Here is a 220,196-nt window from a genome sequence, read left to right on the forward strand (position 1 = left end):
ATCTGCCACCATCCAAGCGTTATCTGCTATCTTTTGCATGAAGGACATCCAAAGCCTATTCTTTCCGACAATGGCCCACAATTCATGTCTGCAGTATTTCAGTCATTCTGCAAAGCCAATGGTATACAACATATGACGTCCGCGCCGTCTTCGCCAAAAACAAACGGAGCCGCTGAACGATTGGTCAGGACAGTCAAGTCACAGATGTTGAAGTTGAAAGAGTCGCATACGCGGGAGGACGCGTTATTGCTCTTTTTGTCCTCGTATCGCTCTCAGCCCCGAGATGGTCGCTCGCCGGCTGACTTGCTCCACAGTCGCCCTCATCGAACCTTGATGTCTTTGCTACATCCGCCGCATAAGGTTCCTCACGAACCATTAAAAACAGCATTCATATTGCACACTTTGAAACACAGCAGTGTAGGTCATTACTAGGGCATGTATGGGTGAATGCGAATGTGAGATAGTAGTAGGAATGATAGACATAGTTCCATTTTCAGTACAATACCAGGTGATGTATTTGTGTTGATCCAGGTGTACACAGGGCAGGTCTACTTGACAACAGTGAAACACTGTGATTGAGGTGTGAGTGAGCCTAAAATATTGAGGAGACATGTGGTAAGAGAAACCAGGTTAGCATTGTGTTAGTAGCTGTAGTTATGTTCCTGTGAAATGTCAATCAGCGGTAATCCAGGTTGGTGAATGTTGTTATTGCAGGAAGAATTGCTAGTGCAAAACAAAGAGTGATAGATTTAGTATTTGAAAGCAGTTAATAACTGAGTAGCTTCTGGTGTCATGTGACACAAACTGGTTTGTCATGTAGATGTCTATTCCTGAAATCTTGAAGCTTGCTAGTGTTTTGTGTCTTGACTGGCTCTGTAACTGCTTATGTGGTAGAGCTTCTGTGTATGTAACATGATGAATATTGCATGCAGAGTTTGTCCAATCTTTCTCCTAGACACAGGATGAGAGGTGCATCAGCTGCAATTGTGAACACCATCGACTTGTATCACATTGATGGGATTCAAAGTGCTGTCAAAATAGTAGAGCCTCACATCTAAATGCATAATGTTAATATTAGCATACTGGTCTGCTTTCTAAACACTTCAGTGTTGTGGTATTCATTGGCTGACACTTTTGGAATTTATTTAGGTAACTGTATGTATTGGCAGATTGCCAGACACGTGGCAAAAAAAACTTTGTGTACATGACATGCTGATGCACCACAGATTTGCAGTAATAGTTGGTTTTTAGGTGAAGGGCAGTGGCTTATTACACAGGCAGATATGCTTCAGTAAAGAATCTAATGAGGTATAACCTGCAGTCTGTATTATGAGGCTGCAGCTAGATAGCAAGGCCACTAGCAAAAGTTACTTGAAACATAAGGTTAAATAAAAATCCTGTAAAGGGGTAGCTTGCACACTTAATGCTTAAAGAGACATCTTCCTTCACATGTTTATTTATGTTGCTGAAACAATTATGGCATCAGCTGCAGCCATGAAGATGAATAAAGATAAATGTTGTGGGTCTGTGTGCAGACAGTATGTGATAGTCGCTTACAGGCACCAGAAGCTTTGTAGGCGTTAGAGAAAAATAAATTTTAGAGCGCTAGAGTGTATTTAAGCAGTAGTCTGAGTGAAAGTATGTGAGTGAGAAAGATTTGGAACATGCAGCTGTCTTGTGTAAAGTTGGTGTAAGGTTCCCAAATGTTGTGTGTGGCAGTAGGTGTGTGTTATGAAATGACATGATTGAGACAGTAGGAAGAGATGCTGTGACAGCTGAGTGTTATACTGGGGAAGAGAAGAGGCTTTTGCCTGTGCTAGGCTTAGCCTGGCTGTGATTTGTGTTGAAGGGGTGCTAGTGACATGTACTTGTGGTTTTGGTGTGCTCGCTGACTTGTTATTAGAGTGACATTTCACATGTGCATTGGTGATGTAAGGGATACGTTTATTGCCAGTTTTGTCATGTTCTGTTGTGAATGAAAAAGAGTGGAGGAGAACTGCGTAAGTGGACAGTGTAGTTTGTGACATGTGGGTGCAGATATGAAGCGAAACGTGTGTAGGTGGCTGATGGTATTAGCAGGTGTTGTGAGGCATGAGAAAGTGAGATTGCGAAAAAAATGTAGAACGCAGGGGCCATGCTAATCTTCTTTGTATCGTTCCAATTTTAGTATATGTACCGTCGAAGCGAGTACATTCGAAGAGCCATCTGAAGTTGTATATATAGTTATGGCGTCGCGTCAAACATGGTTCAGCTTGGATGTAGCTTTACGCAGCTCTGGCGAGGAACACAAGGCCTGCCGACTGCTAATCTGTGAACTAATTAATGCGAGGTGTCGTTCTTAGTAAGTGGCAGCTATGTCAACTATAGATTTGGTAGTACTGAGTGTAAAACGTAGATCATAGAGTCGTTTGCTCTCGCACCATCCACCCAGAGCAGCAGCAGTTTCACACAGCTGCCGCTAGGCGGCAGCAAGACGTGTTGGCACCTACTGTCGCCATGTTCTCACATGCCGTGTTTAGTGTCTTATAGGCATACGTATGAAACACACTTCTCTAATGTGTAGAATAAATGACTCTGATTGTAGCAGGTCTTCAAGACTCTCTAATCAAGCGAATATTTTTGCAAAACTGTCTTCACTGCTAACACAAATTGCATTACTCTTGCAGTGGTACTTTCTTACGATACTAATCGATTTACTTTTTTTTTTCTTTATTGTAATTTTAATCACCTCATACAACGCGGGCTGGCAGCAGCATATTACCCTGCTCTTCAGCCTTGAGTGGTACAATAACATGACATTTAGGTGGTACAGACAAAACAATAAAAACGGCGGGCAATAAATGTAGATACAAAAAACAGCAAACATGAATCCGGTCACGCTGGATGAGAATAAACAATAACACTTGTTGACACAGCGCACATAACATGGATGACTGCGACGGCACACGTGAACAGTGGTGGCGTCATGACGAAAGGACACTGAACACAAAATGAAGGCACACACACGAGGCACTGATGGCGATGATATCCGGCGCGCGAATGTTCACTGAGCATGTGCGAGTCCTGGGACCTGCCAAGGGAGTGGTAGGAGGAAGGGGAGTGGGACAGAGAGAGGGGAGGGCAGATGCCATGGGCAAGGGAGACAGGGGAGGAGAGGAAAAAAGGGGGGAGCCTTGGGCAGAGGGGTGGAGGAAGGTGATGGGGGAAAAGGAAAGAGAAGGGAGGGAGGGTGCCAAGTGGAGAGGCAACACGAAGTGGGGGCGGGTAGGATCAAAGTTGATAGGAGGGGTAGATGGAGGGGAGGAGGATTTCATCAGGGAGGGGGAGCTGCTGGAAGCCACCTTGGGAGAGGGTAAGGAGGGTGGAGAGATGTAGACCCGTTGGGATGTGGGAATAGAGGCGCGGCAGTGGGCGGGGTTGGGAGAGGATGGGTGAGACAAGCGAGTCAGGAGTGTCGAGTTTGCGGGAGGTGTACAGGAGCCGTATCCTTTCAAGGAAAAGGAGGAGGTGGTGGAAAGGAATGAGATCGTACAGGATCCGCCTGGGGGAGGGGAGACAGATGTGATAGGCGAGGCGGAGAGCATGGCGTTCAAGGATTTGAAGGGATTTATAAAAGGTAGGGGGGTTGGAGATACAGGCCGGATGGGCGTAGTAGAGGATAGGGCAGATGATGGATTTATAGGTGTGGAGGATGGTGGAGGGGTCCAGATCCCACGTACGGCCCGAAAGAAGCTTGAGGAGGCGGAGTCGGGAGTGTGCCTTGGCTTGGATTGTCCGGAGATGGGGTGTCCAGGAGAGGCAATGGTCGAGGGTGATGCCAAGGTACTTGAGGATGGGAGTGAGGGCGACAGGACGGCTATAGATGGTGAGATAGAAACCAAGGAGGCGGAAGGAAGAGGTGGTTTTGCCTACAATGATAGCCTGGGTTTTGGAGGGATTGACCTTGAGCAACCACTGGTTGCACCAAGTGGTGAACCGGTCAAGATGGGATTAGAGAAGGTATTGAGAGTGCTGCATGGTGGGGGCAAGGGCAAGGAAGGCGGTGTCATCGGCAAACTGGAGAAGGTGGCCGGGGGGTGACAGCGGCGGCATGTCCGCCGTATACAAAAGGCACAGAAGGGGGGAAAGGACGAAGCCTTGGGGCGCACCGGCGGAGGGAAAAAAGGTATAGGAATCCGTGTTATGGATGGTGACGTAGGAAGGACGGTGGGAGAGAAAGGAGCCGATCAGACGGACGTAGTTAATGGGAAGGGCGAAGGTTTGGAGCTTGAAGAGGAGTCCAGAATGCCATACGCGGTCATAAGCTCGTTCGAGGTCCAGGGAGAGGAAGATAGAGGAGGGACGGGAATTAAGCTGGTCGGAAAGGAGTTGAGTGAGTTGAAGGAGAAGGTCGTCAGAAGAGAAGGAAGGCCGAAAGCCACACTGGGTAACCGGAAGGAGGCAGTGCTGGTGGAGATGCTGGCGGACTACATTGTGGAGCCTGGCCAAGGTGGAGAGGAAAGAGACAGGAGTTTCGCGAAGGTGACGATAGGTGACACGATCGTGACCAGGGGCGGTGTTGCATTTTGTGTGGAGTGTAGCAATGAGATCCTGTGTAGTGATTGGGGCATTGAGTTCCGTGTGTGTAATGTTGTCCAAGTACCGGAAACCAGGTGCGAGGGGAGGGAGAGAGGTGTCAGTTCGATTGTGGACATCCGGGAAGAGGGAGTAATCGAACTGGGGATCATTGGGGATGGAAAAGACATCAGACAGGTAGCAGGCAAAGTGATTGGCCTTACTAAGGGTGTCAGGGAAGGGGTGATCATCATGGAGAAGAGGATAGTAGGGGGAGGGTTTAGTTCCGGTAAGGCGACAGAAGGCGGACCAGAACTTGGATGAGTTGATAGGGAGGGTAGCATTTAAACGGGTGCATGTCTGTCGCCAGTCCCAGCGTTTCTTGACTGTGAGCAAATTACGAATGTGTCGTTGGATTTGCCGGTGGCGTCGTAGTGTGTCCGAGTCATGCGTGTGGAGGAAGGCACGGTAGAGACGGCGGGATTCACGGAGGAGGAGGACGACCTGTGGGGGTAAGGTAGGATGGTGGGTGTGGATAGCGACAGTAGGGACGTGGGCCTCCACACCCTCAGACAAGGTCTGCTGGAGAAAGGTGGCGGCATGGGTTACATCGTCAGGGTGACAGTAGGTGAAGGGGTGGCTATCGACCTGGGTGGAGAGGGTATCCCGGTAGGCATTCCAGTTGGCACGGGAATACTTATGGACATACTTAGGGGGAGGGTCGGGGCGAATGTTTGGGGCGGGGGCGACGACCGTCTGAAATGGTGAGGAGAACAGGGAGATGGTCGCTACCAATAGGGTGCAGGACATCCACCGTTATGTGGCCAAGGAGGTTGGCGGAGGAAAGGACAACATCAGGAGTGGAGTTGGATTTGGGACGGGTGTGCTGGCGGATGGGGAAGAGGTCGCCTTGAAGGGAGGAGAGGAATCGATGCCACCACCGTAGCTGGGCGGCGGAACGACTGTGGATGTTGAGGTCGGCGGCGATCACGTAGGAGGAGAAGGTACGGTCAACGTGGGATAGGAAGTCGAAGGGAATAGGGGCGTTAGGGCGGACATAGATGGTGGCGCAGGTAACGATAAGGCCGGGGAAGAAGATAGTAAGGATCAGGTGTTCGGTGGGGTAGGGAAGTAGAGGTTGGAGTCGAACCAGTATCTGGCGGTGCTGACCAATGGCAACTCCGCCACGTGCAATCGGGAGGGGATTGTCAGAACGGTGAAGGAGGTATGGCGAAATGTGGATGGTGTGATGGGGTTGGAGGAAGGTTTCATTGAGGAGGAAGGCGTCCACACGGTGGTTGGCAAGGGTGTGCAGGAAGAGGTTCTTGTTGGCAGGAAGGGAGCAGATGTTGTTGAAAAGGATGCGGTGCTGTCGCGCCATGACAGGGATTTAGACAAGGGTGTCAATGTGGGAGGAGGTGAAATGGGCCTGGTTGTTGGAGTAGGTGGCGTACATTTTCAGGTGGAAAACGGAACGGGCGGCGAGGGATACTTGTTGCAGGGTGTGGGGGCGCTGAAAAGGATGATGGTGAGGAATCTGATGATGTCCTCAGCGGTAGGGGGTGGACTAAGGGAATTGCTGGGAGGGTTGGGGGCGTCCAGAGTGCAGACAGTAATGGTGAGCTCAGGAGAGGTAGGAGGGGGTCGGGCTTTACGTTTCTGGGAGTAAGTGGGGTGAGGGAGGTTACAGGTATTACAGGAGGGGGGGACTGGAGATTGGAGCACTGCCTGAGAAAGTGGGCTTGCCTACAATGCGGGCAGGTGGGGGCCTTGCGGCACTCAGATGTAGGGTGCGCATTATACCGCAAGCACCTCTGGCAGCGGAGAGATTGAGGAGGGGAACGGGAAGGGTCAACTGGGTAGCGGCGGTGAAAGAGAAGGGCACCCTCCTTCAGAAGACAGTCGATGGAGGGGGTGTGCTTGGAAAAGACCCGCATAAGGCGGGTGGGGCCAGCGGAGTTATGAATGCAGCGAACCCCATGCACCTCCATATGGGGATGCGCCTTGAGTTCTGCCAACACCTCCTCCTCCGTGATCTCTGGACTAAGCTGAGTGATCACAGCAGTGAGGGTCGGCGGGCGACACGGGTGTTGGGGTTGGTGAGAGGGAGACGGGGAAGGAACAGGGGTGAGGGAGGCATTAGGCCCAAAGCAGGTGACAGGGATGCAGGAAAGGAGGTCTGTGTGGAGGGTAGGTCTGGAGGAGGAGATGGGCACCGAATCACGGCGAGGAATAAGGAGGGAGATGGGGGCACCAAGAAAATTCTGGTGAAGGAAGAGGGTGAGGTTCCGGGCTTCAAGAAAGGAGGGATCAGGACAAGAGAGGTGGTAGCGGTAGGAGGGGGTGGAGGAGCATGAGGAGGGGGGGCAGGCGGGGAGACATCCATGGCATCATGAGTTGGGGAAGGGAGACGAGGCGGAGCCTTTTTGGGAGTAGAGGAGGCAGGTGTGCCACTGGGGCGCTTGACGGCGGCGGAGGAAGTGTGGGGGATGGGAACGACTGGAATGTGGCAGGGAGTGGCAGGTCCTTGTGCTGGAGTCGGCGCCGGAGACGGTGAGGGTGACTGCGAAGGCGACGGTGATAATGATGATGACAAGGGCGAAGGGGAGAGTTTAGTATGAGCTGTAGCTCTCCGGGCAACCGACATAGTGGGGGCAGCAGTAACGGATGGAGCAGGGGAAGGGAGGGGAGGGCAGGGATCGGAGGAGGCACGAGAGGGAGGAGCCGGGGATGGGGCGACAAATAGGGAGGGAGATGGGAGAGTGAGAAGTGGGGGGGATGGACTGAGGGGGGAGTGATGCGGCACACCATGTGATAGTGGTGGCAGCAGCTGAGGGGGAGGTGTAGACGATGGCAGTGGTGGTGGCTGTAGAGGAGCTGGTGGGGTTTGACATCATAATGAGAGGATAAACACAGAAAAAGACATAGAAACAAACCAGAGATGGGCAGGGCGACAACAGACACAGAGTAGAAGGTGACAGAGAACGACTAAGAATGAAGGAGACTGGGGCCGAAGCCCCACTCTTCTGTCGCTGGCGGTGGGGGCGACCTGTTTGGCTGGCTGGTGGTGACGCCTCCGCTGCTGCTGCTGCTGCTGGAGGCAGCTAGGACCACCGCTGGCTGCTCACAGGGACCGGCGCTGGCGGGGATCGGCGCTGGCGGACTGCTGGCGAGGCCACTGCTGGCGGGAACCGCTGCTACCAGGAACTGCTGCTGGCTGCTGGCTGCTGGCCGCTCGCTGCTCGCTGCTCGCTGCTCGATGCACGGAGATGGACAGGCTGGCAGGCTGGCTGGCTGCCCGGCACCTACAACATCTATCACTTCGATTGGTACCGCAACAGCACAATCGAAGGGCGGTATTCAAGAGAATTACCGCCGGAGAATGGGTAATCGATTTAATTACAGAGTGCTCATATGCAACGCAACTTTTAACTCACACATCAAGTATACCACAAGAAGACACAGCCTGTGACCATGTAAATTATTGAGTAACTCTACAGAGACCAAGCATGGTTCTATTCATCCAATGGCGCCAGAAGACAGAAGTGACTGCAAGAAGAGACACAGTAGCCTCACGAACCATTAAAAACAGCATTCATATTGCACACTTTGAAACACAGCAGTGTAGGTCATTACTAGGGCATGTATGGGTGGATGCGAGTTATGTGATATAGTGGTAGGAATGATTGACATAGTTCCGTTTTCAGTACAATACCAGCTGATATATTTGTGTTGATCTAGGTGTACACTGGGCAGGTCTACTTGACAACAGTGAAACACTGTGATTGAGGTGTGTGAATGAGACTCAAATATCGAGGGGACATGTGGTAAGAGAAACCAGGTTAGCATTGTGTTAGTAGCTGTAGTTATGTTTCTGTGAAATGTCAATCAGATGTAATCCATGTTGGTGAATGATGTTATTGTAGGAAGAATTGCTAGTGCAAAACAAAGAGTGATAGTTTTAGTATTTGAAAGCAGTTAATAACTGAGTAGCTACTGGTGTCATGTGATACAAACTGGTTTTTGATGTAGTTGTCTATTCCTGAAATCTTGAAGCTTGCTAGTGTTTTGTGTCATGACTGGCTCTGTATCTGCTTAGGTGGTAGAGCTTCTGTGTATGTAACATGATGAATATTGCATGCAGAGTTTGTCCAATCTTTCTCCTGGACACAGGATGAGAGGTGCATCAGCTACAATTGTGAACACCATCGACTTGTATGACATTGATGGGATTCAAAGTGCTGTCAAAATAGTAGAGCCACACATCTAAATGCATAATGTTGTGAGTAGGATGTTTAGGTTTTTTTTATTGGTAACGCCGCCGCCATGTAGCGCTCTGTATGAAAATCACTGGCTGTGCCGTGTGCAGTCTGTGGTTGGTTTGCATTGTTGTCTGCCATTGTAGTGTTGGGCAGCGGCAGCTGGATGCTAACAGCGCGTAGCGTTGCACAGTTGGAGGTGAGCCGCCAGCAGTGGTGGACGTGGGGAGAGAGATGGCGGAGTTTTGTAATTTGTAAGACTGGATGTCATGAACTACCATATATATTTTGACTATTAAGGTAAATACACTGTTTGTTCTCTATTAAAATCTTTCATCTGCTAACTATACCTATCAGTAGTTAGTGCCTTCCGTAGTTTGAATTTTTTATTTAGCTGGCAGTAGTGGCGCTCGCTGTATTGCAGTAGTTCGAGTAACGAAGATTTTTGTGAGGTAAGTGATTTGTGAAAGGTATAGGTTAATGTTAGTCAGGGCCATTCTTTTGTAGGGATTTTTGAAAGTCAGACTGCGTTGCGCTAAAAAATATTGTGTGTCAGTTTAAGCAAAGTCTTGTATAATTTTTCTAAGGGGACGTTTCATATGTCGACCCTTAGCCGAGGATACCTCACTGGAATCTTCTGATTTTTTCTTGTAGTTTGTGTAATTAATGTAGATTTTGTTTATTGCTAGCGCATAATTGTAGAGAGAATCTCCTTTGTAGTTGTAGTCTTTCATTGTTGTAGAGTACAACAGTTGTGGCATGTAGAGTTGCACCAAGTATTTCGCAGCTGCGCTTGCAATTAACTAGTCATTATTTTCAGTGCTATGTTAATGTGTTTTCTTATTTTGCTCTTCAAATTGTGCTTTTCTGTGTTGTCGTGTGAAATATGGTGACTATAATGGCGTGTGAAAAACGTACTACTAGGCTCCAAAGTAAACTGAGAAATGACAGTGAAGACGAAAGCAGTGTGTTAGCGCCACCATGTAATGAATTAACTAATGTTCAAAGTAGTAATTTGATAATTGTACATAGGGAAATGGAGCGGGCTGCAAACAATGGTTTAGACAGTGAAACAATTTGTGAACAGGGAAGCATTATCGATCGATCGGTTGGCAACAGCTCGCCTCAGGATTCCGAAACGACAGGACATATTCTTGAAAATACTGTAGATTCAGGTTTTGCGTCCTCACTGTTTTCTCAAATAAGTCAAGACACATTTTCTGTTTTTCAAACTGCGAATATTGCCGGTTCAAATGCATGGCCGAATAGCACTAACGAACATGTTTCAGACACCAGTGCACTGTTATTACAATTAATGCAACAAATGGGACAAAAGCTTCAAAAGTTAGACACAATGGAACAAAATCAGAGACAAACACAGCAACAGTTGGACACAATGGAACATAATCTTCAAAAGTTAGACACAATGGAACAAAATCAGAGACAAACACAGCAACAGTTGGACACAATGGAACATAATCTTCAAAAGTTAGACACAATGGAACAAAATCAGAGACAAACACAGCAACAGTTGGACACAATGGAACATAATCTTTGGAAGTTAGACACCACACTTGAACAAACACGTGAAGATTTAACTACTGAGTTACATAACATTGAATCGAAATGTCAAAAAATCTGTAATGACGTAAAAACACAAATTTGTGAGCATTTTCAACCTATTTTTTCGCGGCATGAAAACGCATTACAGAATCACGAAGCAGCCATAAAAGAATTGCAAACTGTTGTTCGTGAAAATCACGACACCTTGCAAGCTAAAATGGACTCAGTTGCATCCACCGATTCGGTTACGCAACTTGCAAGAACTCAGGAAAACGTAAAGGACACAGTCGATTCGATTTCAACACAAATGGACACTCTGAAACTTGGTTCAGAAAAACACACTGAGGAAATGTGTTCACTATCGGAGAAAGTAGCCGAACTTTCGGATCAGTTCACTAATTTATCTACGAAGGTAGATGATAAACTGAATGACACAAAACCGGTAGTCTTTAATGACACAGAAGAGTGCGAACAAATTAGGAAATTCAAACAAAGTCTGAATCAAATTAGTACGCAACACCAAAGAGAAATCCGGGAAGTACAAGATCAGCTGGCACAGGTAATACAACAAATACGTATTTCAGAGGACACTCGCGCTCCAATACGGAAGAGGGACATAGAAATACGGAACAGCCACAAAATAATAACACAGGGCACTTCGGAAATTATGAAAGAAATTGGCAAGGTACACCGAATTTTGAGATGGAACCGTCGAAACGACGTAACAATGACCGACATGCGACTCGCCGACATGATGATTTTGACTATAAGCTGTTCATTACTACATGTAAATTCAAAACATTTAAGAATTCTGGCAACGACATTCATCCACAAGCGTGGCTTCATCAATTCTCTCATTGTTTTCCTCCCAACTGGTCATTAGAACACAGATTAGAATTTATGTGTGGCTACTTGGAGAATGAACCAACTGTAAAAATGCGATCGGTCATTCACGATTGTCACAGTGAAGGAGAATTTTATCGTGCTTTCCTCTCAGCATATTGGTCTCAAGCTACACAAGACCGAGTAAAACATAGCATCATAATGATGAAACATTTCGAACAATCTGAATTTTCCAGTCTTGTCAAATATTTCGAAGACATGTTACATAAGAATCAGTATCTTTCAAACCCATACAGCCCCTCAGAACTCATCCGCATTTGCTTAATCAAATTACCGGAACATTTACGACAGATTATTTTAGCAGGACGATGCAAAGACGACATTGAAGCTTTTCATGGGCTCTTACAAGAATTAGAAATTGACACTGACAATCGCGGAACGCGAAAACAGGAACACAACAAATACAGCTCACATTCATCGCAATTCCGCGATGAAAGAAATAATAACTGGACACGACAAGGCTATTCTCAAAATACAAATCGTGACCAAAACAGACACCACCCATATGACAACCACCGGCAGAGTAATAGTTACAGACAAAGATCGCATTTCCGTAGTAATGAATATCACAGAGACAATGAGAGAAACAGACAATACGGGAACCAAAATAATTATTATCAAGGCAGACGGAATAACTTCAGACGCAACGGTCCAGCGCGCAGTTACGATTCAGGGAGAAATTCTCCACCACTTAACCGACAAGAAAGAAACTACAGGAACTACCGACATGACGACAGACGATATAATTATAACGACAGACCGGAATTTCATCAGAACTGGCGGGATTCAAAAAGAGCTGGGCCCTCTCGGCAAGGTGAATTTGTAGAAGTTAGGTCTCCTAATCCCAGTAACGGCACGCGCCAACAAAGAGACAGACAATGACTCGCACCGCAGGCAGCCGCGTGGGCCGGCTGGCTCAGAGAAAAATAACATACACGCTAACCTTGTGAAAAATACCAGTATTCTTTACCGACGTGTACCGCATGATAATTGCGTTTAAGTTAACTCTGAGCACAAGGAAGAGTAAAGAGTTGTACTACATTTCACATGTAAAACCGTTTAGTGAAAGATAATCTGCTTTTTAACTTTGCCTCTGCCATATAACTTTTCACTTTACATTAATAGTATGCTTTGTCAGACTTATAAACTGTTAATATGCAACAATGTTTGAAGTTTACTATCCAGTCTAGAACCTACGGAACATTTTTAGACAGTATTTACGAGTGCATTGTTATAGTGAACAGACGTCACAGTGTTATTGTGTGTGTACATTGTTGCTTGTTAGTTGCACGATTACGTAACGACTATAAGGCTTACATACTTAGAACATTTACCAGTATTGCTAATGAGATTGTAATGCAACATTTTGGTTTACTTGAAAATACATTCTTTATTTGAAGTACTTTCTGTGAGATTAAAGATGACTTAGCATTTGGTTTCTTTGATAGCTACACGATTATATCACGACGCTACTAATATGTGACACAATTTACATTGTTGCTTTTGCAGTGCATCTGTTTTATATCCGCACAGTTTTTCTGTATTATTCTGGAAAGTAAAACATGTTTTAGTAGTAACTTTTGTGGTATAGCTACAATGAGACAGCCTTTATCGTAGCACAACAATACGTTACATTATAGTTCTTTCTAGATCACGGTAAGGTACGTAATAACTACGATATCTATACGGAAAGTATTTCACCTTCGTTTATAGTGAGGTAAGTACATTGACTTCAGCAGAACTTTGCTTACAGAGGACGATAACTACGACAGTTCCACAGAATTATCTTACAGCAAAACGCACATTTAGCACTACAGGGCACGCATTTGAGTGATTAATTTGGTAGTTAAACCATTTATTTATCAATATTGTTGAATTAAAAAGAAAGTTTTTTGTGATACATTTCATTCCATTGCTGTAGTCTGTAACACCTGAGGGTATAATTACATTAATCCTCAGGGGGGTACACGCTTACTTTGTGTACCATGTGTATGGCAAAGCACAAGGAGCCCTAGCTAATATGGTATATGCTTATACAACTTTAGACATCGGTACCATATTTCTCTAACACATTAATTACACAGCTATTTGATCATTTAACTGAGAGAGACAAACATTTATTTAACTACATCAGTGACAGATGTTTACATAATTACACCATTGGATAACTTCACACTTACGAAATTGTATTTTATCTGTACTTTGCGAACTATTCATATTTTTTCAGAACCGTTGTGATACTATGAGAGCTTTGAATGATGCATTTGGTATGGGATCATGATTGTTAAAGTACGTTTGAGGTAGATGACACTTTTGACATGAGCAGAGAATTTTTTTAGGTTTTGAAATTATTGCAGAAAGCTATGACGTTTTTGAGATTTGACTGAGGTGTTATGATGTTATTATTACGACGACGATGTGAATTATGCTGTTGCGGTATGTTTATGATCAATAAGCTGATGCTATATGAGTTATTTGATTATGCTATGTATCTGTTATGATGAAATATTGAAGAAGTGTATACGAATAAGATAAGGAATAATGAGTAGTGGTTAGGGACTCTGGTTTGTGAAAAAGGTGGTTGGAAACCAAGAATCGTACTTTGAGAGTTATGAAATGTATGTAAATGCATGAATGTATTACAATTCTAGTGAAAATGTTTTGGACACTATTACATTTAAAGGATTTTGTTTCTACAGATTTGTAACGCAAATTCTTGACCTGTGAAATATTTTTATATGAAACTGCCACTGTAGTGGAAACTGGTGTCGTAAATATTTCGATAAGACAGTTAAGTGACCAATTGGACGTAATGCGTCGTGGGCACCCAGCTGCGCGACAACCACCTGACAAAAGAAAGCCATTAGTGTGTGCCTTTCAGAGGCACAGGTGAAAAAAAAGGAGGCCATTATCCTCGCTATTTACATTCCTTTGTAGAAAGCACCCCAAATACGACACGCTCATTACTGAGAAAGATACTTACATCTGACACCTGATTATAACAAACGTCTTTCTACGAGAGTTGAGAGAATTCTACTAAGTTATGAAATCTCACATGACTATTGAATGATATTTTTATGCTTTGTCCATAGTTGCTTATTTCATTTGATATCTGTTTTCCAGCTGTGTTGCAGCATTGGTTTTATAAAATTAAATGCATTTGCTAATGTGAACACTTTCTGTCGACAGATCTATTAAAGAATTATTTTATGATCCACATTCTGCGGAAAAGGAGCACTTGGAAAGGAAAAAACAATAAGAAGGGATTAATAACAGTTAATGCATACTTAATTTTCTTTTCTACTACTTGGTAATATCTTTTGTAAATTTAGTTTTTCCCTTATCTGCGTTGTTGTCTTTAGCGTACTATTTTTTCTGCTTGTGGGTTTGTCATGTTTAGATATAAGTTATTACATTTACTGCTGCTTGCTTTGCAAATCTGCATTTTGTTGGGTCATTGCTGTTTGTGTTAATTTGTTTTGTGCTGCTGCATTGCCTCGTCCCTTAGTTTAGCATCTGAGCTCAGTAGATTTAAGTTAACTTAAGAGTGGGTAGACTATATAAGAATCTAACTATGATGAATTGGAAGAAAAGCATTGAGAAGCTATAAGAAAATGGTTTGGCCAAAAAAGTAGTGTACAGTGGAGAAAAACTATTTCTGAAAGAGGATGTGAACAGAATACAGAAAGAATGCTTGGATAGGATTTTTTTGGAGGAAACAAATGTTGAGATACGACGAAAGATCTACAGAATAAAGTTTTGGGTTGAACTGCAGTACCAAACGTTACCCTGAAAACAAACCCTGTCCTTTCCTTTTGTGTATCCCACTATATGTTTGTGTACCCTTGTGTATTTGTTTTCTTCCTGTCTCTGTGTACTGTTTCATAGAATTTTTTTCTCTTCTAATACTAAGCTACATTCATTATGATGAGGAATACTGTTATCCTCAAATATAATTTGCATTAATAACATGTTATTTACTTCGTAAAGATGTTTACACATTATTTATTCTGTTTTGTTCTAATGCTCATGTGTGAAGTTGATGTTTCAAAAGTTATTCTGATCTTTTATGTATATACTTATAATTTTTGTAACACTGATGTATTTGCTACTTCGATTCTTTTGTAAAGCCTGTGCTACTGCAAATGTTATCTGTATTGCTATGTTCTTTAAAGATGTATTTTGTGCCTTTGTTATTGTATTCTTATGTTACAAAATTGTAATTGACACCAGTTCATCAAATTAAGTAACTTGTAAATTACATTTCACTGCACACGTTTCTGTTGGTCATAGTATATGGACAATATGTGAGAAGTAGGGACTGATAGTGTTTGCATGTGTGTTAATAATTCAGTAAGGGACTGGATAACAGCATTGCTGGTTCTAAGGACATTTCAAAAACAATTTTTGTGAGTGCACAAGTGGTGGCTATGGACTTGCTATATTATCCGCAAGGCTCTTCAATGGTGATTGTGCGCCTGCACAGTCAAACAGATGGCTGCTGGCCATCTCTACAAGGACTACAGTGGGTCTACACCTTTGATGACCCACCAATACCATTATTTCTACAAGGACTGCAGTGGGTCTGCACCTCTGGTGGCCCACCAATAGTAATCTCTACCAGGACTACAGTGGGTCTGCTCTGTGATGACCTACCTACCGATAGTCTTCAATGTCGACTGACTCTGCTGTGGCCGATTACCTGTCTGCATGTCAAGAGTCAGCACTGACTTTCCGTTGGAAGGACAACACTACTTCTTCAAGACTGCATGGAAATCCACTACTTCCATGTGCATTTTCTTTTACTACTCAGACTTTGAGAAAAACACTGCAATTTTACTTTGATGAATGATCAGGACTGTCTTTATGGACTGTGAGAAAATTTTACCTTTTGACCAACATTGTATCGATAAGTGTGTGCATTTCATTTCTTTGTCATTGTAATAATGAAAAAAATTGTCAAATCTGTATTGGCCACTGCCCAAAACAATTTGTAAATTTTTTTGTGGGGAGCATGGAGGCTATGTGAGTAGGATGTTTAGGTTTTTTTATTGGTAACGCCGCCGCAACGTAGCGCTCTGTATGAAAATCACTGGCTGTGCCGTGTGCAGTCTGTGGTTGGTTTGCATTCTTGTCTGCCATTGTAGTGTTGGGCAGCGGCAGCTGGATGCTAACAGCGCGTAGCGTTGCGCAGTTGGAGGTGAGCCGCCAGCAGTGGTGGACGTGGGGAGAGAGATGGCGGAGTTTTGTAATTTGTAAGACTAGATGTCATGAACTATCATATATATTTTGACTATTAAGGTAAATACACTGTTTGTTCTCTATTAAAAACTTTCATCTGCTAACTATACCTATCAGTAGTTAGTGCCTTCCGTAGTTTGAATTTCTTATTTAGCTGGCAGTAGTGGCGCTCGCTGTATTGCAGTAGTTCAAGTAACGAAGATTTTTGTGAGGTAAGTGATTTGTGAAAGTTATAGGTTAACGTTAGTCAGGGCCATTCTTTTGTAGGGATTTTTGGAAGTCAGATTGCGTTGCGCTAAAAAATATTGTGTGTCAGTTTAAGCACAGTCCTGATAAATTTTTCAAAGGGGACGTTTCAATGTTAATATTAGCATACTGGTCTGCTTTCTAAACACTTCAGTGTTGTGGCATTCATTGGCTGACACTTTTGGAACTTATTTAGGTAACTGTATGTAATGGCAGATTGCCAGACATGTGGGAAAATACATTGTGGGTCACACCAGTGAAATTTGTACATGACATGCTGATGCACCACAGATTTGCAGTAATAGGTTTTTAGGTGAAGGGCAGTGGCATATTACACAGGCATATTTGCTTCAGTTACGAATCTGATGAGGTGTCACCTGCAGTCTGTATTATGAGCCAGTAGGTAGATAGCAGGGCCACTAGGAAAGTTACATGAAACATCACATTAAATAAACTTACTGTAAAGGGGTAGCTTGCACACTTAATGATTAAAGATACATCTTCCTTCACATGTTTGTTTATGCTGCTCAAACAATTATGGCATCAGCTGCAACCATGAAGATGAATAAAGATAAATATTGTAGGTCAGTGTGCAGACAGTATGTGATAGTGGCTAAAGGCTCCAGAAGCTTAATAGGCGTAAGAGAAAATTAAATATTAGGTAATGCAAGCTAATTTTAGAGCGCTAGAGTGTATTTAAGCAGAAGTCTGAGTGAAAGTATGTGAGTGAGAAAGATTTGGAACATGCAGCTATCTTGTGCAAAGTTGATGTACGGTTTCCAAATTTTGTGTGTGGCAGTAGCTGTGAGTTATGAAATGACATGATTGAGACAGTAGGAAGAGATGCTGTGACAGCTGACTGTGATATTGAGGAAGAGAAGAGGCTTTTGCCTGTGCTAGGCTTAGTCTTAGTCTCAGGCTTAGACTGGCTGTGATTTGTGACAGGTTTCCCAATGAGTTGAAGGGGTGCTAGTGACATGTGCTTGTGGTATTGGTGTGCTTGCTGACTTGTTATTAGAGTGACATTTTAAATGTGCATTGGTGATGTAAGGGATAGGTTGATTGCCAGTTTTGTCATGTTCTGTTGTGAATGAAAGAGAGTGGAGGAGAACTGCGTAAATGGAGAGCATAGTTTGTGACAAGTGGGTGCAGATATGAAGCGAAACTTGTTTAGGTGGCTGATGGTATCAGCAGCTGATGTGAGGCATGAGAGAGTGAGATTGCAAAAAAAATGTGGAACGCTGCACGATATTGCGAGTCATCCTTGCGCAGGGGTCATCCTAATCATCTCTGTATCGTTCCAATTTTGGTATATGTACCGCCGAAGCCAATACATTTGAGGAGCCCTCTGAAATTGTATATATTTATGGCGTCGCGTCAAACATGGTTCGGCTTGGACGCTGCTTTACGCAGCCCTGGCGAGGGACACAAGTCCTGCTGAGTGCTAATCTGTGAACTAATTAATGCGAGATGTCGTTGTTAGTAAGTGGCAGCTCTGTCAACTATAGATTTGGCACTATTGGGTGTAAAACCTAGATCGTAGGGTCGTTTGCTCTCGCACCACCCACCCAGAGCAGCAGCAGTTTCACACAGCTGCCGATAGGCGGCTTCAAGACGTGTTGGCACCTAATGTCGCCATGTTCTCACGTCCTGAGTTTAGTGTCTTATAGGCATACGTATGAAACACAATTCTATAATATGTAGGATAAATGACTCTGATTGGTGCAGGTCTTCATGACTCTCAAATCAAGCGAATATTTTTGCGAAACAGTCTTCACTACTAACACAAATTGCATTATTCTTGCAGTGGCACTTTCTTACAATACTAATCGATTTAATTACAGAGTGCTCATATGCAACGCAACTTTTAACTCACACATCAAGTACACCACAAGAAGACACAGCCTGTGACCATGTAAATTATTGAGTATCTCCACAGAGACCCAGCACGGTTCTATCCATCCAATGGCGCCAGAAGACAATAGTGACTGCAAGAAGAGACACAGTAGCCTCACGAACCATTAAAAAAAGCATTCATATTGCACACTTTGAAACACAGCAGTGTAGTTCATTACTAGGGCATGTATGGGAGAATGCGACTTTTGTGAGATAGTAGTAGGAATAATGGACATTTTCAGTACAATACCAGGTGATATATTTGTGATGATCCAGGTGTACACAGTGCAGGTCTACTTGACAACAGTGAAACTCTGTGATTGAGGTGTGTGAATGAGCCTAAAATATTGAGGGAACATGTGGTAAGGGAAACCAGGATAGCATTGTGTTAGTAGCTGTAGTTATGTTCATGTGGAATGTCAATCAGGTGTAATCCAGGTTGGTGAATGTTGTTATTGCAGGAAGAATTGCTAGTGCAAAACAAAGAGTGATAGATTTAGTATTTGAAAGCAGTTAATAACTGAGTAGCTACTGGTGTCATGTGACACAATCTGATTTGTGATGTAGTTGTCTATTCCTGAAATCTTGAAGCTTGCTAGTGTTTTGTATCTTGACTGGTTCTGTATCTGCTTATGTGGTAGAGCTTCTGTGTATGTAACATGATGAATATTGCATGCAGAGTTTGTCCAATGTTTCTCCTAGAAACAGGATGAGAGGTGCATCTGCTGCAATTGTGAACACCATCGACTTGTATCACATTGATGGGATTCAAAGTGCTGTCAAAATAGTAGAGTCTCACATCTAAATGCTATATGTTAATATTAGCATACTGGTCTGCTGTCTAAACACTTCAGTGTTGTGGTATTCATTGGCTGACACTTTTGGAATTTATGTAGGTAACTCTATGTAATGGCAGATTGCCAGACATGTGGGAAAATACTTTGTGGGTCACACCAGTGAAATTTGTACATGACATGCTGATGCACCACAGATTTGCAGTAATAGTTGGTTTTTAGGTGAAGGGCAGTGGCTTATTACACCGGCAGATATGCTTCAGTTAAGAACCTGATGAGGTGTCACCTGCAGTCTGTATTATGAGGCTGCAGCTGGGTAGCAAGGCCACTAGGAAAGTTACTTGAAACATAATGTTAAATAAACTTCCTGTAAAGGGGTAGCTTCAACACTTAATGATTAAAGATACATCTTCCTTCACATGTTTGTTTATGCTGCTGAAACAATTATGGCATCAGCTGCAGCCATGAAGATGAATAAAGATAAATATTGTGGGTCTGTGTGCAGACAGTATGTGATAGTGGCTTACAGGCACCAGTAGCTTTGTAGGCGTTAGAGAAAAATAAATATTAGGTAATGCAAGCTAATTTTAGAGCGCTAGAGTGTATTTAAGCAGTAGTCTAAGTGAAAGTATGTGAGTGAGAAAGATTTGGAACATGCAGCTATCTTGTGTAAAGTTGGTGTAAGGTTTCCAAAAGTTGTGTGTGGCAGTAGGTGTGTGTTATGAAATGTCATGTTTGAGACAGTAGGAAGAGATGCTGTGACAGCTGAGTGTGATACTGAGGAAGAGAAGAGGCTTTTGCCTGTGCTAGGCTTAGCCTTAGTCTCAGGCTTAGACTGGCTGTGATTTGTGTTGAAGGGGTGCTAGTGACATGTACTTGTGGTTTTGGTGTGCTTGCTGATTTGTTATTAGTGTGACATTTTAGATGTGCATTGGTGATGTAAGGGATAGGTTTATTGCCAGTTTTGTCATGTTCTGTTGTGAACAAAAGAAAGTGGAGGAGAACTGCGTAAATGGAGAGCATAGTTTGTGACAAGTGGGTGCAGATATGAAGCGAAACTTGTGTAGTTGGCTGATGGTATTAGCTGCTGATGTGAGGCATGAGAGAGTGAGACTGCGGAAAAAAAACGTGGAACGCTTCACCATTTTACGTGTCATCCTTGCGCAGAGGCCATGCTAATCTTCTCTGTATCGTTCCAATTTTAGTATTTTTTTTGTTTTTATTTTTTTTATTTTTCTTTTTTTTCTTCTTTTTTTTCTTTGTTTTTTTTGTTCTCTTTTTTAAATGTATACAAGTAAATAAAATCCCTTGTTTTGGGGTTATGGAAAGGAAATACTTCCGCTACATTCTTTCGTCATTCTGTGGGAGCGATTTTTATATTAGAGCCAGGCTTACTTCAGCCAGATGGCTTCTCATGGGTGTGTCAGCAACCTATTAGTGCTGCGACACGAGGGCGAAGGGTAAACGAAATAGCCACCTTGTTGGCGTAAAGTGAATGAGAAGCATAATAAATAATTTCATAAAGGAAAAAAAAGGGAATTCTGAGGTTGAACAACATGTCGTTTGATCGTTCTTCAGCTCTGTCGGTGAGACAATGTTCGGTTCAAGAAATTTGCGTAGTTGCCTTTGTATTTCATTTGTCGTTCGAGCTTTTGATGTTCTGTCATCAGGTACATCCAAAAATCTGCTTCACTTTTCGTCATAGCCGTTGAGATGTAATGGACTGTCAGTCCTTTGAGCCAGTTGGCTGACCTTCTTTTAGTGTTAGGATATGGCACGTCATCAGGCAGAAGGACGTGTGTCGGTGAAATTGTGTTAGGTGACGTACGTAGCACATGTGCTAGTTTTTGCCTGAAGAGATTCCACACGTCTTTCACATCTTCACAGACGAAGCGATGTTCTGGAGTGTCGACGACATTGCAGCTGGAACAGTTTGGTGTGTGTGCCAGACGTATCGCGTGCAGTCTGGAGTTGGTTGGGATTTTTCTATTGACTGCGAGGTACCACGTCGATCGCACATTGGATGGTAGATGGGGGTCAGATATGTTGTCCCATATGTTTTTCCAATTATAATGTCGAAACTTGTTTTCTATTCGATTGCGCAATTTTCCTTCCAGCAAGGTGTTGTAAACCTCCTTAACCCGATATATGTCCTCCTCCGGTATTCTATGGCGTACATAGCTGTATTCCACCAGAAAATGTTTATAGTGGTACAGCTCGTGGGAGATGTGATGCACATCGATTGGTGGATCTCTGCTGACTGGGGTGATTTCACGTAAGAGATGAGTCACTAAGGTCCGCGGTGATCGTTGCCATTGTTTATAAGTTTTGCTAACGTATAGCGCTTGCGCTTTAAGGTAGATGTCTGTCAGTTGTAGCCCTCCATTGCGTGTCGGTAGCGTCAAGGTATCATATGAAACCTTAAATATCTGACCTCTGCTGACAAAATAACCAAGCGCTGCTTGCATTTGGTGTGCAATGGTTCGTGGCAGAGGCAGCACTTGAGCAGCATACTTGACTTTGGAAGTAATGTATGTATTGGCCAGTTGCACTTTTTGTATTACGTTTAAATTACGCAAGCTGTGTTGTTTTATGCTTGCCCGTAAGGTGGCAAGTAATTTTCGATAATTGAGAGCGGCCGTGCGGCGGATATTACTCGTATATTCTATTCCAAGGCATTTGATTTTTTCCACAGTGTTGATACTTCCAGCGGCTCTGATCTCTATACCCCGACCAAGATTCATAATACCAGATTTATTGCGGTTGAGTTTAGCTCCTGACGCCATTTCGTAGGTCGCCACAACTTCAAGTACTGTTTCCACCTCTCTTTCGTCAGTCACAAGTACCCCTACATCGTCCGCGTAGGCTTGACATATGATCTTCTGTCCGTGTATATGTAATCCACGGAGTTGCCGAGTCAGAGATACTAAGAGAGGTTCAAGCGCAATCGCGAAAAGCGTCATGGACATTGGGCAACCTTGTCTTACCGAACTCTGAATATTGATCGGGTGACTGAGTTGTCCGTTGACACTGATTCTTGACGTGCTATTCGTCAGTATGTTTTTCACGGAGGCTATAATTTTCTGGGGGAAGTGCATGCATGTCATACACCGGAGCAGGTACGAATGATTAAGTTTATCAAAAGCTTTTTCAAAGTCAAGCGACATCAGAGCACAGCGAATGTTGCAGGCTTCCGATATCGCTATAATGTCTCTGTAGTCGCATAAGGTCTGAAATATCGTTCTGTCCTTTCCCACACTTGTCTGGTAGGCTCCTGTCACTGTACGAATAACAGAATTGAACCTTTGCATCATGATACGGGCGAAGATTTTATAATCACTATTGAGAAGTGTTATGGGTCGAAGATTCTCCACGGTTTTGCCTCCTGGTGTTTTGGGGACTAAGACCACTGTACCTTCACAGAATTCCTTCGGAAGGTCAGTGTCCGCATTTAGTATTTCATTGCATACGAGTGTCAATTTAGCAATTATTTGTTCGCGAAAAGTTTGATAAAATTCAGCGGGTAGCCCATCTGGTACAGGTGATTTGTTCTTTGGGCTCTTCGAGATGCCATCTTCGACGTCTTCGTCCGTTATTCTCGCTGCGAGCACATCAGCTTCTTCTGAAGTGAGTCGCTCTGTCGTCCTAGCAGTGAGAGCTTGCTGCGCTGTTTCATCTGTCTGTGTATTGGCCAGCAATTCACTAAAGTGTCGATGGATCTCGTCTCGTATTGCAGCTTGATCTGTCAAGAGTCTCCCGTCTGAAGTTTTGAGTTCCGTCAGAATTTTAAGTTTTTGTCTTTTGTTCTCTTGGAGAATGTGGTACATCGATGTTGTTTCTTCTCGTGTACCATTCTGCAAACGCGTTCGTATTTTACAGCCTTCGAGATGGTGTCTCTGCAGGTTGAGCAATTTTGCTTTTATTTTGTTGATTTGCCTATAATTTGTTATGACTGTATCATCACGAACGCACAAGTCTCTCAGACAGCTGAAGTAAAACTCTACTGTCCGCTTCCACCAGGCGACTTTTTCACGGGAGTAAGTTTTCATTGTCTTTATTATTGCGGGCTTCGCGCAGTTTAGCCACCAATTCAGCGCCGTGCCGTACAAGTGGAACTTCCTTTCACATTCTGCCCAAGTGGTGTGGAAGGCGGCGTGACATCCAGGATCCGAAAGATGAGTAACGTTTAGCTTCCACTGACCTCTCGAAGTGCCTTGTTTCTCTAAATTTACCGTACATATGTACGCGATATGATCAGAGAAAATCGTGGGCCATAGCTCGGACTGTAAAACGTGTCTCCTTAAATTGGATGTTGCGTAAATTCTGTCGATACGACTGGCAGAATGGCTGGTGATATAGGTGAAACCTAGCCTATCACCGTGTTTCAGTTCCCAAGTATCAAACAGTTGGAAGTCTCTGACGATGTCCTCCAGCTCCAGAGATTTGTTAAAATTTGGCGTCTGATCTTTGGGACTCAGCACGCAGTTAACGTCACCCGCAAAAATTATTTGGTCAAATCGCACCGCGAAAAGGGGGGCGATGTCCTCTTTGAAAAATTCGGCCCTGCGGCGCTTGTTTCCGATTCCTGACGGAGCATATATGTTGATAAACCTGGTGTTGTTTATCGTGACAGCGAGACCTCTACTGTTAGGCAGTTGCGCCACGTCTGTAAGTAGGATCCCCTCTTTAGTCATAATCGCTGTGCCGAGGCTATTGTCATTGCCAGGATTGATGACGGCGTTGTAGCCAGTGATGTCGTCCAAACGGATAGCCGTTACTTCTTGCAGCATTAAGATGTCAATATCAGCGGCGTACAGAAAATCTTGGAGATTTCTCAGATTGAGGGTGCTGCTAATTTTATTTATATTCAAGGTTGCAATTCTGTACGCCTGTAAAGACGTCATGTCGACTATACCGTCTCAGGTGGGGTACTGTTTGCCAAGAGAAGTGGATGCTTGCTCCACTTAGAAGAAGTCGGCATCATCATCTGCCGCACGAGTATCTTTGATGGTGGTTTGTTGCCGGGTGGACACATCCTGTCGACGGTCGGGTGCCGTTCGTCCTGAACGTTGTGCTATGTCAGCCATCTCTGCATCATGGCTTTGCTCCTCCATGTCATCCGCCCAGTCTCGCGTGCACGTAACTTCCCGCGTGTACGAGTTGGGTACAGGTGGAAGGTCCTTCAGACTAGCTGTACCGTCTTGAATGTGGATTCCACGGTCGGGATCAGTGTCCTCATTTCGAGTCTTCCTTTTTGTTGTTCGATCTTCCGGAGGAGTTGCCTGTGTCGTCTCCGCTAGTTCTTGGCCTATTTGTTTCGCCTTTTCACGCAGAATTGGCGCGATTTCTGCTGCTCCCTGACGGGCTATTCGACGTTTCTTCCGTTTCTTTGGTGAAACAGTTGTAGGCTGCTGGTCATTATCCTCCGACGTGGCAACCGTATCTTCTTTGTGTTGCCCGACTTCTTCGAGTGATTTGCACATGCCTTCTTCTGCCGTCTTAGCCTGGTCTTGTTCTCCACGCATGTCAGTTTCCTCGTCTTGTGAGTGTGCTGGACCTGTAGCTTCTGTGCTGCTAGTATCGATGGCTACGCTACCATCGGGAACGTCGACATAAGCAACTACCGCCGTGTCGAAACACATGTCTGGGGCGACGTCACTGCGTAGTGCGGTGGCGTACGTCACGGGTAGCGTGGCAATTTGACTAGGCGGGTCTCGCTCCCCAGTCGGCAGTTGCGTCACACGCCGTTGAGCACACTGCGCGCGGACGTGTTGGGTCGAACCACAACCCGAGCAGGTTCTCGGCTGGCCATCGTAAATGATGATCGCTCTATATCCACCAATCCAGAGATACGACGGGATATGTTTCAGCATGTCAATCTTAACTTGCCTGACTCCATTTAATACTGGATACTTGTGCAAGCTAGACCATTTTTCGGCGACATTGCTGATAATGGCGCCATAGTCACTCAGTTTGTTGTTAATCTCCTCGGGCGTTATTTCAAAGAGGAGCTCAAAGATTCGAACCGTTCATATTCCCATTCCAGCACGCGAAACCGTTACCTGCCCTATGTGTCCGTCTGAATGTCTGAATTTTGCCACCCCACCACATGTAGTTCGGATCGAATGATTAAAGATACATCTTTCTTCACATGTTTGTTTATGCTGCTGAAACAATTATGGCATCAGCTGCAGCCATGAAGATGAATAAAGATAAATATTGTGGGTCTGTGTGCAGACAGTATGTGATAGTGGCTTACAGGCACCAGAAGCTTTGTAGGCGTTAGAGAAAAATAAATATTAGGTAATGCAAGCTAATTTTAGAGCGCCAGAGTGTATTTAAGCAGTAGTCTAAGTGAAAGTATGTGAGTGAGAAAGATTTGGAACATGCAGCTATCTTGTGTAAAGTTGGTGTAAGGTTTCCAAATGTTGTGTATGGCAGTAGGAGTGTGTTATGAAATGACATGATTGAGACAGTAGGGAGAGATGCTGTGATACTGAGGAGGAGAAGAGGCTATTGCCTGTGCTGGGCTTAGCCTTAGTGTCAGGCTTAGACTGGCTGTGATTTGTGTTGAAGGGGTGCTAGTGACATGTACTTGTGGTTTTGGTGTGCTTGCTGACTTGTTATTAGAGTGACATTTTAGATGTGCATTGGTGATGTAAGGGATAGGTTTATAGCCAGTTTTGTCATGTTCTGTTGTGAATGAAAGAAAGTGGAGGAGAACTGCGTAAATGGAGAGCATAGTTTGTGACAAGGGGGTGCAGATATGAAGCGAAACTTGTGTAGTTGGCTGATGGTATTAGCAGCTGATGTGAGGCATGAGAGGGTGAGATTGCGAAAAAAAATGTGGAACGCTTCACGATTTTGCGTGTCATCCTTGCGCAGGGGCCATGCTAATCTTCTCTGTATCGTTCCAATTTTAGTATATGTACCGCCGAAGCGGGTACATTCGAGCCGCCCTCCGAAATTGTATATATAATTATGGCGTCGCGTCAAACATGGTTCGGCTTGGACGTAGGTTTACACAGCGCTGGCGAGGAACACAAGGCCTGCCGAGTGCTAATTTGTGAACTAATTACTGCGAGGTGTCGTTCTTAGTAAGTGGCAGCTCTGTCAACTGTAGATTTGGCAGTTTTGGGTGTAAAACTTAGATCGTAGAGTCGTTTGCTCTCGCACCATCCACCCAGAGCAGCAGCAGTTTCACGCAGCTGCCGCTAGGCGGCAGCAAGACGTGTTGGCAGCTATTGTCGCCATGTTCTCACATCCCGAGTTTAGTGTCTTATAGGCATACGTATGAAACACACTTCTCTAATGTGTGGGATAAATGACTCTGACTTGAGCAGGTAGCAGGTCTTCAAGACTCTCAAAACAAGCGAATATTTTGGCGAAACTGTCTTCACTGCTAACACAAATTGCATTACTCTTGCAGTGGTACTTTCTTACGATACTAATCGATTTAATTACAAAGTGCTCATATGCAATGCAACTTTTAACTCACACATCAAGTACAACACAAGAAGACACAGCCTGTGACCATGTAAATTACTGAGGAACTCCACAGAGACCTAGCATGGTTCTATTCATCCAATGGCGCCAGAAGACAATAGTGACTGCAAGAAGAGACACAGTAGCCTCACAAACCATTAAAAACAGCATTCGTATTGCACACTTTGAAACACAGTAGTGTAGCTCATTACTAGGGCATGGATGGGTTAATGCGACTTGTGTGAGATAGTAGTAGGAATGATGGACATAGTTCCGTTTTCAGTACAATGCCAGGTGATATGTTTGTGTTGATCCAGGTGTACACAGGGCAGGTCTACTTGACAACAGTAAAACACTGTGATTGAGGTGTGTGAATGAGCCTAAAATATCGAGGGGACATGTGGTAAGAGAAACCAGGTTAGCATTGTGTTAGTAGCTCTAGTTATGTTCCTGTGAAATGTCAATCAGCTGTAATCCAGGTTGGTGAATGTTGTTATTGCAGGAAGAATTGCTAGTGCAAAACAAAGAGTGATAGATTTAGTATTTGAAAGCAGTTAATAACTGAGTAGCTACTGGTGTCATGTGACACAAACTGGTTTGTGATGTAGTTGTCTATTCCTGAAATCTTGAAGCTTGCTAGTGTTTTGTGTCTTGACTGGCTCTGTATCTGCTTATGTGGTAGAGCTTCTGTGTATGTAACATGATGAATATTGCATGCAGAGTTTGTCCAAACTTTCTCCTAGACACAGGATGAGAGGTGCATCAGCTGCAATTGTGAACACCATCGACTTGTATCACATTGATGGGATTCAAAGTGCTGTCAAAATAGTAGAGTCTCACATCTAAATGCTATATGTTAATATTAGCATACTGGTCTGCTGTCTAAACACTTCAGTGTTGTGGTATTCATTGGCTAACACTTTTGGAATTTATTTAGGTAACTGTATGTAATGGCAGATTGCCAGACATGTGGGAAAATACTTTGTGGGTCACACCAGTGAAATTTGTCCATGACATGCTGATGCACCACAGATTTGCAGTAATAGTTGGTTTTTAAATGAAGGGCAGTGGCTTATTACACAGGCAGTCATGCTTCAGTTAAGAACCTGCTGAGGTGTCACCTGCAGTCTGCATTATGAGGCTGCAGCTGGATAGCAAGGCCACTAGGAAAGTTACTTGAAACATAATGTTAAATAAACTTCCTGTTAAGGGGTAGCTTGCACACTTAATGATTAAAGATACATCTTCCTTCAGATGTTTGTTTATGCTCCTGAAACAATTATGGCATCAGCTGCAGCCATGAAGATGAATAAAGATAAATATTGTGGGTCTGTGTGCAGACAGTATGTGATAGTGGCTTACAGGCACCAGAAGCTTTGTAGGCGTTAGAGAAAAATAAATATTAGCTAATGCAAGCTAATTTTAGAGCGCTAGAGTGTATTTAAGCAGTAGTCTAAGTGAAAGTATGTGAGTGATAAAGATGTGGAACATGCAGCTATCTTGTGTAAAGTTGGTGTAAGATTTCCAAAAGTTGTGTGTGGCAGTAGGTGTGTGTTATGAAATGACATGATTGAGACAGTAAGAAGAGATGCTGTGACAGCTGAGTGTGATACTGAGGAAGAGAAGAGGCTTTTGCCTCTGCGAGGCTTAGCCTTAGTCTCAGGCTTAGACTGGCTGTGATTTGTGTTGAAGGGGTGCTAGTGACATGTACTTGTGGTTTTGGTGTGCTTGCTGACTTGTTATTAGAGTGACATTTTAGATGTGCATTGGTGATGTAAGGGATAGGTTTATAGCCAGTTTTGTCATGTTCTGTTGTGAATGAAAGAAAGTGGAGGAGAACTGCGTAAATGGAGAGCATAGTTTGTGACAAGGGGGTGCAGATATGAAGCGAAACTTGTGTAGTTGGCTGATGGTATTAGCAGCTGATGTGAGGCATGAGAGGGTGAGATTGCGAAAAAAAATGTGGAACGCTTCACGATTTTGCGTGTCATCCTTGCGCAGGGGCCATGCTAATCTTCTCTGTATCGTTCCAATTTTAGTATATGTACCACCGAAGCGAGTACATTCGAGCCGCCCTCCGAAATTGTATATATAATTATGGCGTCGCGTCAAACATGGTTCGGCTTGGACGTAGGTTTACACAGCGCTGGCGAGGAACACAAGGCCTGCCGAGTGCTAATTTGTGAACTAATTACTGCGAGGTGTCGTACTTAGTAAGTGGCAGCTCTGTCAACTGTAGATTTGGCAGTTTTGGGTGTAAAACTTAGATCGTAGAGTCGTTTGCTCTCGCACCATCCACCCAGAGCAGCAGCAGTTTCACGCAGCTGCCGCTAGGCGGCAGCAAGACGTGTTGGCAGCTATTGTCGCCATGTTCTCACATCCCGAGTTTAGTGTCTTATAGGCATACGTATGAAACACACTTCTCTAATGTGTGGGATAAATGACTCTGACTTGAGCAGGTAGCAGGTCTTCAAGACTCTCAAAACAAGCGAATATTTTGGCGAAACTGTCTTCACTGCTAACACAAATTGCATTACTCTTGCAGTGGTACTTTCTTACGATACTAATCGATTTAATTACAGAGTGCTCATATGCAATGCAACTTTTAACTCACACATCAAGTACAACACAAGAAGACACAGCCTGTGACCATGTAAATTACTGAGGAACTCCACAGAGACCAAGCATGGTTCTATTCATCCAATGGCGCCAGGAGACAATAGTGACTGCAAGAAGAGACACAGTAGCCGCACGAACCATTAAAAACAGCATTCGTATTGCACACTTTGAAACACAGTAGTGTAGCTCATTACTAGGGCATGGATGGGTTAATGCGACTTGTGTGAGATAGTAGTAGGAATGATGGACATAGTTCCGTTTTCAGTACAATACCAGGTGATATGTTTGTGTTGATCCAGGTGTACACAGGGCAGGTCTACTTGACAACAGTAAAACACTGTGATTGAGGTGTGTGAATGAGCCTAAAATATCGAGGGGACATGTGGTAAGAGAAACCAGGTTAGCATTGTGTTAGTAGCTCTAGTTATGTTCCTGTGAAATGTCAATCAGCTGTAATCCAGGTTGGTGAATGTTGTTATTGCAGGAAGAATTGCTAGTGCAAAACAAAGAGTGATAGATTTAGTATTTGAAAGCAGTTAATAACTGAGTAGCTACTGGTGTCATGTGACACAAACTGGTTTGTGATGTAGTTGTCTATTCCTGAAATCTTGAAGCTTGCTAGTGTTTTGTGTCTTGACTGGCTCTGTATCTGCTTATGTGGTAGAGCTTCTGTGTATGTAACATGATGAATATTGCATGCAGAGTTTGTCCAAACTTTCTCCTAGACACAGGATGAGAGGTGCATCAGCTGCAATTGTGAACACCATCGACTTGTATCACATTGATGGGATTCAAAGTGCTGTCAAAATAGTAGTCTCACATCTAAATGCTATATGTTAATATTAGCATACTGGTCTGCTGTCTAAACACTTCAGTGTTGTGGTATTCATTGGCTAACACTTTTGGAATTTATTTAGGTAACTGTATGTAATGGCAGATTGCCAGACATGTGGGAAAATACTTTGTGGGTCACACCAGTGAAATTTGTCCATGACATGCTGATGCACCACAGATTTGCAGTAATAGTTGGTTTTTAAATGAAGGGCAGTGGCTTATTACACAGGCAGTTATGCTTCAGTTAAGAACCTGCTGAGGTGTCACCTGCAGTCTGCATTATGAGGCTGCAGCTGGATAGCAAGGCCACTAGGAAAGTTACTTGAAACATAATGTTAAATAAACTTCCTGTTAAGGGGTAGCTTGCACACTTAATGATTAAATATACATCTTCCTTCAGATGTTTGTTTATGCTCCTGAAACAATTATGGCATCAGCTGCAGCCATGAAGATGAATAAAGATAAATATTGTGGGTCTGTGTGCAGACAGTATGTGATAGTGGCTTACAGGCACCAGTAGCTTTGTAGGCGTTAGAGAAAAATAAATATTAGCTAATGCAAGCTAATTTTAGAGCGCTAGAGTGTATTTAAGCAGTAGTCTAAGTGAAAGTATGTGAGTGAGAAAGATGTGGAACATGCAGCTATCTTGTGTAAAGTTGGTGTAAGGTTTCCAAAAGTTGTGTGTGGCAGTAGGTGTGTGTTATGAAATGACATGATTGAGACAGTAAGAAGAGATGCTGTGACAGCTGAGTGTGATACTGAGGAAGAGAAGAGGCTTTTGCCTCTGCGAGGCTTAGCCTTAGTCTCAGGCTTAGACTGGCTGTGATTTGTGTTGAAGGGGTGCTAGTGACATGTACTTGTGGTTTTGGTGTGCTTGTTGACTTGTTATTAGAGTGACATTTTAGATGTGCATTGGTGATTTAAGGGATAGGTTTATTGCCAGTTTTGTCATGTTCTGTTGTGAATGAAAGAAAGTGGAGGAGAACTGCGTAAATGGAGAGCATAGTTTGTGACAAGTGGGTGCAGATATGAAGCGAAACTTGTGTAGTTGGCTGATGGTATTAGCAGCTGATGTGAGGCATGAGAGAGTGAGATGGCGAAAGAAATGTGGAACGCTTCACGATTTTGCGTGTCATCCTTGCGCAGGGGCCATGACAATCTTCTCTGTATCGTTCCAATTTTAGTATATGTACCGCCGAAGCGAGTACATTCGAGGAGCCCTCTGAAATTGTATATATAGTTATGGCGTCGCGTCAAACATCGTTCCGCCTATGACGTAGGTTTACACAGCTCTGGCGAGGAACACATGGTCTGCCGAGTGCTAATTTGTGAACTAATTACTGCGAGGTGTCGTTCTTAGTAAGTGGCAGCTCTGTCAACAGTTGATTTGGCGGTTTTGGGTGCAAAACTTAGATCGTAGAGTCGTTTGCTCTCGCACCATCCATCCAGAGCAGCAGCAGTTTCACACAGCTGCCGCTAGGCGGCAGCAAGACGTGTTGGCAGCTATTGTCGCCATGTTCTCACATCCCGAGTTTAGTGTCTTATAGGCATACGTATGAAACACACTTCTCTAACGTTTGGGATACATGACTCTGACTGGAGCAGGTAGCAGGTCTTCAAGACTCTCAAAACAAGCGAATATTTTGGCGAAACTGTCTTCACTGCTAACACAAATTGCATTACTCTTGCAGTGGTACTTTCTTACGATACTAATCGATTTAATTACAGAGTGCTCATATGGAATGCAACTTTTAACTCACACATCAAGTACAACACAAGAAGGCGCAGCCTGTGACCATGTAAATTACTGAGGAACTCCACAGAGACCAAGCATGGTTCTATTCATCCAATGGCGCCAGAAGACAATAGTGACTGCAAGAAGAGACACAGTAGCCTCACGAACCATTAAATACAGCATTCGCATTGCACACTTTGAAACACAGCAGTGTAGGTTATTACTAGGGCATGGATGGGTTAATGCGACTTGTGTGAGATAGTAGTAGGAATGATGGACGTAGTTCCGTTTTCAGTACAATACCAGGTGATATGTTTGTGTTGATCCAGGTGTACACAGGGCAGGTCTACTTGACAACAGTGAAACACTGTGATTGAGGTGTGTGAATGAGCCTAAAATATCGAGGGGACATGTGGTAGGAGAAACCAGGTTAGCACTGTGTTAGTAGCTGTAGTTATGTTCCTGTGAAATGTCAATCAGCTGTAATCCAGGTTGGTGAATGATGTTATTGCAGGAAGAATTGCTAGTGCAAAACAAAGAGTGATAGATTTAGTATTTGAAAGCAGTTAATAACTGAGTAGCTACTGGTGTCATGTGACACAAACTGGTTTGTGATGTAGTTGTCTATTCCTGAAATCTTGAAGCTTGCTAGTGTTTTGTGTCTTGACTGGCTCTGTATCTGCTTCTGTGATATAGCTTCTGTGTATGTAACATGATGAATATTGCATGCAGAGTTTGTCCAATCTTTCTCCTAGACACAGGATAAGAGGTGCATCAGCTGCAATTGTGAACACCATCGACTTGTATCACATTGATGGGATTCAAAGTGCTGTCAAAATAGTAGAGTCTCACATCTAAATGCTATATGTTAATATTAGCATACTGGTCTGCTATCTAAACAATTCAGTGTTGTGGTATTCATTGGCTGACACTTTTGGAATTGATTTAGGTAACTATGTAATGGCAGATTGGCAGACATGTGGGAAAATACTTTGTGGGGCACACCAGTGAAATTTGCACATGACCTGCTGATGCACCACAGATTTGCAGTAATAGTTGGTTTTTAGGTGAAGGGCAGTGGCTTATTACACGGGCAGATATGCTGCAGTTAAGAACCTGATGAGGTGTCACCTGCAGTCTGTATTATGAGGCTGCAGCTGGATAGCAAGGCCACTCGGAAAGTTACTTGAAACATAATGTTAAATAAACTTCCTGTAAAGGGGTAGCTTGCACACTTAATGATGAAAGATACATCATCCTTCACATGTTTGTTTATGCTGCTGAAACAATTATGGCATCAGCTGCAGCCATGAAGATGAATAAAGATAAATATTGTGAGTCTGTGTGCAGACAGTATGTGATAGTGGCTTACAGGCACCAGAAGCATTGTAGGCGTTAGGGAAAAATAAATATTAGGTAATGCAAGCTAATTTTGGAGCGCTAGAGTGTATTTAAGCAGTAGTCTAAGTGAAAGTATTTGAGTAAGAAAGATTTATAACATGCAGCTATCTTGTTTAAAGTTGGTGTAAGGTTTCCAATTGTTGTGTGTGGCAGTAGGTGTGTGTTATGAAATGACATGATTGAGACAGTAGGAAGAGATGCTGTGACAGCTGAGTGTGATACTGAGGAAGAGAAGAGGCTTTTGCCTGTGCTAGGCTTAGCCTTAGTCTCAGGCTTAGACTGGCTGTGATTTGTGTTGAAGGGGTGCTAGTGACATGTACTTGTGGTTTTGGTGTGCTTGCTGACTTGTTATTAGAGTGACATTTTAGATGTGCATTGGTGATGTAAGGGCTAGGTTTACTGCCATTTTTGTCATGTTCTGTTGTGAATGAAAGGAAGTGGAGGAGAACTGCGTAAATGGAGAGCATAGTTTCTGGCAAGTGGGTGCAGATATGAAGCGAAACTTGTGTAGTTGGCTGATGTGAGGCATGAGAGAGTGAGATTGCTAAAAAAAATGTGGAACGCTTCACGATTTTGCGTGTCATCCTTGTGCAGGGGCCATGCTAATCTTCTCTGTATCGTTCCAATTTTAGTATATGTACCGCCGAAGCGAGCACATTCGAGGAGCCCTCTGAAATTGTATATATAGTTATGGCGTCGCGTCAAACATGGTTCGGCTTGGACGTAGGTTTACACAGCTCTGGCGAGGAACACAAGGCCTGCCGAGTGCTAATTTGTGAACTAATTACTGCGAGGTGTCGTTCTTAGTAAGTGGCAGCTCTGTCAACTGTAGATTTGGCAGTTTTCGGTGTAAAACTTAGATCGTAGAGTCGTTTGCTCTCGCACCATCCACCCAGAGCAGCAGCAGTTTCACACAGCTGCCGCTAGGCGGCAGCAAGACGTGTTGGCAGCTATTGTCGCCATGTTCTCACATCCCGAGTTTAGTGTCTTATAGGCATACGTATGAAACACACTTCTCTAATGTGTGGGATAAATGACTCTGACTGGAGCAGGTAGCAGGTCTTCAAGACTCTCAAAACAAGCGAATATTTTGGCGAAACTGTTTTCACTGCTAACAGAAATTGCATTACTCTTGCAGTGGTACTTTCTTGCGATACTAATCGATTTAATTACAAAGTGCTCATATGCAATGCAACTTTTAACTCACACATCAAGTACAACACAAGAAGACACAGCCCCATCAAGTGTTGAGTGCTTGAAATTACATTTGCGCTTTATTTAAATTGTCCAACCACTCTTAATTTGTCAGAGCAGCAGCAGCAGCAGCAGCAGTCCAGTAGCGGTTCCCGTCGCAGTTCCAGCGGTTCCAGCAGTTCCAACAGTTCCGGCAGTGCAGGCACCAGTGTCAGCAGCAGCAGCAGCAGCCGCTGCCCCCGCAGCGTGACTCCTGTCGCCGGTGCAGCCCTTCCTGCTCGCCGTTCTCGTTGCCGGCTGACGCAGTGTGCCCCGTTCGTCATCATCGCCGCCGCCTCCGCCAGCCCGCCGCCGAGCCCGTCCTCCTCCGCCGCCGCAGCAGCAGGGCGGGGCCCCGGACCCTGCTCCCCGCCGTCGCATCAGCAGCCGCCGCCGCCGTCTTCGCCTTCCTGGACTTGTGCAGTGTAGTGTAGTGTTCATCTTCATCTTTGTCTTCGTTATCTGTCATCCTTGGTGTTTCTTTTTCCCTCATCCCGTTCAGTTGTTTCATTTCACCATGACCACCCCTACCACCACCGCAACTATCACAGCCATAACTTACACCTCCCCCTCAGCAGCTGCCACCACTATTACTTGGTGTGCTCAAACACCCCCCGCCCCCTACATCCCACCCCTCCTCACCCTTCCCTCCCCAGCTCCCTTTGTCACTCCTTCTCCCCCAGGCACTTCACCTGACCCCTTCCCTCCACTCCCCCACGCCGCTTCATCCGCTCATGCAGCCCCCGCCAGGGTTGTGGCTCGGAGAGCCACCACCCATGCCGCACCTTCACTAGCACCAGCACCAGCACCTGCGCCCGCACCTGCATCATCTGCAGCACCGGCCCCAGCACCACTGCCGGGACCTGCCTCCTCCCACCATCTCCCGGTTGCTCCTGTATCCCGCCCCTCTTCCCATCCTGTAAAACGTCCAAGTGGAACCCCTGCCTACTCCACTCCCAAGAAATCACAGCCCCTTCCCCCTCCCCCCCCCAAAGATGCCATGGATGTCTCCCCGCCCGCCCCTTCTACCGCTTCCTCTACCACCCCCTCCTACAGATACCTCCTTTCCCATCCAGATCCCTCTCTCCTGGAGGCCCGCAACCTCACCTTGCTCCTCTGCCAGCACTTTCCTGGCACCCCTATCTCCCTTCTCACCCCCCGTAGGGACTCCGTCCTTATCACCTCCTCTAGCCCCACCCTCCACACCGACATCCTATCCCGCATCCCCATTACCCGCTTCAGCCCCAATGCCTCTCTCGCCCCTGCTCCTTCCCCTTCCTCCTCCCGTCAACCTCAACCCCCGCGTCGCCCGCCAACCCTCACCGCCGTGATCACTCGGCTTAGTCCGACGATCACGGAGGAGGAGGTGTTGGCAGAGCTTAAGGCGCATCCCTACCTCGATGTTCGTGCCGTTCGCCGGATCCACAACCCTGCCGGCCCCACCCGCCTTATGCGGGTTTTTTCTGAGCACGCTCCTTCGATCGACCTTCTCCTTAAGGAGGGTGCCCTCCTCTTCAACCGCCGCTACAAGGTCGACCCTTCCCGCTCCCCTCCCCAGTCCATCCGATGCCAGAGGTGCCTGTGCTATAATGCACACCCAACATCTGAGTGCCTCGAGGCCCCTGTCTGCCCGCACTGCAAGCAAGCGCACTTCCTCCGGCAGTGCCCCAACCTTCAGTCCCCTCCCCTCCATCCTGCAACACCTGTAACCTCCCTCACCCCACATACTCCCAGAAATGCAAGGCTCGACCAGCTCCTTCCACTCCTGAACTCACCGTCCCTGTCCGCCATCTGGATGACCCTACCCCCCCTGGTAACTCCCTTCATCCCCCCCCCCACTGCCGAGGACATCATCCGCTTTGTCACCATTGTCCTCCAAAACGTCCATCCTTTTCAGCGCCCCCACACCCTCCAGCAGATATCCCTCGCCGCACGCTCCGTGTTCCATCTCAATACCTATGACACCCATAACCAGGCCCACTTCACCTTCTCCCGTCTTGACACCCTCGTCTAAATTCCCATCATCGCGCGACAGCACCGTATCTTGTTCAATAACATCCGCTCCCTTCCTGCCAACAAGAACCTCCTTCTGCATACACTCACGACCCACCGTGTGGATGCCTTCCTCCTGAACAAAACCTTTCTCCAGCCCCACATCACCGTCCACACCTCCCCCTACCTGCTTCATCGCTCCGACAATCCCCTCCCAATAGCGCGTGGTGGAGTCGCCATTGGCCACCACCGCCAGATCCCTGTTCGGCTCCAACCCCTCCTTCCTGACCCCACAGAACATCTGATCCTCAGCCTCTTCTTCCCCGGCCTCACCATTACCTGTGCCACCATTTATGTCCGCTCCACTGCCCCTATTCCTTTCGACTTCCTTTCCCACATCGACCGTACCTTCTCCTCCTACGTGATTGCCGCCGACCTTAACATCCATAGTTGCTCCGCTGCCCAGCTACAGCGGTGGCATTGGTTCCTCGCCACCCTCCAAGGAGATGTCCTTCCTCTTCCCCAACACACCCGCCCTGAATCCAATACCACTCCTGATGTTGTCCTGGCCTCCCCAAACCTCCTTGGCCGCATAGCGGTGGACGTCCTTGATCCTATTGGCAGTGACCATCTCCCTGTCCTCCTTACCATATCTGACGGTCGTCGCCCCCGTCCCGACCCTCGCCTTGACCCACCCCCCAGGTATGTCCATGATTACTCCCGTGCCGACTGGAATGCCTACCGGGATACCCTTACTGCCCGAATCGATAGCCACCCCCTCACCTACCACCAACCTGATGACATCACCCATGCCACGTCCTTTCTCCAGCAGACCTTGTCTGAGGCCGTGGAGGCCCACATCCCTACCATCGCTATCCACCCGCACCGTCCCACTTTACCCCCACAGGCCGTTCTCCTCCTTCGAGAATCCCGTCGTCTTTACCGTGCCTTCCTTCACACGCGTGACCGGGACACACTACGACGCCACCGGCAACTCCAGAGACACATCCGGAACTTGCTCGTGGCTAAGAAACGCCCGGACTGGCGACAGACATGCACCCGTCTTAATGCTACCCTACCTCTTAACTCGTCCAAGTACTGGTCTGCCTTCCGCCGCCTTACCGGATCTAAACCCCCCCCCCCCTTACTATCCTCTCCTCCATAATGACCGTTCCTTTCCTCACACCCTTAGTAAGGCCAACCATTTTGCCTCCTACCTCACGGATAACTTTACCATCCCTGACGATCCCCAGTTCGATTATTCCCTCTTCCCCGATGTCCGCGATCGAACTGACACCTCTGTCGCTCCACTCGCTCCTGGCTTCCAATACTTGGAAAACATTACACACACCAAACTCAATACCCCTATCACTACCCAAGACATCCTAGCTGTACTCCGCACCAAACGCAACACCGCTCCTGGTCACGACTGTGTTACTTACCGTCACCTCCGTGAAGCTCCCGCCTCCTTCCTCTCCACCCTGGCCACACTGTACAATGTGGTCTTGTCCACCGGCTTCTACCCCGACCTGTGGAAAACCTCCTGGATCCTGATGTTCCTCAAACCTGATAAACCACCTTCCGCTGTCTCCTCCTACCGTCCTATAAGCCTTACCTTGGTCTTCAGCAAAGGTCCTGGAATCCATTTTTACCCGCCGCATCCACCAGCATCTCCACCAGCACTGTTTCCTTCCCTCCACCCAATGTGGCTTTTGGCCATCCTTCTCTGCCGATGACCTTCTCCTTCACCTCACTCACCTCCTCTCAGAACAACTCAACTCCCGTCGCTCTGCCATCTTCCTCTCCCTCGACCTTGAACGCGCATATGACCGTGTATGGCATTCTGGTCTCCTCTTCAAGCTCCAAACCTTTGCCCTTCCCATCAACTACATCCGTCTGGTCGCCTCCCTCATTTCCCACCGTCCTTCCTATGTCACCATCCACAACACGGATTCCTACACCTTCTACCCCTTCGCTGGTGTGCCCTAAGGCTCCGTCCTTTCCCCTCTTCTTTACCTTCTTTATACGGCAGACATGCCTCCGCCTGCACCCCCCCTACACCTTCTCCAGTACGCCGATGACACCGCCTTCCTTGCCCTCGCCCCCACCCTGCAACGCTCCCAGCACCTTCTCCAATCCCATCTTGACCGGTTCACCTCTTGGTGTAACCAGTGGTTGCTCAAGGTCAATTCTTCCAAGACCCACGCAATCATCGTCGGCAAAACCACCCCTTCCTTCCGTCTCCTTGATTTCTATCTTACCATTTATGGCCGTCCTATTAACCTCACCCCCACCCTCAAGTACCTAGGCGTCACCCTTGATCATCGCCTCTCCTGGACCCCTCATCTCCGGACAATCCAAGCCAAGGCACGCTCCCGACTCCGCCTCCTCAAGCTCCTTTCTGGCCGCACATGGGGTCTGGATCCGTCCACTGTCCTCCACACCTATAAATCCCTCATCCGTCCTATCCTTTGTTATGCCCATCCCGCCTGGATCTCCGCCCCTCCTACCTTTTACCAATCCCTTCAAATCCTTGAACGCCATGCACTCCGCCTCGCCTATCGCATCCGCCTCCCTTCCCCCACGCGGATCCTCTATGACCTCATCCCCTTCCCACACCTCCTCCTTTTCCTCGAACGGATACGGATCCTCTACACCTCCCGCAAGCTTGATCCTCCCCACCCGCTTGTCTCTCCCATCCTCTCCCACCCCAACCCGCTGCCGCGCCTGTACTCCTGTATCCCACCTGCTCTCCATCTTCACACTGTCCACACCCTCTCCCAAGGTGGCTTCCGCCAACTCCCCCTCCCGGATGATGACCTCCTCCCCTCCATCAACCCCTCCTACCAACTTTGAGCCTTGCCTTCCCTCTCCTCTCCTTATCCTGTGGGCACCCTCTCTCCCTTCTCTCCCTCCCTCCTTCCCTCCCCTCCCCCTCTCCCTGGGCTTCCACACACCACCCCTCCCTCTCCCATCCTCTCCCCATTGGCATCAACCCCTCCCCCATTCCCTCCTACCCTCGCCCCTTCCCACTGGCAGGTCCCCGGCCTACTCGTGTGACAAGTGCATCACCAACCGCCGGAGATTGTCGCCGCAGTGCTTATGTGTTTTGTCGTCCAGTTAGTGCATCCGTGGCTCTTGTTAGCTGCTCCATCGTTCACGTGTGCTACTTTGTATCTCTCCATTATGTGCTGTGTGAATCGCATTTAACTTGACTGCTCCACAGTGAACGGCTTCTGTTATTTTACTCTGTTTGTCTACTGTTTTTTAACCTCCATGTCTCTTTGTACCTCTTACTGCTTGTACTATGTCCATGTCTGTGGCCGAAGAGCGGCTTAGTTACGCTGCTGCTGGCCTACCTATGTATAGGTATAAAATAACAATAAAGAAAAAAAAAGACACAGCCTGTGACCATGTAAATTACTGAGGAACTCCACAGAGACCAAGCATGGTTCTATTCATCCAATGGCGCCAGAAGACAGTAGTGACTGCAAGAAGAGACACAGTAGCCTCACGAACCATTAAAAACAGCATTCATATTGCACACTTTGAAACACAGCAGTGTAGGTCATTACTAGGGTATGGATGGGTTAATGCGACTTGTGTGAGATAGTAGTAGGAATGATGGACATAGTTCCGTTTTCAGTACAATACCAGGTGATATGTTTGTGTTGATAAAGGTGTACACAGGACAGGTCTACTTGACAACAGTGAAACACTGTGATTGAGCTGTGTGAATGAGCCTAAACTATCGAGGGGACATGTGGTAAGAGATACCAGGTTAGCATTGTGTTAGTAGCTGTAGTTATGTTCCTGTGAAATGTCAATCAGCTGTAATCCAGGTTGGTGAATGTTGTTATTGCAGGAAGAATTGCTAGTGCAAAACAAAGAGTGATAGATATAGTATTTGAATGCAGATAGTAACTGAGTAGCTACTGGTGTCATGTGACACAAACTGGTTTGTGATGTAGTTGTCTATTCCTGAAATCTTGAAGCTTTCTAGTGTTTTGTTTCTTGACTGGCTCTGTATCTGCTTATGTGGTATAGCTTCTGTGTATGTAACATGATGAATATTGCATGCAGAGTTTGTCCAATCTTTCTCCTAGACACAGGATGAGAGGTGCATCAGCTGCAATTGTGAACGCCATCGACTTGTATCACATAGATGGGATACAAAGTGCTGTCAAAATAGTAGAGTCTCACATCTAAATGCTATATGTTAATATTAGCATACTGGTCTGCTGTCTAAACACTTCAGTGTTGTGGTATTCATTCGGCTGACACTTTTGGAATTTATTTAGGTAACTGTATGTAATGGCAGATATGTGGGAAAATAATTTGTGGGTCACACCAGTGAAACTTGTACGTGACATGCTGATGCACCACAGATTTGCAGTAATAGTTGGTTTTTAGGTGAAGGGCAGTGGCTTATTACACAGGCAGATATGCTTCAGTTAAGAACCTTATGAGGTGTCACCTGCAGTCTGCATTATGAGGCTGCAGCTGGATAGCAAGGCCACTAGGAAAGTTAATTGAAACATAATGTTAAATAAACTTCCTGTAAAGGGGTAGCTTGCACACTTAATGATTAAAGATACATCTTCCTTCACATCATTCTTTATGCTGCTGACACAATTATGGCATCAGCTGCAGCCATGAAGATGAATAAAGATAAATATTGTGGGTCTGTGTGCAGACAGTATGTGATAGTGGCTTACAGGCACCAGAAGCTTTGTAGGCGTTAAAGAAAAATAAATATTAGGTAATGCAAGCTAATTTTAGAGCGCTAGAGTGTATTTAAGCAGTAGTCTAAGTGAAAGTATGTGAGTGAGAAAGATTTGGAACATGCAGCTATATTGTGTAAAGTTGGTGTAAGGTTTCCAAATGTTGTGTGTGGCAGTAGGTGTGTGTTATGAAATGACATGATTGAGACAGTAGGAAGAGATGCTGTGACAGCTGAGTGTGATACTGAGGAAGAGAAGAGGCTTTTGCCTGTGCTAGGCTTAGCCTGGCTGTGATTTGTGTTGAAGGGGTGCTAGTGACATGTACTTGTGGTTTTGGTGTGCTTACTGACTTGTTATTAGAGTGACATTTTAGATGTGCATTGCTGATGTAAGGGATAGGTTTATTGCCAGTTTTGCCATGTTCTGTTGTGAATGAAAGAAAGTGGAGGAGAACTGCGTAAATGGAGAGCATAGTTTGTGACAAGTGGGTGCAGATATGAAGCGAAACTTGTGTAGTTGGCTGATGGTATTAGCAGCTGATGTGAGGCATGAGAGAGCGAGATTGCGAAAAAAAATGTGGAACGCTTCACGATTTTGCGTGTCATCCTTGCGCAGGGGCCGTGCTAATCTTCTCTGTATCGTTCCAATTTTAGTATATGTACCGCCGAAGCGAGTACATTCGAGGAGACCTCTGAAATAGTATATATAGTTATGGCGTCGCGTCAAACATGGTTCGGCTTGGACGTAGGTTTACACAGCTCTGGCGAGGAACACAAGGCCTGCCGAGTGATAATTTGTGAACTAATTAATGCGAGGTGTCGTTCTTAGTCACTGCTAACACAAATTGCATTACTCTTGCAGTGGTACTTTCTTACGATACCTATCGATTTAATTACAGAGTGCTCATATGCAATGCAACTTTTAACTCACACGTCTAGTACAACACAAGAAGACTCAGTCTGTGACCATGTAAATTACTGAGGAACTCCACAGAGACCAAGCATGGTTCTATTCATCCAATGGCGCCAGAAGACAATAGTGATTGCAAGAAGAGACACAGTAGCCTCACGAACCATTAAAAACAGCATTCATATTGCACTCTTTGAAACACAGCAGTGTAGGTCATTGCTAGGGCATGGATGGGTTAATGCGACTTGTGTGAGATAGAAGTAGGAATGATGGACATAGGTCCGTTTTCAGTACCATACCAGGTGATATGTTTGTGTTGATCCAGGTGTACACAGGGCAGGTCTACTTGACAACAGTGAAACACTGTGATTGAGGTGTGTGAATGAGCCTAAAATATCGTGGGGACATGTGGTAAGAGAAACCAGGTTAGCATTGTGTTAGTAGCTGTAGTTATGTTCCTGTGAAATGTCAATCAGCTGTAATCCAGGTTGGTGAATGTTGTTATTGCAGGAAGAATTGCTAGTGCAAAACAAAGAGTGATAGATTTAGTATTTGTAAGCAGTTAATAACTGAGTAGCTACTGGTGTCATGTGACACAAACTGGTTTGTGATGTAGTTGTCTATTCCTGAAATCTTGAAGCTTGCTAGTGTTTTGTGTCTTGACTGGCTCTGTATCTGCTTATGTGGTAGAGCTTCTGTGTATGTAACATGATGAATATTGCATGCAGAGTTTGTCCAATCTTTCTCCTAGATACAGGATGAGAGGTGCATCAGCTGCAATTGTGAACACCATCGACTTGTATCACATTGATGGGATTCAAAGTGCTGTCAAAATAGTAGAGTCTCACATCTAAATGCTATATGTTAATATTAGCATACTGGTCTGCTGTCTAAACACTTCAGTGTTGTGGTATTCATTGGCTGACACTTTTGGAATTTATTTAGGTAACTGTATGTAATGGCAGATTGCCAGACATATGGGGAAATACTTTGTGGGTCACACCAGTGAAATTTGTATATGACATGCTGATGCACCACAGATTTGCAGTAATAGTTGGTTTTTAGGTGAAGGGCAGTGGCTTATTACACAGGCAAATATGCTTCAGTTAAGAACCTGATGAGGTGTCACCTGCAGTCTGTATTATGAGGCTGCAGCTGGATAGCAAGGCCACTAGGAAAGTTACTTGAAACATAATGTTAAATAAACTTCCTGTAAAGGGGTAGCTTGCACACTTAATGATGAAAGATACACCTTCCTTCACATGTTTGTTTATGCTGCTCAAACAATTATGGCATCAGCTGCAGCCATGAAGATGAATAAAGATAAATATTGTGGGTCTGTGTGCAGACAGTATGTGATAGTGGCTTACAGGCACCAGAAGCTTTGTAAGCGTTAGAGAGAAATAAATATTAGGTAATGCAAGCTAATTTTAGAGCGCTAGAGTGTATTTAAGCAGTAGTCTAAGTGAAAGTATGTGAGTGAGAAAGATTTGGAACATGCAGCTATCTTGTGTAAAGTTGGTGTAAGGTTTCCAAATGTTGTGTGTGGCAGTAGGTGTGTGTTATGAAATGACATGATTGAGACAGTAGCAAGAGATGCTGTGACAGCTGAGTGTGATACTGAGGAAGAGAAGAGGCTTTTTCCTGTGCTAGGCTTAGCCTGGCTGTGATTTGTGTTGAAGGGGTGCTAGTGACATGTACTTGTGGTTTTGGTGTGCTTGCTGACTTGTTATTAGAGTGACATTTTAGATGTGCATTGGTGATGTAATGGATAGGTTTATTGCCAGTTTTGTCATGTTCTGTTGTGAATGAAAGAACGTGGAGGAGAACTGCGTAAATGGAGAGCATAGTTTTTGATAAGTGGGTGCAGATATGAAGCGAAACTTGTGTAGTTGGCTGATGGTATTAGCAGCTGATGTGAGGCATGAGAGAATGAGTTTGCGAAAAAAAAAAAAAAATGTGGAACGCTTCACGATTTTGCGTGTCATCCTTGCGCAGGGGCCATGCTAATCTTCTCTGTATCGTTCCAATTTTAGTATATGTACCGCCGAAGCGAGTACATTCGAGGAGCCCTCTGAAATTGTATATATAGTTATGGCGTCGCGTCAAACATGGTTCTGCTTGGACTTGGGTTTACACAGCTCTGGCGAGGAACACAAGGCCTGCCTGCCGAGTGCTAATTTGTGAACTAATTACTGCGAGGTGTCGTTCTTAGTAAGTGGCAGCTGTGTCAACTGTAGATTTGGCAGTTTTGGGTGTAAAACTTAGATCGTAGAGTCGTTTTCTCTCGCACCATCCACCCAGAGCAGCAGCAGCTTCACACAGCTGCCGCTAGGCGGCAGCAAGACGTGTTGGCAGCTATTGTCGCCATGTTCTCACATCCCGAGTTTAGTGTCTTATAGGCATACGTATGAAACACACTTCTCTAATGTGTGGGATAAATGACTCTGACTGGAGCAGGTAGCAGATCTTCAAGACTCTCAAAACAAGCGAATATTTTTGCGAAACTGTCTTCACTGCTAACACAAATTGCATTACTCTTGCAGTGGTACTTTCTTACGATACCTATCGATTTAATTACAGAGTGCTCATATGCAATGCAACTTTTAACTCACACATCAAGTACAACACAAGAAGACACAGCCTGTGACCATGTAAATTACTGAGGAACTCCACAGAGACCAAGCATGGTTCTATTCATCCAATGGCGCCAGAAGACAATAGTGACTGCAAGAAGAGACACAGTAGCCTCACGAACCATTAAAAACAGCATTCGTATTGCACACTTTGAAACACAGCAGTGTAGGTCATTACCAGGGCATGGATGGGTTAATGCGACTTGTGTGAGATAGTAGTAGGAATGATGGACATAGTTCCATTTTCAGTACAATACCAGGTGATATATTTGTGTTGATCCAGGTGTACACAGGGCAGGTCTACTTGACAACAGTGAAACACTGTGATTGAGGTGTGTGAATGAGCCTAAAATATCGAGGGGACATGTGGTAAGAGAAACCAGGTTAGCATTGTGTTAGTAGCTGTAGTTATGTTCCTGTGAAATGTCAATCAGCTGTAATCCAGGTTGGTGAATGTTGTTATTGCAGGAAGAATTGCTAGTGCAGAACAAAGAGTGATAGATTTAGTATTTGAAAGCAGTTAATAACTGAGTAGCTACTGGTGTCATGTGACACAAACTGGTTTGTGATGTAGTTGTCTATTCCTGAAATCTTGAAGCTTGCTAGTGTTTTGTGTCTTGACTGGCTCTGTATCTGCTTATGTGGTAGAGCTTCTGTGTATGTAACATGATGAATATTGCATGCAGAGTTTGTCCAATCTTTCTCCTAGACACAGGATGAGAGGTGCATCAGCTGCAATTGTGAACACCATCGACTTGTATCACATTGATGGGATTCAAAGTGCTGTCAAAATAGTAGAGTCTCACATCTAAATGCTATATGTTAATATTAGCATACTGGTCTGCTGTCTAAACACTTCAGTGTTGTGGTATTCACTGGCTGACACTTTTGGAATTTATTTAGGTAACTGTATGTACTGGCAGATTGCCAGACATGTGGGGAAATACTTTGTGGGTCACACCAGTGAAATTTGTATATGACATGCTGATGCACCACAGATTTGCAGTAATAGTTGGTTTTTAAGTGAAGGGCAGTGGCTTATTACACAGGCAAATATGCTTCAGTTAAGAACCTGATGAGGTGTCACCTGCAGTCTGTATTATGAGGCTGCAGCTGGATAGCAAGGCCACTAGGAAAGTTACTTGAAACATAATGTTAAATAAACTTCCTGTAAAGGGGTAGCTTGCACACTTAATGATGAAAGATACACCTTCCTTCACATGTTTGTTTATGCTGCTGAAACAATTATGGCATCAGCTGCAGCCATGAAGATGAATAAAGATAAATATTGTGGGTCTCTGTGCAGACAGTCTGTGATAGTGGCTTACAGGCACCAGAAGCTTTGTAGGCGTTAGAGAAAAATAAATATTAGGTAATGCAAACTAATTTTAAAGCGGTAGAGTGTATTTAAGCAGTAGTCTAAGTGAAAGTATGTGAGTGAGAAAGACTTGGAACATGCAGCTATCTTGTGTAAAGTTGGTGTAAGGTTTCCAAATGTTGTGTGTGGCAGTAGGTGTGTGTTATGAAATGACATGATTGAGACAGTAGCAAGAGATGCTGTGACAGCTGAGTGTGATACTGAGGAAGAGAAGAGGCTTTTGCCTGTGCTAGGCTTAGCCTGGCTGTGATTTGTGTTGAAGGGGTGCTAGTGACATGTACTTGTGGTTTTGGTGTGCTTACTGACTTGTTATTAGAGTGACATTTTAGATGTGCATTGCTGATGTAAGGGATAGGTTTATTGCCAGTTTTGTCATGTTCTGTTGTGAATGAAAGAAAGTGGAGGAGAACTGCGTAAATGGAGAGCATAGTTTGTGACAAGTGGGTGCAGATATGAAGGGAAACTTGTGTAGTTGGCTGATGGTATTAGCAGCTGATGTGAGGCATGAGAGAGTGAGATTGCGAAAAAAAATGTGGAACGCTTCACGTTTTTGCGTGTCATCCTTGCGCAGGGGCCATGCTAATCTTCTCTGTATCGTTCCAATTTTAGTATATGTACCGCCGAAGCGAGTACATTCGAGGAGCCCTCTGAAATTGTATATATAGTTATGGCGTCGCGTCAAACATGGTTCTGCTTGGACGTGGGTTTACACAGCTCTCGCGAGGAACACAAGGCCTGCCTGCCGAGTGCTAATTTGTGAACTAATTACTGCGAGGTGTCGTTCTTAGTAAGTGGCAGCTGTGTCAACTGTAGATTTGGCAGTTTTGGGTGTAAAACTTAGATCGTAGAGTCGTTTTCTCTCGCACCATCCACCCAGAGCAGCAGCAGCTTCACACAGCTGCCGCTAGGCGGCAGCAAGACGTGTTGGCAGCTATTGTCGCCATGTTCTCACATCCCGAGTTTAGTGTCTTATAGGCATACGTATGAAACACACTTCTCTAATGTGTGGGATAAATGACTCTGACTGGAGCAGGTAGCAGATCTTCAAGACTCTCAAAACAAGCGAATATTTTTGCGAAACTGTCTTCACTGCTAACACAAATTGCATTACTCTTGCAGTGGTACTTTCTTACGATACCTATCGATTTAATTACAGAGTGCTCATATGCAATGCAACTTTTAACTCACACATCAAGTACAACACAAGAAGACACAGCCTGTGACCATGTAAATTACTGAGGAACTCCACAGAGACCAAGCATGGTTCTATTCATCCAATGGCGCCAGAAGACAATAGTGACTGCAAGAAGAGACACAGTAGCCTCACGAACCATTAAAAACAGCATTCGTATTGCACACTTTGAAACACAGCAGTGTAGGTCATTACCAGGGCATGGATGGGTTAATGCGACTTGTGTGAGATAGTAGTAGGAATGATGGACATAGTTCCATTTTCAGTACAATACCAGGTGATATATTTGTGTTGATCCAGGTGTACACAGGGCAGGTCTACTTGACAACAGTGAAACACTGTGATTGAGGTGTGTGAATGAGCCTAAAATATCGAGGGGACATGTGGTAAGAGAAACCAGGTTAGCATTGTGTTAGTAGCTGTAGTTATGTTCCTGTGAAATGTCAATCAGCTGTAATCCAGGTTGGTGAATGTTGTTATTGCAGGAAGAATTGCTAGTGCAGAACAAAGAGTGATAGATTTAGTATTTGAAAGCAGTTAATAACTGAGTAGCTACTGGTGTCATGTGACACAAACTGGTTTGTGATGTAGTTGTCTATTCCTGAAATCTTGAAGCTTGCTAGTGTTTTGTGTCTTGACTGGCTCTGTATCTGCTTATGTGGTAGAGCTTCTGTGTATGTAACATGATGAATATTGCATGCAGAGTTTGTCCAATCTTTCTCCTAGACACAGGATGAGAGGTGCATCAGCTGCAATTGTGAACACCATCGACTTGTATCACATTGATGGGATTCAAAGTGCTGTCAAAATAGTAGAGTCTCACATCTAAATGCTATATGTTAATATTAGCATACTGGTCTGCTGTCTAAACACTTCAGTGTTGTGGTATTCATTGGCTGACACTTTTGGAATTTATTTAGGTAACTGTATGTAATGGCAGATTGCCAGACATGTGGGAAAATACTTTGTGGGTCACACCAGTGAAATTTGTACATGACATGCTGATGCACCACAGATTTGCAGTAATAGTTGGTTTTTAGGTGAAGGGCAGTGGCTTATTACACAGGCAGATATGCTTCAGTTAAGAACCTGATGAGGTGTCACCTGCAGTCTGTATTATGAGGCTGCAGCTGGATAGCAAGGCCACTAGGAAAGTTACTTGAAACATAATGTTAAATAAACTTCCTGTAAAGGGGTAGCTTACACACTTAATGATGAAAGATACACCTTCCTTCACATGTTTGTTTATGCTGCTGATACAATTATGGCATCAGCTGCAGCCATGAAGATGAATAAAGATAAATATTGTGGGTCTGTGTGCAGACAGTATGTGATAGTGGCTTACAGGCACCAGAAGCTTTGTAGGCGTTAGAGAAAAATAAATATTAGGTAATGCAAGCTAATTTTAGAGCGCTAGAGTGAATTTAAGCAGTAGTCTAAGTGAAAGTATGTGAGTGAGAAAGATTTGGAACATGCAGCTATCTTGTGTAAAGTTGGTGTAAGGTTTCCAAATGTTGTGTGTGGCAGTAGGTGTGTGTTATGAAATGACATGATTGAGACAGTAGCAAGAGATGCTGTGACAGCTGAGTGTGATACTGAGGAAGAGAAGAGGCTTTTGCCTGTGCTAGGCTTAGCCTGGCTGTGATTTGTGTTGAAGGGGTGCTAGTGACATGTACTTGTGGTTTTGGTGTGCTTGCTGACTTGTTATTAGAGTGACATTTTAGATGTGCATTGGTGATGTAAGGGATAGGTTTATTGCCAGTTTTGTCATGTTCTGTTGTGAATGAAAGAAAGTGGAGGAGAACTGCGTAAATGGAGAGCATAGTTTGTGACAAGTGGGTGCAGATATGAAGCGAAACTTGTGTAGTTGGCTGATGGTATTAGCAGCTGATGTGAGGCGTGAGAGAGTGAGATTGCGAAAAAAAATGTGGAACGCTTCACGATTTTGCGTGTCATCCTTGCGCAGGGGCCATGTTAATCTTCTCTGTATCGTTCCAATTTTAGTATATGTACCGCCGAAGCGAGTACATTCGAGGAGCCCTCTGAAATTGTATATATAGTTATGGCGTCGCGTCAAACATGGTTCGGCTTGGACGTAGGTTTACACAGCTCTGGCGAGGAACACAAGGCCTGCCGAGTGCTAATTTGTGAACTAATTACTGCGAGGTGTCGTTCTTAGTAAGTGGCAGCTCTGTCAACTGTAGATTTGGCAGTTTTGGGTGTAAAACTTAGATCATAGAGTCGTTTGCTCTCGCACCATCCACCCAGAGCAGCAGCAGTTTCACACAGCTGCCGCTAGGCGGCAGCAAGACGTGTTGGCAGCTATTGTCGCCATGTTCTCACATCCCGAGTTTAGTGTCTTATAGGCATACGTATGAAACACACTTCTCTAATGTGTGGGATAAATGACTCTGACTGGATCAGGTAGCAGGTCTTCAAGACTCTCAAAACAAGCGAATATTTTGGCCAAACTGTCTTCACTGCTAACACAAATTGCATTACTCTTGCAGTGGTACTTTCTTACGATACCTATCGATTTAATTACAGAGTGCTCATATGCAATGCAACTTTTAACTCACACATCAAGTACAACACAAGAAGACACAGCCTGTGACCATGTAAATTACTGAGGAACTCCACAGAGACCAAGCATGGTTCTATTCATCCAATGGCGCCAGAAGACAATAGTGACTGCAAGAAGAGACACAGTAGCCTCACGAACCATTAAAAACAGCATTCGTATTGCACACTTTGAAACACAGCAGTGTAGGTCATTACCAGGGCATGGATGGGTTAATGCGACTTGTGTGAGATAGTAGTAGGAATGATGGACATAGTTCCGTTTTCAGTACAATACCAGGTGATATATTTGTGTTGATCCAGGTGTACACAGGGCAGGTCTACTTGACAACAGTGAAACACTGTGATTGAGTTGTGTGAATGAGCCTAAAATATCGAGGGGACATGTGGTAAGAGAAACCAGGTTAGCATTGTGTTAGTAGCTGTAGTTATGTTCCTGTGAAATGTCAATCAGCTGTAATCCAGGTTGGTGAATGTTGTTATTGCAGGAAGAATTGCTAGTGCAGAACAAAGAGTGATAGATTTAGTATTTGAAAGCAGTTAATAACTGAGTAGCTACTGGTGTCATGTGACACAAACTGGTTTGTGATGTAGTTGTCTATTCCTGAAATCTTGAAGCTTGCTAGTGTTTTGTGTCTTGACTGGCTCTGTATCTGCTTATGTGGTAGAGCTTCTGTATATGTAACATGATGAATATTGCATGCAGAGTTTGTCCAATCTTTCTCCTAGACACAGGATGAGAGGTGCATCAGCTGCAATTGTGAACACCATCGACTTGTATCACATTGATGGGATTCAAAGTGCTGTCAAAATAGTAGAGTCTCACATCTAAATGCTATATGTTAATATTAGCATACTGGTCTGCTGTCTAAACACTTCAGTGTTGTGGTATTCATTGGCTGACACTTTTGGAATTTATTTAGGTAACTGTATGTAATGGCAGATTGCCAGACATGTGGGAAAATACTTTGTGGGTCACACCAGTGAAATTTGTACATGACATGCTGATGCACCACAGATTTGCAGTAATAGTTGGTTTTTAGGTGAAGGGCAGTGGCTTATTACACAGGCAGATATGCTTCAGTTAAGAACCTGATGAGGTGTCACCTGCAGTCTGTATTATGAGGCTGCAGCTCGATAGCAAGGCCACTAGGAAAGTTACTTGAAACATAATGTTAAATAAACTTCCTGTAAAGGGGTAGCTTGCACACTTAATGATGAAAGATACACCTTCCTTCACATGTTTGTTTATGCTGCTCAAACAATTATGGCATCAGCTGCAGCCATGAAGATGAATAAAGATAAATATTGTGGGTCTGTGTGCAGACAGTATGTGATAGTGGCTTACAGGCACCAGAAGCTTTGTAGGCGTTAGAGAAAAATAAATATTAGGTAATGCAAGCTAATTTTAGAGCGCTAGAGTGTATTTAAGCAGTAGTCTAAGTGAAAGTATGTGAGTGAGAAAGATTTGGAACATGCAGCTATCTTGTGTAAAGTTGGTGTAAGGTTTCCAAATGTTGTGTGTGGCAGTAGGTGTGTGTTATGAAATGACATGATTGAGACAGTAGCAAGAGATGCTGTGACAGCTGAGTGTGATACTGAGGAAGAGAAGAGGCTTTTGCCTGTGCTAGGCTTAGCCTGGCTGTGATTTGTGTTGAAGGGGTGCTAGTGACATGTACTTGTGGTTTTGGTGTGCTTGCTGACTTGTTATTAGAGTGACATTTTAGATGTGCATTGGTGATGTAAGGGATAGGTTTATTGCCAGTTTTGTCATGTTCTGTTGTGAATGAAAGAAAGTGGAGGAGAACTGCGTAAATGGAGAGCATAGTTTGTGACAAGTGGGTGCAGATATGAAGCGAAACTTGTGTAGTTGGCTGATGGTATTAGCAGCTGATGTGAGGCGTGGGAGAGTGAGATTGCGAAAAAAAAATGTGGAACGCTTCACGATTTTGCGTGTCATCCTTGCGCAGGGGCCATGCTAATCTTCTCTGTATCGTTCCAATTTTAGTATATGTACCGCCGAAGCGAGTACATTCGAGGAGCCCTCTGAAATTGTATATATAGTTATGGCGTCGCGTCAAACATGGTTCGGCTTGGACGTAGGTTTACACAGCTCTGGCGAGGAACACAAGGCCTGCCGAGTGCTAATTTGTGAACTAATTACTGCGAGGTGTCGTTCTTAGTAAGTGGCAGCTCTGTCAACTGTAGATTTGGCAGTTTTGGGTGTAAAACTTAGATCATAGAGTCGTTTGCTCTCGCACCATCCACCCAGAGCAGCAGCAGTTTCACACAGCTGCCGCTAGGCGGCAGCAAGACGTGTTGGCAGCTATTGTCGCCATGTTCTCACATCCCGAGTTTAGTGTCTTATAGGCATACGTATGAAACACACTTCTCTAATGTGTGGGATAAATGACTCTGACTGGATCAGATAGCAGGTCTTCAAGACTCTCAAAACAAGCGAATATTTTGGCCAAACTGTCTTCACTGCTAACACAAATTGCATTACTCTTGCAGTGGTACTTTCTTACGATACCTATCGATTTAATTACAGAGTGCTCATATGCAATGCAACTTTTAACTCACACATCAAGTACAACACAAGAAGACACAGCCTGTGACCATGTAAATTACTGAGGAACTCCACAGAGACCAAGCATGGTTCTATTCATCCAATGGCGCCAGGAGACAATAGTGACTGCAAGAAGAGACACAGTAGCCGCACGAACCATTAAAAACAGCATTCGTATTGCACACTTTGAAACACAGTAGTGTAGCTCATTACTAGGGCATGGATGGGTTAATGCGACTTGTGTGAGATAGAAGTAGGAATGATGGACATAGGTCCGTTTTCAGTACCATACCAGGTGATATGTTTGTGTTGATCCAGGTGTACACAGGGCAGGTCTACTTGACAACAGTGAAACACTGTGATTGAGGTGTGTGAATGAGCCTAAAATATCGAGGGGACATGTGGTAAGAGAAACCAGGTTAGCATTGTGTTAGTAGCTGTAGTTATGTTCCTGTGAAATGTCAATCAGCTGTAATCCAGGTTGGTGAATGTTGTTATTGCACGAAGAATTGCTAGTGCAGAACAAAGAGTGATAGATTTAGTATTTGAAAGCAGTTAATAACTGAGTTGCTACTGGTGTCATGTGACACAAACTGGTTTGTGATGTAGTTGTCTATTCCTGAAATCTTGAAGCTTGCTAGTGTTTTGTGTCTTGACTGGCTCTGTATCTGCTTATGTGGTAGAGCTTCTGTGTATGTAACATGATGAATATTGCATGCAGAGTTTGTCCAATCTTTCTCCTAGACACAGGATGAGAGGTGCATCAGCTGCAATTGTGAACACCATCGACTTGTATCACATTGATGGGATTCAAAGTGCTGTCAAAATAGTAGAGTCTCACATCTAAATGCTATATGTTAATATTAGCATACTGGTCTGCTGTCTAAACACTTCAGTGTTGTGGTATTCATTGGCTGACACTTTTGGAATTTATTTAGGTAACTGTATGTAATGGCAGATTGCCAGACATGTGGGAAAATACTTTGTGGGTCACACCAGTGAAATTTGTACATGACATGCTGATGCACCACAGATTTGCAGTAATAGTTGGTTTTTAGGTGAAGGGCAGTGGCTTATTACACAGGCAGATATGCTTCAGTTAAGAACCTGATGAGGTGTCACCTGCAGTCTGTATTATGAGGCTGCAGCTGGATAGCAAGGCCACTAGGAAAGTTACTTGAAACATAATGTTAAATAAACTTCCTGTAAAGGGGTAGCTTGCACACTTAATCATGAAAGATACACCTTCCTTCACATGTTTGTTTATGCTGCTCAAACAATTATGGCATCAGCTGCAGCCATGAAGATGAATAAAGATAAATATTGTGGGTCTGTGTGCAGACAGTATGTGATAGTGGCTTACAGGCACCAGAAGCTTTGTAGGCGTTAGAGAAAAATAAATATTAGGTAATGCAAGCTAATTTTAGAGCGCTAGAGTGTATTTAAGCAGTAGTCTAAGTGAAAGTATGTGAGTGAGAAAGATTTGGAACATGCAGCTATCTTGTGTAAAGTTGGTGTAAGGTTTCCAAATGTTGTGTGTGGCAGTAGGTGTGTGTTATGAAATGACATGATTGAGACAGTAGCAAGAGATGCTGTGACAGCTGAGTGTGATACTGAGGAAGAGAAGAGGCTTTTGCCTGTGCTAGGCTTAGCCTGGCTGTGATTTGTGTTGAAGGGGTGCTAGTGACATGTACTTGTGGTTTTGGTGTGCTAGCTGACTTGTTATTAGAGTGACATTTTAGATGTGCATTGGTGATGTAAGGGATAGGTTTATTGCCAGTTTTGTCATGTTCTGTTGTGAATGAAAGAAAGTGGAGGAGAACTGCGTAAATGGAGAGCATAGTTTGTGACAAGTGGGTGCAGATATGAAGCGAAACTTGTGTAGTTGGCTGATGGATTAGCAGCTGATGTGAGGCATGAGAGAGTGAGATTGCGAAAAAAAATGTGGAACGCTTCACGATTTTGCGTGTCATCCTTGCGCAGGGGCCATGCTAATCTTCTCTGTATCGTTCCAATTTTAGTATATGTACCGCCGAAGCGAGTACATTCGAGGAGCCCTCTGAAATTGTATATATAGTTATGGCGTCGCGTCAAACATGGTTCGGCTTGGACGTAGGTTTACACAGCTCTGGCGAGGAACACAATGCCTGCCGAGTGCTAATTTGTGAACTAATTACTGCGAGGTGTCGTTCTTAGTACGTGGCAGCTCTGTCAACTGTAGATTTGGCAGTTTTGGGTGTAAAACTTAGATCGTAGAGTCGTTTGCTCTCGCACCATCCACCCAGAGCAGCAGCAGTTTCACACAGCTGCCGCTAGGCGGCAGCAAGACGTGTTGGCAGCTATTGTCGCCATGTTCTCACATCCCGAGTTTAGTGTCTTATAGGCATACGTATGAAACACACTTCTCTAATGTGTGGGATAAATGACTCTGACTGGATCAGGTAGCAGGTCTTCAAGACTCTCAAAACAAGCGAATATTTTGGCCAAACTGTCTTCACTGCTAACACAAATTGCATTACTCTAGCAGTGGTACTTTCTTATGATACCTATCGATTTAATTACAGAGTGCTCATATGCAATGCAACTTTTAACTCACACATCAAGTACAACACAAGAAGACACAGCCTGTGACCATGTAAATTACTGAGGAACTCCACAGAGACCAAGCATGGTTCTATTCATCCAATGGCGCCAGAAGACAATAGTGACTGCAAGAAGAGACACAGTAGCCTCACGAACCATTAAAAACAGCATTCGTATTGCACACTTTGAAACACAGCAGTGTAGGTCATTACCAGGGCATGGATGGGTTAATGCGACTTGTGTGAGATAGTAGTAGGAATGATGGACATAGTTCCGTTTTCAGTACAATACCAGGTGATATATTTGTGTTGATCCAGGTGTACACAGGAAAGGTCTACTTGACAACAGTGAAACACTGTGATTGAGGTGTGTGAATGAGCCTAAAATATCGAGGGGCATGTGGTAAGAGAAACCAGGTTAGCATTGTGTTAGTAGCTGTAGTTATGTTCCTGTGAAATGTCAATCAGCTGTAATCCAGGTTGGTGAATGTTGTTATTGCAGGAAGAATTGCTAGTGCAGAACAAAGAGTGATAGATTTAGTATTTGAAAGCAGTTAATAACTGAGTAGCTACTGGTGTCATGTGACACAAACTGGTTTGTGATGTAGTTGTCTATTCCTGAAATCTTGAAGCTTGCTAGTGTTTTGTGTCTTGACTGGCTCTGTATCTGCTTATGTGGTAGAGCTTCTGTGTATGTAACATGATGAATATTGCATGCAGAGTTTGTCCAATCTTTCTCCTAGACACAGGATGAGAGGTGCATCAGCTGCAATTGTGAACACCATCGACTTGTATCACATTGATGGGATTCAAAGTGCTGTCAAAATAGTAGAGTCTCACATCTAAATGCTATATGTTAATATTAGCATACTGGTCTGCTGTCTAAACACTTCAGTGTTGTGGTATTCATTGGCTGACACTTTTGGAATTTATTTAGGTAACTGTATGTAATGGCAGATTGCCAGACATGTGGGAAAATACTTTGTGGGTCACACCAGTGAAATTTGTACATGACATGCTGATGCACCACAGATTTGCAGTAATAGTTGGTTTTTAGGTGAAGGGCAGTGGCTTATTACACAGGCAGATATGCTTCAGTTAAGAACCTGATGAGGTGTCACCTGCAGTCTGTATTATGAGGCTGCAGCTGGATAGCAAGGCCACTAGGAAAGTTACTTGAAACATAATGTTAAATAAACTTCCTGTAAAGGGGTAGCTTGCACACTTAATGATGAAAGATACACCTTCCTTCACATGTTTGTTTATGCTGCTCAAACAATTATGGCATCAGCTGCAGCCATGAAGATGAATAAAGATAAATATTGTGGGTCTGTGTGCAGACAGTATGTGATAGTGGCTTACAGGCACCAGAAGCTTTGTAGGCGTTAGAGAAAAATAAATATTAGGTAATGCAAGCTAATTTTAGAGCGCTAGAGTGTATTTAAGCAGTAGTCTAAGTGAAAGTATGTGAGTGAGAAAGATTTGGAACATGCAGCTATCTTGTGTAAAGTTGGTGTAAGGTTTCCAAATGTTGTGTGTGGCAGTAGGTGTGTGTTATGAAATGACATGATTGAGACAGTAGCAAGAGATGCTGTGACAGCTGAGTGTGATACTGAGGAAGAGAAGAGGCTTTTGCCTGTGCTAGGCTTAGCCTGGCTGTGATTTGTGTTGAAGGGGTGCTAGTGACATGTACTTGTGGTTTTGGTGTGCTAGCTGACTTGTTATTAGAGTGACATTTTAGATGTGCATTGGTGATGTAAGGGATAGGTTTATTGCCAGTTTTGTCATGTTCTGTTGTGAATGAAAGAAAGTGGAGGAGAACTGCGTAAATGGAGAGCATAGTTTGTGACAAGTGGGTGCAGATATGAAGCGAAACTTGTGTAGTTGGCTGATGGATTAGCAGCTGATGTGAGGCATGAGAGAGTGAGATTGCGAAAAAAAATGTGGAACGCTTCACGATTTTGCGTGTCATCCTTGCGCAGGGGCCATGCTAATCTTCTCTGTATCGTTCCAATTTTAGTATATGTACCGCCGAAGCGAGTACATTCGAGGAGCCCTCTGAAATTGTATATATAGTTATGGCGTCGCGTCAAACATGGTTCGGCTTGGACGTAGGTTTACACAGCTCTGGCGAGTAACACAAGGCCTGCCGAGTGCTAATTTGTGAACTAATTACTGCGAGGTGTCGTTCTTAGTACGTGGCAGCTCTGTCAACTGTAGATTTGGCAGTTTTGGGTGTAAAACTTAGATCGTAGAGTCGTTTGCTCTCGCACCATCCACCCAGAGCAGCAGCAGTTTCACACAGCTGCCGCTAGGCGGCAGCAAGACGTGTTGGCAGCTATTGTCGCCATGTTCTCACATCCCGAGTTTAGTGTCTTATAGGCATACGTATGAAACACACTTCTCTAATGTGTGGGATAAATGACTCTGACTGGATCAGGTAGCAGGTCTTCAAGACTCTCAAAACAAGCGAATATTTTGGCCAAACTGTCTTCACTGCTAACACAAATTGCATTACTCTAGCAGTGGTACTTTCTTATGATACCTATCGATTTAATTACAGAGTGCTCATATGCAATGCAACTTTTAACTCACACATCAAGTACAACACAAGAAGACACAGCCTGTGACCATGTAAATTACTGAGGAACTCCACAGAGACCAAGCATGGTTCTATTCATCCAATGGCGCCAGAAGACAATAGTGACTGCAAGAAGAGACACAGTAGCGTCACGAACCATTAAAAACAGCATTCGTATTGCACACTTTGAAACACAGCAGTGTAGGTCATTACCAGGGCATGGATGGGTTAATGCGACTTGTGTGAGATAGTAGTAGGAATGATGGACATAGTTCCGTTTTCAGTACAATACCAGGTGATATATTTGTGTTGATCCAGGTGTACACAGGAAAGGTCTACTTGACAACAGTGAAACACTGTGATTGAGGTGTGTGAATGAGCCTAAAATATCGAGGGGCATGTGGTAAGAGAAACCAGGTTAGCATTGTGTTAGTAGCTGTAGTTATGTTCCTGTGAAATGTCAATCAGCTGTAATCCAGGTTGGTGAATGTTGTTATTGCAGGAAGAATTGCTAGTGCAGAACAAAGAGTGATAGATTTAGTATTTGAAAGCAGTTAATAACTGAGTAGCTACTGGTGTCATGTGACACAAACTGGTTTGTGATGTAGTTGTCTATTCCTGAAATCTTGAAGCTTGCTAGTGTTTTGTGTCTTGACTGGCTCTGTATCTGCTTATGTGGTAGAGCTTCTGTGTATGTAACATGATGAATATTGCATGCAGAGTTTGTCCAATCTTTCTCCTAGACACAGGATGAGAGGTGCATCAGCTGCAATTGTGAACACCATCGACTTGTATCACATTGATGGGATTCAAAGTGCTGTCAAAATAGTAGAGTCTCACATCTAAATGCTATATGTTAATATTAGCATACTGGTCTGCTGTCTAAACACTTCAGTGTTGTGGTATTCATTGGCTGACACTTTTGGAATTTATTTAGGTAACTGTATGTAATGGCAGATTGCCAGACATGTGGGAAAATACTTTGTGGGTCACACCAGTGAAATTTGTACATGACATGCTGATGCACCACAGATTTGCAGTAATAGTTGGTTTTTAGGTGAAGGGCAGTGGCTTATTACACAGGCAGATATGCTTCAGTTAAGAACCTGATGAGGTGTCACCTGCAGTCTGTATTATGAGGCTGCAGCTCGATAGCAAGGCCACTAGGAAAGTTACTTGAAACATAATGTTAAATAAACTTCCTGTAAAGGGGTAGCTTGCACACTTAATGATGAAAGATACACCTTCCTTCACATGTTTGTTTATGCTGCTCAAACAATTATGGCATCAGCTGCAGCCATGAAGATGAATAAAGATAAATATTGTGGGTCTGTGTGCAGACAGTATGTGATAGTGGCTTACAGGCACCAGAAGCTTTGTAGGCGTTAGAGAAAAATAAATATTAGGTAATGCAAGCTAATTTTAGAGCGCTAGAGTGTATTTAAGCAGTAGTCTAAGTGAAAGTATGTGAGTGAGAAAGATTTGGAACATGCAGCTATCTTGTGTAAAGTTGGTGTAAGGTTTCCAAATGTTGTGTGTGGCAGTAGGTGTGTGTTATGAAATGACATGATTGAGACAGTAGCAAGAGATGCTGTGACAGCTGAGTGTGATACTGAGGAAGAGAAGAGGCTTTTGCCTGTGCTAGGCTTAGCCTGGCTGTGATTTGTGTTGAAGGGGTGCTAGTGACATGTACTTGTGGTTTTGGTGTGCTAGCTGACTTGTTATTAGAGTGACATTTTAGATGTGCATTGGTGATGTAAGGGATAGGTTTTTTGCCAGTTTTGTCATGTTCTGTTGTGAATGAAAGAAAGTGGAGGAGAACTGCGTAAATGGAGAGCATAGTTTGTGACAAGTGGGTGCAGATATGAAGCGAAACTTGTGTAGTTGGCTGATGGATTAGCAGCTGATGTGAGGCATGAGAGAGTGAGATTGCGAAAAAAAATGTGGAACGCTTCACGATTTTGCGTGTCATCCTTGCGCAGGGGCCATGCTAATCTTCTCTGTATCGTTCCAATTTTAGTATATGTACCGCCGAAGCGAGTACATTCGAGGAGCCCTCTGAAATTGTATATATAGTTATGGCGTCGCGTCAAACATGGTTCGGCTTGGACGTAGGTTTACACAGCTCTGGCGAGGAACACAAGGCCTGCCGAGTGCTAATTTGTGAACTAATTACTGCGAGGTGTCGTTCTTAGTAAGTGGCAGCTCTGTCAACTGTAGATTTGGCAGTTTTGGGTGTAAAACTTAGATCGTAGAGTCGTTTGCTCTCGCACCATCCACCCAGAGCAGCAGCAGTTTCACACAGCTGCCGCTAGGCGGCAGCAAGACGTGTTGGCAGCTATTGTCGCCACGTTCTCACATCCCGAGTTTAGTGTCTTATAGGCATACGTATGAAACACACTTCTCTAATGTGTGGGATAAATGACTCTGACTGGATCAGGTAGCAGGTCTTCAAGACTCTCAAAACAAGCGAATATTTTGGCCAAACTGTCTTCACTGCTAACACAAATTGCATTACTCTAGCAGTGGTACTTTCTTATGATACCTATCGATTTAATTACAGAGTGCTCATATGCAATGCAACTTTTAACTCACACATCAAGTACAACACAAGAAGACACAGCCTGTGACCATGTAAATTACTGAGGAACTCCACAGAGACCAAGCATGGTTCTATTCATCCAATGGCGCCAGAAGACAATAGTGACTGCAAGAAGAGACACAGTAGCCTCACGAACCATTAAAAACAGCATTCGTATTGCACACTTTGAAACACAGCAGTGTAGGTCATTACCAGGGCATGGATGGGTTAATGCGACTTGTGTGAGATAGTAGTAGGAATGATGAACATAGTTCCGTTTTCAGTACAATACCAGGTGATATATTTGTGTTGATCCAGGTGTACACAGGGCAGGTCTACTTGACAACAGTGAAACACTGTGATTGAGGTGTGTGAATGAGCCTAAAATATCGAGGGGACATGTGGTAAGAGAAACCAGGTTAGCATTGTGTTAGTAGCTGTAGTTATGTTCCTGTGAAATGTCAATCAGCTGTAATCCAGGTCGGTGAATGTTGTTATTGCAGGAAGAATTGCTAGTGCAGAACAAAGAGTGATAGATTTAGTATTTGAAAGCAGTTAATAACTGAGTAGCTACTGGTGTCATGTGACACAAACTGGTTTGTGATGTAGTTGTCTATTCCTGAAATCTTGAAGCTTGCTAGTGTTTTGTGTCTTGACTGGCTCTGTATCTGCTTATGTGGTAGAGCTTCCGTTTATGTAACATGATGAATATTACATGCAGAGTTTGTCCAATCTTTCTCCTAGACACAGGATGAGAGGTGCATCAGCTGCAATTGTGAACACCATCGACTTGTATCACATTGATGGGATTCAAAGTGCTGTCAAAATAGTAGAGTCTCACATCTAAATGCTATATGTTAATATTAGCATACTGGTCTGCTGTCTAAACACTTCAGTGTTGTGGTATTCATTGGCTGACACTTTTGGAATTTATTTAGGTAACTGTATGTAATGGCAGATTGCCAGACATGTGGGAAAATACTTTGTGGGTCACACCAGTGAAATTTGTACATGACATGCTGATGCACCACAGATTTGCAGTAATAGTTGGTTTTTAGGTGAAGGGCAGTGGCTTATTACACAGGCAGATATGCTTCAGTTAAGAACCTGATGAGGTGTCACCTGCAGTCTGTATTATGAGGCTGCAGCTGGATAGCAAGGCCACTAGGAAAGTTACTTGAAACATAATGTTAAATAAACTTCCTGTAAAGGGGTAGCTTGCACACTTAATGATGAAAGATACACCTTCCTTCACATGTTTGTTTATGCTGCTCAAACAATTATGGCATCAGCTGCAGCCATGAAGATGAATAAAGATAAATATTGTGGGTCTGTGTGCAGACAGTATGTGATAGTGGCTTACAGGCACCAGAAGCTTTGTAGGCGTTAGAGAAAAATAAATATTAGGTAATGCAAGCTAATTTTAGAGCGCTAGAGTGTATTTAAGCAGTAGTCTAAGTGAAAGTATGTGAGTGAGAAAGATTTGGAACATGCAGCTATCTTGTGTAAAGTTGGTGTAAGGTTTCCAAATGTTGTGTGTGGCAGTAGGTGTGTGTTATGAAATGACATGATTGAGACAGTAGCAAGAGATGCTGTGACAGCTGAGTGTGATACTGAGGAAGAGAAGAGGCTTTTGCCTGTGCTAGGCTTAGCCTGGCTGTGATTTGTGTTGAAGGGGTGCTAGTGACATGTACTTGTGGTTTTGGTGTGCTTGCTGACTTGTTATTAGAGTGACATTTTAGATGTGCATTGGTGATGTAAGGGATAGGTTTATTGTTAGTTTTGTCACGTTCTGTTGTGAATGAAAGAAAGTGGAGGAGAACTGGGTAAATGGAGAGCATAGTTTGTGACAAGTGGGTGCAGATATGAAGCGAAACTTGTGTAGTTGGCTGATGGTATTAGCAGCTGATGTGAGGCGTGAGAGAGTGAGATTGCGAAAAAAAATGTGGAACGCTTCACGATTTTGCGTGTCATCCTTGCGCAGGGGCCATGCTAATCTTCTCTGTATCGTTCCAATTTTAGTATATGTACCGCCGAAGCGAGTACATTCGAGGAGCCCTCTGAAATTGTATATATAGTTATGGCGTCGCGTCAAACATGGTTCGGCTTGGACGTAGGTTTACACAGCTCTGGCGAGGAACACAAGGCCTGCCGAGTGCTAATTTGTGAACTAATTACTGCGAGGTGTCGTTCTTAGCAAGTGGCAGCTGTGTCAACTGTAGATTTGGCAGTTTTGGGTGTAAAACTTAGATCGTAGAGTCGTTTGCTCTCGCACCATCCACCCAGAGCAGCAGCAGTTTCACACAGCTGCCGCTAGGCGGCAGCAAGACGTGTTGGCAGCTATTGTCGCCATGTTCTCACATCCCGAGTTTAGTGTCTTATAGGCATACGTATGAAACACACTTCTCTAATGTGTGGGATAAATGACTCTGACTGGAGCAGGTAGCAGGTCTTCAAGACTCTCAAAACAAGCGAATATTTTGGCCAAACTGTCTTCACTGCTAACACAAATTGCATTACTCTTGCAGTGGTATTTTCTTACGATACCTATCGATTTAATTACAGAGTGCTCATATACAATGCAACTTTTAACTCACACATCAAGTACAACACAAGAAGACACAGCCTGTGACCATGTAAATTACTGAGGAACTCCACAGAGACCAAGCATGGTTCTATTCATCCAATGGCGCCAGAAGACAATAGTGACTGCAAGAAGAGACACAGTAGCCTCACGAACCATTAAAAACAGCATTCGTATTGCACACTTTGAAACACAGCAGTGTAGGTCATTACCAGGGCATGGATGGGTTAATGCGACTTGTGTGAGATAGAAGTAGGAATGATGGACATTGTTCCGTTTTCAGTACAATACCAGGTGATATATTTGTGTTGATCCAGGTGTACACAGGGCAGGTCTACTTGACAACAGTGAAACACTGTGATTGAGGTGTGTGAATGAGCCTAAAATATCGAGGGGACATGTGGTAAGAGAAACCAGGTTAGCATTGTGTTAGTAGCTGTAGTTATGTTCCTGTGAAATGTCAATCAGTTGTAATCCAGGTTGGTGAATGTTGTTATTGCAGGAAGAATTGCTAGTGCAGAACAAAGAGTGATAGATTTAGTATTTGAAAGCAGTTAATAACTGAGTAGCTACTGGTGTCATGTGACACAAACTGGTTTGTGATGTAGTTGTCTATTCCTGAAATCTTGAAGCTTGCTAGTGTTTTGTGTCTTGACTGGCTCTGTATCTGCTTATGTGGTAGAGCTTCTGTGTATGTAACATGATGAATATTGCATGCACAGTTTGTCCAATCTTTCTCCTAGACACAGGATGAGAGGTGCATCAGCTGCAATTGTGAACACCATCGACTTGTATCACATTGATGGGATTCAAAGTGCTGTCAAAATAGTAGAGTCTCACATCTAAATGCTATATGTTAATATTAGCATACTGGTCTGCTGTCTAAACACTTCAGTGTTGTGGTATTCATTGGCTGACACTTTTGGAATTTATTTAGGTAACTGTATGTAATGGCAGATTGCCAGACATGTGGGAAAATACTTTGTGGGTCACACCAGTGAAATTTGTACATGACATGCTGATGCACCACAGATTTGCAGTAATAGTTGGTTTTTAGGTGAAGGGCAGTGGCTTATTACACAGGCAGATATGCTTCAGTTAAGAACCTGATGAGGTGTCACCTGCAGTCTGTATTATGAGGCTGCAGCTGGATAGCAAGGCCACTAGGAAAGTTACTTGAAACATAATGTTAAATAAACTTCCTGTAAAGGGGTAGCTTGCACACTTAATGATGAAAGATACACCTTCCTTCACATGTTTGTTTATGCTGCTCAAACAATTATGGCATCAGCTGCAGCCATGAAGATGAATAAAGATAAATATTGTGGGTCTGTGTGCAGACAGTATGTGATAGTGGCTTACAGGCACCAGAAGCTTTGTAGGCGTTAGAGAAAAATAAATATTAGGTAATGCAAGCTAATTTTAGAGCGCTAGAGTGTATTTAAGCAGTAGTCTAAGTGAAAGTATGTGAGTGAGAAAGATTTGGAACATGCAGCTATCTTGTGTAAAGTTGGTGTAAGGTTTCCAAATGTTGTGTGTGGCAGTAGGTGTGTGTTATGAAATGACATGATTGAGACAGTAGCAAGAGATGCTGTGACAGCTGAGTGTGATACTGAGGAAGAGAAGAGGCTTTTGCCTGTGCTAGGCTTAGCCTGGCTGTGATTTGTGTTGAAGGGGTGCTAGTGACATGTACTTGTGGTTTTGGTGTGCTTGCTGACTTGTTATTAGAGTGACATTTTAGATGTGCATTGGTGATGTAAGGGATAGGTTTATTGTTAGTTTTGTCATGTTCTGTTGTGAATGAAAGAAAGTGGAGGAGAACTGGGTAAATGGAGAGCATAGTTTGTGACAAGTGGGTGCAGATATGAAGCGAAACTTGTGTAGTTGGCTGATGGTATTAGCAGCTGATGTGAGGCGTGAGAGAGTGAGATTGCGAAAAAAAATGTGGAACGCTTCACGATTTTGCGTGTCATCCTTGCGCAGGGGCCATGCTAATCTTCTCTGTATCGTTCCAATTTTAGTATATGTACCGCCGAAGCGAGTACATTCGAGGAGCCCTCTGAAATTGTATATATAGTTATGGCGTCGCGTCAAACATGGTTCGGCTTGGACGTAGGTTTACACAGCTCTGGCGAGGAACACAAGGCCTGCCGAGTGCTAATTTGTGAACTAATTACTGCGAGGTGTCGTTCTTAGCAAGTGGCAGCTGTGTCAACTGTAGATTTGGCAGTTTTGGGTGTAAAACTTAGATCGTAGAGTCGTTTGCTCTCGCACCATCCACCCAGAGCAGCAGCAGTTTCACACAGCTGCCGCTAGGCGGCAGCAAGACGTGTTGGCAGCTATTGTCGCCATGTTCTCACATCCCGAGTTTAGTGTCTTATAGGCATACGTATGAAACACACTTCTCTAATGTGTGGGATAAATGACTCTGACTGGAGCAGGTAGCAGGTCTTCAAGACTCTCAAAACAAGCGAATATTTTGGCCAAACTGTCTTCACTGCTAACACAAATTGCATTACTCTTGCAGTGGTATTTTCTTACGATACCTATCGATTTAATTACAGAGTGCTCATATACAATGCAACTTTTAACTCACACATCAAGTACAACACAAGAAGACACAGCCTGTGACCATGTAAATTACTGAGGAACTCCACAGAGACCAAGCATGGTTCTATTCATCCAATGGCGCCAGAAGACAATAGTGACTGCAAGAAGAGACACAGTAGCCTCACGAACCATTAAAAACAGCATTCGTATTGCACACTTTGAAACACAGCAGTGTAGGTCATTACCAGGGCATGGATGGGTTAATGCGACTTGTGTGAGATAGAAGTAGGAATGATGGACATTGTTCCGTTTTCAGTACAATACCAGGTGATATATTTGTGTTGATCCAGGTGTACACAGGGCAGGTCTACTTGACAACAGTGAAACACTGTGATTGAGGTGTGTGAATGAGCCTAAAATATCGAGGGGACATGTGGTAAGAGAAACCAGGTTAGCATTGTGTTAGTAGCTGTAGTTATGTTCCTGTGAAATGTCAATCAGTTGTAATCCAGGTTGGTGAATGTTGTTATTGCAGGAAGAATTGCTAGTGCAGAACAAAGAGTGATAGATTTAGTATTTGAAAGCAGTTAATAACTGAGTAGCTACTGGTGTCATGTGACACAAACTGGTTTGTGATGTAGTTGTCTATTCCTGAAATCTTGAAGCTTGCTAGTGTTTTGTGTCTTGACTGGCTCTGTATCTGCTTATGTGGTAGAGCTTCTGTGTATGTAACATGATGAATATTGCATGCACAGTTTGTCCAATCTTTCTCCTAGACACAGGATGAGAGGTGCATCAGCTGCAATTGTGAACACCATCGACTTGTATCACATTGATGGGATTCAAAGTGCTGTCAAAATAGTAGAGTCTCACATCTAAATGCTATATGTTAATATTAGCATACTGGTCTGCTGTCTAAACACTTCAGTGTTGTGGTATTCATTGGCTGACACTTTTGGAATTTATTTAGGTTACTGTATGTAATGGCAGATTGCCAGACATGTGGGAAAATACTTTGTGGGTCACACCAGTGAAATTTGTACATGACATGCTGATGCACCACAGATTTGCAGTAATAGTTGGTTTTTAGGTGAAGGGCAGTGGCTTATTACACAGGCAGATATGCTTCAGTTAAGAACCTGATGAGGTGTCACCTGCAGTCTGTATTATGAGGCTGCAGCTGGATAGCAAGGCCACTAGGAAAGTTACTTGAAACATAATGTTAAATAAACTTCCTGTAAAGGGGTAGCTTGCACACTTAATGATGAAAGATACACCTTCCTTCACATGTTTGTTTATGCTGCTCAAACAATTATGGCATCAGCTGCAGCCATGAAGATGAATAAAGATAAATATTGTAGGTCTGTGTGCAGACAGTATGTGATAGTGGCTTACAGGCACCAGAAGCTTTGTAGGCGTTAGAGAAAAATAAATATTAGGTAATGCAAGCTAATTTTAGAGCGCTAGAGTGTATTTAAGCAGTAGTCTAAGTGAAAGTATGTGAGTGAGAAAGATTTGGAACATGCAGCTATCTTGTGTAAAGTTGGTGTAAGGTTTCCAAATGTTGTGTGTGGCAGTAGGTGTGTGTTATGAAATGACATGATTGAGACAGTAGCAAGAGTTGCTGTGACAGCTGAGTGTGATACTGAGGAAGAGAAGAGGCTTTTGCCTGTGCTAGGCTTAGCCTGGCTGTGATTTGTATTGAAGGGGTGCTAATGACATGTACTTGTGGTTTTGGTGTGCTAGCTGACTTGTTATTAGAGTGACATTTTAGATGTGCATTGGTGATGTAAGGGATAGGTTTATTGCCAGTTTTGTCATGTTCTGTTGTGAATGAAAGAAAGTGGAGGAGAACTGCGTAAATGGAGAGCATAGTTTGTGACAAGTGGGTGCAGATATGAAGCGAAACTTGTGTAGTTGGCTGATGGATTAGCAGCTGATGTGAGGCATGAGAGAGTGAGATTGCGAAAAAAAATGTGGAACGCTTCACGATTTTGCGTGTCATCCTTGCGCAGGGGCCATGCTAATCTTCTCTGTATCGTTCCAATTTTAGTATATGTACCGCCGAAGCGAGTACATTCGAGGAGCCCTCTGAAATTGTATATATAGTTATGGCGTCGCGTCAAACATGGTTCGGCTTGGACGTAGGTTTACACAGCTCTGGCGAGGAACACAAGGCCTGCCGAGTGCTAATTTGTGAACTAATTACTGCGAGTTGTCGTTCTTAGTACGTGGCAGCTCTGTCAACTGTAGATTTGGCAGTTTTGGGTGTAAAACTTAGATCGTAGAGTCGTTTGCTCTCGCACCATCCACCCAGAGCAGCAGCAGTTTCACACAGCTGCCGCTAGGCGGCAGCAAGACGTGTTGGCAGCTATTGTCGCCATGTTCTCACATCCCGAGTTTAGTGTCTTATAGGCATACGTATGAAACACACTTCTCTAATGTGTGGGATAAATGACTCTGACTGGATCAGGTAGCAGGTCTTCAAGACTCTCAAAACAAGCGAATATTTTGGCCAAACTGTCTTCACTGCTAACACAAATTGCATTACTCTAGCAGTGGTACTTTCTTATGATACCTATCGATTTAATTACAGAGTGCTCATATGCAATGCAACTTTTAACTCACACATCAAGTACAACACAAGAAGACACAGCCTGTGACCATGTAAATTACTGAGGAACTCCACAGAGACCAAGCATGGTTCTATTCATCCAATGGCGCCAGAAGACAATAGTGACTGCAAGAAGAGACACAGTAGCCTCACGAACCATTAAAAACAGCATTCGTATTGCACACTTTGAAACACAGCAGTGTAGGTCATTACCAGGGCATGGATGGGTTAATGCGACTTGTGTGAGATAGTAGTAGGAATGATGAACATAGTTCCGTTTTCAGTACAATACCAGGTGATATATTTGTGTTGATCCAGGTGTACACAGGGCAGGTCTACTTGACAACAGTGAAACACTGTGATTGAGGTGTGTGAATGAGCCTAAAATATCGAGGGGACATGTGGTAAGAGAAACCAGGTTAGCATTGTGTTAGTAGCTGTAGTTATGTTCCTGTGAAATGTCAATCAGCTGTAATCCAGGTTGGTGAATGTTGTTATTGCAGGAAGAATTGCTAGTGCAGAACAAAGAGTGATAGATTTAGTATTTGAAAGCAGTTAATAACTGAGTAGTTACTGGTGTCATGTGACACAAACTGGTTTGTGATGTAGTTGTCTATTCCTGAAATCTTGAAGCTTGCTAGTGTTTTGTGTCTTGACTGGCTCCGTATCTGCTTATGTGGTAGAGCTTCTGTGTATGTAACATGATGAATATTGCATGCAGAGTTTGTCCAATCTTTCTCCTAGACACAGGATGAGAGGTGCATCAGCTGCAATTGTGAACACCATCGACTTGTATCACATTGATGGGATTCAAAGTGCTGTCAAAATAGTAGAGTCTCACATCTAAATGCTATATGTTAATATTAGCATACTGGTCTGCTGTCTAAACACTTCAGTGTTGTGGTATTCATTGGCTGACACTTTTGGAATTTATTTAGGTAACTGTATGTAATGGCAGATTGCCAGACATGTGGGAAAATACTTTGTGGGTCACACCAGTGAAATTTGTACATGACATGCTGATGCACCACAGATTTGCAGTAATAGTTGGTTTTTAGGTGAAGGGCAGTGGCTTATTACACAGGCAGATATGCTTCAGTTAAGAACCTGATGAGGTGTCACCTGCAGTCTGTATTATGAGGCTGCAGCTGGATAGCAAGGCCACTAGGAAAGTTACTTGAAACATAATGTTAAATAAACTTCCTGTAAAGGGGTAGTTTGCACACTTAATGATGAAAGATACACCTTCCTTCACATGTTTGTTTATGCTGCTCAAACAATTATGGCATCAGCTGCAGCCATGAAGATGAATAAAGATAAATATTGTGGGTCTGTGTGCAGACAGTATGTGATAGTGGCTTACAGGCACCAGAAGCTTTGTAGGCGTTAGAGAAAAATAAATATTAGGTAATGCAAGCTAATTTTAGAGCGCTAGAGTGTATTTAAGCAGTAGTCTAAGTGAAAGTATGTGAGTGAGAAAGATTTGGAACATGCAGCTATCTTGTGTAAAGTTGGTGTAAGGTTTCCAAATGTTGTGTGTGGCAGTAGGTGTGTGTTATGAAATGACATGATTGAGACAGTAGCAAGAGATGCTGTGACAGCTGAGTGTGATACTGAGGAAGAGAAGAGGCTTTTGCCTGTGCTAGGCTTAGCCTGGCTGTGATTTGTGTTGAAGGGGTGCTAGTGACATGTACTTGTGGTTTTGGTGTGCTAGCTGACTTGTTATTAGAGTGACATTTTAGATGTGCATTGGTGATGTAAGGGATAGGTTTATTGCCAGTTTTGTCATGTTCTGTTGTGAATGAAAGAAAGTGGAGGAGAACTGCGTAAATGGAGAGCATAGTTTGTGACAAGTGGGTGCAGATATGAAGGGAAACTTGTGTAGTTGGCTGATGGATTAGCAGCTGATGTGAGGCATGAGAGAATGAGTTTGCGAAAAAAAAAATGAGGAACGCTTCACGATTTTGCGTGTCATCCTTGCGCAGGGGCCATGCTAATCTTCTCTGTATCGTTCCAATTTTAGTATATGTACCGCCGAAGCGAGTACATTCGAGGAGCCCTCTGAAATTGTATATATAGTTATGGCGTCGCGTCAAACATGGTTCGGCTTGGACGTAGGTTTACACAGCTCTGGCGAGGAACACAAGGCCTGCCGAGTGCTAATTTGTGAACTAATTACTGCGAGGTGTCGTTCTTAGTAAGTGGCATCTCTGTCAACTGTAGATTTGGCAGTTTTGGGTGTAAAACTTAGATCGTAGAGTCGTTTGCTCTCGCACCATCCACCCAGAGCAGCAGCAGTTTCACACAGCTGCCGCTAGGCGGCAGCAAGACGTGTTGGCAGCTATTGTCGCCATGTTCTCATATCCCGAGTTTAGTGTCTTATAGGCATACGTATTAAACACACTTCTCTAATGTGTGGGATAAATGACTCTGACTGGAGCAGGTAGCAGGTCTTCAAGACTCTCAAAACAAGCGAATATTTTGGCCAAACTGTCTTCACTGCTAACACAAATTGCATTACTCTTGCAGTGGTACTTTCTTACGATACCTATCGATTTAATTACAGAGTGCTCATATGCAATGCAACTTTTAACTCACACATCAAGTACAACACAAGAAGACACAGCCTGTGACCATGTAAATTACTGAGGAACTCCACAGAGACCAAGCATGGTTCTATTCATCCAATGGCGCCAGAAGACAATAGTGACTGCAAGAAGAGACACAGTAGCCTCACGAACCATTAAAAACAGCATTCGTATTGCACACTTTGAAACACAGCAGTGTAGGTCATTACCAGGGCATGGATGGGTTAATGCGACTTGTGTGAGATAGTAGTAGGAATGATGGACATAGTTCCGTTTTCAGTACAATACCAGGTGATATATTTGTGTTGATCCAGGTGTACACAGGGCAGGTCTACTTGACAACAGTGAAACACTGTGATTGAGTTGTGTGAATGAGCCTAAAATATCGAGGGGACATGTGGTAAGAGAAACCAGGTTAGCATTGTGTTAGTAGCTGTAGTTATGTTCCTGTGAAATGTCAATCAGCTGTAATCCAGGTTGGTGAATGTTGTTATTGCAGGAAGAATTGCTAGTGCAGAACAAAGAGTGATAGATTTAGTATTTGAAAGCAGTTAATAACTGAGTAGCTACTGGTGTCATGTGACACAAACTGGTTTGTGATGTAGTTGTCTATTCCTGAAATCTTGAAGCTTGCTAGTGTTTTGTGTCTTGACTGGCTCTGTATCTGCTTATGTGGTAGAGCTTCTGTGTATGTAACATGATGAATATTGCATGCAGAGTTTGTCCAATCTTTCTCCTAGACACAGGATGAGAGGTGCATCAGCTGCAATTGTGAACACCATCGACTTGTATCACATTGATGGGATTCAAAGTGCTGTCAAAATAGTAGAGTCTCACATCTAAATGCTATATGTTAATATTAGCATACTGGTCTGCTGTCTAAACACTTCAGTGTTGTGGTATTCATTGGCTGACACTTTTGGAATTTATTTAGGTTACTGTATGTAATGGCAGATTGCCAGACATGTGGGAAAATACTTTGTGGGTCACACCAGTGAAATTTGTACATGACATGCTGATGCACCACAGATTTGCAGTAATAGTTGGTTTTTAGGTGAAGGGCAGTGGCTTATTACACAGGCAGATATGCTTCAGTTAAGAACCTGATGAGGTGTCACCTGCAGTCTGTATTATGAGGCTGCAGCTGGATAGCAAGGCCACTAGGAAAGTTACTTGAAACATAATGTTAAATAAACTTCCTGTAAAGGGGTAGCTTGCACACTTAATCATGAAAGATACACCTTCCTTCACATGTTTGTTTATGCTGCTCAAACAATTATGGCATCAGCTGCAGCCATGAAGATGAATAAAGATAAATATTGTGGGTCTGTGTGCAGACAGTATGTGATAGTGGCTTACAGGCACCAGAAGCTTTGTAGGCGTTAGAGAAAAATAAATATTAGGTAATGCAAGCTAATTTTAGAGCGCTAGAGTGTATTTAAGCAGTAGTCTAAGGGAAAGTATGTGAGTGAGAAAGATTTGGAACATGCAGCTATCTTGTGTAAAGTTGGTGTAAGGTTTCCAAATGTTGTGTGTGGCAGTAGGTGTGTGTTATGAAATGACATGATTGAGATAGTAGCAAGAGATGCTGTGACAGCTGAGTGTGATACTGAGGAAGAGAAGAGGCTTTTGCCTGTGCTAGGCTTAGCCTGGCTGTGATTTGTGTTGAAGGGGTGCTAGTGACATGTACTTGTGGTTTTGGTGTGCTTGCTGACTTGTTATTAGAGTGACATTTTAGATGTGCATTGGTGATGTAAGGGATAGGTTTATTGCCAGTTTTGTCATGTTCTGTTGTGAATGAAAGAAAGTGGAGGAGAACTGCGTAAATGGAGAGCATAGTTTGTGACAAGTGGGTGCAGATATGAAGGGGAACTTGTGTAGTTGGCTGATGGTATTAGCAGCTGATGTGAGGCGCGAGAGAGTGAGATTGCGAAAAAAAATATGGAACGCTTCACGATTTTGCGTGTCATCCTTGCGCAGGGGCCATGCTAATCTTCTCTGTATCGTTCCAATTTTAGTATATGTACCGCCGAAGCGAGTACATTCGAGGAGCCCTCTGAAATTGTATATATAGTTATGGCGTCGCGTCAAACATGGTTCGGCTTGGACGTAGGTTTACACAGCTCTGGCGAGGAACACAAGGCCTTCCGAGTGCTAATTTGTGAACTAATTACTGCGAGGTGTCGTTCTTAGTAAGTGGCAGCTCTGTCAACTGTAGATTTGGCAGTTTTGGGTGTAAAACTTAGATCGTAGAGTCGTTTGCTCTCGCACCATCCACCCAGAGCAGCAGCAGTTTCACACAGCTGCCGCTAGGCGGCAGCAAGACGTGTTGGCAGCTATTGTCGCCATGTTCTCACATCCCGAGTTTAGTGTCTTATAGGCATACGTATGAAACACACTTCTCTAATGTGTGGGATAAATGACTCTGACTGGAGCAGGTAGCAGGTCTTCAAGACTCTCAAAACAAGCGAATATTTTGGCCAAACTGTCTTCACTGCTAACACAAATTGCATTACTCTTGCAGTGGTACTTTCTTACGATACCTATCGATTTAATTAGAGAGTGCTCATATGCAATGCAACTTTTAACTCACACATCAAGTACAACACAAGAAGACACAGCCTGTGACCATGTAAATTACTGAGGAACTCCACAGAGACCAAGCATGGTTCTATTCATCCAATGGCGCCAGAAGACAATAGTGACTGCAAGAAGATACACAGTAGCCTCACGAACCATTAAAAACAGCATTCGTATTGCACACTTTGAAACACAGCAGTGTAGGTCATTACCAGGGCATGGATGGGTTAATGCGACTTGTGTGAGATAGTAGTAGGAATGATGGACATAGTTCCGTTTTCAGTACAATACCAGGTGATATATTTGTGTTGATCCAGGTGTACACAGGGCAGGTCTACTTGACAACAGTGAAACACTGTGATTGAGGTGTGTGAGTGAGCCTAAAATATCGAGGGGACATGTGGTAAGAGAAACAAGGTTAGCATTGTGTTAGTAGCTGTAGTTATGTTCCTGTGAAATGTCAATCAGCTGTAATCCAGGTTGGTGAATGTTGTTATTGCAGGAAGAATTGCTAGTGCAGAACAAAGAGTGATAGATTTAGTATTTGAAAGCAGTTAGTAACTGAGTAGCTACTGGTGTCATGTGACACAAACTGGTTTGTGATGTAGTTGTCTATTCCTGAAATCTTGAAGCTTGGTAGTGTTTTGTGTCTTGACTGGCTCTGTATCTGCTTATGTGGTAGAGCTTCTGTGTATGTAACATGATGAATATTGCATGCAGAGTTTGTCCAATCTTTCTCCTAGACACAGGATGAGAGGTGCATCAGCTGCAATTGTGAACACCATCGACTTGTATCACATTGATGGGATTCAAAGTGCTGTCAAAATAGTAGAGTCTCACATCTAAATGCTATATGTTAATATTAGCATACTGGTCTGCTGTCTAAACACTTCAGTGTTGTGGTATTCATTGGCTGACACTTTTGGAATTTATTTAGGTTACTGTATGTAATGGCAGATTGCCAGACATGTGGGAAAATACTTTGTGGGTCACACCAGTGAAATTTGTACATGACATGCTGATGCACCACAGATTTGCAGTAATAGTTGGTTTTTAGGTGAAGGGCAGTGGCTTATTACACAGGCAGATATGCTTCAGTTAAGAACCTGATGAGGTGTCACCTGCAGTCTGTATTATGAGGCTGCAGCTGGATAGCAAGGCCACTAGGAAAGTTACTTGAAACATAATGTTAAATAAACTTCCTGTAAAGGGGTAGCTTGCACACTTAATGATGAAAGATACACCTTCCTTCACATGTTTGTTTATGCTGCTCAAACAATTATGGCATCAGCTGCAGCCATGAAGATGAATAAAGATAAATATTGTGGGTCTGTGTGCAGACAGTATGTGATAGTGGCTTACAGGCACCAGAAGCTTTGTAGGCGTTAGAGAAAAATAAATATTAGGTAATGCAAGCTAATTTTAGAGCGCTAGAGTGTATTTAAGCAGTAGTCTAAGTGAAAGTATGTGAGTGAGAAAGATTTGGAACATGCAGCTATCTTGTGTAAAGTTGGTGTAAGGTTTCCAAATGTTGTGTGTGGCAGTAGGTGTGTGTTATGAAATGACATGATTGAGACAGTAGCAAGAGATGCTGTGACAGCTGAGTGTGATACTGAGGAAGAGAAGAGGCTTTTGCCTGTGCTAGGCTTAGCCTGGCTGTGATTTGTGTTGAAGGGGTGCTAGTGACATGTACTTGTGGTTTTGGTGTGCTTGCTGACTTGTTATTAGAGTGACATTTTAGATGTGCATTGGTGATGTAAGGGATAGGTTTATTGCCAGTTTTGTCATGTTCTGTTGTGAATGAAAGAAAGTGGAGGAGAACTGCGTAAATGGAGAGCATAGTTTGTGACAAGTGGGTGCAGATATGAAGCGAAACTTGTGTAGTTGGCTGATGGATTAGCAGCTGATGTGAGGCATGAGAGAGTGAGATTGCGAAAAAAAGTGTGGAACGCTTCACGATTTTGCGTGTCATCCTTGCGCAGGGGCCATGCTAATCTTCTCTGTATCGTTCCAATTTTAGTATATGTACCGCCGAAGCGAGTACATTCGAGGAGCCCTCTGAAATTGTATATATAGTTATGGCGTCGCGTCAAACATGGTTCGGCTTGGACGTAGGTTTACACAGCTCTGGCGAGGAACACAAGGCCTGCCGAGTGCTAATTTGTGAACTAATTATTGCGAGGTGTCGTTCTTAGTAAGTGGCAGCTCTGTCAACTGTAGATTTGGCAGTTTTGGGTGTAAAACTTAGATCGTAGAGTCGTTTGCTCTCGCACCATCCACCCAGAGCAGCAGCAGTTTCACACAGCTGCCGCTAGGCGGCAGCAAGACGTGTTGGCAGCTATTGTCGCCATGTTCTCACATCCCGAGTTTAGTGTCTTATAGGCATACGTATGAAACACACTTCTCTAATGTGTGGGATAAATGACTCTGACTGGAGCAGGTAGCAGGTCTTCAAGACTCTCAAAACAAGCGAATATTTTGGCCAAACTGTCTTCACTGCTAACACAAATTGCATTACTCTTGCAGTGGTATTTTCTTACGATACCTATCGATTTAATTACAGAGTGCTCATATGCAATGCAACTTTTAACTCACACATCAAGTACAACACAAGAAGACACAGCCTGTGACCATGTAAATTACTGAGGAACTCCACAGAGACCAAGCATTGTTCTATTCATCCAATGGCGCCAGAAGACAATAGTGACTGCAAGAAGAGACACAGTAGCCTCACGAACCATTAAAAACAGCATTCGTATTGCACACTTTGAAACACAGCAGTGTAGGTCATTACCAGGGCATGGATGGGTTAATGCGACTTGTGTGAGATAGAAGTAGGAATGATGGACATTGTTCCGTTTTCAGTACAATACCAGGTGATATATTTGTGTTGATCCAGGTGTACACAGGGCAGGTCTACTTGACAACAGTGAAACACTGTGATTGAGGTGTGTGAATGAGCCTAAAATATCGAGGGGACATGTGGTAAGAGAAACCAGGTTAGCATTGTGTTAGTAGCTGTAGTTATGTTCCTGTGAAATGTCAATCAGTTGTAATCCAGGTTGGTGAATGTTGTTATTGCAGGAAGAATTGCTAGTGCAGAACAAAGAGTGATAGATTTAGTATTTGAAAGCAGTTAATAACTGAGTAGCTACTGGTGTCATGTGACACAAACTGGTTTGTGATGTAGTTGTCTATTCCTGAAATCTTGAAGCTTGCTAGTGTTTTGTGTCTTGACTGGCTCTGTATCTGCTTATGTGGTAGAGCTTCTGTGTATGTAACATGATGAATATTGCATGCAGAGTTTGTCCAATCTTTCTCCTAGACACAGGATGAGAGGTGCATCAGCTGCAATTGTGAACACCATCGACTTGTATCACATTGATGGGATTCAAAGTGCTGTCAAAATAGTAGAGTCTCACATCTAAATGCTATATGTTAATATTAGCATACTGGTCTGCTGTCTAAACACTTCAGTGTTGTGGTATTCATTGGCTGACACTTTTGGAATTTATTTAGGTTACTGTATGTAATGGCAGATTGCCAGACATGTGGGAAAATACTTTGTGGGTCACACCAGTGAAATTTGTACATGACATGCTGATGCACCACAGATTTGCAGTAATAGTTGGTTTTTAGGTGAAGGGCAGTGGCTTATTACACAGGCAGATATGCTTCAGTTAAGAACCTGATGAGGTGTCACCTGCAGTCTGTATTATGAGGCTGCAGCTGGATAGCAAGGCCACTAGGAAAGTTACTTGAAACATAATGTTAAATAAACTTCCTGTAAAGGGGTAGCTTGCACACTTAATGATTAAAGATACACCTTCCTTCACATGTTTGTTTATGCTGCTCAAACAATTATGGCATCAGCTGCAGCCATGAAGATGAATAAAGATAAATATTGTGGGTCTGTGTGCAGACAGTATGTGATAGTGGCTTACAGGCACCAGAAGCTTTGTAGGCGTTAGAGAAAAATAAATATTAGGTAATGCAAGCTAATTTTAGAGCGCTAGAGTGTATTTAAGCAGTAGTCTAAGTGAAAGTATGTGAGTGAGAAAGATTTGGAACATGCAGCTATCTTGTGTAAAGTTGGTGTAAGGTTTCCAAATGTTGTGTGTGGCAGTAGGTGTGTGTTATGAAATGACATGATTGAGACAGTAGCAAGAGATGCTGTGACAGCTGAGTGTGATACTGAGGAAGAGAAGAGGCTTTTGCCTGTGCTAGGCTTAGCCTGGCTGTGATTTGTGTTGAAGGGGTGCTAGTGACATGTACTTGTGGTTTTGGTGTGCTTGCTGACTTGTTATTAGAGTGACATTTTAGATGTGCATTGGTGATGTAAGGGATAGGTTTATTGCCAGTTTTGTCATGTTCTGTTGTGAATGAAAGAAAGTAGAGGAGAACTGCATAAATGGAGAGCATAGTTTGTGACAAGTGGGTGCAGATATGAAGCGAAACTTGTGTAGCTGGCTGATGGTATTAGCAGCTGATGTGTGGCGCGAGAGAGTGAGATTGCGAAAAAAAATGCGGAACGCTTCACGATTTTGCGTGTCATCCTTGCGCAGGGGGCATGCTAATCTTCTCTGTATCGTTCCAATTTTAGTATATGTACCGCCGAAGCGAGTACATTCGAGGAGCCCTCTGAAATTGTATATATAGTTATGGCGTCGCGTCAAACATGGTTCGGCTTGGACGTAGGTTTACACAGCTCTGGCGAGGAACACAAGGCCTGCCGAGTGCCAATTTGTGAACTGATTATTGCGAGATGTCGTTCTTAGTAAGTGGCAGCTCTGTCAACTGTAGATTTGGCAGTTTTGGGTGTAAAACTTAGATCGTAGAGTCGTTTGCTCTCGCACCATCCACCCAGAGCAGCAGCAGTTTCACACAGCTGCCGCTAGGCGGCAGCAAGACGTGTTGGCAGCTATTGTCGCCATGTTCTCACATCCCGAGTTTAGTGTCTTATAGGCATACGTATGAAACACACTTCTCTAATGTGTGGGATAAATGACTCTGACTGGAGCAGGTAGCAGGTCTTCAAGACTCTCAAAACAAGCGAATATTTTGGCCAAACTGTCTTCACTGCTAACACAAATTGCATTACTCTTGCAGTGGTATTTTCTTACGATACCTATCGATTTAATTACAGAGTGCTCATATGCAATGCAACTTTTAACTCACACATCAAGTACAACACAAGAAGACACAGCCTGTGACCATGTAAATTACTGAGGAACTCCACAGAGACCAAGCATGGTTCTATTCATCCAATGGCGCCAGAAGACAATAGTGACTGCAAGAAGAGACACAGTAGCCTCACGAACCATTAAAAACAGCATTCGTATTGCACACTTTGAAACACAGCAGTGTAGGTCATTACCAGGGCATGGATGGGTTAATGCGACTTGTGTGAGATAGAAGTAGGAATGATGGACATTGTTCCGTTTTCAGTACAATACCAGGTGATATATTTGTGTTGATCCAGGTGTACACAGGGCAGGTCTACTTGACAACAGTGAAACACTGTGATTGAGGTGTGTGAATGAGCCTAAAATATCGAGGGGACATGTGGTAAGAGAAACCAGGTTAGCATTGTGTTAGTAGCTGTAGTTATGTTCCTGTGAAATGTCAATCAGCTGTAATCCAGGTTGGTGAATGTTGTTATTGCAGGAAGAATTGCTAGTGCAGAACAAAGAGTGATAGATTTAGTATTTGAAAGCAGTTAATAACTGAGTAGCTACTGGTGTCATGTGACACAAACTGGTTTGTGATGTAGTTGTCTATTCCTGAAATCTTGAAGCTTGCTAGTGTTTTGTGTCTTGACTGGCTCTGTATCTGCTTATGTGGTAGAGCTTCTGTGTATGTAACATGATGAATATTGCATGCAGAGTTTGTCCAATCTTTCTCCTAGACACAGGATGAGAGGTGCATCAGCTGCAATTGTGAACACCATCGACTTGTATCACATTGATGGGATTCAAAGTGCTGTCAAAATAGTAAAGTCTCACATCTAAATGCTATATGTTAATATTAGCATACTGGTCTGCTGTCTAAACACTTCAGTGTTGTGGTATTCATTGGCTGACACTTTTGGAATTTATTTAGGTAACTGTATGTAATGGCAGATTGCCAGACATGTGGGAAAATACTTTGTGGGTCACACCAGTGAAATTTGTACATGACATGCTGATGCACCACAGATTTGCAGTAATAGTTGGTTTTTAGGTGAAGGGCAGTGGCTTATTACACAGGCAGATATGCTTCAGTTAAGAACCTGATGAGGTGTCACCTGCAGTCTGTATTATGAGGCTGCAGCTGGATAGCAAGGCCACTAGGAAAGTTACTTGAAACATAATGTTAAATAAACTTCCTGTAAAGGGGTAGCTTGCACACTTAATCATGAAAGATACACCTTCCTTCACATGTTTGTTTATGCTGCTCAAACAATTATGGCATCAGCTGCAGCCATGAAGATGAATAAAGATAAATATTGTGGGTCTGTGTGCAGACAGTATGTGATAGTGGCTTACAGGCACCAGAAGCTTTGTAGGCGTTAGAGAAAAATAAATATTAGGTAATGCAAGCTAATTTTAGAGCGCTAGAGTGTATTTAAGCAGTAGTCTAAGTGAAAGTATGTGAGTGAGAAAGATTTGGAACATGCAGCTATCTTGTGTAAAGTTGGTGTAAGGTTTCCAAATGTTGTGTGTGGCAGTAGGTGTGTGTTATGAAATGACATGATTGAGACAGTAGCAAGAGATGCTGTGACAGCTGAGTGTGATACTGAGGAAGAGAAGAGGCTTTTGCCTGTGCTAGGCTTAGCCTGGCTGTGATTTGTGTTGAAGGGGTGCTAGTGACATGTACTTGTGGTTTTGGTGTGCTTGCTGACTTGTTATTAGAGTGACATTTTAGATGTGCATTGGTGATGTAAGGGATAGGTTTATTGCCAGTTTTGTCATGTTCTGTTGTGAATGAAAGAAAGTGGAGGAGAACTGCGTAAATGGAGAGCATAGTTTGTGACAAGTGGGTGCAGATATGAAGCGAAACTTGTGTAGTTGGCTGATGGTATTAGCAGCTGATGTGAGGCGCGAGAGAGTGAGATTGCGAAAAAAAATGCGGAACGCTTCACGATTTTGCGTGTCATCCTTGCGCAGGGGGCATGCTAATCTTCTCTGTATCGTTCCAATTTTAGTATATGTACCGCCGAAGCGAGTACATTCGAGGAGCCCTCTGAAATTGTATATATAGTTATGGCGTCGCGTCAAACATGGTTCGGCTTGGACGTAGGTTTACACAGCTCTGGCGAGGAACACAAGGCCTGCCGAGTGCCAATTTGTGAACTGATTATTGCGAGATGTCGTTCTTAGTAAGTGGCAGCTCTGTCAACTGTAGATTTGGCAGTTTTGGGTGTAAAACTTAGATCGTAGAGTCGTTTGCTCTCGCACCATCCACCCAGAGCAGCAGCAGTTTCACACAGCTGCCGCTAGGCGGCAGCAAGACGTGTTGGCAGCTATTGTCGCCATGTTCTCACATCCCGAGTTTAGTGTCTTATAGGCATACGTATGAAACACACTTCTCTAATGTGTGGGATAAATGACTCTGACTGGAGCAGGTAGCAGGTCTTCAAGACTCTCAAAACAAGCGAATATTTTGGCCAAACTGTCTTCACTGCTAACACAAATTGCATTACTCTTGCAGTGGTATTTTCTTACGATACCTATCGATTTAATTACAGAGTGCTCATATGCAATGCAACTTTTAACTCACACATCAAGTACAACACAAGAAGACACAGCCTGTGACCATGTAAATTACTGAGGAACTCCACAGAGACCAAGCATGGTTCTATTCATCCAATGGCGCCAGAAGACAATAGTGACTGCAAGAAGAGACACAGTAGCCTCACGAACCATTAAAAACAGCATTCGTATTGCACACTTTGAAACACAGCAGTGTAGGTCATTACCAGGGCATGGATGGGTTAATGCGACTTGTGTGAGATAGTAGTAGGAATGATGGACATTGTTCCGTTTTCAGTACAATACCAGGTGATATATTTGTGTTGATCCAGGTGTACACAGAACAGGTCTACTTGACAACAGTGAAACACTGTGATTGAGGTGTGTGAATGAGCCTAAAATATCGAGGGGACATGTGGTAAGAGAAACCAGGTTAGCATTGTGTTAGTAGCTGTAGTTATGTTCCTGTGAAATGTCAATCAGCTGTAATCCAGGTTGGTGAATGTTGTTATTGCAGGAAGAATTGCTAGTGCAGAACAAAGAGAGATAGATTTAGTATTTGAAAGCAGTTAATAACTGAGTAGCTACTGGTGTCATGTGACACAAACTGGTTTGTGATGTAGTTGTCTATTCCTGAAATCTTGAAGCTTGCTAGTGTTTTGTGTCTTGACTGGCTCTGTATCTGCTTATGTGGTAGAGCTTCTGTGTATGTAACATGATGAATATTGCATGCAGAGTTTGTCCAATCTTTCTCCTAGACACAGGATGAGAGGTGCATCAGCTGCAATTGTGAACACCATCGACTTGTATCACATTGATGGGATTCAAAGTGCTGTCAAAATAGTAAAGTCTCACATCTAAATGCTATATGTTAATATTAGCATACTGGTCTGCTGTCTAAACACTTCAGTGTTGTGGTATTCATTGGCTGACACTTTTAGAATTTATTTAGGTAACTGTATGTAATGGCAGATTGCCAGACATGTGGGAAAATACTTTGTGGGTCACACCAGTGAAATTTGTACATGACATGCTGATGCACCACAGATTTGCAGTAATAGTTGGTTTTTAGGTGAAGGGCAGTGGCTTATTACACAGGCAGATATGCTTCAGTTAAGAACCTGATGAGGTGTCACCTGCAGTCTGTATTATGAGGCTGCAGCTGGATAGCAAGGCCACTAGGAAAGTTACTTGAAACATAATGTTTAATAAACTTCCTGTAAAGGGGTAGCTTGCACACTTAATGATGAAAGATACACCTTCCTTCACATGTTTGTTAATGCTGCTCAAACAATTATGGCATCAGCTGCAGCCATGAAGATGAATAAAGATAAATATTGTGGGTCTGTGTGCAGACAGTATGTGATAGTGGCTTACAGGCACCAGAAGCTTTGTAGGCGTTAGAGAAAAATAAATATTAGGTAATGCAAGCTAATTTTAGAGCGCTAGAGTGTATTTAAGCAGTAGTCTAAGTGAAAGTATGTGAGTGAGAAAGATTTGGAACATGCAGCTATCTTGTGTAAAGTTGGTGTAAGGTTTCCAAACGTTGTGTGTGGCAGTAGGTGTGTGTTATGAAATGACATGATTGAGACAGTAGCAAGAGATGCTGTGACAGCTGAGTGTGATACTGAGGAAGAGAAGAGGCTTTTGCCTGTGCTAGGCTTAGCCTGGCTGTGATTTGTGTTGAAGGGGTGCTAGTGACATGTACTTGTGGTTTTGGTGTGCTTGCTGACTTGTTATTAGAGTGACATTTTAGATGTGCATTGGTGATGTAAGGGATAGGTTTATTGCCAGTTTTGTCATGTTCTGTTGTGAATGAAAGAAAGTGGAGGAGAACTGCGTAAATGGAGAGCATAGTTTGTGACAAGTGGGTGCAGATATGAAGCGAAACTTGTGTAGTTGGCTGATGGTATTAGCAGCTGATGTGAGGCGCGAGAGAGTGAGATTGCGAAAAAAAGTGTGGAACGCTTCACGATTTTGCGTGTCATCCTTGCGCAGGGGCCATGCTAATCTTCTCTGTATCGTTCCAATTTTAGTATATGTACCGCCGAAGCGAGTACATTCGAGGAGCCCTCTGAAATTGTATATATAGTTATGGCGTCGCGTCAAACATGGTTCGGCTTGGACGTAGGTTTACACAGCTCTGGCGAGGAACACAAGGCCTGCCGAGTGCTAATTTGTGAACTAATTACTGCGAGGTGTCGTTCTTAGTAAGTGGCAGCTCTGTCAACTGTAGATTTGGCAGTTTTGGGTGTAAAACTTAGATCGTAGAGTCGTTTGCTCTCGCACCATCCACCCAGAGCAGTAGCAGTTTCACACAGCTGCCGCTAGGCGGCAGCAAGACGTGTTGGCAGCTATTGTCGCCATGTTCTCACATCCCGAGTTTAGTGTCTTATAGGCATACGTATGAAACACACTTCTCTAATGTGTGGGATAAATGACTCTGACTGGAGCAGGTAGCAGGTCTTCAAGACTCTCAAAACAAGCGAATATTTTGGCCAAACTGTCTTCACTGCTAACACAAATTGCATTACTCTTGCAGTGGTACTTTCTTACGATACCTATCGATTTAATTACAGAGTGCTCATATGCAATGCAACTTTTAACTCACACATCAAGTACAACACAAGAAGACACAGCCTGTGACCATGTAAATTACTGAGGAACTCCACAGAGACCAAGCATGGTTCTATTCATCCAATGGCGCCAGAAGACAATAGTGACTGCAAGAAGAGACACAGTAGCCTCACGAACCATTAAAAACAGCATTCGTATTGCACACTTTGAAACACAGCAGTGTAGGTCATTACCAGGGCATGGATGGGTTAATGCGACTTGTGTGAGATAGTAGTAGGAATGATGGACATTGTTCCGTTTTCAGTACAATACCAGGTGATATATTTGTGTTGATCCAGGTGTACACAGAACAGGTCTACTTGACAACAGTGAAACACTGTGATTGAGGTGTGTGAATGAGCCTAAAATATCGAGGGGACATGTGGTAAGAGAAACCAGGTTAGCATTGTGTTAGTAGCTGTAGTTATGTTCCTGTGAAATGTCAATCAGCTGTAATCCAGGTTGGTGAATGTTGTTATTGCAGGAAGAATTGCTAGTGCAGAACAAAGAGAGATAGATTTAGTATTTGAAAGCAGTTAATAACTGAGTAGCTACTGGTGTCATGTGACACAAACTGGTTTGTGATGTAGTTGTCTATTCCTGAAATCTTGAAGCTTGCTAGTGTTTTGTGTCTTGACTGGCTCTGTATCTGCTTATGTGGTAGAGCTTCTGTGTATGTAACATGATGAATATTGCATGCAGAGTTTGTCCAATCTTTCTCCTAGACACAGGATGAGAGGTGCATCAGCTGCAATTGTGAACACCATCGACTTGTATCACATTGATGGGATTCAAAGTGCTGTCAAAATAGTAAAGTCTCACATCTAAATGCTATATGTTAATATTAGCATACTGGTCTGCTGTCTAAACACTTCAGTGTTGTGGTATTCATTGGCTGACACTTTTGGAATTTATTTAGGTAACTGTATGTAATGGCAGATTGCCAGACATGTGGGAAAATACTTTGTGGGTCACACCAGTGAAATTTGTACATGACATGCTGATGCACCACAGATTTGCAGTAATAGTTGGTTTTTAGGTGAAGGGCAGTGGCTTATTACACAGGCAGATATGCTTCAGTTAAGAACCTGATGAGGTGTCACCTGCAGTCTGTATTATGAGGCTGCAGCTGGATAGCAAGGCCACTAGGAAAGTTACTTGAAACATAATGTTTAATAAACTTCCTGTAAAGGGGTAGCTTGCACACTTAATGATGAAAGATACACCTTCCTTCACATGTTTGTTAATGCTGCTCAAACAATTATGGCATCAGCTGCAGCCATGAAGATGAATAAAGATAAATATTGTGGGTCTGTGTGCAGACAGTATGTGATAGTGGCTTACAGGCACCAGAAGCTTTGTAGGCGTTAGAGAAAAATAAATATTAGGTAATGCAAGCTAATTTTAGAGCGCTAGAGTGTATTTAAGCAGTAGTCTAAGTGAAAGTATGTGAGTGAGAAAGATTTGGAACATGCAGCTATCTTGTGTAAAGTTGGTGTAAGGTTTCCAAATGTTGTGTGTGGCAGTAGGTGTGTGTTATGAAATGACATGATTGAGACAGTAGCAAGAGATGCTGTGACAGCTGAGTGTGATACTGAGGAAGAGAAGAGGCTTTTGCCTGTGCTAGGCTTAGCCTGGCTGTGATTTGTGTTGAAGGGGTGCTAGTGACATGTACTTGTGGTTTTGGTGTGCTTGCTGACTTGTTATTAGAGTGACATTTTAGATGTGCATTGGTGATGTAAGGGATAGGTTTATTGCCAGTTTTGTCATGTTCTGTTTTGAATGAAAGAAAGTGGAGGAGAACTGCGTAAATGGAGAGCATAGTTTGTGACAAGTGGGTGCAGATATGAAGCGAAACTTGTGTAGTTGGCTGATGGTATTAGCAGCTGATGTGAGGCATGAGAGAGTGAGATTGCGAAAAAAAATGTGGAACGCTTCACGATTTTGCGTGTCATCCTTGCGCAGGGGCCATGCCAATCTTCTCTGTATCGTTCCAATTTTAGTATATGTACCGCCGAAGCGAGTACATTCGAGGAGCCCTCTGAAATTGTATATATAGTTATGGCGTCGCGTCAAACATGGTTCGGCTTGGACGTAGGTTTACACAGCTCTGGCGAGGAACACAAGGCCTGCCGAGTGCTAATTTGTGAACTAATTACTGCGAGGTGTCGTTCTTAGTAAGTGGCAGCTCTGTCAACTGTAGATTTGGCAGTTTTGGGTGTAAAACTTAGATCGTAGAGTCGTTTGCTCTCGCACCATCCACCCAGAGCAGCAGCAGTTTCACACAGCTGCCGCTAGGCGGCAGCAAGACGTGTTGGCAGCTATTGTCGCCATGTTCTCACATCCCGAGTTTAGTGTCTTATAGGCATACGTATGAAACACACTTCTCTAATGTGTGGGATAAATGACTCTGACTGGAGCAGGTAGCAGGTCTTCAAGACTCTCAAAACAAGCGAATATTTTGGCCAAACTGTCTTCACTGCTAACACAAATTGCATTACTCTTGCAGTGGTACTTTCTTACGATACCTATCGATTTAATTACAGAGTGCTCTTATCAATGCAACTTTTAACTCACACATCAAGTACAACACAAGAAGACACAGCCTGTGACCATGTAAATTACTGAGGAACTCCACAGAGACCAAGCATGGTTCTATTCATCCAATGGCGCCAGAAGACAATAGTGACTGCAAGAAGAGACACAGTAGCCTCACGAACCATTAAAAACAGCATTCGTATTGCACATTTTGAAACACAGCAGTGTAGGTCATTACCAGGGCATGGATGGGTTAATGCGACTTGTGTGAGATAGTAGTAGGAATGATGGACATAGTTCCGTTTTCAGTACAATACCAGGTGATATATTTGTGTTGATCCAGGTGTACACAGGGCAGGTCTACTTGACAACAGTGAAACACTGTGATTGAGGTGTGTGAATGAGCCTAAAATATCGAGGGGACATGTGGTAAGAGAAACCAGGTTAGCATTGTGTTAGTAGCTGTAGTTATGTTCCTGTGAAATGTCAATCAGCTGTAATCCAGGTTGGTGAATGTTGTTATTGCAGGAAGAATTGCTAGTGCAGAACAAAGAGTGATAGATTTAGTATTTGAAAGCAGTTAATAACTGAGTTGCTACTGGTGTCAATGTGACACAAACTGGTTTGTGATGTAGTTGTCTATTCCTGAAATCTTGAAGCTTGCTAGTGTTTTGTGTCTTGACTGGCTCTGTATCTGCTTATGTGGTAGAGCTTCTGTGTATGTAACATGATGAATATTGCATGCAGAGTTTGTCCAATCTTTCTCCTAGACACAGGATGAGAGGTGCATCAGCTGCAATTGTGAACACCATCGACTTGTATCACATTGATGGGATTCAAAGTGCTGTCAAAATAGTAGAGTCTCACATCTAAATGCTATATGTTAATATTAGCATACTGGTCTGCTGTCTAAACACTTCAGTGTTGTGGTATTCATTGGCTGACACTTTTGGAATTTATTTAAGTAACTGTATGTAATGGCAGATTGCCAGACATGTGGGAAAATACTTTGTGGGTCACACCAGTGAAATTTGTACATGACATGCTGATGCACCACAGATTTGCAGTAATAGTTGGTTTTTAGGTGAAGGGCAGTGGCTTATTACACAGGCAGATATGCTTCAGTTAAGAACCTGATGAGGTGTCACCTGCAGTCTGTATTATGAGGCTGCAGCTGGATAGCAAGGCCACTAGGAAAGTTACTTGAAACATAATGTTAAATAAACTTCCTGTAAAGGGGTAGCTTGCACACTTAATCATGAAAGATACACCTTCCTTCACATGTTTGTTTATGCTGCTCAAACAATTATGGCATCAGCTGCAGCCATGAAGATGAATAAAGATAAATATTGTGGGTCTGTGTGCAGACAGTATGTGATAGTGGCTTACAGGCACCAGAAGCTTTGTAGGCGTTAGAGAAAAATAAATATTAGGTAATGCAAGCTAATTTTAGAGCGCTAGAGTGTATTTAAGCAGTAGTCTAAGTGAAAGTATGTGAGTGAGAAAGATTTGGAACATGCAGCTATCTTGTGTAAAGTTGGTGTAAGGTTTCCAAGGGGGATATGTCGGATGTCAACAACTACCGCCCAATCTCTCTTCTGACAGCTCTATCAAAAATTTTTGAGAAAGTAATGTATTCAAGAGTAGCCTCCCATATTTGTAAAAATAAAGTACTAACAAAATGTCAGTTTGGTTTTCAGAAAGGCTTTTCAACAGAAAATGCTATATATGCTTTCACTGATCAAATATTAAATGCTCTGAATAACCGGACGTCACCCATTGGTATTTTTTGTGATCTCTCAAAGGCCTTTGATTGTGTAAATCATGGAATTCTTTTAGATAAGCTAAATCATTATGGTTTGAGTGGGGCAGTGCACAAATGGTTTAATTCATACTTAACTGGAAGAATGCAGAAAGTTGAAATAAGTGGTTCGTGTAATGTTAAAACAGCTGATTCCTCAAACTGGGGTGCTATCAACCACGGGGTCCCACAGGGTTCGGTCTTAGGTCCTTTACTGTTCTTGATATACATTAATGACTTACCATTCCACATTGATGAAGATGCAAAGTTAGTTCTTTTTGCTGATGATACAAGTATAGTAATAACATCCAAAAACCAAGAACTAAGTGATGTAATTGTAAATGATGTTTTTCACAAAATTATTAAGTGGTTCTCAGCAAACGGACTCTCTTTAAATTTTGATAAAACACAGTATATACAGTTCCGTACAGTAAATGGCAAAACTCCAGTAATAAATATAGAATTTGAACAGAAGTCTGTAGCTAAGGTAGAATTTTCAAAATTTTTAGGTGTGTCCATTGATGAGAGGTTAAACTGGAAGCAACACATTGATGGTCTGCTGAAACGTCTGAGTTCAGCTACGTATGCTATTAGGGTTATTGCAAATTTTGGTGATAAGAATCTCAGTAAATTAGCTTACTATGCCTACTTTCATTCACTGCTTTCGTATGGCATCATATTCTGGGGTAATTCATCATTGAGTAGAAAAGTATTCATTTCACACAAAAACGTGTAATCAGAATAATTGCTGGAGCCCACCCACGGTCATCCTGCAGACATCAATTTAAGGATCTAGGGATCCTCACAGTAACCTCACAGTATATATATTCCCTTATGAAATTTGTTGATAATAATCCAACCCAATTCAAAAGTAATAGCAGTGTGCATACCTATAACACCAGGAGAAAGGATGATCTTCACTATGCAGGGTTAAATCTGACTTTGGCACAGAAAGGGGTAAATTATGCTGCCACAAAAGTCTTTGGGCACCTACCAAACAGCATCAAAAGCCTGACAGATAGCCAACTAACATTTAAAAATAAATTAAAAGAATTTCTAGATGACAACTCCTTCTACTCATTGGCTGAATTTTTAGATATAAAGTAAGTAAAAAAAAAAAAAAACTTAATCATTAGTGTCATGCAATATTTTGTGTAATGTAATTTCTTGTACAGACATCTTTTATTAACCTGACACGTTCCACATCATTACGAAGTGTCGTATTCATGATCTATGGAACAAGTATTAATCTAATCTAATCTGTGTGTGGCAGTAGGTGTGTGTTATGAAATGACATGATTGAGACAGTAGCAAGAGATGCTGTGACAGCTGAGTGTGATACTGAGGAAGAGAAGAGGCTTTTGCCTGTGCTAGGCTTAGCCTGGCTGTGATTTGTGTTGAAGGGGTGCTAGTGACATGTACTTGTGGTTTTGGTGTGCTTGCTGACTTGTTATTAGAGTGACATTTTAGATGTGCATTGGTGATGTAAGGGATAGGTTTATTGCCAGTTTTGTCATGTTCTGTTGTGAATGAAAGAAAGTGGAGGAGAACTGCGTAAATGGAGAGCATAGTTTGTGACAAGTGGGTGCAGATATGAAGCGAAACTTGTGTAGTTGGCTGATGGTATTAGCAGTTGATGTGAGGCATGAGAGAGTGAGATTGCGAAAAAAAATGTGGAACGCTTCACGATTTTGCGTGTCATCCTTGCGCAGGGGCCATGCCAATCTTCTCTGTATCGTTCCAATTTTAGTATATGTACCGCCGAAGCGAGTACATTCGAGGAGCCCTCTGAAATTGTATATATAGTTATGGCGTCGCGTCAAACATGGTTCGGCTTGGACGTAGGTTTACACAGCTCTGGCGAGGAACACAAGGCCTGCCGAGTGCTAATTTGTGAACTAATTACTGCGAGGTGTCGTTCTTAGTAAGTGGCAGCTCTGTCAACTGTAGATTTGGCAGTTTTGGGTGTAAAACTTAGATCGTAGAGTCGTTTGCTCTCGCACCATCCACCCAGAGCAGCAGCAGTTTCACACAGCTGCCGCTAGGCGGCAGCAAGACGTGTTGGCAGCTATTGTCGCCATGTTCTCACATCCCGAGTTTAGTGTCTTATAGGCATACGTATGAAACACACTTCTCTAATGTGTGGGATAAATGACTCTGACTGGAGCAGGTAGCAGGTCTTCAAGACTCTCAAAACAAGCGAATATTTTGGCCAAACTGTCTTCACTGCTAACACAAATTGCATTACTCTTGCAGTGGTACTTTCTTACGATACCTATCGATTTAATTACAGAGTGCTCTTATCAATGCAACTTTTAACTCACACATCAAGTACAACACAAGAAGACACAGCCTGTGACCATGTAAATTACTGAGGAACTCCACAGAGACCAAGCATGGTTCTATTCATCCAATGGCGCCAGAAGACAATAGTGACTGCAAGAAGAGACACAGTAGCCTCACGAACCATTAAAAACAGCATTCGTATTGCACATTTTGAAACACAGCAGTGTAGGTCATTACCAGGGCATGGATGGGTTAATGCGACTTGTGTGAGATAGTAGTAGGAATGATGGACATAGTTCCGTTTTCAGTACAATACCAGGTGATATATTTGTGTTGATCCAGGTGTACACAGGGCAGGTCTACTTGACAACAGTGAAACACTGTGATTGAGGTGTGTGAATGAGCCTAAAATATCGAGGGGACATGTGGTAAGAGAAACCAGGTTAGCATTGTGTTAGTAGCTGTAGTTATGTTCCTGTGAAATGTCAATCAGCTGTAATCCAGGTTGGTGAATGTTGTTATTGCAGGAAGAATTGCTAGTGCAGAACAAAGAGTGATAGATTTAGTATTTGAAAGCAGTTAATAACTGAGTTGCTACTGGTGTCAATGTGACACAAACTGGTTTGTGATGTAGTTGTCTATTCCTGAAATCTTGAAGCTTGCTAGTGTTTTGTGTCTTGACTGGCTCTGTATCTGCTTATGTGGTAGAGCTTCTGTGTATGTAACATGATGAATATTGCATGCAGAGTTTGTCCAATCTTTCTCCTAGACACAGGATGAGAGGTGCATCAGCTGCAATTGTGAACACCATCGACTTGTATCACATTGATGGGATTCAAAGTGCTGTCAAAATAGTAGAGTCTCACATCTAAATGCTATATGTTAATATTAGCATACTGGTCTGCTGTCTAAACACTTCAGTGTTGTGCTATTCATTGGCTGACACTTTTGGAATTTATTTAGGTAACTGTATGTAATGGCAGATTGCCAGACATGTGGGAAAATACTTTGTGGGTCACACCAGTGAAATTTGTACATGACATGCTGATGCACCACAGATTTGCAGTAATAGTTGGTTTTTAGGTGAAGGGCAGTGCCTTATTACACAGGCAGATATGCTTCAGTTAAGAACCTGATGAGGTGTCACCTGCAGTCTGTATTATGAGGCTGCAGCTGGATAGCAAGGCCACTAGGAAAGTTACTTGAAACATAATGTTAAATAAACTTCCTGTAAAGGGGTAGCTTGCACACTTAATCATGAAAGATACACCTTCCTTCACATGTTTGTTTATGCTGCTCAAACAATTATGGCATCAGCTGCAGCCATGAAGATGAATAAAGATAAATATTGTGGGTCTGTGTGCAGATAGTATGTGATAGTGGCTTACAGGCACCAGAAGCTTTGTAGGCGTTAGAGAAAAATAAATATTAGGTAATGCAAGCTAATTTTAGAGCGCTAGAGTGTATTTAAGCAGTAGTCTAAGTGAAAGTATGTGAGTGAGAAAGATTTGGAACATGCAGCTATCTTGTGTAAAGTTGGTGTAAGGTTTCCAAATGTTGTGTGTGGCAGTAGGTGTGTGTTATGAAATGACATGATTGAGACAGTAGCAAGAGATGCTGTGACAGCTGAGTGTGATACTGAGGAAGAGAAGAGGCTTTTGCCTGTGCTAGGCTTAGCCTGGCTGTGATTTGTGTTGAAGGGGTGCTAGTGACATGTACTTGTGGTTTTGGTGTGCTTGCTGACTTGTTATTAGAGTGACATTTTAGATGTGCATTGGTGATGTAAGGGATAGGTTTATTGCCAGTTTTGTCATGTTCTGTTGTGAATGAAAGAAAGTGGAGGAGAACTGCGTAAATGGAGAGCATAGTTTGTGACAAGTGGGTGCAGATATGAAGCGAAACTTGTGTAGTTGGCTGATGGTATTAGCAGCTGATGTGAGGCATGAGAGAGTGAGATTGCGAAAAAAAATGTGGAACGCTTCACGATTTTGCGTGTCATCCTTGCGCAGGGGCCATGCTAATCTTCTCTGTATCGTTCCAATTTTAGTATATGTACCGCCGAAGCGAGTACATTCGAGGAGCCCTCTGAAATTGTATATATAGTTATGGCGTCGCGTCAAACATGGTTCGGCTTGGACGTAGGTTTACACAGCTCTGGCGAGGAACACAAGGCCTGCCGAGTGCTAATTTGTGAACTAATAACTGCGAGGTGTCGTTCTTAGTAAGTGGCAGCTCTGTCAACTGTAGATTTGGCAGTTTTGGGTGTAAAACTTAGATCGTAGAGTCATTAGCTCTCGCACCATCCACCCAGAGCAGCAGCAGTTTCACACAGCTGCCGCTAGGCGGCAGCAAGACGTGTTGGCAGCTATTGTCGCCATGTTCTCACATCCCGAGTTCAGTGTCTTATAGGCATACGTATGAAACACACTTCTCTAATGTGTGGGATAAATGACTCTGACTGGAGCAGGTAGCAGGTCTTCAAGACTCTCAAAACAAGCGAATATTTTGGCCAAACTGTCTTCACTGCTAACACAAATTGCATTACTCTTGCAGTGGTACTTTCTTACGATACCTATCGATTTAATTACAGAGTGCTCATATGCAATGCAACTTTTAACTCACACATCAAGTACAACACAAGAAGACACAGCCTGTGACCATGTAAATTACTGAGGAACTCCACAGAGATCAAGCATGGTTCTATTCATCCAATGGCGCCAGAAGACAATAGTGACTGCAAGAAGAGACACAGTAGCCTCACAAACCATTAAAAACAGCATTCGTATTGCACACTTTGAAACACAGCAGTGTAGGTCATTACTAGGGCATGGATGGGTTAATGCGAATTGTGTGAGATAGTAGTAGGAATGATGGACATAGTTCCGTTTTCAGTACAATACCAGGTGATATATTTGTGTTGATCCAGGTGTACACAGGGCAGGTCTACTTGACAACAGTGAAACACTGTGATTGAGGTGTGTGAATGAGCCCAAAATATCGTGGGGACATGTGGTAAGAGAAACCAGGTTAGCATTGTGTTAGTAGCTGTAGTTATGTTCCTGTGAAATGTCAATCAGCTGTAATCCAGGTTGGTGAATGTTGTTATTGCAGGAAGAATTGCTAGTGCAGAACAAAGAGTGATAGATTTAGTATTTGAAAGCAGTTAATAACTGAGTTGCTACTGGTGTCAATGTGACACAAGCTGGTTTGTGATGTAGTTGTCTATTCCTGAAATCTTGAAGCTTGCTAGTGTTTTGTGTCTTGACTGGCTCTGTATCTGCTTATGTGGTAGAGCTTCTGTGTATGTAACATGATGAATATTGCATGCAGAGTTTGTGCAATCTTTCTCCTAGACACAGGATGAGAGGTGCATCAGCTGCAATTGTGAACACCATCGACTTGTATCACATTGATGGGATTCAAAGTGCTGTCAAAATAGTAGAGTCTCACATCTAAATGCTATATGTTAATATTAGCATACTGGTCTGCTGTCTAAACACTTCAGTGTTGTGGTATTCATTGGCTGACACCTTTGGAATTTTGTTAAGTAACTGTATGTAATGGCAGATTGCCAGACATGTGGGAAAATACTATGTGGGTCACACCAGTGAAATTTGTACATGACATGCTGATGCACCACAGATTTGCAGTAATAGTTGGTTTTTAGGTGAAGGGCAGTGGCTTATTACACAGGCAGATATGCTTCAGTTAAGAACCTGATGAGGTGTCACCTGCAGTCTGTATTATGAGGCTGCAGCTGGATAGCAAGGCCACTAGGAAAGTTACTTGAAACATAATGTTAAATAAACTTCCTGTAAAGGGGTAGCTTGCACACTTAATCATGAAAGATACACCTTCCTTCACATGTTTGTTTATGCTGCTCAAACAATTATGGCATCAGCTGCAGCCATGAAGATGAATAAAGATAAATATTGTGGGTCTGTGTGCAGACAGTATGTGATAGTGGCTTACAGGCACCAGAAGCTTTGTAGGCGTTAGAGAAAAATAAATATTAGGTAATGCAAGCTAATTTTAGAGCGCTAGAGTGTATTTAAGCAGTAGTCTAAGTGAAAGTATGTGAGTGAGAAAGATTTGGAACATGCAGCTATCTTGTGTAAAGTTGGTGTAAGGCTTCCAAATGTTGTGTGTGGCAGTAGGTGTGTGTTATGAAATGACATGATTGAGACAGTAGCAAGAGATGCTGTGACAGCTGAGTGTGATACTGAGGAAGAGAAGAGGCTTTTGCCTGTGCTAGGCTTAGCCTGGCTGTGATTTGTGTTGAAGGGGTGCTAGTGACATGTACTTGTGGTTTTGGTGTGCTTGCTGACTTGTTATTAGAGTGACATTTTAGATGTGCATTGGTGATGTAAGGGATAGGTTTATTGCCAGTTTTGTCATGTTCTGTTGTGAATGAAAGAAAGTGGAGGAGAACTGCGTAAATGGAGAGCATAGTTTGTGACAAGTGGGTGCAGATATGAAGTGAAACTTGTGTAGTTGGCTGATGGTATTAGTAGCTGATGTGAGGCATGAGAGAGTGAGATTGCGAAAAAAAATGTGGAACGCTTCACGATTTTGCGTGTCATCCTTGCGCAGGGGCCATGCTAATCTTCTCTGTATCGTTCCAATTTTAGTATATGTACCGCCGAAGCGAGTACATTCGAGGAGCCCTCTGAAATTGTATATATAGTTATGGCGTCGCGTCAAACATGGTTCGGCTTGGACGTAGGTTTACACAGCTCTGGCGAGGAACACAAGGCCTGCCGAGTGCTAATTTGTGAACTAATTACTGCGAGGTGTCGTTCTTAGTAAGTGGCAGCTCTGTCAACTGTAGATTTGGCAGTTTTGGGTGTAAAACTTAGATCGTAGAGTCGTTTGCTCTCGCACCATCCACTCAGAGCAGCAGCAGTTTCACACAGCTGCCGCTAGGCGGCAGCAAGACGTGTTGGCAGCTATTTTCGCCATGTTCTCACATCCCGAGTTTAGTGTCTTATAGGCATACGTATGAAACACACTTCTCTAATGTGTGGGATAAATGACTCTGACTGGAGCAGGTAGCAGGTCTTCAAGACTCTCAAAACAAGCGAATATTTTGGCCAAACTGTCTTCACTGCTAACACAAATTGCATTACTCTTGCAGTGGTACTTTCTTACGATACCTATCGATTTAATTACAGAGTGCTCATATGCAATGCAACTTTTAACTCACACATCAAGTACAACACAAGAAGACACAGCCTGTGACCATGTAAATTACTGAGGAACTCCACAGAGACCAAGCATGGTTCTATTCATCCAATGGCGCCAGAAGACAATAGTGACTGCAAGAAGAGACACAGTAGCCTCACAAACCATTAAAAACTGCATTCGTATTGCACACTTTGAAACACAGCAGTGTAGGTCATTACTAGGGCATGGATGGGTTAATGCGACTTGTGTGAGATAGTAGTAGGAATGATGGACATAGTTCCGTTTTCAGTACAATACCAGGTGATATATTTGTGTTGATCCAGGTGTACACAGGGCAGGTCTACTTGACAACAGTGAAACACTGTGATTGAGGTGTGTGAATGAGCTTAAAATATCGAGGGGACATGTGGTAAGAGAAACCAGGTTAGCATTGTGTTAGTAGCAGTAGTTATGTTCCTGTGAAATGTCAATCAGCTGTAATCCAGGTTGGTGAATGTTGTTATTGCAGGAAGAATTGCTAGTGCAGAACAAAGAGTGATAAATTTAGTATTTGAAAGCAGTTAATAACTGAGTAGCTACTGGTGTCATGTGACACAAACTGGTTTGTGATGTAGTTGTCTATTCCTGAAATCTTGAAGCTTGCTAGTGTTTTGTGTCTTGACTGGCTCTGTATCTGCTTATGTGGTAGAGCTTCTGTGTATGTAACATGATGAATATTGCATGCAGAGTTTGTCCAATCTTTCTCCTAGACACAGGATGAGAGGTGCATCAGCTGCAATTGTGAACACCATCGACTTGTATCACTTGATGGGATTCAAAGTGCTGTCAAAATAGTAGAGTCTCACATCTAAATGCTATATGTTAATATTAGCATACTGGTCTGCTGTCTAAACACTTCAGTGTTGTGGTATTCATTGGCTGACACTTTTGGAATTTATTTAGGTAACTGTATGTAATGGCAGATTGCCAGACATGTGGGAAAATACTTTGTGGGTCACACCAGTGAAATTTGTACATGACATGCTGATGCACCACAGATTTGCAGTAATAGTTGGTTTTTAGGTGAAGGGCAGTGGCTTATTACACAGGCAGATATGCTTCAGTTAAGAACCTGATGAGGTGTCACCTGCAGTCTGTATTATGAGGCTGCAGCTGGATAGCAAGGCCACTAGGAAAGTTACTTGAAACATAATGTTAAATAAACTTCCTGTAAAGGGGTAGCTTGCACACTTAATGATGAAAGATACACCTTCCTTCACATGTTTGTTTATGCTGCTCAAACAATTATGGCATCAGCTGCAGCCATGAAGATGAATAAAGATAAATATTGTGGGTCTGTGTGCAGACAGTATGTGATAGTGGCTTACAGGCACCAGAAGCTTTGTAGGCGTTAGAGAAAAATAAATATTAGGTAATGCAAGCTAATTTTAGAGCGCTAGAGTGTATTTAAGCAGTAGTCTAAGTGAAAGTATGTGAGTGAGAAAGATTTGGAACATGCAGCTATCTTGTGTAAAGTTGGTGTAAGGTTTCCAAATGTTGTGTGTGGCAGTAGGTGTGTGTTATGAAATGACATGATTGAGACAGTAGCAAGAGATGCTGTGACAGCTGAGTGTGATACTGAGGAAGAGAAGAGGCTTTTGCCTGTGCTAGGCTTAGCCTGGCTGTGATTTGTGTTGAAGGGGTGCTAGTGACATGTACTTGTGGTTTTGGTGTGCTTGCTGACTTGTTATTAGAGTGACATTTTAGATGTGCATTGGTGATGTAAGGGATAGGTTTATTGCCAGTTTTGTCATGTTCTGTTGTGAATGAAAGAAAGTGGAGGAGAACTGCGTAAATGGAGAGCATAGTTTGTGTCAAGTGGGTGCAGATATGAAGCGAAACTTGTGTAGTTGGCTGATGGTATTAGCAGCTGATGTGAGGCATGAGAGAGTGAGATTGCGAAAAAAAAATGTGGAACGCTTCACGATTTTGCGTGTCATCCTTGCGCAGGGGCCATGCTAATCTTCTCTGTATCGTTCCAATTTTAGTATATGTACCGCCGAAGCGAGTACATTCGAGGAGCCCTCTGAAATTGTATATATAGTTATTGCGTCGCGTCAAACATGGTTCGGCTTGGACGTAGGTTTACACAGCTCTGGCGAGGAACACAAGGCCTGCCGAGTGCTAATTTGTGAACTAATTACTGCGAGGTGTCGTTCTTAGTAAGTGGCAGCTCTGTCAACTGTAGATTTGGCAGTTTTGGGTGTAAAACTTAGATCGTAGAGTCGTTTGCTCTCGCACCATCCACCCAGAGCAGCAGCAGTTTCACACAGCTGCCGCTAGGCGGCAGCAAGACGTGTTGGCAGCTATTGTCGCCATGTTCTCACATCCCGAGTTTAGTGTCTTATTGGAATACGTATGAAACACACTTCTCTAATGTGTGGGATAAATGACTCTGACTGGAGCAGGTAGCAGGTCTTCAAGACTCTCAAAACAAGCGAATATTTTGGCCAAACTGTCTTCACTGCTAACACAAATTGCATTACTCTTGCAGTGGTACTTTCTTACGATACCTATCGATTTAATTACAGAGTGCTCATATGCAATGCAACTTTTAACTCACACATCAAGTACAACACAAGAAGACACAGCCTGTGACCATGTAAATTACTGAGGAACTCCACAGAGACCAAGCATGGTTCTATTCATCCAATGGCGCCAGAAGACAATAGTGACTGCAAGAAGAGACACAGTAGCCTCACAAACCATTAAAAACTGCATTCGTATTGCACACTTTGAAACACAGCAGTGTAGGTCATTACTAGGGCATGGATGGGTTAATGCGACTTGTGTGAGATAGTAGTAGGAATGATGGACATAGTTCCGTTTTCAGTACAATACCAGGTGATATATTTGTGTTGATCCAGGTGTACACAGGGCAGGTCTACTTGACAACAGTGAAACACTGTGATTGAGGTGTGTGAATGAGCCTAAAATATCGAGGGGACATGTGGTAAGAGAAACCAGGTTAGCATTGTGTTAGTAGCTGTAGTTATGTTCCTGTGAAATGTCAATCAGCTGTAATCCAGGTTGGTGAATGTTGTTATTGCAGGAAGAATTGCTAGTGCAGAACAAAGAGTGATAGATTTAGTATTTGAAAGCAGTTAATAACTGAGTTGCTACTGGTGTCAATGTGACACAAACTGGTTTGTGATGTAGTTGTCTATTCCTGAAATCTTGAAGCTTGCTAGTGTTTTGTGTCTTGACTGGCTCTGTATCTGCTTATGTGGTAGAGCTTCTGTGTATGTAACATGATGAATATTGCATGCAGAGTTTGTCCAATCTTTCTCCTAGACACAGGATGAGAGGTGCATCAGCTGCAATTGTGAACACCATCGACTTGTATCACATTGATGGGATTCAAAGTGCTGTCACAATAGTAGAGTCTCACATCTAAATGCTATATGTTAATATTAGCATACTGGTCTGCTGTCTAAACACTTCAGTGTTGTGGTATTCATTGGCTGACACTTTTGGAATTTATTTAGGTAACTGTATGTAATGGCAGATTGCCAGACATGTGGGAAAATACTTTGTGGGTCACACCAGTGAAATTTGTACATGACATGCTGATGCACCACAGATTTGCAGTAATAGTTGGTTTTTAGGTGAAGGGCAGTGGCTTATTACACAGGCAGATATGCTTCAGTTAAGAACCTGATGAGGTGTCACCTGCAGTCTGTATTATGAGGCTGCAGCTGGATAGCAAGGCCACTAGGAAAGTTACTTGAAACATAATGTTAAATAAACTTCCTGTAAAGGGGTAGCTTGCACACTTAATGATGAAAGATACACCTTCCTTCACATGTTTGTTTATGCTGCTCAAACAATTATGGCATCAGCTGCAGCCATGAAGATGAATAAAGATAAATATTGTGGGTCTGTGTGCAGACATGTGATAGTGGCTTACAGGCACCAGAAGCTTTGTAGGCGTTAGAGAAAAATAAATATTAGGTAATGCAAGCTAATTTTAGAGCGCTAGAGTGTATTTAAGCAGTAGTGTAAGTGAAAGTATGTGAGTGAGAAAGATTTGGAACATGAAGCTATCTTGTGTAAAGTTGGTGTAAGGTTTCCAAATGTTGTGTGTGGCAGTAGGTGTGTGTTATGAAATGACATGATTGAGACAGTAGCAAGAGATGCTGTGACAGCTGAGTGTGATACTGAGGAAGAGAAGAGGCTTTTGCCTGTGCTAGGCTTAGCCTGGCTGTGATTTGTGTTGAAGGGGTGCTAGTGACATGTACTTGTGGTTTTGGTGTGCTTGCTGACTTGTTATTAGAGTGACATTTTAGATGTGCATTGGTGATGTAAGGGATAGGTTTATTGCCAGTTTTGTCATGTTCTGTTGTGAATGAAAGAAAGTGGAGGAGAACTGCGTAAATGGAGAGCATAGTTTGTGACAAGTGGGTGCAGATATGAAGCGAAACTTGTGTAGTTGGCTGATGGTATTAGCAGCTGATGTGAGGCATGAGAGAGTGAGATTGCGAAAAAAAAATGTGGAACGCTTCACGATTTTGCGTGTCATCCTTGCGCAGGGGCCATGCTAATCTTCTCTGTATCGTTCCAATTTTAGTATATGTACCGCCGAAGCGAGTACATTCGAGGAGCCCTCTGAAATTGTATATATAGTTATGGCGTCGCGTCAAACATGGTTCGGCTTGGACGTAGGTTTACACAGCTCTGGCGAGGAACACAAGGCCTGCCGAGTGCTAATTTGTGAACTAATTACTGCGAGGTGTCGTTCTTAGTAAGTGGCAGCTCTGTCAACTGTAGATTTGGCAGTTTTGGGTGTAAAACTTAGATCGTAGAGTCGTTTGCTCTCGCACCATCCACCCAGAGCAGCAGCAGTTTCACACAGCTGCCGCTAGGCGGCAGCAAGACGTGTTGGCAGCTATTGTCGCCATGTTCTCACATCCCGAGTTTAGTGTCTTATAGGCATACGTATGAAACACACTTCTCTAATGTGTGGGATAAATGACTCTGACTGGAGCAGGTAGCAGGTCTTCAAGACTCTCAAAACAAGCGAATATTTTGGCCAAACTGTCTTCACTGCTAACACAAATTGCATTACTCTTGCAGTGGTACTTTCTTACGATACCTATCGATTTAATTACAGAGTGCTCATATGCAATGCAACTTTTAACTCACACATCAAGTACAACACAAGAAGACACAGCCTGTGACCATGTAAATTACTGAGGAACTCCACAGAGACCAAGCATGGTTCTATTCATCCAATGGCGCCAGAAGACAATAGTGACTGCAAGAAGAGACACAGTAGCCTCACAAACCATTAAAAACAGCATTCGTATTGCACACTTTGAAACACAGCAGTGTAGGTCATTACTAGGGCATGGATGGGTTAATGCGACTTGTGTGAGATAGTAGTAGGAATGATGGACATAGTTCCGTTTTCAGTACAATACCAGGTGATATATTTGTGTTGATCCAGGTGTACACAGGGCAGGTCTACTTGACAACAGTGAAACACTGTGATTGAGGTGTGTGAATGAGCCTAAAATATCGAGGGGACATGTGGTAAGAGAAACCAGGTTAGCATTGTGTTAGTAGCTGTAGTTATGTTCCTGTGAAATGTCAATCAGCTGTAATCCAGGTTGGTGAATGTTGTTATTGCAGGAAGAATTGCTAGTGCAGAACAAAGAGTGATAGATTTAGTATTTGAAAGCAGTTAATAACTGAGTTGCTACTGGTGTCAATGTGACACAAACTGGTTTGTGATGTAGTTGTCTATTCCTGAAATCTTGAAGCTTGCTAGTGTTTTGTGTCTTGACTGGCTCTGTATCTGCTTATGTGGTAGAGCTTCTGTGTATGTAACATGATGAATATTGCATGCAGAGTTTGTGCAATCTTTCTCCTAGACACAGGATGAGAGGTGCATCAGCTGCAATTGTGAACACCATCGACTTGTATCACATTGATGGGATTCAAAGTGCTGTCAAAATAGTAGAGTCTCACATCTAAATGCTATATGTTAATATTAGCATACTGGTCTGCTGTCTAAACACTTCAGTGTTGTGGTATTCATTGGCTGACACTTTTGGAATTTATTTAGGTAACTGTATGTAATGGCAGATTGCCAGACATGTGGGAAAATACTTTGTGGGTCACACCAGTGAAATTTGTACATGACATGCTGATGCACCACAGATTTGCAGTAATAGTTGGTTTTTAGGTGAAGGGCAGTGGCTTATTACACAGGCAGATATGCTTCAGTTAAGAACCTGATGAGGTGTCACCTGCAGTCTGTATTATGAGGCTGCAGCTGGATAGCAAGGCCACTAGGAAAGTTACTTGAAACAAAATGTTAAATAAACTTCCTGTAAAGGGGTAGCTTGCACACTTAATGATGAAAGATACACCTTCCTTCACATGTTTGTTTATGCTGCTCAAACAATTATGGCATCAGCTGCAGCCATGAAGATGAATAAAGATAAATATTGTGGGTCTGTGTGCAGACAGTATGTGATAGTGGCTTACAGGCACCAGAAGCTTTGTAGGCGTTAGAGAAAAATAAATATTAGGTAATGCAAGCTAATTTTAGAGCGCTAGAGTGTATTTAAGCAGTAGTGTAAGTGAAAGTATGTGAGTGAGAAAGATTTGGAACATGAAGCTATCTTGTGTAAAGTTGGTGTAAGGTTTCCAAATGTTGTGTGTGGCAGTAGGTGTGTGTTATGAAATGACATGATTGAGACAGTAGCAAGAGATGCTGTGACAGCTGAGTGTGATACTGAGGAAGAGAAGAGGCTTTTGCCTGTGCTAGGCTTAGCCTGGCTGTGATTTGTGTTGAAGGGGTGCTAGTGACATGTACTTGTGGTTTTGGTGTGCTTGCTGACTTGTTATTAGAGTGACATTTTAGATGTGCATTGGTGATGTAAGGGATAGGTTTATTGCCAGTTTTGTCATGTTCTGTTGTGAATGAAAGAAAGTGGAGGAGAACTGCGTAAATGGAGAGCATAGTTTGTGACAAGTGGGTGCAGATATGAAGCGAAACTTGTGTAGTTGGCTGATGGTATTAGCAGCTGATGTGAGGCATGAGAGAGTGAGATTGCGAAAAAAAAATGTGGAACGCTTCACGATTTTGCGTGTCATCCTTGCGCAGGGGCCATGCTAATCTTCTCTGTATCGTTCCAATTTTAGTATATGTACCGCCGAAGCGAGTACATTCGAGGAGCCCTCTGAAATTGTATATATAGTTATGGCGTCGCGTCAAACATGGTTCGGCTTGGACGTAGGTTTACACAGCTCTGGCGAGGAACACAAGGCCTGCCGAGTGCTAATTTGTGAACTAATTACTGCGAGGTGTCGTTCTTAGTAAGTGGCAGCTCTGTCAACTGTAGATTTGGCAGTTTTGGGTGTAAAACTTAGATCGTAGAGTCGTTTGCTCTCGCACCATCCACCCAGAGCAGCAGCAGTTTCACACAGCTGCCGCTAGGCGGCAGCAAGACGTGTTGGCAGCTATTGTCGCCATGTTCTCACATCCCGAGTTTAGTGTCTTATAGGCATACGTATGAAACACACTTCTCTAATGTGTGGGATAAATGACTCTGACTGGAGCAGGTAGCAGGTCTTCAAGACTCTCAAAACAAGCGAATATTTTGGCCAAACTGTCTTCACTGCTAACACAAATTGCATTACTCTTGCAGTGGTACTTTCTTACGATACCTATCGATTTAATTACAGAGTGCTCATATGCAATGCAACTTTTAACTCACACATCAAGTACAACACAAGAAGACACAGCCTGTGACCATGTAAATTACTGAGGAACTCCACAGAGACCAAGCATGGTTCTATTCATCCAATGGCGCCAGAAGACAATAGTGACTGCAAGAAGAGACACAGTAGCCTCACAAACCATTAAAAACAGCATTCGTATTGCACACTTTGAAACACAGCAGTGTAGGTCATTACTAGGGCATGGATGGGTTAATGCGACTTGTGTGAGATAGTAGTAGGAATGATGGACATAGTTCCGTTTTCAGTACAATACCAGGTGATATATTTGTGTTGATCCAGGTGTACACAGGGCAGGTCTACTTGACAACAGTGAAACACTGTGATTGAGGTGTGTGAATGAGCCTAAAATATCGAGGGGACATGTGGTAAGAGAAACCAGGTTAGCATTGTGTTAGTAGCTGTAGTTATGTTCCTGTGAAATGTCAATCAGCTGTAATCCAGGTTGGTGAATGTTGTTATTGCAGGAAGAATTGCTAGTGCAGAACAAAGAGTGATAGATTTAGTATTTGAAAGCAGTTAATAACTGAGTTGCTACTGGTGTCAATGTGACACAAACTGGTTTGTGATGTAGTTGTCTATTCCTGAAATCTTGAAGCTTGCTAGTGTTTTGTGTCTTGACTGGCTCTGTATCTGCTTATGTGGTAGAGCTTCTGTGTATGTAACATGATGAATATTGCATGCAGAGTTTGTGCAATCTTTCTCCTAGACACAGGATGAGAGGTGCATCAGCTGCAATTGTGAACACCATCGACTTGTATCACATTGATGGGATTCAAAGTGCTGTCAAAATAGTAGAGTCTCACATCTAAATGCTATATGTTAATATTAGCATACTGGTCTGCTGTCTAAACACTTCAGTGTTGTGGTATTCATTGGCTGACACTTTTGGAATTTATTTAGGTAACTGTATGTAATGGCAGATTGCCAGACATGTGGGAAAATACTTTGTGGGTCACACCAGTGAAATTTGTACATGACATGCTGATGCACCACAGATTTGCAGTAATAGTTGGTTTTTAGGTGAAGGGCAGTGGCTTATTACACAGGCAGATATGCTTCAGTTAAGAACCTGATGAGGTGTCACCTGCAGTCTGTATTATGAGGCTGCAGCTGGATAGCAAGGCCACTAGGAAAGTTACTTGAAACAAAATGTTAAATAAACTTCCTGTAAAGGGGTAGCTTGCACACTTAATCATGAAAGATACACCTTCCTTCACATGTTTGTTTATGCTGCTCAAACAATTATGGCATCAGCTGCAGCCATGAAGATGAATAAAGATAAATATTGTGGGTCTGTGTGCAGACAGTATGTGATAGTGGCTTACAGGCACCAGAAGCTTTGTAGGCGTTAGAGAAAAATAAATATTAGGTAATGCAAGCTAATTTTAGAGCGCTAGAGTGTATTTAAGCAGTAGTCTAAGTGAAAGTATGTGAGTGAGAAAGATTTGGAACATGCAGCTATCTTGTGTAAAGTTGGTGTAAGGTTTCCAAATGTTGTGTGTGGCAGTAGGTGTGTGTTATGAAATGACATGATTGTGACAGTAGCAAGAGATGCTGTGACAGCTGAGTGTGATACTGAGGAAGAGAAGAGGCTTTTGCCTGTGCTAGGCTTAGCCTGGCTGTGATTTGTGTTGAAGGGGTGCTAGTGACATGTACTTGTGGTTTTGGTGTGCTTGCTGACTTGTTATTAGAGTGACATTTTAGATGTGCATTGGTGATGTAAGGGATAGGTTTATTGCCAGTTTTGTCATGTTCTGTTGTGAATGAAAGAAAGTGGAGGAGAACTGCGTAAATGGAGAGCATAGTTTGTGACAAGTGGGTGCAGATATGAAGCGAAACTTGTGTAGTTGGCTGATGGTATTAGCAGCTGATGTGAGGCATGAGAGAGTGAGATTGCGAAAAAAAATGTGGAACGCTTCACGATTTTGCGTGTCATCCTTGCGCAGGGGCCATGCTAATCTTCTCTGTATCGTTCCAATTTTAGTATATGTACCGCCGAAGCGAGTACATTCGAGGAGCCCTCTGAAATTGTATATATAGTTATGGCGTCGCATTCAAACATGGTTCGGCTTGGACGTAGGTTTACACAGCTCTGGCGAGGAACACAAGACCTGCCGAGTGCTAATTTGTGAACTAATTACTGCGAGGTGTCGTTCTTAGTAAGTGGCAGCTCTGTCAACTGTAGATTTGGCAGTTTTGGGTGTAAAACTTAGATCGTAGAGTCGTTTGCTCTCGCACCATCCACCCAGAGCAGCAGCAGTTTCACACAGCTGCCGCTAGGCGGCAGCAAGACGTGTTGGCAGCTATTGTCGCCATGTTCTCACATCCCGAGTTTAGTGTCTTATAGGCATACGTATGAAACACACTTCTCTAATGTGTGGGATAAATGACTCTGACTGGAGCAGGTAGCAGGTCTTCAAGACTCTCAAAACAAGCGAATATTTTGGCCAAACTGTCTTCACTGCTAACACAAATTGCATTACTCTTGCAGTGGTACTTTCTTACGATACCTATCGATTTAATTACAGAGTGCTCATATGCAATGCAACTTTTAACTCACACATCAAGTACAACACAAGAAGACACAGCCTGTGACCATGTAAATTACTGAGGAACTCCACAGAGACCAAGCATGGTTCTATTCATCCAATGGCGCCAGAAGACAATAGTGACTGCAAGAAGAGACACAGTAGCCTCACATACCATTAAAAACAGCATTCGTATTGCACACTTTGAAACACAGCAGTGTAGGTCATTACTAGGGCATGGATGGGTTAATGCGACTTGTGTGAGATAGTAGTAGGAATGATGGACATAGTTCCGTTTTCAGTACAATACCAGGTGATATATTTGTGTTGATCCAGGTGTACACAGGGCAGGTCTACTTGACAACAGTGAAACACTGTGATTGAGGTGTGTGAATGAGCCTAAAATATCGAGGGGACATGTGGTAAGAGAAACCAGGTTAGCATTGTGTTAGTAGCTGTAGTTATGTTCCTGTGAAATGTCAATCAGCTGTAATCCAGGTTGGTGAATGTTGTTATTGCAGGAAGAATTGCTAGTGCAGAACAAAGAGTGATAGATTTAGTATTTGAAAGCAGTTAATAACTGAGTTGCTACTGGTGTCAATGTGACACAAACTGGTTTGTGATGTAGTTGTCTATTCCTGAAATCTTGAAGCTTGCTAGTGTTTTGTGTCTTGACTGGCTCTGTATCTGCTTATGTGGTAGAGCTTCTGTGTATGTAACATGATGAATATTGCATGCAGAGTTTGTGCAATCTTTCTCCTAGACACAGGATGAGAGGTGCATCAGCTGCAATTGTGAACACCATCGACTTGTATCACATTGATGGGATTCAAAGTGCTGTCAAAATAGTAGAGTCTCACATCTAAATGCTATATGTTAATATTAGCATACTGGTCTGCTGTCTAAACACTTCAGTGTTGTGGTATTCATTGGCTGACACTTTTGGAATTTATTTAGGTAACTGTATGTAATGGCAGATTGCCAGACATGTGGGAAAATACTTTGTGGGTCACACCAGTGAAATTTGTACATGACATGCTGATGCACCACAGATTTGCAGTAATAGTTGGTTTTTAGGTGAAGGGCAGTGGCTTATTACACAGGCAGATATGCTTCAGTTAAGAACCTGATGAGGTGTCACCTGCAGTCTGTATTATGAGGCTGCAGCTGGATAGCAAGGCCACTAGGAAAGTTACTTGAAACAAAATGTTAAATAAACTTCCTGTAAAGGGGTAGCTTGCACACTTAATGATGAAAGATACACCTTCCTTCACATTTTTGTTTATGCTGCTCAAACAATTATGGCATCAGCTGCAGCCATGAAGATGAATAAAGATAAATATTGTGGGTCTGTGTGCAGACAGTATGTGATAGTGGCTTACAGGCACCAGAAGCTTTGTAGGCGTTAGAGAAAAATAAATATTAGGTAATGCAAGCTAATTTTAGAGCGCTAGAGTGTATTTAAGCAGTAGTCTAAGTGAAAGTATGTGAGTGAGAAAGATTTGGAACATGCAGCTATCTTGTGTAAAGTTGGTGTAAGGTTTCCAAATGTTGTGTGTGGCAGTAGGTGTGTGTTATGAAATGACATGATTGAGACAGTAGCAAGAGATGCTGTGACAGCTGAGTGTGATACTGAGGAAGAGAAGAGGCTTTTGCCTGTGCTAGGCTTAGCCTGGCTGTGATTTGTGTTGAAGGGGTGCTAGTGACATGTACTTGTGGTTTTGGTGTGCTTGCTGACTTGTTATTAGAGTGACATTTTAGATGTGCATTGGTGATGTAAGGGATAGGTTTATTGCCAGTTTTGTCATGTTCTGTTGTGAATGAAAGAAAGTGGAGGAGAACTGCGTAAATGGAGAGCATAGTTTGTGACAAGTGGGTGCAGATATGAAGCGAAACTTGTGTAGTTGGCTGATGGTATTAGCAGCTGATGTGAGGCATGAGAGAGTGAGATTGCGAAAAAAAATGTGGAACGCTTCACGATTTTGCGTGTCATCCTTGCGCAGGGGCCATGCTAATCTTCTCTGTATCGTTCCAATTTTAGTATATGTACCGCCGAAGCGAGTACATTCGAGGAGCCCTCTGAAATTGTATATATAGTTATGGCGTCGCATTCAAACATGGTTCGGCTTGGACGTAGGTTTACACAGCTCTGGCGAGGAACACAAGGCCTGCCGAGTGCTAATTTGTGAACTAATTACTGCGAGGTGTCGTTCTTAGTAAGTGGCAGCTCTGTCAACTGTAGATTTGGCAGTTTTGGGTGTAAAACTTAGATCGTAGAGTCGTTTGCTCTCGCACCATCCACTCAGAGCAGCAGCAGTTTCACACAGCTGCCGCTAGGCGGCAGCAAGACGTGTTGGCAGCTATTGTCGCCATGTTCTCACATCCCGAGTTTAGTGTCTTATAGGCATACGTATGAAACACACTTCTCTAATGTGTGGGATAAATGACTCTGACTGGAGCAGGTAGCAGGTCTTCAAGACTCTCAAAACAAGCGAATATTTTGGCCAAACTGTCTTCACTGCTAACACAAATTGCATTACTCTTGCAGTGGTACTTTCTTACGATACCTATCGATTTAATTACAGAGTGCTCATATGCAATGCAACTTTTAACTCACACATCAAGTACAACACAAGAAGACACAGCCTGTGACCATGTAAATTACTGAGGAACTCCACAGAGACCAAGCATGGTTCTATTCATCCAATGGCGCCAGAAGACAATAGTGACTGCAAGAAGAGACACAGTAGCCTCACAAACCATTAAAAACTGCATTCGTATTGCACACTTTGAAACACAGCAGTGTAGGTCATTACTAGGGCATGGATGGGTTAATGCGACTTGTGTGAGATAGTAGTAGGAATGATGGACATAGTTCCGTTTTCAGTACAATACCAGGTGATATATTTGTGTTGATCCAGGTGTACACAGGGCAGGTCTACTTGACAACAGTGAAACACTGTGATTGAGGTGTGTGAATGAGCCTAAATATCGAGGGGACATGTGGTAAGAGAAACCAGGTTAGCATTGTGTTAGTAGCTGTAGTTATGTTCCTGTGAAATGTCAATCAGCTGTAATCCAGGTTGGTGAATGTTGTTATTGCAGGAAGAATTGCTAGTGCAGAACAAAGAGTGATAGATTTAGTATTTGAAAGCAGTTAATAACTGAGTTGCTACTGGTGTCAATGTGACACAAACTGGTTTGTGATGTAGTTGTCTATTCCTGAAATCTTGAAGCTTGCTAGTGTTTTGTGTCTTGACTGGCTCTGTATCTGCTTATGTGGTAGAGCTTCTGTGTATGTAACATGATGAATATTGCATGCAGAGTTTGTCCAATCTTTCTCCTAGACACAGGATGAGAGGTGCATCAGCTGCAATTGTGAACACCATCGACTTGTATCACTTGATGGGATTCAAAGTGCTGTCAAAATAGTAGAGTCTCACATCTAAATGCTATATGTTAATATTAGCATACTGGTCTGCTGTCTAAACACTTCAGTGTTGTGGTATTCATTGGCTGACACTTTTGGAATTTATTTAGGTAACTGTATGTAATGGCAGATTGCCAGACATGTGGGAAAATACTTTGTGGGTCACACCAGTGAAATTTGTACATGACATGCTGATGCACCACAGATTTGCAGTAATAGTTGGTTTTTAGGTGAAGGGCAGTGGCTTATTACACAGGCAGATATGCTTCAGTTAAGAACCTGATGAGGTGTCACCTGCAGTCTGTATTATGAGGCTGCAGCTGGATAGCAAGGCCACTAGGAAAGTTACTTGAAACATAATGTTAAATAAACTTCCTGTAAAGGGGTAGCTTGCACACTTAATCATGAAAGATACACCTTCCTTCACATGTTTGTTTATGCTGCTCAAACAATTATGGCATCAGCTGCAGCCATGAAGATGAATAAAGATAAATATTGTGGGTCTGTGTGCAGACAGTATGTGATAGTGGCTTACAGCCACCAGAAGCTTTGTAGGCGTTAGAGAAAAATAAATATTAGCTAATGCAAGCTAATTTTAGAGCGCTAGAGTGTATTTAAGCAGTAGTCTAAGTGAAAGTATGTGAGTGAGAAAGATTTGGAACATGCAGCTATCTTGTGTAAAGTTGGTGTAAGGTTTCCAAATGTTGTGTGTGGCAGTAGGTGTGTGTTATGAAATGACATGATTGAGACAGTAGCAAGAGATGCTGTGACAGCTGAGTGTGATACTGAGGAAGAGAAGAGGCTTTTGCCTGTGCTAGGCTTAGCCTGGCTGTGATTTGTGTTGAAGGGGTGCTAGTGACATGTACTTGTGGTTTTGGTGTGCTTGCTGACTTGTTATTAGAGTGACATTTTAGATGTGCATTGGTGATGTAAGGGATAGGTTTATTGCCAGTTTTGTCATGTTCTGTTGTGAATGAAAGAAAGTGGAGGAGAACTGCGTAAATGGAGAGCATAGTTTGTGACAAGTGGGTGCAGATATGAAGCGAAACTTGTGTAGTTGGCTGATGGTATTAGCAGCTGATGTGAGGCATGAGAGAGTGAGATTGCGAAAAAAAAATGTGGAACGCTTCACGATTTTGCGTGTCATCCTTGCGCAGGGGCCATGCTAATCTTCTCTGTATCGTTCCAATTTTAGTATATGTACCGCCGAAGCGAGTACATTCGAGGAGCCCTCTGAAATTGTATATATAGTTATGGCGTCGCGTCAAACATGGTTCGGCTTGGACGTAGGTTTACACAGCTCTGGCGAGGAACACAAGGCCTGCCGAGTGCTAATTTGTGAACTAATTACTGCGAGGTGTCGTTCTTAGTAAGTGGCAGCTCTGTCAACTGTAGATTTGGCAGTTTTGGGTGTAAAACTTAGATCGTAGAGTCGTTTGCTCTCGCACCATCCACCCAGAGCAGCAGCAGTTTCACACAGCTGCCGCTAGGCGGCAGCAAGACGTGTTGGCAGCTATTGTCGCCATGTTCTCACATCCCGAGTTTAGTGTCTTATAGGCATACGTATGAAACACACTTCTCTAATGTGTGGGATAAATGACTCTGACTGGAGCAGGTAGCAGGTCTTCAAGACTCTCAAAACAAGCGAATATTTTGGCCAAACTGTCTTCACTGCTAACACAAATTGCATTACTCTTGCAGTGGTACTTTCTTACGATACCTATCGATTTAATTACAGAGTGCTCATATGCAATGCAACTTTTAACTCACACATCAAGTACAACACAAGAAGACACAGCCTGTGACCATGTAAATTACTGAGGAACTCCACAGAGACCAAGCATGGTTCTATTCATCCAATGGCGCCAGAAGACAATAGTGACTGCAAGAAGAGACACAGTAGCCTCACAAACCATTAAAAACAGCATTCGTATTGCACACTTTGAAACACAGCAGTGTAGGTCATTACCAGGGCATGGATGGGTTAATGCGACTTGTGTGAGATAGTAGTAGGAATGATGGACATAGTTCCGTTTTCAGTACAATACCAGGTGATATATTTGTGTTGATCCAGGTGTACACAGGGCAGGTCTACTTGACAACAGTGAAACACTGTGATTGAGGTGTGTGAGTGAGCCTAAAATATCGAGGGGACATGTGGTAAGAGAAACCAGGTTAGCATTGTGTTAGTAGCTGTAGTTATGTTCCTGTGAAATGTCAATCAGCTGTAATCCAGGTTGGTGAATGTTGTTATTGCAGGAAGAATTGCTAGTGCAGAACAAAGAGTGATAGATTTAGTATTTGAAAGCAGTTAATAACTGAGTTGCTACTGGTGTCAATGTGACACAAACTGGTTTGTGATGTAGTTGTCTATTCCTGAAATCTTGAAGCTTGCTAGTGTTTTGTGTCTTGACTGGCTCTGTATCTGCTTATGTGGTAGAGCTTCTGTGTATGTAACATGATGAATATTGCATGCAGAGTTTGTGCAATCTTTCTCCTAGACACAGGATGAGAGGTGCATCAGCTGCAATTGTGAACACCATCGACTTGTATCACATTGATGGGATTCAAAGTGCTGTCAAAATAGTAGAGTCTCACATCTAAATGCTATATGTTAATATTAGCATACTGGTCTGCTGTCTAAACACTTCAGTGTTGTGGTATTCATTGGCTGACACCTTTGGAATTTATTTAAGTAACTGTATGTAATGGCAGATTGCCAGACATGTGGGAAAATACTTTGTGGGTCACACCAGTGAAATTTGTACATGACATGCTGATGCACCACAGATTTGCAGTAATAGTTGGTTTTTAGGTGAAGGGCAGTGGCTTATTACACAGGCAGATATGCTTCAGTTAAGAACCTGATGAGGTGTCACCTGCAGTCTGTATTATGAGGCTGCAGCTGGATAGCAAGGCCACTAGGAAAGTTACTTGAAACATAATGTTAAATAAACTTCCTGTAAAGGGGTAGCTTGCACACTTAATGATGAAAGATACACCTTCCTTCACACGTTTGTTTATGCTGCTCAAACAATTATGGCATCAGCTGCAGCCATGAAGATGAATAAAGATAAATATTGTGGGTCTGTGTGCAGACAGTATGTGATAGTGGCTTACAGCCACCAGAAGCTTTGTAGGCGTTAGAGAAAAATAAATATTAGGTAATGCAAGCTAATTTTAGAGCGCTAGAGTGTATTTAAGCAGTAGTCTAAGTGAAAGTATGTGAGTGAGAAAGATGTGGAACATGCAGCTATCTTGTGTAAAGTTGGTGTAAGGTTTCCAAATGTTGTGTGTGGCAGTAGGTGTGTGTTATGAAATGACATGATTGAGACAGTAGCAAGAGATGCTGTGACAGCTGAGTGTGATACTGAGGAAGAGAAGAGGCTTTTGCCTGTGCTAGGCTTAGCCTGGCTGTGATTTGTGTTGAAGGGGTGCTAGTGACATGTACTTGTGGTTTTGGTGTGCTTGCTGACTTGTTATTAGAGTGACATTTTAGATGTGCATTGGTGATGTAAGGGATAGGTTTATTGCCGGTTTTGTCATGTTCTGTTGTGAATGAAAGAAAGTGGAGGAGAACTGCGTAAATGGAGAGCATAGTTTGTGACAAGTGGGTGCAGATATGAAGCGAAACTTGTGTAGTTGGCTGATGGTATTAGCAGCTGATGTGAGGCATGAGAGAGTGAGATTGCGAAAAAAAAAATGTGGAACGATTCACGATTTTGCGTGTCATCCTTGCGCAGGGGCCATGCTAATCTTCTCTGTATCGTTCCAATTTTAGTATATGTACCGCCGAAGCGAGTACATTCGAGGAGCCCTCTGAAATTGTATATATAGTTATGGCGTCGCGTCAAACATGGTTCGGCTTGGACGTAGGTTTACACAGCTCTGGCGAGGAACACAAGGCCTGCCGAGTGCTAATTTGTGAACTAATTACTGCGAGGTGTCGTTCTTAGTAAGTGGCAGCTCTGTCAACTGTAGATTTGGCAGTTTTGGGTGTAAAACTTAGATCGTAGAGTCGTTTGCTCTCGCACCATCCACCCAGAGCAGCAGCAGTTTCACACAGCTGCCGCTAGGCGGCAGCAAGACGTGTTGGCAGCTATTGTCGCCATGTTCTCACATCCCGAGTTCAGTGTCTTATAGGCATACGTATGAAACACACTTCTCTAATGTGTGGGATAAATGACTCTGACTGGAGCAGGTAGCAGGTCTTCAAGACTCTCAAAACAAGCGAATATTTTGGCCAAACTGTCTTCACTGCTAACACAAATTGCATTACTCTTGCAGTGGTACTTTCTTACGATACCTATCGATTTAATTACAGAGTGCTCATATGCAATGCAACTTTTAACTCACACATCAAGTACAACACAAGAAGACACAGCCTGTGACCATGTAAATTACTGAGGAACTCCACAGAGACCAAGCATGGTTCTATTCATCCAATGGCGCCAGAAGACAATAGTGACTGCAAGAAGAGACACAGTAGCCTCACAAACCATTAAAAACAGCATTCGTATTGCACACTTTGAAACACAGCAGTGTAGGTCATTACCAGGGCATGGATGGGTTAATGCGACTTGTGTGAGATAGTAGTAGGAATGATGGACATAGTTCCGTTTTCAGTACAATACCAGGTGATATATTTGTGTTGATCCAGGTGTACACAGGGCAGGTCTACTTGACAACAGTGAAACACTGTGATTGAGGTGTGTGAATGAGCCTAAAATATCGAGGGGACATGTGGTAAGAGAAACCAGGTTAGCATTGTGTTAGTAGCTGTAGTTATGTTCCTGTGAAATGTCAATCAGCTGTAATCCAGGTTGGTGAATGTTGTTATTGCAGGAAGAATTGCTAGTGCAGAACAAAGAGTGATAGATTTAGTATTTGAAAGCAGTTAATAACTGAGTTGCTACTGGTGTCAATGTGACACAAACTGGTTTGTGATGTAGTTGTCTATTCCTGAAATCTTGAAGCTTGCTAGTGTTTTGTGTCTTGACTGGCTCTGTATCTGCTTATGTGGTAGAGCTTCTGTGTATGTAACATGATGAATATTGCATGCAGAGTTTGTGCAATCTTTCTCCTAGACACAGGATGAGAGGTGCATCAGCTGCAATTGTGAACACCATCGACTTGTATCACATTGATGGGATTCAAAGTGCTGTCAAAATAGTAGAGTCTCACATCTAAATGCTATATGTTAATATTAGCATACTGGTCTGCTGTCTAAACACTTCAGTGTTGTGGTATTCATTGGCTGACACTTTTGGAATTTATTTAGGTAACTGTATGTAATGGCAGATTGCCAGACATGTGGGAAAATACTTTGTGGGTCACACCAGTGAAATTTGTACATGACATGCTGATGCACCACAGATTTGCAGTAATAGTTGGTTTTTAGGTGAAGGGCAGTGGCTTATTACACAGGCAGATATGCTTCAGTTAAGAACCTGATGAGGTGTCACCTGCAGTCTGTATTATGAGGCTGCAGCTGGATAGCAAGGCCACTAGGAAAGTTACTTGAAACATAATGTTAAATAAACTTCCTGTAAAGGGGTAGCTTGCACACTTAATGATGAAAGATACACCTTCCTTCACACGTTTGTTTATGCTGCTCAAACAATTATGGCATCAGCTGCAGCCATGAAGATGAATAAAGATAAATATTGTGGGTCTGTGTGCAGACAGTATGTGATAGTGGCTTACAGGCACCAGAAGCTTTGTAGGCGTTAGAGAAAAATAAATATTAGGTAATGCAAGCTAATTTTAGAGCGCTAGAGTGTATTTAAGCAGTAGTCTAAGTGAAAGTATGTGAGTGAGAAAGATTTGGAACATGCAGCTATCTTGTGTAAAGTTGGTGTAAGGTTTCCAAATGTTGTGTGTGGCAGTAGGTGTGTGTTATGAAATGACATGATTGAGACAGTAGCAAGAGATGCTGTGACAGCTGAGTGTGATACTGAGGAAGAGAAGAGGCTTTTGCCTGTGCTAGGCTTAGCCTGGCTGTGATTTGTGTTGAAGGGGTGCTAGTGACATGTACTTGTGGTTTTGGTGTGCTTGCTGACTTGTTATTAGAGTGACATTTTAGATGTGCATTGGTGATGTAAGGGATAGGTTTATTGCCGGTTTTGTCATGTTCTGTTGTGAATGAAAGAAAGTGGAGGAGAACTGCGTAAATGGAGAGCATAGTTTGTGACAAGTGGGTGCAGATATGAAGCGAAACTTGTGTAGTTGGCTGATGGTATTAGCAGCTGATGTGAGGCATGAGAGAGTGAGATTGCGAAAAAAAAATGTGGAACGCTTCACGATTTTGCGTGTCATCCTTGCGCAGGGGCCATGCTAATCTTCTCTGTATCGTTCCAATTTTAGTATATGTACCGCCGAAGCGAGTACATTCGAGGAGCCCTCTGAAATTGTATATATAGTTATGGCGTCGCGTCAAACATGGTTCGGCTTGGACGTAGGTTTACACAGCTCTGGCGAGGAACACAAGGCCTGCCGAGTGCTAATTTGTGAACTAATTACTGCGAGGTGTCGTTCTTAGTACGTGGCAGCTCTGTCAACTGTAGATTTGGCAGTGTTGGGTGTAAAACTTAGATCGTAGAGTCGTTTGCTCTCGCACCATCCACCCAGAGCAGCAGCAGTTTCACACAGCTGCCGCTAGGCGGCAGCAAGACGTGTTGGCAGCTATTGTCGCCATGTTTTCACATCCCGAGTTTAGTGTCTTATAGGCATACGTATGAAACACACTTCTCTAATGTGTGGGATAAATGACTCTGACTGGAGCAGGTAGCAGGTCTTCAAGACTCTCAAAACAAGCGAATATTTTGGCCAAACTGTCTTCACTGCTAACACAAATTGCATTACTCTTGCAGTGGTACTTTCTTACGATACCTATCGATTTAATTACAGAGTGCTCATATGCAATGCAACTTTTAACTCACACATCAAGTACAACACAAGAAGACACAGCCTGTGACCATGTAAATTACTGAGGAACTCCACAGAGACCAAGCATGGTTCTATTCATCCAATGGCGCCAGAAGACAATAGTGACTGCAAGAAGAGACACAGTAGCCTCACAAACCATTAAAAACAGCATTCGTATTGCACACTTTGAAACACAGCAGTGTAGGTCATTACCAGGGCATGGATGGGTTAATGCGACTTGTGTGAGATAGTAGTAGGAATGATGGACATAGTTCCGTTTTCAGTACAATACCAGGTGATATATTTGTGTTGATCCAGGTGTACACAGGGCAGGTCTACTTGACAACAGTGAAACACTGTGATTGAGGTGTGTGAATGAGCCTAAAATATCGAGGGGACATGTGGTAAGAGAAACCAGGTTAGCATTGTGTTAGTAGCTGTAGTTATGTTCCTGTGAAATGTCAATCAGCTGTAATCCAGGTTGGTGAATGTTGTTATTGCAGGAAGAATTGCTAGTGCAGAACAAAGAGTGATAGATTTAGTATTTGAAAGCAGTTAATAACTGAGTAGCTACTGGTGTCATGTGACACCAACTGGTTTGTGATGTAGTTGTCTATTCCTGAAATCTTGAAGCTTGCTAGTGTTTTGTGTCTTGACTGGCTCTGTATCTGCTTATGTGGTAGAGCTTCTGTGTATGTAACATGATGAATATTGCATGCAGAGTTTGTGCAATCTTTCTCCTAGACACAGGATGAGAGGTGCATCAGCTGCAATTGTGAACACCATCGACTTGTATCACATTGATGGGATTCAAAGTGCTGTCAAAATAGTAGAGTCTCACATCTAAATGCTATATGTTAATATTAGCATACTGGTCTGCTGTCTAAACACTTCAGTGTTGTGGTATTCATTGGCTGACACTTTTGGAATTTATTTAGGTAACTGTATGTAATGGCAGATTGCCAGACATGTGGGAAAATACTTTGTGGGTCACACCAGTGAAATTTGTACATGACATGCTGATGCACCACAGATTTGCAGTAATAGTTGGTTTTTAGGTGAAGGGCAGTGGCTTATTACACAGGCAGATATGCTTCAGTTAAGAACCTGATGAGGTGTCACCTGCAGTCTGTATTATGAGGCTGCAGCTGGATAGCAAGGCCACTAGGAAAGTTACTTGAAACAAAATGTTAAATAAACTTCCTGTAAAGGGGTAGCTTGCACACTTAATCATGAAAGATACACCTTCCTTCACATGTTTGTTTATGCTGCTCAAACAATTATGGCATCAGCTGCAGCCATGAAGATGAATAAAGATAAATATTGTGGGTCTGTGTGCAGACAGTATGTGATAGTGGCTTACAGCCACCAGAAGCTTTGTAGGCGTTAGAGAAAAATAAATATTAGGTAATGCAAGCTAATTTTAGAGCGCTAGAGTGTATTTAAGCAGTAGTCTAAGTGAAAGTATGTGAGTGAGAAAGATTTGGAACATGCAGCTATCTTGTGTAAAGTTGGTGTAAGGTTTCCAAATGTTGTGTGTGGCAGTAGGTGTGTGTTATGAAATGACATGATTGAGACAGTAGCAAGAGATGCTGTGACAGCTGAGTGTGATACTGAGGAAGAGAAGAGGCTTTTGCCTGTGCTAGGCTTAGCCTGGCTGTGATTTGTGTTGAAGGGGTGCTAGTGACATGTACTTGTGGTTTTGGTGTGCTTGCTGACTTGTTATTAGAGTGACATTTTAGATGTGCATTGGTGATGTAAGGGATAGGTTTATTGCCAGTTTTGTCATGTTCTGTTGTGAATGAAAGAAAGTGGAGGAGAACTGCGTAAATGGAGAGCATAGTTTGTGACAAGTGGGTGCAGATATGAAGCGAAACTTGTGTAGTTGGCTGATGGTATTAGCAGCTGATGTGAGGCATGAGAGAGTGAGATTGCGAAAAAAAATGTGGAACGCTTCACGATTTTGCGTGTCATCCTTGCGCAGGGGCCATGCTAATCTTCTCTGTATCGTTCCAATTTTAGTATATGTACCGCCGAAGCGAGTACATTCGAGGAGCCCTCTGAAATTGTATATATAGTTATGGCGTCGCGTCAAACATGGTTCGGCTTGGACGTAGGTTTACACAGCTCTGGCGAGGAACACAAGGCCTGCCGAGTGCTAATTTGTGAACTAATTACTGCGAGGTGTCGTTCTTAGTAAGTGGCAGCTCTGTCAACTGTAGATTTGGCAGTTTTGGGTGTAAAACTTAGATCGTAGAGTCGTTTGCTCTCGCACCATCCACCCAGAGCAGCAGCAGTTTCACACAGCTGCCGCTAGGCGGCAGCAAGACGTGTTGGCAGCTATTGTCGCCATGTTCTCACATCCCGAGTTTAGTGTCTTATAGGCATACGTATGAAACACACTTCTCTAATGTGTGGGATAAATGACTCTGACTGGAGCAGGTAGCAGGTCTTCAAGACTCTCAAAACAAGCGAATATTTTGGCCAAACTGTCTTCACTGCTAACACAAATTGCATTACTCTTGCAGTGGTACTTTCTTACGATACCTATCGATTTAATTACAGAGTGCTCATATGCAATGCAACTTTTAACTCACACATCAAGTACAACACAAGAAGACACAGCCTGTGACCATGTAAATTACTGAGGAACTCCACAGAGACCAAGCATGGTTCTATTCATCCAATGGCGCCAGAAGACAATAGTGACTGCAAGAAGAGACACAGTAGCCTCACAAACCATTAAAAACAGCATTCGTATTGCACACTTTGAAACACAGCAGTGTAGGTCATTACCAGGGCATGGATGGGTTAATGCGACTTGTGTGAGATAGTAGTAGGAATGATGGACATAGTTCCGTTTTCAGTACAATACCAGGTGATATATTTGTGTTGATCCAGGTGTACACAGGGCAGGTCTACTTGACAACAGTGAAACACTGTGATTGAGGTGTGTGAGTGAGCCTAAAATATCGAGGGGACATGTGGTAAGAGAAACAAGGTTAGCATTGTGTTAGTAGCTGTAGTTATGTTCCTGTGAAATGTCAATCAGCTGTAATCCAGGTTGGTGAATGTTGTTATTGCAGGAAGAATTGCTAGTGCAGAACAAAGAGTGATAGATTTAGTATTTGAAAGCAGTTAATAACTGAGTTGCTACTGGTGTCAATGTGACACAAACTGGTTTGTGATGTAGTTGTCTATTCCTGAAATCTTGAAGCTTGCTAGTGTTTTGTGTCTTGACTGGCTCTGTATCTGCTTATGTGGTAGAGCTTCTGTGTATGTAACATGATGAATATTGCATGCAGAGTTTGTGCAATCTTTCTCCTAGACACAGGATGAGAGGTGCATCAGCTGCAATTGTGAACACCATCGACTTGTATCACATTGATGGGATTCAAAGTGCTGTCAAAATAGTAGAGTCTCACATCTAAATGCTATATGTTAATATTAGCATACTGGTCTGCTGTCTAAACACTTCAGTGTTGTGGTATTCATTGGCTGACACCTTTGGAATTTATTTAAGTAACTGTATGTAATGGCAGATTGCCAGACATGTGGGAAAATACTTTGTGGGTCACACCAGTGAAATTTGTACATGACATGCTGATGCACCACATATTTGCAGTAATAGTTGGTTTTTAGGTGAAGGGCAGTGGCTTATTACACAGGCAGATATGCTTCAGTTAAGAACCTGATGAGGTGTCACCTGCAGTCTGTATTATGAGGCTGCAGCTGGATAGCAAGGCCACTAGGAAAGTTACTTGAAACATAATGTTAAATAAACTTCCTGTAAAGGGGTAGCTTGCACACTTAATGATGAAAGATACACCTTCCTTCACACGTTTGTTTATGCTGCTCAAACAATTATGGCATCAGCTGCAGCCATGAAGATGAATAAAGATAAATATTGTGGGTCTGTGTGCAGACAGTATGTGATAGTGGCTTACAGCCACCAGAAGCTTTGTAGGCGTTAGAGAAAAATAAATATTAGGTAATGCAAGCTAATTTTAGAGCGCTAGAGTGTATTTAAGCAGTAGTCTAAGTGAAAGTATGTGAGTGAGAAAGATGTGGAACATGCAGCTATCTTGTGTAAAGTTGGTGTAAGGTTTCCAAATGTTGTGTGTGGCAGTAGGTGTGTGTTATGAAATGACATGATTGAGACAGTAGCAAGAGATGCTGTGACAGCTGAGTGTGATACTGAGGAAGAGAAGAGGCTTTTGCCTGTGCTAGGCTTAGCCTGGCTGTGATTTGTGTTGAAGGGGTGCTAGTGACATGTACTTGTGGTTTTGGTGTGCTTGCTGACTTGTTATTAGAGTGACATTTTAGATGTGCATTGGTGATGTAAGGGATAGGTTTATTGCCGGTTTTGTCATGTTCTGTTGTGAATGAAAGAAAGTGGAGGAGAACTGCGTAAATGGAGAGCATAGTTTGTGACAAGTGGGTGCAGATATGAAGCGAAACTTGTGTAGTTGGCTGATGGTATTAGCAGCTGATGTGAGGCATGAGAGAGTGAGATTGCGAAAAAAAAAATGTGGAACGATTCACGATTTTGCGTGTCATCCTTGCGCAGGGGCCATGCTAATCTTCTCTGTATCGTTCCAATTTTAGTATATGTACCGCCGAAGCGAGTACATTCGAGGAGCCCTCTGAAATTGTATATATAGTTATGGCGTCGCGTCAAACATGGTTCGGCTTGGACGTAGGTTTACACAGCTCTGGCGAGGAACACAAGGCCTGCCGAGTGCTAATTTGTGAACTAATTACTGCGAGGTGTCGTTCTTAGTAAGTGGCAGCTCTGTCAACTGTAGATTTGGCAGTTTTGGGTGTAAAACTTAGATCGTAGAGTCGTTTGCTCTCGCACCATCCACCCAGAGCAGCAGCAGTTTCACACAGCTGCCGCTAGGCGGCAGCAAGACGTGTTGGCAGCTATTGTCGCCATGTTCTCACATCCCGAGTTCAGTGTCTTATAGGCATACGTATGAAACACACTTCTCTAATGTGTGGGATAAATGACTCTGACTGGAGCAGGTAGCAGGTCTTCAAGACTCTCAAAACAAGCGAATATTTTGGCCAAACTGTCTTCACTGCTAACACAAATTGCATTACTCTTGCAGTGGTACTTTCTTACGATACCTATCGATTTAATTACAGAGTGCTCATATGCAATGCAACTTTTAACTCACACATCAAGTACAACACAAGAAGACACAGCCTGTGACCATGTAAATTACTGAGGAACTCCACAGAGACCAAGCATGGTTCTATTCATCCAATGGCGCCAGAAGACAATAGTGACTGCAAGAAGAGACACAGTAGCCTCACAAACCATTAAAAACAGCATTCGTATTGCACACTTTGAAACACAGCAGTGTAGGTCATTACCAGGGCATGGATGGGTTAATGCGACTTGTGTGAGATAGTAGTAGGAATGATGGACATAGTTCCGTTTTCAGTACAATACCAGGTGATATATTTGTGTTGATCCAGGTGTACACAGGGCAGGTCTACTTGACAACAGTGAAACACTGTGATTGAGGTGTGTGAATGAGCCTAAAATATCGAGGGGACATGTGGTAAGAGAAACCAGGTTAGCATTGTGTTAGTAGCTGTAGTTATGTTCCTGTGAAATGTCAATCAGCTGTAATCCAGGTTGGTGAATGTTGTTATTGCAGGAAGAATTGCTAGTGCAGAACAAAGAGTGATAGATTTAGTATTTGAAAGCAGTTAATAACTGAGTTGCTACTGGTGTCAATGTGACACAAACTGGTTTGTGATGTAGTTGTCTATTCCTGAAATCTTGAAGCTTGCTAGTGTTTTGTGTCTTGACTGGCTCTGTATCTGCTTATGTGGTAGAGCTTCTGTGTATGTAACATGATGAATATTGCATGCAGAGTTTGTGCAATCTTTCTCCTAGACACAGGATGAGAGGTGCATCAGCTGCAATTGTGAACACCATCGACTTGTATCACATTGATGGGATTCAAAGTGCTGTCAAAATAGTAGAGTCTCACATCTAAATGCTATATGTTAATATTAGCATACTGGTCTGCTGTCTAAACACTTCAGTGTTGTGGTATTCATTGGCTGACACCTTTGGAATTTATTTAAGTAACTGTATGTAATGGCAGATTGCCAGACATGTGGGAAAATACTTTGTGGGTCACACCAGTGAAATTTGTACATGACATGCTGATGCACCACAGATTTGCAGTAATAGTTGGTTTTTAGGTGAAGGGCAGTGGCTTATTACACAGGCAGATATGCTTCAGTTAAGAACCTGATGAGGTGTCACCTGCAGTCTGTATTATGAGGCTGCAGCTGGATAGCAAGGCCACTAGGAAAGTTACTTGAAACATAATGTTAAATAAACTTCCTGTAAAGGGGTAGCTTGCACACTTAATGATGAAAGATACACCTTCCTTCACACGTTTGTTTATGCTGCTCAAACAATTATGGCATCAGCTGCAGCCATGAAGATGAATAAAGATAAATATTGTGGGTCTGTGTGCAGACAGTATGTGATAGTGGCTTACAGGCACCAGAAGCTTTGTAGGCGTTAGAGAAAAATAAATATTAGGTAATGCAAGCTAATTTTAGAGCGCTAGAGTGTATTTAAGCAGTAGTCTAAGTGAAAGTATGTGAGTGAGAAAGATTTGGAACATGCAGCTATCTTGTGTAAAGTTGGTGTAAGGTTTCCAAATGTTGTGTGTGGCAGTAGGTGTGTGTTATGAAATGACATGATTGAGACAGTAGCAAGAGATGCTGTGACAGCTGAGTGTGATACTGAGGAAGAGAAGAGGCTTTTGCCTGTGCTAGGCTTAGCCTGGCTGTGATTTGTGTTGAAGGGGTGCTAGTGACATGTACTTGTGGTTTTGGTGTGCTTGCTGACTTGTTATTAGAGTGACATTTTAGATGTGCATTGGTGATGTAAGGGATAGGTTTATTGCCGGTTTTGTCATGTTCTGTTGTGAATGAAAGAAAGTGGAGGAGAACTGCGTAAATGGAGAGCATAGTTTGTGACAAGTGGGTGCAGATATGAAGCGAAACTTGTGTAGTTGGCTGATGGTATTAGCAGCTGATGTGAGGCATGAGAGAGTGAGATTGCGAAAAAAAAATGTGGAACGCTTCACGATTTTGCGTGTCATCCTTGCGCAGGGGCCATGCTAATCTTCTCTGTATCGTTCCAATTTTAGTATATGTACCGCCGAAGCGAGTACATTCGAGGAGCCCTCTGAAATTGTATATATAGTTATGGCATCGCGTCAAACATGGTTCGGCTTGGACGTAGGTTTACACAGCTCTGGCGAGGAACACAAGGCCTGCCGAGTGCTAATTTGTGAACTAATTACTGCGAGGTGTCGTTCTTAGTACGTGGCAGCTCTGTCAACTGTAGATTTGGCAGTGTTGGGTGTAAAACTTAGATCGTAGAGTCGTTTGCTCTCGCACCATCCACCCAGAGCAGCAGCAGTTTCACACAGCTGCCGCTAGGCGGCAGCAAGACGTGTTGGCAGCTATTGTCGCCATGTTTTCACATCCCGAGTTTAGTGTCTTATAGGCATACGTATGAAACACACTTCTCTAATGTGTGGGATAAATGACTCTGACTGGAGCAGGTAGCAGGTCTTCAAGACTCTCAAAACAAGCGAATATTTTGGCCAAACTGTCTTCACTGCTAACACAAATTGCATTACTCTTGCAGTGGTACTTTCTTACGATACCTATCGATTTAATTACAGAGTGCTCATATGCAATGCAACTTTTAACTCACACATCAAGTACAACACAAGAAGACACAGCCTGTGACCATGTAAATTACTGAGGAACTCCACAGAGACCAAGCATGGTTCTATTCATCCAATGGCGCCAGAAGACAATAGTGACTGCAAGAAGAGACACAGTAGCCTCACAAACCATTAAAAACAGCATTCGTATTGCACACTTTGAAACACAGCAGTGTAGGTCATTACCAGGGCATGGATGGGTTAATGCGACTTGTGTGAGATAGTAGTAGGAATGATGGACATAGTTCCGTTTTCAGTACAATACCAGGTGATATATTTGTGTTGATCCAGGTGTACACAGGGCAGGTCTACTTGACAACAGTGAAACACTGTGATTGAGGTGTGTGAATGAGCCTAAAATATCGAGGGGACATGTGGTAAGAGAAACCAGGTTAGCATTGTGTTAGTAGCTGTAGTTATGTTCCTGTGAAATGTCAATCAGCTGTAATCCAGGTTGGTGAATGTTGTTATTGCAGGAAGAATTGCTAGTGCAGAACAAAGAGTGATAGATTTAGTATTTGAAAGCAGTTAATAACTGAGTAGCTACTGGTGTCATGTGACACCAACTGGTTTGTGATGTAGTTGTCTATTCCTGAAATCTTGAAGCTTGCTAGTGTTTTGTGTCTTGACTGGCTCTGTATCTGCTTATGTGGTAGAGCTTCTGTGTATGTAACATGATGAATATTGCATGCAGAGTTTGTGCAATCTTTCTCCTAGACACAGGATGAGAGGTGCATCAGCTGCAATTGTGAACACCATCGACTTGTATCACATTGATGGGATTCAAAGTGCTGTCAAAATAGTAGAGTCTCACATCTAAATGCTATATGTTAATATTAGCATACTGGTCTGCTGTCTAAACACTTCAGTGTTGTGGTATTCATTGGCTGACACTTTTGGAATTTATTTAGGTAACTGTATGTAATGGCAGATTGCCAGACATGTGGGAAAATACTTTGTGGGTCACACCAGTGAAATTTGTACATGACATGCTGATGCACCACAGATTTGCAGTAATAGTTGGTTTTTAGGTGAAGGGCAGTGGCTTATTACACAGGCAGATATGCTTCAGTTAAGAACCTGATGAGGTGTCACCTGCAGTCTGTATTATGAGGCTGCAGCTGGATAGCAAGGCCACTAGGAAAGTTACTTGAAACAAAATGTTAAATAAACTTCCTGTAAAGGGGTAGCTTGCACACTTAATCATGAAAGATACACCTTCCTTCACATGTTTGTTTATGCTGCTCAAACAATTATGGCATCAGCTGCAGCCATGAAGATGAATAAAGATAAATATTGTGGGTCTGTGTGCAGACAGTATGTGATAGTGGCTTACAGCCACCAGAAGCTTTGTAGGCGTTAGAGAAAAATAAATATTAGGTAATGCAAGCTAATTTTAGAGCGCTAGAGTGTATTTAAGCAGTAGTCTAAGTGAAAGTATGTGAGTGAGAAAGATTTGGAACATGCAGCTATCTTGTGTAAAGTTGGTGTAAGGTTTCCAAATGTTGTGTGTGGCAGTAGGTGTGTGTTATGAAATGACATGATTGAGACAGTAGCAAGAGATGCTGTGACAGCTGAGTGTGATACTGAGGAAGAGAAGAGGCTTTTGCCTGTGCTAGGCTTAGCCTGGCTGTGATTTGTGTTGAAGGGGTGCTAGTGACATGTACTTGTGGTTTTGGTGTGCTTGCTGACTTGTTATTAGAGTGACATTTTAGATGTGCATTGGTGATGTAAGGGATAGGTTTATTGCCAGTTTTGTCATGTTCTGTTGTGAATGAAAGAAAGTGGAGGAGAACTGCGTAAATGGAGAGCATAGTTTGTGACAAGTGGGTGCAGATATGAAGCGAAACTTGTGTAGTTGGCTGATGGTATTAGCAGCTGATGTGAGGCATGAGAGAGTGAGATTGCGAAAAAAAATGTGGAACGCTTCACGATTTTGCGTGTCATCCTTGCGCAGGGGCCATGCTAATCTTCTCTGTATCGTTCCAATTTTAGTATATGTACCGCCGAAGCGAGTACATTCGAGGAGCCCTCTGAAATTGTATATATAGTTATGGCGTCGCGTCAAACATGGTTCGGCTTGGACGTAGGTTTACACAGCTCTGGCGAGGAACACAAGGCCTGCCGAGTGCTAATTTGTGAACTAATTACTGCGAGGTGTCGTTCTTAGTAAGTGGCAGCTCTGTCAACTGTAGATTTGGCAGTTTTGGGTGTAAAACTTAGATCGTAGAGTCGTTTGCTCTCGCACCATCCACCCAGAGCAGCAGCAGTTTCACACAGCTGCCGCTAGGCGGCAGCAAGACGTGTTGGCAGCTATTGTCGCCATGTTCTCACATCCCGAGTTTAGTGTCTTATAGGCATACGTATGAAACACACTTCTCTAATGTGTGGGATAAATGACTCTGACTGGAGCAGGTAGCAGGTCTTCAAGACTCTCAAAACAAGCGAATATTTTGGCCAAACTGTCTTCACTGCTAACACAAATTGCATTACTCTTGCAGTGGTACTTTCTTACGATACCTATCGATTTAATTACAGAGTGCTCATATGCAATGCAACTTTTAACTCACACATCAAGTACAACACAAGAAGACACAGCCTGTGACCATGTAAATTACTGAGGAACTCCACAGAGACCAAGCATGGTTCTATTCATCCAATGGCGCCAGAAGACAATAGTGACTGCAAGAAGAGACACAGTAGCCTCACAAACCATTAAAAACAGCATTCGTATTGCACACTTTGAAACACAGCAGTGTAGGTCATTACTAGGGCAGGGATGGGTTAATGCGACTTGTGTGAGATAGTAGTAGGAATGATGGACATAGTTCCGTTTTCAGTACAATACCAGGTGATATATTTGTGTTGATCCAGGTGTACACAGGGCAGGTCTACTTGACAACAGTGAAACACTGTGATTGAGGTGTGTGAATGAGCCTAAAATATCGAGGGGACATGTGGTAAGAGAAACCAGGTTAGCATTGTGTTAGTAGCTGTAGTTATGTTCCTGTGAAATGTCAATCAGCTGTAATCCAGGTTGGTGAATGTTGTTATTGCAGGAAGAATTGCTAGTGCAGAACAAAGAGTGATAGATTTAGTATTTGAAAGCAGTTAATAACTGAGTAGCTACTGGTGTCATGTGACACCAACTGGTTTGTGATGTAGTTGTCTATTCCTGAAATCTTGAAGCTTGCTAGTGTTTTGTGTCTTGACTGGCTCTGTATCTGCTTATGTGGTAGAGCTTCTGTGTATGTAACATGATGAATATTGCATGCAGAGTTTGTCCAATCTTTCTCCTAGACACAGGATGAGAGGTGCATCAGCTGCAATTGTGAACACCATCGACTTGTATCACATTGATGGGATTCAAAGTGCTGTCAAAATAGTAGAGTCTCACATCTAAATGCTATATGTTAATATTAGCATACTGGTCTGCTGTCTAAACACTTCAGTGTTGTGGTATTCATTGGCTGACACTTTTGGAATTTATTTAGGTAACTGTATGTAATGGCAGATTGCCAGACATGTGGGAAAATACTTTGTGGGTCACACCAGTGAAATTTGTACATGACATGCTGATGCACCACAGATTTGCAGTAATAGTTGGTTTTTAGGTGAAGGGCAGTGGCTTATTACACAGGCAGATATGCTTCAGTTAAGAACCTGATGAGGTGTCACCTGCAGTCTGTATTATGAGGCTGCAGCTGGATAGCAAGGCCACTAGGAAAGTTACTTGAAACAAAATGTTAAATAAACTTCCTGTAAAGGGGTAGCTTGCACACTTAATCATGAAAGATACACCTTCCTTCACATGTTTGTTTATGCTGCTCAAACAATTATGGCATCAGCTGCAGCCATGAAGATGAATAAAGATAAATATTGTGGGTCTGTGTGCAGACAGTATGTGATAGTGGCTTACAGCCACCAGAAGCTTTGTAGGCGTTAGAGAAAAATAAATATTAGGTAATGCAAGCTAATTTTAGAGCGCTAGAGTGTATTTAAGCAGTAGTCTAAGTGAAAGTATGTGAGTGAGAAAGATTTGGAACATGCAGCTATCTTGTGTAAAGTTGGTGTAAGGTTTCCAAATGTTGTGTGTGGCAGTAGGTGTGTGTTATGAAATGACATGATTGAGACAGTAGCAAGAGATGCTGTGACAGCTGAGTGTGATACTGAGGAAGAGAAGAGGCTTTTGCCTGTGCTAGGCTTAGCCTGGCTGTGATTTGTGTTGAAGGGGTGCTAGTGACATGTACTTGTGGTTTTGGTGTGCTTGCTGACTTGTTATTAGAGTGACATTTTAGATGTGCATTGGTGATGTAAGGGATAGGTTTATTGCCAGTTTTGTCATGTTCTGTTGTGAATGAAAGAAAGTGGAGGAGAACTGCGTAAATGGAGAGCATAGTTTGTGACAAGTGGGTGCAGATATGAAGCGAAACTTGTGTAGTTGGCTGATGGTATTAGCAGCTGATGTGAGGCATGAGAGAGTGAGATTGCGAAAAAAAAATGTGGAACGCTTCACGATTTTGCGTGTCATCCTTGCGCAGGGGCCATGCTAATCTTCTCTGTATCGTTCCAATTTTAGTATATGTACCGCCGAAGCGAGTACATTCGAGGAGCCCTCTGAAATTGTATATATACTTATGGCGTCGCGTCAAACATGGTTCGGCTTGGACGTAGGTTTACACAGCTCTGGCGAGGAACACAAGGCCTGCCGAGTGCTAATTTGTGAACTAATTACTGCGAGGTGTCGTTCTTAGTAAGTGGCAGCTCTGTCAACTGTAGATTTGGCAGTTTTGGGTGTAAAACTTAGATCGTAGAGTCGTTTGCTCTCGCACCATCCACCCAGAGCAGCAGCAGTTTCACACAGCTGCCGCTAGGCGGCAGCAAGACGTGTTGGCAGCTATTGTCGCCATGTTCTCACATCCCGAGTTTAGTGTCTTATAGGCATACGTATGAAACACACTTCTCTAATGTGTGGGATAAATGACTCTGACTGGAGCAGGTAGCAGGTCTTCAAGACTCTCAAAACAAGCGAATATTTTGGCCAAACTGTCTTCACTGCTAACACAAATTGCATTACTCTTGCAGTGGTACTTTCTTACGATACCTATCGATTTAATTACAGAGTGCTCATATGCAATGCAACTTTTAACTCACACATCAAGTACAACACAAGAAGACACAGCCTGTGACCATGTAAATTACTGAGGAACTCCACAGAGACCAAGCATGGTTCTATTCATCCAATGGCGCCAGAAGACAATAGTGACTGCAAGAAGAGACACAGTAGCCTCACAAACCATTAAAAACAGCATTCGTATTGCACACTTTGAAACACAGCAGTGTAGGTCATTACTAGGGCATGGATGGGTTAATGCGACTTGTGTGAGATAGTAGTAGGAATGATGGACATAGTTCCGTTTTCAGTACAATACCAGGTGATATATTTGTGTTGATCCAGGTGTACACAGGGCAGGTCTACTTGACAACAGTGAAACACTGTGATTGAGGTGTGTGAACGAGCCTAAAATATCGAGGGGACATGTGGTAAGAGAAACCAGGTTAGCATTGTGTTAGTAGCTGTAGTTATGTTCCTGTGAAATGTCAATCAGCTGTAATCCAGGTTGGTGAATGTTGTTATTGCAGGAAGAATTGCTAGTGCAGAACAAAGAGTGATAGATTTAGTATTTGAAAGCAGTTAATAACTGAGTTGCTACTGGTGTCAATGTGACACAAACTTTTTTGTGATGTAGTTGTCTATTCCTGAAATCTTGAAGCTTGCTAGTGTTTTGTGTCTTGACTGGCTCTGTATCTGCTTATGTGGTAGAGCTTCTGTGTATGTAACATGATGAATATTGCATGCAGAGTTTGTGCAATCTTTCTCCTAGACACAGGATGAGAGGTGCATCAGCTGCAATTGTGAACACCATCGACTTGTATCACATTGATGGGATTCAAAGTGCTGTCAAAATAGTAGAGTCTCACATCTAAATGCTATATGTTAATATTAGCATACTGGTCTGCTGTCTAAACACTTCAGTGTTGTGGTATTCATTGGCTGACACTTTTGGAATTTATTTAGGTAACTGTATGTAATGGCAGATTGCCAGACATGTGGGAAAATACTTTGTGGGTCACACCAGTGAAATTTGTACATGACATGCTGATGCACCACAGATTTGCAGTAATAGTTGGTTTTTAGGTGAAGGGCAGTGGCTTATTACACAGGCAGATATGCTTCAGTTAAGAACCTGATGAGGTGTCACCTGCAGTCTGTATTATGAGGCTGCAGCTGGATAGCAAGGCCACTAGGAAAGTTACTTGAAACATAATGTTAAATAAACTTCCTGTAAAGGGGTAGCTTGCACACTTAATGATGAAAGATACACCTTCCTTCACATGTTTGTTTATGCTGCTCAAACAATTATGGCATCAGCTGCAGCCATGAAGATGAATAAAGATAAATATTGTGGGTCTGTGTGCAGACAGTATGTGATAGTGGCTTACAGGCACCAGAAGCTTTGTAGGCGTTAGAGAAAAATAAATATTAGGTAATGCAAGCTAATTTTAGAGCGCTAGAGTGTATTTAAGCAGTAGTCTAAGTGAAAGTATGTGAGTGAGAAAGATTTGGAACATGCAGCTATCTTGTGTAAAGTTGGTGTAAGGTTTCCAAATGTTGTGTGTGGCAGTAGGTGTGTGTTATGAAATGACATGATTGAAACAGTAGCAAGAGATGCTGTGACAGCTGAGTGTGATACTGAGGAAGAGAAGAGGCTTTTGCCTGTGCTAGGCTTAGCCTGGCTGTGATTTGTGTTGAAGGGGTGCTAGTGACATGTACTTGTGGTTTTGGTGTGCTTGCTGACTTGTTATTAGAGTGACATTTTAGATGTGCATTGGTGATGTAAGGGATAGGTTTATTGCCAGTTTTGTCATGTTCTGTTGTGAATGAAAGAAAGTGGAGGAGAACTGCGTAAATGGAGAGCATAGTTTGTGACAAGTGGGTGCAGATATGAAGCGAAACTTGTGTAGTTGGCTGATGGTATTAGCAGCTGATGTGAGGCATGAGAGAGTGAGATTGCGAAAAAAAATGTGGAACGCTTCACGATTTTGCGTGTCATCCTTGCGCAGGGGCCATGCTAATCTTCTCTGTATCGTTCCAATTTTAGTATATGTACCGCCGAAGCGAGTACATTCGAGGAGCCCTCTGAAATTGTATATATAGTTATGGCGTCGCGTCAAACATGGTTCGGCTTGGACGTAGGTTTACACAGCTCTGGCGAGGAACACAAGGCCTGCCGAGTGCTAATTTGTGAACTAATTACTGCGAGGTGTCGTTCTTAGTAAGTGGCAGCTCTGTCAACTGTAGATTTGGCAGTTTTGGGTGTAAAACTTAGATCGTAGAGTCGTTTGCTCTCGCACCATCCACCCAGAGCAGCAGCAGTTTCACACAGCTGCCGCTAGGCGGCAGCAAGACGTGTTGGCAGCTATTGTCGCCATGTTCTCACATCCCGAGTTTAGTGTCTTATAGGCATACGTATGAAACACACTTCTCTAATGTGTGGGATAAATGACTCTGACTGGAGCAGGTAGCAGGTCTTCAAGACTCTCAAAACAAGCGAATATTTTGGCCAAACTGTCTTCACTGCTAACACAAATTGCATTACTCTTGCAGTGGTACTTTCTTACGATACCTATCGATTTAATTACAGAGTGCTCATATGCAATGCAACTTTTAACTCACACATCAAGTACAACACAAGAAGACACAGCCTGTGACCATGTAAATTACTGAGGAACTCCACAGAGACCAAGCATGGTTCTATTCATCCAATGGCGCCAGAAGACAATAGTGACTGCAAGAAGAGACACAGTAGCCTCACAAACCATTAAAAACAGCATTCGTATTGCACACTTTGAAACACAGCAGTGTAGGTCATTACTAGGGCATGGATGGGTTAATGCGACTTGTGTGAGATAGTAGTAGGAATGATGGACATAGTTCCGTTTTCAGTACAATACCAGGTGATATATTTGTGTTGATCCAGGTGTACACAGGGCAGGTCTACTTGACAACAGTGAAACACTGTGATTGAGGTGTGTGAATGAGCCTAAAATATCGAGGGGACATGTGGTAAGAGAAACCAGGTTAGCATTGTGTTAGTAGCTGTAGTTATGTTCCTGTGAAATGTCAATCAGCTGTAATCCAGGTTGGTGAATGTTGTTATTGCAGGAAGAATTGCTAGTGCAGAACAAAGAGTGATAGATTTAGTATTTGAAAGCAGTTAATAACTGAGTTGCTACTGGTGTCAATGTGACACAAACTGGTTTGTGATGTAGTTGTCTATTCCTGAAATCTTGAAGCTTGCTAGTGTTTTGTGTCTTGACTGGCTCTGTATCTGCTTATGTGGTAGAGCTTCTGTGTATGTAACATGATGAATATTGCATGCAGAGTTTGTCCAATCTTTCTCCTAGACACAGGATGAGAGGTGCATCAGCTGCAATTGTGAACACCATCGACTTGTATCACATTGATGGGATTCAAAGTGCTGTCAAAATAGTAGAGTCTCACATCTAAAAGCTATATGTTAATATTAGCATACTGGTCTGCTGTCTAAACACTTCAGTGTTGTGGTATTCATTGGCTGACACCTTTGGAATTTATTTAAGTAACTGTATGTAATGGCAGATTGCCAGACATGTGGGAAAATACTTTGTGGGTCACACCAGTGAAATTTGTACATGACATGCTGATGCACCACAGATTTGCAGTAATAGTTGGTTTTTAGGTGAAGGGCAGTGGCTTATTACACAGGCAGATATGCTTCAGTTAAGAACCTGATGAGGTGTCACCTGCAGTCTGTATTATGAGGCTGCAGCTGGATAGCAAGGCCACTAGGAAAGTTACTTGAAACATAATGTTAAATAAACTTCCTGTAAAGGGGTAGCTTGCACACTTAATGATGAAAGATACACCTTCCTTCACACGTTTGTTTATGCTGCTCAAACAATTATGGCATCAGCTGCAGCCATGAAGATGAATAAAGATAAATATTGTGGGTCTGTGTGCAGACAGTATGTGATAGTGGCTTACAGGCACCAGAAGCTTTGCAGGCGTTAGAGAAAAATAAATATTAGGTAATGCAAGCTAATTTTAGAGCGCTAGAGTGTATTTAAGCAGTAGTCTAAGTGAAAGTATGTGAGTGAGAAAGATTTGGAACATGCAGCTATCTTGTGTAAAGTTGGTGTAAGGTTTCCAAATGTTGTGTGTGGCAGTAGGTGTGTGTTATGAAATGACATGATTGAGACAGTAGCAAGAGATGCTGTGACAGCTGAGTGTGATACTGAGGAAGAGAAGAGGCTTTTGCCTGTGCTAGGCTTAGCCTGGCTGTGATTTGTGTTGAAGGGGTGCTAGTGACATGTACTTGTGGTTTTGGTGTGCTTGCTGACTTGTTATTAGAGTGACATTTTAGATGTGCATTGGTGATGTAAGGGATAGGTTTATTGCCAGTTTTGTCATGTTCTGTTGTGAATGAAAGAAAGTGGAGGAGAACTGCGTAAATGGAGAGCATAGTTTGTGACAAGTGGGTGCAGATATGAAGCGAAACTTGTGTAGTTGGCTGATGGTATTAGCAGCTGATGTGAGGCATGAGAGAGTGAGATTGCGAAAAAAAATGTGGAACGCTTCACGATTTTGCGTGTCATCCTTGCGCAGGGGCCATGCTAATCTTCTCTGTATCGTTCCAATTTTAGTATATGTACCGCCGAAGCGAGTACATTCGAGGAGCCCTCTGAAATTGTATATATAGTTATGGCGTCGCGTCAAACATGGTTCGGCTTGGACGTAGGTTTACACAGCTCTGGCGAGGAACACAAGGCCTGCCGAGTGCTAATTTGTGAACTAATTACTGCGAGGTGTCGTTCTTAGTAAGTGGCAGCTCTGTCAACTGTAGATTTGGCAGTTTTGGGTGTAAAACTTAGATCGTAGAGTCGTTTGCTCTCGCACCATCCACCCAGAGCAGCAGCAGTTTCACACAGCTGCCGCTAGGCGGCAGCAAGACGTGTTGGCAGCTATTGTCGCCATGTTCTCACATCCCGAGTTTAGTGTCTTATAGGCATACGTATGAAACACACTTCTCTAATGTGTGGGATAAATGACTCTGACTGGAGCAGGTAGCAGGTCTTCAAGACTCTCAAAACAAGCGAATATTTTGGCCAAACTGTCTTCACTGCTAACACAAATTGCATTACTCTTGCAGTGGTACTTTCTTACGATACCTATCGATTTAATTACAGAGTGCTCATATGCAATGCAACTTTTAACTCACACATCAAGTACAACACAAGAAGACACAGCCTGTGACCATGTAAATTACTGAGGAACTCCACAGAGATCAAGCATGGTTCTATTCATCCAATGGCGCCAGATGACAATAGTGACTGCAAGAAGAGACACAGTAGCCTCACAAACCATTAAAAACAGCATTCGTATTGCACACTTTGAAACACAGCAGTGTAGGTCATTACTAGGGCATGGATGGGTTAATGCGACTTGTGTGAGATAGTAGTAGGAATGATAGACATAGTTCCGTTTTCAGTACAATACCAGGTGATATATTTGTGTTGATCCAGGTGTACACAGGGCAGGTCTACTTGACAACAGTGAAACACTGTGATTGAGGTGTGTGAATGAGCCTAAAATATCGAGGGGACATGTGGTAAGAGAAACCAGGTTAGCATTGTGTTAGTAGCTGTAGTTATGTTCCTGTGAAATGTCAATCAGCTGTAATCCAGGTTGGTGAATGTTGTTATTGCAGGAAGAATTGCTAGTGCAGAACAAAGAGTGATAGATTTAGTATTTGAAAGCAGTTAATAACTGAGTTGCTACTGGTGTCATGTGACACAAACTGGTTTGTGATGTAGTTGTCTATTCCTGAAATCTTGAAGCTTGCTAGTGTTTTGTGTCTTGACTGGCTCTGTATCTGCTTATGTGGTAGAGCTTCTGTGTATGTAACATGATGAATATTGCATGCAGAGTTTGTGCAATCTTTCTCCTAGACACAGGATGAGAGGTGCATCAGCTGCAATTGTGAACACCATCGACTTGTATCACATTGATGGGATTCAAAGTGCTGTCAAAATAGTAGAGTCTCACAGCTAAATGCTATATGTTAATATTAGCATACTGGTCTGCTGTCTAAACACTTCAGTGTTGTGGTATTCATTGGCTGACACTTTTGGAATTTATTTAAGTAACTGTATGTAATGGCAGATTGCCAGACATGTGGGAAAATACTTTGTGGGTCACACCAGTGAAATTTGTACATGACATGCTGATGCACCACAGATTTGCAGTAATAGTTGGTTTTTAGGTGAAGGGCAGTGGCTTATTACACAGGCAGATATGCTTCAGTTAAGAACCTGATGAGGTGTCACCTGCAGTCTGTATTATGAGGCTGCAGCTGGATAGCAAGGCCACTAGGAAAGTTACTTGAAACATAATGTTACATAAACTTCCTGTAAAGGGGTAGCTTGCACACTTAATGATGAATGATACACCTTCCTTCACATGTTTGTTTATGCTGCTCAAACAATTATGGCATCAGCTGCAGCCATGAAGATGAATAAAGATAAATATTGTGGGTCTGTGTGCAGACAGTATGTGATAGTGGCTTACAGGCACCAGAAGCTTTGTAGGCGTTAGAGAAAAATAAATATTAGGTAATGCAAGCTAATTTTAGAGCGCTAGAGTGTATTTAAGCAGTAGTCTAAGTGAAAGTATGTGAGTGAGAAAGATTTGGAACATGCAGCTATCTTGTGTAAAGTTGGTGTAAGGTTTCCAAATGTTGTGTGTGGCAGTAGGTGTGTGTTATGAAATGACATGATTGAGACAGTAGCAAGAGATGCTGTGACAGCTGAGTGTGATACTGAGGAAGAGAAGAGGCTTTTGCCTGTGCTAGGCTTAGCCTGGCTGTGATTTGTGTTGAAGGGGTGCTAGTGACATGTACTTGTGGTTTTGGTGTGCTTGCTGACTTGTTATTAGAGTGACATTTTAGATGTGCATTGGTGATGTAAGGGATAGGTTTATTGCCGGTTTTGTCATGTTCTGTTGTGAATGAAAGAAAGTGGAGGAGAACTGCGTAAATGGAGAGCATAGTTTGTGACAAGTGGGTGCAGATATGAAGCGAAACTTGTGTAGTTGGCTGATGGTATTAGCAGCTGATGTGAGGCATGAGAGAGTGAGATTGCGAAAAAAAAATGTGGAACGCTTCACGATTTTGCGTGTCATCCTTGCGCAGGGGCCATGCTAATCTTCTCTGTATCGTTCCAATTTTAGTATATGTACCGCCGAAGCGAGTACATTCGAGGAGCCCTCTGAAATTGGATATATAGTTATGGCGTCGCGTCAAACATGGTTCGGCTTGGACGTAGGTTTACACAGCTCTGGCGAGGAACACAAGGCCTGCCGAGTGCTAATTTGTGAACTAATTACTGCGAGGTGTCGTTCTTAGTAAGTGGCAGCTCTGTCAACTGTAGATTTGGCAATTTTGGGTGTAAAACTTAGATCGTAGAGTCGTTTGCTCTCGCACCATCCACCCAGAGCAGCAGCAGTTTCACACAGCTGCCGCTAGGCGGCAGCAAGACGTGTTGGCAGCTATTGTCGCCATGTTCTCACATCCCGAGTTTAGTGTCTTATAGGCATACGTATGAAACACACTTCTCTAATGTGTGGGATAAATGACTCTGACTGGAGCAGGTAGCAGGTCTTCAAGACTCTCAAAACAAGCGAATATTTTGGCCAAACTGTCTTCACTGCTAACACAAATTGCATTACTCTTGCAGTGGTACTTTCTTACGATACCTATCGATTTAATTACAGAGTGCTCATATGCAATGCAACTTTTAACTCACACATCAAGTACAACACAAGAAGACACAGCCTGTGACCATGTAAATTACTGAGGAACTCCACAGAGACCAAGCATGGTTCTATTCATCCAATGGCGCCAGAAGACAATAGTGACTGCAAGAAGAGACACAGTAGCCTCACAAACCATTAAAAACAGCATTCGTATTGCACACTTTGAAACACAGCAGTGTAGGTCATTACTAGGGCATGGATGGGTTAATGCGACTTGTGTGAGATAGTAGTAGGAATGATGGACATAGTTCCGTTTTCAGTACAATACCAGGTGATATATTTGTGTTGATCCAGGTGTACACAGGGCAGGTCTACTTGACAACAGTGAAACACTGTGATTGAGGTGTGTGAATGAGCCTAAAATATCGAGGGGACATGTGGTAAGAGAAACCAGGTTAGCATTGTGTTAGTAGCTGTAGTTATGTTCCTGTGAAATGTCAATCAGCTGTAATCCAGGTTGGTGAATGTTGTTATTGCAGGAAGAATTGCTAGTGCAGAACAAAGAGTGATAGATTTAGTATTTGAAAGCAGTTAATAACTGAGTAGCTACTGGTGTCAATGTGACACCAACTGGTTTGTGATGTAGTTGTCTATTCCTGAAATCTTGAAGCTTGCTAGTGTTTTGTGTCTTGACTGGCTCTGTATCTGCTTATGTGGTAGAGCTTCTGTGTATGTAACATGATGAATATTGCATGCAGAGTTTGTGCAATCTTTCTCCTAGACACAGGATGAGAGGTGCATCAGCTGCAATTGTGAACACCATCGACTTGTATCACATTGATGGGATTCAAAGTGCTGTCAAAATAGTAGAGTCTCACATCTAAATGCTATATGTTAATATTAGCATACTGGTCTGCTGTCTAAACACTTCAGTGTTGTGGTATTCATTGGCTGACACTTTTGGAATTTATTTAAGTAACTGTATGTAATGGCAGATTGCCAGACATGTGGGAAAATACTTTGTGGGTCACACCAGTGAAATTTGTACATGACATGCTGATGCACCACACATTTGCAGTAATAGTTGGTTTTTAGGTGAAGGGCAGTGGCTTATTACACAGGCAGATATGCTTCAGTTAAGAACCTGATGAGGTGTCACCTGCAGTCTGTATTATGAGGCTGCAGCTGGATAGCAAGGCCACTAGGAAAGTTACTTGAAACATAATGTTACATAAACTTCCTGTAAAGGGGTAGCTTGCACACTTAATGATGAATGATACACCTTCCTTCACATGTTTGTTTATGCTGCTCAAACAATTATGGCATCAGCTGCAGCCATGAAGATGAATAAAGATAAATATTGTGGGTCTGTGTGCAGACAGTATGTGATAGTGGCTTACAGGCACCAGAAGCTTTGTAGGCGTTAGAGAAAAATAAATATTAGGTAATGCAAGCTAATTTTAGAGCGCTAGAGTGTATTTAAGCAGTAGTCTAAGTGAAAGTATGTGAGTGAGAAAGATTTGGAACATGCAGCTATCTTGTGTAAAGTTGGTGTAAGGTTTCCAAATGTTGTGTGTGGCAGTAGGTGTGTGTTATGAAATGACATGATTGAGACAGTAGCAAGAGATGCTGTGACAGCTGAGTGTGATACTGAGGAAGAGAAGAGGCTTTTGCCTGTGCTAGGCTTAGCCTGGCTGTGATTTGTGTTGAAGGGGTGCTAGTGACATGTACTTGTGGTTTTGGTGTGCTTGCTGACTTGTTATTAGAGTGACATTTTAGATGTGCATTGGTGATGTAAGGGATAGGTTTATTGCCAGTTTTGTCATGTTCTGTTGTGAATGAAAGAAAGTGGAGGAGAACTGCGTAAATGGAGAGCATAGTTTGTGACAAGTGGGTGCAGATATGAAGCGAAACTTGTGTAGTTGGCTGATGGTATTAGCAGCTGATGTGAGGCATGAGAGAGTGAGATTGCGAAAAAAAATGTGGAACGCTTCACGATTTTGCGTGTCATCCTTGCGCAGGGGCCATGCTAATCTTCTCTGTATCGTTCCAATTTTAGTATATGTACCGCCGAAGCGAGTACATTCGAGGAGCCCTCTGAAATTGTATATATAGTTATGGCGTCGCGTCAAACATGGTTCGGCTTGGACGTAGGTTTACACAGCTCTGGCGAGGAACACAAGGCCTGCCGAGTGCTAATTTGTGAACTAATTACTGCGAGGTGTCGTTCTTAGTAAGTGGCAGCTCTGTCAACTGTAGATTTGGCAGTTTTGGGTGTAAAACTTAGATCGTAGAGTCGTTTGCTCTCGCACCATCCACCCAGAGCAGCAGCAGTTTCACACAGCTGCCGCTAGGCGGCAGCAAGACGTGTTGGCAGCTATTGTCGCCATGTTCTCACATCCCGAGTTTAGTGTCTTATAGGCATACGTATGAAACACACTTCTCTAATGTGTGGGATAAATGACTCTGACTGGAGCAGGTAGCAGGTCTTCAAGACTCTCAAAACAAGCGAATATTTTGGCCAAACTGTCTTCACTGCTAACACAAATTGCATTACTCTTGCAGTGGTACTTTCTTACGATACCTATCGATTTAATTACAGAGTGCTCATATGCAATGCAACTTTTAACTCACACATCAAGTACAACACAAGAAGACACAGCCTGTGACCATGTAAATTACTGAGGAACTCCACAGAGACCAAGCATGGTTCTATTCATCCAATGGCGCCAGAAGACAATAGTGACTGCAAGAAGAGACACAGTAGCCTCACAAACCATTAAAAACAGCATTCGTATTGCACACTTTGAAACACAGCAGTGTAGGTCATTACTAGGGCATGGATGGGTTAATGCGACTTGTGTGAGATAGTAGTAGGAATGATGGACATAGTTCCGTTTTCAGTACAATACCAGGTGATATATTTGTGTTGATCCAGGTGTACACAGGGCAGGTCTACTTGACAACAGTGAAACACTGTGATTGAGGTGTGTGAACGAGCCTAAAATATCGAGGGGACATGTGGTAAGAGAAACCAGGTTAGCATTGTGTTAGTAGCTGTAGTTATGTTCCTGTGAAATGTCAATCAGCTGTAATCCAGGTTGGTGAATGTTGTTATTGCAGGAAGAATTGCTAGTGCAGAACAAAGAGTGATAGATTTAGTATTTGAAAGCAGTTAATAACTGAGTTGCTACTGGTGTCATGTGACACAAACTGGTTTGTGATGTAGTTGTCTATTCCTGAAATCTTGAAGCTTGCTAGTGTTTTGTGTCTTGACTGGCTCTGTATCTGCTTATGTGGTAGAGCTTCTGTGTATGTAACATGATGAATATTGCATGCAGAGTTTGTGCAATCTTTCTCCTAGACACAGGATGAGAGGTGCATCAGCTGCAATTGTGAACACCATCGACTTGTATCACATTGATGGGATTCAAAGTGCTGTCAAAATAGTAGAGTCTCACAGCTAAATGCTATATGTTAATATTAGCATACTGGTCTGCTGTCTAAACACTTCAGTGTTGTGGTATTCATTGGCTGACACTTTTGGAATTTATTTAAGTAACTGTATGTAATGGCAGATTGCCAGACATGTGGGAAAATACTTTGTGGGTCACACCAGTGAAATTTGTACATGACATGCTGATGCACCACAGATTTGCAGTAATAGTTGGTTTTTAGGTGAAGGGCAGTGGCTTATTACACAGGCAGATATGCTTCAGTTAAGAACCTGATGAGGTGTCACCTGCAGTCTGTATTATGAGGCTGCAGCTGGATAGCAAGGCCACTAGGAAAGTTACTTGAAACATAATGTTACATAAACTTCCTGTAAAGGGGTAGCTTGCACACTTAATGATGAATGATACACCTTCCTTCACATGTTTGTTTATGCTGCTCAAACAATTATGGCATCAGCTGCAGCCATGAAGATGAATAAAGATAAATATTGTGGGTCTGTGTGCAGACAGTATGTGATAGTGGCTTACAGCCACCAGAAGCTTTGTAGGCGTTAGAGAAAAATAAATATTAGGTAATGCAAGCTAATTTTAGAGCGCTAGAGTGTATTTAAGCAGTAGTCTAAGTGAAAGTATGTGAGTGAGAAAGATTTGGAACATGCAGCTATCTTGTGTAAAGTTGGTGTAAGGTTTCCAAATGTTGTGTGTGGCAGTAGGTGTGTGTTATGAAATGACATGATTGAGACAGTAGCAAGAGATGCTGTGACAGCTGAGTGTGATACTGAGGAAGAGAAGAGGCTTTTGCCTGTGCTAGGCTTAGCCTGGCTGTGATTTGTGTTGAAGGGGTGCTAGTGACATGTACTTGTGGTTTTGGTGTGCTTGCTGACTTGTTATTAGAGTGACATTTTAGATGTGCATTGGTGATGTAAGGGATAGGTTTATTGCCAGTTTTGTCATGTTCTGTTGTGAATGAAAGAAAGTGGAGGAGAACTGCGTAAATGGAGAGCATAGTTTGTGACAAGTGGGTGCAGATATGAAGCGAAACTTGTGTAGTTGGCTGATGGTATTAGCAGCTGATGTGAGGCATGAGAGAGTGAGATTGCGAAAAAAAATGTGGAACGCTTCACGATTTTGCGTGTCATCCTTGCGCAGGGGCAATGCTAATCTTCTCTGTATCGTTCCAATTTTAGTATATGTACCGCCGAAGCGAGTACATTCGAGGAGCCCTCTGAAATTGTATATATAGTTATGGCGTCGCGTCAAACATGGTTCGGCTTGGACGTAGGTTTACACAGCTCTGGCGAGGAACACAAGGCATGCCGAGTGCTAATTTGTGAACTAATTACTGCGAGGTGTCGTTCTTAGTAAGTGGCAGCTCTGTCAACTGTAGATTTGGCAGTTTTGGGTGTAAAACTTAGATCGTAGAGTCGTTTGCTCTCGCACCATCCACCCAGAGCAGCAGCAGTTTCACACAGCTGCCGCTAGGCGGCAGCAAGACGTGTTGGCAGCTATTGTCGCCATGTTCTCACATCCCGAGTTTAGTGTCTTATAGGCATACGTATGAAACACACTTCTCTAATGTGTGGGATAAATGACTCTGACTGGAGCAGGTAGCAGGTCTTCAAGACTCTCAAAACAAGCGAATATTTTGGCCAAACTGTCTTCACTGCTAACACAAATTGCATTACTCTTGCAGTGGTACTTTCTTACGATACCTATCGATTTAATTACAGAGTGCTCATATGCAATGCAACTTTTAACTCACACATCAAGTACAACACAAGAAGACACAGCCTGTGACCATGTAAATTACTGAGGAACTCCACAGAGACCAAGCATGGTTCTATTCATCCAATGGCGCCAGAAGACAATAGTGACTGCAAGAAGAGACACAGTAGCCTCACAAACCATTAAAAACAGCATTCGTATTGCACACTTTGAAACACAGCAGTGTAGGTCATTACTAGGGCATGGATGGGTTAATGCGACTTGTGTGAGATAGTAGTAGGAATGATGGACATAGTTCCGTTTTCAGTACAATACCAGGTGATATATTTGTGTTGATCCAGGTGTACACAGGGCAGGTCTACTTGACAACAGTGAAACACTGTGATTGAGGTGTGTGAATGAGCCTAAAATATCGAGGGGACATGTGGTAAGAGAAACCAGGTTAGCATTGTGTTAGTAGCTGTAGTTATGTTCCTGTGAAATGTCAATCAGCTGTAATCCAGGTTGGTGAATGTTGTTATTGCAGGAAGAATTGCTAGTGCAGAACAAAGAGTGATAGATTTAGTATTTGAAAGCAGTTAATAACTGAGTTGCTACTGGTGTCAATGTGACACCAACTGGTTTGTGATGTAGTTGTCTATTCCTGAAATCTTGAAGCTTGCTAGTGTTTTGTGTCTTGACTGGCTCTGTATCTGCTTATGTGGTAGAGCTTCTGTGTATGTAACATGATGAATATTGCATGCAGAGTTTGTGCAATCTTTCTCCTAGACACAGGATGAGAGGTGCATCAGCTGCAATTGTGAACACCATCGACTTGTATCACATTGATGGGATTCAAAGTGCTGTCAAAATAATAGAGTCTCACATCTAAATGCTATATGTTAATATTAGCATACTGGTCTGCTGTCTAAACACTTCAGTGTTGTGGTATTCATTGGCTGACACTTTTGGAATTTATTTAGGTAACTGTATGTAATGGCAGATTGCCAGACATGTAGGAAAATACTTTGTGGGTCACACCAGTGAAATTTGTACATGACATGCTGATGCACCACAGATTTGCAGTAATAGTTGGTTTTTAGGTGAAGGGCAGTGGCTTATTACACAGGCAGATATGCTTCAGTTAAGAACCTGATGAGGTGTCACCTGCAGTCTGTATTATGAGGCTGCAGCTGGATAGCAAGGCCACTAGGAAAGTTACTTGAAACATAATGTTACATAAACTTCCTGTAAAGGGGTAGCTTGCACACTTAATGATGAAAGATACACCTTCCTTCACATGTTTGTTTATGCTGCTCAAACAATTATGGCATCAGCTGCAGCCATGAAGATGAATAAAGATAAATATTGTGGGTCTGTGTGCAGACAGTATGTGATAGTGGCTTACAGGCACCAGAAGCTTTGTAGGCGTTAGAGAAAAATAAATATTAGGTAATGCAAGCTAATTTTAGAGCGCTAGAGTGTATTTAAGCAGTAGTCTAAGTGAAAGTATGTGAGTGAGAAAGATTTGGAACATGCAGCTATCTTGTGTAAAGTTGGTGTAAGGTTTCCAAATGTTGTGTGTGGCAGTAGGTGTGTGTTATGAAATGACATGATTGAGACAGTAGCAAGAGATGCTGTGACAGCTGAGTGTGATACTGAGGAAGAGAAGAGGCTTTTGCCTGTGCTAGGCTTAGCCTGGCTGTGATTTGTGTTGAAGGGGTGCTAGTGACATGTACTTGTGGTTTTGGTGTGCTTGCTGACTTGTTATTAGAGTGACATTTTAGATGTGCATTGGTGATGTAAGGGATAGGTTTATTGCCAGTTTTGTCATGTTCTGTTGTGAATGAAAGAAAGTGGAGGAGAACTGCGTAAATGGAGAGCATAGTTTGTGACAAGTGGGTGCAGATATGAAGCGAAACATGTGTAGTTGGCTGATGGTATTAGCAGCTGATGTGAGGCATGAGAGAGTGAGATTGCGAAAAAAAAATGTGGAACGCTTCACGATTTTGCGTGTCATCCTTGCGCAGGGGCCATGCTAATCTTCTCTGTATCGTTCCAATTTTAGTATATGTACCGCCGAAGCGAGTACATTCGAGGAGCCCTCTGAAATTGTATATATAGTTATGGCGTCGCGTCAAACATGGTTCGGCTTGGACGTAGGTTTACACAGCTCTGGCGAGGAACACAAGGCCTGCCGAGTGCTAATTTGTGAACTAATTACTGCGAGGTGTCGTTCTTAGTAAGTGGCAGCTCTGTCAACTGTAGATTTGGCAGTTTTGGGTGTAAAACTTAGATCGTAGAGTCGTTTGCTCTCGCACCATCCACCCAGAGCAGCAGCAGTTTCACACAGCTGCCGCTAGGCGGCAGCAAAACGTGTTGGCAGCTATTGTCGCCATGTTCTCACATCCCGAGTTTAGTGTCTTATAGGCATACGTATGAAACACACTTCTCTAATGTGTGGGATAAATGACTCTGACTGGAGCAGGTAGCAGGTCTTCAAGACTCTCAAAACAAGCGAATATTTTGGCCAAACTGTCTTCACTGCTAACACAAATTGCATTACTCTTGCAGTGGTACTTTCTTACGATACCTATCGATTTAATTACAGAGTGCTCATATGCAATGCAACTTTTAACTCACACATCAAGTACAACACAAGAAGACACAGCCTGTGACCATGTAAATTACTGAGGAACTCCACAGAGACCAAGCATGGTTCTATTCATCCAATGGCGCCAGAAGACAATAGTGACTGCAAGAAGAGACACAGTAGCCTCACAAACCATTAAAAACAGCATTCGTATTGCACACTTTGAAACACAGCAGTGTAGGTCATTACTAGGGCATGGATGGGTTAATGCGACTTGTGTGAGATAGTAGTAGGAATGATGGACATAGTTCCGTTTTCAGTACAATACCAGGTGATATATTTGTGTTGATCCAGGTGTACACAGGGCAGGTCTACTTCACAACAGTGAAACACTGTGATTGAGGTGTGTGAATGAGCCTAAAATATCGAGGGGACATGTGGTAAGAGAAACCAGGTTAGCATTGTGTTAGTAGCTGTAGTTATGTTCCTGTGAAATGTCAATCAGCTGTAATCCAGGTTGGTGAATGTTGTTATTGCAGGAAGAATTGCTAGTGCAGAACAAAGAGTGATAGATTTAGTATTTGAAAGCAGTTAATAACTGAGTTGCTACTGGTGTCAATGTGACACAAACTGGTTTGTGATGTAGTTGTCTATTCCTGAAATCTTGAAGCTTGCTAGTGTTTTGTGTCTTGACTGGCTCTGTATCTGCTTATGTGGTAGAGCTTCTGTGTATGTAACATGATGAATATTGCATGCAGAGTTTGTGCAATCTTTCTCCTAGACACAGGATGAGAGGTGCATCAGCTGCAATTGTGAACACCATCGACTTGTATCACATTGATGGGATTCAAAGTGCTGTCAAAATAGTAGAGTCTCACATCTAAATGTTATATGTTAATATTAGCATACTGGTCTGCTGTCTAAACACTTCAGTGTTGTGGTATTCATTGGCTGACACTTTGGAATTTATTTAAGTAACTGTATGTAATGGCAGATTGCCAGACATGTGGGAAAATACTTTGTGGGTCACACCAGTGAAATTTGTACATGACATGCTGATGCACCACAGATTTGCAGTAATAGTTGGTTTTTAGGTGAAGGGCAGTGGCTTATTACACAGGCAGATATGCTTCAGTTAAGAACCTGATGAGGTGTCACCTGCAGTCTGTATTATGAGGCTGCAGCTGGATAGCAAGGCCACTAGGAAAGTTACTTGAAACATAATGTTACATAAACTTCCTGTAAAGGGGTAGCTTGCACACTTAATGATGAAAGATACACCTTCCTTCACACGTTTGTTTATGCTGCTCAAACAATTATGGCATCAGCTGCAGCCATGAAGATGAATAAAGATAAATATTGTGGGTCTGTGTGCAGACAGTATGTGATAGTGGCTTACAGGCACCAGAAGCTTTGCAGGCGTTAGAGAAAAATAAATATTAGGTAATGCAAGCTAATTTTAGAGCGCTAGAGTGTATTTAAGCAGTAGTCTAAGTGAAAGTATGTGAGTGAGAAAGAGTTGGAACATGCAGCTATCTTGTGTAAAGTTGGTGTAAGGTTTCCAAATGTTGTGTGTGGCAGTAGGTGTGTGTTATGAAATGACATGATTGAGACAGTAGCAAGAGATGCTGTGACAGCTGAGTGTGATACTGAGGAAGAGAAGAGGCTTTTGCCTGTGCTAGGCTTAGCCTGGCTGTGATTTGTGTTGAAGGGGTGCTAGTGACATGTACTTGTGGTTTTGGTGTGCTTGCTGACTTGTTATTAGAGTGACATTTTAGATGTGCATTGGTGATGTAAGGGATAGGTTTATTGCCAGTTTTGTCATGTTCTGTTGTGAATGAAAGAAAGTGGAGGAGAACTGCGTAAATGGAGAGCATAGTTTGTGACAAGTGGGTGCAGATATGAAGCGAAACTTGTGTAGTTGGCTGATGGTATTAGCAGCTGATGTGAGGCATGAGAGAGTGAGATTGCGAAAAAAAATGTGGAACGCTTCACGATTTTGCGTGTCATCCTTGCGCAGGGGCCATGCTAATCTTCTCTGTATCGTTCCAATTTTAGTATATGTACCGCCGAAGCGAGTACATTCGAGGAGCCCTCTGAAATTGTATATATAGTTATGGCATCGCGTCAAACATGGTTCGGCTTGGACGTAGGTTTACACAGCTCTGGCGAGGAACACAAGGCCTGCCGAGTGCTAATTTGTGAACTAATTACTGCGAGGTGTCGTTCTTAGTAAGTGGCAGCTCTGTCAACTGTAGATTTGGCAGTTTTGGGTGTAAAACTTAGATCGTAGAGTCGTTTGCTCTCGCACCATCCACCCAGAGCAGCAGCAGTTTCACACAGCTGCCGCTAGGCGGCAGCAAGACGTGTTGGCAGCTATTGTCGCCATGTTCTCACATCCCGAGTTTAGTGTCTTATAGGCATACGTATGAAACACACTTCTCTAATGTGTGGGATAAATGACTCTGACTGGAGCAGGTAGCAGGTCTTCAAGACTCTCAAAACAAGCGAATATTTTGGCCAAACTGTCTTCACTGCTAACACAAATTGCATTACTCTTGCAGTGGTACTTTCTTACGATACCTATCGATTTAATTACAGAGTGCTCATATGCAATGCAACTTTTAACTCACACATCAAGTACAACACAAGAAGACACAGCCTGTGACCATGTAAATTACTGAGGAACTCCACAGAGACCAAGCATGGTTCTATTCATCCAATGGCGCCAGAAGACAATAGTGACTGCAAGAAGAGACACAGTAGCCTCACAAACCATTAAAAACAGCATTCGTATTGCACACTTTGAAACACAGCAGTGTAGGTCATTACTAGGGCATGGATGGGTTAATGCGACTTGTGTGAGATAGTAGTAGGAATGATGGACATAGTTCCGTTTTCAGTACAATACCAGGTGATATATTTGTGTTGATCCAGGTGTACACAGGGCAGGTCTACTTGACAACAGTGAAACACTGTGATTGAGGTGTGTGAATGAGCCTAAAATATCGAGGGGACATGTGGTAAGAGAAACCAGGTTAGCATTGTGTTAGTAGCTGTAGTTATGTTCCTGTGAAATGTCAATCAGCTGTAATCCAGGTTGGTGAATGTTGTTATTGCAGGAAGAATTGCTAGTGCAGAACAAAGAGTGATAGATTTAGTATTTGAAAGCAGTTAATAACTGAGTTGCTACTGGTGTCAATGTGACACCAACTGGTTTGTGATGTAGTTGTCTATTCCTGAAATCTTGAAGCTTGCTAGTGTTTTGTGTCTTGACTGGCTCTGTATCTGCTTATGTGGTAGAGCTTCTGTGTATGTAACATGATGAATATTGCATGCAGAGTTTGTGCAATCTTTCTCCTAGACACAGGATGAGAGGTGCATCAGCTGCAATTGTGAACACCATCGACTTGTATCACATTGATGGGATTCAAAGTGCTGTCAAAATAGTAGAGTCTCACATCTAAATGCTATATGTTAATATTAGCATACTGGTCTGCTGTCTAAACACTTCAGTGTTGTGGTATTCATTGGCTGACACTTTTGGAATTTATTTAAGTAACTGTATGTAATGGCAGATTGCCAGACATGTGGGAAAATACTTTGTGGGTCACACCAGTGAAATTTGTACATGACATGCTGATGCACCACAGATTTGCAGTAATAGTTGGTTTTTAGGTGAAGGGCAGTGGCTTATTACACAGGCAGATATGCTTCAGTTAAGAACCTGATGAGGTGTCACCTGCAGTCTGTATTATGAGGCTGCAGCTGGATAGCAAGGCCACTAGGAAAGTTACTTGAAACATAATGTTACATAAACTTCCTGTAAAGGGGTAGCTTGCACACTTAATGATGAAAGATACACCTTCCTTCACACGTTTGTTTATGCTGCTCAAACAATTATGGCATCAGCTGCAGCCATGAAGATGAATAAAGATAAATATTGTGGGTCTGTGTGCAGACAGTATGTGATAGTGGCTTACAGGCACCAGAAGCTTTGCAGGCGTTAGAGAAAAATAAATATTAGGTAATGCAAGCTAATTTTAGAGCGCTAGAGTGTATTTAAGCAGTAGTCTAAGTGAAAGTATGTGAGTGAGAAAGAGTTGGAACATGCAGCTATCTTGTGTAAAGTTGGTGTAAGGTTTCCAAATGTTGTGTGTGGCAGTAGGTGTGTGTTATGAAATGACATGATTGAGACAGTAGCAAGAGATGCTGTGACAGCTGAGTGTGATACTGAGGAAGAGAAGAGGCTTTTGCCTGTGCTAGGCTTAGCCTGGCTGTGATTTGTGTTGAAGGGGTGCTAGTGACATGTACTTGTGGTTTTGGTGTGCTTGCTGACTTGTTATTAGAGTGACATTTTAGATGTGCATTGGTGATGTAAGGGATAGGTTTATTGCCAGTTTTGTCATGTTCTGTTGTGAATGAAAGAAAGTGGAGGAGAACTGCGTAAATGGAGAGCATAGTTTGTGACAAGTGGGTGCAGATATGAAGCGAAACTTGTGTAGTTGGCTGATGGTATTAGCAGCTGATGTGAGGCATGAGAGAGTGAGATTGCGAAAAAAAATGTGGAACGCTTCACGATTTTGCGTGTCATCCTTGCGCAGGGGCCATGCTAATCTTCTCTGTATCGTTCCAATTTTAGTATATGTACCGCCGAAGCGAGTACATTCGAGGAGCCCTCTGAAATTGTATATATAGTTATGGCGTCGCGTCAAACATGGTTCGGCTTGGACGTAGGTTTACACAGCTCTGGCGAGGAACACAAGGCCTGCCGAGTGCTAATTTGTGAACTAATTACTGCGAGGTGTCGTTCTTAGTAAGTGGCAGCTCTGTCAACTGTAGATTTGGCAGTTTTGGGTGTAAAACTTAGATCGTAGAGTCGTTTGCTCTCGCACCATCCACCCAGAGCAGCAGCAGTTTCACACAGCTGCCGCTAGGCGGCAGCAAGACGTGTTGGCAGCTATTGTCGCCATGTTCTCACATCCCGAGTTTAGTGTCTTATAGGCATACGTATGAAACACACTTCTCTAATGTGTGGGATAAATGACTCTGACTGGAGCAGGTAGCAGGTCTTCAAGACTCTCAAAACAAGCGAATATTTTGGCCAAACTGTCTTCACTGCTAACACAAATTGCATTACTCTTGCAGTGGTACTTTCTTACGATACCTATCGATTTAATTACAGAGTGCTCATATGCAATGCAACTTTTAACTCACACATCAAGTACAACACAAGAAGACACAGCCTGTGACCATGTAAATTACTGAGGAACTCCACAGAGACCAAGCATGGTTCTATTCATCCAATGGCGCCAGAAGACAATAGTGACTGCAAGAAGAGACACAGTAGACTCACAAACCATTAAAAACAGCATTCGTATTGCACACTTTGAAACACAGCAGTGTAGGTCATTACTAGGGCATGGATGGGTTAATGCGACTTGTGTGAGATAGTAGTAGGAATGATGGACATAGTTCCGTTTTCAGTACAATACCAGGTGATATATTTGTGTTGATCCAGGTGTACACAGGGCAGGTCTACTTGACAACAGTGAAACACTGTGATTGAGGTGTGTGAACGAGCCTAAAATATCGAGGGGACATGTGGTAAGAGAAACCAGGTTAGCATTGTGTTAGTAGCTGTAGTTATGTTCCTGTGAAATGTCAATCAGCTGTAATCCAGGTTGGTGAATGTTGTTATTGCAGGAAGAATTGCTAGTGCAGAACAAAGAGTGATAGATTTAGTATTTGAAAGCAGTTAATAACTGAGTTGCTACTGGTGTCAATGTGACACCAACTGGTTTGTGATGTAGTTGTCTATTCCTGAAATCTTGAAGCTTGCTAGTGTTTTGTGTCTTGACTGGCTCTGTATCTGCTTATGTGGTAGAGCTTCTGTGTATGTAACATGATGAATATTGCATGCAGAGTTTGTGCAATCTTTCTCCTAGACACAGGATGAGAGGTGCATCAGCTGCAATTGTGAACACCATCGACTTGTATCACATTGATGGGATTCAAAGTGCTGTCAAAATAGTAGAGTCTCACATCTAAATGCTATATGTTAATATTAGCATACTGGTCTGCTGTCTAAACACTTCAGTGTTGTGGTATTCATTGGCTGACACTTTTGGAATTTATTTAGGTAACTGTATGTAATGGCAGATTGCCAGACATGTAGGAAAATACTTTGTGGGTCACACCAGTGAAATTTGTACATGACATGCTGATGCACCACAGATTTGCAGTAATAGTTGGTTTTTAGGTGAAGGGCAGTGGCTTATTACACAGGCAGATATGCTTCAGTTAAGAACCTGATGAGGTGTCACCTGCAGTCTGTATTATGAGGCTGCAGCTGGATAGCAAGGCCACTAGGAAAGTTACTTGAAACATAATGTTACATAAACTTCCTGTAAAGGGGTAGCTTGCACACTTAATGATGAAAGATACACCTTCCTTCACATGTTTGTTTATGCTGCTCAAACAATTATGGCATCAGCTGCAGCCATGAAGATGAATAAAGATAAATATTGTGGGTCTGTGTGCAGACAGTATGTGATAGTGGCTTACAGCCACCAGAAGCTTTGTAGGCGTTAGAGAAAAATAAATATTAGCTAATGCAAGCTAATTTTAGAGCGCTAGAGTGTATTTAAGCAGTAGTCTAAGTGAAAGTATGTGAGTGAGAAAGATTTGGAACATGCAGCTATCTTGTGTAAAGTTGGTGTAAGGTTTCCAAATGTTGTGTGTGGCAGTAGGTGTGTGTTATGAAATGACATGATTGAGACAGTAGCAAGAGATGCTGTGACAGCTGAGTGTGATACTGAGGAAGAGAAGAGGCTTTTGCCTGTGCTAGGCTTAGCCTGGCTGTGATTTGTGTTGAAGGGGTGCTAGTGACATGTACTTGTGGTTTTGGTGTGCTTGCTGACTTGTTATTAGAGTGACATTTTAGATGTGCATTGGTGATGTAAGGGATAGGTTTATTGCCAGTTTTGTCATGTTCTGTTGTGAATGAAAGAAAGTGGAGGAGAACTGCGTAAATGGAGAGCATAGTTTGTGACAAGTGGGTGCAGATATGAAGCGAAACTTGTGTAGTTGGCTGATGGTATTAGCAGCTGATGTGAGGCATGAGAGAGTGAGATTGCGAAAAAAAAATGTGGAACGCTTCACGATTTTGCGTGTCATCCTTGCGCAGGGGCCATGCTAATCTTCTCTGTATCGTTCCAATTTTAGTATATGTACCGCCGAAGCGAGTACATTCGAGGAGCCCTCTGAAATTGTATATATAGTTATGGCGTCGCGTCAAACATGGTTCGGCTTGGACGTAGGTTTACACAGCTCTGGCGAGGAACACAAGGCCTGCCGAGTGCTAATTTGTGAACTAATTACTGCGAGGTGTCGTTCTTAGTAAGTGGCAGCTCTGTCAACTGTAGATTTGGCAGTTTTGGGTGTAAAACTTAGATCGTAGAGTCGTTTGCTCTCGCACCATCCACCCAGAGCAGCAGCAGTTTCACACAGCTGCCGCTAGGCGGCAGCAAGACGTGTTGGCAGCTATTGTCGCCATGTTCTCACATCCCGAGTTTAGTGTCTTATAGGCATACGTATGAAACACACTTCTCTAATGTGTGGGATAAATGACTCTGACTGGAGCAGGTAGCAGGTCTTCAAGACTCTCAAAACAAGCGAATATTTTGGCCAAACTGTCTTCACTGCTAACACAAATTGCATTACTCTTGCAGTGGTACTTTCTTACGATACCTATCGATTTAATTACAGAGTGCTCATATGCAATGCAACTTTTAACTCACACATCAAGTACAACACAAGAAGACACAGCCTGTGACCATGTAAATTACTGAGGAACTCCACAGAGACCAAGCATGGTTCTATTCATCCAATGGCGCCAGAAGACAATAGTGACTGCAAGAAGAGACACAGTAGCCTCACAAACCATTAAAAACAGCATTCGTATTGCACACTTTGAAACACAGCAGTGTAGGTCATTACTAGGGCATGGATGGGTTAATGCGACTTGTGTGAGATAGTAGTAGGAATGATGGACATAGTTCCGTTTTCAGTACAATACCAGGTGATATATTTGTGTTGATCCAGGTGTACACAGGGCAGGTCTACTTGACAACAGTGAAACACTGTGATTGAGGTGTGTGAATGAGCCTAAAATATCGAGGGGACATGTGGTAAGAGAAACCAGGTTAGCATTGTGTTAGTAGCTGTAGTTATGTTCCTGTGAAATGTCAATCAGCTGTAATCCAGGTTGGTGAATGTTGTTATTGCAGGAAGAATTGCTAGTGCAGAACAAAGAGTGATAGATTTAGTATTTGAAAGCAGTTAATAACTGAGTTGCTACTGGTGTCAATGTGACACAAACTGGTTTGTGATGTAGTTGTCTATTCCTGAAATCTTGAAGCTTGCTAGTGTTTTGTGTCTTGACTGGCTCTGTATCTGCTTATGTGGTAGAGCTTCTGTGTATGTAACATGATGAATATTGCATGCAGAGTTTGTGCAATCTTTCTCCTAGACACAGGATGAGAGGTGCATCAGCTGCAATTGTGAACACCATCGACTTGTATCACATTGATGGGATTCAAAGTGCTGTCAAAATAGTAGAGTCTCACATCTAAATGCTATATGTTAATATTAGCATACTGGTCTGCTGTCTAAACACTTCAGTGTTGTGGTATTCATTGGCTGACACTTTTGGAATTTATTTAAGTAACTGTATGTAATGGCAGATTGCCAGACATGTGGGAAAATACTTTGTGGGTCACACCAGTGAAATTTGTACATGACATGCTGATGCACCACACATTTGCAGTAATAGTTGGTTTTTAGGTGAAGGGCAGTGGCTTATTACACAGGCAGATATGCTTCAGTTAAGAACCTGATGAGGTGTCACCTGCAGTCTGTATTATGAGGCTGCAGCTGGATAGCAAGGCCACTAGGAAAGTTACTTGAAACATAATGTTACATAAACTTCCTGTAAAGGGGTAGCTTGCACACTTAATGATGAAAGATACACCTTCCTTCACACGTTTGTTTATGCTGCTCAAACAATTATGGCATCAGCTGCAGCCATGAAGATGAATAAAGATAAATATTGTGGGTCTGTGTGCAGACAGTATGTGATAGTGGCTTACAGGCACCAGAAGCTTTGCAGGCGTTAGAGAAAAATAAATATTAGGTAATGCAAGCTAATTTTAGAGCGCTAGAGTGTATTTAAGCAGTAGTCTAAGTGAAAGTATGTGAGTGAGAAAGAGTTGGAACATGCAGCTATCTTGTGTAAAGTTGGTGTAAGGTTTCCAAATGTTGTGTGTGGCAGTAGGTGTGTGTTATGAAATGACATGATTGAGACAGTAGCAAGAGATGCTGTGACAGCTGAGTGTGATACTGAGGAAGAGAAGAGGCTTTTGCCTGTGCTAGGCTTAGCCTGGCTGTGATTTGTGTTGAAGGGGTGCTAGTGACATGTACTTGTGGTTTTGGTGTGCTTGCTGACTTGTTATTAGAGTGACATTTTAGATGTGCTTTGGTGATGTAAGGGATAGGTTTATTGCCAGTTTTGTCATGTTCTGTTGTGAATGAAAGAAAGTGGAGGAGAACTGCGTAAATGGAGAGCATAGTTTGTGACAAGTGGGTGCAGATATGAAGCGAAACTTGTGCAGTTGGCTGATGGTATTAGCAGCTGATGTGAGGCATGAGAGAGTGAGATTGCGAAAAAAAAAATGTGGTACGCTTCACGATTTTGCGTGTCATCCTTGCGTAGGGGCCATGCTAATCTTCTCTGTATCGTTCCAATTTTAGTATATGTACCGCCGAAGCGAGTACATTCGAGGAGCCCTCTGAAATTGTATATATAGTTATGGCGTCGCGTCAAACATGGTTCGGCTTGGACGTAGGTTTACACAGCTCTGGCGAGGAACACAAGGCCTGCCGAGTGCTAATTTGTGAACTAATTACTGCGAGGTGTCGTTCTTAGTAAGTGGCAGCTCTGTCAACTGTAGATTTGGCAGTTTTGGGTGTAAAACTTAGATCGTAGAGTCGTTTGCTCTCGCACCATCCACCCAGAGCAGCAGCAGTTTCACACAGCTGCCGCTAGGCGGCAGCAAGACGTGTTGGCAGCTATTGTCGCCATGTTCTCACATCCCGAGTTTAGTGTCTTATAGGCATACGTATGAAACACACTTCTCTAATGTGTGGGATAAATGACTCTGACTGGAGCAGGTAGCAGGTCTTCAAGACTCTCAAAACAAGCGAATATTTTGGCCAAACTGTCTTCACTGCTAACACAAATTGCATTACTCTTGCAGTGGTACTTTCTTACGATACCTATCGATTTAATTACAGAGTGCTCATATGCAATGCAACTTTTAACTCACACATCAAGTACAACACAAGAAGACACAGCCTGTGACCATGTAAATTACTGAGGAACTCCACAGAGACCAAGCATGGTTCTATTCATCCAATGGCGCCAGAAGACAATAGTGACTGCAAGAAGAGACACAGTAGCCTCACAAACCATTAAAAACAGCATTCGTATTGCACACTTTGAAACACAGCAGTGTAGGTCATTACTAGGGCATGGATGGGTTAATGCGACTTGTGTGAGATAGTAGTAGGAATGATGGACATAGTTCCGTTTTCAGTACAATACCAGGTGATATATTTGTGTTGATCCAGGTGTACACAGGGCAGGTCTACTTGACAACAGTGAAACACTGTGATTGAGGTGTGTGAATGAGCCTAAAATATCGAGGGGACATGTGGTAAGAGAAACCAGGTTAGCATTGTGTTAGTAGCTGTAGTTATGTTCCTGTGAAATGTCAATCAGCTGTAATCCAGGTTGGTGAATGTTGTTATTGCAGGAAGAATTGCTAGTGCAGAACAAAGAGTGATAGATTTAGTATTTGAAAGCAGTTAATAACTGAGTTGCTACTGGTGTCAATGTGACACAAACTGGTTTGTGATGTAGTTGTCTATTCCTGAAATCTTGAAGCTTGCTAGTGTTTTGTGTCTTGACTGGCTCTGTATCTGCTTATGTGGTAGAGCTTCTGTGTATGTAACATGATGAATATTGCATGCAGAGTTTGTGCAATCTTTCTCCTAGACACCGGATGAGTGGTGCATCAGCTGCAATTGTGAACACCATCGACTTGTATCACATTGATGGGATTCAAAGTGCTGTCAAAATAATAGAGTCTCACATCTAAATGCTATATGTTAATATTAGCATACTGGTCTGCTGTCTAAACACTTCAGTGTTGTGGTATTCATTGGCTGACACTTTTGGAATTTATTTAAGTAACTGTATGTAATGGCAGATTGCCAGACATGTAGGAAAATACTTTGTGGGTCACACCAGTGAAATTTGTACATGACATGCTGATGCACCACAGATTTGCAGTAATAGTTGGTTTTTAGGTGAAGGGCAGTGGCTTATTACACAGGCAGATATGCTTCAGTTAAGAACCTGATGAGGTGTCACCTGCAGTCTGTATTATGAGGCTGCAGCTGGATAGCAAGGCCACTAGGAAAGTTACTTGAAACATAATGTTACATAAACTTCCTGTAAAGGGGTAGCTTGCACACTTAATGATGAAAGATACACCTTCCTTCACATGTTTGTTTATGCTGCTCAAACAATTATGGCATCAGCTGCAGCCATGAAGATGAATAAAGATAAATATTGTGGGTCTGTATGCAGACAGTATGTGATAGTGGCTTACAGGCACCAGAAGCTTTGCAGGCGTTAGAGAAAAATAAATATTAGGTAATGCAAGCTAATTTTAGAGCGCTAGAGTGTATTTAAGCAGTAGTCTAAGTGAAAGTATGTGAGTGAGAAAGATTTGGAACATGCAGCTATCTTGTGTAAAGTTGGTGTAAGGTTTCCAAATGTTGTGTGTGGCAGTAGGTGTGTGTTATGAAATGACATGATTGAGACAGTAGCAAGAGATGCTGTGACAGCTGAGTGTGATACTGAGGAAGAGAAGAGGCTTTTGCCTGTGCTAGGCTTAGCCTGGCTGTGATTTGTGTTGAAGGGGTGCTAGTGACATGTACTTGTGGTTTTGGTGTGCTTGCTGACTTGTTATTAGAGTGACATTTTAGATGTGCTTTGGTGATGTAAGGGATAGGTTTATTGCCAGTTTTGTCATGTTCTGTTGTGAATGAAAGAAAGTGGAGGAGAACTGCGTAAATGGAGAGCATAGTTTGTGACAAGTGGGTGCAGATATGAAGCGAAACTTGTGCAGTTGGCTGATGGTATTAGCAGCTGATGTGAGGCATGAGAGAGTGAGATTGCGAAAAAAAATGTGGAACGCTTCACGATTTTGCGTGTCATCCTTGCGCAGGGGCCATGCTAATCTTCTCTGTATCGTTCCAATTTTAGTATATGTACCGCCGAAGCGAGTACATTCGAGGAGCCCTCTGAAATTGTATATATAGTTATGGCGTCGCGTCAAACATGGTTCGGCTTGGACGTAGGTTTACACAGCTCTGGCGAGGAACACAAGGCCTGCCGAGTGCTAATTTGTGAACTAATTACTGCGAGGTGTCGTTCTTAGTAAGTGGCAGCTCTGTCAACTGTAGATTTGGCAGTTTTGGGTGTAAAACTTAGATCGTAGAGTCGTTTGCTCTCGCACCATCCACCCAGAGCAGCAGCAGTTTCACACAGCTGCCGCTAGGCGGCAGCAAGACGTGTTGGCAGCTATTGTCGCCATGTTCTCACATCCCGAGTTTAGTGTCTTATAGGCATACGTATGAAACACACTTCTCTAATGTGTGGGATAAATGACTCCGACTGGAGCAGGTAGCAGGTCTTCAAGACTCTCAAAACAAGCGAATATTTTGGCCAAACTGTCTTCACTGCTAACACAAATTGCATTACTCTTGCAGTGGTACTTTCTTACGATACCTATCGATTTAATTACAGAGTGCTCATATGCAATGCAACTTTTAACTCACACATCAAGTACAACACAAGAAGACACAGCCTGTGACCATGTAAATTACTGAGGAACTCCACAGAGACCAAGCATGGTTCTATTCATCCAATGGCGCCAGAAGACAATAGTGACTGCAAGAAGAGACACAGTAGCCTCACAAACCATTAAAAACAGCATTCGTATTGCACACTTTGAAACACAGCAGTGTAGGTCATTACTAGGGCATGGATGGGTTAATGCGACTTGTGTGAGATAGTAGTAGGAATGATGGACATAGTTCCGTTTTCAGTACAATACCAGGTGATATATTTGTGTTGATCCAGGTGTACACAGGGCAGGTCTACTTCACAACAGTGAAACACTGTGATTGAGGTGTGTGAATGAGCCTAAAATATCGAGGGGACATGTGGTAAGAGAAACCAGGTTAGCATTGTGTTAGTAGCTGTAGTTATGTTCCTGTGAAATGTCAATCAGCTGTAATCCAGGTTGGTGAATGTTGTTATTGCAGGAAGAATTGCTAGTGCAGAACAAAGAGTGATAGATTTAGTATTTGAAAGCAGTTAATAACTGAGTTGCTACTGGTGTCAATGTGACACAAACTGGTTTGTGATGTAGTTGTCTATTCCTGAAATCTTGAAGCTTGCTAGTGTTTTGTGTCTTGACTGGCTCTGTATCTGCTTATGTGGTAGAGCTTCTGTGTATGTAACATGATGAATATTGCATGCAGAGTTTGTGCAATCTTTCTCCTAGACACAGGATGAGAGGTGCATCAGCTGCAATTGTGAACACCATCGACTTGTATCACATTGATGGGATTCAAAGTGCTGTCAAAATAGTAGAGTCTCACATCTAAATGCTATATGTTAATATTAGCATACTGGTCTGCTGTCTAAACACTTCAGTGTTGTGGTATTCATTGGCTGACACTTTTGAATTTATTTAAGTAACTGTATGTAATGGCAGATTGCCAGACATGTGGGAAAATACTTTGTGAGTCACACCAGTGAAATTTGTACATGACATGCTGATGCACCACAGATTTGCAGTAATAGTTGGTTTTTAGGTGAAGGGCAGTGGCTTATTACACAGGCAGATATGCTTCAGTTAAGAACCTGATGAGGTGTCACCTGCAGTCTGTATTATGAGGCTGCAGCTGGATAGCAAGGCCACTAGGAAAGTTACTTGAAACATAATGTTACATAAACTTCCTGTAAAGGGGTAGCTTGCACACTTAATGATGAAAGATACACCTTCCTTCACATGTTTGTTTATGCTGCTCAAACAATTATGGCATCAGCTGCAGCCATGAAGATGAATAAAGATAAATATTGTGGGTCTGTGTGCAGACAGTATGTGATAGTGGCTTACAGGCACCAGAAGCTTTGCAGGCGTTAGAGAAAAATAAATATTAGGTAATGCAAGCTAATTTTAGAGCGCTAGAGTGTATTTAAGCAGTAGTCTAAGTGAAAGTATGTGAGTGAGAAAGATTTGGAACATGCAGCTATCTTGTGTAAAGTTGGTGTAAGGTTTCCAAATGTTGTGTGTGGCAGTAGGTGTGTGTTATGAAATGACATGATTGAGACAGTAGCAAGAGATGCTGTGACAGCTGAGTGTGATACTGAGGAAGAGAAGAGGCTTTTGCCTGTGCTAGGCTTAGCCTGGCTGTGATTTGTGTTGAAGGGGTGCTAGTGACATGTACTTGTGGTTTTGGTGTGCTTGCTGACTTGTTATTAGAGTGACATTTTAGATGTGCATTGGTGATGTAAGGGATAGGTTTATTGCCAGTTTTGTCATGTTCTGTTGTGAATGAAAGAAAGTGGAGGAGAACTGCGTAAATGGAGAGCATAGTTTGTGACAAGTGGGTGCAGATATGAAGCGAAACTTGTGTAGTTGGCTGATGGTATTAGCAGCTGATGTGAGGCATGAGAGAGTGAGATTGCGAAAAAAAATGTGGAACGCTTCACGATTTTGCGTGTCATCCTTGCGCAGGGGCCATGCTAATCTTCTCTGTATCGTTCCAATTTTAGTATATGTACCGCCGAAGCGAGTACATTCGAGGAGCCCTCTGAAATTGTATATATAGTTATGGCGTCGCGTCAAACATGGTTCGGCTTGGACGTAGGTTTACACAGCTCTGGCGAGGAACACAAGGCCTGCCGAGTGCTAATTTGTGAACTAATTACTGCGAGGTGTCGTTCTTAGTAAGTGGCAGCTCTGTCAACTGTAGATTTGGCAGTTTTGGGTGTAAAACTTAGATCGTAGAGTCGTTTGCTCTCGCACCATCCACCCAGAGCAGCAGCAGTTTCACACAGCTGCCGCTAGGCGGCAGCAAGACGTGTTGGCAGCTATTGTCGCCATGTTCTCACATCCCGAGTTTAGTGTCTTATAGGCATACGTATGAAACACACTTCCTAATGTGTGGGATAAATGACTCCGACTGGAGCAGGTAGCAGGTCTTCAAGACTCTCAAAACAAGCGAATATTTTGGCCAAACTGTCTTCACTGCTAACACAAATTGCATTACTCTTGCAGTGGTACTTTCTTACGATACCTATCGATTTAATTACAGAGTGCTCATATGCAATGCAACTTTTAACTCACACATCAAGTACAACACAAGAAGACACAGCCTGTGACCATGTAAATTACTGAGGAACTCCACAGAGACCAAGCATGGTTCTATTCATCCAATGGCGCCAGAAGACAATAGTGACTGCAAGAAGAGACACAGTAGCCTCACAAACCATTAAAAACAGCATTCGTATTGCACACTTTGAAACACAGCAGTGTAGGTCATTACTAGGGCATGGATGGGTTAATGCGACTTGTGTGAGATAGTAGTAGGAATGATGGACATAGTTCCGTTTTCAGTACAATACCAGGTGATATATTTGTGTTGATCCAGGTGTACACAGGGCAGGTCTACTTGACAACAGTGAAACACTGTGATTGAGGTGTGTGAATGAGCCTAAAATATCGAGGGGACATGTGGTAAGAGAAACCAGGTTAGCATTGTGTTAGTAGCTGTAGTTATGTTCCTGTGAAATGTCAATCAGCTGTAATCCAGGTTGGTGAATGTTGTTATTGCAGGAAGAATTGCTAGTGCAGAACAAAGAGTGATAGATTTAGTATTTGAAAGCAGTTAATAACTGAGTTGCTACTGGTGTCAATGTGACACAAACTGGTTTGTGATGTAGTTGTCTATTCCTGAAATCTTGAAGCTTGCTAGTGTTTTGTGTCTTGACTGGCTCTGTATCTGCTTATGTGGTAGAGCTTCTGTGTATGTAACATGATGAATATTGCATGCAGAGTTTGTGCAATCTTTCTCCTAGACACAGGATGAGAGGTGCATCAGCTGCAATTGTGAACACCATCGACTTGTATCACATTGATGGGATTCAAAGTGCTGTCAAAATAATAGAGTCTCACATCTAAATGCTATATGTTAATATTAGCATACTGGTCTGCTGTCTAAACACTTCAGTGTTGTGGTATTCATTGGCTGACACTTTTGGAATTTATTTAAGTAACTGTATGTAATGGCAGATTGCCAGACATGTAGGAAAATACTTTGTGGGTCACACCAGTGAAATTTGTACATGACATGCTGATGCACCACAGATTTGCAGTAATAGTTGGTTTTTAGGTGAAGGGCAGTGGCTTATTACACAGGCAGATATGCTTCAGTTAAGAACCTGATGAGGTGTCACCTGCAGTCTGTATTATGAGGCTGCAGCTGGATAGCAAGGCCACTAGGAAAGTTACTTGAAACATAATGTTACATAAACTTCCTGTAAAGGGGTAGCTTGCACACTTAATGATGAAAGATACACCTTCCTTCACATGTTTGTTTATGCTGCTCAAACAATTATGGCATCAGCTGCAGCCATGAAGATGAATAAAGATAAATATTGTGGGTCTGTATGCAGACAGTATGTGATAGTGGCTTACAGGCACCAGAAGCTTTGCAGGCGTTAGAGAAAAATAAATATTAGGTAATGCAAGCTAATTTTAGAGCGCTAGAGTGTATTTAAGCAGTAGTCTAAGTGAAAGTATGTGAGTGAGAAAGATTTGGAACATGCAGCTATCTTGTGTAAAGTTGGTGTAAGGTTTCCAAATGTTGTGTGTGGCAGTAGGTGTGTGTTATGAAATGACATGATTGAGACAGTAGCAAGAGATGCTGTGACAGCTGAGTGTGATACTGAGGAAGAGAAGAGGCTTTTGCCTGTGCTAGGCTTAGCCTGGCTGTGATTTGTGTTGAAGGGGTGCTAGTGACATGTACTTGTGGTTTTGGTGTGCTTGCTGACTTGTTATTAGAGTGACATTTTAGATGTGCTTTGGTGATGTAAGGGATAGGTTTATTGCCAGTTTTGTCATGTTCTGTTGTGAATGAAAGAAAGTGGAGGAGAACTGCGTAAATGGAGAGCATAGTTTGTGACAAGTGGGTGCAGATATGAAGCGAAACTTGTGCAGTTGGCTGATGGTATTAGCAGCTGATGTGAGGCATGAGAGAGTGAGATTGCGAAAAAAAATGTGGAACGCTTCACGATTTTGCGTGTCATCCTTGCGCAGGGGCCATGCTAATCTTCTCTGTATCGTTCCAATTTTAGTATATGTACCGCCGAAGCGAGTACATTCGAGGAGCCCTCTGAAATTGTATATATAGTTATGGCGTCGCGTCAAACATGGTTCGGCTTGGACGTAGGTTTACACAGCTCTGGCGAGGAACACAAGGCCTGCCGAGTGCTAATTTGTGAACTAATTACTGCGAGGTGTCGTTCTTAGTAAGTGGCAGCTCTGTCAACTGTAGATTTGGCAGTTTTGGGTGTAAAACTTAGATCGTAGAGTCGTTTGCTCTCGCACCATCCACCCAGAGCAGCAGCAGTTTCACACAGCTGCCGCTAGGCGGCAGCAAGACGTGTTGGCAGCTATTGTCGCCATGTTCTCACATCCCGAGTTTAGTGTCTTATAGGCATACGTATGAAACACACTTCTCTAATGTGTGGGATAAATGACTCCGACTGGAGCAGGTAGCAGGTCTTCAAGACTCTCAAAACAAGCGAATATTTTGGCCAAACTGTCTTCACTGCTAACACAAATTGCATTACTCTTGCAGTGGTACTTTCTTACGATACCTATCGATTTAATTACAGAGTGCTCATATGCAATGCAACTTTTAACTCACACATCAAGTACAACACAAGAAGACACAGCCTGTGACCATGTAAATTACTGAGGAACTCCACAGAGACCAAGCATGGTTCTATTCATCCAATGGCGCCAGAAGACAATAGTGACTGCAAGAAGAGACACAGTAGCCTCACAAACCATTAAAAACAGCATTCGTATTGCACACTTTGAAACACAGCAGTGTAGGTCATTACTAGGGCATGGATGGGTTAATGCGACTTGTGTGAGATAGTAGTAGGAATGATGGACATAGTTCCGTTTTCAGTACAATACCAGGTGATATATTTGTGTTGATCCAGGTGTACACAGGGCAGGTCTACTTCACAACAGTGAAACACTGTGATTGAGGTGTGTGAATGAGCCTAAAATATCGAGGGGACATGTGGTAAGAGAAACCAGGTTAGCATTGTGTTAGTAGCTGTAGTTATGTTCCTGTGAAATGTCAATCAGCTGTAATCCAGGTTGGTGAATGTTGTTATTGCAGGAAGAATTGCTAGTGCAGAACAAAGAGTGATAGATTTAGTATTTGAAAGCAGTTAATAACTGAGTTGCTACTGGTGTCAATGTGACACAAACTGGTTTGTGATGTAGTTGTCTATTCCTGAAATCTTGAAGCTTGCTAGTGTTTTGTGTCTTGACTGGCTCTGTATCTGCTTATGTGGTAGAGCTTCTGTGTATGTAACATGATGAATATTGCATGCAGAGTTTGTGCAATCTTTCTCCTAGACACAGGATGAGAGGTGCATCAGCTGCAATTGTGAACACCATCGACTTGTATCACATTGATGGGATTCAAAGTGCTGTCAAAATAATAGAGTCTCACATCTAAATGCTATATGTTAATATTAGCATACTGGTCTGCTGTCTAAACACTTCAGTGTTGTGGTATTCATTGGCTGACACTTTTGGAATTTATTTAAGTAACTGTATGTAATGGCAGATTGCCAGACATGTAGGAAAATACTTTGTGGGTCACACCAGTGAAATTTGTACATGACATGCTGATGCACCACAGATTTGCAGTAATAGTTGGTTTTTAGGTGAAGGGCAGTGGCTTATTACACAGGCAGATATGCTTCAGTTAAGAACCTGATGAGGTGTCACCTGCAGTCTGTATTATGAGGCTGCAGCTGGATAGCAAGGCCACTAGGAAAGTTACTTGAAACATAATGTTACATAAACTTCCTGTAAAGGGGTAGCTTGCACACTTAATGATGAAAGATACACCTTCCTTCACATGTTTGTTTATGCTGCTCAAACAATTATGGCATCAGCTGCAGCCATGAAGATGAATAAAGATAAATATTGTGGGTCTGTATGCAGACAGTATGTGATAGTGGCTTACAGGCACCAGAAGCTTTGCAGGCGTTAGAGAAAAATAAATATTAGGTAATGCAAGCTAATTTTAGAGCGCTAGAGTGTATTTAAGCAGTAGTCTAAGTGAAAGTATGTGAGTGAGAAAGATTTGGAACATGCAGCTATCTTGTGTAAAGTTGGTGTAAGGTTTCCAAATGTTGTGTGTGGCAGTAGGTGTGTGTTATGAAATGACATGATTGAGACAGTAGCAAGAGATGCTGTGACAGCTGAGTGTGATACTGAGGAAGAGAAGAGGCTTTTGCCTGTGCTAGGCTTAGCCTGGCTGTGATTTGTGTTGAAGGGGTGCTAGTGACATGTACTTGTGGTTTTGGTGTGCTTGCTGACTTGTTATTAGAGTGACATTTTAGATGTGCTTTGGTGATGTAAGGGATAGGTTTATTGCCAGTTTTGTCATGTTCTGTTGTGAATGAAAGAAAGTGGAGGAGAACTGCGTAAATGGAGAGCATAGTTTGTGACAAGTGGGTGCAGATATGAAGCGAAACTTGTGCAGTTGGCTGATGGTATTAGCAGCTGATGTGAGGCATGAGAGAGTGAGATTGCGAAAAAAAATGTGGAACGCTTCACGATTTTGCGTGTCATCCTTGCGCAGGGGCCATGCTAATCTTCTCTGTATCGTTCCAATTTTAGTATATGTACCGCCGAAGCGAGTACATTCGAGGAGCCCTCTGAAATTGTATATATAGTTATGGCGTCGCGTCAAACATGGTTCGGCTTGGACGTAGGTTTACACAGCTCTGGCGAGGAACACAAGGCCTGCCGAGTGCTAATTTGTGAACTAATTACTGCGAGGTGTCGTTCTTAGTAAGTGGCAGCTCTGTCAACTGTAGATTTGGCAGTTTTGGGTGTAAAACTTAGATCGTAGAGTCGTTTGCTCTCGCACCATCCACCCAGAGCAGCAGCAGTTTCACACAGCTGCCGCTAGGCGGCAGCAAGATGTGTTGGCAGCTATTGTCGCCATGTTCTCACATCCCGAGTTTAGTGTCTTATAGGCATACGTATGAAACACACTTCTCTAATGTGTGGGATAAATGACTCTGACTGGAGCAGGTAGCAGGTCTTCAAGACTCTCAAAACAAGCGAATATTTTGGCCAAACTGTCTTCACTGCTAACACAAATTGCATTACTCTTGCAGTGGTACTTTCTTACGATACCTATCGATTTAATTACAGAGTGCTCATATGCAATGCAACTTTTAACTCACACATCAAGTACAACACAAGAAGACACAGCCTGTGACCATGTAAATTACTGAGGAACTCCACAGAGACCAAGCATGGTTCTATTCATCCAATGGCGCCAGAAGACAATAGTGACTGCAAGAAGAGACACAGTAGCCTCACAAACCATTAAAAACAGCATTCGTATTGCACACTTTGAAACACAGCAGTGTAGGTCATTACTAGGGCATGGATGGGTTAATGCGACTTGTGTGAGATAGTAGTAGGAATGATGGACATAGTTCCGTTTTCAGTACAATACCAGGTGATATATTTGTGTTGATCCAGGTGTACACAGGGCAGGTCTACTTGACAACAGTGAAACACTGTGATTGAGGTGTGTGAATGAGCCTAAAATATCGAGGGGACATGTGGTAAGAGAAACCAGGTTAGCATTGTGTTAGTAGCTGTAGTTATGTTCCTGTGAAATGTCAATCAGCTGTAATCCAGGTTGGTGAATGTTGTTATTGCAGGAAGAATTGCTAGTGCAGAACAAAGAGTGATAGATTTAGTATTTGAAAGCAGTTAATAACTGAGTAGCTACTGGTGTCATGTGACACCAACTGGTTTGTGATGTAGTTGTCTATTCCTGAAATCTTGAAGCTTGCTAGTGTTTTGTGTCTTGACTGGCTCTGTATCTGCTTATGTGGTAGAGCTTCTGTGTATGTAACATGATGAATATTGCATGCAGAGTTTGTGCAATCTTTCTCCTAGACACAGGATGAGAGGTGCATCAGCTGCAATTGTGAACACCATCGACTTGTATCACATTGATGGGATTCAAAGTGCTGTCAAAATAGTAGAGTCTCACATCTAAATGCTATATGTTAATATTAGCATACTGGTCTGCTGTCTAAACACTTCAGTGTTGTGGTATTCATTGGCTGACACTTTTGGAATTTATTTAAGTAACTGTATGTAATGGCAGATTGCCAGACATGTGGGAAAATACTTTGTGGGTCACACCAGTGAAATTTGTACATGACATGCTGATGCACCACAGATTTGCAGTAATAGTTGGTTTTTAGGTGAAGGGCAGTGGCTTATTACACAGGCAGATATGCTTCAGTTAAGAACCTGATGAGGTGTCACCTGCAGTCTGTATTATGAGGCTGCAGCTGGATAGCAAGGCCACTAGGAAAGTTACTTGAAACATAATGTTAAATAAACTTCCTGTAAAGGGGTAGCTTGCACACTTAATGATGAAAGATACACCTTCCTTCACATGTTTGTTTATGCTGCTCAAACAATTATGGCATCAGCTGCAGCCATGAAGATGAATAAAGATAAATATTGTGGGTCTGTGTGCAGACAGTATGTGATAGTGGCTTACAGGCACCAGAAGCTTTGTAGGCGTTAGAGAAAAATAAATATTAGGTAATGCAAGCTAATTTTAGAGCGCTAGAGTGTATTTAAGCAGTAGTCTAAGTGAAAGTATGTGAGTGAGAAAGATTTGGAACATGCAGCTATCTTGTGTAAAGTTGGTGTAAGGTTTCCAAATGTTGTGTGTGGCAGTAGGTGTGTGTTATGAAATGACATGATTGAGACAGTAGCAAGAGATGCTGTGACAGCTGAGTGTGATATTGAGGAAGAGAAGAGGCTTTTGCCTGTGCTAGGCTTAGCCTGGCTGTGATTTGTGTTGAAGGGGTGCTAGTGACATGTACTTGTGGTTTTGGTGTGCTTGCTGACTTGTTATTAGAGTGACATTTTAGATGTGCATTGGTGATGTAAGGGATAGGTTTATTGCCAGTTTTGTCATGTTCTGTTGTGAATGAAAGAAAGTGGAGGAGAACTGCGTAAATGGAGAGCATTTTTGTGACAAGTGGGTGCAGATATGAAGCGAAACTTGTGTAGTTGGCTGATGGTATTAGCAGCTGATGTGAGGCATGAGAGAGTGAGATTGCGAAAAAAAAATGTGGAACGCTTCACGATTTTGCGTGTCATCCTTGCGCAGGGGCCATGCTAATCTTCTCTGTATCGTTCCAATTTTAGTATATGTACCGCCGAAGCGAGTACATTCGAGGAGCCCTCTGAAATTGTATATATAGTTATGGCGTCGCGTCAAACATGGTTCGGCTCGGACGTAGGTTTATACAGCTCTGGCGAGGAACACAAGGCCTGCCGAGTGCTAATTTGTGAACTAATTACTGCGAGGTGTCGTTCTTAGTAAGTGGCAGCTCTGTCAACTGTAGATTTGGCAGTTTTGGGTGTAAAACTTAGATCGTAGAGTCGTTTGCTCTCGCACCATCCACCCAGAGCAGCAGCAGTTTCACACAGCTGCCGCTAGGCGGCAGCAAGACGTGTTGGCAGCTATTGTCGCCATGTTCTCACATCCCGAGTTTAGTGTCTTATAGGCATACGTATGAAACACACTTCTCTAATGTGTGGGATAAATGACTCTGACTGGAGCAGGTAGCAGGTCTTCAAGACTCTCAAAACAAGCGAATATTTTGGCCAAACTGTCTTCACTGCTAACACAAATTGCATTACTCTTGCAGTGGTACTTTCTTACGATACCTATCGATTTAATTACAGAGTGCTCATATGCAATGCAACTTTTAACTCACACATCAAGTACAACACAAGAAGACACAGCCTGTGACCATGTAAATTACTGAGGAACTCCACAGAGACCAAGCATGGTTCTATTCATCCAATGGCGCCAGAAGACAATAGTGACTGCAAGAAGAGACACAGTAGCCTCACAAACCATTAAAAACAGCATTCGTATTGCACACTTTGAAACACAGCAGTGTAGGTCATTACTAGGGCATGGATGGGTTAATGCGACTTGTGTGAGATAGTAGTAGGAATGATGGACATAGTTCCGTTTTCAGTACAATACCAGGTGATATATTTGTGTTGATCCAGGTGTACACAGGGCAGGTCTACTTGACAACAGTGAAACACTGTGATTGAGGTGTGTGAATGAGCCTAAAATATCGAGGGGACATGTGGTAAGAGAAACCAGGTTAGCATTGTGTTAGTAGCTGTAGTTATGTTCCTGTGAAATGTCAATCAGCTGTAATCCAGGTTGGTGAATGTTGTTATTGCAGGAAGAATTGCTAGTGCAGAACAAAGAGTGATAGATTTAGTATTTGAAAGCAGTTAATAACTGAGTTGCTACTGGTGTCAATGTGACACAAACTGGTTTGTGATGTAATTGTCTATTCCTGAAATCTTGAAGCTTGCTAGTGTTGTGTGTCTTGACTGGCTCTGTATCTGCTTATGTGGTAGAGCTTCTGTGTATGTAACATGATGAATATTGCATGCAGAGTTTGTGCAATCTTTCTCCTAGACACAGGATGAGAGGTGCATCAGCTGCAATTGTGAACACCATCGACTTGTATCACATTGATGGTATTCAAAGTGCTGTCAAAATAATAGAGTCTCACATCTAAATGCTATATGTTAATATTAGCATACTGGTCTGCTGTCTAAACACTTCAGTGTTGTGGTATTCATTGGCTGACACTTTTGGAATTTATTTAAGTAACTGTATGTAATGGCAGATTGCCAGACATGTAGGAAAATACTTTGTGGGTCACACCAGTGAAATTTGTACATGACATGCTGATGCACCACAGATTTGCAGTAATAGTTGGTTTTTAGGTGAAGGGCAGTGGCTTATTACACAGGCAGACATGCTTCAGTTAAGAACCTGATGAGGTGTCACCTGCAGTCTGTATTATGAGGCTGCAGCTGGATAGCAAGGCCACTAGGAAAGTTACTTGAAACATAATGTTACATAAACTTCCTGTAAAGGGGTAGCTTGCACACTTAATGATGAAAGATACACCTTCCTTCACATGTTTGTTTATGCTGCTCAAACAATTATGGCATCAGCTGCAGCCATGAAGATGAATAAAGATAAATATTGTGGGTCTGTATGCAGCTGTATGCAGACAGTATGTGATAGTGGCTTACAGGCACCAGAAGCTTTGCAGGCGTTAGAGAAAAATAAATATTAGGTAATGCAAGCTAATTTTAGAGCGCTAGAGTGTATTTAAGCAGTAGTCTAAGTGAAAGTATGTGAGTGAGAAAGATTTGGAACATGCAGCTATCTTGTGTAAAGTTGGTGTAAGGTTTCCAAATGTTGTGTGTGGCAGTAGGTGTGTGTTATGAAATGACATGATTGAGACAGTAGCAAGAGATGCTGTGACAGCTGAGTGTGATACTGAGGAAGAGAAGAGGCTTTTGCCTGTGCTAGGCTTAGCCTGGCTGTGATTTGTGTTGAAGGGGTGCTAGTGACATGTACTTGTGGTTTTGGTGTGCTTGCTGACTTGTTATTAGAGTGACATTTTAGATGTGCATTGGTGATGTAAGGGATAGGTTTATTGCCAGTTTTGTCATGTTCTGTTGTGAATGAAAGAAAGTGGAGGAGAACTGCGTAAATGGAGAGCATAGTTTGTGACAAGTGGGTGCAGATATGAAGCGAAACTTGTGTAGTTGGCTGATGGTATTAGCAGCTGATGTGAGGCATGAGAGAGTGAGATTGCGAAAAAAAATGTGGAACGCTTCACGATTTTGCGTGTCATCCTTGCGTAGGGGCCATGCTAATCTTCTCTGTATCGTTCCAATTTTAGTATATGTACCGCCGAAGCGAGTACATTCGATGAGCCCTCTGAAATTGTATATATAGTTATGGCGTCGCGTCAAACATGGTTCGGCTTGGACGTAGGTTTACACAGCTCTGGCGAGGAACACAAGGCCTGCCGAGTGCTAATTTGTGAACTAATTACTGCGAGGTGTCGTTCTTAGTAAGTGGCAGCTCTGTCAACTGTAGATTTGGCAGTTTTGGGTGTAAAACTTAGATCGTAGAGTCGTTTGCTCTCGCACCATCCACCCAGAGCAGCAGCAGTTTCACACAGCTGCCGCTAGGCGGCAGCAAGACGTGTTGGCAGCTATTGTCGCCATGTTCTCACATCCCGAGTTTAGTGTCTTATAGGCATACGTATGAAACACACTTCTCTAATGTGTGGGATAAATGACTCTGACTGGAGCAGGTAGCAGGTCTTCAAGACTCTCAAAACAAGCGAATATTTTGGCCAAACTGTCTTCACTGCTAACACAAATTGCATTACTCTTGCAGTGGTACTTTCTTACGATACCTATCGATTTAATTACAGAGTGCTCATATGCAATGCAACTTTTAACTCACACATCAAGTACAACACAAGAAGACACAGCCTGGGACCATGTAAATTACTGAGGAACTCCACAGAGACCAAGCATGGTTCTATTCATCCAATGGCGCCAGAAGACAATAGTGACTGCAAGAAGAGACACAGTAGCCTCACAAACCATTAAAAACAGCATTCGTATTGCACACTTTGAAACACAGCAGTGTAGGTCATTACCAGGGCATGGATGGGTTAATGCGACTTGTGTGAGATAGTAGTAGGAATGATGGACATAGTTCCGTTTTCAGTACAATACCAGGTGATATATTTGTGTTGATCCAGGTGTACACAGGGCAGGTCTACTTCACAACAGTGAAACACTGTGATTGAGGTGTGTGAATGAGCCTAAAATATCGAGGGGACATGTGGTAAGAGAAACCAGGTTAGCATTGTGTTAGTAGCTGTATTTATGTTCCTGTGAAATGTCAATCAGCTGTAATCCAGGTTGGTGAATGTTGTTATTGCAGGAAGAATTGCTAGTGCAGAACAAAGAGTGATAGATTTAGTATTTGAAAGCAGTTAATAACTGAGTAGCTACTGGTGTCATGTGACACCAACTGGTTTGTGATGTTATTGTCTATTCCTGAAATCTTGAAGCTTGCTAGTGTTTTGTGTCTTGACTGGCTCTGTATCTGCTTATGTGGTAGAGCTTCTGTGTATGTAACATGATGAATATTGCATGCAGAGTTTGTCCAATCTTTCTCCTAGACACAGGATGAGAGGTGCATCAGCTGCAATTGTGAACACCATCGACTTGTATCACATTGATGGGATTCAAAGTGCTGTCAAAATAGTAGAGTCTCACATCTAAATGCTATATGTTAATATTAGCATACTGGTCTGCTGTCTAAACACTTCAGTGTTGTGGTATTCATTGGCTGACACTTTTGGAATTTATTTAGGTAACTGTATGTAATGGCAGATTGCCAGACATGTGGGAAAATACTTTGTGGGTCACACCAGTGAAATTTGTACATGACATGCTGATGCACCACAGATTTGCAGTAATAGTTGGTTTTTAGGTGAAGGGCAGTGGCTTATTACACAGGCAGATATGCTTCAGTTAAGAACCTGATGAGGTGTCACCTGCAGTCTGTATTATGAGGCTGCAGCTGGATAGCAAGGCCACTAGGAAAGTTACTTGAAACAAAATGTTAAATAAACTTCCTGTAAAGGGGTAGCTTGCACACTTAATCATGAAAGATACACCTTCCTTCACATGTCTGTTTATGCTGCTCAAACAATTATGGCATCAGCTGCAGCCATGAAGATGAATAAAGATAAATATTGTGGGTCTGTGTGCAGACAGTATGTGATAGTGGCTTACAGGCACCAGAAGCTTTGTAGGCGTTAGAGAAAAATAAATATTAGGTAATGCAAGCTAATTTTAGAGCGCTAGAGTGTATTTAAGCAGTAGTCTAAGTGAAAGTATGTGAGTGAGAAAGATTTGGAACATGCAGCTATCTTGTGTAAAGTTGGTGTAAGGTTTCCAAATGTTGTGTTTGGCAGTAGGTGTGTGTTATGAAATGACATGATTGAGACAGTAGCAAGAGATGCTGTGACAGCTGAGTGTGATATTGAGGAAGAGAAGAGGCTTTTGCCTGTGCTAGGCTTAGCCTGGCTGTGATTTGTGTTGAAGGGGTGCTAGTGACATGTACTTGTGGTTTTGGTGTGCTTGCTGACTTGTTATTAGAGTGACATTTTAGATGTGCATTGGTGATGTAAGGGATAGGTTTATTGCCAGTTTTGTCATGTTCTGTTGTGAATGAAAGAAAGTGGAGGAGAACTGCGTAAATGGAGAGCATTTTTGTGACAAGTGGGTGCAGATATGAAGCGAAACTTGTGTAGTTGGCTGATGGTATTAGCAGCTGATGTGAGGCATGAGAGAGTGAGATTGCGAAAAAAAATGTGGAACGCTTCACGATTTTGCGTGTCATCCTTGCGCAGGGGCCATGCTAATCTTCTCTGTATCGTTCCAATTTTAGTATATGTACCGCCGAAGCGAGTACATTCGAGGAGCCCTCTGAAATTGTATATATAGTTATGGCGTCGCGTCAAACATGGTTCGGCTTGGACGTAGGTTTACACAGCTCTGGCGAGGAACACAAGGCCTGCCGAGTGCTAATTTGTGAACTAATTACTGCGAGGTGTCGTTCTTAGTAAGTGGCAGCTCTGTCAACTGTAGATTTGGCAGTTTTGGGTGTAAAACTTAGATCGTAGAGTCGTTTGCTCTCGCACCATCCACCCAGAGCAGCAGCAGTTTCACACAGCTGCCGCTAGGCGGCAGCAAGACGTGTTGGCAGCTATTGTCGCCATGTTCTCACATCCCGAGTTTAGTGTCTTATAGGCATACGTATGAAACACACTTCTCTAATGTGTGGGATAAATGACTCTGACTGGAGCAGGTAGCAGGTCTTCAAGACTCTCAAAACAAGCGAATATTTTGGCCAAACTGTCTTCACTGCTAACACAAATTGCATTACTCTTGCAGTGGTACTTTCTTACGATACCTATCGATTTAATTACAGAGTGCTCATATGCAATGCAACTTTTAACTCACACATCAAGTACAACACAAGAAGACACAGCCTGTGACCATGTAAATTACTGAGGAACTCCACAGAGACCAAGCATGGTTCTATTCATCCAATGGCGCCAGAAGACAATAGTGACTGCAAGAAGAGACACAGTAGCCTCACAAACCATTAAAAACAGCATTCGTATTGCACACTTTGAAACACAGCAGTGTAGGTCATTACCAGGGCATGGATGGGTTAATGCGACTTGTGTGAGATAGTAGTAGGAATGATGGACATAGTTCCGTTTTCAGTACAATACCAGGTGATATATTTGTGTTGATCCAGGTGTACACAGGGCAGGTCTACTTGACAACAGTGAAACACTGTGATTGAGGTGTGTGAATGAGCCTAAAATATCGAGGGGACATGTGGTAAGAGAAACCAGGTTAGCATTGTGTTAGTAGCTGTAGTTATGTTCCTGTGAAATGTCAATCAGCTGTAATCCAGGTTGGTGAATGTTGTTATTGCAGGAAGAATTGCTAGTGCAGAACAAAGAGTGATAGATTTAGTATTTGAAAGCAGTTAATAACTGAGTAGCTACTGGTGTCATGTGACACCAACTGGTTTGTGATGTAGTTGTTTATTGCTGAAATCTTGAAGCTTGCTAGTGTTTTGTGTCTTGACTGGCTCTGTATCTGCTTATGTGGTAGAGCTTCTGTGTATGTAACATGATGAATATTGCATGCAGAGTTTGTCCAATCTTTCTCCTAGACACAGGATGAGAGGTGCATCAGCTGCAATTGTGAACACCATCGACTTGTATCACATTGATGGGATTCAAAGTGCTGTCAAAACAGTAGAGTCTCACATCTAAATGCTATATGTTAATATTAGCATACTGGTCTGCTGTCTAAACACTTCAGTGTTGTGGTATTCATTGGCTGACACTTTTGGAATTTATTTAGGTAACTGTATGTAATGGCAGATTGCCAGACATGTGGGAAAATACTTTGTGGGTCACACCAGTGAAATTTGTACATGACATGCTGATGCACCACAGATTTGCAGTAATAGTTGGTTTTTAGGTGAAGGGCAGTGGCTTATTACACAGGCAGATATGCTTCAGTTAAGAACCTGATGAGGTGTCACCTGCAGTCTGTTATATGAGGCTGCAGCTGGATAGCAAGGCCACTAGGAAAGTTACTTGAAACAAAATGTTAAATAAACTTCCTGTAAAGGGGTAGCTTGCACACTTAATCATGAAAGATACACCTTCCTTCACATGTTTGTTTATGCTGCTCAAACAATTATGGCATCAGCTGCAGCCATGAAGATGAATAAAGATAAATATTGTGGGTCTGTGTGCAGACAGTATGTGATAGTGGCTTACAGGCACCAGAAGCTTTGCAGGCGTTAGAGAAAAATAAATATTAGGTAATGCAAGCTAATTTTAGAGCGCTAGAGTGTATTTAAGCAGTAGTCTAAGTGAAAGTATGTGAGTGAGAAAGATTTGGAACATGCAGCTATCTTGTGTAAAGGTGTGTAAGGTTTCCAAATGTTGTGTGTGGCAGTAGGTGTGTGTTATGAAATGACATGATTGAGACAGTAGCAAGAGATGCTGTGACAGCTGAGTGTGATACTGAGGAAGAGAAGAGGCTTTTGCCTGTGCTAGGCTTAGCCTGGCTGTGATTTGTGTTGAAGGGGTGCTAGTGACATGTACTTGTGGTTTTGGTGTGCTTGCTGACTTGTTATTAGAGTGACATTTTAGATGTGCATTGGTGATGTAAGGGATAGGTTTATTGCCAGTTTTGTCATGTTCTGTTGTGAATGAAAGAAAGTGGAGGAGAACTGCGTAAATGGAGAGCATAGTTTGTGACAAGTGGGTGCAGATATGAAGCGAAACTTGTGTAGTTGGCTGATGGTATTAGCAGCTGATGTGAGGCATGAGAGAGTGAGATTGCGAAAAAAAATGTGGAACGCTTCACGATTTTGCGTGTCATCCTTGCGCAGGGGCCATGCTAATCTTCCCTGTATCGTTCCAATTTTAGTATATGTACCGCCGAAGAGAGTACATTCGAGGAGCCCTCTGAAATTGTATATATAGTTATGGCGCCGCGTCAAACATGGTTCGGCTTGGACGTAGGTTTACACAGCTCTGGCGAGGAACACAAGGCCTGCCGAGTGCTAATTTGTGAACTAATTACTGCGAGGTGTCGTTCTTAGTAAGTGGCAGCTCTGTCAACTGTAGATTTGGCAGTTTTGGGTGTAAAACTTAGATCGTAGAGTCGTTTGCTCTCGCACCATCCACCCAGAGCAGCAGCAGTTTCACACAGCTGCCGCTAGGCGGCAGCAAGACGTGTTGGCAGCTATTGTCGCCATGTTCTCACATCCCGAGTTTAGTGTCTTATAGGCATACGTATGAAACACACTTCTCTAATGTGTGGGATAAATGACTCTGACTGGAGCAGGTAGCAGGTCTTCAAGACTCTCAAAACAAGCGAATATTTTGGCCAAACTGTCTTCACTGCTAACACAAATTGCATTACTCTTGCAGTGGTACTTTCTTACGATACCTATCGATTTAATTACAGAGTGCTCATATGCAATGCAACTTTTAATTCACACATCAAGTACAACACAAGAAGACACAGCCTGTGACCATGTAAATTACTGAGGAACTCCACAGAGACCAAGCATGGTTCTATTCATCCAATTGCGCCAGAAGACAATAGTGACTGCAAGAAGAGACACAGTAGCCTCACAAACCATTAAAAACAGCATTCGTATTGCACACTTTGAAACACAGCAGTGTAGGTCATTACTAGGGCATGGATGGGTTAATGCGACTTGTGTGAGATAGTAGTAGGAATGATGGACATAGTTCCGTTTTCAGTACAATACCAGGTGATATATTTGTGTTGATCCAGGTGTACACAGGGCAGGTCTACTTGACAACAGTGAAACACTGTGATTGAGGTGTGTGAATGAGCCTAAAATATCGAGGGGACATGTGGTAAGAGAAACCAGGTTAGCATTGTGTTAGTAGCTGTAGTTATGTTCCTGTGAAATGTCAATCAGCTGTAATCCAGGTTGGTGAATGTTGTTATTGCAGGAAGAATTGCTAGTGCAGAACAAAGAGTGATAGATTTAGTATTTGAAAGCAGTTAATAACTGAGTTGCTACTGGTGTCATGTGACACAAACTGGTTTGTGATGTAGTTGTCTATTCCTGAAATCTTGAAGCTTGCTAGTGTTTTGTGTCTTGACTGGCTCTGTATCTGCTTATGTGGTAGAGCTTCTGTGTATGTAACATGATGAATATTGCATGCAGAGTTTGTCCAATCTTTCTCCTAGACACAGGATGAGAGGTGCATCAGCTGCAATTGTGAACACCATCGACTTGTATCACATTGATGGGATTCAAAGTGCTGTCAAAATAGTAGAGTCTCACATCTAAATGCTATATGTTAATATTAGCATACTGGTCTGCTGTCTAAACACTTCAGTGTTGTGGTATTCATTGGCTGACACTTTTGGAATTTATTTAAGTAACTGTATGTAATGGCAGATTGCCAGACATGTGGGAAAATACTTTGTGGGTCACACCAGTGAAATTTGTACATGACATGCTGATGCACCACAGATTTGCAGTAATAGTTGGTTTTTAGGTGAAGGGCAGTGGCTTATTACACAGGCAGATATGCTTCAGTTAAGAACCTGATGAGGTGTCACCTGCAGTCTGTATTATGAGGCTGCAGCTGGATAGCAAGGCCACTAGGAAAGTTACTTGAAACATAATGTTACATAAACTTCCTGTAAAGGGGTAGCTTGCACACTTAATGATGAAAGATACACCTTCCTTCACATGTTTGTTTATGCTGCTCAAACAATTATGGCATCAGCTGCAGCCATGAAGATGAATAAAGATAAATATTGTGGGTCTGTGTGCAGACAGTATGTGATAGTGGCTTACAGGCACCAGAAGCTTTGCAGGCGTTAGAGAAAAATAAATATTAGGTAATGCAAGCTAATTTTAGAGCGCTAGAGTGTATTTAAGCAGTAGTCTAAGTGAAAGTATGTGAGTGAGAAAGATTTGGAACATGCAGCTATCTTGTGTAAAGTTGGTGTAAGGTTTCCAAATGTTGTGTGTGGCAGTAGGTGTGTGTTATGAAATGACATGATTGAGACAGTAGCAAGAGATGCTGTGACAGCTGAGTGTGATACTGAGGAAGAGAAGAGGCTTTTGCCTGTGCTAGGCTTAGCCTGGCTGTGATTTGTGTTGAAGGGGTGCTAGTGACATGTACTTGTGGTTTTGGTGTGCTTGCTGACTTGTTATTAGAGTGACATTTTAGATGTGCATTGGTGATGTAAGGGATAGGTTTATTGCCAGTTTTGTCATGTTCTGTTGTGAATGAAAGAAAGTGGAGGAGAACTGCGTAAATGGAGAGCATAGTTTGTGACAAGTGGGTGCAGATATGAAGCGAAACTTGTGTAGTTGGCTGATGGTATTAGCAGCTGATGTGAGGCATGAGAGAGTGAGACTGCGAAAAAAAATGTGGAACGCTTCACGATTTTGCGTGTCATCCTTGCGCAGGGGCCATGCTAATCTTCTCTGTATCGTTCCAATTTTAGTATATGTACCGCCGAAGCGAGTACATTCGAGGAGCCCTCTGAAATTGTATATATAGTTATGGCGTCGCGTCAAACATGGTTCGGCTTGGACGTAGGTTTACACAGCTCTGGCGAGGAACACAAGGCCTGCCGAGTGCTAATTTGTGAACTAATAACTGCGAGGTGTCGTTCTTAGTAAGTGGCAGCTCTGTCAACTGTAGATTTGGCAGTTTTGGGTGTAAAACTTAGATCGTAGAGTCGTTTGCTCTCGCACCATCCACCCAGAGCAGCAGCAGTTTCACACAGCTGCCGCTAGGCGGCAGCAAGACGTGTTGGCAGCTATTGTCGCCATGTTCTCACATCCCAAGTTTAGTGTCTTATAGGCATACGTATGAAACACACTTCTCTAATGTGTGGGATAAATGACTCTGACTGGAGCAGGTAGCAGGTCTTCAAGACTCTCAAAACAAGCGAATATTTTGGCCAAACTGTCTTCACTGCTAACACAAATTGCATTACTCTTGCAGTGGTACTTTCTTACGATACCTATCGATTTAATTACAGAGTGCTCATATGCAATGCAACTTTTAACTCACACATCAAGTACAACACAAGAAGACACAGCCTGTGACCATGTAAATTACTGAGGAACTCCACAGAGACCAAGCATGGTTCTATTCATCCAATGGCGCCAGAAGACAATAGTGACTGCAAGAAGAGACACAGTAGCCTCACAAACCATTAAAAACAGCATTCGTATTGCACACTTTGAAACACAGCAGTGTAGGTCATTACCAGGGCATGGATGGGTTAATGCGACTTGTGTGAGATAGTAGTAGGAATGATGGACATAGTTCCGTTTTCAGTACAATACCAGGTGATATATTTGTGTTGATCCAGGTGTACACAGGGCAGGTCTACTTGACAACAGTGAAACACTGTGATTGAGGTGTGTGAATGAGCCTAAAATATCGAGGGGACATGTGGTAAGAGAAACCAGGTTAGCATTGTGTTAGTAGCTGTAGTTATGTTCCTGTGAAATGTCAATCAGCTGTAATCCAGGTTGGTGAATGTTGTTATTGCAGGAAGAATTGCTAGTGCAGAACAAAGAGTGATAGATTTAGTATTTGAAAGCAGTTAATAACTGAGTAGCTACTGGTGTCATGTGACACCAACTGGTTTGTGATGTAGTTGTCTATTCCTGAAATCTTGAAGCTTGCTAGTGTTTTGTGTCTTGACTGGCTCTGTATCTGCTTATGTGGTAGAGCTTCTGTGTATGTAACATGATGAATATTGCATGCAGAGTTTGTCCAATCTTTCTCCTAGACACAGGATGAGAGGTGCATCAGCTGCAATTGTGAACACCATCGACTTGTATCACATTGATGGGATTCAAAGTGCTGTCAAAATAATAGAGTCTCACATCTAAATGCTATATGTTAATATTAGCATACTGGTCTGCTGTCTAAACACTTCAGTGTTGTGGTATTCATTGGCTGACACTTTTGGAATTTATTTAGGTAACTGTATGTAATGGCAGATTGCCAGACATGTGGAAAAATACTTTGTGGGTCACACCAGTGAAATTTGTACATGACATGCTGATGCACCACAGATTTGCAGTAATAGTTGGTTTTTAGGTGAAGGGCAGTGGCTTATTACACAGGCAGATATGCTTCAGTTAAGAACCTGATGAGGTGTCACCTGCAGTCTGTATTATGAGGCTGCAGCTGGATAGCAAGGCCACTAGGAAAGTTACTTGAAACAAAATGTTAAATAAACTTCCTGTAAAGGGGTAGCTTGCACACTTAATGATGAAAGATACACCTTCCTTCACATGTTTGTTTATGCTGCTCAAACAATTATGGCATCAGCTGCAGCCATGAAGATGAATAAAGATAAATATTGTAGGTCTGTGTGCAGACAGTATGTGATAGTGGCTTACAGGCACCAGAAGCTTTGTAGGCGTTAGAGAAAAATAAATATTAGGTAATGCAAGCTAATTTTAGAGCGCTAGAGTGTATTTAAGCAGTAGTCTAAGTGAAAGTATGTGAGTGAGAAAGATTTGGAACATGCAGCTGTCTTGTGTAAAGTTGGTGTAAGGTTTCCAAATGTTGTGTGTGGCAGTAGGTGTGTGTTATGAAATGACATGATTGAGACAGTAGCAAGAGATGCTGTGACAGCTGAGTGTGATACTGAGGAAGAGAAGAGGCTTTTGCCTGTGCTAGGCTTAGCCTGGCTGTGATTTGTGTTGAAGGGGTGCTAGTGACATGTACTTGTGGTTTTGGTGTGCTTGCTGACTTGTTATTAGAGTGACATTTTAGATGTGCATTGGTGATGTAAGAGATAGGTTTATTGCCAGTTTTGTCATGTTCTGTTGTGAATGAAAGAAAGTGGAGGAGAACTGCGTAAATGGAGAGCATAGTTTGTGACAAGTGGGTGCAGATATGAAGCGAAACTTGTGTAGTTGGCTGATGGTATTAGCAGCTGATGTGAGGCATGAGAGAGTGAGATTGCGAAAAAAAAAGTGGAACGCTTCACGATTTTGCGTGTCATCCTTGCGCAGGGGCCATGCTAATCTTCTCTGTATCGTTCCAATTTTAGTATATGTACCGCCGAAGCGAGTACATTCGGGGAGCCCTCTGAAATTGTATATATAGTTATGGCGTCGCGTCAAACATGGTTCGGCTTGGACGTAGGTTTACACAGCTCTGGCGAGGAACACAAGTCCTGCCGAGTGCTAATTTGTGAACTAATTACTGCGAGGTGTCGTTCTTAGTAAGTGGCAGCTCTGTCAACTGTAGATTTGGCAGTTTTGGGTGTAAAACTTAGATCGTAGAGTCGTTTGCTCTCGCACCATCCACCCAGAGCAGCAGCAGTTTCACACAGCTGCCGCTAGGCGGCGGCAAGACGTGTTGGCAGCTATTGTCGCCATGTTCTCACATCCCGAGTTTAGTGTCTTATAGGCATACGTATGAAACACACTTCTCTAATGTGTGGGATAAATGACTCTGACTGGAGCAGGTAGCAGGTCTTCAAGACTCTCAAAACAAGCGAATATTTTGGCCAAACTCTCTTCACTGCTAACACAAATTGCATTACTCTTGCAGTGGTACTTTCTTACGATACCCTTCGATTTAATTACAGAGTGCTCATATGCAATGCAACTTTTAACTCACACATCAAGTACAACACAAGAAGACACAGCCTGTGACCATGTAAATTACTGAGGAACTCCACAGAGACCAAGCATGGTTCTATTCATCCAATGGCGCCAGAAGACAATAGTGACTGCAAGAAGAGACACAGTAGCCTCACAAACCATTAAAAACAGCATTCGTATTGCACACTTTGAAACACAGCAGTGTAGGTCATTACCAGGGCATGGATGGGTTAATGCGACTTGTGTGAGATAGTAGTAGGAATGATGGACATAGTTCCGTTTTCAGTACAATACCAGGTGATATATTTGTGTTGATCCAGGTGTACACAGGGCAGGTCTACTTCACAACAGTGAAACACTGTGATTGAGGTGTGTGAATGAGCCTAAAATATCGAGGGGACATGTGGTAAGAGAAACCAGGTTAGCATTGTGTTAGTAGCTGTAGTTATGTTCCTGTGAAATGTCAATCAGCTGTAATCCAGGTTGGTGAATGTTGTTATTGCAGGAAGAATTGCTAGTGCAGAACAAAGAGTGATAGATTTAGTATTTGAAAGCAGTTAATAACTGAGTTGCTACTGGTGTCAATGTGACACAAACTGGTTTGTGATGTAATTGTCTATTCCTGAAATCTTGAAGCTTGCTAGTGTTGTGTGTCTTGACTGGCTCTGTATCTGCTTATGTGGTAGAGCTTCTGTGTATGTAACATGATGAATATTGCATGCAGAGTTTGTCCAATCTTTCTCCTAGACACAGGATGAGAGGTGCATCAGCTGCAATTGTGAACACCATCGACTTGTATCACATTGATGGGATTCAAAGTGCTGTCAAAATAGTAGAGTCTCACATCTAAATGCTATATGTTAATATTAGCATACTGGTCTGCTGTCTAAACACTTCAGTGTTGTGGTATTCATTGGCTGACACTTTTGGAATTTATTTAGGTAACTGTATGTAATGGCAGATTGCCAGACATGTGGGAAAATACTTTGTGGGTCACACCAGTGAAATTTGTACATGACATGCTGATGCACCACAGATTTGCAGTAATAGTTGGTTTTTAGGTGAAGGGCAGTGGCTTATTACACAGGCAGATATGCTTCAGTTAAGAACCTGATGAGGTGTCACCTGCAGTCTGTATTATGAGGCTGCAGCTGGATAGCAAGGCCACTAGGAAAGTTACTTGAAACAAAATGTTAAATAAACTTCCTGTAAAGGGGTAGCTTGCACACTTAATCATGAAAGATACACCTTCCTTCACATGTTTGTTTATGCTGCTCAAACAATTATGGCATCAGCTGCAGCCATGAAGATGAATAAAGATAAATATTGTGGGTCTGTGTGCAGACAGTATGTGATAGTGGCTTACAGGCACCAGAAGCTTTGTAGGCGTTAGAGAAAAATAAATATTAGGTAATGCAAGCTAATTTTAGAGCGCTAGAGTGTATTTAAGCAGTAGTCTAAGTGAAAGTATGTGAGTCAGAAAGATTTGGAACATGCAGCTATCTTGTGTAAAGTTGGTGTAAGGTTTCCAAATGTTGTGTGTGGCAGTAGGTGTGTGTTATGAAATGACATGATTGAGACAGTAGCAAGAGATGCTGTGACAGCTGAGTGTGATACTGAGGAAGAGAAGAGGCTTTTGCCTGTGCTAGGCTTAGCCTGGCTGTGATTTGTGTTGAAGGGGTGCTAGTGACATGTACTTGTGGTTTTGGTGTGCTTGCTGACTTGTTATTAGAGTGACATTTTAGATGTGCATTGGTGATGTAAGGGATAGGTTTATTGCCAGTTTTGTCATGTTCTGTTGTGAATGAAAGAAAGTGGAGGAGAACTGCGTAAATGGAGAGCATAGTTTGTGACAAGTGGGTGCAGATATGAAGCGAAACTTGTGTAGTTGGCTGATGGTATTAGCAGCTGATGTGAGGCATGAGAGAGTGAGATTGCGAAAAAAAATGTGGAACGCTTCACGATTTTGCGTGTCATCCTTGCGCAGGGGCCATGCTAATCTTCTCTGTATCGTTCCAATTTTAGTATATGTACCGCCGAAGCGAGTACATTCGAGGAGCCCTCTGAAATTGTATATATAGTTATGGCGTCGCGTCAAACATGGTTCGGCTTGGACGTAGGTTTACACAGCTCTGGCGAGGAACACAAGGCCTGCCGAGTGCTAATTTGTGAACTAATTACTGCGAGGTGTCGTTCTTAGTAAGTGGCAGCTCTGTCAACTGTAGATTTGGCAGTTTTGGGTGTAAAACTTAGATCGTAGAGTCGTTTGCTCTCGCACCATCCACCCAGACCAGCAGCAGTTTCACACAGCTGCCGCTAGGCGGCAGCAAGACGTGTTGGCAGCTATTGTCGCCATGTTCTCACATCCCGAGTTTAGTGTCTTATAGGCATACGTATGAAACACACTTCTCTAATGTGTGGGATAAATGACTCTGACTGGAGCAGGTAGCAGGTCTTCAAGACTCTCAAAACAAGCGAATATTTTGGCCAAACTGTCTTCACTGCTAACACAAATTGCATTACTCTTGCAGTGGTACTTTCTTACGATACCTATCGATTTAATTACAGAGTGCTCATATGCAATGCAACTTTTAACTCACACATCAAGTACAACACAAGAAGACACAGCCTGTGACCATGTAAATTACTGAGGAACTCCACAGAGACCAAGCATGGTTCTATTCATCCAATTGCGCCAGAAGACAATAGTGACTGCAAGAAGAGACACAGTAGCCTCACAAACCATTAAAAACAGCATTCGTATTGCACACTTTGAAACACAGCAGTGTAGGTCATTACCAGGGCATGGATGGGTTAATGCGACTTGTGTGAGATAGTAGTAGGAATGATGGACATAGTTCCGTTTTCAGTACAATACCAGGTGATATATTTGTGTTGATCCAGGTGTACACAGGGCAGGTCTACTTGACAACAGTGAAACACTGTGATTGAGGTGTGTGAATGAGCCTAAAATATCGAGGGGACATGTGGTAAGAGAAACCAGGTTAGCATTGTGTTAGTAGCTGTAGTTATGTTCCTGTGAAATGTCAATCAGCTGTAATCCAGGTTGGTGAATGTTGTTATTGCAGGAAGAATTGCTAGTGCAGAACAAAGAGTGATAGATTTAGTATTTGAAAGCAGTTAATAACTGAGTTGCTACTGGTGTCAATGTGACACAAACTGGTTTGTGATGTAATTGTCTATTCCTGAAATCTTGAAGCTTGCTATTGTTGTGTGTCTTGACTGGCTCTGTATCTGCTTATGTGGTAGAGCTTCTGTGTATGTAACATGATGAATATTGCATGCAGAGTTTGTGCAATCTTTCTCCTAGACACAGGATGAGAGGTGCATCAGCTGCAATTGTGAACACCATCGACTTGTATCACATTGATGGGATTCAAAGTGCTGTCAAAATAATAGAGTCTCACATCTAAATGCTATATGTTATTATTAGCATAGTGGTCTGCTGTCTAAACACTTCAGTGTTGTGGTATTCATTGGCTGACACTTTTGGAATTTATTTAAGTAACTGTATGTAATGGCAGATTGCCAGACATGTGGGAAAATACTTTGTGGGTCACACCAGTGAAATTTGTACATGACATGCTGATGCACCACAGATTTGCAGTAATAGTTGGTTTTTAGGTGAAGGGCAGTGGCTTATTACACAGGCAGATATGCTTCAGTTAAGAACCTGATGAGGTGTCACCTGCAGTCTGTATTATGAGGCTGCAGCTGGATAGCAAGGCCACTAGGAAAGTTACTTGAAACAAAATGTTAAATAAACTTCCTGTAAAGGGGTAGCTTGCACACTTAATCATGAAAGATACACCTTCCTTCACATGTTTGTTTATGCTGCTCAAACAATTATGGCATCAGCTGCAGCCATGAAGATGAATAAAGATAAATATTGTGGGTCTGTGTGCAGACAGTATGTGATAGTGGCTTACAGGCACCAGAAGCTTTGTAGGCGTTAGAGAAAAATAAATATTAGGTAATGCAAGCTAATTTTAGAGCGCTAGAGTGTATTTAAGCAGTAGTCTAAGTGAAAGTATGTGAGTGAGAAAGATTTGGAACATGCAGTAGGTGTGTGTTATGAAATGACATGATTGAGACAGTAGCAAGAGATGCTGTGACAGCTGAGTGTGATACTGAGGAAGAGAAGAGGCTTTTGCCTGTGCTAGGCTTAGCCTGGCTGTGATTTGTGTTGAAGGGGTGCTAGTGACATGTACTTGTGGTTTTGGTGTGCTTGCTGACTTGTTATTAGAGTGACATTTTAGATGTGCATTGGTGATGTAAGGGATAGGTTTATTGCCAGTTTTGTCATGTTCTGTTGTGAATGAAAGAAAGTGGAGGAGAACTGCGTAAATGGAGAGCATAGTTTGTGACAAGTGGGTGCAGATATGAAGCGAAACTTGTGTAGTTGGCTGATGGTATTAGCAGCTGATATGAGGCATGAGAGAGTGAGATTGCGAAAAAAAATGTGGAACGCTTCACGATTTTGCGTGTCATCCTTGCGCAGGGGCCATGCTAATCTTCTCTGCATCGTTCCAATTTTAGTATATGTACCGCCGAAGCGAGTACATTCGAGGAGCCCTCTGAAATTGTATATATAGTTATGGCGTCGCGTCAAACATGGTTCGGCTTGGACGTAGGTTTACACAGCTCTGGCGAGGAACACAAGGCCTGCCGAGTGCTAATTTGTGAACTAATTACTGCGAGGTGTCGTTCTTAGTAAGTGGCAGCTCTGTCAACTGTAGATTTGGCAGTTTTGGGTGTAAAACTTAGATCGTAGAGTCGTTTGCTCTCGCACCATCCACCCAGAGCAGCAGCAGTTTCACACAGCTGCCGCTAGGCGGCAGCAAGACGTGTTGGCAGCTATTGTCGCCATGTTCTCACATCCCGAGTTTAGTGTCTTATAGGCATACGTATGAAACACACTTCTCTAATGTGTGGGATAAATGACTCTGACTGGAGCAGGTAGCAGGTCTTCAAGACTCTCAAAACAAGCGAATATTTTGGCCAAACTGTCTTCACTGCTAACACAAATTGCATTACTCTTGCAGTGGTACTTTCTTACGATACCTATCGATTTAATTACAGAGTGCTCATATGCAATGCAACTCTTAACTCACACATCAAGTACAACACAAGAAGACACAGCCTGTGACCATGTAAATTGCTGAGGAACTCCACACAGACCAAGCATGGTTCTATTCATCCAATGGCGCCAGAAGACAATAGTGACTGCAAGAAGAGACACAGTAGCCTCACAAACCATTAAAAACAGCATTCGTATTGCACACTTTGAAACACAGCAGTGTAGGTCATTACTAGGGCATGGATGGGTTAATGCGACTTGTGTGAGATAGTAGTAGGAATGATGGACATAGTTCCGTTTTCAGTACAATACCAGGTGATATATTTGTGTTGATCCAGGTGTACACAGGGCAGGTCTACTTCACAACAGTGAAACACTGTGATTGAGGTGTGTGAATGAGCCTAAAATATCGAGGGGACATGTGGTAAGAGAAACCAGGTTAGCATTGTGTTAGTAGCTGTAGTCATGTTCCTGTGAAATGTCAATCAGCTGTAATCCAGGTTGGTGAATGTTGTTATTGCAGGAAGAATTGCTAGTGCAGAACAAAGAGTGATAGATTTAGTATTTGAAAGCAGTTAATAACTGAGTAGCTACTGGTGTCATGTGACACAAACTGGTTTGTGATGTAGTTGTCTATTCCTGAAATCTTGAAGCTTGCTAGTGTTTTGTGTCTTGACTGGCTCTGTATCTGCTTATGTGGTAGAGCTTCTGTGTATGTAACATGATGAATATTGCATGCAGAGTTTGTCCAATCTTTCTCCTAGACACAGGATGAGAGGTGCATCAGCTGCAATTGTGAACACCATCGACTTGTATCACATTGATGGGATTCAAAGTGCTGTCAAAATAGTAGAGTCTCACATCTAAATGCTATATGTTAATATTAGCATACTGGTCTGCTGTCTAAACACTTCAGTGTTGTGGTATTCATTGGCTGACACTTTTGGAATTTATTTAGGTAACTGTATGTAATGGCAGATTGCCAGACATGTGGAAAAATACTTTGTGGGTCACACCAGTGAAATTTGTACATGACATGCTGATGCACCACAGATTTGCAGTAATAGTTGGTTTTTAGGTGAAGGGCAGTGGCTTATTACACAGGCAGATATGCTTCAGTTAAGAACCTGATGAGGTGTCACCTGCAGTCTGTATTATGAGGCTGCAGCTGGATAGCAAGGCCACTAGGAAAGTTACTTGAAACAAAATGTTAAATAAACTTCCTGTAAAGGGGTAGCTTGCACACTTAATCATGAAAGATACACCTTCCTTCACATGTTTGTTTATGCTGCTCAAACAATTATGGCATCAGCTGCAGCCATGAAGATGAATAAAGATAAATATTGTAGGTCTGTGTGCAGACAGTATGTGATAGTGGCTTACAGGCACCAGAAGCTTTGTAGGCGTTAGAGAAAAATAAATATTAGGTAATGCAAGCTAATTTTAGAGCGCTAGAGTGTATTTAAGCAGTAGTCTAAGTGAAAGTATGTGAGTGAGAAAGATTTGGAACATGCAGCTGTCTTGTGTAAAGTTGGTGTAAGGTTTCCAAATGTTGTGTGTGGCAGTAGGTGTGTGTTATGAAATGACATGATTGAGACAGTAGCAAGAGATGCTGTGACAGCTGAGTGTGATACTGAGGAAGAGAAGAGGCTTTTGCCTGTGCTAGGCTTAGCCTGGCTGTGATTTGTGTTGAAGGGGTGCTAGTGACATGTACTTGTGGTTTTGGTGTGCTTGCTGACTTGTTATTAGAGTGACATTTTAGATGTGCATTGGTGATGTAAGAGATAGGTTTATTGCCAGTTTTGTCATGTTCTGTTGTGAATGAAAGAAAGTGGAGGAGAACTGCGTAAATGGAGAGCATAGTTTGTGACAAGTGGGTGCAGATATGAAGCGAAACTTGTGTAGTTGGCTGATGGTATTAGCAGCTGATGTGAGGCATGAGAGAGTGAGATTGCGAAAAAAAAAGTGGAACGCTTCACGATTTTGCGTGTCATCCTTGCGCAGGGGCCATGCTAATCTTCTCTGTATCGTTCCAATTTTAGTATATGTACCGCCGAAGCGAGTACATTCGAGGAGCCCTCTGAAATTGTATATATAGTTATGGCGCCGCGTCAAACATGGTTCGGCTTGGACGTAGGTTTACACAGCTCTGGCGAGGAACACAAGGCCTGCCGAGTGCTAATTTGTGAACTAATTACTGCGAGGTGTCGTTCTTAGTAAGTGGCAGCTCTGTCAACTGTAGATTTGGCAGTTTTGGGTGTAAAACTTAGATCGTAGAGTCGTTTGCTCTCGCACCATCCACCCAGAGCAGCAGCAGTTTCACACAGCTGCCGCTAGGCGGCAGCAAGACGTGTTGGCAGCTATTGTCGCCATGTTCTCACATCCCGAGTTTAGTGTCTTATAGGCATACGTATGAAACACACTTCTCTAATGTGTGGGATAAATGACTCTGACTGGAGCAGGTAGCAGGTCTTCAAGACTCTCAAAACAAGCGAATATTTTGGCCAAACTGTCTTCACTGCTAACACAAATTGCATTACTCTTGCAGTGGTACTTTCTTACGATACCTATCGATTTAATTACAGAGTGCTCATATGCAATGCAACTTTTAACTCACACATCAAGTACAACACAAGAAGACACAGCCTGTGACCATGTAAATTACTGAGGAACTCCACAGAGACCAAGCATGGTTCTATTCATCCAATGGCGCCAGAAGACAATAGTGACTGCAAGAAGAGACACAGTAGCCTCACAAACCATTAAAAACAGCATTCGTATTGCACACTTTGAAACACAGCAGTGTAGGTCATTACCAGGGCATGGATGGGTTAATGCGACTTGTGTGAGATAGTAGTAGGAATGATGGACATAGTTCCGTTTTCAGTACAATACCAGGTGATATATTTGTGTTGATCCAGGTGTACACAGGGTAGGTCTACTTGACAACAGTGAAACACTGTGATTGAGGTGTGTGAATGAGCCTAAAATATCGAGGGGACATGTGGTAAGAGAAACCAGGTTAGCATTGTGTTAGTAGCTGTAGTTATGTTCCTGTGAAATGTCAATCAGCTGTAATCCAGGTTGGTGAATGTTGTTATTGCAGGAAGAATTGCTAGTGCACAACAAAGAGTGATAGATTTAGTATTTGAAAGCAGTTAATAACTGAGTAGCTACTGGTGTCATGTGACACCAACTGGTTTGTGATGTAGTTGTCTATTCCTGAAATCTTGAAGCTTGCTAGTGTTTTGTGTCTTGACTGGCTCTGTATCTGCTTATGTGGTAGAGCTTCTGTGTATGTAACATGATGAATATTGCATGCAGAGTTTGTGCAATCTTTCTCCTAGACACAGGATGAGAGGTGCATCAGCTGCAATTGTGAACACCATCGACTTGTATCACATTGATGGGATTCAAAGTGCTGTCAAAATAGTAGAGTCTCACATCTAAATGCTATATGTTAATATTAGCATACTGGTCTGCTGTCTAAACACTTCAGTGTTGTGGTATTCATTGGCTGACACTTTTGGAATTTATTTAGGTAACTGTATGTAATGGCAGATTGCCAGACATGTGGGAAAATACTTTGTGGGTCACACCAGTGAAATTTGTACATGACATGCTGATGCACCACAGATTTGCAGTAATAGTTGGTTTTTAGGTGAAGGGCAGTGGCTTATTACACAGGCAGATATGCTTCAGTTAAGAACCTGATGAGGTGTCACCTGCAGTCTGTATTATGAGGCTGCAGCTGGATAGCAAGGCCACTAGGAAAGTTACTTGAAACAAAATGTTAAATAAACTTCCTGTAAAGGGGTAGCTTGCACACTTAATCATGAAAGATACACCTTCCTTCACATGTTTGTTTATGCTGCTCAAACAATTATGGCATCAGCTGCAGCCATGAAGATGAATAAAGATAAATATTGTGGGTCTGTGTGCAGACAGTATGTGATAGTGGCTTACAGGCACCAGAAGCTTTGCAGGCGTTAGAGAAAAATAAATATTAGGTAATGCAAGCTAATTTTAGAGCGCTAGAGTGTATTTAAGCAGTAGTCTAAGTGAAAGTATGTGAGTGAGAAAGATTTGGAACATGCAGCTGTCTTGTGTAAAGTTGGTGTAAGGTTTCCAAATGTTGTGTGTGGCAGTAGGTGTGTGTTATGAAATGACATGATTGAGACAGTAGCAAGAGATGCTGTGACAGCTGAGTGTGATACTGAGGAAGAGAAGAGGCTTTTGCCTGTGCTAGGCTTAGCCTGGCTGTGATTTGTGTTGAAGGGGTGCTAGTGACATGTACTTGTGGTTTTGGTGTGCTTGCTGACTTGTTATTAGAGTGACATTTTAGATGTGCATTGGTGATGTAAGGGATAGGTTTATTGCCAGTTTTGTCATGTTCTGTTGTGAATGAAAGAAAGTGGAGGAGAACTGCGTAAATGGAGAGCATAGTTTGTGACAAGTGGGTGCAGATATGAAGCGAAACTTGTGTAGTTGGCTGATGGTATTAGCAGCTGATGTGAGGCATGAGAGAGTGAGATTGCGAAAAAAAATGTGGAACGCTTCACGATTTTGCGTGTCATCCTTGCGCAGGGGCCATGCTAATCTTCTCTGTATCGTTCCAATTTTAGTATATGTACCGCCGAAGCGAGTACATTCGAGGAGCTCTCTGAAATTGTATATATAGTTATGGCGTCGCGTCAAACATGGTTCGGCTTGGACGTAGGTTTACACAGCTCTGGCGAGGAACACAAGTCCTGCCGAGTGCTAATTTGTGAACTAATTACTGCGAGGTGTCGTTCTTAGTAAGTGGCAGCTCTGTCAACTGTAGATTTGGCAGTTTTGGGTGTAAAACTTAGATCGTAGAGTCGTTTGCTCTCGCACCATCCACCCAGAGCAGCAGCAGTTTCACACAGCTGCCGCTAGGCGGCGGCAAGACGTGTTGGCAGCTATTGTCGCCATGTTCTCACATCCCGAGTTTAGTGTCTTATAGGCATACGTATGAAACACACTTCTCTAATGTGTGGGATAAATGACTCTGACTGGAGCAGGTAGCAGGTCTTCAAGACTCTCAAAACAAGCGAATATTTTGGCCAAACTCTCTTCACTGCTAACACAAATTGCATTACTCTTGCAGTGGTACTTTCTTACGATACCTATCGATTTAATTACAGAGTGCTCATATGCAATGCAACTTTTAACTCACACATCAAGTACAACACAAGAAGACACAGCCTGTGACCATGTAAATTACTGAGGAACTCCACAGAGACCAAGCATGGTTCTATTCATCCAATGGCGCCAGAAGACAATAGTGACTGCAAGAAGAGACACAGTAGCCTCACAAACCATTAAAAACAGCATTCGTATTGCACACTTTGAAACACAGCAGTGTAGGTCATTACCAGGGCATGGATGGGTTAATGCGACTTGTGTGAGATAGTAGTAGGAATGATGGACATAGTTCCGTTTTCAGTACAATACCAGGTGATATATTTGTGTTGATCCAGGTGTACACAGGGCAGGTCTACTTCACAACAGTGAAACACTGTGATTGAGGTGTGTGAATGAGCCTAAAATATCGAGGGGACATGTGGTAAGAGAAACCAGGTTAGCATTGTGTTAGTAGCTGTAGTTATGTTCCTGTGAAATGTCAATCAGCTGTAATCCAGGTTGGTGAATGTTGTTATTGCAGGAAGAATTGCTAGTGCAGAACAAAGAGTGATAGATTTAGTATTTGAAAGCAGTTAATAACTGAGTTGCTACTGGTGTCAATGTGACACAAACTGGTTTGTGATGTAATTGTCTATTCCTGAAATCTTGAAGCTTGCTAGTGTTGTGTGTCTTGACTGGCTCTGTATCTGCTTATGTGGTAGAGCTTCTGTGTATGTAACATGATGAATATTGCATGCAGAGTTTGTCCAATCTTTCTCCTAGACACAGGATGAGAGGTGCATCAGCTGCAATTGTGAACACCATCGACTTGTATCACATTGATGGGATTCAAAGTGCTGTCAAAATAGTAGAGTCTCACATCTAAATGCTATATGTTAATATTAGCATACTGGTCTGCTGTCTAAACACTTCAGTGTTGTGGTATTCATTGGCTGACACTTTTGGAATTTATTTAGGTAACTGTATGTAATGGCAGATTGCCAGACATGTGGGAAAATACTTTGTGGGTCACACCAGTGAAATTTGTACATGACATGCTGATGCACCACAGATTTGCAGTAATAGTTGGTTTTTAGGTGAAGGGCAGTGGCTTATTACACAGGCAGATATGCTTCAGTTAAGAACCTGATGAGGTGTCACCTGCAGTCTGTATTATGAGGCTGCAGCTGGATAGCAAGGCCACTAGGAAAGTTACTTGAAACAAAATGTTAAATAAACTTCCTGTAAAGGGGTAGCTTGCACACTTAATCATGAAAGATACACCTTCCTTCACATGTTTGTTTATGCTGCTCAAACAATTATGGCATCAGCTGCAGCCATGAAGATGAATAAAGATAAATATTGTGGGTCTGTGTGCAGACAGTATGTGATAGTGGCTTACAGGCACCAGAAGCTTTGTAGGCGTTAGAGAAAAATAAATATTAGGTAATGCAAGCTAATTTTAGAGCGCTAGAGTGTATTTAAGCAGTAGTCTAAGTGAAAGTATGTGAGTGAGAAAGATTTGGAACATGCAGCTATCTTGTGTAAAGTTGGTGTAAGGTTTCCAAATGTTGTGTGTGGCAGTAGGTGTGTGTTATGAAATGACATGATTGAGACAGTAGCAAGAGATGCTGTGACAGCTGAGTGTGATACTGAGGAAGAGAAGAGGCTTTTGCCTGTGCTAGGCTTAGCCTGGCTGTGATTTGTGTTGAAGGGGTGCTAGTGACATGTACTTGCGGTTTTGGTGTGCTTGCTGACATGTTATTAGAGTGACATTTTAGATGTGCATTGGTGATGTAAGGGATAGGTTTATTGCCAGTTTTGTCATGTTCTGTTGTGAATGAAAGAAAGTGGAGGAGAACTGCGTAAATGGAGAGCATAGTTTGTGACAAGTGGGTGCAGATATGAAGCGAAACTTGTGTAGTTGGCTGATGGTATTAGCAGCTGATGTGAGGCATGAGAGAGTGAGATTGCGAAAAAAAATGTGGAACGCTTCACGATTTTGCGTGTCATCCTTGCGCAGGGGCCATGCTAATCTTCTCTGTATCGTTCCAATTTTAGTATATGTACCGCCGAAGCGAGTACATTCGAGGAGCCCTCTGAAATTGTATATATAGTTATGGCGTCGCGTCAAACATGGTTCGGCTTGGACGTAGGTTTACACAGCTCTGGCGAGGAACACAAGGCCTGCCGAGTGCTAATTTGTGAACTAATTACTGCGAGGTGTCGTTCTTAGTAAGTGGCAGCTCTGTCAACTGTAGATTTGGCAGTTTTGGGTGTAAAACTTAGATCGTAGAGTCGTTTGCTCTCGCACCATCCACCCAGAGCAGCAGCAGTTTCACACAGCTGCCGCTAGGCGGCAGCAAGACGTGTTGGCAGCTATTGTCGCCATGTTCTCACATCCCGAGTTTAGTGTCTTATAGGCATACGTATGAAACACACTTCTCTAATGTGTGGGATAAATGACTCTGACTGGAGCAGGTAGCAGGTCTTCAAGACTCTCAAAACAAGCGAATATTTTGGCCAAACTGTCTTCACTGCTAACACAAATTGCATTACTCTTGCAGTGGTACTTTCTTACGATACCTATCGATTTAATTACAGAGTGCTCATATGCAATGCAACTTTTAACTCACACATCAAGTACAACACAAGAAGACACAGCCTGTGACCATGTAAATTGCTGAGGAACTCCACACAGACCAAGCATGGTTCTATTCATCCAATGGCGCCAGAAGACAATAGTGACTGCAAGAAGAGACACAGTAGCCTCACGAACCATTAAAAACAGCATTCGTATTGCACACTTTGAAACACAGCGGTGTAGGTCATTACTAGGGCATGGATGGGTTAATGCGACTTGTGTGAGATAGTAGTAGGAATGATGGACATAGTTCCGTTTTCAGTACAATACCAGGTGATATATTTGTGTTGATCCAGGTGTACACAGGGCAGGTCTACTTGACAACAGTGAAACACTGTGATTGAGGTGTGTGAACGAGCCTAAAATATCGAGGGGACATGTGGTAAGAGAAACCAGGTTAGCATTGTGTTAGTAGCTGTAGTTATGTTCCTGTGAAATGTCAATCAGCTGTAATCCAGGTTGGTGAATGTTGTTATTGCAGGAAGAATTGCTAGTGCAGAACAAAGAGTGATAGATTTAGTATTTGAAAGCAGTTAATAACTGAGTTGCTACTGGTGTCAATGTGACACAAACTGGTTTGTGATGTTATTGTCTATTCCTGAAATCTTGAAGCTTGCTATTGTTGTGTGTCTTGACTGGCTCTGTATCTGCTTATGTGGTAGAGCTTCTGTGTATGTAACATGATGAATATTGCATGCAGAGTTTGTGCAATCTTTCTCCTAGACACAGGATGAGAGGTGCATCAGCTGCAATTGTGAACACCATCGACTTGTATCACATTGATGGGATTCAAAGTGCTGTCAAAATAATAGAGTCTCACATCTAAATGCTATATGTTATTATTAGCATAGTGGTCTGCTGTCTAAACACTTCAGTGTTGTGGTATTCATTGGCTGACACTTTTGGAATTTATTTAAGTAACTGTATGTAATGGCAGATTGCCAGACATGTGGGAAAATACTTTGTGGGTCACACCAGTGAAATTTGTACATGACATGCTGATGCACCACAGATTTGCAGTAATAGTTGGTTTTTAGGTGAAGGGCAGTGGCTTATTACACAGGCAGATATGCTTCAGTTAAGAACCTGATGAGGTGTCACCTGCAGTCTGTATTATGAGGCTGCAGCTGGATAGCAAGGCCACTAGGAAAGTTACTTGAAACAAAATGTTAAATAAACTTCCTGTAAAGGGGTAGCTTGCACACTTAATCATGAAAGATACACCTTCCTTCACATGTTTGTTTATGCTGCTCAAACAATTATGGCATCAGCTGCAGCCATGAAGATGAATAAAGATAAATATTGTGGGTCTGTGTGCAGACAGTATGTGATAGTGGCTTACAGGCACCAGAAGCTTTGTAGGCGTTAGAGAAAAATAAATATTAGGTAATGCAAGCTAATTTTAGAGCGCTAGAGTGTATTTAAGCAGTAGTCTAAGTGAAAGTATGTGAGTGAGAAAGATTTGGAACATGCAGTAGGTGTGTGTTATGAAATGACATGATTGAGACAGTAGCAAGAGATGCTGTGACAGCTGAGTGTGATACTGAGGAAGAGAAGAGGCTTTTGCCTGTGCTAGGCTTAGCCTGGCTGTGATTTGTGTTGAAGGGGTGCTAGTGACATGTACTTGTGGTTTTGGTGTGCTTGCTGACTTGTTATTAGAGTGACATTTTAGATGTGCATTGGTGATGTAAGGGATAGGTTTATTGCCAGTTTTGTCATGTTCTGTTGTGAATGAAAGAAAGTGGAGGAGAACTGCGTAAATGGAGAGCATAGTTTGTGACAAGTGGGTGCAGATATGAAGCGAAACTTGTGTAGTTGGCTGATGGTATTAGCAGCTGATATGAGGCATGAGAGAGTGAGATTGCGAAAAAAAATGTGGAACGCTTCACGATTTTGCGTGTCATCCTTGCGCAGGGGCCATGCTAATCTTCTCTGTATCGTTCCAATTTTAGTATATGTACCGCCGAAGCGAGTACATTCGAGGAGCCCTCTGAAATTGTATATATAGTTATGGCGTCGCGTCAAACATGGTTCGGCTTGGACGTAGGTTTACACAGCTCTGGCGAGGAACACAAGGCCTGCCGAGTGCTAATTTGTGAACTAATTACTGCGAGGTGTCGTTCTTAGTAAGTGGCAGCTCTGTCAACTGTAGATTTGGCAGTTTTGGGTGTAAAACTTAGATCGTAGAGTCGTTTGCTCTCACACCATCCACCCAGAGCAGCAGCAGTTTCACACAGCTGCCGCTAGGCGGCAGCAAGACGTGTTGGCAGCTATTGTCGCCATGTTCTCACATCCCGAGTTTAGTGTCTTATAGGCATACGTATGAAACACACTTCTCTAATGTGTGGGATAAATGACTCTGACTGGAGCAGGTAGCAGGTCTTCAAGACTCTCAAAACAAGCGAATATTTTGGCCAAACTCTCTTCACTGCTAACACAAATTGCATTACTCTTGCAGTGGTACTTTCTTACGATACCTATCGATTTAATTACAGAGTGCTCATATGCAATGCAACTCTTAACTCACACATCAAGTACAACACAAGAAGACACAGCCTGTGACCATGTAAATTGCTGAGGAACTCCACACAGACCAAGCATGGTTCTATTCATCCAATGGCGCCAGAAGACAATAGTGACTGCAAGAAGAGACACAGTAGCCTCACAAACCATTAAAAACAGCATTCGTATTGCACACTTTGAAACACAGCAGTGTAGGTCATTACTAGGGCATGGATGGGTTAATGCGACTTGTGTGAGATAGTAGTAGGAATGATGGACATAGTTCCGTTTTCAGTACAATACCAGGTGATATATTTGTGTTGATCCAGGTGTACACAGGGCAGGTCTACTTGACAACAGTGAAACACTGTGATTGAGGTGTGTGAATGAGCCTAAAATATCGAGGGGACATGTGGTAAGAGAAACCAGGTTAGCATTGTGTTAGTAGCTGTAGTCATGTTCCTGTGAAATGTCAATCAGCTGTAATCCAGGTTGGTGAATGTTGTTATTGCAGGAAGAATTGCTAGTGCAGAACAAAGAGTGATAGATTTAGTATTTGAAAGCAGTTAATAACTGAGTAGCTACTGGTGTCATGTGACACAAACTGGTTTGTGATGTAGTTGTCTATTCCTGAAATCTTGAAGCTTGCTAGTGTTTTGTGTCTTGACTGGCTCTGTATCTGCTTATGTGGTAGAGCTTCTGTGTATGTAACATGATGAATATTGCATGCAGAGTTTGTCCAATCTTTCTCCTAGACACAGGATGAGAGGTGCATCAGCTGCAATTGTGAACACCATCGACTTGTATCACATTGATGGGATTCAAAGTGCTGTCAAAATAGTAGAGTCTCACATCTAAATGCTATATGTTAATATTAGCATACTGGTCTGCTGTCTAAACACTTCAGTGTTGTGGTATTCATTGGCTGACACTTTTGGAATTTATTTAGGTAACTGTATGTAATGGCAGATTGCCAGACATGTGGGAAAATACTTTGTGGGTCACACCAGTGAAATTTGTACATGACATGCTGATGCACCACAGATTTGCAGTAATAGTTGGTTTTTAGGTGAAGGGCAGTGGCTTATTACACAGGCAGATATGCTTCAGTTAAGAACCTGATGAGGTGTCACCTGCAGTCTGTATTATGAGGCTGCAGCTGGATAGCAAGGCCACTAGGAAAGTTACTTGAAACAAAATGTTAAATAAACTTCCTGTAAAGGGGTAGCTTGCACACTTAATCATGAAAGATACACCTTCCTTCACATGTTTGTTTATGCTGCTCAAACAATTATGGCATCAGCTGCAGCCATGAAGATGAATAAAGATAAATATTGTAGGTCTGTGTGCAGACAGTATGTGATAGTGGCTTACAGGCACCAGAAGCTTTGTAGGCGTTAGAGAAAAATAAATATTAGGTAATGCAAGCTAATTTTAGAGCGCTAGAGTGTATTTAAGCAGTAGTCTAAGTGAAAGTATGTGAGTGAGAAAGATTTGGAACATGCAGCTGTCTTGTGTAAAGTTGGTGTAAGGTTTCCAAATGTTGTGTGTGGCAGTAGGTGTGTGTTATGAAATGACATGATTGAGACAGTAGCAAGAGATGCTGTGACAGCTGAGTGTGATACTGAGGAAGAGAAGAGGCTTTTGCCTGTGCTAGGCTTAGCCTGGCTGTGATTTGTGTTGAAGGGGTGCTAGTGACATGTACTTGTGGTTTTGGTGTGCTTGCTGACTTGTTATTAGAGTGACATTTTAGATGTGCATTGGTGATGTAAGGGATAGGTTTATTGCCAGTTTTGTCATGTTCTGTTGTGAATGAAAGAAAGTGGAGGAGAACTGCGTAAATGGAGAGCATAGTTTGTGACAAGTGGGTGCAGATATGAAGCGAAACTTGTGTAGTTGGCTGATGGTATTAGCAGCTGATGTGAGGCATGAGAGAGTGAGATTGCGAAAAAAAATGTGGAACGCTTCACGATTTTGCGTGTCATCCTTGCGCAGGGGCCATGCTAATCTTCTCTGTATCGTTCCAATTTTAGTATATGTACCGCCGAAGCGAGTACATTCGAGGAGCTCTCTGAAATTGTATATATAGTTATGGCGTCGCGTCAAACATGGTTCGGCTTGGACGTAGGTTTACACAGCTCTGGCGAGGAACACAAGTCCTGCCGAGTGCTAATTTGTGAACTAATTACTGCGAGGTGTCGTTCTTAGTAAGTGGCAGCTCTGTCAACTGTAGATTTGGCACTTTTGGGTGTAAAACTTAGATCGTAGAGTCGTTTGCTCTCGCACCATCCACCCAGAGCAGCAGCAGTTTCACACAGCTGCCGCTAGGCGGCGGCAAGACGTGTTGGCAGCTATTGTCGCCATGTTCTCACATCCCGAGTTTAGTGTCTTATAGGCATACGTATGAAACACACTTCTCTAATGTGTGGGATAAATGACTCTGACTGGAGCAGGTAGCAGGTCTTCAAGACTCTCAAAACAAGCGAATATTTTGGCCAAACTCTCTTCACTGCTAACACAAATTGCATTACTCTTGCAGTGGTACTTTCTTACGATACCTATCGATTTAATTACAGAGTGCTCATATGCAATGCAACTTTTAAGTCACACATCAAGTACAACACAAGAAGACACAGCCTGTGACCATGTAAATTACTGAGGAACTCCACAGAGACCAAGCATGGTTCTATTCATCCAATTGCGCCAGAAGACAATAGTGACTGCAAGAAGAGACACAGTAGCCTCACAAACCATTAAAAACAGCATTCGTATTGCACACTTTGAAACACAGCAGTGTAGGTCATTACCAGGGCATGGATGGGTTAATGCGACTTGTGTGAGATAGTAGTAGGAATGATGGACATAGTTCCGTTTTCAGTACAATACCAGGTGATATATTTGTGTTGATCCAGGTGTACACAGGGCAGGTCTACTTCACAACAGTGAAACACTGTGATTGAGGTGTGTGAATGAGCCTAAAATATCGAGGGGACATGTGGTAAGAGAAACCAGGTTAGCATTGTGTTAGTAGCTGTAGTTATGTTCCTGTGAAATGTCAATCAGCTGTAATCCAGGTTGGTGAATGTTGTTATTGCAGGAAGAATTGCTAGTGCAGAACAAAGAGTGATAGATTTAGTATTTGAAAGCAGTTAATAACTGAGTTGCTACTGGTGTCAATGTGACACAAACTGGTTTGTGATGTAATTGTCTATTCCTGAAATCTTGAAGCTTGCTAGTGTTGTGTGTCTTGACTGGCTCTGTATCTGCTTATGTGGTAGAGCTTCTGTGTATGTAACATGATGAATATTGCATGCAGAGTTTGTCCAATCTTTCTCCTAGACACAGGATGAGAGGTGCATCAGCTGCAATTGTGAACACCATCGACTTGTATCACATTGATGGGATTCAAAGTGCTGTCAAAATAGTAGAGTCTCACATCTAAATGCTATATGTTAATATTAGCATACTGGTCTGCTGTCTAAACACTTCAGTGTTGTGGTATTCATTGGCTGACACTTTTGGAATTTATTTAGGTAACTGTATGTAATGGCAGATTGCCAGACATGTGGGAAAATACTTTGTGGGTCACACCAGTGAAATTTGTACATGACATGCTGATGCACCACAGATTTGCAGTAATAGTTGGTTTTTAGGTGAAGGGCAGTGGCTTATTACACAGGCAGATATGCTTCAGTTAAGAACCTGATGAGGTGTCACCTGCAGTCTGTATTATGAGGCTGCAGCTGGATAGCAAGGCCACTAGGAAAGTTACTTGAAACAAAATGTTAAATAAACTTCCTGTAAAGGGGTAGCTTGCACACTTAATCATGAAAGATACACCTTCCTTCACATGTTTGTTTATGCTGCTCAAACAATTATGGCATCAGCTGCAGCCATGAAGATGAATAAAGATAAATATTGTGGGTCTGTGTGCAGACAGTATGTGATAGTGGCTTACAGGCACCAGAAGCTTTGTAGGCGTTAGAGAAAAATAAATATTAGGTAATGCAAGCTAATTTTAGAGCGCTAGAGTGTATTTAAGCAGTAGTCTAAGTGAAAGTATGTGAGTGAGAAAGATTTGGAACATGCAGCTATCTTGTGTAAAGTTGGTGTAAGGTTTCCAAATGTTGTGTGTGGCAGTAGGTGTGTGTTATGAAATGACATGATTGAGACAGTAGCAAGAGATGCTGTGACAGCTGAGTGTGATACTGAGGAAGAGAAGAGGCTTTTGCCTGTGCTAGGCTTAGCCTGGCTGTGATTTGTGTTGAAGGGGTGCTAGTGACATGTACTTGCGGTTTTGGTGTGCTTGCTGACATGTTATTAGAGTGACATTTTAGATGTGCATTGGTGATGTAAGGGATAGGTTTATTGCCAGTTTTGTCATGTTCTGTTGTGAATGAAAGAAAGTGGAGGAGAACTGCGTAAATGGAGAGCATAGTTTGTGACAAGTGGGTGCAGATATGAAGCGAAACTTGTGTAGTTGGCTGATGGTATTAGCAGCTGATGTGAGGCATGAGAGAGTGAGATTGCGAAAAAAAATGTGGAACGCTTCACGATTTTGCGTGTCATCCTTGCGCAGGGGCCATGCTAATCTTCTCTGTATCGTTCCAATTTTAGTATATGTACCGCCGAAGCGAGTACATTCGAGGAGCCCTCTGAAATTGTATATATAGTTATGGCGTCGCGTCAAACATGGTTCGGCTTGGACGTAGGTTTACACAGCTCTGGCGAGGAACACAAGGCCTGCCGAGTGCTAATTTGTGAACTAATTACTGCGAGGTGTCGTTCTTAGTAAGTGGCAGCTCTGTCAACTGTAGATTTGGCAGTTTTGGGTGTAAAACTTAGATCGTAGAGTCGTTTGCTCTCGCACCATCCACCCAGAGCAGCAGCAGTTTCACACAGCTGCCGCTAGGCGGCAGCAAGACGTGTTGGCAGCTATTGTCGCCATGTTCTCACATCCCGAGTTTAGTGTCTTATAGGCATACGTATGAAACACACTTCTCTAATGTGTGGGATAAATGACTCTGACTGGAGCAGGTAGCAGGTCTTCAAGACTCTCAAAACAAGCGAATATTTTGGCCAAACTGTCTTCACTGCTAACACAAATTGCATTACTCTTGCAGTGGTACTTTCTTACGATACCTATCGATTTAATTACAGAGTGCTCATATGCAATGCAACTTTTAACTCACACATCAAGTACAACACAAGAAGACACAGCCTGTGACCATGTAAATTGCTGAGGAACTCCACACAGACCAAGCATGGTTCTATTCATCCAATGGCGCCAGAAGACAATAGTGACTGCAAGAAGAGACACAGTAGCCTCACAAACCATTAAAAACAGCATTCGTATTGCACACTTTGAAACACAGCGGTGTAGGTCATTACTAGGGCATGGATGGGTTAATGCGACTTGTGTGAGATAGTAGTAGGAATGATGGACATAGTTCCGTTTTCAGTACAATACCAGGTGATATATTTGTGTTGATCCAGGTGTACACAGGGCAGGTCTACTTGACAACAGTGAAACACTGTGATTGAGGTGTGTGAACGAGCCTAAAATATCGAGGGGACATGTGGTAAGAGAAACCAGGTTAGCATTGTGTTAGTAGCTGTAGTTATGTTCCTGTGAAATGTCAATCAGCTGTAATCCAGGTTGGTGAATGTTGTTATTGCAGGAAGAATTGCTAGTGCAGAACAAAGAGTGATAGATTTAGTATTTGAAAGCAGTTAATAACTGAGTTGCTACTGGTGTCAATGTGACACAAACTGGTTTGTGATGTTATTGTCTATTCCTGAAATCTTGAAGCTTGCTATTGTTGTGTGTCTTGACTGGCTCTGTATCTGCTTATGTGGTAGAGCTTCTGTGTATGTAACATGATGAATATTGCATGCAGAGTTTGTGCAATCTTTCTCCTAGACACAGGATGAGAGGTGCATCAGCTGCAATTGTGAACACCATCGACTTGTATCACATTGATGGGATTCAAAGTGCTGTCAAAATAATAGAGTCTCAAATCTAAATGCTATATGTTATTATTAGCATAGTGGTCTGCTGTCTAAACACTTCAGTGTTGTGGTATTCATTGGCTGACACTTTTGGAATTTATTTAAGTAACTGTATGTAATGGCAGATTGCCAGACATGTGGGAAAATACTTTGTGGGTCACACCAGTGAAATTTGTACATGACATGCTGATGCACCACAGATTTGCAGTAATAGTTGGTTTTTAGGTGAAGGGCAGTGGCTTATTACACAGGCAGATATGCTTCAGTTAAGAACCTGATGAGGTGTCACCTGCAGTCTGTATTATGAGGCTGCAGCTGGATAGCAAGGCCACTAGGAAAGTTACTTGAAACAAAATGTTAAATAAACTTCCTGTAAAGGGGTAGCTTGCACACTTAATCATGAAAGATACACCTTCCTTCACATGTTTGTTTATGCTGCTCAAACAATTATGGCATCAGCTGCAGCCATGAAGATGAATAAAGATAAATATTGTGGGTCTGTGTGCAGACAGTATGTGATAGTGGCTTACAGGCACCAGAAGCTTTGTAGGCGTTAGAGAAAAATAAATATTAGGTAATGCAAGCTAATTTTAGAGCGCTAGAGTGTATTTAAGCAGTAGTCTAAGTGAAAGTATGTGAGTGAGAAAGATTTGGAACATGCAGCTATCTTGTGTAAAGTTGGTGTAAGGTTTCCAAATGTTGTGTGTGGCAGTAGGTGTGTGTTATGAAATGACATGATTGAGACAGTAGCAAGAGATGCTGTGACAGCTGAGTGTGATACTGAGGAAGAGAAGAGGCTTTTGCCTGTGCTAGGCTTAGCCTGGCTGTGATTTGTGTTGAAGGGGTGCTAGTGACATGTACTTGCGGTTTTGGTGTGCTTGCTGACATGTTATTAGAGTGACATTTTAGATGTGCATTGGTGATGTAAGGGATAGGTTTATTGCCAGTTTTGTCATGTTCTGTTGTGAATGAAAGAAAGTGGAGGAGAACTGCGTAAATGGAGAGCATAGTTTGTGACAAGTGGGTGCAGATATGAAGCGAAACTTGTGTAGTTGGCTGATGGTATTAGCAGCTGATGTGAGGCATGAGAGAGTGAGATTGCGAAAAAAAATGTGGAACGCTTCACGATTTTGCGTGTCATCCTTGCGCAGGGGCCATGCTAATCTTCTCTGTATCGTTCCAATTTTAGTATATGTACCGCCGAAGCGAGTACATTCGAGGAGCCCTCTGAAATTGTATATATAGTTATGGCGTCGCGTCAAACATGGTTCGGCTTGGACGTAGGTTTACACAGCTCTGGCGAGGAACACAAGGCCTGCCGAGTGCTAATTTGTGAACTAATTACTGCGAGGTGTCGTTCTTAGTAAGTGGCAGCTCTGTCAACTGTAGATTTGGCAGTTTTGGGTGTAAAACTTAGATCGTAGAGTCGTTTGCTCTCGCACCATCCACCCAGAGCAGCAGCAGTTTCACACAGCTGCCGCTAGGCGGCAGCAAGACGTGTTGGCAGCTATTGTCGCCATGTTCTCACATCCCGAGTTTAGTGTCTTATAGGCATACGTATGAAACACACTTCTCTAATGTGTGGGATAAATGACTCTGACTGGAGCAGGTAGCAGGTCTTCAAGACTCTCAAAACAAGCGAATATTTTGGCCAAACTGTCTTCACTGCTAACACAAATTGCATTACTCTTGCAGTGGTACTTTCTTACGATACCTATCGATTTAATTACAGAGTGCTCATATGCAATGCAACTTTTAACTCACACATCAAGTACAACACAAGAAGACACAGCCTGTGACCATGTAAATTGCTGAGGAACTCCACACAGACCAAGCATGGTTCTATTCATCCAATGGCGCCAGAAGACAATAGTGACTGCAAGAAGAGACACAGTAGCCTCACAAACCATTAAAAACAGCATTCGTATTGCACACTTTGAAACACAGCGGTGTAGGTCATTACTAGGGCATGGATGGGTTAATGCGACTTGTGTGAGATAGTAGTAGGAATGATGGACATAGTTCCGTTTTCAGTACAATACCAGGTGATATATTTGTGTTGATCCAGGTGTACACAGGGCAGGTCTACTTGACAACAGTGAAACACTGTGATTGAGGTGTGTGAACGAGCCTAAAATATCGAGGGGACATGTGGTAAGAGAAACCAGGTTAGCATTGTGTTAGTAGCTGTAGTTATGTTCCTGTGAAATGTCAATCAGCTGTAATCCAGGTTGGTGAATGTTGTTATTGCAGGAAGAATTGCTAGTGCAAAACAAAGAGTGATAGATTTAGTATTTGAAAGCAGTTAATAACTGAGTTGCTACTGGTGTCAATGTGACACAAACTGGTTTGTGATGTTATTGTCTATTCCTGAAATCTTGAAGCTTGCTATTGTTGTGTGTCTTGACTGGCTCTGTATCTGCTTATGTGGTAGAGCTTCTGTGTATGTAACATGATGAATATTGCATGCAGAGTTTGTGCAATCTTTCTCCTAGACACAGGATGAGAGGTGCATCAGCTGCAATTGTGAACACCATCGACTTGTATCACATTGATGGGATTCAAAGTGCTGTCAAAATAATAGAGTCTCACATCTAAATGCTATATGTTATTATTAGCATAGTGGTCTGCTGTCTAAACACTTCAGTGTTGTGGTATTCATTGGCTGACACTTTTGGAATTTATTTAAGTAACTGTATGTAATGGCAGATTGCCAGACATGTGGGAAAATACTTTGTGGGTCACACCAGTGAAATTTGTACATGACATGCTGATGCACCACAGATTTGCAGTAATAGTTGGTTTTTAGGTGAAGGGCAGTGGCTTATTACACAGGCAGATATGCTTCAGTTAAGAACCTGATGAGGTGTCACCTGCAGTCTGTATTATGAGGCTGCAGCTGGATAGCAAGGCCACTAGGAAAGTTACTTGAAACAAAATGTTAAATAAACTTCCTGTAAAGGGGTAGCTTGCACACTTAATCATGAAAGATACACCTTCCTTCACATGTTTGTTTATGCTGCTCAAACAATTATGGCATCAGCTGCAGCCATGAAGATGAATAAAGATAAATATTGTGGGTCTGTGTGCAGACAGTATGTGATAGTGGCTTACAGGCACCAGAAGCTTTGTAGGCGTTAGAGAAAAATAAATATTAGGTAATGCAAGCTAATTTTAGAGCGCTAGAGTGTATTTAAGCAGTAGTCTAAGTGAAAGTATGTGAGTGAGAAAGATTTGGAACATGCAGTAGGTGTGTGTTATGAAATGACATGATTGAGACAGTAGCAAGAGATGCTGTGACAGCTGAGTGTGATACTGAGGAAGAGAAGAGGCTTTTGCCTGTGCTAGGCTTAGCCTGGCTGTGATTTGTGTTGAAGGGGTGCTAGTGACATGTACTTGTGGTTTTGGTGTGCTTGCTGACTTGTTATTAGAGTGACATTTTAGATGTGCATTGGTGATGTAAGGGATAGGTTTATTGCCAGTTTTGTCATGTTCTGTTGTGAATGAAAGAAAGTGGAGGAGAACTGCGTAAATGGAGAGCATAGTTTGTGACAAGTGGGTGCAGATATGAAGCGAAACTTGTGTAGTTGGCTGATGGTATTAGCAGCTGATGTGAGGCATGAGAGAGTGAGATTGCGAAAAAAAATGTGGAACGCTTCACGATTTTGCGTGTCATCCTTGCGCAGGGGCCATGCTAATCTTCTCTGTATCGTTCCAATTTTAGTATATGTACCGCCGAAGCGAGTACATTCGAGGAGCCCTCTGAAATTGTATATATAGTTATGGCGTCGCGTCAAACATGGTTCGGCTTGGACGTAGGTTTACACAGCTCTGGCGAGGAACACAAGGCCTGCCGAGTGCTAATTTGTGAACTAATTACTGCGAGGTGTCGTTCTTAGTAAGTGGCAGCTCTGTCAACTGTAGATTTGGCAGTTTTGGGTGTAAAACTTAGATCGTAGAGTCGTTTGCTCTCGCACCATCCACCCAGAGCAGCAGCAGTTTCACACAGCTGCCGCTAGGCGGCAGCAAGACGTGTTGGCAGCTATTGTCGCCATGTTCTCACATCCCGAGTTTAGTGTCTTATAGGCATACGTATGAAACACACTTCTCTAATGTGTGGGATAAATGACTCTGACTGGAGCAGGTAGCAGGTCTTCAAGACTCTCAAAACAAGCGAATATTTTGGCCAAACTGTCTTCACTGCTAACACAAATTGCATTACTCTTGCAGTGGTACTTTCTTACGATACCTATCGATTTAATTACAGAGTGCTCATATGCAATGCAACTCTTAACTCACACATCAAGTACAACACAAGAAGACACAGCCTGTGACCATGTAAATTGCTGAGGAACTCCACACAGACCAAGCATGGTTCTATTCATCCAATGGCGCCAGAAGACAATAGTGACTGCAAGAAGAGACACAGTAGCCTCACAAACCATTAAAAACAGCATTCGTATTGCACACTTTGAAACACAGCAGTGTAGGTCATTACTAGGGCATGGATGGGTTAATGCGACTTGTGTGAGATAGTAGTAGGAATGATGGACATAGTTCCGTTTTCAGTACAATACCAGGTGATATATTTGTGTTGATCCAGGTGTACACAGGGCAGGTCTACTTGACAACAGTGAAACACTGTGATTGAGTTGTGTGAACGAGCCTAAAATATCGAGGGGACATGTGGTAAGAGAAACCAGGTTAGCATTGTGTTAGTAGCTGTAGTTATGTTCCTGTGAAATGTCAATCAGCTGTAATCCAGGTTGGTGAATGTTGTTATTGCAGGAAGAATTGCTAGTGCAGAACAAAGAGTGATAGATTTAGTATTTGAAAGCAGTTAATAACTGAGTTGCTACTGGTGTCAATGTGACACAAACTGGTTTGTGATGTTATTGTCTATTCCTGAAATCTTGAAGCTTGCTAGTGTTGTGTGTCTTGACTGGCTCTGTATCTGCTTATGTGGTAGAGCTTCTGTGTATGTAACATGATGAATATTGCATGCAGAGTTTGTGCAATCTTTCTCCTAGACACAGGATGAGAGGTGCATCAGCTGCAATTGTGAACACCATCGACTTGTATCACATTGATGGGATTCAAAGTGCTGTCAAAATAATAGAGTCTCACATCTAAATGCTATATGTTATTATTAGCATACTGGTCTGCTGTCTAAACACTTCAGTGTTGTGGTATTCATTGGCTGACACTTTTGGAATTTATTTAAGTAACTGTATGTAATGGCAGATTGCCAGACATGTGGGAAAATACTTTGTGGGTCACACCAGTGAAATTTGTACATGACATGCTGATGCACCACAGATTTGCAGTAATAGTTGGTTTTTAGGTGAAGGGCAGTGGCTTATTACACAGGCAGATATGCTTCAGTTAAGAACCTGATGAGGTGTCACCTGCAGTCTGTATTATGAGGCTGCAGCTGGATAGCAAGGCCACTAGGAAAGTTACTTGAAACAAAATGTTAAATAAACTTCCTGTAAAGGGGTAGCTTGCACACTTAATCATGAAAGATACACCTTCCTTCACATGTTTGTTTATGCTGCTCAAACAATTATGGCATCAGCTGCAGCCATGAAGATGAATAAAGATAAATATTGTGGGTCTGTGTGCAGACAGTATGTGATAGTGGCTTACAGGCACCAGAAGCTTTGTAGGCGTTAGAGAAAAATAAATATTAGGTAATGCAAGCTAATTTTAGAGCGCTAGAGTGTATTTAAGCAGTAGTCTAAGTGAAAGTATGTGAGTGAGAAAGATTTGGAACATGCAGCTATCTTGTGTAAAGTTGGTGTAAGGTTTCCAAATGTTGTGTGTGGCAGTAGGTGTGTGTTATGAAATGACATGATTGAGACAGTAGCAAGAGATGCTGTGACAGCTGAGTGTGATACTGAGGAAGAGAAGAGGCTTTTGCCTGTGCTAGGCTTAGCCTGGCTGTGATTTGTGTTGAAGGGGTGCTAGTGACATGTACTTGTGGTTTTGGTGTGCTTGCTGACTTGTTATTAGAGTGACATTTTAGATGTGCATTGGTGATGTAAGGGATAGGTTTATTGCCAGTTTTGTCATGTTCTGTTGTGAATGAAAGAAAGTGGAGGAGAACTGCGTAAATGGAGAGCATAGTTTGTGACAAGTGGGTGCAGATATGAAGCGAAACTTGTGTAGTTGGCTGATGGTATTAGCAGCTGATGTGAGGCATGAGAGAGTGAGATTGCGAAAAAAAATGTGGAACGCTTCACGATTTTGCGTGTCATCCTTGCGCAGGGGCCATGCTAATCTTCTCTGTAACGTTCCAATTTTAGTATATGTACCGCCGAAGCGAGTACATTCGAGGAGCCCTCTGAAATTGTATATATAGTTATGGCGTCGCGTCAAACATGGTTCGGCTTGGACGTAAGTTTACACAGCTCTGGCGAGGAACACAAGGCATGCCGAGTGCTAATTTGTGAACTAATTACTGCGAGGTGTCGTTCTTAGTAAGTGGCAGCTCTGTCAACTGTAGATTTCGCAGTTTTGGGTGTAAAACTTAGATCGTAGAGTCGTTTGCTCTCGCACCATCCACCCAGAGCAGCAGCAGTTTCACACAGCTGCCGCTAGGCGGCAGCAAGACGTGTTGGCAGCTATTGTCGCCATGTTCTCACATCCCGAGTTTAGTGTCTTATAGGCATACGTATGAAACACACTTCTCTAATGTGTGGGATAAATGACTCTGACTGGAGCAGGTAGCAGGTCTTCAAGACTCTCAAAACAAGCGAATATTTTGGCCAAACTGTCTTCACTGCTAACACAAATTGCATTACTCTTGCAGTGGTACTTTCTTACGATACCTATCGATTTAATTACAGAGTGCTCATATGCAATGCAACTTTTAACTCACACATCAAGTACAACACAAGAAGACACAGCCTGTGACCATGTAAATTGCTGAGGAACTCCACACAGACCAAGCATGGTTCTATTCATCCAATGGCGCCAGAAGACAATAGTGACTGCAAGAAGAGACACAGTAGCCTCACAAACCATTAAAAACAGCATTCGTATTGCACACTTTGAAACACAGCAGTGTAGGTCATTACTAGGGCATGGATGGGTTAATGCGACTTGTGTGAGATAGTAGTAGGAATGATGGACATAGTTCCGTTTTCAGTACAATACCAGGTGATATATTTGTGTTGATCCAGGTGTACACAGGGCAGGTCTACTTGACAACAGTGAAACACTGTGATTGAGGTGTGTGAACGAGCCTAAAATATCGAGGGGACATGTGGTAAGAGAAACCAGGTTAGCATTGTGTTAGTAGCTGTAGTTATGTTCCTGTGAAATGTCAATCAGCTGTAATCCAGGTTGGTGAATGTTGTTATTGCAGGAAGAATTGCTAGTGCAGAACAAAGAGTGATAGATTTAGTATTTGAAAGCAGTTAATAACTGAGTTGCTACTGGTGTCAATGTGACACAAACTGGTTTGTGAAGTTATTGTCTATTCCTGAAATCTTGAAGCTTGCTAGTGTTGTGTGTCTTGACTGGCTCTGTATCTGCTTATGTGGTAGAGCTTCTGTGTATGTAACATGATGAATATTGCATGCAGAGTTTGTGCAATCTTTCTCCTAGACACAGGATGAGAGGTGCATCAGCTGCAATTGTGAACACCATCGACTTGTATCACATTGATGGGATTCAAAGTGCTGTCAAAATAATAGAGTCTCACATCTAAATGCTATATGTTATTATTAGCATAGTGGTCTGCTGTCTAAACACTTCAGTGTTGTGGTATTCATTGGCTGACACTTTTGGAATTTATTTAAGTAACTGTATGTAATGGCAGATTGCCAGACATGTAGGAAAATACTTTGTGGGTCACACCAGTGAAATTTGTACATGACATGCTGATGCACCACAGATTTGCAGTAATAGTTGGTTTTTAGGTGAAGGGCAGTGGCTTATTACACAGGCAGATATGCTTCAGTTAAGAACCTGATGAGGTGTCACCTGCAGTCTGTATTATGAGGCTGCAGCTGGATAGCAAGGCCACTAGGAAAGTTACCTGAAACATAATGTTACATAAACTTCCTGTAAAGGGGTAGCTTGCACACTTAATCATGAAAGATACACCTTCCTTCACATGTTTGTTTATGCTGCTCAAACAATTATGGCATCAGCTGCAGCCATGAAGATGAATAAAGATAAATATTGTGGGTCTGTATGCAGACAGTATGTGATAGTGGCTTACAGGCACCAGAAGCTTTGCAGGCTTTAGAGAAAAATAAATATTAGGTAATGCAAGCTAATTTTAGAGCGCTAGAGTGTATTTAAGCAGTAGTCTAAGTGAAAGTATGTGAGTGAGAAAGATTTGGAACATGCAGCTATCTTGTGTAAAGTTGGTGTAAGGTTTCCAAATGTTGTGTGTGGCAGTAGGTGTGTGTTATGAAATGACATGATTGAGACAGTAGCAAGAGATGCTGTGACAGCTGAGTGTGATACTGAGGAAGAGAAGAGGCTTTTGCCTGTGCTAGGCTTAGCCTGGCTGTGATTTGTGTTGAAGGGGTGCTAGTGACATGTACTTGTGGTTTTGGTGTGCTTGCTGACTTGTTATTAGAGTGACATTTTAGATGTGCATTGGTGATGTAAGGGATAGGTTTATTGCCAGTTTTGTCATGTTCTGTTGTGAATGAAAGAAAGTGGAGGAGAACTGCGTAAATGGAGAGCATAGTTTGTGACAAGTGGGTGCAGATATGAAGCGAAACTTGTGTAGTTGGCTGATGGTATTAGCAGCTGATGTGAGGCATGAGAGAGTGAGATTGCGAAAAAAAATGTGGAACGCTTCACGATTTTGCGTGTCATCCTTGCGCAGGGGCCATGCTAATCTTCTCTGTATCGCTCCAATTTTAGTATATGTACCGCCGAAGCGAGTACATTCGAGGAGCCCTCTGAAATTGTATATATAGTTATGACGTCGCGTCAAACATGGTTCGGCTTGGACGTAGGTTTACACAGCTCTGGCGAGGAACACAAGGCCTGCCGAGTGCTAATTTGTGAACTAATTACTGCGAGGTGTCGTTCTTAGTAAGTGGCAGCTCTGTCAACTGTAGATTTAGCAGTTTCGGGTGTAAAACTTAGATCGTAGAGTCGTTTGCTCTCGCACCATCCACCCAGAGCAGCAGCAGTTTCACACAGCTGCCGCTAGGCGGCAGCAAGACGTGTTGGCAGCTATTGTCGCCATGTTCTCACATCCCGAAATTAGTGTCTTATAGGCATACGTATGAAACACACTTCTCTAATGTGTGGGATAAATGACTCTGACTGGAGCAGGTAGCAGGTCTTCAAGACTCTCAAAACAAGCGAATATTTTGGCCAAACTGTCTTCACTGCTAACACAAATTGCATTACTCTTGCAGTGGTACTTTCTTACGATACCTATCGATTTAATTACAGAGTGCTCATATGCAATGCAACTTTTAACTCACACATCAAGTACAACACAAGAAGACACAGCCTGTGACCATGTAAATTACTGAGGAACTCCACAGAGACCAAGCATGGTTCCATTCATCCAATGGCGCCAGAAGACAATAGTGACTGCAAGAAGAGACACAGTAGCCTCACGAACCATTAAAAACAGCATTCGTATTGCACACTTTGAAACACAGCAGTGTAGGTCATTACCAGGGCATGGATGGGTTAATGCGACTTGTGTGAGATAGTAGTAGGAATGATGGACATAGTTCCGTTTTCAGTACAATACCAGGTGATATATTTGTGTTGATCCAGGTGTACACAGGGCAGGTACTTTCTTACGATACCTATCGATTTAATTACAGAGTGCTCATATGCAATGCAACTTTTAACTCACACATCAAGTACAACACAAGAAGACACAGCCTGTGACCATGTAAATTACTGAGGAACTCCACAGAGACCAAGCATGGTTCTATTCATCCAATGGCGCCAGAAGACAATAGTGACTGCAAGAAGAGACACAGTAGCCTCACAAACCATTAAAAACAGCATTCGTATTGCACACTTTGAAACACAGCAGTGTAGGTCATTACCAGGGCATGGATGGGTTAATGCGACTTGTGTGAGATAGTAGTAGGAATGATGGACATAGTTCCGTTTTCAGTACAATACCAGGTGATATATTTGTGTTGATCCAGGTGTACACAGGGCAGGTCTACTTGACAACAGTGAAACACTGTGATTGAGGTGTGTGAATGAGCCTAAAATATCGAGGGGACATGTGGTAAGAGAAACCAGGTTAGCATTGTGTTAGTAGCTGTAGTTATGTTCCTGTGAAATGTCAATCAACTGTAATCCAGGTTGGTGAATGTTGTTATTGCAGGAAGAATTGCTAGTGCAGAACAAAGAGTGATAGATTTAGTATTTGAAAGCAGTTAATAACTGAGTAGCTACTGGTGTCATGTGACACAAACTGGTTTGTGATGTAGTTGTCTATTCCTGAAATCTTGAAGTTTGCTAGTGTTTTGTGTCTTGACTGGCTCTGTATCTGCTTATGTGGTAGAGCTTCTGTGTATGTAACATGATGAATATTGCATGCAGAGTTTGTCCAATCTTTCTCCGAGACACAGGATGAGAGGTGCATCAGCTGCAATTGTGAACACCATCGACTTGTATCACATTGATGGGATTCAAAGTGCTGTCAAAATAGTAGAGTCTCACATCTAAATGCTATATGTTAATATTAGCATAGTGGTCTGCTGTCTAAACACTTCAGTGTTGTGGTATTCATTGGCTGACACTTTTGGAATTTATTTAGGTAACTGTATGTAATGGCAGATTGCCAGACATGTGGGAAAATACTTTGTGGGTCACACCAGTGAAATTTGTACATGACATGCTGATGCACCACAGATTTGCAGTAATAGTTGGTTTTTAGGTGAAGGGCAGTGGCTTATTACACAGGCAGATATGCTTCAGTTAAGAACCTGATGAGGTGTCACCTGCAGTCTGTATTATGAGGCTGCAGCTGGATAGCAAGGCCACTAGGAAAGTTACTTGAAACATAATGTTAAATAAACTTCCTGTAAAGGGGTAGCTTGCACACTTAATCATGAAAGATACACCTTCCTTCACATGTTTGTTTATGCTGCTCAAACAATTATGGCATCAGCTGCAGCCATGAAGATGAATAAAGATAAATATTGTGGGTCTGTATGCAGACAGTATGTGATAGTGGCTTACAGGCACCAGAAGCTTTGTAGGCGTTAGAGAAAAATAAATATTAGGTAATGCAAGCTAATTTTAGAGCGCTAGAGTGTATTTAAGCAGTAGTCTAAGTGAAAGTATGTGAGTGAGAAAGATTTGGAACATGCAGCTATCTTGTGTAAAGTTGGTGTAAGGTTTCCAAATGTTGTGTGTGGCAGTAGGTGTGTGTTATGAAATGACATGATTGAGACAGTAGCAAGAGATGCTGTGACAGCTGAGTGTGATACTGAGGAAGAGAAGAGGCTTGGGCCTGTGCTAGGCTTAGTCTGGCTGTGATTTGTGTTGAAGGGGTGCTAGTGACATGTACTTGTGGTTTTGGTGTGCTTGCTGACTTGTTATTAGAGTGACATTTTAGATGTGCATTGGTGATGTAAGGGATAGGTTTATTGCCAGTTTTGTCATGTTCTGTTGTGAATGAAAGAAAGTGGAGGAGAACTGCGTAAATGGAGAGCATAGTTTGTGACAAGTGGGTGCAGATATGAAGCGAAACTTGTGTAGTTGGCTGATGGTATTAGCAGCTGATGTGAGGCATGAGAGAGTGAGATTGCGAAAAAAAATGTGGAACGCTTCACGATTTTGCGTGTCATCCTTGCGCAGGGGCCATGCTAATCTTCTCTGTATCGTTCCAATTTTAGTATATGTACCGCCGAAGCGAGTACATTCGAGGAGCCCTCTGAAATTGTATATATAGTTATGGCGTCGCGTCAAACATGATTCGGTTTGGACGTAGGTTTACACAGCTCTGGCGAGGAACACAAGGCCTGCCGAGTGCTAATTTGTGAACTAATTACTGCGAGGTGTCGTTCTTAGTAAGTGGCAGCTCTGTCAACTGTAGATTTGGCAGTTTTGGGTGTAAAACTTAGATCGTAGAGTCGTTTGCTCTCGCACCATCCACCCAGAGCAGCAGCAGTTTTACACAGCTGCCGCTAGGCGGCAGCAAGACGTGTTGGCAGCTATTGTCGCCATGTTCTCACATCCCGAGTTTAGTGTCTTATAGGCATACGTATGAAACACACTTCTCTAATGTGTGGGATAAATGACTCTGACTGGAGCAGGTAGCAGGTCTTCAAGACTCTCAAAACAAGCGAATATTTTGGCCAAACTCTCTTCCCTGCTAACACAAATTGCATTACTCTTGCAGTGGTACTTTCTTACGATACCTATCGATTTAATTACAGAGTGCTCATATGCAATGCAACTTTTAACTCACACATCAAGTACAACACAAGAAGACACAGCCTGTGACCATGTAAATTACTGAGGAACTCCACAGAGACCAAGCATGGTTCTATTCATCCAATGGCGCCAGAAGACAATAGTGACTGCAAGAAGAGACACAGTAGCCTCACGAACCATTAAAAACAGCATTCGTATTGGACACTTAGAAACACAGCAGTGTAGGTCATTACCAGGGCATGGATGGGTTAATGCGACTTGTGTGAGATAGTAGTAGGAATGATGGACATAGTTCCGTTTTCAGTACAATACCAGGTGATATATTTGTGTTGATCCAGGTGTACACAGGGCAGGTCTACTTGACAACAGTGAAACACTGTGATTGAGGTGTGTGAATGAGCCTAAAATATCGAGGGGACATGTGGTAAGAGAAACCAGGTTAGCATTGTGTTAGTAGCTGTAGTTATGTTCCTGTGAAATGTCAATCAGCTGTAATCCAGGTTGGTGAATGTTGTTATTGCAGGAAGAATTGCTAGTGCAGAACAAAGAGTGATAGATTTAGTATTTGAAAGCAGTTAATAACTGAGTTGCTACTGGTGTCATGTGACACAAACTGGTTTGTGATGTAGTTGTCTATTCCTGAAATCTTGAAGCTTGCTAGTGTTTTGTGTCTTGACTGGCTCTGTATCTGCTTATGTGGTAGAGCTTCTGTGTATGTAACATGATGAATATTGCATGCAGAGTTTGTGCTATCTTTCTCCTAGACACAGGATGAGAGGTGCATCAGCTGCAATTGTGAACACCATCGACTTGTATCACATTGATGGGATTCAAAGTGCTGTCAAAATAGTAGAGTCTCACATCTAAATGCTATATGTTAATATTAGCATACTGGTCTGCTGTCTAAACACTCAGTGTTGTGGTATTCATTGGCTGACACTTTTGGAATTTATTTAGGTAACTGTATGTAATGGCAGATTGCCAGACATGTGGGAAAATACTTTGTGGGTCACACCAGTGAAATTTTACATGACATGCTGATGCACCACAGATTTGCAGTAATAGTTGGTTTTTAGGTGAAGGGCAGTGGCTTATTACACAGGCAGATATGCTTCAGTTAAGAACCTGATGAGGTGTCACCTGCAGTCTGTATTATGAGGCTGCAGCTGGATAGCAAGGCCACTAGGAAAGTTACTTGAAACATAATGTTAAATAAACTTCCTGTAAAGGGGTAGCTTGCACACTTAATCATGAAAGATACACCTTCCTTCACAAGTTTGTTTATGCTGCTCAAACAATTATGGCATCAGCTGCAGCCATGAAGATGAATAAAGATAAATATTGTGGGTCTGTATGCAGACAGTATGTGATAGTGGCTTACAGGCACCAGAAGCTTTGTAGGCGTTAGAGAAAAATAAATATTAGGTAATGCAAGCTAATTTTAGAGCGCTAGAGTGTATTTAAGCAGTAGTCTAAGTGAAAGTATGTGAGTGAGAAAGATTTGGAACATGCAGCTATCTTGTGTAAAGTTGGTGTAAGGTTTCCAAATGTTGTGTGTGGCAGTAGGTGTGTGTTATGAAATGACATGATTGAGACAGTAGCAAGAGATGCTGTGACAGCTGAGTGTGATACTGAGGAAGAGAAGAGGCTTTTGCCTGTGCTAGGCTTAGCCTGGCTGTGATTTGTGTTGAAGGGGTGCTAGTGACATGTACTTGTGGTTTTGGTGTGCTTGCTGACTTGTTATTAGAGTGACATTTTAGATGTGCATTGGTGATGTAAGGGATAGGTTTATTGCCAGTTTTGTCATGTTCTGTTGTGAATGAAAGAAAGTGGAGGAGAACTGCGTAAATGGAGATCATAGTTTGTGACAAGTGGGTGCAGATATGAAGCGAAACTTGTGTAGTTGGCTGATGGTATTAGCAGCTGATGTGAGGCATGAGAGAGTGAGATTGCGAAAAAAAATGTGGAACGCTTCACGATTTTGCGTGTCATCCTTGCGCAGGGGCCATGCTAATCTTCTCTGCATCGTTCCAATTTTAGTATATGTACCGCCGAAGCGAGTACATTCGAGGAGCCCTCTGAAATTGTATATATAGTTATGGCGTCGCGTCAAACATGATTCGGTTTGGACGTAGGTTTACACAGCTCTGGCGAGGAACACAAGGCCTGCCGAGTGCTAATTTGTGAACTAATTACTGCGAGGTGTCGTTCTTAGTAAGTGGCAGCTCTGTCAACTGTAGATTTGGCAGTTTTGGGTGTAAAACTTAGATCGTAGAGTCGTTTGCTCTCGCACCATCCACCCAGAGCAGCAGCAGTTTCACACAGCTGCCGCTAGGCGGCAGCGAGACGTGTTGGCAGCTATTGTCGCCTTGTTCTCACATCCCGAGTTTAGTGTCTTATAGGCATACGTATGAAACACACTTCTCTAATGTGTGGGATATATGACTCTGACTGGAGCAGGTAGCAGGTCTTCAAGACTCTCAAAACAAGCGAGTATTTTGGCCAAACTCTCTTCCCTGCTAACACAAATTGCATTACTCTTGCAGTGGTACTTTCTTACGATACCTATCGATTTAATTACAGAGTGCTCATATGCAATGCAACTTTTAACTCACACATCAAGTACAACACAAGAAGACACAGTCTGTGACCATGTAAATTACTGAGGAACTCCACAGAGACCAAGCATGGTTCTATTCATCCAATGGCTCCAGAAGACAATAGTGACTGCAAGAAGAGACACAGTAGCCTCACAAACCATTAAAAACAGCATTCGTATTGCACACTTTGAAACACAGCAGTGTAGGTCATTACCAGGGCATGGATGGGTTAATGCGACTTGTGTGAGATAGTAGTAGGAATGATGGACATAGTTCCGTTTTCAGTACAATACCAGGTGATATATTTGTGTTGATCCAGGTGTACACAGGGCAGGTCTACTTGACAACAGTGAAACACTGTGATTGAGGTGTGTGAATGAGCCTAAAATATCGAGGGGACATGTGGTAAGAGAAACCAGGTTAGCATTGTGTTAGTAGCTGTAGTTATGTTCCTGTGAAATGTCAATCAGCTGTAATCCAGGTTGGTGAATGTTGTTATTGCAGGAAGAATTGCTAGTGCAGAACAAAGAGTGATAGATTTAGTATTTGAAAGCAGTTAATAACTGAGTAGCTACTGGTGTCATGTGACACAAACTGGTTTGTGATGTAGTTGTCTATTCCTGAAATCTTGAAGCTTGCTAGTGTTTTGTGTCTTGACTGGCTCTGTATCTGCTTATGTGGTAGAGCTTCTGTGTATGTAACATGATGAATATTGCATGCAGAGTTTGTGCTATCTTTCTCCTAGACACAGGATGAGAGGTGCATCAGCTGCAATTGTGAACACCATCGACTTGTATCACATTGATGGAATTCAAAGTGCTGTCAAAATAGTAGAGTCTCACATCTAAATGCTATATGTTAATATTAACATACTGGTCTGCTGTCTAAACACTCAGTGTTGTGGTATTCATTGGCTGACACTTTTGGAATTTATTTAGGTAACTGTATGTAATGGCAGATTGCCAGACATGTGGGAAAATACTTTGTGGGTCACACCAGTGAAATTTGTACATGACATGCTGATGCACCACAGATTTGCAGTAATAGTTGGTTTTTAGGTGAAGGGCAGTGGCTTATTACACAGGCAGATATGCTTCAGTTAAGAACCTGATGAGGTGTCACCTGCAGTCTGTATTATGAGGCTGCAGCTGGATAGCAAGGCCACTAGGAAAGTTACTTGAAACATAATGTTAAATAAACTTCCTGTAAAGGGGTAGCTTGCACACTTAATCATGAAAGATACACCTTCCTTCACAAGTTTGTTTATGCTGCTCAAACAATTATGGCATCAGCTGCAGCCATGAAGATGAATAAAGATAAATATTGTGGGTCTGTATGCAGACAGTATGTGATAGTGGCTTACAGGCACCAGAAGCTTTGTAGGCGTTAGAGAAAAATAAATATTAGGTAATGCAAGCTAATTTTAGAGCGCTAGAGTGTATTTAAGCAGTAGTCTAAGTGAAAGTATGTGAGTGAGAAAGATTTGGAACATGCAGCTATCTTGTGTAAAGTTGGTGTAAGGTTTCCAAATGTTGTGTGTGGCAGTAGGTATGTGTTATGAAATGACATGATTGAGACAGTAGTAAGAGATGCTGTGACAGCTGAGTGTGATACTGAGGAAGAGAAGAGGCTTTTGCCTGTGCTAGGCTTAGCCTGGCTGTGATTTGTGTTGAAGGGGTGCTAGTGACATGTACTTGTGGTTTTGGTGTGCTTGCTGACTTGTTATTAGAGTGACATTTTAGATGTGCATTGGTGATGTAAGGGATAGGTTTATTGCCAGTTTTGTCATGTTCTGTTGTGAATGAAAGAAAGTGGAGGAGAACTGCGTAAATGGAGAGCATAGTTTGTGACAAGTGGGTGCAGATATGAAGCGAAACTTGTGTAGTTGGCTGATGGTATTAGCAGCTGATGTGAGGCATGAGAGAGTGAGATTGCGAAAAAAAATGTGGAACGCTTCACGATTTTGCGTGTCATCCTTGCGCAGGGGCCATGCTAATCTTCTCTGTATCGTTCCAATTTTAGTATATGTACCGCCGAAGCGAGTACATTCGAGGAGCCCTCTGAAATTGTATATATAGTTATGGCGTCGCGTCAAACATGATTCGGTTTGGACGTAGGTTTACACAGCTCTGGCGAGGAACACAAGGCCTGCCGAGTGCTAATTTGTGAACTAATTACTGCGAGGTGTCGTTCTTAGTAAGTGGCAGCTCTGTCAACTGCAGATTTGGCAGTTTTGGGTGTAAAACTTAGATCGTAGAGTCGTTTGCTCTCGCACCATCCACCCAGAGCAGCAGCAGTTTCACACAGCTGCCGCTAGGCGGCAGCGAGACGTGTTGGCAGCTATTGTCGCCATGTTCTCACATCCCGAGTTTAGTGTCTTATAGGCATACGTATGAAACACACTTCTCTAATGTGTGGGATAAATGACTCTGACTGGAGCAGGTAGCAGGTCTTCAAGACTCTCAAAACAAGCGAATATTTTGGCCAAACTCTCTTCCCTGCTAACACAAATTGCATTACTCTTGCAGTGGTACTTTCTTACGATACCTATCGATTTAATTACAGAGTGCTCATATGCAATGCAACTTTTAACTCACACATCAAGTACAACACAAGAAGACACAGCCTGTGACCATGTAAATTACTGAGGAACTCCACACAGACCAAGCATGGTTCTATTCATCCAATGGCGCCAGAAGACAATAGTGACTGCAAGAAGAGACACAGTAGCCTCACGAACCATTAAAAACAGCATTCGTATTGCACACTTTGAAACACAGCAGTGTAGGTCATTACCAGGGCATGGATGGGTTAATGCGACTTGTGTGAGATAGTAGTAGGAATGATGGACATAGTTCCGTTTTCAGTACAATACCAGGTGATATATTTGTGTTGATCCAGGTGTACACAGGGCAGGTCTACTTGACAACAGTGAAACACTG

General features: G+C 42.6%; 1 protein-coding gene, 74 non-coding genes and 2 pseudogenes across 75 annotated transcripts; all 77 read right to left on the reverse strand.

Moving 5' to 3' along the window:
- Positions 1-2,123: 2,123 nt before the first annotated feature.
- LOC126279755 (U6 spliceosomal RNA) lies at positions 2,124-2,191 on the reverse strand (annotated as a pseudogene).
- Positions 2,192-7,542: 5,351 nt separating this feature from the next.
- On the reverse strand, positions 7,543-25,098 carry LOC126278791 (uncharacterized protein DDB_G0284459-like). Its single transcript, XM_049979068.1, has 2 exons — positions 24,453-25,098; positions 7,543-7,859 (listed from the first exon to the last, which is right to left on the reverse strand). The coding sequence occupies exons 1-2, from the start codon at positions 25,096-25,098 to the stop codon at positions 7,543-7,545; spliced, it is 963 nt and encodes a 320-aa protein (XP_049835025.1).
- LOC126279740 (U6 spliceosomal RNA) lies at positions 17,994-18,100 on the reverse strand. Its single transcript, XR_007551204.1, has one exon. It is a non-coding gene; the product is annotated as a U6 spliceosomal RNA (small nuclear RNA).
- LOC126279741 (U6 spliceosomal RNA) lies at positions 20,579-20,678 on the reverse strand (annotated as a pseudogene).
- Positions 25,099-26,296: 1,198 nt separating the features above from the next.
- Positions 26,297-26,403, reverse strand: LOC126279314 (U6 spliceosomal RNA). Its single transcript, XR_007550799.1, has one exon. It is a non-coding gene; the product is annotated as a U6 spliceosomal RNA (small nuclear RNA).
- Positions 26,404-28,897: 2,494 nt separating this feature from the next.
- Positions 28,898-29,004, reverse strand: LOC126279323 (U6 spliceosomal RNA). The gene has a single exon (XR_007550807.1). It is a non-coding gene; the product is annotated as a U6 spliceosomal RNA (small nuclear RNA).
- Positions 29,005-31,495: 2,491 nt separating this feature from the next.
- Positions 31,496-31,602, reverse strand: LOC126279731 (U6 spliceosomal RNA). Its single transcript, XR_007551195.1, has one exon. It is a non-coding gene; the product is annotated as a U6 spliceosomal RNA (small nuclear RNA).
- A 2,477-nt stretch (positions 31,603-34,079) lies between these two features.
- Positions 34,080-34,186, reverse strand: LOC126279646 (U6 spliceosomal RNA). The gene has a single exon (XR_007551113.1). It is a non-coding gene; the product is annotated as a U6 spliceosomal RNA (small nuclear RNA).
- Positions 34,187-42,049: 7,863 nt separating this feature from the next.
- Positions 42,050-42,156, reverse strand: LOC126279657 (U6 spliceosomal RNA). The gene has a single exon (XR_007551124.1). It is a non-coding gene; the product is annotated as a U6 spliceosomal RNA (small nuclear RNA).
- A 2,185-nt stretch (positions 42,157-44,341) lies between these two features.
- Positions 44,342-44,448, reverse strand: LOC126279326 (U6 spliceosomal RNA). The gene has a single exon (XR_007550810.1). It is a non-coding gene; the product is annotated as a U6 spliceosomal RNA (small nuclear RNA).
- A 2,480-nt stretch (positions 44,449-46,928) lies between these two features.
- LOC126279635 (U6 spliceosomal RNA) lies at positions 46,929-47,035 on the reverse strand. Its single transcript, XR_007551103.1, has one exon. It is a non-coding gene; the product is annotated as a U6 spliceosomal RNA (small nuclear RNA).
- A 2,480-nt stretch (positions 47,036-49,515) lies between these two features.
- On the reverse strand, positions 49,516-49,622 carry LOC126279695 (U6 spliceosomal RNA). The gene has a single exon (XR_007551159.1). It is a non-coding gene; the product is annotated as a U6 spliceosomal RNA (small nuclear RNA).
- A 2,477-nt stretch (positions 49,623-52,099) lies between these two features.
- On the reverse strand, positions 52,100-52,206 carry LOC126279327 (U6 spliceosomal RNA). The gene has a single exon (XR_007550811.1). It is a non-coding gene; the product is annotated as a U6 spliceosomal RNA (small nuclear RNA).
- A 2,475-nt stretch (positions 52,207-54,681) lies between these two features.
- Positions 54,682-54,788, reverse strand: LOC126279328 (U6 spliceosomal RNA). Its single transcript, XR_007550812.1, has one exon. It is a non-coding gene; the product is annotated as a U6 spliceosomal RNA (small nuclear RNA).
- A 2,474-nt stretch (positions 54,789-57,262) lies between these two features.
- On the reverse strand, positions 57,263-57,369 carry LOC126279329 (U6 spliceosomal RNA). Its single transcript, XR_007550813.1, has one exon. It is a non-coding gene; the product is annotated as a U6 spliceosomal RNA (small nuclear RNA).
- Positions 57,370-59,843: 2,474 nt separating this feature from the next.
- LOC126279330 (U6 spliceosomal RNA) lies at positions 59,844-59,950 on the reverse strand. The gene has a single exon (XR_007550814.1). It is a non-coding gene; the product is annotated as a U6 spliceosomal RNA (small nuclear RNA).
- A 2,476-nt stretch (positions 59,951-62,426) lies between these two features.
- On the reverse strand, positions 62,427-62,533 carry LOC126279331 (U6 spliceosomal RNA). The gene has a single exon (XR_007550815.1). It is a non-coding gene; the product is annotated as a U6 spliceosomal RNA (small nuclear RNA).
- A 2,476-nt stretch (positions 62,534-65,009) lies between these two features.
- LOC126279332 (U6 spliceosomal RNA) lies at positions 65,010-65,116 on the reverse strand. Its single transcript, XR_007550816.1, has one exon. It is a non-coding gene; the product is annotated as a U6 spliceosomal RNA (small nuclear RNA).
- A 2,475-nt stretch (positions 65,117-67,591) lies between these two features.
- LOC126279333 (U6 spliceosomal RNA) lies at positions 67,592-67,698 on the reverse strand. The gene has a single exon (XR_007550817.1). It is a non-coding gene; the product is annotated as a U6 spliceosomal RNA (small nuclear RNA).
- A 2,477-nt stretch (positions 67,699-70,175) lies between these two features.
- LOC126279642 (U6 spliceosomal RNA) lies at positions 70,176-70,282 on the reverse strand. Its single transcript, XR_007551109.1, has one exon. It is a non-coding gene; the product is annotated as a U6 spliceosomal RNA (small nuclear RNA).
- Positions 70,283-72,758: 2,476 nt separating this feature from the next.
- LOC126279317 (U6 spliceosomal RNA) lies at positions 72,759-72,865 on the reverse strand. Its single transcript, XR_007550802.1, has one exon. It is a non-coding gene; the product is annotated as a U6 spliceosomal RNA (small nuclear RNA).
- Positions 72,866-75,340: 2,475 nt separating this feature from the next.
- On the reverse strand, positions 75,341-75,447 carry LOC126279658 (U6 spliceosomal RNA). Its single transcript, XR_007551125.1, has one exon. It is a non-coding gene; the product is annotated as a U6 spliceosomal RNA (small nuclear RNA).
- Positions 75,448-77,923: 2,476 nt separating this feature from the next.
- On the reverse strand, positions 77,924-78,030 carry LOC126279702 (U6 spliceosomal RNA). The gene has a single exon (XR_007551166.1). It is a non-coding gene; the product is annotated as a U6 spliceosomal RNA (small nuclear RNA).
- Positions 78,031-80,506: 2,476 nt separating this feature from the next.
- LOC126279703 (U6 spliceosomal RNA) lies at positions 80,507-80,613 on the reverse strand. The gene has a single exon (XR_007551167.1). It is a non-coding gene; the product is annotated as a U6 spliceosomal RNA (small nuclear RNA).
- A 2,476-nt stretch (positions 80,614-83,089) lies between these two features.
- On the reverse strand, positions 83,090-83,196 carry LOC126279659 (U6 spliceosomal RNA). Its single transcript, XR_007551126.1, has one exon. It is a non-coding gene; the product is annotated as a U6 spliceosomal RNA (small nuclear RNA).
- Positions 83,197-85,672: 2,476 nt separating this feature from the next.
- LOC126279692 (U6 spliceosomal RNA) lies at positions 85,673-85,779 on the reverse strand. The gene has a single exon (XR_007551156.1). It is a non-coding gene; the product is annotated as a U6 spliceosomal RNA (small nuclear RNA).
- Positions 85,780-89,758: 3,979 nt separating this feature from the next.
- Positions 89,759-89,865, reverse strand: LOC126279693 (U6 spliceosomal RNA). Its single transcript, XR_007551157.1, has one exon. It is a non-coding gene; the product is annotated as a U6 spliceosomal RNA (small nuclear RNA).
- Positions 89,866-92,341: 2,476 nt separating this feature from the next.
- LOC126279334 (U6 spliceosomal RNA) lies at positions 92,342-92,448 on the reverse strand. The gene has a single exon (XR_007550818.1). It is a non-coding gene; the product is annotated as a U6 spliceosomal RNA (small nuclear RNA).
- Positions 92,449-94,925: 2,477 nt separating this feature from the next.
- On the reverse strand, positions 94,926-95,032 carry LOC126279335 (U6 spliceosomal RNA). The gene has a single exon (XR_007550819.1). It is a non-coding gene; the product is annotated as a U6 spliceosomal RNA (small nuclear RNA).
- Positions 95,033-97,508: 2,476 nt separating this feature from the next.
- LOC126279336 (U6 spliceosomal RNA) lies at positions 97,509-97,615 on the reverse strand. The gene has a single exon (XR_007550820.1). It is a non-coding gene; the product is annotated as a U6 spliceosomal RNA (small nuclear RNA).
- Positions 97,616-100,090: 2,475 nt separating this feature from the next.
- LOC126279337 (U6 spliceosomal RNA) lies at positions 100,091-100,197 on the reverse strand. The gene has a single exon (XR_007550821.1). It is a non-coding gene; the product is annotated as a U6 spliceosomal RNA (small nuclear RNA).
- A 2,478-nt stretch (positions 100,198-102,675) lies between these two features.
- Positions 102,676-102,782, reverse strand: LOC126279338 (U6 spliceosomal RNA). The gene has a single exon (XR_007550822.1). It is a non-coding gene; the product is annotated as a U6 spliceosomal RNA (small nuclear RNA).
- Positions 102,783-105,259: 2,477 nt separating this feature from the next.
- Positions 105,260-105,366, reverse strand: LOC126279339 (U6 spliceosomal RNA). The gene has a single exon (XR_007550823.1). It is a non-coding gene; the product is annotated as a U6 spliceosomal RNA (small nuclear RNA).
- Positions 105,367-107,844: 2,478 nt separating this feature from the next.
- Positions 107,845-107,951, reverse strand: LOC126279340 (U6 spliceosomal RNA). Its single transcript, XR_007550824.1, has one exon. It is a non-coding gene; the product is annotated as a U6 spliceosomal RNA (small nuclear RNA).
- Positions 107,952-110,428: 2,477 nt separating this feature from the next.
- Positions 110,429-110,535, reverse strand: LOC126279341 (U6 spliceosomal RNA). The gene has a single exon (XR_007550825.1). It is a non-coding gene; the product is annotated as a U6 spliceosomal RNA (small nuclear RNA).
- A 2,479-nt stretch (positions 110,536-113,014) lies between these two features.
- LOC126279643 (U6 spliceosomal RNA) lies at positions 113,015-113,121 on the reverse strand. The gene has a single exon (XR_007551110.1). It is a non-coding gene; the product is annotated as a U6 spliceosomal RNA (small nuclear RNA).
- Positions 113,122-115,599: 2,478 nt separating this feature from the next.
- Positions 115,600-115,706, reverse strand: LOC126279342 (U6 spliceosomal RNA). The gene has a single exon (XR_007550826.1). It is a non-coding gene; the product is annotated as a U6 spliceosomal RNA (small nuclear RNA).
- A 2,476-nt stretch (positions 115,707-118,182) lies between these two features.
- LOC126279343 (U6 spliceosomal RNA) lies at positions 118,183-118,289 on the reverse strand. The gene has a single exon (XR_007550827.1). It is a non-coding gene; the product is annotated as a U6 spliceosomal RNA (small nuclear RNA).
- Positions 118,290-120,768: 2,479 nt separating this feature from the next.
- On the reverse strand, positions 120,769-120,875 carry LOC126279644 (U6 spliceosomal RNA). Its single transcript, XR_007551111.1, has one exon. It is a non-coding gene; the product is annotated as a U6 spliceosomal RNA (small nuclear RNA).
- Positions 120,876-123,353: 2,478 nt separating this feature from the next.
- Positions 123,354-123,460, reverse strand: LOC126279344 (U6 spliceosomal RNA). Its single transcript, XR_007550828.1, has one exon. It is a non-coding gene; the product is annotated as a U6 spliceosomal RNA (small nuclear RNA).
- Positions 123,461-125,936: 2,476 nt separating this feature from the next.
- On the reverse strand, positions 125,937-126,043 carry LOC126279345 (U6 spliceosomal RNA). The gene has a single exon (XR_007550829.1). It is a non-coding gene; the product is annotated as a U6 spliceosomal RNA (small nuclear RNA).
- Positions 126,044-128,520: 2,477 nt separating this feature from the next.
- LOC126279346 (U6 spliceosomal RNA) lies at positions 128,521-128,627 on the reverse strand. Its single transcript, XR_007550830.1, has one exon. It is a non-coding gene; the product is annotated as a U6 spliceosomal RNA (small nuclear RNA).
- Positions 128,628-131,104: 2,477 nt separating this feature from the next.
- On the reverse strand, positions 131,105-131,211 carry LOC126279347 (U6 spliceosomal RNA). Its single transcript, XR_007550831.1, has one exon. It is a non-coding gene; the product is annotated as a U6 spliceosomal RNA (small nuclear RNA).
- Positions 131,212-133,688: 2,477 nt separating this feature from the next.
- On the reverse strand, positions 133,689-133,795 carry LOC126279348 (U6 spliceosomal RNA). Its single transcript, XR_007550832.1, has one exon. It is a non-coding gene; the product is annotated as a U6 spliceosomal RNA (small nuclear RNA).
- Positions 133,796-136,272: 2,477 nt separating this feature from the next.
- On the reverse strand, positions 136,273-136,379 carry LOC126279349 (U6 spliceosomal RNA). The gene has a single exon (XR_007550833.1). It is a non-coding gene; the product is annotated as a U6 spliceosomal RNA (small nuclear RNA).
- Positions 136,380-138,856: 2,477 nt separating this feature from the next.
- LOC126279350 (U6 spliceosomal RNA) lies at positions 138,857-138,963 on the reverse strand. The gene has a single exon (XR_007550834.1). It is a non-coding gene; the product is annotated as a U6 spliceosomal RNA (small nuclear RNA).
- A 2,476-nt stretch (positions 138,964-141,439) lies between these two features.
- Positions 141,440-141,546, reverse strand: LOC126279647 (U6 spliceosomal RNA). The gene has a single exon (XR_007551114.1). It is a non-coding gene; the product is annotated as a U6 spliceosomal RNA (small nuclear RNA).
- Positions 141,547-144,024: 2,478 nt separating this feature from the next.
- On the reverse strand, positions 144,025-144,131 carry LOC126279351 (U6 spliceosomal RNA). Its single transcript, XR_007550835.1, has one exon. It is a non-coding gene; the product is annotated as a U6 spliceosomal RNA (small nuclear RNA).
- Positions 144,132-146,607: 2,476 nt separating this feature from the next.
- LOC126279352 (U6 spliceosomal RNA) lies at positions 146,608-146,714 on the reverse strand. Its single transcript, XR_007550836.1, has one exon. It is a non-coding gene; the product is annotated as a U6 spliceosomal RNA (small nuclear RNA).
- Positions 146,715-149,191: 2,477 nt separating this feature from the next.
- LOC126279353 (U6 spliceosomal RNA) lies at positions 149,192-149,298 on the reverse strand. The gene has a single exon (XR_007550837.1). It is a non-coding gene; the product is annotated as a U6 spliceosomal RNA (small nuclear RNA).
- Positions 149,299-151,776: 2,478 nt separating this feature from the next.
- On the reverse strand, positions 151,777-151,883 carry LOC126279354 (U6 spliceosomal RNA). The gene has a single exon (XR_007550838.1). It is a non-coding gene; the product is annotated as a U6 spliceosomal RNA (small nuclear RNA).
- Positions 151,884-154,362: 2,479 nt separating this feature from the next.
- LOC126279677 (U6 spliceosomal RNA) lies at positions 154,363-154,469 on the reverse strand. The gene has a single exon (XR_007551142.1). It is a non-coding gene; the product is annotated as a U6 spliceosomal RNA (small nuclear RNA).
- Positions 154,470-156,946: 2,477 nt separating this feature from the next.
- On the reverse strand, positions 156,947-157,053 carry LOC126279355 (U6 spliceosomal RNA). Its single transcript, XR_007550839.1, has one exon. It is a non-coding gene; the product is annotated as a U6 spliceosomal RNA (small nuclear RNA).
- Positions 157,054-159,529: 2,476 nt separating this feature from the next.
- LOC126279357 (U6 spliceosomal RNA) lies at positions 159,530-159,636 on the reverse strand. The gene has a single exon (XR_007550840.1). It is a non-coding gene; the product is annotated as a U6 spliceosomal RNA (small nuclear RNA).
- A 2,476-nt stretch (positions 159,637-162,112) lies between these two features.
- On the reverse strand, positions 162,113-162,219 carry LOC126279358 (U6 spliceosomal RNA). The gene has a single exon (XR_007550841.1). It is a non-coding gene; the product is annotated as a U6 spliceosomal RNA (small nuclear RNA).
- Positions 162,220-164,696: 2,477 nt separating this feature from the next.
- On the reverse strand, positions 164,697-164,803 carry LOC126279359 (U6 spliceosomal RNA). The gene has a single exon (XR_007550842.1). It is a non-coding gene; the product is annotated as a U6 spliceosomal RNA (small nuclear RNA).
- A 2,476-nt stretch (positions 164,804-167,279) lies between these two features.
- Positions 167,280-167,386, reverse strand: LOC126279360 (U6 spliceosomal RNA). The gene has a single exon (XR_007550843.1). It is a non-coding gene; the product is annotated as a U6 spliceosomal RNA (small nuclear RNA).
- Positions 167,387-169,873: 2,487 nt separating this feature from the next.
- Positions 169,874-169,980, reverse strand: LOC126279684 (U6 spliceosomal RNA). The gene has a single exon (XR_007551149.1). It is a non-coding gene; the product is annotated as a U6 spliceosomal RNA (small nuclear RNA).
- Positions 169,981-172,455: 2,475 nt separating this feature from the next.
- Positions 172,456-172,562, reverse strand: LOC126279361 (U6 spliceosomal RNA). Its single transcript, XR_007550844.1, has one exon. It is a non-coding gene; the product is annotated as a U6 spliceosomal RNA (small nuclear RNA).
- A 2,475-nt stretch (positions 172,563-175,037) lies between these two features.
- LOC126279687 (U6 spliceosomal RNA) lies at positions 175,038-175,144 on the reverse strand. The gene has a single exon (XR_007551152.1). It is a non-coding gene; the product is annotated as a U6 spliceosomal RNA (small nuclear RNA).
- Positions 175,145-177,620: 2,476 nt separating this feature from the next.
- Positions 177,621-177,727, reverse strand: LOC126279362 (U6 spliceosomal RNA). Its single transcript, XR_007550845.1, has one exon. It is a non-coding gene; the product is annotated as a U6 spliceosomal RNA (small nuclear RNA).
- Positions 177,728-180,203: 2,476 nt separating this feature from the next.
- Positions 180,204-180,310, reverse strand: LOC126279629 (U6 spliceosomal RNA). Its single transcript, XR_007551098.1, has one exon. It is a non-coding gene; the product is annotated as a U6 spliceosomal RNA (small nuclear RNA).
- A 2,477-nt stretch (positions 180,311-182,787) lies between these two features.
- On the reverse strand, positions 182,788-182,894 carry LOC126279363 (U6 spliceosomal RNA). The gene has a single exon (XR_007550846.1). It is a non-coding gene; the product is annotated as a U6 spliceosomal RNA (small nuclear RNA).
- A 2,428-nt stretch (positions 182,895-185,322) lies between these two features.
- LOC126279696 (U6 spliceosomal RNA) lies at positions 185,323-185,429 on the reverse strand. The gene has a single exon (XR_007551160.1). It is a non-coding gene; the product is annotated as a U6 spliceosomal RNA (small nuclear RNA).
- A 2,476-nt stretch (positions 185,430-187,905) lies between these two features.
- LOC126279630 (U6 spliceosomal RNA) lies at positions 187,906-188,012 on the reverse strand. Its single transcript, XR_007551099.1, has one exon. It is a non-coding gene; the product is annotated as a U6 spliceosomal RNA (small nuclear RNA).
- Positions 188,013-190,488: 2,476 nt separating this feature from the next.
- LOC126279364 (U6 spliceosomal RNA) lies at positions 190,489-190,595 on the reverse strand. The gene has a single exon (XR_007550847.1). It is a non-coding gene; the product is annotated as a U6 spliceosomal RNA (small nuclear RNA).
- A 2,477-nt stretch (positions 190,596-193,072) lies between these two features.
- Positions 193,073-193,179, reverse strand: LOC126279365 (U6 spliceosomal RNA). Its single transcript, XR_007550848.1, has one exon. It is a non-coding gene; the product is annotated as a U6 spliceosomal RNA (small nuclear RNA).
- Positions 193,180-195,607: 2,428 nt separating this feature from the next.
- On the reverse strand, positions 195,608-195,714 carry LOC126279366 (U6 spliceosomal RNA). The gene has a single exon (XR_007550849.1). It is a non-coding gene; the product is annotated as a U6 spliceosomal RNA (small nuclear RNA).
- Positions 195,715-198,190: 2,476 nt separating this feature from the next.
- On the reverse strand, positions 198,191-198,297 carry LOC126279367 (U6 spliceosomal RNA). The gene has a single exon (XR_007550850.1). It is a non-coding gene; the product is annotated as a U6 spliceosomal RNA (small nuclear RNA).
- Positions 198,298-200,774: 2,477 nt separating this feature from the next.
- Positions 200,775-200,881, reverse strand: LOC126279368 (U6 spliceosomal RNA). The gene has a single exon (XR_007550851.1). It is a non-coding gene; the product is annotated as a U6 spliceosomal RNA (small nuclear RNA).
- Positions 200,882-203,358: 2,477 nt separating this feature from the next.
- LOC126279369 (U6 spliceosomal RNA) lies at positions 203,359-203,465 on the reverse strand. The gene has a single exon (XR_007550852.1). It is a non-coding gene; the product is annotated as a U6 spliceosomal RNA (small nuclear RNA).
- Positions 203,466-205,893: 2,428 nt separating this feature from the next.
- Positions 205,894-206,000, reverse strand: LOC126279370 (U6 spliceosomal RNA). The gene has a single exon (XR_007550853.1). It is a non-coding gene; the product is annotated as a U6 spliceosomal RNA (small nuclear RNA).
- A 2,477-nt stretch (positions 206,001-208,477) lies between these two features.
- Positions 208,478-208,584, reverse strand: LOC126279675 (U6 spliceosomal RNA). The gene has a single exon (XR_007551140.1). It is a non-coding gene; the product is annotated as a U6 spliceosomal RNA (small nuclear RNA).
- Positions 208,585-211,061: 2,477 nt separating this feature from the next.
- Positions 211,062-211,168, reverse strand: LOC126279688 (U6 spliceosomal RNA). The gene has a single exon (XR_007551153.1). It is a non-coding gene; the product is annotated as a U6 spliceosomal RNA (small nuclear RNA).
- Positions 211,169-214,030: 2,862 nt separating this feature from the next.
- LOC126279371 (U6 spliceosomal RNA) lies at positions 214,031-214,137 on the reverse strand. Its single transcript, XR_007550854.1, has one exon. It is a non-coding gene; the product is annotated as a U6 spliceosomal RNA (small nuclear RNA).
- A 2,474-nt stretch (positions 214,138-216,611) lies between these two features.
- On the reverse strand, positions 216,612-216,718 carry LOC126279697 (U6 spliceosomal RNA). The gene has a single exon (XR_007551161.1). It is a non-coding gene; the product is annotated as a U6 spliceosomal RNA (small nuclear RNA).
- A 2,475-nt stretch (positions 216,719-219,193) lies between these two features.
- On the reverse strand, positions 219,194-219,300 carry LOC126279372 (U6 spliceosomal RNA). Its single transcript, XR_007550855.1, has one exon. It is a non-coding gene; the product is annotated as a U6 spliceosomal RNA (small nuclear RNA).
- Between the last annotated feature and the right edge of the window lie 896 nt (positions 219,301-220,196).

This window comes from Schistocerca gregaria, chromosome 6 (assembly GCF_023897955.1).
Source record: "Schistocerca gregaria isolate iqSchGreg1 chromosome 6, iqSchGreg1.2, whole genome shotgun sequence".
Lineage (NCBI taxonomy): Eukaryota > Metazoa > Arthropoda > Insecta > Orthoptera > Acrididae > Schistocerca > Schistocerca gregaria.

Excerpts from the sequence above, each read along its gene's own strand:
- LOC126278791 (XM_049979068.1), bottom strand. The coding sequence starts at position 25,098 with ATGTGTTTCGACACGGCGGTAGTTGCTTATGTCGACGTTCCCGATGGT. Across the intron at positions 7,860-24,452 it reads AACCACCATCAAAGATACTC|GTGCCGGGCAGCCAGCCAGC; the intron begins GTGCGGCAGATG and ends TAGATGTTGTAG.